This window comes from Oryctolagus cuniculus, chromosome 5, assembly GCF_051225735.1.
Source record: "Oryctolagus cuniculus isolate XC-2025 breed Fujian yellow rabbit chromosome 5, ASM5122573v1, whole genome shotgun sequence".
NCBI lineage: Eukaryota > Metazoa > Chordata > Mammalia > Lagomorpha > Leporidae > Oryctolagus > Oryctolagus cuniculus.
In genome coordinates, this window is record NC_142871.1 from 4874468 (window position 1) to 5147006 (window position 272539).

The 272539-nt window shown below is 49.1% G+C and overlaps 3 long non-coding RNA genes across 5 annotated transcripts; 1 reads left to right on the plus strand and 2 right to left on the minus strand.

The window, feature by feature from the left end:
* Nucleotides 1-1009: 1009 nt before the first annotated feature.
* On the minus strand, nucleotides 1010-128771 carry LOC149126384 (uncharacterized). 2 transcript variants are annotated; one of them, XR_016233557.1, is made up of 4 exons: nucleotides 128609-128771; nucleotides 42741-42935; nucleotides 5974-6069; nucleotides 1010-1695 (listed from the first exon to the last, which is right to left on the minus strand). It is a non-coding gene; the product is annotated as an uncharacterized LOC149126384 (long non-coding RNA). The 2 variants fall into 2 exon arrangements; XR_016233558.1 differs by lacking the exons at nucleotides 1010-1695; nucleotides 5974-6069 and adding an exon at nucleotides 39420-41879.
* On the plus strand, nucleotides 95106-104823 carry LOC103349947 (uncharacterized). 2 transcript variants are annotated; one of them, XR_016233556.1, is made up of 4 exons: nucleotides 95106-95563; nucleotides 96266-96712; nucleotides 103213-103360; nucleotides 104641-104823. It is a non-coding gene; the product is annotated as an uncharacterized LOC103349947 (long non-coding RNA). The 2 variants fall into 2 exon arrangements; XR_007922765.3 differs by lacking the exon at nucleotides 95106-95563 and having other exon boundaries at nucleotides 95576-96712.
* A 104845-nt stretch (nucleotides 128772-233616) lies between the features above and the next one.
* On the minus strand, nucleotides 233617-244857 carry LOC149126385 (uncharacterized). The gene is made up of 2 exons (XR_016233559.1): nucleotides 241540-244857; nucleotides 233617-233966 (listed from the first exon to the last, which is right to left on the minus strand). It is a non-coding gene; the product is annotated as an uncharacterized LOC149126385 (long non-coding RNA).
* Nucleotides 244858-272539: the final 27682 nt, after the last annotated feature.

Sequence of the window (272539 nt, forward strand, 5' to 3'; positions counted from 1 at the left end):
GTCTTCCGCCTGCAGACAACAGACCATAGGAATTCTTTGTCTCCACATTCACATGAGCCAACCCCCATCATAAATCTCCTCTTATTGATCTATTTATCTACCTCAATCTATCTTCATCTCTATCTAGACAGACCAGACAGAGGCACATGTATAAGACAGACATAGACATAGATGTTGGTATGGACATAAGCGTAGATGTGCACAGGGCTATACATAGACACAGGAAAAGCCATAAGCACATATACAGGGAAATAAGCAAGACATACTCATAGGCACTGAGAATGCAGATAGGCATACACATAACAACAGGCATAGAAATAGAATTGGGCACAGGCACAGACATCAGCATGGGTGTAGACATGGACACAGACAGAAGCATCAACACAGGCACACACATAGCCATAGCCATAGACAACAGCCACAGGAGCAGACATACTCAGGCCTACATATAAGCATCGGTGTCGATGTAGTCACAGACCTCAGCATCAACATAGGCACACACATAACCACAGACGTAAAAACAGCCATCAGCACACGCCTGGACATGGAAACAGCATTAGCCACAGACATGCCATAGGCATAGACAACATAGGTGTAGACGTGAGAGTTGAATCTACTGCTTTGCTTCTCTGGAGAACTCTAACTTGCTGGGGGCCAAAGTCCTTGTCTGACACCTTAGACTACCACCACTTTATTGACCAACTGCCCTTCTTTGATGTTCCTTCTTAATTCTCTCTCCTCTGCGACCTTCTCATGCCCAAAACCTATTCTTCATTTAACAGCCTTGAAGCCCATAAACACCCAAATCCATGGAGCACTTTGGTGTTTGTTCAGCAGAAAAACATCCGTTGCTGCCCCTGCAGTCGCCTCTCATGCTCCTACCTAATGCTTCCTTTGTGCACTCTCTTCTTAAACTTCAGGAGTTCACAATGGGTTTGGTTTACTCACCTTCCTTTTTTCCTATTGCAATAAAAATAATAGCTATTATTTATTGAGAGACAAGCATTACTTACGCATTTAATATAAATCATTTAATATCATAACACTGCTGTGGGTAATTATACTACATGCCCCCACTTACAGAAGAGGAAACTGGAGCATGGAGAAGTACAAGTCCCCGCCCATAAGTTGGCACAGCTGGCAGATGACAAACCAGCATTATCTCAGGTGGGCTTACCACTGCACCGCAGCTGCCCAGGGAAGGAGAGACAGCCAAGAAGGGTAGCAGCAGCTGGAAGCCAAGGAATTACCCCACGGTGCGTCCAGGAGAGCAAAGCTGGCATGCAGAACCCACCATTTACCTGCTGCTTTCCATCTAATTCTTTCTCATGGTTCTTTCATAGATACTGTGTATCCTCATGTTCTCACACTGCCAATGGGGTCTCACAGGACCAGGAACCATCACAGGCGGCAGTCTCACAGAAACACCCAGGTTTCCCAAACACAGAGAAGCGGATATCGGCGTCATTGTAGCTTACAACCACAACATGTGATGAGCTGGGAATGTTAGACCAAATGGCAACAAGACGCTAAAATTTGACGAGTCTTGACTTTCAAAAGCAGCAATTTTGGGCCCTTCAATTCAAGAGTTGCTGCTCAGTGGTGGAGGGTGCTGCTGGACATGGCAGTGAGGGGCTCGCAGAATCCCCTGACCCAGAGGTCTGCAGAAGCGTCTTCCATCCCCGCTGCTGCCATCTGGGAAGGAAAACCTGCAGTCATTCATCAGAGGTACCAAAGAGGACAGAGACCACAGCTGGAGTGCACCCTCCTCTCCCTCTCGCAGGTCGAGAGAACAGAGAATTCTCCTTGGTGTGGGAGTCACAACCTCCCACGGCCTGCTTCTCTGCTCTGCGGCCCCTGGACACATAATGGGCAAAACATACCAAGTGCACCAGAATGTAAGCCTGAAATAGGATTGAGAAGCACCATGCCGTGGTAAGAACCAGGACCAGTGGAACAGATCCCATCCCAGCAATCTGACTGATTAATGGGTGACATGAATTGTAGCTCAGTATTGGCAGTCGTGGTAGTTAACACATGTCAGCACTTATTAGTGAGAATAAAATTATGGGGACAAGAGGTAAGATGGAATCAGAAAGAAGAATTTAGTGTGAAACAGGAATTTAAACAGTGCCGATAAATCAAATAAACTAGGAAGAAACACTACAAAAAGTTCAAGCAACCCCATTAATAGGGAATGAAGTACCAGAAGCAGAATAATTGAGTTATCCCAGAGAGGAAATCACATGTAAAGATGAATTTACAGCCCTGTCTTGCCTGATAGAGTGAAAGATACAACAAAGCTTTTAAGTGGGTGAGAAATATGGAGACAGAGCAAACAGAACCAGAGAACAGTGATTTCCATAGCAAACCACACCTCGTCTTATCAAAGATTCTCACTCGTGGTGCGATTCATCAGGAATCAGGCAGTCCAGCTGCTGTTGGATAACTGACAAATGGGAATCAATTAGCCAGACAGCCATTCTTTTAGGGATATAGAATAATGCCCTATCAGTGATTTCTTTAAGGGTCAAAGATAAGTCCATGTAAAAATAGAAAGAGTAAAAAAAGAACATGATGAGAAAACAAGATGACCCAGGGCTCTTTGCTTAATAGATTGTGAAGTGTGAAAGAAAGATCCCAGCTGAAGGGAGAGGAGGGAGCACAGGTCTGACCCCAGTCCATTAGCTGGAGTGGAACTGCACCCACAGTGTAGGAGCACAGTGCTCTGGCTGACCCAAGGGCTGCCCCACGGGCTGCCCCACATGCCCAGCCAGAGCCCTAGGGACAGGGACCTTGCAAAGGTGCGACGTCAAGAGAGGAGGCCTGGAGCTGGCACTTCGCATAGCAGTTAAGACCCATGCATCCCACCCGAGTGCTTGGGTTCAATTCCTGACTTCCTCTATTGGAGACCCTGGGAGGCAGCAGTGATGACCCAAGTGGCTGAATTTCTTCTGCCATGTGGGAGACCTGGATTGAGTTCCTTGTCTCTCTCTCTCTCTCTCTCTCTCTCTCTCTCTCTCTCAAAAGAATAAGGCAGGAGACTTGAAGAGGCTTTGTGTTCTAGAAATACACTGGCCAATAGTTCCATATAACTGCTGAGCACTAAAAATGTGGATATTTAAGTTGAGATATGCTGTGAATGTAACATGTTTACTGGAATTTGAATACTCAGCAAAACGAAAACAGGTTAAAATCGTTCAATGACATTTTTATATTAATTAAGGATTTAAATGATAATACCTTGGGCACATTGGGTAAATAAATGACTGTGTGTGGGGAGCAACTCGGACTAGACTAAGTTACTGGAATTAAGACTTATTCTATGCATCTGCTCTCCCACAATATGGCTCCGGGAGAGGAGGAAACAGCTTCTACACAGCTGCCTCCAGTTCAACCAATAAGCAGCAGGAGCTGCTCCTGATTGGAGGAGAGCAGCGTACTCGGCGTGTGGGTAGCAGAGTTGGGATTGGTGGAAGGGGACTATAAAGGAGGAGAGAGACAACATGCACCAGGAACATCTATCTGAAGGAACACCTGTGCAGCCCCCGAGAGAGCCAGCCGGCGGTGTGCCGCTCCCCTGCGGAAGTGGGGAAAGTGGCAGGGGGAACCGCCCTTCCATGGAGGTGGAAGGGACGGTAGCCAACCCGGGAAGAACCAGCAGCAAACCCGGGGATGGCCGAGCAGACAAAAGAACAGCGCAGGGTCCTGTGTCGTTCCTCCACGAAGACGGGGAGCGACAACTGTGGTCCTCTCTTATCTGGGGTTTTATTTTCCACGGTTTCTGTTACCCATAGCCAGCTAGGTCTAAAGATATTACATGTCCTGAGTAGTGTGATGAAACCCTGTGCTGTCCACAGCCATTCCACTGGGACATGGCTCAATCCTTTGTCCAGCACGTCCACACTGTACTCACTGCCCACTGTACACACTGCCCACACTGTAGTCAATGCCCACTGCACACTGTACTCACTGCCCACTGTATACACTGTCCATACTGTAGTCAATACCCATTGTACACACTATACACACTGTACTCACTGTCCACTGAATACACTGCCCACACTGTACTCACTGCCCACTGTATACACTGCCCACACTGTAGACAATGCCCACTGTATACACTGCCCACACTGTAGTCACTGCCCACTGTATACACTGTCCATACTGTAGTCAATGTCCTCACTGTCCACTGTCCTCCCTGTACTCACTGTCCACTGTATACACTGTCCATGCTATACTCACTGCCCACTGTACACACTGTCCATATTGCACACACTGTCTACTGTCCACACTGTACTCACTGTCCACTGTACACACTGTCCACACTGTACTCACCACCCACTGTATACACTGTCCATACTGTAGTCAATGCCCACTGTACACATGGTATACACTGTACTCACTGCCCACTGCATACATTGTCCATACTGCAGTCAATGCCCACTGCACACACTGTACATACTGTACTCACTGTCCACTATATACACTGTCCATACTGTAGTCAATGCCCACTGTATACACTGTCCAAACTGTAGTCAATGCCCACTGTATACACTGTCTACACTGTACTCACTGCCCACTATATACACTGTCCACACTGTCCATACTATGCACACTGTACATACTGTACACACTGCCCACTGTATACACTGTTCAGACTATACTCACTGCCCACTGTATACACTGTATACTCTGCCTATTGTATACACTGTCTACCCTGCACACACAATCCACTGTATAGACTGCACACTCTGCCCACTATATACACTGTCCACACTGTACTCACTGCCCACTATATACACTGTTCACACTGCACACACTGCCCACTGTAACACTTTCCACACTGCACACATTGCCCACTGTATACACTGTCCACACTGCCCACTATATACACTGTCTACACTATACTCACTGCCCACTATATACACTGTATACACTGTACACTCTGCCCACTGTATACACTGTCCACACTGCACACACTGTCTACTGTCCACACTGTACTCACTGCCCACTGTATACACTGTATACTCTATCCACTGTATACACTGTCTACAGTATACTCACTGCCCACTGTATACACTGTCCACAGTGCACTCACTGCCCACTGTATACACTGTCCACACTGTACACACAGCCCACTGTATACACTGTACACTCTGCCCACTGTATACACTGCACTCACTGCCCACTGTATACACTGTACACACTGCCCACTGTTTACACTGTACACACTGCACACACTGCCCACTGTTTACACTGTCCACACTGCAACACTGTCTACTGTCCACAGTGTATTCTCTGCCCACTGTATGCATTGTCCACACTGCACACACTGCCCACTGTTTACACTGTACACACTGCCCACTGTTTACACTGTACACACTGCCCACTGTTTACACTGTACACACTGTCTACTGTCCACACTGCACACACTGCCCACTGTATACACTGTACACACTGCCCACTGTATACACTGTCCACACTGCACACACTGCCCACTGTATACACTGTCCACACTGTACACACTGTCTACTGTCCACACTGTACACACTGCCCACTGTATACACTGTCTACAGTATACTCACTGCCCACTGTATATACTGTCCACAGTGCACTCACTGCCCACTGTATACACTGTCTACACTGCACACACTGCCCACCTGCCCATTGGTGAATAAGGAGTCTTCTCGGCTATCAGATCCGCTGTCATAGGTTGCAGTGTTTGTCCCCTACCCGTAGCCTCACACTTTGCCACAGGCCCACAGCGTACACCTCCTTCCTCACTTCACATAGGCACTGTACCATCTCACATCACCACACCCAGGGCAAGGACAGTACAACCAGCGAGGTGGAGAGGAGCACAGGCCACAGTCACATGACTTCCGTCACAGGACACTGCTGCAACTGCGTATGGCTCTGTTGTGCTACTGCTGTTCTTAATCCCTTACTGTGCCTGCTGCGTAAGCTGACCTGGCTCAGCAGCACGTGTGACCAGGAGGAAGCGTTGCACCCAGGGATCAGTGCTCTGCAGTTCCAGGCATCCGCTGGGGCTTTGGAAAGCGTGCCCTGCAGAGAACAGGACAGCACGTGTTATACGGTGAACGTCACCCCCTTCCTTCCGACTTTTGAGCGTGATCAGTAGAAAACTTGAAACTGTGCATGTCTCACATCGCTGGCTCACACCACGCCGGTCTAGAAACCAGATGCAGCCTGGTAGGCAAAGGCCTTTCTGCCTGCTCTAGAGGCAACATCCCCAGATGGCAGAACAAAGGAGTGGCTGCTGGCATAAGAAGGAGGCATCTCAGAGGGGCGCCAAGGTGACCCCACCCCTCTACCAACATGAGAGACAGCAAGAGCCCTGCACACCACACACTGTGGCTGCAGGCGGCCCCTGAGGGCAGGGAGAGCCGGCTTTGCCCCAGTGAGGGGCAGAGGTGACCACGGCCACCTTCAGTCATGAGACCCCCCAGGAACCCCCAACTACAGGAGGGGACCCAAGTCAGGAAACCGCATTCTCCTCCTGTGATGACGGCACTGTGTGTCCCAGTGAGCGTGTGGTGGGCAAAGGAGGCTTGTTTCAGAAGATAGTAAATCCTCATTCAGTAACCTGCTCAGGAAAAAAAAAACACTGAACCCTGGCAAATCCAGAAAACAGGCTTACATGACTTTGCTAAGCCTGCTGTAAGGACGGACCACAGACTGGAACCCTAAAAGCAGAATGCTCTCAGAGTTCTGGGGGCTGGAAGCCCAGGGTCACGAGGCAGCAGGTCGGCTCCTCCTGAGACTCTGAAAGTTTGCTGGTCACCTCTGGAGTCTGTGGCTCATGGAAGCAATGCTCTCATCACCACCTGCTCGTCACGTGGTGCTCTCCATGGTTACCCCGTGTACGTCTGTCTCTGCATCCAAAGCGTTCCTGTTCCCGTAAGGACACCAGTCCCCCCGGATCATGAGGCCTTCAGCTTAGCTTAGCCATCTGTGGTCACCCCTGCTGGTGACCACAGTCACATGCTGTGATTCTGTACTCAGAACCTTTGCCATCCCCTTCGTGGATGCACCTGGACCCCAGCAAGGTCGTCTGTTGGAAGCAACTCACAACAGTCATCTTAGACAGTCTTGTGTGTCAGTCCACAGAGAGAACTCTTCAAGAAGCGATCTGAACGTGGGCTTGGGTTACAGTTCTAAGCGTTAGTCAACGATCGCTAGATGATCTAGTTGTGTCTTGATGTCAAGGACCCGCATGGTGCAGTGCGCTTCTACATGGTGCGTGTGTGGAGCGGGGGCTGAGATGTGATCCTCAAATGCGCTCTCAGATGGCTTCTATCCAGGTGGCCCTCCTGTGGCCGCCGGTCAGCCCAGCTGGACTGCTGACTTGGACCTACTGTCACCCCAGCTCTGCCATCATCACGGTCATTTCCCACTGCGGAGCTCCGGCAGCTTCTTCAGCACCCTTCTCAGTGCTCTGAGCTCTGGAGACGCACGCGGGGATTCTGCACCTGTGCCGAGCACACAAATCTCCCGGGGTGGTCTGTAGCCCCTGTGTGTCTGCTGTCCCCTCTGCACACGGCTGCCCCCACGAGCTCAGATGGAGGGGTAGGGTTACAGATCTTGCAGCTTCTCGAATTTCTCTAGACCTTTCTTTGGGCCCTCTGTATTTTAAAGCTTTTCTTTCCTGAATAGTTCAACTCCCCAAACCCCCCAGGTAGCCTTGATTTAGCCACTAAGCATTCCCTGTCATTACAGGTTGTGCAGAGGTAAGCATGTTAGACTTAGCACGTAGTCCCACTCCTCCCAGTCAATCGGAGACGAATCGCATCCACTTGTCTAATGGCTGCACTGTTGATTCGGTTACAGATACTGGAAAGGGTGGCTTGCACCAGTGACGAGGTTCTTTTGGTGACGGCACGTGTGGCCACTATGGTCTCCCAAGGCACAGATTCCTCTTTATACCAGAAATAAGGATTTTTAAAGGGTGGTAAATCGGCTTCAGATCTTTCAGCACCTCGGGGTTTGCCTAATGAGAGTGCTTAGCAAAGCAAAGGGAAGCCGACTAGGGAGTGATGAAATATTCAAGAGGACAAAATAGCTCCACGTGGAAAGCGATAGCACGTGCCAGAGAACCGCCTACTTTCTGGGGCGCCTCACAACAGACAGAGCTATGGGAAGCAGGGCCTCCAGCCCGGGAGCAGATAAACCTTAGTCCAGAACACCTCCCCGGGGCCTCCTGCCGCCTGCTCTCGGATCCCGGCAGCGCTGGCTTCCCATTAAGATCAGGTTGATCTTTGGGGCTGCACGCCATTTAGGTCGTGTGTGTAACTAAATGAGGTTTCGGCTCCCTGTTGCCCCGGTCATGTTCTGTGCCGAGCAGATACTGGGCCCGGCTCAGGGAGGAACACGGCTATAAATCATTAAGTGTCAGAGCCTTTTCAAGTTAAATCCCTCAGCGCTCAAGCCCATCACTCACAGTCGGCTTGCCGAGCGTCAATTATGGAAATGCCTTCGAGTTAAGATTAGAGGTGCATTTGCTTATTCACTTACTTTCCATGCCGAAATTGCAGTAACTGTTTCAGGGATCATTTTGTGCTATACTATTTGGTACGATTTTCTTATGTAAAGGAACATTCACAAATAAGTATAAGCTCGAAGTATGTATTTTTGTGGAATCTTGCCCAGAATGAATCCAAAGAAAAGAAATGTTAAATTAACACCGATGACAAAACTGAAAACACCCTGGTTTGAACCAGAACTCCTACGGCACAGGCTGGAGAGATGCCGAGAAAGGAAGGCACCCCACAGCGCTCTCTCGACATTGCCGACAGCAGGCTCCCTAAATCCACACATCCTAATCCTCGTGGCTTCTCCTGGGCCTCTCGAAGCCTCCCTGTAATGAGCATTTTATTTAAGCCATTTTTAGAGATTCGAATGGAGTTCATTTCCTCCTACTTTTCATTTATGTTACTTTTAATCCCTTCATTCTGTAATTGCCATCTTGCCAGTCTCCAAGCAGCTAACCTAAGCCTTCTGTAAGCACTTCTTAGTCATTTTCCCCAGTTATTTACTACATTTTCTCTTTAGTCAGCTAAAGGAAACTTTCAAGCAATTTCTTCGCTGGATAACACTTTTCTGACAAGGCATTTGCTTTCCCGTTACAATGAAACAAATATTATTTTGCATTTTCCCCTCTTCAGGGGCGAGCATCAAATAGATGACAGCGTGATGGATGCCAGTCGTTAGCAATGATTTCTTTTTATCTAGGGAGAAGCATTCAACATTTCATTTGGTACAAAACAAGTCAGCATTGGTGCAGTTGCCACCCTTCTCCACCATCTTGACAGATTTCAATTTTGATCAGGACTTTGGGAACCCCAGTGTGGAGCCTGCTCGGAGGCAGTTATCCACTTAACCTACTTGTCGGCCTGCAATTTTACTATTCCAGAAATACACCTGTTACAGTAGCAGCAGCATCCCGAAATAAACAAGACTGAAAGGACCCCTTGAGCCCACCCTTGTCTGGGTAACATAATTCCATCCACAGAAAAGACTACAGAAAACCATTCAGTTATTTGTATATTTATTCTCCTCGGTGAAAATAGTATAGCAAATGTGACAAGTGGGCCAGAATTTGTCTTAACGACCCAGCAACATAAGTGCAGAGACATCAGCTGTCATTGGATGGGTATATTTGTGTATAGCATATATTTACTTAACTGAAATTATAAGACTAGAAGACATTGCCCTAAGCTTCAGAAAAGGGGGACAAATTGATTTGGCAGATAACATGATGTCTGGCTTAATGAAAATTGTCACATAGGAGCCAAGAGCCAGTTACAGCCACAACAGCAATGCATGCACCCGGCCAGATCTTGGAGGACCGGCCGCTTCCCGTGCCTATTTGTAATTCTCAGTGCTGCCTTTCTCACCTCACCCAAAACCACAAAGATTTTGCATATCAAGGGTGGTTATCATTATCCTGTTTCATAGAGGAAAAAAAAATAATGTAGTCCACCCTCTGGATCTGTGGCCTCCACATCCATGGATTCAACCAACCACAGATAACATGTTCCAAAACAAAAGTGTGTCTGCGCTCAACGTGTATATATCTTTCTTCCTCCTCATTCCCTGCACAGCACAGTCTCGCGGCTGTGTACACAGCATTTACACGGCTCTTGATTTGGATCTAGAGGTGATTTACCGCATGTGGGAGAAGTCCGTGCACCGTAGGCTGTTTTACATACGACACTTGAGCATCTGCGATTCGGTTATTGGTGAGTGTCCTGGAACCAATGCCCTGCCGACAGAGGTCACGTGGCTCCCCACGCCCTCCCAGCTGACCTGTGCTGCAGCCATGAAGGCTCATCTTCCTGTCCCACATCACCTGTAGGCACCTCCAGCCACAGCTCTTCAGTCTTTATTTTAAAAGATTTTTGTTGCTTCCAATTCTACAGCCTAGTTGAAGCTGATTCCAACCCTCCCACTGTAGGGAGGATTGTAAGAATTTGCACAGGTAAGTCAGGAATCCCCAAGTGGATTGATGGGTATGGATAAGACATACCCAGCCCATGAAGTACTGAAGGCCATGTGGTAAAGATATTCATTCTCCCAGCATGGTGCCCTTAAGAATATGCAGTAGGAAGGATACAGCTTGTGCCTGGGGGTTGGCTGCTCTAACTGGCTGCTTGCCACTGTTCCACGGGCAACCCGCTGGGCTATGAGTAATTCTCCACGGTAACAAGAACCCCGAGCCTAAGAGCATCTGTCTTTATCCATCTTCCGCTTCTGTGACAGAGTGCTTGGGACCATGTAATCTGTAGAGAATGGAGACTTGCTTTGACTCAGAGTTCTGGAGACTGAGAACTCCAAGAGCATGGTGTCCATATGTGCCCAGTGTCCGGTAAGGGTCTTCAGCTGCATCATCATGATCAGAGCTGTCATGTGGCCAGCCAGAGCAAGCTGCAGGCTCCCATCTCTTCTCACAGAGCCACGGAAGCCTTCATAGGAGCCCTTGTCTAATTCCCATCACCTGCAAATGTCATGCACTTGACTCGGGGATTGAGTTTCCAACACATGAATTCTGAGGGACAGACATTGGAGCCATGGCACCCTCAATGCTTCCGTGACAGCCTGAAATGGGAATTGATGACCCTGATACAACAAATAATGTGGGGGTACATACCAACTGTTTATTTGATATATTTTTAACTCAAGCATAAAGTTTGGGCTACAAATAATCTCAGCAGTTCCTGCCTCAGCGTGCACTTGGAAGTCTCCCAGTCCAAATGAGAAATCTGTTCCGAAATCTCAACCACCATCATATGGCGTGGAAGGTCTGCTTGGTGTGACACTTACGGGGCAGAGAGACTCAGCGTTTAGAGAACTCATCGCACAACCCTGCCCTTTCCTCTGACCCTGCACAGCAGAGTCCACTGAAATAAGAGGCAGACAGGACAGGAACAACAGGAGACCAGGTGGAAATGGATTAAGCCCCTCATCTACCAGCCCTATAGCTCTCACACTGGACCTTTTGTTTTGTAAAGATTTATTTTTATTTATTTGAAAGGTAGAGTTAGAGAAATAGAAAGAAACACACACACACAAACACACACACAGAGGGACAGGGAGAGAAAGAGAAGCAGAGAGAGAGAGAGAGGTCTCCCATATGATGGTTCACTCCCCAAATGGCCACAGCAGCCAGCTCTGGGCCAGGCCAAAGCAAGGAGCCTGGAGCTCCATCTCAGTATCCCACATGGGTGGCAGGGACCCAAGCACTTGGGCCATCCTGCAGTGTAGGATCTTAAATCCTGCAATCAAACTGAATCCAGTGATTCCAGATGTGGCATCCTTCATGCTGGTGTGACATCATTTTCTCCTTGAACCATAAAACAGAAAATTGTGGCAATTTACCCAAAAATACAACCAAACAACAATAAAGCAAAGCAGGTCTGTTCAGTTCTCCAAGTTGGTGTTTATCATGCAAGCTCCTGGGCAGAAACTGTGGTTCAGAGGGTGAAGCAACTATTTGTAATGTAGCATCCCACATTGGAGTGTTCATTTAAGGCCTGTCTGCTCTGCTCCTGACCAAGCTGCCTGCTAATACCCTGGAAAAGCAGCAAACAGTGGCCCAAGTCCTTGTGCCCCTGCCAGCATGCAGGAGACCCAGATGAGTTCTTGGTTCCTGACTTCAGCCTTGCTAAATGCTAGCCATTGCAGCCATTTGGGGAGTGGACCAGTACATGGAAGGTTTTGTGTGTGTGTGTGTGTGTGTGTATCTGTCTCCCTCTGTATCCAACAGTTTGCATTTCAAATAAATTAATAATGGTTTTTAAAAAAATAAAGCAAGTGGGGCTTTAGGCAGTCGCTGTGGGAGACTCCACACTCTCAGAGCTTCCTGGTTACTTGGTGGGGGACATTGCTGGGGAATCCGAGCTTACACTGAGGACTGCACAGATCCTTTGTGTAGACCTTGGGGCAGAGTGGACAAATAGCACTCAGACACTAGTCTCCTTTGAGGAGAGGAGCTCAGTTGAGCAGAATAAACCTCCTTTCTGAAAAAAAAAAAAAAAAGAGGATATTTACCATGCCAACCCTGGGTGTATCACCTTAGAAACCCCTTCACCACAGAGCACTGAAAAGCTCCCTGACCACACCCACCAGATGCCTCTAGATATTCACTGAAAGCAGACACTCCACTTATCTACAGGAGAATAGTAAAAAGATAAAAACCACTACAGCAGAAGAAGAAGGATAAAGAGAAGAATGAGAAGAGAAGAGGAGGAGGAGGAGGAGGAGAAGCTGTCAATGAGTATCTCCACAAATGCTGAATAACAAATGCACGAATTCAAGAAACAAGAATAAGGAAGATGGGGCCCGTGATGTGGTATAGTGGGTAAAGCTGCCACCTGCAGTGCCAGCATCCCATATGGGTGCCAGTTTCAGTCCTGGCTGCTCCATTTCCAATCCAGCTCTCTGCTATGGTCTGGGAAAGCAGTAGAAGATGGCCCAAGTCCTTGGACCCCTATACCCACCTCACAGACCTGGAACAAGCTCCTGGCTCCTGGCTTTGGATCAGCACAGCTCCGGCCATTGCAGCCATCTGGGGAGTGAACCAGCAGATGGAAGATCTTTTTCTCTCTCTCTCTCTCTCTCTCTCTCTCTCACTCTGCCTCTCTATAACTCTGCCTTTCAAATAAATAAATAAATAAATCTTTTAAAAAAAAGAATAAGGAAGACAATATGACACCCCCACAAGAACAGAACACTTCAATATTAGATTGTCAAGAAAATGAGATTGAAGAAATGCCAGAAATGGAATTCAAAAAATTGATCATAAGATACATAGAATTAATCAGAAGCAAATTCATGAACTACTGAAATCTGTACATGACATGAAAGAAAATCTCTCCCACAAAATTGAGATCTTACAGAGAAATCAAAATGAAATGAAGAATTCAATAGAACAAATAGAAAATGCAGTGGAAAGCTTTAACAACAGAATTGGTGAAGCAGAAGAAAGAATATCTGACTTAGAATAAAAAGCACAGGAAAGTATACAGTCAAACCAAAAACAAGAAAAGAAAATTAGAAAGCTAAAAACACTGCTGGTAATCTACAGTATACTATCAAAGAATCCAATATACAGGTTCTAGGAGATCCTGAATATATCCTGAAGGCATGGAAATAGGGAAACGATTAGAAGGCCTTTTTAGTGAAATAATAATAGAAGACTTCCCTAATTTAGAGAAAGAAAGGGACATCCAAGTACAGAAAGCACATAGAACTCCTAATAGACATGATCAGAAAAGATCTCCACCACAACACATTGTAATGAAACTCACAACAGCAAAACATAAAGAAAAGATTCAAAAATACACACGAGAGAAATGCCAGATTATATTCAGAGGATCTCAAATTAGACTCACAGTGGACTTCTCATCAGAAACCCTACAGGCTAGGAGAAAATGGTGAGATATATCCCAAGTCTTAAGAGAAAACTATCAACCCAGAATACTATACCCTGCAAAGCTCTCACTTATGAATGAAGGTGGAATAAAAACTTTCCATAACAAACAGAAATTGAAAGAATTTGTAACAACCCATCCAGCCCTGTGAAAGATGCTTAAGGAGGTGCTGCACACAGAAACACAGAAACATGATCATTACTATGAAAGAAGGTAAAGAAAGAAAATCTCACAGTAAAAGTTCAAAGGAAATTCAGAGGAAAAAGAAGGAATGTTTTTGGGAAAATGGCAGGGCAAAGTCGTTACTCATCAATAGTCATCTTGAATGTAAATGGCCTCAACTCTCTATTTAAAAGACATTTAACTTAAAAGACATCTTTTAACTCTCCAGTTAAAAGATACACATTGGCTGGATGGATTAAAAAACAAAACACATTTATTTGCTGCCTGCAGGAAACACATCTCACCAACAAAGATGCATGTAGACTGAAAGTGAAAGGATGGAAAAAGATATTCCATGCCAACAGAAACCAAAAAAGAGCTGGTGTAGCTATCCTAATATCAGGCAAAAAAGACTTTAACACAAAAAACTGTTAAAAGAGAAAAAGACACTATGTAATGATTAAGGGATTAATTCAATAGGAATTATAAATATATGTCCACCTAATTACAGGGCACCTGGCTGTTTAAAAGAAATGGTAAGAGATCTAGAGAGAGACATAGATGCCAATACAATAGTAATGGGAGACTTCAATAACCCACATTCAGCAATGGACAGACCAACCTGGCAGAAAATCAGCAAGGAAACAGTAGAGTTAATCAACACTATAAACCAAATGGACCTAACGGATATCTAAGGAACTTTTAATTCTACAGTTACAGAATACACAACTTCTCACCACTACATGGAATTTTCTCTAGGACTGACCACATACTAGGCCATAAAGCAAGTCTTAGCAAATTTAGAAAAACCAAAATCATGCTATGCATCTTCTCAGACCACAGTGGAATGCAGCAGGAAATCAGCAACTCAGGAATCCCTAGAGCATATGCAAACACATGGAGACTGAACAACATGCTCCTGAATGAACAGTGGGTCATAGGACAAATCAGAAAATTACTGGAAACAAATAAACATGACAACACAACATATCAAAACTTATGGATACAGCATAAGCAGTGTTAAGAGGAAAGTTTATAGCAATAGGTGTCTACATCAGGAAATTGGAAAGGTATCAAATAAATGAGCTCCCAAGGCATCTCAAGGATCTAGAAAAAACAACAGCAAACCAAACCAAAAACTAGTAGGAGAAAAGAAATATGTAAAATTAGTGAAGAAATCAACAAAATTGAATTAAAAAAATGCAAAAGATCAGCAAAATGAAGAGCTTTTTTTTTTGAAAAATTAAATAAAATTAACACATCATTGGCCCAAATAATGAAAAAGATGAGAGAAAAGACCCAAATCAATAAAATTAGAGATAAAAAAGTAATAACAGGCACTACAGAAATAGAAGAAAAAGCTATATGCCACCAAAATGGGAAACCTAGAAGAAATGAACAGATTCCTGGACACATACAAACTACCTAAACTGATCCATGAAGACAAAGAAAACTGAAACAGACCAATAACCAAGACGGAATAAAGACCATCCCAACAAAGAAAAGCCCAGGAACGGATGGCTTCACTGCTGAATTCTACCAGACATTTAAGAAGAACTAACTCCATTTCTTCTCAAATTATTCAAAAACAATTGGAAGGGAGGGAATACACCCAAATACTTTCTATGAAGCCAGCATCATCTTAATTTATAAACCCAAAAAAGAGGAGGAAGTCAAACTATTCCTATTTGCAGATGACATAATTCTATATATAGGGGATTCAAAAGAGTCCTCCAAAAGAGTCCAAAAGAGACTATTGAAACTCACAGAAGAGTTTGGTAAAGAAGAAGGCTATAAAATCAATAAATAAAAATCCATAGCCTTTGTATACCCAGACAATGCCAAGGTGAAGATTGAGAATTTTAAGATCAATCCCATTCACAATAGATACAAAAAAAAACGAATACCTTGGAATAAATTTAACCAAGGATGTCAAAGATCTCTATGATGAGAATTGCAAAACATTAAAGAAAGAAATAGAAGAAGATACAAAAAATGGAAAAATCTTCCATGTTTATGGATTGGAAGAATCACTATCATAAAAATCTCCATTCTTTTGCAAACAACTTACAGATTCAGTGCAATACCAATAAAAATACCAAAGACATTCCTCTCAGATACAGAAAAAATAATGCTGAAACTCACATGGAAACACAGTAGATCTCAGATAACTAAAGCAATATCATACAACAAAAACAAAGCTGGACATATCACAATACCAGATTTCAAGACACATTACAGGATAGTTATAATCAAAACAACCTGGTAGTGGTACAAAAACAGATGGATAGACCAAATGGGACAGAATAGAAATGCCAGAAATCAATCCAAGCATCTACAAACAATTTATATTTGAGCAAGGTGCTAAAACCAATCCCTGGAGCAAGGACAATCTCTTCAAGCAATGACACTGGGATAACTGGATTTTCACATGCAGAAGTATGAAGCAAGACCCATACCTTATACCTTACACCTTACACAAAAACCCACTCAATATGGATTAAAGATGCAAATCTACAACCCAACACTATCAAATTATTAGAGAACATTGGGGAAACCCTGCAAGACATTGGCATTGGCAAAGAGTTCTTGGAAAAGACCCCAGAGGCACAGGCAGTCAAAACCAAAATTAACAAATGGGATTACATCGAATTGAGAAGTTTCTGTACTGCAAAAGAAACAGTCAGGAAAATGAAGAGGCAACCAACAGAATGGAAAAAATTATTTGCAAACTACACAACTGATAAAGGATTAATAACCAGAATCTACAAAAAGATCAAGGAACTCCACAACAACAAAATGAATAAGCCAGTTAAGAGTCGGCCAATGGACTTAAACAGACATTTTTCAAAAGAGGAAATCCAAATGGCCAACAGACACATGAATCACTAGCTGTCAGGTTTCACCTTACCCCAGTCAGAATGGCTCTCATACAGAAATCAAAAAACAACAAACGCTGGTGAGGATGAGGAGAAAAAAGTACCCTAATACACTGTTGGTGGGAATGCAAACTGGTAAAGATACTATGAAGATTGTATGTAGATATCTCGAAAATCTGAATACAGACCTATCATGTGACCCAGCCATCCCACTCTTGGGAATTTAACCAAGGGAAATGAAATCAGTAAATAAAAGTGTTATCTGCTCCCCCATGTTTATTGCAGCTCAATTCACAATAGCTAAAACATGGAATCAATCTAAATGCCTGTCAACTGAAGACTAGGTAAAGAAATTATGGGATATGTACTCTATGGAACACTACACAGCAGGAAAAAAATGGAATCCAGTCATTTGCAACAAAATGAATGAATTGGAAAACATCATACGTAGTGAAATAATCCAGTCCCAAAGGGACCAATACTGTATGCTCTCCCTGATCTGTGAGAACTAATAGAGCACCTAAAACAAAATCTGAAGAAGTGAAATTGACACCTCAAGAATGGGTGACTTGAGCTCCCCTTGTCTTGACTGTTGAGGAACAGTTTTATTTGTTTGATTTTTCATTTTTTCTTCATACTAATTGTTGAACTCTTTACTTAACATAGTGTTACACATATGTGTTTAAAGTCAATTGAGGATGGATTTCAGAAAAAAATAAGAGTGGGAATAAGAGAGGGAGTAGGAAGTTTGTAATTGTAAAGCTGTATAGTCTGCATACATTCCCATGGATTTTCTTCTAAGTGTGCAATTTTTTTTGGACAGGCAGAGTTAGACAGTGAGAGTGAGAGACAAAGAGAAAGGTCTTCCTTCTGTTGGTTCACCCCCTAAATGGCCACTACGGCCAGTGCACTGCGTCGATCTGAAGCCAGGAACAAGGTGCTTCCTCCTGGTCTCCCATGCGAGTGCAGGACCCAAGCACTTGGGCCATCCTCCACTGCCCTACCGGGCCACAGCAAAGAGCTGGACTGGAAGAGGAGCAACCGGGACAGAATTTGGCAACCCTTCCGGTACTAGAACCCAGGGTGCTGGCGCCGCAGGCGGAGGATTAGCCTAGTGAGCCATGGCGTCGTCCTATAAGGGTACATTTTAAAAACTTGTCATGGGACATCAAATCCCATCAAGTTGGGTGGTAGAAATACCATCTTAAATGTTAAAGTGTTCATATTAAGTGTTAAGGTGAACATATAGATAGGATTAAGTGTTAAAGTGATCATATAAATAGGATGAAGTGTTTGGTAATAATAATAGACAGAATTAAAAAGGAGAGAATGTTCCAACATGGGAAGAAGTCCACACAACAGACTCATAGAATGACAATCACTTTAAGTAACACTCTGACTTCCGAATCAGCCCTTAGGGCTTTCTGGTCTGGCTGAAAAGCCCGTGAGAGCATTTCAATCATGGAAATCCAAGACACTGCTGCAAAAGATGTTCTACATGAAGGATCTCTGTGAGTGAGACCCCAATGGAAAGAAGTGGCCATGTACTTTTCTCTAAAGGGAGGAGAGATCTTCCACTTTGTTTATGGCTTTATCTAAATACTGATGGAGTTTATGGATTCAAAAGGCTTCCATAGCCTAGGCAGCCCATGTCAAAATCCTCAGGTGTGGGGCCAGCACTTGGCATAGTGGGTAAACCCACCATCTGCAGTGTTGACACCCCATATGGGCACCAGTTCAAGACCCAGCTGCTCCACCTCTGATCTGGCTCTCTGCTATGGCCTGGGAAAGCAGTAGAAGATGGCTCAAGTCCTTGGCCCCCTGCATCCACATGGGAAGACCCAGAGGAAGCTCCTGGCTCCTGGCTTCAGATCAGTGCAGCTCCAGCTGTTGCAGCCAATTGGGGAGTGATCCAGTGGATGGAAGACCTCTCTCTCTCTCTCTCTCTCTGCCTCTCCTCTCGCTGTGTAATTTTGACTTTCAAATAAATAATAAATAAAGCTTTTTTTAAAAAAAAGCCTTGGGAAATCACTGACGTCATAAATAAGTGTGTTAATTGTTAAATTAACAACAGGAGTCACCGTGCACTAACTCACCATGCAGGACCTCTGTCCTCAATGAGTTGTATTATGAGAGTTAACTGTAAAACTAGTTCTCAAAGTTTTTTTGTGTGTGTGCATGTGTGTGCAAATTGTTGAGATCTTTACTTAGTATAGAGTTGGTCTTCTGTGTACAAAGTTCACTGAAATGAATCTTAATGGAGAATGGGACTGGGAAGGGGAGAGGGAGGAGGAGGAGGGGTGGGAGTGTGGGTGGGAGGGCAGGTGTGGTGAGAGGAATAACTGTATTCCTAAAGTTGTATTTACAAAATTTTTATTCCTAAATAAATAAAGGAAGCTCCCTATTTTCAGAAAAGGCAGAGCTATGGCTTGGTTTTGTGGGCCCCTCCCCTTCATATCCATGAGAATACTTAGTTCAGTAAGTGCAAGTCCTTAGATTACCTGCCAGTATGTTGTTGCCATAATTGATAACAATAAGAAAATGCAGCTAATACCAACCAACCAGAGGAGAGGATCAGGCCACGTTCAGCACATGGACCACATTCCATTCTACCTTGGAGCCAGGAGTCAGGCTTGCCAACACCTGCTCTGGAAGACTGAGTGGAATGTGCTGTTTCTTAAAGAAAATAATGATGGTGAAGCGGTGTCAGCTCTAGCTTATTAATTTTATCCACATCCTAGCTTGCAAATTCTTTAAAAATGTATTTATATTCGATGTGGGCATAAAAATCGATTTCACTCTGGACTCTATTCACACCTTGATAGAGTTTATAATGGAGAAGGCAGCAGTAAAATTAAAAATGTTGTGAACTTCCAAATGGTGCTTTTTGTTGTTTTGCATTTGACATAACTGACCAAATGGGACATGTTCACTTTTAATGTGGTTTTATTTATTTTTCTTACACTATTTCTTTAGCACTTTTTCTTCTCACATGACACGTTAATGCATAATTCAGGTTTTTATGTCTCCCTGCACTGTTGCCATGATTTCTTATGCTATTGAACTGTACTATTTATGACCAAATGGCCAAAATGTCTTTTATTATTCATCTGTGGGGGCAATTTTCAAAAAAGCGACTGGGAATTTTAACCCCCTAAATCCCAAATTGTTTTTCTGTGCTCCAACAATAGGTCTAAATGCTGGCCTCAGCCGGTGATTATCTCTCTCCTTCCAGGAGGCCCGACCTCCAGCCGGACACCCACCCAGGTGTGCTGACCAAAGGACAAGCAGTGCTGTGGGTGTGGGCACCTCGGGGCCACAAGCACTCATAATCTGTGGGACTCTCATTTCCAGTCCACCATGGCTGTTCCCTTCACAGTTCCTTCTCCTCACAGATCGCAACCCCTTAGAAAGCATTACAGGTTTGTGTTGCCCTGATTTTTGGACTCATTTCTGTCATTTGTGGGAGCAGATTCCCATTACCCTGGGTGCCTGAGAGGTCCTGAGCAGGCCCAGGGAAGCTGATCCAGGAGGCTGCTCCCCCTTCTGGGCAGGCGGCCTCCAGGGTCAGCTCTCACGGCCACCCCACGGTGCCCGCTCAGAGCCACAGGGGGCCAAAGAGTCCTTTCAGCAGAAGGCTAAATCCTATGATGTCATTGTGAGATGGAGGGGATGGGGGGACCTCAGAGATGATCAAACTTCTGATCTTAGAAAATTGAGTCGTGGGCGGTGCTGAAGCCACAGAGTGACTCGTGGGCTGTGGTCTTGAACTGTGGTCCCTCACCTTCCAAACGTGTGCTCTTCCCACCCTCGTATCAGAGAAGTTTCTCAAAGTTGGGCACAGAAACACGCCCCTGCATAGGCTGTGTGTGCATTTAATTTTATTTATTTTTTAATTGTAGGATTTTTATTTTTGTTTATTTTATTTACTTGAAAAGCAGTGATACTGAAAGAGATAGAAAGAGATCTCCCCTCTGCTGGTTCAATCTCTGAATGCCCACAACAGCCAGGGGTGGGCCAGGCTGATGCCAAGAGTCGAGCCATGCCCTGCTGTCTCCAAGAGTACCCGTCAGCAGGAGGCTGGAGTCAGAGTGGAGCCAGGGCTCAGATTCATGCACTCCAGTTAGGGCTGCGGGTGTCCCAGGCAGCATCGTAATCTGCACCAAGCGTGTGCCCCTGTGTCTGCACGTGCAGTCACCCTGGCCTGCCCTCACTCATGCAGGAATCGAGCCTCGTGGGCACCCAGAACTCACATCTATCACCAGGACGGCTCGGCACCCAGTGTGCCTCTTCCCGTGACTCTTCGTGCTGCTGTCTCCCTCTGCACCAAGCTTCACAATGGGCCAACGCCCGGGAGCAGCACGAGCAAAGAGGAATGGCAAGGGTGCTGATGGACACAACGCCCGGGAGCAGCACGAGCAAAGAGGAATGGCAAGGGTGCTGATGGACACAGCAAGGAGCTTTGCCCTCTGTCTCTTCTTTCTTCCTTTCCTGGTTAATGACCTTTCTGCCACGTGGACTCTCACACCTGCCAGTCAGTCTCCCGTGTCAGGAAGCCTGGGCAGAGCCAGTCTCAGCACAACCCAGGGGCACGGGAGAACGGGTGTCCTAGTGAGGCAGGTGTAAGCTCATGACGCCAGGTTCCAGAGTGGAGACAGAGGCGTCCGTCTTGCAGAACAGCTGAGCCCTTTTCCTCCCTCTTCCTCCATGTTCCCTCCCCTTTCCCTTCTTTAAAAGAAACGTGGTGGGCAGTGCTGTGGCATAGCACCTAAAGCTGCAGCCTGCAGCACTGGCATCCCATAGCGGTGCTGGTTCAAGCCGCAGCTTCTCCGCTTCCAATCCAGCTCCCTGCTCATGGCCTGGGAAGATCAGTGAAGATAGCTCAAGGGCTTGGGCTGCTGCAACCCGGGGGACACCCTGATTAAACTGCTGGCTCCTGGCTTTGGCCTGGCCTTGGCCATGGCAGCCATTTGGGGAACAAACCAGCGAATGGAAGACCTCTCTCTCTCTCTCTCTCTCTCTCTCTCTCTCTCCCTCCCTGTAACTCTGACTTTCCAAAAAAAATAAAATAAATCTTATAACAAATATAATATGCCATCAAACCACCATTCATTCACTTATTCATTGATTCAATAAAAATTACCAAACACTATGTTTGTCAGGTACTAGATTAGATACCAACGTGATAGTCATGGAATCCAAGTTCTGCACCCAACCTGGCACTTGAATTTCTTGCTGCTGGCTTTCTTGGACCAGTGCCCTGCTCATAAACCTGAAATGTGCAGGCCCCCAACTGGGACAAGTCCTACACTGAGGTCACCCCTAGTCATGGTCTGCATGCTGGGAAGAGAGAAGGCAGGTAGCCAGAGAGTTTCACACTCAACTGCCAAGACATGAAGTAGCTTCACTTGTCCCCACATCCCTGAGGGTCCCACGGGTGTCCAGGCTCAGGCCACACGAGACAGGGAGCTAACGCCACCTGTCTCTCTCAAGACAGTTCTGAGCAAAGCTCTGTGAACCTGCCCACTCTTCCCACAGTTTGGGCCCTTCTATTTTTTTTTTTTTTTTTTTTGACAAGAAGAGTTAGACAGTGAGAGAGAGAGAGACAGAGAGAAAGGTCTTCCTTTTTCCTTTGGTTCACCCCTCAAATGGCCGTTATGGTTGGCGCGTTGTGGCCAGCGCGCTGAGCCGATCCAAAGCCAGGAGCCAGGTGCTTCCTCCTGGTCTCCCATGGGGTGCAGGGCCCAAGCACTTGGGCCATCCTCCACTGCCCTACCGGGCCACAGCAAAGAGCTGGACTGGAAGAGGAGCAACCGGGACAGAATTTGGCACCCCTACCAGGACTAGAACCCAGGGTGCTGGTGCCGCAGGTGGAGGATTAGCCTAGTGAGCCATGGCATCGGCCTCTAAGGGTACAGGGCCCAAGCACTTGGGCCATCCTCCACTGCCCTACCGGGCCACAGCAGAGAGCTGGACTGGAAGATGAGCAACTGGGACAGAATCCGGCACCCCAACTGGGACTAGAACCCGGTGTGCCAGCGCCGCAGGTGGAGGATTAGCCTAGTGAGCCATGGCGCCGACTATGGACACTTCTCACTATAATATGGATGGGATGCATTTTATGAACCCATGATATCCCAGGGATAAAACAGCCAGCAATCACTGAGTACTTATCCTGCACAAGGTAGTACTTTGAGCATTTCTTCCACGTTCACTCATTGAAATGTCACATCAGTCCCATGGGTTAGAAATTCAGTTACCTTTGTTGTGAAATGGATTACATCTCCCCAAAATTTTTATGTTGAAGCCCTTTGTGACTGTGGATATAGGGCCTTAGGTGGAGCTAGGATGTGACAGGAATGTGTCTTCACGAGAAGTCTGCACACCCTCTCTCCACCTGCACAGAAAAGAGGCCGTGTGAGGACAGAGCAGGAAGGTGGCATCCCCAGAAACCATCAGCTACGACACCTTCATCTGAGACCTTCAGCTACTGGAACTATGAGAAAGTGCGCTGTAGATATCTCAGACACCGGCCTGTGGTCTGAGCGCAGCCTGGTCAGTTCTGGTGGGAGCCGTCTCCAGCTTGCAGTCGGTCCCCTTTCACTGTGTTTTTGCATGGTTTTAAGAACACGGATCCCTTCATGGGATCCCTCTCATAATCTCCCCCTTAACCTCCCAAAGGTCTGACTCTCAGACTATCACACAGGGGGTCAGGGCTTTGGCAAGAATGGGAAGGGGCAGAATTCAGTCCAGAGCAGGATTCTACATGAACTGTATTTCAAAATGGGGTTTTGTTACTTAAATATTTTGAAATATCTCCTCTGAACTCCGTTACCTTAGTGATTAGAAGCTGTTGAGGATGTCAACAAAACGGCAGAGTAGGAAAATCCAGCTCTCATCTCCACTCATTTTTTAAAACATTTACTTATTTTCTAAGTCTGAGTTACAGAGAGATAAGGAGAGACAGAGGAGGAGGTGGAGGGGGAGAGAGACAGAGACAGAGACAGAGACAGAGAGAGAGATCGTCGATCTACTGGTTCACTCCCCAGATTGTAGCAATGGCCAGGGCTGGCCTGGCTGATGCTAGGCGTCAGGTACTCATCCAGGTCTCCCACGTGGGTGCAGGGGCCCAAACACTTGGGCCATCTTCCACTGCTTTCTCAGGACAATATCAGGGAGCTGGATCAGGAGTAAAGCAGCAGCAACACTAACTGGCGCCCATACGGGCTGCCAGCGTCATAGGCGGCAGCTTTATCTGCTACACTACAATGCTGACACCATCCCCACTCATTTTGTCAAGCAGCACTGGACAAGAAGCACTTGTGGGTTGCCCAGCTTCTAGCTGGGAGGGTCTAGCTCCCCAGTGAAGCAAAACTTCCAACATGAGTAATGAAGTGCACAGTGAGTGAGAGGAGCAGATTCACATCGTCATCATCGCCCCCTCCCAGAGCGGCTCACCTAGGCTAAGACAGACCCCTGAGCCTGTGATTCTTCCTGCCAGGCAAAGGCTGGCTTTTCCAGCCTTGCAGGAAGCCCACCTCTGCCTGAGGGGATTGGCATGCCTGAGTCGGCCTAAGGCAGCAAGGAACAGGGTGAAGAGGGAGCACAGAGCCCTCACCGCTGATCCTGTCAACCAGCTTGGTGGCTGCATCAAGTGGCATCCACCCTGCACAGCACCTTGTGCGTTTCATGCACACCCAGGATAAGCTTCTGCAGACTCCACACAGACACCAACAGCAGGTGTGGCTCTCATAAGCTGCTTGACTTTGCTGGTTTGTAAAGAGGCACACAAATTTGGGCACTTCAGACCACTGCCCAAGGGAAAATCAATAATAGGCTCCAAATACAAGGGATCAAGAGAAGCAACACCATCCTAAGTTTTCCCCCACAAAGAAGTAAAAGAGAAATGGAATAAACTCATCTGTAGAAAAGTTCAGGAAGAGCCCTGAAACCTCTAGCTCGGCTTGCTGCTGAAGGTCTCTCTCACACAAATCCAGTCAGTAAAGGCTGGGGTGAGTGAGCACTTATGCAGGAATGAAGAGAGCGATGCAAGACTTCAAAGGACATGAAAAATCAAGAAAACATGGTACATTAAGAAAATAAAATACAACTCCAGCCCCAGATAACGTGGGAATTTGAGGAGTGAACCACTGGATGAATGATATCTCCATTCCCCCTCCACCATGTGTGTGTGTGTGTGTGTGTGTGTGTGTGTGTGTGTTGCTCACCTATCAAATAAGTAAAAACAAATAAAGCATTTTTAAAGAAGTGTAGTGAGCTACAACAAAACTCACACGGACATCAATTCATTCTGGAAAATAATACGTAAACAGAGAGTCTTTAGCAGCAGAACACAATCTCTGAACTAAAAAATTCAATGGAGAACTTTAACAGAAGACTCAATGAAGCTCAAGAAGGATTCCGTGAGCTAGAAGACAGATCATCTGAAATTATCCAGTTAGAAGAACAAAAAGAAAAAGAATGAAAAAGGCTGTGGAATCCATCAAGCAAACCAAGATGTGCACAGCAGGAATTGTAGGAGCTGTAAATGAGAAAGAAGACGACACTTTACTGTAAAAACAATGTCAGAGAACGTCCCAAATCTGCAGAGAAAAATTAACATCCAGATCCACAAGTACAAAGAACCCCAAATAGTTTGAGAATAAAAAGGTCTTGAATTCAACATATTTTGGTCTTTAACTTTATCCAAAAGTTAAAGGCAGAGAGAATTTTGAAAGCAACATGAGACAAGTGACTCATCGCTTAAGAGGGAATCTTCATAAGACTAACAGCAGATTTCTCAGCAAAAACTTTGCAGTCCAGAAGAAAGGAAGACAAGATGGTCAACCTGTTAAAAGAAAAAGAACTGCCAATCAAGAATACTATACAAGGAAGAAACGTCCTTCGTAAGTTAAGGATCAATACAGACTTTCATAGATAAACCAAAGCTGTGTGAGTTCATCACCACTAGACCCGTCTCATAAAAAAAAGCTAGAGAGTTCTTCTAGTTGGAACGGGATACTAATTAGGGGCCGGTGTTGTTGCATAGTGAGTAAAGCTATCTCCTGTGACACTAGCATCCCATGTGGGATGATACCTATGTGGGTACCAGTTCATGTCCCAGCGGCTCCACTTCCAATACATTCCCTGCTAATGGCCTGGGGAAAGCAGCTGGACGATGGTCCATGTGTTTGTGCCCCTACCTCCCATGTGAGAGGCCTGGATGAATCTCCTAGCTCCTGACTTCAGCTTGGCCCAGCCTTGGCCATTGCAGCCATTTGGGAGATGAACTAGTAGATGGAAGCTCTCCTCTCTCTCTCTGTCATTCCCCGCCCCCAACTTTCAAATAAATCTTTTCTTTAAAGAAAGGATGCAAATTAGTAAAATGAAGATATGTCAGAGTTGGCATTGTGGTGTAGGTGTCTAAGTCTCTGCCTGCAGTGGCAGCATCCCATATGGGCACGAGTTCAAGTCCCATTGGCTCCATTTCCAATCCAGCTCCCTGTAATGAACCTGGGAAAGTAGCAGAAGATGGCTGAAGTATTTGGGTCCCTGCACCCATGCAGGAAACTAGGAAGAAGCTCCTGGCTCCTGGCTTCAGCCTGGCCCAGCACCAGCCATTGCAGCCATTTGGGGAGTGAACCAGCTAATGAAAAACTGATATCTCCCTCCCTCCCTCTCTCCCTCCCTCTCTCTCTCTCCCCCTTCTCCTTCTCTCTCTATATATTTATGCATTTCAAATAAATCAATACATTGTTATAAAAAAGATGGAAAATATGACTATATACTTAAGTGTATATATATATATAATATTGTCCTATATAAACTCAAACTCAGAATACTAGATACTGTATTATATAAACTCAAGTACATACTCAAAATCAGCATCTATAACACTAGATAATGGTGGTGCACAAATCACTTTTAAGGCTAGTATAAAAGTTACAAAAGTATTAAAAATAACTAACCATACCTACAATAATTTGTTAACATAAAAAGATAAAAATTGAGATGTTAATAACATAAAATGTAGGGGAGGAATACAGATGCAGAGTTTTTGGATGCAATTACAATCCAGTTGTTATCCTTTAGAAGTAAACACTTATAAGACATTAATGTAAGCCTCATGGTAGTCACAAACAAAAAACCTATAGTTATACACTGAGAAACAATAGAAAATAGTCAAAGCATACTACCACTACTATAAAAATATCAATCACAAAGAAGTCAGCAAGAAAGGAAGTAAAGAACAAAGGATGTACCAAAAAAGAAAGAACCAGAGGCAACTAAAAAATTGAACTAATTAATATTTGTCTATCCATAATAAATATAAATGGATTAAATTATCTAACAAAAAGATACAGAAAGACCAAATGGATATCTTTTTTAAAAAAGCTATTATTTACTGCCTATCAGGGATTCGCTTTAGGTTTAAGGACAATCATAGACTGAAAGTGAAATGACAGAAGATATCCCAGGAAAATGATAACCAAAGGAGAAAATAGGTGGCTATACTTTTATCAGATAAAATAGACTTTAAAGTAAAAAATCATCACAAGGGACAAAAAAGGTCATAATATAATGATAAATGGTTCAATTCAACAAGAGGAAATAACAGTTGTAAATACATAAACACCCAAGCACCTAAATATATAAATCAATTTTAAAAGTCTGTAGAGGGATAAGACATAGCAATGCAAGAATTGTAGCAAACTTTAGCAGCCCATATTCAATAACAACTAGATATCTAGACAAAAAATAATTAAGGAAACAACTGACTATAGACCAAGTGAGCCATAGGTATATTCATAACACTTAATTCAAAGCAGAATACTCATCCTCCTCACACACATGGAACATTTTCCAGGAGAGCTCATATGTAAGACGTAACAGTTGGTAAAGCAAAGCAAGTCTTAATCCACTCAAGCAGGTTTAAATCTATCAGATATCCTTTCCTACTCCAACGGTATGAAAGAAATCAATAACAGGAGTAAAATGAAAAATTAATAAATATGTATAAAATAAGCAACAAATTCCTGAAAGCATAAAAAGCATAAAAAGGGAAATCTAAAACTTATCTTGAAATAAATAAAAAATAAAACATAAAATATCAAAACTATGCTACAAAAGTAATTTTAAGAGGGAAGTTTATAGCAATAAATGCTTACATTAAGAAAAAAGAATATTCTCAGGTAAACAACCTAACTTGACATCTCGGTAAAGAAAAACAAAATAAGCCCAAAGTTAGTAGAAGCAAGGAAATCATAAAGATCAATGCATAAAATAAACTAGTAAAATAATAGAAAGGCGAACACAGCTAAGAAAAGAGAGGCATTGAAATCTGAAAGAAGAAACTTGATTATCTGTGTCTGAGGCTGGCATGATCTTGCATGAAGTATCTCAGAAACTCCACTAAAAAAGTTAGAACTCATAAATGAACTCAGCAAAGCTGCAGAAACAAAAGCAACATACAATGAACATACAAGGAAAAATCTGAGAATAAATTAAAAAAAAAAACTCTATCCACAATATCCTCAAAAGTAAGTTAAATGCTTATGAATTAATTGAACCAAGAAGGTGAAACATGTGCACACTGAAAATTATGACACATTGGTGAGATAAATTGAAGTAGACACAAACAAATGAAAAGGTATCCTGTGCTCACAAATGGGAAGAATTAACATTGGTAAAATATTTATACCATCCAAAATGCTACATTAATTCTATCCCTATCAAAATTCCAACAGCCTTTTCAGAGAAATAGAAAACCTGATTCTAAAATTCATAGGGAACCATACAAGCCTCCAAATATGCAAAGCAATCTTGAGCAAGAAGAAATCTTGAGATATCACGCTTTCTGATTCCAAAACATATTACAAAATAATGAAAATAATACGATATCATTCTAAAAACAGACACATAGGCCAATGGAACAGAATCAAGATCCTAAAAACAAAGCATGCATATATGGTCAAATAACTTTCAACAAGAGTGACAAGAAAGCACAATGCAGAAAGGACAACTTTGTCCATTAATGGAGTTAGGAACACTGGATATCCACATGCAAATGAATGAAACTGGACCTTATCTCAAACCATACAGAAAATTAACTTAAAATGGATAAAAGCCTTCAACCTAAGCGCTGAAACAGTAAAAGAAAACCCAGGGGACTTGGCAATGATTTTTTTTGGATATAACACCAGAAACACAGAAAACAAAAGCAACATAATAAACAAGTGAGATTACATCAACCTAAAATTCTTCTGTATGGCAAAGGAACAAATCAACAAAATGAATAAGCAACCTACAAAAATGGGAGAAAATATTTGCAAATCATTTAGCTGATAAAGTGTTACTATCCAAAATGTACAAGTAACTTGTGCAGCAAAAGTGTTAGTATCCAAAATGTACAAGTACTTTGTGCAGCTGCATATCAAAAAAGCAACACAATTTAAAAATGGGCAAAGGATATGAATGGACATTGCTCAAAACAAAACAAAAAAGAGACATACAAATGGCCAACAGGTCTCTAAAAATGTGCTCAACATCATGAATCATTGGAGAAATGCAAGTAAAATCCACAAGGAAATTCACCTCACACTTGTTAGGATGGGTATTAAAAGGACAAAGGACCGGTTGGGGCGCCGGATTCTGTCCCGGTTGCCCCTCTTCCAGGCCAGCTCTCTGCTGTGGCCCGGGAGTGCAGTGGAGGATGGCCCAAGTGCTTGGGCCCTGCACCCCATGGGAGACCAGGAGAAGCACCTGGCTCCTGCCATCGGATCAGCGCGGTGCGCCGGCCGCGGCGGCCATTGGAGGGTGAACCAACGGCAAAGGAAGACCTTTCTCTCTGTCTCTCTCTCACTGACCACTCTGCCTGTCAAAAAAAAAAAAAAAAAAAAAAAAAGGACAAAGGACAGCAAGTCTTGCCCAGGAAGTGGCAGGAAGTGGCAGGAAGTTGGCAGGAATGCACATTGGTGTGATCATCTTCAAAAACAGTCTGAGGTCCTGCAACAAATTTAAACTGGAGCTGCTGTATGATCCTTCAATCCCACTCCTGAGTGTGCATCTCAGGGAGTGAAACCATGACTGTGTGTCTAAGATACAGCCACATTCAGGGCTCAGTGCAACATGCATCACCACAACCAAGATAAGGAAACAGTTTAAAGCCCTACACTAAAAACGGACAAAGGTAATGGGTATGCACCTGAAAGAGAATATGCATCCCATATGGCCGCCATTCCCAGTGTCAGCTACTCTATTTCAAATCCAGCTCTCTGCTGATGGGAAAGCGGCAGAAGATGGCCTGAACGTCTGAGACCCCAGTGAAATTCTAGCCTCCTGGCTTCGAACTGGCCCAGTACTGGCTGTTGTGGCCACCTCGGGAGTGTACTAGGAGATAGAAGATTGATCTCTTTCTCTCTCTCTCTCTCTCTCTCTAGATATATATATATATCTAGAGAGAGAGAGAGAGAATTATATATATAGAATTATATAGAGATATATACATATATCTCTATATATATATTCTCTATATATAAACATATATACATATATATGTATTTATATATTTATATATGTATATATTTATATACATATATTCTCTCTATATATACAACATATATATACACCTGGGGTACCAGCGCTGCAGGTGGAAGATTAGCCTAGTGAGCCATGGCACCGGCCACCTACAATTTTTTTTAAAGATTTATCTATTTGATAGTCGGAGTTACACTGAGAAGGAGAGAGAGAGAGAGAGAGAGAATTATATATATAGAATTATATAGAGATATATACATATATATTCTCTCTATATAAACATATACATATATATGTATTTATATATTTATATATGTATATATTTATATACATATATTCTCTCTATATATACAACATATATATACACACACATATATATATAAAAATAAATTAAAGAAATTTTTTTTAAAAAAGGAAGGAAACCCTGCCATGTTAGTTATAGTATAGACTGACCTTTATGCCATAAAGGTCAGACATGGACAGACAAATGCGGTATGATCTCATTTGTATGTGGAATCTAAAGTAGTCAGGTTCACAGAAGCGGAGAGTAGAAGGCTGGTTTAGAGGGCTTCAGCCAAGGGGAAATGGGAGCTGGATGGTCCCAGGGCACAAAGCTTCAGTTGGAGCTCTTCTCTGGAGCGTGGTGGACATAAGTGACAATACAGTGCGCTTCACTGTGCTTAAAACCTGTTCAGAGGGCACAGCCCACGTGAAATCTCACAGCAAATGACGCCAGGAAAGCAACAGCTGAGGGAGAAAGGAAGTTTGGGGAGCGCTGGATACATTGATGGCTCTGACACTGGTGACGGCTTCATGGGTGAATGTCTCTGCAGACGCACAGAGATCTGCACATGAGATAGGGACAGCCTTTCATGCGGAAAGCCTTACGCCAAAAAATGCTTTAAAAAGCTGGTTGGGCATTTGGCCTAGGAGTTAAGGTGCCGGTTAGGAGACCCACATTGCGTATTACATCGGATTCCATGCCCAGCTGACCCTGGGAGGCAGTGGTGATGGCTCCTTGGTCAGGTGCCTGCATCCATGTGGAAGACGCATGTTAGGACCCAAGCTCCCAGCAGAGGAGCTGCGGGCCTTTGGGGGCAGACAGGATCTCTCTCTTTCTTTCTCTTTCTCACTGTCTATTTATCTCTCCTCTATCTCTCTGCCTCTCAAATTTAAAAGAGGGCTTAAAAATCATTTTTCTGGGGGAAGCACGTGGCACAGTGTTGAGGTCACTGGACAGCCATGTTCCTGTCCAAGCTCTGCTTCCAATCCAGCTTCCTGCTGAGGCATACCCTGGGAGGCGGCAACTGACAGCTCCAATGTCTGGGCCCCACCACCCACGTGGGAGAACCAGATTGAGTTCTGTGCTCCTGGCTTCCACCTGGACCCTCTCTGGCTGCTGCAGGCATTTGGAACCAACACACGGAAGATCTCTCTCCATCCAAATACTGCTGCCTTGGATATATCTTCCAGGGCTTGAAAATGGTGAGATTTTATAAAATTACACTCATTCAGTTTGGGGAAGTAGGAAGAGGTTCCTCACTCCATTGCTAGGGGGACAAAGACGGGCTTCACTGTGATTTCAACACATTTAAGAGCAACACGGGCTTCTCTACATTTTGTCTTACTCGGCACTCAGCATACAGTTCCACAAAGAAAAAGGTGCAATGCATGGATTTCAAACAAGGAGATTAATTCAGTTACACCTCCTAGTATTTCACAAATATGATCTCCATTTGATTATATGTCACACATCCAGGCGGACACTGGCATTTCGGCCATTTGGCTGCCTCCCAAACAGTCCATGATAAGGGGCCATCAGCCACCCATGCACCCTAGTGTTTTCCTCTCACTTCACTCTCACCCTGCAAACTTCTTTAAAAACCCCTTGTACTGCGATAATCAAAGTTCAGGCACCATCTCCAGTAATGTGCAAACTCCCAAGGGTTTATAATCATGTCATAAAACTTGACCCAAATAAAAGGAAGCAAGAGCCTTTTTCTACGTAGCCTCAGGGTTAGAAACAGCCTGGAAGAGTGCATTCAGTTTTTGAGCCCCACCGCACGACTCAGAGACCAGGATCAGGGCAGCAGGAACCTTCTGTGCATACACCTCACTCCGACTTTGGCTCTGACTTTCTTCTCTGTGTAACACAGACAATTTGCTGGAGGTCACAGGGTTCCAGCAACATCTGGAAACATGTCAACACGTTCCAGTATCAGGGATAATGGGGAAATTGAAGGAGCATCCAGTTTCCTCCTGGCAAACAGAGCCCACGTGGTGCTGGGTCAGAAGCTAATGCCCAGGTGGCACTTACATACTGTTGGCCCCTGCCACTAAGCAGGAAGGGGGCGTGGTGCTCACCAAGGGGCCATCAGCACCCACCAGTGCTGACATGGATGGGTGGGAAATGGTCTTTGGGCATGGGAAGAGTCTGTTCCATGGGGGCAGGGACTGCAAAGCCCAACGGTCAGCTGTGTCACGGCACTGAACAAAGCCACAGGGAGGGGTGGGCCAGTGTAGCATCCGGGCTGGCTGAAGCAATGAGTCTGTAGTGGGAAGGAGCAAAAACCAAAACAAATAAACAGACATGACCGGAGGGGTGCAGGGACAGGAAGATTGTGTTTACTGCCTTCCTCCTCTGGGGCGAGCCCCAAAGCAGGTGTTTCCTCACATCCACCTGCAAGAGGTGTCCCATCCTCACCTAACCAATAGGCAGCTGAGGCCTGAGGACCATGGACAACTTGTTCAGAACCTCATCGGTGGGTTACTCAGTGGCTGAGAACTCAGATCTGCCCAACAGTGCTGGGGCGTACACAGGATTAGGATGGGTAGGGCATGCATGCCACCCTGGTCCCGTGGGCTTGGCTGACACTTGAAGTGCGGGCCACGTGGCTCTCAGAGGGCATGGACTGGAGATGCTGGCACTCCTCATCCTGGCTCTGCCACCGGGAGCAGGGTGATCAGGAGGAAATTGCAATACCATGAGCCAAGCACCAGGCAAACATCAGGAAATGCTTCGCATTCTAAGAAATTCAAGTTGGACTGGAAAAACACAGGGACCCAATGTCTGCAGTGACCCAGCTAGATCTGTCACATCTGGGGGACACGCCCTGGAGATGGAGGAAGGGTGAGCGAGGCTGACTCCCAGGCTCAGGACAGGAGCCGGAGCTCGCCATGTCCTGGTTCATGCTCCCTCCTGCCAACCATGAGCCTTTGGGTAGGGATCTTCCCAGGTGAGTCTTCTGTCCCCAGCACAGCTTCTCTGCAGAGTCATAAACCAAGTGGCTTTCTTTGCCAAAGCCCTGTAGACCAGCTCACGAGATTCAAATTTTAGCTAAGAACATGCTACGAGGACTCGGGGGCGTCCTGCTGAACCCACTGGTTAACGGAAGTCATTCTGTCCATCCCTTTTATCAGAGGCTATGAAACGGTGGGATATTTAAAATTAATCACTAGGTATGACACCGGAATAACACATTTCAGAGTGATGAGAGCACATTCCAGTCACCCATTTAAGTTTACTCACTTGCACACATGAATACCAGGACTCGGATTCAAATGTCCACTCTTGGGTAGAGTCGCACTCTGCAAGCCCGACTTCCCTGGCCAGGTGGTGTGCTCTGGGCTGAGTATGCTCCCAGGAGGCAGCCACCCCACTTCCACTCTATCTGTAAGGGGGGCACTGTCTCTCACAGCTTCAAGGAGGACACAGGCATGGACACACTGCCCCACTGTCCAACAACATGCACCACGAGGTGGGCATCTGGCCCTGCAAAGCTGACGCCATTGCCTGGGCTGCTTACGTGAATCTGCAGGTGAGATTTTTTTTCTCTTTCCACGGAGTTTGCTAAACTTGGGTCATGATGGACAGCCACCTCTTCACCTCTTTGCAGCATTAAGCCAAGGGGTGCTCAGCTGAGAGGGTGAGTAGATGGCAGGACACAGAGGCAGCGCGCACTCCAGCACAGCACCCAGCTTGGTCTGCTGAGGCTCCGAGGAGTCTCCTTCACTCCTGTGTGGCTGGGCTTTATACCCCCCCCCCCAGAAAATCCACACGCCAGTTCCTGTGGTTGCTCAAGCTTGCTCTCTGCCTCGGTCAGCTCAGCACCACAGCACTCACCCAGCCAATCCCTTTCCTCACTCACATTTTCTCTGGGAACTCTCTTAACTAAACAGCAGGGTTAGAACTTTAATGATAGAGGAAGGAGAATGTTTCTGACCCATGGTAGAATCTGATCCAAGAAGCTAAATCTGGAAAGGCTAGACAGGGCAAATTCAAATGAAGCCAGGCTGGGAGTGAGAAATTCTGGATCCCAGAAACCCACGTAGGTGATGCTCCGCACTGCACAGGGGCTCAGTGATCAGCTTGGTGAAAGTGGAATGCCTGGACACACTATGATCAACGAAGGACCAATGGAACTTGATACCTGTTTGGCTCTTTCTTGTTTCATTTTCTCAGCTGGGAAGAAAGATTTTCTATAGTATTACAGAGAGTTTTCTGGGAAGCAATCTTTGACCTCATTAAGAAAGGCAAGGGCCGGCGCCGCGGCTCACTTGGTTAATCCTCTGCCGGCGACACCAGCATCCCATATGGGCTCTGGGTTCTAGTCCCGGTTGCTCCTCTTCCAGTCTAGCTCTCTGCTGTGGGGCCCAGGAGGGCAGTGGAGGTTGGCCCAGTGTGTCCCTGCACCCACATGGGAGACTGGGAGGAAGCACCCAGCTCCTGGCTTTGGATCAGCACAGCGCCGGCTGTAGCGGCCGTTTGGAGAGTGAACCAATGGAAGGAGGACCTTTCTCTCTGTCTCTCTCACTGTCTATAACTCTCTCTCTCTGTCTCTCTCTCTCACTAACTCTGCCTGGCAAAAAAAAAAAAAAAAAAAAAAAAAAAAAAGGCGAGAAGTTCCTGAGCACACCTGCTCAGACTTTCAGAGCCTTCCACACTTGACATTTCCCCCTGACAACCAAAGTTCCTATAAATTTCGATGAACTGAAAATTTGGTCTGGGCCAGAAATGACCAGAAGATGACTGAGTCACCATGGATAAGCCTATAGTTACTGGCAAATTCAGAGCAGAGATGGATGAGCCAATACATGAGCAAATAATAGCACATGAACCAAAGTTTAGGACTGTCCCCACATGTTAGTGCATTCTCCCCAGCCTCACAGCCAGGTGATGCATTCACACCACGCCCCTCTCTCCTGGCAAACAACAGAGGTCCGTTCTTCAAAAGGCAGCCCCCTGTGGATCTAGGCACTCCCAGTCTTAGGGCCAGACAGGACAGGGTCAGCTAATACTGTTGACTTTAGGAAGACCGTCTTGGAACCCTCCCTGTGATGCCAAATATAGTTAGGAAAGCCCTGGAGGCCCCACCAAGCCTTGCAGGATACTATTTTGCTGAAAGTGACACCAGCAAACACAAGCATTTCAGGGTTGGTAATCATCTCAGTTGGCCCAGGACCAAGGAGTTTCCTGAACTGCTACTTTTAGTGCTAAACTGGCCATCCAGACCATCCAGAAAAACTGGTCTTACTAAAGCACTCAACAGAGAAGCTGGAAAGACAGTATGCCTTCAAACTTTTCAGTTTGTTCTCGAGTTTGTTAAACATTATATTCTTTCAGTTTCCTGGTATTTTTCAGTTCTAGACTTAATTCTCCTGATAACTGGTGCCATTTTATTGGTAATTCTATCATTTTTTAATGAATGGATCCTAAAATTCTTGGGGGACTTGGAAACTGCTTGGTTGAGCACTCAGTCAGAGGATCACCTCTCTTTATAAGGTAGTTCTGACCATCACCACAGGACATGGGTCATGCACACAGGGCTGTAGAAACACACCATGCAGAAGACTTGGCTGATGTCCTGGCAATGAGCCAGGAAAGGAATCTGTGATGCCAAGGTAGCCCCATGCCCTACGAGCCAGCCTGAAAGGGGCTCAAGGATATCTGGAACTCCTCTAAAAACTGATTAAAACTAGATTATAGGGGCCAACCTGTGGCATAATGGGCTACACTTCCGCTGCGGCACCAGCATCCCATATGGGCACTGACCGGTTCATGTCATGGCTGCTCCACTTCCAAACCAGCTCTCTGCTATGGCCTGGGAAAACAGTAGAAGATGCACTATGTGGAGACCCAGAAGAAGCTCCTGGCTCCTGGCTTCCAATTGGCCCAGCTCCAGCCTTTGCAGGCATTTGGGGAGTGAACTAGCAGATGGAAGACCTTTCTCTCTGTCTCTCCCTTCCTCTGTCTGTAACTCTATCTCTCAAATAAAAAAAAAATTAAAAAAAAACTAGATCACATTGGAGACACACAATTGCAATAATCAAAGATGAGCAGCATGTTGATGATTTGGAGAAAAACCATGTACTGTTCATGTGAAATAATTTTTCTAGTAATCAATGAAAAAATATTAGAAGTCTGAACTGTGTCTAAGTTTGTTAGAACCATCTTCAGAGCCCCTTCTGAAGGTCAGATCTTTCCAAGGGAAGCTCCAGGTTTAGCTCGCATCTCTCCGGTATGTCTAGAATGGTATCCCCGCCTAGCCAAGCCCTCGGCTGACTCATAACGATGCTCGCCCAGGCTGGGAAGAGACGCCTCTGCGTATTCACTTCTAACATTAGAAACTGAGTCACACTCTCTTTTCAAGAGCTTTGTTATGTACATCAAAGAAATGGACCTTCCCTTTGAAACCTCAAAGTAGCCAGATAATAAGATCCAAGTGTAATAAGATTTCAAAAAAAAAAAAAAAAAAAGTCTGATAGGCTCATCCTGAATCATCTGTACTTAAGGTGGTTCTGTGAACTTCCAGCCAAACACCCTTGCTGCTGTGCCTGCTGGTCAAAGCCCGAACTGCAGCTGGAAGCTAAAACCAGAGAGTCTGAGAACGCGGTCTTGTGGAATGAAACCCTAAGGTGACTTCAAATGCCAGGGGTTGTCAATCATGGACCAGCAGTCATGGCCTCCCTGGAGAGCTTGTCAGAGATGCTGACACCCGCCCAGATCCTACTAGCGTAGGCTGTCCTGGTGATCTACACCTCGGCCAACGTTTGGGAAGCCCCAGGCAGTGAAGAAGTGGATCACAACTGAGCTGTATGTTTGGTTCACACAGGAAGGAGCTGTATGTGTCCGGGCAGGCCAGAGGCAGCAGGGAGAGGCAGGGCCTGTTCTGACGTAGGCGGCTGAATCCCCAGCGAAGCCCTGACAGTGCTCTCCCAGTGCAAATGCCCTCTGCTGACTGGTGACCCCAGCCTCAGAGGAAAGTGCCAAACAATCACTATTTCAATCATTATCAATTACTGGCTTTCCTGTCTCCTTCTAATCAGTGTTGTTTCTCGGTTCTCCAGCCTGGCCCTGGCCCTGGGATTTGCTGCTTCGATTGGATGTGACGTCTGGGATCCGGAAGCTCTCCAGGACTCCTCCAGCCTGCCATCTCCTGCGGAGAGGAGCACACGGACACTCCCCACACAGCGGGACGGAGGGTTCCTTGGAACACATCCATTTACATTGTCTGCGTGTCCGACCAGCTGTGAGCCTTCCTGAGGTCTAACCTTGAGAAAGAGCACGGTCTACTCCTGCGGATTTGCAGTTCACAACCATCTCCGCCCCGCCTCTGGTATCGACGCACTGGCCTTTTCCACACCCTGCAAAACTCAATGGGCAATTTTCCTGCGTAAAAACAAGCGAAACTTCTCTAGGATGTATCTCTTTCACGCGTACCTGTTTATATATAGATGTCTATAGTTTAGTGTTTAAAAAAAATAACTGCAAAGAGCGTGCACGAGGCTGCTGTAAATGGCTGTTTGGGCTGAAGGGAGAGGCTGGATGCTGTGCCATTTTCTCCACTACACGAAGGCTACATTAGTCTTTGCTAAAGAAGGGGAGCTCCGCATATTTGAGACAAATTTTTCTGCACTCTGAATGATATGTGTGCTTTTTATGTTTATGAAACCACCATCCAGCGAAAAATATCAGCCTAATATTTTGACATGAAGGTCATTTGAAAGTTTTACTGCCTGCAAGTGCGATCCATTTTGTTGACAAAAAGCTCTCAGAGGGCTCTTTAAGATGCCCCAGGCTGCTCAACTTTCTCTGGTCTGGCATTTCCGTTCCCTCCCTCTTCACCTCCTCCCACCAGACTAATTATCAGCTCATTAAGACTGTCCTAATGAATTATGTTACAGCATTAAGGAAGGCTTTGGGACAAATGTCGGTGTGGATGGAGGGGCCTGGGGTGGGATGGGGAGCAGAGGGGTCACACCCTCCTTCCACACTGCTGGGAAAGCCGGCGTGACCCAAGCAGGCTCCACGCACACACGCCAACAGCTGCAGAGAAGCTCACACTGACACAAATGTGCTCCAGGGAGGAGCTGGCTTCCCAGCCTTCCTGGCTTTGCAGACAGAAAAATGCCCCCGGAGGGGTGCGTGGCACACATGTGCCTGGTTGGGTGCCTGAGCGTGGCTGTTCAGGGTGGCAGGGAGGAAGGGGTCACCCAACAGGGGCTTGGGCTGACCAAAGCCAGCAAGTTATGGATTTTCTTCAGGGATGACCAGAGGAAAGAAGATAAAAGTACCAGCGCAGTGTGTCTCTATCTCTTTAAAAACAAACATGCATACAATTATGCTCTCACTACTTGCTTGTTTTATTCTTTTGGGTGCTCAAGCAATGCCTCCGTTTGTCTTCAACCTTAAGGACACAGAAATCATTGCTGCCCTGAAAACAAAGATGGCCTTTTACGCTTCGCTTGTCCCTGGCATAGCATTAACAATAACAAAATGATACAGACAGCAGCTCCAAACTAAATCAGATCCTACAACCAAGCTGAAGAACCGAATTACCGGACAGCAAAGAACAGCAATGCATTTTAAAATGCCACATGTATTTTAAAGGGCTTGGGTTTCCTTTCTCTCCCGCATTCAGGGTTGAGTCAGATATATCGATCATAAAGGTATTATTTTCTTATTTCGATAATAGCCCACATCTCAAGTCTTCTATTTACAAAGTCTAAAGAAAAGAAGCACCAGCCATATAAAACCACGTGGTAAGCATCTGACTTTTTTTTTTTTGACTGATAATTACACGGCCGTCGCCTTTCCATATATAGTCTCCCAGAGCACCAGGCGATGGAGCCCACAGAGCAACCACGTAGGGACTGCTTGAGCCTCTAATGAGAGACAATTACCCCCAAGCTGGAAGCACAGAGCTAATTAATTATCATATTTGGCAAGAATCCTCTGTAGCTAAACAGATAAAGGAGATGATAAATATCACTCTGGACTTCTGGAACTTTTTTTCTTGCTGTTAAATGATGCTTTTCTGACAGCACCATAGCAAAAATTCACATTAGGGAAAACTTGGTTAATTTCACCAGTAATGTCCATCTTAATGGATTCACTGTCTCTAAGCCGGAGTAGACGGATGCAGGGTTCTGAGCTGATTTTGTCGGAGAGAGCTACAAAACGTTCAAGCGGCAGAGGTTAATTTTCATCATGATTCTAAAGCAGAAGCCAAGGAAGAGCCTCTGCAGAGAGACTGTCCACGTGGGACAGCCCAGTGCTAGGGCCACAGATCTCCATCCACTGAAACACTCCACCAGAGGGTTCCTCCAAAGCACGAGGACTTCTTCATCCTTTCTATTAACAGTCTTCACGATGGAACTTAAAAAACAACAGTGGGTGACACAGACTTCCAGTAAGGGGAGGGAAAAATCTGAATGTTGGGCCAACTCTGGTCAGGGTTGGAGCGGGCCTTTAGCGTAGCAGTTAAGTAAAATGGCCACATCCCACATCAGACAGTCAGAGTTCCGTTCCCAGCTCTGGCTCTTGACTCTAGCTTCCTGCTAATGTGCACGGTGGGAGGCAGCAGGTGACGGCTCGAGTGGTTGGGTCCCTGCCACCCATGTGGGTCACCTCAATGCAGTTCCCAGCTCCGGTTTTGGCCTGTCTCAGCTCCAGCTATTGAAAGCATTTAGGAGGAAACCAATGCATGGGAGCTGTGCTTCTCTATCTGCCTCTCAAATAAACAAACAAGTTTTTATAAAGAGAGATCAGGGAAAATTAAAAAGGTGAGTGTGCAAATTTGTCGTTTAGGCACACATTAGTTCTCCCGTATGGTGCTGGAGAGCATCTTTTCCTGAGCTTATCCAAGTGACAAGCAGTCATCCAACCACACGATTAAAAGAACTTAGTACATGTTGACCATCCCCAATCCAAAAATCTGAAATGCTCCAATGTCTGAGCCTTTTGGGGAGCCAAAACAATGCCGCAAGTAGAAAACGCCACACCATTAAACTTTGATTCATGCACAGTAGTATTCTAAAAAGTGTATATTCCCTTTAGGCTATGTATATAAAGTGTATACCAACCTAAATAAATTTTGCATTCAGACTTCGGTCCTATCCTTAACATATCTCATCATGCAAATACTACACAAACTGAAAATACCCTGAAATCTGAAAAACTTCCAGTTGCAAGCATTTCAGATAAAAGATACTCAACCTGTATACACCACCTCCTTAAAACAATAAAAATAAAAACAATAACCAGGTAATAAAACCTTAACCACACTAAGAAACTATCCTGTGCCAGATACAAAGCAATGATTCATTTAATTCTCACAAGTGCCTAGAAATGAGAGGCACTACTACTTTACAGATGGGGAACTGACGCCTGGAAGGGCCGAGCACGTCCCAAGGCCACCACGGCGAGGGGCAGAGGGAAGTTATGCCAGGACCGCGTGGAGCGGGGTTCTCACCTCTGGCCTGCTATTTATCTATCAGGTCTGTATTCAGCGTGGGAGCAGTGCTGCTGGAAGATCGGCCTCCGTGCTACACGCCAGCTCCTCAGAGCTTCATTCTCTTGCTTGCCCTTCTGCCCACTGACAGTAACTCCCGCTTTTCCCCTTCCCAGGCCCCCAGTGACCACCGTTCCACTCTGATTCCATGAATCTGAATTTAGATACCTCGCGTAATGCATCATGCATGTGACTGGTGTCTTTCACTGAGTTGCATCCGTGTGGTTGCAAATCGCAGGACTCCCTCTCCTTCTGAAGGCTGCATAATATTCCACTGGATAGTCCTTCACGCATTCATCTGTTGACAGACACTGTGCACGTGTGTCTACAGCAAACAGCACTGCAACAAACAGGGGCGTGCGAATACTCCTGGAGAGTTTGACTTCTGCATCTCTGGATGAATCCCTGGAAACTGGATTCTGGATCACACGGTAGCTGTTTTTTACAGTGTGGAAGCTCCATGCTGTTCTTCACAGTGGCTGTGGCGTTTCCTTCTCCACCATCCTGGGCGACAGACCCAGCTTCTCTGCTCCTGGCCAAGGTGTCCTCTGCGTCTGAGACAGGGGTGAGGTGAGAACGCAGGGTCTATGCTGCTGAATGACCCCAGTTCCCACTAGAGACCCCCTGGAGCTGCCCTCCAGGCCCCAGAGCAGCTGCAAGGCCAGATCCAGTAACTTTCCTCACAGCCAAGTGTTGAGCATCACAGCGTTGGGCATGGGGTGAGGCAGCTGGGCTGGCAGGTGCAGACTGGAGAAACGGTCCACTTCGTAGAGGAAAACCAGAACCCAGAGCCCACCAGCGGGGAGGGTCAGGCCAGGGTCTGAGGGCTGGAGAGAAGGGACAGCTTCTGTTTGGGCCAGGGACCACAGTTCCATGCAGGGTGTGGAGTGGGTGGGGTCTCCTGTTAGGTGTGTTTCTCTATGCACACAGGAGGAGCCGAGCCAGGGCGCACAGCGGCCAGCTAACATCAGCCGAGAGCGCGCCCAGCTCGCCTCACTGAGGCTTGAGCAGCCGGTGGAGACGACCTCTGCACAGGACTCCGTCTGTGTTGTTCACTCAACAGAACTTCTCCGAGTTCCCTGCACGGCCTGGACCTACCTTCTGCCCTCTTGGGGCTGACAGCCAGGCCATCCATGGTGCCCTCCACCCTCACCAGAGCCGGCAGCAGTTCCCGGTCCCCAACCCCAGAGCCCTGGGCACAGGGCTGCCACCTGCAGGGCCCCCGGCAGAAGGAGGAGGAGGAGGTAGGGAGCAAGGCCAGAGGAGCTGGGAGACTGCCCCCAAGCCCGGGTAGTGCTCCCTCAGGGATGTCAAGCATCACAGACGCTCAGGGTGCCAGCCGGGCTCCCCCAGTGCGAGGAAGCACTTTTCGGTGCCTTTGAAGATGCAGGGAGGGCAAAGAGAGGCATGCATACCAGCCGTGGGGCCAGCCCTGATGCCCACTGAGGTGCTCTTCTCTCCGGGGCAGGGCCTCCATCCACATTTGCGCATGGGCCAGAGCTCACGTGGAGTGTCCCAGAGTCGCTGTGTGGAAATAGACGCCTCCCTGGTGAATGCTGGCTCCCAGCTCAGTGCATTTTCTAGTGACACGAGCGCCTACAAGGAGAAAACTGATAATATGCATTATTATTCTGCTCCTAATAGCCACCCTTAAATAATGAAACACTGTCTCTATTCTGGTCCCCTGGCTTAAAATAGTTGCTATGGAGCAAACACAGGAGTGAGACATCAGAAAAACTACTTTGGAAGATTTCTGTATTAACAGCGTCAGTTCACTGTCAGTGCAAAAAAAAAAAAAAAAAAAAAAAAAAAAAAAAGAGAGAGAGAGAGGAGAGAGAGCAGAACACCAAGTAAATCAGAATAGAAAGTGCCCCAATACTTCTGTAAGCACAGAAGAAAACCTCGGACAGAACAATGGCTTCCCAAACTGCCCACACCCTAATCCCCTAATCCCAAGACCTGTGACCGTGTTAGGCTACCTGGCGGAGAGACAGGAAGGCTGCAAATGCTTAGCTGGCTGAACTCTAGAGATAAGATTGGGTTATCCAAGGTAGGGGTGAAATCACAGGGTCCTAAAATGGAAAGGCAGATGGATGGGTAAGAGCAAAGCGAGGATGGAGAGGACGCAACCCACTGTTGCAGGTTGTGAAGGACGAGGAAAAGCCCATGAGCCCGGGAATGCAGTGGCCCCAAGAAGCTGGAAAGGGAAGGGATCCTCTCAAGCACCCCTGCCCACATCGGCAGTGTAGCCCTGAAACCCACGCTGGGCTTCCAGCTCAGGGTTTGCGGCATGCTACATGGGTTGGTGGTCATTCATTATCTACCAAAGGAGAGTGGGGAATGGAAGAGCCACTATTTATGGAGCGTGTGTCATGCCAAGCCCTCGCCTCTCTTCACCCAGTCCTCACTGCTCTCCCATGAGATGGGCATGATTACAAATCCCACCGGACAAGTAAACTGAAGCCTGACAGAGCAAAGATCTGACTTCAAAGCCCCAGCTCTTCTCCACTTATGCTGGTACACAAACCTCCCTTGCTGCTTCCACTCCACTGATGGAAAAAGAATTTACTGCCCTTGGGGAACTATGGCAAACTACCACCCAGAGTCAGCAATCGTATTTAAGTTCTACAAACGAGATCGACAGCTTGGTGAGCATCTCTGAGATGCTGCAGAGCCATGTCCACTGTCCTGTGCAATATTAGACATTGCCTGGACGAGTCGGGGGCACTTCCTCACCCAGCACTCCTGGTAAATTCCTCCCCCAGAGCTTTATGGCTGAACCAAGTTTGACAATGATTGTAATACCACATCACCGCATGCCCAGACACCAAAGGTAGCATTTGTACTGGACACGCTGTCTATCACGAGAAGGGAGGTGCACCTTTTCTGGACTGAGCTAAGAGGCCCAACATACCTTCACCATTCTTTTCTTCCCCTTCCAAGCAAGCATGGATGACACACATGGAAGATAAGGGAGCCATGGGGGGTGGGGCTGAGTGACTCTGTGGAAGATGATCTACTGAGCACCCTTGTTGAATTATTACACAACCAATAAATTCAATTGCATTAGGAATCAAACTCTCATGGCTTACGTGTTATAGCTGGTAGCCTTGCTGTAATTAAAACATACATCCAAAACATCAAGAGGCACATACCCATAGTTTTTTTGGCATTGGCACCAACAAACCCAAGTGTGCAGGAGCGAACATCAGAAGTCATTTCCATGAGTGGTATGTAGCAATACAGAATCCTTTGCAAAGTTCCTCACAAGGCTTTTTGCCAAAGCTATTAAGTTCACCAAGCTTTAAAGCTCAAAGTTGTGTCCATTGGCCTGGAATTAATTTTGACATGAAGAAGACTGCAAGGTGTGTATCTCACGCCTCACCCTAAGAGCCAGTATTGACTTTGCAGGAACTTTTCAGGAGAACATCTTGCTCATTGATAATCGTGTCTAAAAATGGCTCTAAGGGCTCCTACATCCAACTCAGAAATTTGTCACAAAAAAGGCATAGTTTTACTTGCAGCATAGAAATTGGGGGAAAATAATTATTCTTCATTGGATCTTCACATATATGTTCATGAGCTGAACTCTAGGACACTGTACAGGGTTGAGAAGAAATTGCTTTGTGAGTATTCATTGCATCAAAACACCCTCAAGCAATTAGCTAAGCTTAAAAGATAATGTAGGTAATCAAGGATACCTGGAAGGAAATTGCATATCACACTTTGAAAGCCTACAAACAGTGAGCAGGTGGGACTCAGCCCTCCTTGTTCCCAAGTGCATGTCCATCTCACCTCCTCCTGGCCATGGAAGACTGACCTCTTTCACCTCGGGGACTGTCTTTACCTTGTCTCTGTGTATTAGTCAGCTGCTCATTGCTGCAACAGAGCACCTGAGATAAGCTGCATATGTAGGAAAGAGGTTTAGTTACCTTATAACTGGGGAGGCTGAAAGTCCAGCAGGCATGATGCTGGCTGTGGTGCAGATCCAAAGCAGACGTGAGTGTATGTGGAGGAAGGACCCCAGGACAAGCCAGGGAGCAGAGAGAGACTGAGGGGAGTCAAATGCAGGCTTTTGAAACAATGCTTTTCGCAAGAGCTACCTCCTGAGTGCATGGTGCAGTGGCCTCAGCACCTATCATGAGGCCCCACTTCCTAAAGATGCCATCGCCTCCCAAGAGTGTCACATGGAGGACCATGCCTTTGCATACAGGCATCTGTGGGACACAACATCCAAACTGTAGGGTCTGCTCCAAGAACAACTTCAGAGAGGGACATCAGACTCAGCATCTGTAGATGGTGAGTCTGTTGCTGCCACCAACAGAGCATGGAGCATCCTTGTCCAGCCAAAGTCCTACACTTTATGCTCTCAGGTCCTCTCTCCTGCCACTCAGGACATACAAAGGAGTCAGGAAGCCCCCTCGTAAAGAACTCCAATTCCCCAGCCTGGCTCAATACTTCCCAGCAAGGCTGTTGTGCCAGTCCCCACCTTGATTCCTTGGGTCCCCAGAGCCACTGGCAACCTACGGTCGGGTTGCTCTCGCCCTAGTTACATGTCACTCTCACTATGACCTGTGACTGTTAGGTTGAGCTCTGTGAGCTGCTGCTTTCAAAGAATAAAAATAGGCAACCAGGAGCAATTTTATATTGTCATATAATCATCACAATATAATGCATGATATCTACAAACTAGGGCAGCAAACACAGCACCAAAGTCATAGCAGTTACAGCTCGTTACGTTCCTACTGCATCCCAGGCACAATGCTACCTCCAGCCTGCATCACCGAGTGGCCTGGGCCACCTCCTTCACCAAATGCCCCACTTCTCTCCCTAAGAGTGAACATCCACACACAAAAGTACATGGTGGATTTCAAAGAGGATGCAAAGTATAGGTTATATGTTTTATAACAGAAATTTTTCTCTCTGAAATCTGGTAAATTTTCACTATTAGGGGAAATAGAAAATTCAGACAAGTGAAATGGAATCTTGATGGATCTGAGGAATGACTCCATTTCAGATGGCACTGTTTATGGCATTGACCTTGGTGCATGCTCAACCAGCCTCCTGGCTGTTCTTCTGCAAACCTGGATGTTAATTTCCTATTACCTCGATGAGTTCCCATTCCTAGCAGGCAGTGCAGTTCCTGGAAGGTCCACAATCCTGGTGGACAAAACTGAGGTGCAGTTTTTCTACTTTTAAACACATGTTCTGTCTACAACGTAACTGCGAGAATGTGCCAAACTCTCACCCCACCTTAGTAAATAACATTTTTCTTATTCAGTAAGCTCCATTTTCTGTATTTCTGTGCTGTCTTGTGCATTTTCCTTGAAATTCTAGTAGTGAACATGATTAGTAGAAAATCTTAATAAACAGACAAGAACAAAGAAGCCATTTGCTGCTGGCAGCGTGCACTGGGGCCACCTGTCCATGTCAGCAACCCTAATCCTACCAGTAAGTCCCCATCCATCTTTTGCACATACCCTAGAACAGGTTTGAATTCATAAATCTCTAAAATTAAGGGGGGAAGCCCGTTATCTCCCTCTCCAGTAATTCCTGGGTTTTAGGAGTGAACGATCCATCATACTCTGAAAAGAGCTTTCCTTTCTAAGGGAAACCACCTGGATTATTCTTTTTTTTTTTTTTTTTTTTTTTTTTGACAGGCAGAGTGGACAGTGAGAGAGAGAGACAGAGAGAGAAAGGTCTTCCTTTGCCGTTGGTTCACCCTCCAATGGCCGCCGCTGCAGCCGGCGCACCGCGCTGATCCTGGCAGGAGCCAGGAGCCAGGTGCTTTTCCTGGTCTCCCATGGGGTGCAGGGCCCAAGCACCTGGGCCATCCTCCACTGCACTCCCTGGCCATAGCAGAGAGCTGGCCTGGAAGAGGGGCAACCGGGACAGAATCCGGCGCCCCAACCGGGACTAGAACCCGGTGTGCCGGCGCCGCTAGGTGGAGGATTAGCCTATTGAGCCACGGCGCCGGCTCTGGATTATTCTTTTTAATAGCAATGATGTACCGATCTGTCGGCACTTACAGTTGGTGGTTCAAGAATGAGAAAGGGGAGGCCTTTGTATTTTCCGTCGCTGGCTTCTGTAATCACACTCAGCCACCCTGGAGAACTGAATTTGAACTCCATTGACTGTCACGTCCCACAAAAGTGCTCCCCAGTGGAGCTGCAGCCTGTGCCCTGTGAAACCCCCAGGCCTCCCCCCTTTCCTCTGTTCAAACCCCCTCCCTGGGAACTGTGTCAGGTGGTGCTGGGAAAAGAGCCTCATTCTTTTTACCCTGCAGACATTGGCCAGACATCTCCCTCGTGCCCATAACAACTGCTGATGCAAAACCCAAGCAGGGACTGCCACAGGCCCCGTGGACAGCTGTCAGCCTAGGTCAGGCTGAACCTGCAAGGAGATCTCTGAGCGTTAGTGGCTGTGCCCTTCCCGCTTAGAGGAAGCAAGAGAAGGGAGAAAAGCCAGGGTTACTCAGATTTAGTCACAATCGATTTTTGTCACTGAGTAGAAAAGAACAAAAAGGCAAGGATCTATGAAAGTCTTCTTCTCAAAGAAAACTTGTAATTAGTATTTGGTGTGTCGGCTTTCATAATGAGACTGCGGTGGTCTGATAACACCACTCAGCCCATAGCCATGCGACTTCCCATTCTAAATCCCGCCTCAAGCAGCTTACTGACAGTCATCAGAGAAATCACCGGGCCCAGGCTTAAACTGTGAACACGCTGGAGACAGACCCTGCCGTGAGCAAATGTGCTTCCTCTCAGAAACACTTCTCAGCCTTTGGTGCTACGGGATCGCATCTTCAGTCCCGCTTTCCTAAGGTGGACTGCAGGGGACTCCACTTCCTCCCAAGCCTTCCCACTGCAGAGCAGAAACCACAGATGTCACTGGACCCAGGCCTTCCCTCCGTCATGGTTTGTCAGTCTCCCGTTTGGAGGACAGAGAGAGTGTCCGCGTGGAAACGCAGGGGAAGCCCCACCCTGCTGGATGGCACACAGAGAACTGCTCGGAGGACCCGGCTGCGGAATCCCAGCTCCGCTCTCGTGGGCCTGCACACTGTGCTGAGCAGGCACCTTTTCAGTGGATCGCAATTCTGCATCCGAGGATTATCTTGGTGTTAAATGGAGCATCACACAGGCATCATGAAGCCACTTACGTGTAATGTAATGAAGGAATATTTTGTAGTCTGACCTGCCATGCACTAGCTTGCTGATCTTAAGAGGATAGTGAAAAAATTTGAGTTTTGCTTCAAGTAAGGGAAAAAAAATAGTACTTACCCCAGCATCAGCCTTGACTACTGATAAGCTGTGTGATTTGGGCAGATTATGCCCCCATTTCCTTACCCAGGGAAAAACGGGATTAATAATATAATGACTATTGCTACCTTGTGGAGTCATTATGTGAATTAATTGGGATAATTCATGTAAAACGCTTTGCATAACATTTGGACGACAGTAGGCATTTATGAAACATTAAACAATATTTTTTTTCTTCCGGCATACATTAGACAATATTAATGTGATCATTTTTCATCCGTTCCTCCATTCACTTAACAAAGAGATGAGAAATGATTAAGAAAAGACATATAGGGTGCCAAGCCAAATAGCACGCAGCTTTGTTGCCCTTCTCTTTTGCACGAAGGAGGAGTCCCAGACGCAGAGACAATGAGGTCCCTCCCAAGGTATTGAATTGTTGTTGCTGAGATCTCTGCATGAAGCAAGGCTCCTGCAAGAGGAAATGGAAGGGGGGAGGGCAGGGAGGGAAACCTGAGAATCTTGCACTGGCTCCAATTGATTTACTTGGGGTCGCACTCAAGGAGCAGTGACATAAGTGGAGTCCATTTAGCTGACTTGGGAAGTTCTGCTCTTGACCTCTGAGAACGGAGAGGTCTGTAAACTCGGCTGGGTTTCTAATTCTGTGGCCAGAAAGGAAAATGTCTCGGCTGCTTTTTCATGCCTTCAAAATGAATTAATTTTCTAAATGGAAAAGTGAAGTAATTAGGTTATAGATTGAGTGACATTTACTAAGGTGCAAAGCAGGGAAATTTTTATATCCTTTATTAAACAGTTATTAGATATATTAAGCAATATGGAGTAATTACTTTTATTCCCCCAAATGTGATTATTCTTTTCATGCCAAGACAAACTCAACTCACAAGGACCCAATAGGCCATGACTACTCAAAAAAGCACCAGACTGTATCATCACCATTCTCTCCAGAACCACACTCGGCTGATGTGGCAGGTGTAGGGTGGCAGTAACCTAGGCACAGCAGCACAGGAATTTGGTTCTAAGTTGATTTCAGCTTCTACAGAGCTTTGGGCATACCTTTTCATGTGTGTTTCATTTTATCCAACCAAGCTATCCAACAGGGAAACCTACTCAATGATTCAAAACTAGACCATCACCTAATAGTACCAGATACTGCTCTAACGACTCTGAGCCCACAGCAGTGAGAGGAACAGACTAAGCTTCTCATGTTCGTGAAACATACATTCTAGAAGGAAAATCCAGACAAAAAATGAAATGAGTACGCTGGGAGGTCACTGCTAAGGAGAAAAAGCTGAGAGCAGCTGTTGTAAATAAGCTCTGGGGGGAGGGGGATGATGGAGTTGGCCAAGCAGCTACCTGAGGAAAAGCAATTTAGGCAAAAGAATCACTGTGTGCAAAAGCCCTAAGATGGTCCACAGGATTCCAGGACCACCCAGCAAGTGCGGATAGAGAGGCACAGTCCTGGCTAGGTGGACAGGGACCAGGGCCCCTCCCACACCATCTGAAGGTGAGTCAAGCTGCTGGCTCTGTTCAGACGTCGATGTCGTGTGCTAGTCCTTTTCCTCAAGGTTTTCTGTGCGATTGTAACTGACACAGGCAGCAAGAACTTTATGTGTCTTGGGGTAAAGTTTCATGTGTTTTCTATTGTTTCATTGAGTCTCAATTGTAATGTTCACCCAATTAACCAATCAGAAACTGTCCCTCTCCCAGACAAATCACAAGAACTTCCCCTTTTACAGTCCATAAAATCCCCGATCAGTCCTCAATGGTTCCTTGCTACAGGGACCCTTTTGCTCTTTCTTTCGCTTTCCTTGCCTTCTTTTAATAAACTACTTCTGCTTTACACCCTCTTCCACATCTGTGCTCCTCATTCTTCATGGTTGTGAGACATGAACCTGGCTGGGGGCAGGGGTGGGGAGGGGAATTGTAGTAAGCACAGACTCCTGGAACAGTGTGACTGGAGAGCCTGGGGAGGGGGCAGGTGGCTGGAGGGTATCTGAGTGCGGAGGCCGGTCCCTGCAAAGACCTCAACTCTTGTCCTGAGTAAGATGAGCCCTTGGGAAGGGGTGAGCAGGCAGTTCCCACTAAGAAAGCACAGATACCCACTGAGAAATTTTCCAAGTGATGTTCAGGAATTATCATTCCTCTAATGAGCGTTCTTCCTCCATCTCCTAAGTGACCAAATGACACTTTCATCTTAGTTGTAGAAGTTCTTAACTGATCTGCATTGCTTTGGGATCTAGAACAGGCAGAGTGGATGGGACTGGCACCTGCCCAAGGATCAGATTCAGTTGTAGAATGACCATGAGCCCAGGTGGAAGCAGCTGTGTGTACTGCTCAACGTTGTGACTCCGTCAGGTCACTGCAGGTGTCCAAGCCTCAGTTATGATATTTGAAAAAGTGAGTTATTGTGAAGATTATAGGAGGTGACATATTTAAGACACTCATCACAAGCTCAGCACTCAACAAATGGTAGCTCTTTTGACTTAAAGCATTACTTTTTATTTCTAAATACAACGCCCACCTCCAATTCCAGCTTTCCTGCTCCCTGAGTAGGGTCCTTGGCTCCTACCCCCTTGCTATGTTCCAGTTGAGGCTACAATAAGCGTGCTGCCTCCCTTCCATATCAGAGGTGCTTTCACATGTCCTTCCTAATAGCTCTCACTGGCTGGGTCACCATATCCCCAACAACCCTGGCACAATTCCAGGCACACAGTGATTGTAATCACTGGGTAAACCAGAATTTGCCAAAATAACATTGTATGGGAATAATTTCACCATGCAACTCCTCCTGGAACCCTGCTGACCAAAGTACCAGAGGTTTAGACTCCAGCCAAAAATTTCTATGTCAAATCCCTCAAATCGCCACCTATGGCTCAGGACTCTTTGTACTCTAAGTGGATAAAGTTAATTAGAAGTTGTTCTCAAGCACAATATTAAGGCCTGAATAGAGAAGAAAAACTCAGCATTCTTTAAACATCCTGAGTTAGGGGATACAGAACGGTACCAAAGAGGGTAGCCTCGTTGATACAGGTCCGGGAAGGTACAGCCAGGCTGCACACAGTGTTCTCTGAAACCTCGGCTCCCTCAGCTGCTACCACAGGACTCCTGTAGCAGTAAGACAGTAAGACTGGCCCCTTGCAGCATCGTTGTCCATCCGGGCAGATGCAGGAGCAGTGTGAGGCTGACGTCCACCACCACTTGCCTGGTGGCTGGCAGCCTTTGCAGCGCTTGCCAGTCACAACCATTCCCTTTTCTCTCGCCTTCCCCAGATGACCAGGATTCCATTTTCCTAGAGAAATGGATCGTTTCTAGGGAGGGAGAACATGGGATGCCCAAAAGAACGTGGAAACTAAGGAGCCTCATAAGGTTGAAACTCAGGAGAATCAGTACACAAGTGGAAAGAACCAACCATTTGCAAAGAAGCCAGCACCAAGAAATGACTTCAAATGAGTGGATGGAGAGAAGTCAAACAGCCAAGCCCAAACTATGTGGCTAGGGTTTAACTTACAGGAAATATGTTCCAATACCAAAGAACGCAGTGGCCAGCATGACTGCCTTAGCCAGTTCAGTTTTCTCTAACAGAATACAACAGACCAAGTGGCTCAGATGTCAGGAGCTTGCTTTCCACAGCCTTGGGTGCTGGGAAGTCCAGGAGCTGGTGCCGCCTGTTTGGTCCCTAGCAAGGGCTCCCTTTCTGGCTTGCTGTCTTCTTGCTGGTCCTCACAGGGCAAACGTGGAATGCCCTGGTCTCTTCCTCTTAGGAGGACACTGGGCTGGCGTCATTGCGTAGTGGGTAAAGCTACCGCCTGAAGTGCCAGCATCCCATATGGGCGCCAGTTTGAGGGCCAGCTGCTCCACTTCTGATCCACCTCTCTGCTATGGCCTGGGAAAGAAGCAGAAGGTGGCCTAAATCCTTGGGCATCTGCACCCGCTTGGGAGACCCAGAAGAAGCTCCTGGCTCCTGGCTTCAGATTGGTGCTGCTCTGGCAGTTGTGGCCATCTGGGGAGTGAACCAGCAAATGGAAGACCTCTCTCTGCCTCTCCTTCTCTCTCTGTGTAACTCTGACTTTCAAATGAATAAGTAAATCTTTTAAAAAGAAGAAGAAGGGCACTAATCTCATCACCGTCGTGGTCTCATCTAACCTTAATTACCTCCCCAAAATCCCACTACGAATACCATCACACTGAAGATCAGGGCTTAAACATATGAACTAGGGGATAGGAACGGGAGAAGACACAGACCTTCAGTCCATGGATTACTGAGTCTTGGCTGATAAAGGCATGTTATCAGAAGAGGGTGTTTTCACCAAGCATAGAGAGAGGGAGTCACCACCTTCTAGAAGCTTCTGGCTCTCTCCTGATTTGCTGCCTCTGTCCCGCTCTTTCTCTGCCTGCTTCACTCAAGCTCTCTGCCTCAAGCTTCAGGTTTCTCATCTACCAAATGGACGACCATGGTGCCAACATCACCATGGATGGCTATTGTGAGGGCTTGTCACACGGTGGACACTTGGTCAGTGCTAATTGGCCTTCTTGCCTTTTCTATGCCTGAAAGCTTCCTTTCATCTCTGCCCAAATAAGACTGTCATTTTCTTAGTCAGTTAATCTTAACTAAGTGTGGTGGGGAAAACTCTTTGAACAAATGTGTATTAATGTGTTCCTGATTAATAAATCATTAACCCTTCAAAAGGCATCTGGTACTATTTTTAGAGTCCATGTTAATTGGAACTGTTCAACAATTTGTAGGATGTGGCTTTCAATGAGGGTGATGCAATAAAATGAAGGCATTCAGGCTAATGAAGAGTGGGAATGAGCCTCCAGCACCAGCTGCACCAGCTGAGATCCTTGTGTTTCCCAGCCCCGCCTTCTGCTCGAGTCCTGAGAGCCTTGAGAGTTTTGCATGTGACCCCACGCCCCAAGCACTGTGGCCAATCCTGTTTGTTTCAGCCCTGTTATCCCCAGGCCACATGGCTTTGCTCCCTGTCAAGCACCCTGTCCTGTAGGGTCCCTCCCTCCACATACACAGGCTTGTCCTGAATGGCCAGGGTGGCCATGCATTTGTGCATGGGGGTCAGCAAAGAGGTAGCAGCAGCCAAAGCTACCTAAGCTATCCGAAGACTCTGATGCTACACGGAGTTAACTTGACTTCTAAAACACAGCTCAGGAAACCATCTGTCTCCCATGATGCCAAGCACAAAAACCCAGGGCTGTTTCTCTATTACTTGGCCCAAGACATTTCTTGTGATAATGAATTGGCATGGACTCTTTATCTGATCTGGGTTGGAATATCAGCTCCTTCCTTTAATACCTGTGCCATCTTGGCCGTGTTATTTCTTGCTCACAATCTTAAATGTCTGTTCTGTGAAATGGGGCAAGACTGATGACTTCCCCCCTCAGTAGGGGGTGAGTGAGAGCTCAGGGGGGTGACCACCTACCCAGTGCTTCTGAAAGTGCTGGCTGATGTGAGCTGGCATTGTTGGCGGTGGTGGCCATGGTCAGTCCTGTCCACACTTCTGGGTCACGGGGATGACACTGGAGTCAGGTGAGCAGGCTCCACTGCCACCCCACACCCCCCACCATGCACAGCTAGATGCACTCCGGTCAGTTGGGTGTCGATGGACATATTTTCTTAATGCTCTCATGCCCTGGACTGCCCATCCCTTCTATTTGCCTGTCTTCCTAAGACAGATAAAAAGAGGTGATCACCCTAATAGAATGGATGGGGAATACAGAAGTAAAATAGATCTGCTTCCAGCACTTCTCTCAGACTTGTCAGTGGTTGCCACCCACGTCTGAGAACAACAAAGCAGGTGGCTGCCTCCTGCCTACCCCATCCTTCCCTCCACAGCGGGAGGGCACTCCCCCACCAAGCCCCAGTAACACTGAGCCTTGCTGCTTCTGTGTCTTTATAAAATAGGCTGTAAGTGAAAAGCAGGAGGCATTCAGAGGTTCAAAAACCAATGCTACAAGACGTGTGCATGGAGGGAAGTCTATGGAAACCTTTAGATAAAGACGGCATGGGAGAAAATGGTTTTAGCCCTGGCATCGTGGTAGCAGACAAAATTACATTGTGGAAACCTGACAATCTGGTCGTGCAAAGGAAATTAGGAGGAGAAAAAAAAATCCTATTTCTAATTTGCAATGTCTCTTCGAAGGCAGGATTTAGGATCATCCACCCCGTGGGTGCTATGAGGCTTGTCAGGTAAAAGACGCTGCTGGCACTAGGGGTACATTCTAGTGACGTGTAAGGGCCCCCATCACCTGTTCCAGGGAGGCTGTGGTGGGTGACGTAGTGTTTCAGGGTAAGATTCCTGGGAAGCACTGCAAGAGGCCGGAGAACCTCCTCCCCTCCCTCAGCTGCCTGCCTGTCTGTTCTGCACTCTGCTGGGAGCCCGCCCTGCCCCACAGGGTCTGCCAGCCGCGCTTCTGCCTCCAGGCGTTGCCTTCAAGCCACAGGAGGAAGCTGAGCCGAGTGTCAGGCCTTGTCACTTTAGACGCTGTGCAGACACCCGGCGGAGATGTCACCAGCCACAGCAGCTCAGAGATGTCAGATACCAGCAGCCCAATTCATCAGGAAGCTAGAAATATGACAGTCTGCGAATGTCCACCGAGAGACAAGCCGATCCCAAGTGGATTTATCAAATTAAGAAAAGTAAGGCTGCAGGACAATTTCCACAGATGTTCCACTGAACTGTGGGCTGGGAAGAAAGTGTGGCCCTGGTTTTGGATAGAGCTGCCCCCAGAGTCTCTGCAACCTGCTGGGTAACCACACTACCCTGCACCCCGTCCCACGTCACTCCACGTGGGTGTCTACGGAACTCGTTCAACTGATGGCGAGGCTGGATTAATGCTGCACACCAGAAACCAGATCAGAGTGTAATTCGTGGAGTATTTTGATTAACTCCCAAATGTGTGCACCTCCGGGATGGCAAAAATGGATTCAATTCAGCAAATGTGCACAGCCCACCCCTGTGCCTGTGACCCCACGCTGGGAGCTATGGAAGAAAGAAGGTTAAGAAAATACACCACTCACGTCATGAAGTTCCTTAATCTGCAAAGTTTGGATAATCACAGATATAAACACTATGGAACCCATAGCAAAAAGTTTCAGGGACAATCACAAGGTGTTGTCGGAGCTGAGCTCATCCCATGATGAGGAGCTGAGAAAGGTTTGCAATTGGGCCTCAAAGGCCAGGATCTTAGAGATGATCTAGAAGACAAAACAGACTCATGGTGGCCTGAGGGGGCTGTGGCGACAAAGGCCTTGTCCTTGCAGGGCCGGGGTATGGGGAGTCGGTGAACCCATTCCCTGGCTAAGCCCATGCTCCAGGTAGAGCAGTGAAAGGGCCAAACTTCCTGGGGCTTCAGCAGGGCTCCTGCACCCAGCTGTGAAGTCAGATCACAGAGGGTCGCCAGCGAGCAGGGTGATGGACAGAGAAGGGTGCTGTGTCTCTAGATGAGGGTCGAGGCGTCCTCAGTAACGTTCAGCCTGAGATCCACACAGGATGGAGCCAGCCACAGGAAGGCATTCTGCCCACCCGCGGTGGCCAGGACCCTATGTGGCTGCAGAAGATGCAGTGTGGCTGGATAGAGGGCAGGAGGGGAGGGGCCTTAGGGAAGGGCCCCGGCCAGGGAGCATCGTTGAGCTGAGCAGGCCAAGGTTGGGTGTGACTGAAGGGGGGGCCGAGAGCTGTGGAAGTTCTCAGCAGGAGTGCAAGGCTGTGATGCGCATCTCTGAAAGGCGGTGCTGACTTCACTCCAGAAGCAGCCTGTTCCCCAGCGGGGGGAGAGACGGCCATGGCATGAACAGGCCGGGTGGTGGTGGGAACCAAGAGGAGGCAGCGGGCTGAGGAGGCTCCCAGAGGAGGAATCGGTAGCACCAGCTGATGGGATGCAGGCCTCCAAGCCCAGAAGGCTGAAGACTTTTGCCATAAGTGCTGAGTTTCTGAGTCGGAGATTACTGTGCAAGGACTGGTTTGGGGAGAAAGGTCTACTTTGGCCAAATTAAATCTGTGATTACCATTTAGTGTTCATAGTAATACATCAAGAAGGGGAACACACATGCACACACACACACACACACACACCCTGAACACTTTCTCATGGAAGAGAAATAGAAGAATAAGACAGCAGCCAAAGAGGTTGTAGAGCAAGTTTTTGCCTTTAGGTCAGAAATACTCATAGATTTCTAATCTTCTGCACCAATTCCAGTTGCCATGAGCTTTCTGAAGCAGCCTTTGGAGCACCCCCGGTCATAAGTGAGTGTGGAAAACTCATCCATGTGTTTAGGAAAGGGGTACAGAGGGCCGTCCTCACAGGCGTGTTCTCGGATGGGGTTGTTATGAAAGCCTGAGGGGGCCCAGCCGCTCTCCACCTCCTGGCTCCCCATGGAGCCCCTCCCCCACTTGTGTTCCACCATTGCAATGCACGGCCCTCATCAGAGGCTGAACCTCATCAGAGGACCACCCCATCCTGGACTTGAGCTTATACCTCTAAAACGTGAGCTAACGAAGCCTCCTCTCTGTAAGTGACTTGCTCTGATGTTCCACTGTCCTAGTGCAACTCTGACTAACCCGACAGGACAGAAACGGCAGGGCACGGCACAGAGCCGGGCAGTCTCAGCAGGATGGGTGAGAGCAACTCTCAGAGAGTTTGTGAACCCTCAGATCCACTAACTACGTGGGGAGTAATCCATCCCAGAGGACTGATGAAAGTCTTGTAGAGGAGGCCGCCCACTGCCACTTATCCACAATAGTGAAGATTCTAAAGAAACTTGCTATTTAATGTTAGATTGACAGTCGTATCAATCACATTCAGATACGCCATGGAAGGTAAGGTAGAATCAAAAATCTCATTTACGAAGAGGCTGAATGACACGGGGAACGTCCACAATATGCACTAGGTATGAAAGCAACCTGCAGATTTCCTCACACAGCACAACTTTACACACTAATAAATGTATTTACATCCACTGGAAGTAGTATCTGAAGAAACATCCCAAAAGTTGAGGCTGATTTAAGTTTTCTGAACTTATTTTCCTATAATTCTGCTTTTTCCTGAATCTTTTCAGTTACACACCCCTTCTACAATCAGAATATTTCTTTTTTTTAAACTTTTATTTAATGAATATAGATTTCCAAAGTACAGCTTATTGATTACAATGGCTTGCCCCCCATAATGTCCCTCCCACCCGCAACCCTCCCCTTTCCCACTCCCTCTCCCCTTCCATTCACATCAAGATTCATTTTCGTTTCCCTTTATATACAGAAGATCAGTTTAGCATACATTAAGTAAAGATTTCAACAGTTTGCTCCCACACAGAAACATAGAGTGAAAAATACTGTTTGAGTACTAGTTATAGCATTAAATCTCAATGTACAGCACACTAAGGACAAAGATCCTACATGAGGAGTAAGTGCACAGTGACTCCTGTTGTTGACTTAACAAATTGACACTCTTGTTTATGGCATCAGTAATCAACCTAGGCTCTTGCATTGAGCTGCCAAGGCTATGGAAGCCCCCTGAGTTCACTGACTCTGATCATTTTTAGACAAGGCCATGGTCAAAGTGGAAGTTCCCTCCTCCCTTCAGAGAAAGGTACCTCCTTCTTTGATGACCCGTTCTTTCCACTGGGATCTCACTCGCGAAGATCTTTCATTTAGGTGTTTTTTTTTTTTTTCCCCCAGAGTGTCTTGGCTTTCCATGCCTGAAATCCTCTCATGGGCTTTTCAGCCAGATCCGCATGCTTAAGGGCTGATTCTGAGGCCAGAGTGTTGTTTAGGACATCTGCCATTCTATGGGTCTGCTGTGTATCTCACTTCCCATGTTGGATCATTCTCTCCCTTTTTCATTCTACCAGCTAGTATTTGCAGACGCTAGTCTTGTTTATGTGATCCCTTTGGTTCTTAGTCCTATCATTATGATCAGTTGTGAACAGAAATTGATCACTGGGACTAGTGAGATGGCATTGGTACATTCCACCTTGATGGGATTGAATTGGAATCCCCTGGTATGTTTCTAACTCTACTGTTTGCAAGGTAAGTCAGCTTGAGCATGTCCCGAATTGCACATCTCTTCCCTCTCTTATTCCCACTCTTATATTTAACAGCGATCACTTTTCAGTTAAGTTTCAGCACTTAAGAAGAATTGTGTATTGATTACAGTATTCAACCAAAAGTATTAAGTAGAACAAACAAACAAAAATAAATACTAAGAGGGATAACATATCAAGTTGCTCATCAACAGTCAGGGTGAGGGCTGATCAAGTCACCATTTCTCATATTGTTCATTTCACTTTAACAGGTTTCCTTTTTGGTGCTCAGTTAGTTGTCACCTATCAAGGAAAACAAGTGGTATTTGTCCCTTTGGGATTGGCTTATTTCACTCAGCATAATGTTTTCCAAATTCCTAACAGGGATCACTTTTCAGTTAAAATTTAAACACCTAAGAATAATTGTGTGTTAATTACAGAGTTCAACCAATGGTACTAGAACAAAAAAAAATACTAAAATGAATAAAGTATTACATTGTACATCAACCGTCAGGACAAGAGCTGATCAAGTCACTGTTTCTCATAGTGTCCATTTCATTTCAACAAGTTTCCCCTTTGGTGCTCAGTTAGTTGTCCCCGATCAGGGAGAACATATGATATTTGTCCCTTTGGGACTGGCTTAATTCACTCAGCATGATGTTTTCCAGATTCCTCCATCTTGTTGCAAATGACCGGGTTTCGTTGTTTTTGACTGCTGTATAGTATTCTATAGAGTACATGTCCCATAATTTCTTTATCCAGTCTACTGTTGATGGGCATTTGTGTTGGTTCCAGGTCTTAGCTATTGTGAATTGAGCGGCAATAAACATTGAGGTGCAGACAGCTTGTTTGTTTGCCAATTTCATTTCCTTTGGGTAAATTCCAAGGAGTGGGATGGCTGTATTAACATTTGGGATTGCATCAAATTGAGAAGTTTCTGTACTGCAAAAGAAACAGTCAGGAGAGTGAAGAGACAACCGACAGAATGGGATAATATATTTGTAAACTATGCAACTGATAAAGGGTTGATAACCAGAATCTACAAAGAAATCAAGAAACTCCACAACATCAAAACAAACAGCCCACTTAAGAGATGGGCCAAGGACCTCAATAGACATTTTTCAGAAGAGGAAATCCAAATGGCCAACAGATACATGAAAAAAATGTTCAAGATCACTAGAAATCAGGGAAATGCAAATCAAAACCACAATGAGGTTTCACCTCACCCCCGTTAGAATGGCTCACATTCAGAAATCTACCAACAACAGATGCTGGCGAGGATGTGGGGGAAAAGGGACACTAACCCACTGTTGGTGGGAATGCAAACTGGTCAAGCCACTATGGAAGTCAGTCTGGAGATTCCTACAATCAGAATATTTCAATAGGAGGAGAAATGGTAAATCAGTATTCCTGCATGTTTGAAAGCACATTGGGTTTTGTTTTGTCTTTCTGTCCAACTTGAAACGCCTCTGAAGACAACTCAAGTATCGTAAAAATGCCTCAATAAAGCACCTGCAGTTCCTACTTCCATTTCTTCCCACATTCTACACCGTCTCATTCAGCTCATCATCGCAGACGTGCATCCATGCTCGGGGTCCACCTGGTCCCTCAGTTCCTACATCTGTCTCTTCCACATTCTACGTGGTATCAGCTCATCAATGTGGACGTGCATTCGCGATCGGGGTCCACGTGGTCCCTCGTGGAAGCAGGAGACACAGGAGCCACTGCTCAGCTTCATCCGTTGGTAAAGGAGAAAGTCATTCTTCAACAGAAGTTGAAATGGACGGTATTTACTCTAACAAACGCTTGTTGCTGCACAGGGTTATCCATCCCCACACGCAGGTGGAGCCAAGGGGCCAACGGTCTGCGCAAGCAGATGCTGTCCACTTCCATCCCACGCCTCAACAGCCAGGCTAGTCCAGCAAAAGTCAACCGTTCCAGGTACAGACTGCACCAGCTCACACCAACTCATCCTGAACCGCGGGAGCCACATGCCCCCGGTGCCTCCTGATGCTGCACACACTGCAGAAGGCTGCAGAGTGCCCTTTGCACTGCCTCAGGTCAGCTCCAAGCCAGACTCAGAACAGCCAACTGAGCGAACTCGGCCTGTGTGCAGCCCCCTGACGAGGCCTCGGCTGCACCGGGACAAGAACGGCACAGGCCTGTTCTTCCCTGAACGCTCATCTGAGAGTTCTGCAAGTCATACCATCACTTCATGCTGAAGAAGCAAGCTGAGCCACAGAGGCTGATTACACAATCTCATCACCATCACTACACGCTTAGGAGACAGGGAACTTCTATTACCCCTATTTTATATGTGAGGAGCTGAGCCTCAGAGAGGTTGAGAAAGTTGCCCAAGGTCACACAGCTCATTTTAAATATCCCACTGGCCTGGTTCCGAGTCCTCACTCATACCTGCTGCAGCGTGTACCGACCGGCATTTAGAACTAAGTGATAGCAATGGGCAATGTGCATTCCTGGTGCTGTACACAGTAAGGTTTGCTATTAGACCTCCAGGACAAGGCGTCGGGAAGAGAATGAGATGGACAAGGATTCCTGGTTCCGCCCACTCCTCAGTTCTATCCAGGCCGCCTCAGGTAAGCTGTCACAGGGACCACGTCACCCGGCAGGGCCTGCAGGCCTCTAGTATCCTCCAGCTCCAATGTCCACCAGAGGAGGAGGCCCTAGAGGGTCTGGGGACGCGTCGGAGGTGACTGTGGCTGGGGCTTGCAGGGCCTCTCTGAGCTGATTGAGTGGGATGGCAATTCCTGCCCCTATTGTCTTCACCCGCTAATCAGAATTAATTGGGGAAAATGGTTCTGAACTCTAGGTCCTCGGAACATTAGTGCCTAATTACGAGGCATCGCCTGCTCAGAACAAGCCCTTGGACCTTGGAGATGACACTCCTGCACATCCCTTAGCAAAGATGCCGTCTCAGACTCGCGCTCAGCCTCCTTCCCACAACACGAGAAAAACAGCAAACGGCGATTTCATCCCTCTCTCTCACTTTTTAATCAAATGGTTTAAATGGAAAGACAAAGAGCCATGTTAGAATCGGGAACATGTTTCCTTTTTTTGGAGGATTGTTCATTTCAGAGAACAGATGCTGCGTAATCTGGGCATATACCTCCAGTCGCCTGCACCTTCTGCTGTGTTTCACCAGTGCTGTTTGATGTTTAGTTGCAAAGTTGTTACATGTCATGGAAGCCACTCGCCGCCCCCTCCGATCACATGTGACATTTCCATCACATGTGACATTTCCCAGAGGCCTCTCCTGGCTGCAGCTGCGACGTGACTTCTCAAGCAGAGTCAAACAGAACCACATGTATGACTGCAAGACACCCCTGGCAAATACCTGGGACGTTGCATGAGAAAATCCAATCACGATCCACTTGGCTGATCGCAACTATCGGAGCTCGTGCACCTGGACTTCGGGCTCTAACAACCCTTCTGGAAGAAACTGTCCTTGCTCTCCACCCAATTTCTCTTAGGTCAAAGGAGGCTGTCACCTTATAAAGGCTTTAAAATGCATATGTCTTCCACATCTCTAAGCTGTTATAAAAGGCATCCAATTAATTACTTGGCGAACACCCCAGACCTAAACTCGAGAGGCTTTTCAGAGCTTCCTTCCCTGACAGGAGCCTTCCGGGCATCGCCTAAAGAACAGCTCCGGCCTCTGCCATCACCCTAAGCTCCGCTGCAGAGCCGCGGCTTCCTCCAGTCCCTTCCCGCTCGGGGCTGCCCGACCACTCCTCCACATGCGGCTTCCAGGAAGTTGCTGAAGGCTGAACTCCCACAAATGACTCAAGATTCAAGGGTGCTGAAGGTCAGCGCATCAACAGGCATCCCCTTTTCAGATGAAAGAGTCATGCAGAAATAAGAACCATCCCGGGAAAACGGGGTGAGTCAGAGGCGGTTCCAGGAATAGACTCTGATTTCCGTCTCCCATTTCCATGCGACATTACCACCAGCAGACTTCTGCAAGGGCAAGGTGACCTCACACATGTTCTGGCTCCAAAAATATTTGTCTTGAATGCTTTTCCAACTCCTTTCATGCTGTAATAAATCAAACTCTAAATCACTTTTTCAAAATTTGACAACAGGGAGTCAGTGGTAAAATGCTACTTATAAATGTGTGTTTATGACTGTATCACTTTGCTTGGAGCCACTAGACATAAACCCGGAGGACAAAAGGCCTCTCTCTCCAGCCAGATTGGTGAGAACAGCAGAGGCAGAGGCAGAGGGGAAAGTGCACACTTTGTTGAAAATTGGAAAATGCTACCAAAGAGCCGAGAGCTAGAAGACAGGGGATTCCCTGAGGCCTGCCAAGAGACCATCACAAAGCTCCTGGGTAAAAGAACAAAAGAAGGAGAAGTGATGGGGGCGGCGCCGTGGCTCACTTGGTTAATCCTCCGCCTGCGGCACCAGCATCTCATATGGGCACCGGGTTCTAGTCCCGGCTGCTCCTCTTCCAGTCCAGCTCTCTTCTGTGGGCCTGGAGGGCAGTGGAGGATGGCCCAAGTGCTTGTGCCCCTGCACCTGCATGGGAGACCAGGAGGAAGCACCTGGCTCCTGGCTTCGGATTGGTGCAGCTCTGGCTGTGGCGGCCATTTGGGGAATGAACCAATGGAAGGAAGACCTTCCCCTCTCTCTCTCTCTCTCTCTCTCTCCCTCTCTATCTGTAACTCTACCTGTCAAATAAATAAATAAAATCTTAAAAAAAAAAAAAAGAAGGAAAGGAGTGAAGAAAGGGAGAGGCCTGCCTTGGTAGTTACAGGCCAGTCACTTGAAAGTTTGATGCTCGAGGAAACATTAGAGTTTATTCCAAATAAGAGTGCCTTTGCAAATGCCAACAGAGGCATGTGATTGAAAATGAGGAATGAAATTCTACCAGGTCCATGTCAGAGAATGGCCGCGGCGGCCATTGGAGGGTGAACCAACGGCAAAGGAAGACCTTTCTCTCTGTCTCTCTCTCTTTCACTGTCCACTCTGCCTGTCAAAACAAACAAACAAACAAACAAAAAATAGAATGTAATGCTGACAACTTAAAAATCTCCAACCATGGGGCTGGCATTGTGGAGGAATGGGTAAAGCTACCACCTGAAATGCCAAGATCCTAAATGGGCACCAGTTCGTGTTTTGGCTGCTCCACTTCTTGGAAAAGCAACAGGATATGGCACAAGTGTTTGGGTCCATACCACCCTCGTGTAAGATCCAGATGAAGTTCCTGGCTCTGGGCTTCGGTGTGGCCCAGTGCTGGCCGAGGTGGCCACCTGGGTAGTGAACAACAAATGGAAGCTATCTCTCTCTCCCCTTTCCCTCTCTCTGCAGCTCTGACTTTCCAATAAATAAATGAATCTTTAAAAGTTCAACAACTGCATGTATATTACTCTACACCAAGCATTAGGATTCTCCAGAAAAACAACCAACAGAAGGTACACACACACATAGAGATACATAACGAGGGGTTTATTGTGAGAATTGCCTGATATGATTATGTTGGCAGAGAAGCCCCACGATATGCTGTCTGCAAGCTGGAGGATGAGGGAGCTGGTGGCATAGTCCAGCCCGCATCTTCAGGCCTGAGCCCAGTTCTATCCAAGCCCACCACGGATTGGATGGTACCCACCCACATTGGTGGGGTTTATCCTGTTTACTCAACCTGTTGATTCAAGAGCTAATCTGCCAGAAACACATCTCAGGTCCACCCAGAAACAATACTTGACCAGCTAGCTGGGCATCCTGTAGCGCAGTCAAGCTGACACAAAATCAGCCATTGCGCACGGTCCTAGGAACCAAATACATTCAAGGACAGCAACCTTCGTGAAACCCTGTCTCCCTTTTATTCCCACATGACACACATTGACATTTTAGGTAGGTCCTAAAGACAAGGAATCTGTTACCTTTTTGTGTGATACAGCATGTTCCAGATTAACTTGAAAATGGAGCCCTATATCTGCATAACATAGCAACAATTCAGAAAATAGTTAAGGTTATTCATTTTTCCATTCTACAAGTATTCATTGAATATCGATTTTTGCCAAGCACTAAAATAGCAACTATTAAAAAGAGAGAGACAGAGAAAGCAAGAAAATAATGGAGAACTAAAGACGGAACTGAAACACACATTAGAAAAATAAACCAAGGAAGCATAAACGCAGTCTCATTTCTATAGTAAAGGGGAGGGTGTGGCAGGAGTACACCCTGCAAACGTCATAAAAGACACACAACGCTGTGGCCAGCAGAGTCCACAGGACAGCTGCAGTCCATTAAGCTCATCTGCAGACTGGCTGAAGAATTTAAGTAGCTCTATCATGCAACATAAAATACATTTTAATTATATAAATAAAAACCTTAAAGAATGCAAGTGTGCATTAACAACAAGGAAGTTTGTTCAGTAAGAAAAAATGTCTTGTCTAAAGGACAAAACGCTAGCACAGACCATGAAGACAGAAGTTAGAGCCCTTGAAATCTCCACTAGTGGGATTTACTGCCATCTTCACTGTGTGGCTGGCTGGCATCGCCTGAGGCAAGGACTTGAACCAGCAGACCTCTGGAACCTTCCCCACAACCTCCACAGTGGCTGGGAGGGACCGTGGAATAATAAAAAGTGTGTGTGTGTGCACGTGCTGTGTATGTCTAAATACAAGAGGAGCTCATAGTCAATGTCAAAATCAACAGGCAACTCCTTGCTTTCTTTCAGGGAATGTGGAGGACAGGAAAGAAGAAGTGCAGAATCTAATTGCCATGAGGCCTTCGTTTACATATTAACTAAAATTTGCACACTGTATTGTATCTGTTACCCCCCCCCCCATTACAGCAATTTCCATTTCCCCAAAGCAATAATTGAGAAAGTTGAATTTGTAGTAGGGACCTAAATGTCAGAATCCCCATTCTTTAAAATGGTGTCATAGTCCTTAACTTTGTCATTTAAAATCCTTTCTCTCATTGAAATTTCAGCAATTAAGGACAACCACCAGGTGGCTATGCTGGTTTAAATGCTGTGTTCTGGGTTTCCCGCTACCCTGGAGATTTGACCCTGTGAGAACCTCAAGAACAACATTCTGGGAAGTGTCCACTCAGCCTAGCGGTTGATACACCCACATCCCAAGTGGAGGCCTGGGTTCAACTCCCAGCTCGGGCCCCTGACCCCACTCTCTCCTGCCAATGCTGACCCTGAGAAACAGTGGTGATGGCTCAGCCCTGGCTGTTGTGGGCACGTGGGGAGCAGATGCAAGCAAGCTTGCTCTCTCTCTCTCTCCTTCTCTCTCCATTGTGTCTTCCTACCTTTCAAGTAACAATAAAAAAGAACAACATTATGATAAATATGTGTGAGAAGTAATCAGAACAAATGTGGTACTTGCCCTAGCGCAAGATGGTTCTTCTCAGTCTGAACTTAGAGGTTGCACTCTTGAGGGCAGCAAAAGACAACAGGTCAACCAACAAACCACTCATGCTTTGGAGTGAATATATGTGTAAAATATACATACATGTGTACAACATACACATGCATGTGCACGTGTCATACATGCAGTCATCATATGAGCTCCTCTATTACCTAAAGACTGGGGCGGGTGGTTTGAGCCCCAGGACTCCTTCTCCTCCATTCATCCCTGTCACACACACACACACACACACACACACACACACACAAGACACCCGGAAGTTGGCTGTCCTAATTTTAGCAGTACGTCATCTGCATCAAAATATCAAGAGAGCTCCCAGTGCCTTTGCCCACATCCCACAGAGTCTGTGCACAGTGATTCCTTTAAAGCCCGTGTAGGGAAACAAATCCTCAAAACTGCCACTTTCGCCACGTGTTCTCAGTGCTCAAAGAGAACACGATTTGATGGAACAAATCTAATTCATATTTTAACCCTTTCTTTGATCCACATGTCAAACAGCGTTTGCTTTGTTGCAGCTCCACTGCCGGCTGTGTTTTAGAATACTCACAGCCATGACCCACCATCCTGAGAATAATGCGAACCAAGTGGGACATCGCTGCCAGCACTCATGGAGGTTGGTCTCCGAGGGTCTTGTGTTTGTAAGGAAGTGTGTGATGCCTCCCGCAGAGACTGGGGCTGGGGCTCTGGCTCTCGTGGCACTTCCCTGGTGCTTGCTCCTTCGGAGGAGGAAGGAGAGCGTGGGCCTCCAAACACAGCCCCTGCAAGAACGTGAACCACCTGGCACCTCGTGGTGGGGTGGGGGTGGGGCAAGCAGTTCACATACGAAATAAATTTCCAGAATCTTCATAGTTAAACAAAATTCCGCCCCCTGCTCCATTGTCAACCCCCCATGCATCAAACCCTCTAGATCTCCCCCCACACAGTCTGGAGAGTGACAAGATTCCAGGCCCCTGTCCTTGCCTACTGAATACACACTTTCTAATTCACTCCTGCTACATCACCTGGAAAAGCCATGAAAAGCCCAGTAGGTCTGAGTCCTCAGATGAATAGATTTTTTTTCCTTAAATCGTCACTAATTTTCAGTGCCATTTTTCTCAACACTTCCATCTGCAGATCTTTTATCTTCACAAAGTACCTGTCCCCCTTTCAAAATCTTAGCCACCCAGCCTAATGGAAAAGCCATTTTTTCAAGTGTCTTTTACTAAATGGTTACATCAGGTAAACTCAATACACAAACTCCAATGCACATGGCTCTTTGCAGAAACTTATGCCTGCAAATCATTTCTGAGAAAATTGAATAACCTTAGGAAACCCAATGACTTCTTTTTTTAAGATTTAATTATTTATTTGAAAGGCAGAGTTACAGAGAGAGGGAGAAGAGAGATGGGGAGAGAGAAAGAGGGGGAGAGAGAAAGAAAATATCTTTTATCCTCTGGTTAAAATGGCTGCAGCAGCCAGGACTGGGCCAGGCCAAAGCCAGGAGCCTGGAACTCTACCTGGTCTCCCACATGGTGCAGGGGCCAAGCACTTGGGCCATCCTCCACTGCCTTCCCAGATGCCTTAACAGGGAGCTGAATCAAAAGTGAAGCAGGCAGGGCTCAAACAGTTGTTCATACAAGATGCCGGCCTTGATGGTGCTGGCTTAACCTCCTGTGCCACAATGCCAGCCCCATAAATCCATGACCTCTGGGGAAGAGAGACAAAAATCTGGGTGCTGAATGATCTTAAGAAGGGATCAATGAGTTACCAACAGAACTGGAATATCACGAGAACGCGCCGGGTGAGTGTAACTGCTAAGGTCAGTGTTTCATTAGTCCCCGTCCCTCCTAGTGCTTGAACAGTGTCGTGCTTCACCGGGCACAGCCCTGTCAAGTGCAGAGACAGAGTCCAGACCTCCTTTGCTGTACACGGGCGTGCAGTCACCGCTAAATGGTGCAGGCTTGTTTACAGAGCTCACACTGCTTTTCCTCTTATTGGCTTGGATCTTGCAGATAATTTATTTAAAAGACTTAACTGGCCCCTTATGGCTGGAATCCATTTTAATCTCTAAATTGACCACTCTTCTCAATTGAATTTAAAGATGAGGAGGCCTGATGCTTCAGACTGGAATAATGAAGAGTCTTCTGATGAAGAACCTAATTCAGGCTAATGCATGGCATTAGTCAACTGCAGAAAAGGTATAAAAATAGAGATGAAGTCATTGCAACCCTCCACCCAGAGAGCGCCATCTTTTTGTTTTAGGATCTGCTTCCTCCAGGCTTCTCTTTTGAACAATTGTGGCACACATAAATGGCCCCATTTAATTCATGCCACATGTTTACCTTCTGCAATTTTGCATCTCATGGTTTTAAATTTGGAAAAGTAGCAGGAAATGCATGTCCATCAAGAAAACAATTATATGATAGATGAAATTAAATGTGGAAAAATATTCAATTTGTATCATATAATATTCTTATGAGCAGACATGTGATAAGAATATAATTCTTAAGCTGTTAAAAATAAAATCATCTTGCCAGTGCTGCGGCTCAATAGGTTAATCCTCCACCTGCGGCACCGGCACACTGGGTTCTAGTCCCGGTTGGGGCGCTGAATTCTGTCCCTGTTGCTCCTCTTTAGGCCAGCTCTCTGCTGTGGCCCGGGAGTGCAGTGGAGGATGGCCCAAGTGCTTGGGCCCTGCACCCCATGGGAGACCAGTAGAAGCACCTGGCTCCTGGCTTCGGATCAGTGCAGTGCGCCAGCTGCAGCGTTCCGGCCATGGCGGCCATTGGAAGGTGAACCAATGGCAAAGGAAGACCTTTCTCTCTGTCTCTCTCTCACTCACTGTCCACTCTGCCTGTCCAAAAATAAAATAAAATAAAATAAAATAAAATAAAATCATCTTATGCTCTATTACATATTATATATATTTATAAAAGTTCATAGAAAATGGAATTGAAAAATAAATTTATTTTGATGCAAAAAACTGAAAACTGTGAAAAGAAAAAGAGATCTTCAAAAAGTTAATGGAAAATGCATACTATGTAAAGCTTATTTAATTACATCTTCCACAAACAGTACCTTCATGCATACACTCACACAAATATTTGTATATATATACACACTCACATATATTTTATAAATAATTATTGTATAAATAATATGTGCACATATAGTCATGTGCCAAATCACAGTGCTTCCACCCACAACGGACCACATCTGTGACGATGGGCCCATGGGATGCTGTAGCTGAGGGATGTTGCAGCGTCTGAGTTTGTGCAGGTGCCCTCCACACCCCGCCCACACAGGCCTCGGAAGGCCCACGGCCCTCCCAAGGCAACTGCAGGTGACACGAGAAATTCAGTAAATCTATGGCAGGCTAGCTTTTAAGTTGATAGCTGTGTACAGCCCGTAAATGATGCTCTAAATATGCAAGCGGCCCTTGGCAGGGAAAAGATTCCCCACCTGTGCTGAGAGTTTCTCACGAACTGAAATCAGCGGAGGGCAGAGTTCCCTGAGGGCACCCTGACCACTGCACTCATCATCATCATCAGTGAGGAGTCAGCGGCAGGGAGCTCTCAGGTTCCCCGGGCACAATTCCCAGAGTTACCAGCAGAGCTCTCTCTATCAGCTGAACTGACCCAGCGTGGATGTCATAAATGCTATCATCTCTCACTGGTGGCAACAGCCAGATTCATGAACTATGGAAGATTCACTCCAGGTCCAGGTACATTGCTGGGGAGGGCGACTCCCTGAGCCGGAGCTCCTCCCCATCTGTAGGACCTTGACCTGTGGCCACCAGGCCTCGGGCAGGTAGCAATTCCTCCCCCCACCCTCGGTGCAGCCACTGACACTCCCCGAGGCCGTCGAGGCCAACACGCTCGGCTGGCCTTCCCACCAGGGCACAAGGCCACTGTCCAGGAGAGGTTAGGGAGCCACACATGGAAGGCAGGTGCTCTTTGACGATGGCTTCAAGATTGTGCATTGGAATCATGTGCAGAAGCCATCAGTGCTTCAAGGAATATCTTCTCACCAGCAGGGAAGAGAATGCTGGGCACCCAGGAACACGTGGTGCCCAGGCTGCAGGGAAAGGCAGTCGGAGAGCTTGATCACTTCCATCCCTACTCACAGCCCCAGGTCTGTTACCTCCGTCTGACTCCAGAGAGGAAAGAGAAGCTGTAAAGAAATTCCCAGCAAAGTCACTCGCAAAGACGGAGACCAGGAACATCTTTGTTCTCATAGATCCAATCGCTAGTGCAAAACCCAAGGAGCTTCAGAAATCTAAATCTAAATGCCAATTTCATGTTAATTGGCTTTAATGAACATTTTTTCCTATGCTTATCTACAAGGGCTTATTGTCACATACAGTCAGTTTAATCTTTGAATTCCTTGTGTCCTGTGCTTTACCTTTGAAGTTGAACAACAAAACCAGCACCTGAGTAGCCCTTTAGGGAGCAAGGAGGAAGCTGGTGAGAAGGCAGGAAGTGTGGGTTCAAACACAGGCACCAAAAAGGTGCGTGTGAAGTGGGTACCCAAAAGGAAGGACACCATCTGGGTCACCCCAGCAAACCGCAGCGTTTGCCCCGATGCCTGAATCTGCCTGCCACAGCACGACCAGAGCATCAGAAATCAAGAATTTGGAGGGCTGTAAATGAAACTGCATCACCTGCCCAACTCCATAACAGTCCACCCTTCTAGAAGGGGAGCATCTCTTTTAGGTCTGGGCTTTGGAGAGCTGCGTGAGATGGTGGAAGGAGGAGGGACCCTGTTCCTTTGGGGATAAGGAGCAAACCTCTCAAACCACAAGCCACAGCATGAAAAGGAATTGGATCAAGAAGCCAACCATCGTTCACCACTGCCTCCATGAACATTCCAGAGGCATGAATAGACAGAAGAGGCCAATTCTCTTCTCTGATCCATGTGAGATGCCTCTTACGCTTTTCTATAAAGTTCGTAATTTGTGAAACACTCTTACATGCTCTTTGAGGAAGAGCTGTGCGATGCATCCATTTGAAGTCTCTCCCATGGTTGAGAATGGTAACAGTCGGTTGTCTTAAACCCTGACAACCTCTTGCCTGTCTTCAGCAGCAAAAACACTCATCGCTGCTCCTACGAAAGCCCTCATTCATGGTTTATATGCATCCATTTTGTTTTATTGTGTTTCTGAGAGTTCCATCAACTCGGCCTTACCAGTGGAGCGAGTCTTCCCTTGGGCACTCAAGTAATGATTCTTATAAGGCAACAGCTGTGAGCCGATGGATCCCATATATTTCTGTGGATGCTACGGTTGTTTGGAAGGTCAGTCATCAAACAGGGCTCATTTTTCACTAGAGACAAAGGCAGTGCCAAGGTCTTTTCAATTTGTATGGAATTAGGACAGTTTTGTTGGGGTGATAACAAGAGCACTAGAGAAATTTTCTTTTAAAGAGTACGCAGTGGAAGATTTATATCTTTAAAAATTCATGAAACATCGATCAAGCAGTAAAGTTTTAATGAGATTTGTAAAACAAACGATAAAACAAAAGTTATGGCTGTTCGTAGACAAAAAGGTCCTTATTAGTGAGATATTATAACAAAACTTGCTACCTACTACCCAGAAGTTGTTATAATTAATGAGACCATGGGCCTGTAAGGCAGAGATGGATGAAACAGAAAGAGTAATAAGAGAATACTTTGTTCGTTCAAGAATTTCCAAGGAAACTCAACATCATCCCCACTCAGAGTTTGAGCTCTTTCTCAATTTGGAAACAGGTCCCAAACGCAAATGCACCTTGGATCACGGACGCTTTCCTTCTCCTTTCAGTTGGTAGCCTGACCTACTGCCTGATTTGGTGTTTAGTTTACTTTCCCTTCGTATTTCTGGCCTTCCACTTTCCCACCCTACAATGCACCTCACTTCCCAGAGATAGCCAGTGTTCACTAACTGGCATAATTCTACTCAATAATCACAGCACATGTGTACATATTTGCCTAAAATGTTATTCTGTTTCATCAACAATTTCCAGAAATTCAGCACATTCCAACTGACTTTTCTCATGTAACACAACATACTGAGATTCCTCTGCATGTGCCGGTATCAGCTCTTCCTTCCTAATATCTGCATAATAGTCTACAGCTTTGATGGACAGTATAATGCTAGCTCCCAAAATATTACCAGACTATCCTATAGGTCAGAGCTGAGCTTATTGATTAGGGGGTTGCAAGTGAAAAAAATCTCAACAGAATCAGGACAGCATCTCTGAGAGGGAAGGGTGCAGTAAGGATATTTATTGAAAATTGAAATCTGGCTTAAGCTGACTCTCAATTCAGACACCTGGTTAGATTGGATAAGGAACGTGGAATAATGTTCTATTTCTAAGTCTTATGATATTTTTAGTGTGTGTAGTTGATATACAATCAACTGCGTAGATCTATTGTGGACAATTTTTCAAATTTTACATTTGTGTACATCTATGAAACCAGCACCGCAACCAAGAAAATGAATATTTCTGTCTCTCCCAACAGTTTCTTATACTTTTTAGTGATCCTTCTCTCCCTGTCTGCCCTGTCACTCTGCCCTGGGCAAATGCTGACCTGCTTTCTGGAACAAGAGATTCTGGAATTTTATGTGAATGAAGTCATAGATTGCGCACTTTTTCATCTGGTGATCTTTCATTTAGCACAGTTCTCTTGAGGCTCATTTGCACTTCGTGTACCACCAGTTTTCCCTTTATTGTTTGAAAAGGAAAGGACTCCAGTGAATGGTATACCACATCTGTTTATCGACTTATGCATTGAAAGCCATCGGATGGTATACCACATCTGTTTATCGACTTATGCATTGAAAGCCATCGGATGGTATACCACATCTGTTTATCGACTTATGCATTGAAAGCCATCGGAGTTGTTTTCAATTCTGGCTTTCACAGAGAAGCCTATTAAACATCTGAGTTCAAGTCTTTGCAATAACACATGCTTTCATCTCTGTTGTACAAAGAACTAGGACTGGAATGTTCAGATAATTCTCTTATAGTTGTTTATTTTCTTCAGAAACTGCCCAAATGTTTTCCAAAGTTACATCATTTTACGTTCCCACCAGCAGTGTGTGAAACTTCGTTTCTCCACATCCTCATCAACACTTAGTATAGTCAGTCTTAATTTTAGCCATTCTAATAGGAACATATAGTTATACCCTATCGTGGTACTAATTTCATTTCCTCATTGAGTGATTATGTTGAAGAGTATTCTATGAATGTTAATCAGGTCACATTGCTTGATAGTACTGTTCAGATGTACTGTATCTTTGCTGACTTTCTGTCTACTTGTGCTGTTAGTTGTTTTTTTTTTTTTAATTTATTTGATAGGTAAAGTTATAGACAGAGAGAGAGAGAGAAAGGTCTTCCTTCCATTGGTTCACTCCCCAAATGGCCACCACAGCCGGTGCTGTGCCAATCCGAAGCCAGGAGCCAGGTGCCTCTTCCTGGTCTCCTATGTGGGTGCAGGGCCCAAGCACTTGGGCCATCCTCCGCTGCCCTCCCCTGCCACAGCAGAGAGCTGGACTGGAAGAGGAGCAACTGGAACTAGAACCTGGTGCCCATAAGGGATGCCGGAGCCACAGGGGGAGGATTAACCAAGTGAGCCACGGGGCCAGCCCCTGTTCTGTTAGTTTTGATAAGTGGCTCCTGAAATTTTCAGCTATAATTGTGGATTGGCAAGTTTTTTTTTTTTTTTTTTTTGCAATTCTTTCAGTTGTCAGCTCACATACATTGAACCTCTATTTTTTGAATCACAAACATCTACAAATTTTAAGTTGCCCCTTTTATGATTATTAAATAACCTCCTTTAGCTCTGATTATACTACTTGATATTCTTAATATAGACACTTCAGCTTCCTTTGGCCAAATCTTAGCGTGGAATATACTTTTGCATACTTACATATTTAATCTAGTTGTGACTCTAAGACTAAAGTGTGTTTCTGATGGACAATGTGTAATTAGACTTTGCTTTTCCATCCAATTTGACAGCCTCTGCCTTTTGATTGAGAGGCTGTAACCATGCGCATTCAGTGTAACTAGTGGGGTTGAATTCTATCCCTTTCCCTTTATTTACTATTTGTTACTTTTGCTCTTTATTTCCCTTTTCTTCTTTTTGATTGATTCTTTTTATAATTCCATTTTAGCTTCTTTGTTAGCTCTTTAGCTATGACTCCTTGTATTATTCTTGTGGGTGCTTTAGAGTTTATTATAAATATCTTTAATTTATCACCACTCACTTTTGTTATACCACTTAATGTATAATATGAAAAACTTATAAACTATGGACTTCCTTTTCTCTACTTCCTGACCGTATGATATCACGTTAATCTATTTTACTTTTTCATGTTGTAAACCCTACAATACATTGTTACTATTCCTACTTAAATGTTGAATAGTTTATATATATAGTTTAAAATATAACTATTTATACACAGTTAAATACACTTAAAGAGACAATAATAAAATTCATATGTATTTATCTTTACTGTTGGCATTTCCTATGCCTTCATTCCTTTGTATCAATTCAAATTCCCATCTGTATCATTTTCCGTCTACCTAAAAGGACTTCCTTGAAATTCCTTGTAGCATGGATCTGCTGATGTTGAATTCTTTCAGGTTCAGAATATCTGAAAATGTCATGAAAATCCTACCTTTCTCTTTGAAAGCTATTTTTGCTGGGTATAAGCTTCTAAGTTGTCAACTGCTTTTTACTTTTAGTACTTTAAAGATTTTGTCCATTGTTCTGTCACATTGTTTCCAATAAGAAATCTGTTATCATCCAATCTTTGTTCTTCTGTAGATCTCATAACTTGTTTCTTCCTGCTGCTACTAAGATTTCATTTTTATTGTCAGATTTATGAAATTTGGGAATAATGTGCTCTGACATAGTTTTCTTCATTTTGTGCTTGTAGGTTATTCTTGAATCTGCATGTTTATGGTTTTCATCATGATTATTATTCCTTTAAATGCATTTTGTCTGTGCTCCCACTCCCCTGGGGGCTACAATTAAATATGGGTATCACTTGAAGTTCACTCACAGCTCAATGATGTTCTTTTTTCATATTTTTCTTTTGCTTTGTTTTCTAGAGTTTCTATTGCTACGTCTTCAAGTGCACTAATCTGTACCTCTCCCATGAGAAGTCCTCATATATCATTTTGAAGGAGACATGAATGCCCTTTCCTACCGTAACAATGTTTTTCTAGATTTCTAGTAATTGTGGCTTTGCAAGTAGTGAGTCACCTAATAGTTCCGCCTGGTGTTCCATTAATCATTTGGATCCATAAAACCAACTGATTTGATACAAATTTGGAATGCAAGGAAACAGAATAGTTCCAATACAAACACACACACACACACACACATTTATGTATATACACTCAATAGCCAGTTTAGTTGTATGCTTTGGCCAGCTTAGATATAAACTACAGCAAGCTGGTGGCTTCTATAAAGAAGTAGATAAGAAAGCAAGAGTCCATGGAACCGGACCTTATAAATAGCACAGTTCTAAGGAGCCTTAAACCAACAAAAGAAGAAAGACTGTAACTTGAAAAATAAAGAGCAAAATGATGCATATTAAGGCATGACAGTTTAACCTTTTTCTGCTGATCTTAGGTGGAATATGTCACTATCTCGCAGAGTCAATGTTCTTGGGTAGAAACTCTCTTGAAGATCTATTCTATGGGATTTCTAGGAAACTTCAGTCTTACCTCTCTAGAAAATATTCAAGTGAGTTGTGGACAGTTTTTTCCTCTTTCATTGAGACACATGAATCCAAGAATCAGTCACAGCTTTATGTTGTTCTCGTACCTAATACTACTTGATGATATCCTTTCCACTGGGTCTGTGTTTCTCTGGTACCTCCAGAAAACTGGGTATCTCAGTTCTTCTAAGTAATATCAAATTTGTCTAGGAAGATGTTGAGGAAAGTTGGCTTGTATTTGTTGACACAATGGGATATACTGCAAAACTCCCTGCGTATTTGACCATGCCTGTTTGCAACAGTATGGCATCTGGAATTGGAAGGGATCATCACAGTTATATGGGCCCACATGTCACTAATTCATGGCAGCAGGGGTAGGGTTAGGAAGTCCTAGCAACAGCTAACTTAATTGTCATTAAAGCCAATGATCATACCACAGTTCATTGAAGTGCTAGAATCTTTGAGAGTTTCTCTGATTTGAATTTTAGAGTTTTCTTTGTCTTTCTTCATATATTGAAGATTGGATATTATATACACGATAAATTTCAGGCTAAATCGCAGGGATTTGTAAAGCTTTTTCTTAATAGTCACAGTAAAATGGAAAACCTTACCACTTGAGAAATAGGTCATAATCTCTCAAGTTGGGGACACAAAATTAAATATTTTGCTACTATCAGAGTAAGAGTATTTCAGCAAGGGTGGACTTCAGTTTATCTTAAAAATAAATGATGTCCAGGACACACTGAAAACACACATTGCAGAGAACAGTCACATGAAACCCAGCTGGCAGTGAACTGTTTTACCAGCATTCTGTTCACGATACATGGGATACACGCCCAAGATCCACCTTCACAGGACCTTAGTGTTTTTGGTAAGATTTCCACGTCTATGTTAACTGAGCACAGTGATCATTTTTCCTTCCTGTGGTTTGTAGTTTTGTGTAAACATTATTATAGGCTTCCTTTTGAGATTTTTTAAAAAAATGCTTACTTTGGGGTTGATCTCTTGCACTCCATAATAGCCTCTCTAAACATGGCCAGAGAGGCAGCCTCTTGGTGCACTGAGGGTCAGGTCGGTGTGGGCTGTCCACGATACAACGATAAGCCAGGGCATTTCCTCTTGCTGTTCCTCTTTATGTAAGCGTCTACTCTTACAATAGCCTTAGAATACACAAACACTCTTTCATTTGCTGATAACTCCTAAGTGGGGCTCCTACTAAGGTCAGGAACATGCTTTGCTTCAAAAGCACGAACTTTCCCAGAAGCACAGCTGCTAATAGTGCACCTGTGGACCTTCTTGTCTCTGTCCTGCCAACCTGAGCAGACGCCACCTCTGCTACACTTTTTTTACAGGTAACGTGAAATTTGTTTCCGTTTAATTCACCTGATATTTTCCTGTTTCAATCTTACTTTATGATCCATTAATAATCATGCCACATTTTTCTAAAGGGGCTTATAATAAATTTTATAGAAGTATAACTGGCTCAACAGCCTTTGTATACACAGACAATGCCATGGCTGAGGAAGAACTTCTAAGATCAATCCCATTCACAATAGCTACAAAAACAATCAAATACCTTGGAATAAACTTAACCAAGGACGTTAAAGATCTCTACGATGAAAATTACAAAACCTTAAAGAAAGAAATAGAAGAGGATACCAAGAAATGGAAAAATCTTCCATGCTCATGGATTGGAAGAATCAATATCATCAAAATGTCCATTCTCCCAAAAGCAATTTATAAATTCAATGCAATACCAATCAAGATACCGAAGACCTTCTTCTCAGATCTGGAAAAATTGGTGCTGAAATTTATATGGAGGCACAAGAGACCTCGAATAGCTAAAGCAATCTTGTACAACAAAAACAAAGCTGGAGGCATCACAATACCAGATTTCAGGACATACTACAGGGCAGTTGTAATCAAAACAGCATGGTACTGGTACAGAAACAGATGGATAGACCAATGGAACAGAATTGAAACACCAGAAATCAACCCAAACATCTACAGCCAACTTATATTTGATCAAGGATCTAAAACCAATTCCTGCACCAAGGACAGTCTATTCAATAAATGGTGCTGGGAAAACTGGATTTCCACATGCAGAATCATGAAGCAAGACCCCTACCTTACGCCTTACACAAAAATCCACTCAACATGGATTAAAGACCTAAATCTACGACCTGACACCATCAAGTTACTAGAGAACATTGGAGAAACCCTTCAAGATATTGGCACAGGCAAAGAGTTTCTGGAAAAGACCCGGGAGGCACAGGCAGTCAAAGCCAAAATTAACTATTGGGATTGCATCAAATTGAGAAGTTTCTGTACTGCAAAAGAAACAGTCAGGAGAGTGAAGAGACAACCGACAGAATGGGAAAAAATATTTGCAAACTATGCAACAGATAAAGGGTTAATAACCAGAATCTACAAAGAGATCAAGAAACTCCACAAAAACAAAACCAACAACCCAATTAAGAGATGGGCCAAGGACCTCAATAGACATTTTTCAAAAGAGGAAATCCAAATGGCCAACAGGCACATGAAAAAATGTTCAAGGTCATTAGTAATCAGGGAAATGCAAATCAAAACCACAATGAGGTTTCACCTAACCCCGGTTAGAATGGCTCACATTCAGAAATCTACCAACAACAGATGCTGGCGAGGATGTGGGGAAAAAGGGACACTAACCCACTGTTGCTGGGAATGCAAACTGGTCAAGCCACTATGGAAGTCAGTCTGAAGATTCCTCAGAAACCTGAAGATAACCCTACCGTTCGACCCAGCCATCCCACTCCTTGGAATTTACCCAAAGGAATTTAAATTGGCAAACAAAAAAGAGGTCTGCACCCTAATGTTTATTGTAGCTCAATTCACAATAGCTAAGACCTGGAACCGACCTAAATGCCCATCAACGGTAGACTGGATAAAGAAATTATGGGATATGTACTCTTTAGAATACTATACTGCAGTAAGAAACAACGAAATCCAGTCATTTGCAACAAAATGGAGGAATCTGGAACACATCATGCTGAGTGAAATAAGCCAGTCCCAAAGGGACAAACACCATATGTTCTCCCTGATCAGTGACAACTGACTGAACACCAAAAAGGAAACCTCCTGAAGTGAAACGGACACTATGGGAAACGGTGACTTGATCAGCATAGCCCTGACTGTTAATGAACAACTTAATACATTATCCCTCTTAGTAGTTTTTTTGTCTGTTCTACTTAATATGACTGGTTTACTTCTGTAATTAATACACAGTTATTCTTAAGTGTTAAAAATTAACTGAAATGTGATCCCTGTTAAACATAAGAGTGGGAATAAGAGAGGGAAGAGATGTATAATTTGGGACATGCTCAAGCTGACTTGCCCCAAATGGTAGAGTTAAAAACATACCAGGGGATTCCAATTCAATCCCATCAAGGTGGCATGTACCAATGCCATCTCACTAGTCCAAGTGATCAATTTCAGTTCACAATTGATCATAATGAAAGGACTAAGAGTCAAAGGGAGCACATAAACAAGTCTAGTACCTGCTAACACTAACCGATGGAATAAATAAAGGGGAGAGTGATCCAACATGGGAAGTGAGATACTCAGCAGACTCACAGAATGGCAGATGTCCTAAATAGCACTCTGGCATCAGAATCAGCCCTAAAGGCATTCGGATCTGGCTGAAAAGCCCATGAGAGTATTTCAGGCATGGAAAGCCAAGACACTCTGGCAAAAGATCTCTGCGAGGGAGATCCCAGTGGAAAGAACAGGTCTTCAAAGAAGGAGGTACCTTTCTCTGAAGGGAGGAGAGAACCTCCACTTTGACTATGACCTTGTCTAAACAAGATAAGAATCGGAGAACTCAGAGGGCTTCCATAGCCTTGGAAACTCATGACCGGAGCATAGGGAGACTACTGATGCCATAGACAGGAGTGTCAATTGGTAAAGTCAACAACAGGAGTCACTGTGCACTTACTCCTCATGTAGGATCTCTGTCCTTAATGTGCTGTGTATTGAGATTTAATGCTATAACGAGTACTCAAACAATATATTTCACTTTGTGTTTTTATGGGGGTGCAAACTGTTGAAATCTTTACTTAATGCATACTAAACTGATCCTCTGTAAAAAAAAAAAAAAAAAAAAAAAAAAAAAAAAAAAAAAGAAATTATCAACTCCCAACTTGACTCTCACTGGGATTAAACATGACAATAGGTCTGATCTGATTTCATCATCATTTAAAAAAAAATCATCTATTATTTTTCACTTTATGTTTCTGTGTGAGAGCAAACTGTTGAAATCCTTACTTAATGTATACTAAGCTGATCTTCTGTATATTAAGATAATCGAAAATGAATCTTGATGTGAATGGAAGGGGAGAGGGAGTGGGAAAGGGGAGGGTAGTGGGTGGGAGGGACGGTATGTGGGAGAAGCCATTGTAATCCATAAATCATACTTTGGAAATTTATATTCATTAAATAAAAGTTAAAAAAAAAAGAAGTATAACTGGCTCACAGAGGCTAGAGTTCCCGAGTTCCCCGTTTTTTAAGGATTTTATTTATTTATTTGAGAGGTAGAGTTACAGGTAGTGAGAGGGAGAGACAGAGAGAAAGGTCTTCCTTCCACTGGTTCACTTCCCAAATGGCCGCAACAGCTGGAGCTGCGCTGATCCACTGATCCGAAGCCAAGAGCCAGGAGTTTCTTCCAGATCTCCCACGTGGGTGAAGGGGCCCAAGAACTTGAGCCATCTTCTACTGCTTTCCCAGGCCATAGCACAGACCTGGATCGGAAGAGGAGCAGCCAGGACTAGAAACGGCACCCACATGGGATGCCAGCTCTACAGGTGGAGAATTAACCTACTGTGCCACAGAGCCAGCCCCAGGTTCCCCATTCTTTAAGACGATGGAGGGGGGCCGTTGCTGTGGCATAGTTGTAGGGCCGCCACCTGCAGTGCCAGCATTCCATTTGAGTACCAGTTTGAGTCCCAGCTGCTCCATCTCCAATCCAGCTCTCTGCTATGGCCCTGGAAAGCAGAATATGGCCCAAGTCATGGCCATGGGCCCCTGCACGAATGTGGGAGACTTGGAAGAAACTCCTGGTTCCTGACTTCGGATCAATCTAGCTCCAGCCATTGTGGCCATTTTGGGAGTGAACCAGTAGATGGAAGACCTCTCTCTCTCTCTCTCTCTCTCTCTCTCTCTCTCTCTCTGTAACTCTGCTTTTCAAATGAATAAATAAATCCTTTAAAAAGAAAGACAATGGAGGGGCTGGTGCTATGGCATAGTAGGCTAAGCTTCCACCTGCAGCAACAGTATCCCATATGGGTGCTGATTCGTGTCCCAGCTGCTCCTCTTCTGATCCAGTTCTCTGCTTATGGCCTTGGAAAGTAGTAGAAGATGGCCCAAGTGCTTGGGCCCCTGCACTCATGTGGGAGACCCAGATGAAGCTCCTGGCTTTGGGTTGGCCCAACTCTGGCCTTTGTGACCATTTGGAGAATGAACCAGTGGATGGAAAACCTTTCTCTCTGTCTCTCCCTCCCTCTGTCTATAACTCTGCCTCTCAAATAAACAAGTGAAATCTTTTTAAAAAAAAAAGACAATGGAAGAAGAATAACATAACTTAAAGGACTAATCAATAGAAATATGTGAGGGGCAAAGTAATAGGATTTCATGGGATGCAAGCCTCCTTTTTGAGAAGCCTTGTGTATTTCTAGGGAGCAATAGGATTGGAGAACACGATGATGACGATGGATGAACCAAAGTAAAGGAGACCTCAGAGTCAACTTGGCAAAGCTCCCACTACTCGGGCTGCTGCAGCTATCATTCATAAACCATGTAGAAGGGGTTTTGCCGCTGAGTCAAGAGAACAGCTATAGAAAGCTCTTGGCCCCGACAATCCCCCTGAAACTGAGCCAGTGCTTGAAGGGCTTTTATTTTATGTAGAAATATATAGAAGATTAGGCAGGTACACTGAAAGGTTATTAAGGGATAATCTTAACTCACAAAGAGCCTGTTAATAGTTAAGTTCCTGAGAAAAATATCTGGTAAGTTGTCAAGCATTGGCTAAGTTGTGTGATGATGTGACAATTTCAGACAAGTTGGGACCTCATTTTCTGTAGTAACAGATGAGATCCAGAGATATTAATTGTCTCTTAATCACTGGCCTGGGAAACTTTTGGAAAGTTCTGCAGACGATGATAGATAAGAAATTTATTTATTTAGGATAAAGTGTGCCCTGGATAATAAAGTTTACTGTGACAAGATTATAACTTCTCTTTGGAAAGCTGCTTTTCCTTCTCAGTTAAAACAATAAGTGGGATCTGTCTTAAAGCTTTGCTCGTCTTTTGAACACCAAAGTGTCATCTACATAGTAGATAAGACCAGAGTCACTGGAGCCCAGTGCTGTGGACGAGGTGGAGCAGAGCAGGAAAAATCTTCATAAATCTTTGCGGCATAATGTGCTTGGCACTTTGTTGATTTTCCCAAGAGAAAGCAAACTCTGTTGATATAATGGAACATGAAGGAAAGAAGAACACAATAAACAACTATTAAATAAGTGTTCTCAGTAGGCACCAGAAATAGCATTTGGGTGTGCTCTGCAGGGCAGGGGGGTGATCTGCTTACAGTCCTGCAGCCCTGAGCATCCGGATCCCTGCTCAGAACTGGTTTACCTTGCTTGGTTTGTATTTGGTTTGGTTTCTATTTGTCATTGTTGTCGCTTACGTTGCTTCTGCTAGAAGGACAGGAGTGTTAAGACAATGGGCCAAAGGTACAGTGAGTTCCTTTCTATTGGACTTGCTACCATTGGCCTTGGACCTTCTTCAGTTTGTAGTTCATGGGGCTGTCCAAGCCTGGGTGAAGCATCACAGTTTTCTTTAGTTTCTTAGTTCTCACAAGGCAATTCTTTTTCCTTTGTCTTTTTATATATAGAATTTACAAGTATCTTTAATGAAAGTCTTACTAATTCAAGCTTTTTTTAAGACTTGTCAAAAAATTATCAAAGCATGCATTTCAGTAGTTTTCCATATATTCACTATGCTGAGTGACTCTCAGTACCATCTAACTCCACAGCTCTTCTGTCCCCATGAAGAGAAACCCCTTCTCTCTCTGCAGTCAGATCTAATTCCCTTCGCCACCCACCCTCTGCCACCATTCACTTTCTTCTCTGCACAGTTTTCTATTCTGAGTATAGTATGTAAATGGAAGAATGCAGAAAGTAGGCATTTGTGTCTGGCTTTCCTCTGTGGCTTAATGCCTTCAGGGGTCATCCAAATCATTGCATGTATTTTGCGTATGGCTCACTGATATCCCTTTGGACAGACCACGTTTTATTTGTCCACTCTTCAGCTGATGGGCAAATTTGGATTGCTTACACTTTTTTGCAATTATGAATAATGCTGCTATAAACATTTGCATCCAAGTTTTCTAAAGAATATATTTTCAAATCTCTTGGATAGATCTAGGAGTGGAATTGCTAGGTCAAATAAATGGTAGTTCTGTGTTTAACCTCTTGAAGAACTGACAAATTTTCCACAATGGCTGAACCATTTTTCACTTTAATTTTCCCATATCCTCACTAGCACTTATTAATTATCGGATTATTTTTATGATTGCTATAATGAACGCCATCCTAGTGAGTGTGGAGTGGTATCTCATTGTTGATTTATTTCCCTAATGACTCATGATGTTAGGCATCTTTTCATTTATATATTATCTTTGGAGAACTACCTGTTCAAATCTTTCACCCATGTTTTAATTGGGTTGTTTGTGTTTGTGTTTTAAATGCGAGGATCTAATCAGATATATGATTCACAAATATTTTCCCAGTCTGTGAGTTGTCTTTTCATTTTCTTTCTCATCAAAATCACAAAAAAAGACTCCACAGTCTTTAAGTCCTTCCCAGGACACATGACTTTTTAAATCACTAGAAATTCTATAAACTAAGTATTTTTGTAAAATAATATTAAAACATTCATTAATCTAAGCAGTACTAATTTTTTCACTGTGAAATGTCTATCATTATCTAAGCATTAGAATTAAAAGAAAGGGGGCCGGCGCTATGGTGCAGCAGGTTAATCCTCCACCTGCAGGTCCGGCATCCCATATGGGCACCGGTTTGAGTCCCAGCTGCTCCTCTTCCAGCCCAGCTCTCTGCTATGGCCTGGGAAAGCAGTAGAAGATGGCCCAAGTCCTTGAGCCCCTGCACCCACATGGGAGATTGGAAGAAGCTCCTGGCTTCAGATCGGCACAGCTCCAGCCACTGTGGCCATTTGGGGAGTAAACCAGCAGACGGAAGACCTTTCTCTCTGTCTCTCTCTCTCTCTTACTGTCTATAACTCTACCTCTCAAATAAACAAATAAAAAAATCTTAAAAAAAGAATTAAAGGTGAAAAGAGGCAAAAATTTATAAGAAATAACAAATGTGCATACTGAACAAATGAAAGGCATATTAAAGGCCAATATAACGATAACAAACACAATAGACCTTATAGATCAGTTCATTAAATAGCCTTACGAGAGACCAAAGGAATCTATTAACTTCCCCCCATGCTAGATGAAAATTTCAAAAAGCAATTATTTTTGTGCCTACTGAAGAACAACATAAAACCAGCCAAGCCTGGCATCAGGTACTAAACTTTGTCCCATGGTTGGTCTACACTGAAGACAGCAAAGCCCTACAAATTAGGTTTAAAGGCTCAACATAGAGATCAGAAATGAAGAACACACGGGCGTTGACAGAAGGATGTGGGCACTTGCCTTCAACCAGTGCAAATGCACTCACTCTGCAAAGCTGCTTTGCTTCCCAAAGTCCTCTGTAAATTATATTGATCGTAATCAAACCTGTTTTATGTACATCAGAAATTCTGCTATTTAAAGATATATTACAGTAAACCCTTTTAAAAAGCAAAGAATACTTTGCCTTTTTTAATCTTGGAAATTTATTTATATGAAAGGCAGAATGAGAGAGAGCAAGGGTGAAAGAGAGAGAGAGAGAGAGAGAGAATCTTCCATGCACTGTTTCACTCTGCAAACGCCCACAATAGCCTGGGCTAGGCCAAGCTGAAGCCAGGAGCCTGGAACTATTCCGGGGTTCACGTGTGGGTGACAGGGTCATCATCTTCTGTCTCTCAGGGTATACACTAGCAGGAAGCTGGATCAGAAGCATGGAGAAGCCAGGACACAAATCTGAAACTCTGATATGAGGTGCAAGTGTCCCAGGCAGTAGTTTAACCAGCTATGCAGTAAGTGCTACCCCATCCGCATACCTTCTGAATGAAAGAATCAAACTTCCTATGGAAGTCAGGCACTTGTGTGGTGGCCTCTACTGCAGAGTTAGAATGATTTATAAATCATAATTATTCTACAATTCATCTACACTATAAATCTGGATTTTCAAATACTTTGTTTTCTTAAAATAGGGCATACCCTGCCATGCAATGACAGCTGAATAATACAGATTTTTCTCTCAAGATGGAAAATAAAGGATCAGCATGTACTGGGGCGCAGCTTTGGTTTCTACATTTTGCAGAATGTGTTGAGTCTGGAAGGAATCCACACACAGCCAGCTAAAATGATTAAATTGATGGGGACCAAGATGCTTGAGAAACCCTGGAGGATTTACACTTATTTAATTTGGAGCACAGAATGCTAATGTCTGACCTGCTGACCACCTTTAAAATTATACAACGTAGAGGAAGGATTTGCAGTAGAAGTGAAAGTGAAGAAAAAGTATAAAATATAAACAAAGAATGGAAAGAAAATATAGTGATAAAAGCAGTGGATGCACTGGTGAGAATATGGATAAATTATGTTTTTGCATAAACCTTCCTTTAACATTATAATATTAAAATGTAAGATATAAAAATATAATATAGCTATATAATACTATAGTTATAAATTATAATATGATTTGATACTCCTATATAACATTAAGAGGGCAAAGGTGAGTCTGCCTAGCCCGGCACTCATAGGCAGCCATGGACTAGGGAACCATGGGAGAGGAGTAGACTCTCCTTCCCCTCCCCAAGTCATCTTCCATCCTATTTCAGTGATGCCTCAACCACTGGTACCCTCAAGGTAAATATTATTACCTTCCTGGGTCAGCTGGAGACCATGAACTTTCATTTGCTGGTTAATAACAAAGATTAGTTGATCACTTACCATACAGCAGACTCTGGGCTACAGACTAGGAACACAATCAAAGCAAACCATACAGCATCCTGCCTTCACTAACTCACTACACGTTAAGACACGGTAAGTACAGAGACGGACAGAAGAGGATGCAGGTGGAGAAATCAGAGGGGGACTGAACCCTTACTTGTGGGACTACATAAGGCCCTCTGGTGGAAACAACATGTCGATGGGCAAGAGCACATGTTGGGAGGCCCACAGCAGGTGGACGAGCAGCTGGAATGTTCCGGAAACTGAGAATGAATGGTGGAGGCAAGTGAGGCCTGGGGAGGAGAGAAACTGCCAGGTGGCAAGGACTTTCTAAGTCACATGAATGAGTCTGACAGTGGTCCTCACCAAGCTCTTGGAGGGTCTTGAGCAGGAGAATAACAGGGAGAGCCACCGTGGAGTCCAGAAAGAGGAATCCAGCTGCCTGAGTAGAGAGGAGACTGGAAGAGAGAAATTACAGGGCATAGGGCATTAATCCCAGAAAATGCAGCAAAGAGGGTTTCAGCAGTGCTGCTGGACAGAAACCTGCCAACTGAAGAGCAACCTGACAGTAGAAACGGGAACTGGTTGCTGACAGAGAGGAAGAGAATGAAAATTTGGGAATGTCGCCTATTTTAAGGAAAGCAGCAAAGAGAATTGAGAGGGTAGTACACGGGGTCATGAAGTTCAGGAAGAGCCCCTGACAGTGAGTTTCTGGGTGTGGGTGAGGGTAGGAGACGGGGGTCAGGAGTGTGACTACAGCAGAGGGATGCGTATGAATGGTGCCCTGCGTCAGAAGAACTGGGCTTCGCCTTGGTGACCCAATCCAGAGCCATGCTCAAGGTTCCTGCCATGGAGTTCTTGCTTTCCCGGGGCCACACCAAACTTGAAAAGGAAGCACAAGCCCCCAGGAGCAAGGGCAGTCACCATGCTGGGTGCACAGCCACAAGGAGTGGACTTGGAGGTGGAGTGGCCCTCCCAGCCCCTTCAGTGACAAGTCAGATGTCTGCATGTGCCCTGCAAGGTCACTTTTCAGTCCACAGCACTCTGTGCAAGCGCCTGAGTTGACACAGTATCTGTCCCTAAGGAGTTGCAGGTGTAGGGAGGGGCTCCCACAGCGAGGCAAGAGCCACGACAGTGTGCAGACTGCTGAGGTCAACAGCACAGGAGCCGTGGGAGACAGTCAAGGATCATATGCCAGCAAAGGCCTAGGATCCAGAAGACCTGAGCTAGGTTTCACGGTCAGTCTTGACAGGAGCTGTGCAAAGAAAAGAGTGCAGGCGTTCCTGGGCAAAAGATGCTGACGGGGGGCTGGCGTTGTAGCATAGCAGGTAAACTCACCCCCACAACACCAGCATCCCAGATGGGTGCCAGTTCATGTCCCAGCTGCTCCACTTCCAACCCAGCTCCCTGCAAATGTGCCTGGGGAAGGCAGCGCAAGATGGCCCAAATGTCTGGGCTCCTACTACCCATGTGGGAGACTCAGATGGAGTTCCTGCCTCCTGTCTTAGGCCTGGCCCAACACTGGCTATTGTAGCCATCTGGGGAGTGAACCAGCAGATGGACAATCTCTCTCTGTAACTCTGACTTTCACATAAATAAGCCTTAAAAAAGAAAAAGAAGTAGACTGTGCAAATCTGTGGAAGAAAGAGAACCTGCAAATGAGTGTGGAAATGAGGAGTCCAGTGCCTTGGCTGGGTGCTGGAGCATAAAGTGGCAAGGGATATTGGTAGAAGAGGTAGAGAACTGAGCAAAACCAAGGGTGTGCAAGTCCTGGAACCCCTTGCTGGGTCTTTGGAACACTGCCCTGGGTTCATGAGAAACTGAAGAGATTTTTTTTTAAGAAAGCTTTTATTTAATGAATACAAATTTAATAGGTACAGCTTTAGGAATATAATGGTTCTTCCCCCCATACCCCACCCCCACCCCACTCCCATCCCACCTCCTACTCCCTCTCCCATCCCACCTCCTACTCCCTCTCCCATCCCACCTCCTACTCCCTCTCCCATCCCATTCCTGAAGAGATTCCAATGCAAAGAAATATTATGTTCAGATGTGCATCTTTCACAGGTTGCTGATGCATTTGTAACAGAGAGTCAAACATGAAGCTATTGGTCATAATTATAGCATGCTTTTAAAATATGGCAAAAGCTTTCTTAATTCTAGGAATGATCATCAAGAAATGCTGCAAAATGACTACTCCTAGGTCTTTCCTTTGTAATTATACCCAACGGAAGACATTTGCAGAAGCTTCCAAGTTCTAAAGGAACAAGATCAAAGTTAATGAAAAGCCTGTGTTCCTTCCACACCCACACCTTCCTTGCTTCCATTGTCATATAAATCCTTTCAAAGAGACAGTCAGCCTTGCCCTCTCTGTAAATAATTAAATCAATAAACAAATAAATAAATGAAAAATGGTAAAGATACAACTTTGTTGCCTTTTTTCATACAATACTTTTTGGAGATCATTCTCTGTCATTACATAAAGAGCTATTTAATTCTTTTTTTAAAAGATTTATTTATGAAAGTTAGAGAGATACAGAGAGAAATCTTCCATCTGCTGGTTCACTCCCCAATGGTTGGAACAGTCAGAGCTGGGCCAGATTGAAGCCGGGAGCAAGGAGCTCTTCTGGGTCTCTCATGTGGGTGCAGGGGCCCAAGCACTTGAGCCATCTTCCTCCGCTTTCCCAGACATATTAGAAAGGAGCTGGGTTGGAAGTAGAGCAGCCAGGACTCCAACTGCCGCCCACATGGGATGCCAGCATCACAGGGGGAGGCTTAGCCCACTATGCCGCAACACCAGCCCCTGTTTCATTCTTTCTAATGGTTTTCTTCTGTGTAGATGTATTATAACTAATTTAATCACTTTCCTATTGATGAGCTCACCTGATGACTTTTGCTTCCCTAAAAAGGGTGACAGTAAATAATCTTGCACGTGTCTGTGTTGCCTCAGTCTGAGGATGTGTGTAGGATAAATTCCTAGAAGCTGGAATTGCTGGAGTTGGTATGCATGATTTTTTGGTTTTGGGTTTTTTTAGTTTTTTATTTAGTTGAAAGGCAGAGCTACAGGGGGTGGGGGCTGGGGAGGAGGAGGGAGGGAGGGAAGGAAAGAGAGAGAGAGAGAGAGAGAATGAATGAATCTTGCAACCACTTGCTCACTCCCCAAGTGGCTGCAATGGTCAGGGCTGGGCCAGACCAAAGGCAGGATCCAGGAGCTTCTTCTGGGTCTCTCATGTGGGTGCCAGAAACCCAAGCACTTGGGCCATCCTTTGCTACTTTTCTCAGGCCATTAAGAAGGGAGCTGGACCATCTGGGACTCAAACTGGTACCCATATGGCATCACAGGTGGTGGCTTAACCAGCTATACCACAGCACTGCCACGATACGTGTGTTTAAATTTTGATAGGGTACTGCCTACCTGTTCTCTGCTCTCCCCAAAGCAATTAGTACCTCTCTCTACATAATTATAAAACCCTTAATACCAAACTTTTTGGTCATAGCCAATTTGTGGAGGAAATATGTTGTATCTAAAACTTAGCTGGACAATTTCTCTTGTGAGGTTGAACATCTTTTTCCATGTTTAAGAGAAACTTGACTTTTTGTCATTGTAACAGATCGTGTCTTTGGTTCTTTTTCTGGTGGGTTATTGATAATTATGTGTTTATAGGGGCTCTTTTCATATTAAAGGAATGATGCTCTTTATGAAATGAGTTGCAATAATTTTTACATTTTTATATTTTTCTTTGGACTTCAGTTTACCATGCACAATCCTATTTAGTTTTATGTGACAAACTTATCACTCCTTTTTTATACATGGTTAATGGATTTGAGGCCAAATTTATAAGAGCTTTTCTGTGCCTTGCATATTTTCTAAAAAATTATTCATATCATAAAATTTTTTATAATTTTAATTATATATTTTAATATTTAATCAGGAGCTATGTTGATATTAAAACAGGAACTTTAACTTCAATTTTTCGAGATGTTGGACTGTAATTACACCAGTCCATTTAATGAATTCCAGCATCTTCTCCCTGACTTTTGTGATCCACAAAACACCTAGGACATGGACCCATTTTTATTCTATTGAGTTTTTTATGTATACAGCAGACCATGCTATTTACATTTAGGAACTCTGTCCCCACTTTATCCTCCTACTTCAAAATTTTGTGAGTAAATTTGTGTGTCTGTCTTACTATAGAAATTTTTAAAAACAGCTTGCCTGCCTCCACAAGAAAGTATTAATCAGTAATTTTATTGAATTCTCATTAAATGTATAGGAATGACAGAGAACTCAAGCTTTATATCATTTCATTCTATCTGAAACAGACTTTCATTCTTATAAAACTGGAAGTCTTCAGATAATTTCCTCTCTCCTTTTCAATTTTTACAACTTTGTTCTCCCTCCCCCTCCCCCTCCCCCTCCCCCTCTCGTTGTATAATGTTGACAAGCAACTTGGATCAGCACTGAGTAATGATGCTAGGTGGATACACATTTCAGTTTTCCACACTTTCATAGAGCTGCATCTAGCACCTTCCTGAAAAGCATGCTGCTGCCTTTGAGTGTACGAGATGAGATGCACACTGACCCTTTAACTTTTCCTTTTCAAAATGTGCACTAAATGCTAGTCAATGATTTTGTGTCATGTTTGGGAATGTCTTGCCATTTTTCTCTTTTAATCTATTAAAACTACAAATCATGTTGAACTACTTCAGATTTCCTGGAATAAACATAATTTTATTTGATTTATTCTTTTATGATGTCACTAGAGTTTGTTGTTCACATTTTATCTAAGATTTTTCTTCATAGGATGAATTAAAAATTATTTTTTCTGAAGATTGCATGAGGAATTGATATTCTGTCTTTTTTACATGTCTGGTAGAATTTTCCAGTGAAGTGGTCTGCATCTTGGGTTTTCCTTGTGAGAATTTTTTAAATAAATTCTATTTTTAGAATAGATATGAAACTGTCCAAATTACCCATTTATCCGGTTCTTGGGCCTTACACTTCTTTGGTTAGATTTATTCCTAAATACTTTATGGTTTTGCTTACTGTGCAAATTCTTTAAATACTTGAATTTTTTCTTATTCATACTTGTACACAGAAATATAATGGACTTTTATATACTGCCTATTTTAAAATGCCTCAATTCTCCTATAATTTGTTATTACAAATTTTATATGATAGATTCTGTAATATATTTTTGTAACACTTCTCTTTTGATTCTTTAGAGATATGATTGTTCACATAGGGCAGTTTCCTTCTAGCTTAAAGTTTTGGTCAAGGTTGTCAAGATAATGCTAAACTCATTTAAATTTTTAGGAACTGTCTGCTTCCTCTTTATATGCTCTAGAATATTTTAATAATGTTAGCTTTACATTTTCTTTAAGAGCTTGGTTAGTTCCCTATAAAATAAACTAGGTCTGATGCTTTTTCCTGCAGGTAGCTCTTATCAACCCCATGTACATCCTCTACAATAACTGATCTCATTAATTTACCTTTGAGGTCGGCCCTGTGGGTATAGTGGGTTAAGCTGCCCCCTGCAACACTGGCATCCCATATGGGTCCTGGCTGCTCCACTTCCCATCCAGCTCCCTGCTAATGCTCCTGGGAAACCAGTGGAGGATGGCCTACATGCTTGGGCCCCTGCACCTCCACGGGAGACCCAGAAGAAGCTCCTGGCTCCTGGCTTTGGTCTGGCCCAGCTCTGGTTATTGTAGCCATGTGGGGAGTGAACCAGAGAATGAAAGAGTGCTCTCTCTCCCTCTCTCCCTGTTTCTCACCGCCTCCCCTCTGATTTTCAAATCAATAAATAAATCTTTCAAAAAATGTTTATGTTTCCCTTAGGGTCAGTTTTGATAAATTATCTGCTTTAGGGTTTCAAATTACTAAGGCAGATTCAAGAAGAGTCATTTGTTATGATTTTTAATTTCCCCTTACTTGTGACTATTAAGTATTACTTATGCATGTGTACCTTCTCACTGTTTATCTTAACTGGATTTGCCGACAGTCCATCTATATTTTTATGCCAATAATCTGCTTTTAAGTGCATTTATTACTTCTGTCAGTTTTTGTTTTCTAATGCAATACTATCTGTTCTATCTTTATTCTTTTTTCTCCTTTATTTGTTATTGTTTTTCTACTTTTTAATTTTTTTAATTTAACTTTTTAAACTCATTTGTTTGAAATCTGGAGAGACAGAGACAGATGACAGACACCTCCCATCTGCTGGTACAATCCTTAAATGCCCACAGCAGCCCAATCCAGGGGTCCAGAACACAATCAAGACCTCTCACATGTGTTACTTGAGCCATCATCTGCCGCCTCCCAGGGGGCATGGTATCAGGAAGATGAAGTAGAGCAGAGAATTGGGACTCAAACCCAGGTACTCTGAAGTGAGACGAGGGAATTCCAAGTGGCACATTAACCGCTGCACCACACACCCACCCTGCTTTCTGCCGTCGAGTTTGTTCATCATTCTCTTATTTTTTTAGCTCCCTTTGATATTAATGCATGTCCTTAACACTCTGAATATTTCTCAAGTCTGTAGTCTCTCTTTGATAGTTTCTATGGAGGATTATCAGTATTCCTCAGATACCTCTCACATTCAATGCCCATTTTCTTTCTCACGCAATAATCACCAGGAATATATTTTATTATCATTATTGCTTTTATTACTATTTTATTCATTTATAAGGGGTAATAATTTTATTATTTTTAATTTCTAGTTTGTCTCATTATGATCAAAGAATGTTGATCTATTTTGGAATTAGTGTGATTTTCCAGGGTGAGTTTTTATGAGTATTCTTGTAACTTAAAAAGATGTGTATTTTGCTTTAAGGCTACACTATTGATTTGTCACAGTTAGCTATGTCTTATTAAATTGCAGGGATTTTGCCTGCTGGATTTCTGATGGATGGATCAGTTTCTCTTTACTCATTGATTTGTCTGTTTCCCCCTGTACTTCTGTTTTTCTGTAGATTTACATGTATTGTTTACTATCAAGGCTGTGTTGTTTGGTATGCATTGAGTGCATTCCTTGCTATCTTAAACACCCACGTTGGTCTTATATAATGCTTATTGCCCCCAAGTCTAATACGAGATTATGAACTACGGCTTTACTTTTGTTTGCATTTGCTAGGAATGTACTTACTCTATGATTTTAGACATTCCTGCCTTTCCCCATTTTAGCTGTGTCTCAGATTCAGTCCTCTCTGTGTGGTGCTAAAGATTACTGGGAGGAGGCAAACCCAGTGTGAATGTCTTCACCCTTAAGTATGTTTTGCTCAGGTTGCCAAAGAATGAGGTCTGTTTTCATCCAACACCTACCAGGATAGATCCAGCACATCACTCTTCATCAATTGAGTGTAGAATTCCATTTGTCCTTGGAATCTGTAGGTTTTCCTCTAGTTGAGGAATGTCTTCTTGGATTGCATCTTATACTTTCTTCTAGTCCACTTTTCCGATAGTTATTCAAGAACGCCAACTAGTCGTACACTGAAGATCTTCTGTCTTCCAATTGTGTTATTCTGTATCTGACTTTTGGCTGTTACTGTCTACTGCTTATTCAATTCCATTTCGCTTTGCTGACTTCTAGTCTCTTACCTCCTGCTGTTTTGACGCTACTGTCCTCGTCCGCCTCCACTCCATCTTCCTCCTGTGGTCATTGTCTCTTTCCGTCGCCTCCTAAAGTCCTGGCAGTCCACACTTGCCTGCTTCGCTTCGCCACATCTTGTTCAGCTCTCGGATCTCTGCTTCCTGTTCTGCAGACGTCACAGCTCAGATTGCTCCATTCTCGTATTTGCTTTCATTTCTAAATCCATCAGTATTTTTTGATTGTGATTTTAGTCTTCTTTATGACAACATTTAACTTTTTATCTGTCATTTGTTTCCTCATTTGCCTTTGTCCCTTTTTCTGCACACTTCTTTGCAAGCCAGAATCATAGCACAGTGGGCTAAGCTGCCACTTGCCATTCCAGATCCAATACGACCACATCGGCTCAGGTCCCAGCTGCTCCACTTCAGGTCCCTCTCCCTGCGAGTGTGCCTGGGAAGGCAATGGAAGATGGCCCGAGTACTTGGGCCCACGCCACCCATGTGGGAGACCGAGATGCAGTTCTGGGCTCCTGAGCATGGTGGCCATTTGGGAAGTGAACCTGAGAATGGAAGACCTGAACACCTCTCTCTCTCTCTCTCTCAAATCTTTAAATCTTTAAAAACAAAACAAGACTTCTTTGCACAGGACTTTGCCCCAGTGCAGTGATTTCCACCCACCTGCACCGGGCCCGTTCCGTACAGAGGCCTTGTGGGGCAGGCTCTGTAGAGGCCGGTTGGAGTTCTCATGCGGACTCGTCATGGGTTCTGTCACCTTCTGACTCTCCCCAGGCCACTGAGAGCTGCAAGTCATTTCCCAAAACACGTCAGCAGCCATTGTGATTTCTCATTTGCTCCCAGCAGTCTGGATTTTCCCGTAGGCAAGCCTTTTGGGAAGCTCCTGTCCCTGAGACGAGTCTGGCAGGGACCGTGTGCCTTGGAGAGCCTGCTGAGCCTGTGGTCTGCGCTCACCGTGACCTCCCCACCTGCTCCGGCCTGCTTATTGGAGCTGTGCTGCACAGGCTGAGGCTGGGGTTACTCAGGTCTCGTGGTCTCACCCCGCTGGTGTGTGTGCCTGTGCGTGTGAGTACACACGCGTGTGTGTGAGTGTGTGTGTGTGAGCTGCATGTGCGCTTGTATTTCCCTGTCCTCCTGGCTGACGCCATGTGAGCTCTCAAAGGACAGGAGGCAACACCATTTGGTTCCAGAAAGTTCCTCTCCTATCGCTCGGAAGTTTTTTAAGTAATAGCTATCTAACCTAGATCATTATTCTCATGACGAGAGCTTACTGAGTATCACGTGTTGCGGGAGGTGCTGTGGATGCTACCCGACTGGAAGAACGGGCATTGTTGATCTCCTTAAAGAAGAAACAGTACAGAGAGAAGCTGTGCTTCGGGCTCCCCAGATGGAAATAAATGACCGTCGGGGAGTGTCTGTTTAGCTGGCAAAACCTGAAATGACCCGCGACTCCTGAGCTCGTGGCCAGAGTCATACCCACACGAGTCAACAGCTGAATTTCAGCGAATCCATGTATGACCAGAATCTCGTCCTGCAGCCAGCCATTTATTCCGGTAGGAATTCTAAGCCCCCGGCGACAGCTGCGCCCAACCCGCCCCGGGACGCAGCCGTTCTCACAGGCGGCCTCGCAGCTGGGCTGCACAAACAGCCTATTCTCGCGGGGCAGTTGTTCCCGCAGCGTCTGTGCCGTCCACCCCGGTCTTGCCAGAGCCAGGACCGGTGCTGCTGGGGCCTGTCTGTCACCACTCGAGGCTCAGGCCAGCTGTCAGCCCAGCCCACGTGGTGTCAACTTCCCCGCAGCTGTCCTTAGGGAGCCCCGAGGGCCCTCAGCGGAATGCCCCGAGAGCCTGAGCAAGCCTCTCCTTCCAGGGTGCGCTGCGGGTACGCGGGCCGTTCTCCAAGCACCCAGGTGAACTCACTGATCAAAGTAGAAGTGTAAAAGTAAACGAGACGACACCAGCTTAGACGCGCTAGAAGGGCATCCACGCACCAGACAGCCGCCGCCTCCATCGCGCCCGTGTGACTGCACCCCTAGAAGTTACAGACATTCCTATTTTAAAAACGAAAAGGGTGAGTGATGACCTCCGGCAGGAAGGGAGCCAAGGACACGGAGCAGGTGTTTCTGGTCACTGCTGTTTCAACACGAGGGGGCGGGGGGAGGCTCCTGATTAGGCCTGCCTGATAATTACGGGTGACCTTGCAAGAGGGAAATTTATTCAATCCACCGATGGTTAATCACGAAAAGTCACCCCATCTGGAAAGGATGCGTGGTTAGCAAAACGAGGCTCTTTGAGGAATCTCTCCAAATTGGGAACAGTATTTTCACTTCTAGTTTCATCTGATGAGAACCATGTACCAATAAAACCTTTTTCTGCTCATGCATTTTTTCAGACTTTTAAGAGGTATTATTTTTAGAGTCTTATCTAGTCCATCTCTAACCTGTTAAAGATTAAACCAATGTGAATAAGACTCCCTAGGTCAAATGCCTTTCACAGTTTTAAAAATAAAAGTCTCAGGGCATTGAAGAGTCACTAAAACGCATGAATGTACTTAAAGCCAAAGCAGAACAAACATCAGACGTGTGCCCCAGAGAAGCCAGGGGATTCTGAAGCACGTAAAATTGTCTGTGACGCTCTCAAGGATCTGCGGAGGAGTGTTCTCCCGGAGATGCACTCTGCTTCCGACCTCGGGTCCCAAGACAAACGAGGCGTGGGCGCACATCGAGGCGGTGTGGCGTTCCGCACCATCTTCTCTCTTCTCTTTCCTTTTCAGCTAAGCTGGAAACCTGCTGACGCCAGCAGCCTGGCTTCCCTTCATTCCCACCACAATCTGTAGCACAGAACCGGCAAAGCTCTAGAAGTCAGGTAAAGGGAACGGTTTTGCCAGGTGCTCAGTGTGCCCGGGATGATGGATTTGGTAACCTCTGTAACCCTCCGAGGCACGTTTGTGTCTGCACTGACCATGTGGGAGCAGAAAACTGGCTAAGCTGTGCACGTCCACTCTTCCTGGAGGTGAAGGAGCAAGAATGAGAAGAGGGACCTGGCGACCCCTGCTGAACTTTTCACCAGGGCTGAGCCTGGCCCCAAAGCCGGGTGTGTAGCGGTGGGCTCGGCAGTGCGTGTGCCAGCTGGGAACCAGGGACACAGGGGTTCACCGTGGTCAAGAGGCGCTGAGGGGCTACCTGCCTGCATCCCAGACTCGCCTCCACCCCTTTTCCAGGTGAGTCGGCCAGCCGCGCTTGGACTGGATCCCCCTCACGTCTCGTTCCCTGAGGATCAGGGATTAGATTACCCAGCTGGGAGCTGCTCCAGGAGGCCCAGGAGCAGGTGCAAGGCAATGCTGTCCACCTTGTCTGCCTCGGCCCGCCCTGCCATCTCCCCCGGCAGCACCTTACTAAAACATGTACTTCTGTGACTCTCCAAGCGTAAACGCTTTTTCAGCGTGTCCAGTGTTTTATTGGTTTTTATTTGTGGCTTGCTAGAATATTGTTTTTTCCTGCTCACCACATTCTGTCTTTACAATGAATCAACTCATACAATTAGAATCTTCCCGATCACCAAGCTATGTGGACCGGGACAAACTCTTAAAAGCAACAGATATTTTCAAATCACAGGAAAAAAAATGGCATTTTATTCCTTTTAAGGCAAAACAATGGCAGCATTTTTCAAGATGGATTATACAGAAATGACAGATGGAATATATATATTATATAGCTACGATTGATTGATGATAGATGGATTGGTGATACCAACATTAAATGCAGATATGATACAGACAAGAAGCAGTAGTGTTTTGGACCTAGGAGTATCACCGGATTTCATCACACCTCTGCCCCGTCCCCCCTGGCCCAATTTTACAGGAAGCTGAGCCTGTGGGAAATTAAGTGCCTGTCCTGTTCTCTTGCTCGCCAGTGACAGATGGGACCGGAGTGTCCCACCACACTACATCACGCCCCCTCTCAGGTAAACTGCAGTACTGCCCCAGCCACTGTATACTCTCACCACTGCAGTGCTTCAGCCCTGCTTACTGCAAATTCCTCCAGACAAAAGTATCTCACTCTTCCCTGTTACCTACTCTTCCACCCACAAAGTGAATTTCTTAGAATGCGTTTGACAGACACCTGCCAGCAGGTGGTGACTGCTGCTGCTCAGAATGGGCGTACAGCTAGTGGGCCAGAGCTCCCAGCTCCAGCTGACTGCTATCCAATGCAGAAGTTTCTAGAACAAGAGGCCACAACTAGAAGCAGTGTCTGCTGGGCTGCCCCTCCTTGCTTAGCCACACATCCACTCCCCCTCCATTCTTTCTCATCCCACCCCGATCACCATGTCGTGCCCTTCTTTGCTTCCTAATACACTGGCAGTATCCAGGGGACCCAGGAAATGGTCACATGAAAGATTTTGCGACTTCTAGGCTGTTTCAGCAGATTTTGTCTATGTTTAAACCTGTTCTTTTGGATCGTTCTCATTTTCCACTTATATCCTCTGCATGCGGTGGCTAATCGCCTTCTCTTCATATCATCACGCCTAACACTGCGTCTGGCGTGATCTCTATGCTGTCACTTGCACACAGCTGCAGCATTTGGTTCCAGGAACAGCTGAACATGGTAGCCAGTGACATGATACTTAAATAGCTTTTCTTAACTCACCCTATTGGCTTCGTAGAGTTAGCCAAACTGCATGAAACTGGGTGTCACAAAAGCATCTTTTAAACATTTAATAAAATCTCCAGATAGAATAGGTATCCTGAGCAAGCTTGTTCTTTAAAAACCAACCTGGGGAAATGGGAAGTGCTCCTACCCCCTGACTTGAAAGCTGATGAGAATTAGAAACAAGCCCCGGATGTCATGATAACAGAGCTACTCCCTACCTCTTTCTACAGCAGGGCAGGTCAATCATCTGTAGAGGCTCAGGCAGCAAATACTGGTGGCGAGGGGGCCACATGTTTCCTCCACTTCTCTGAAGCAGGAGGCGGCAGAGAGACAAGGTGCAGAAGCAGCCTGCCCTTGTTCTGATCAACTGGATTCACAAAAGCAGGCCACAGGACAGATTTAACCAACAGGTGACAAATTGCAGAACCCTGCCCTAAACCAATCCAATATTATAATCAGTGGGATTTGTTACAGGTTAAACTTTAAAATCATATCCAAAGAGAGCAGCAGAGGCAGCCCTGGGCTGACAGCACTGTAGAAATGCCACACAAACAACCATGTCAAAGCCTCCTGAATGGTGGGTAGTCTGGTGCAGCAGCTTAAACCAACACGTGGGAGGCCTGCATCCCATTCCGAATGCTTGGGATCAAGTCCTGTCTCTACTTCTTATCCTGCTTCCGGTTAATGCACTGGGAGGCAGCCAATGATGATCCAAGTGTTTGGGTCCCTGCCACCTACCTGGGAGACCCTAGTGGAGCTCCTGGCTTCTGGCTCCAGCCCCAGCCGTTATGGACACTTGGGGAGAGAGCCAGTGGATGGAAGATCTGTCTCTCCCCCTCTGTAATTCTATCTTTCAAATAAACAAACAAATTTTTTAAAGCTTGCTGAGCTCAGATTAAAGCAATACTTAACAGAAGGTGTCTGGTAACCTCCTAAGAGTGCAATTTGTAGAGAGAGACACAAATTGGAAGCCAGCCCTCAGCAGAGAAATATCCAAGGGTTTGAAGAGCAGCAAGAGGTACCCAGAGACTAGGAAACATTTACTTCATCCTCTGTTTGGCCACAGCTCCAGGTCACATGCTTTTGCAACACCACCCTCCTCCTCCTCCTCCTCCATCTTCATTGTCTCCATCATCAATATTCTTTTTTTTTTTTATTATTTTTTGACAGGCAGAGTGGACAGTGAGAGAGAGAGACAGAGAGAAAGGTCTTCCTTTGTCATTGGTTCACCCTCCAATGGCCGCCACGGCCCGCGCACCGCGCTGATCTGATGGCAGGAGCCAGGCACTTATCCTGGTCTCCCATGGGGTGCAGGGCCCAAGCACTTGGGCCATCCTCCACTGCACTCCCTGGCCACAGCAGAGAGCTGGACTGGAAGAGGAGCAACCGGGACAGAATCCAGTGCCCCGACCGGGACTAGAATCCCGTGTGCCGGCACCGAAAGGCGGAGGATTAGCCTAGTGAGCCGCGACGCCGGCCCATCATCAATATTCTTAATGTTAGCTTTTGTTCAAGAGCCATGCTCTGCACTTAACATATAGTAGTTCATCTTCACAACGTCCCATCTTCACTCTACTGATGAGGACGCCTAGCTTCAGTGAACCAGTAGCCCGGCAGCAGCCACCTAACTGGAGCACTGCAATTCCCAGATGTGAATCCAGGCCTGTGCTCTTCAACTTCCATGCTCATAGCTGGAAAACCCAAACCATCGCTCCTTTGCTTGGTGTTACGGCCCAGGAACGCTGCTCAGGAGTGCTCATGACCACAGCCCCTACCACCACCTGGCCCATCCTGAGCACTTGGTTGGTACCACAATCACTTGTAGACTGTAAAGGACACCTGCAGCCTTGCCCTGGCCACCTCCCCCTGCAGGGGTGAAGGGCTCACAAACAGCCGTGGTGCCCAGAGCTGGAGCACTCGGTGAGCCGGGGGAGACCACTCCCAGTCTCATGTTTTCAGTGCAAGTGCACAGCAGCGACCCTGGGAGCCTTGCTTGCTGGCTTTGTGTGCTTTTGTTGCCCCAGCAAGGAGACAGTGGCAGAAGCCAGCCGGAGGGATCTGTCTGCCTTCCTGGAAATGGCCCTGGCCCTGGTACAAGGCCATTGTGTGAAGCAATCACAAGGCCAAGTTCTTCCCAGGCTGCCAGAACTGGGCTGGCTTCCTCAGGCACACAGGTCCCCTGTAGGCATCGCTGATGCCCCGGCAGCTGCGAGTGGACACTAGAGATGCTGGTGGGAAGCACATGCAGCACAGCCTTGTCTGTCCCTGGAGTCTGCTGCTTTGCTGCTCCTGCTCCTGCTTCAGAGCTGCATCTCCAGGTTGACAGGCTCTCTTCCCACCCTGCCTCGATGGGCGTGCCTGCCCCTGCCCTGGCTCCCTGGGCTTCCCCAAATCCAGAATGACTCTCGCAGGACTTGAGTCAGTTTGGCAACGAATAAGAGGGCAAACTAGAGGACAGGGGTAGGGTTACTTCTGGCTTATGGCACTGGTTCCCTAGCTCCACTAGCCGTGGGCACCACACTAAGAGGGGTGGCATGCCACAGATGAGGTTTTCTGCGTAAGACTAGTAGAAAACGTAAAACCAGTTCAGGATGAAACTGCACCATGAGGCAACCAATTAATCATTTTCATGGGCTATCAACAAATGCTCCTAAAGTGCCTGACCCCTCAGTGGTTGAATGTAAATTGCCTCGCTGCATATGGGTTGTTCAACACAGCCCAAAATGCAAAATTATTTTCAGAAAAGTTTAGATCTGTGACTCGAAATGCAAAGATGTGGAACTGCTGAATAAGTGAAGGTTTGGATTCCCAGAGGTCGCTGCTTGGTTTTAGAAGAGTTTCACTGATTTCTATTGTGAAAGGGGCAAATTCCCATTTAGATATCATGAGAAAGTATGTGGCTGGGTCTAAGCCATCACAGAGCTTCCACATGCAATGTGAATGAGCTTGAAACACTAAATTATAGAAGAAATTACATCTGTTCCTCTGCTCACCCACTTATCAGTGGTGCCAAGCACAGTTCTTGGTTCTGCTGGAAGTTTGATAAATAACCATGACAGGGAAGGAACGGAGGGACTAGGGAGGAGGAGAGAGAGAGGGAGGGAGAGAGGGAGGGAGGGAGGGAGGGAGTGGGGAGGGAAAGAGGAGAGAGGGAGGGAGGGAGGGAGGGAGTGGGGAGGGTGGGAAAGAACAAGGAAGGAAGAGAAGGAGGGAGAGATCAGCTAGTCAGGTTAAATTGCCATGCGCTGAAGCAAACACGTGCCAACATCTGGCTATGTAGACACGAAGGACCCGACTCATCTACCAAACCTCAGGAGGAGAGACAGGCTGGGCTGTGTCGAGTCAGTTCTCACCTAAAGCTTAGTAACTGAATGTGAAGCTGCTCTGAGATGTCCTTCACAGAGAAAAGAAGGCTGCCAGCAAGTTCTGGAATCTGCTGCCTCATTCCCACCCAGCCCTCACCCACGCAGAAGAACCGCAACAGTGTGGTCTGGTTCTGCCTAGTCAGAGCCAGAGAAGGAGACGTACTGAAGAGCCTGGAGCCGTATTTTTACTTTGTCTCTCTTATGAAAAATTTCAAATACAGAGAAATGTATACAAGATACTACCACCCAGATTCAACAATGATCACCTTACAGTCTGCTTACTCGAGAACCCTGACCACTTTCTCTCCTCTGCTTAATAACAAGTCACAAAGATGGCCCCCCTCACCCCATAACCACACGCCCGCTATGTAACTTCCTGGTGCCTCGTCCTTACGACCCCACACGACTCAGCTTGGCCAATGGGATGTCAGTAAATGAACACCCGCAGAGCTTGCTGTACAACCAGGCTCCTCGCATTTAGCCCGAGCGAGGCTTGGGCACCCCAGCTGGCTCCTCAGGACGTCCTAGATCAGCCATCAGCCAGAGATACCTACATATATAGTCCAAACTAAAAGGAAAGCAGAGCCAAGATCAGAAGCGCCACCAGTCAAACGCGCCAGCACTGTGCACACTGGGGTATGCCTGTGACATTCTGTGGCTGGTTTCATACCAAGACAGTGTCAGTATGAATCTCAAAGCATAAGCATTTTCTTTTTTAATATAACTACAACAGCATTATCACATAGTCCCTCAGTAGCGTTATACTGAAGTGTATCCTATTCATTACTTATTGATTATTAATACACAATAGGTTCAAGTTTCCAGTTGTCTCACAGATACCACAGGGATTATGTTAGCTATTTAAATCAGTACCCAAAGGGCTCCACGCTTTATCTTTTGGTTAAGAAATATGTCTTTTTGTTGTTTTTAATCTATAAATTCTCCTTCATATACACACACACATACACACTCACACAAACTAACTGTATTTTTTGTAGTCACCATTTTTGATGACATCACTTCCCCTCTTCTAAGGTACTTTTACACTCAGGATTCTATTTGTTCCACTCTGACGCTAATTGATTCTATCCTCAGAATTTCCCAAAAATGGCAGTTGGATCTAGAAGTTTAATCAAATTCAGACGTAACTGGGGCTGCAAGGGACTGCCTTGTAGTGGTAGCGTTTCCGTCCATCAGGAAGAACGGAATCCTGGCTTGTTTGTCTTTATGTGATGTAGCAGCTATTTTCAAACAATGCCCAGATCTGTTCATTCATCTGTTCAGGTTTGAAAGTTAATATTCTAATCCTACCACCCCATGTTTTTATTGGTTAGGATGCTGTAATAAAAATCTTTTCTCCTTATCCATAATTTGGGTACTTATGGTATAGCTTTTATGGAAAAAGCAGAAGCAACACTTAATTCTTTCTGTTTACTATTTCTTGGAAGAAAATGTTTGTATCCTAGAGTTTTTCAAGTGTGACAAATTAATTGACTTTTCCTATTCTTTGCTCTTTTACTTGCATCAGTATGAAGTCCTTGATGTAGATACATTTAATGTGCACTAGTTCCTGTAGATATTACTATTTTTGAGGCTCATAAGACCAATCTGTTAACTGGTTGGAGAGTCTTCAAATTAGCATTATCTCGTTGTGACCAGAGTGAATGTTAATGTTGAAGGCTCATCTTGTATGTTCCCTTCCACAGACCTGGCATGAAGTTTTCACTGTGGATCCCCGGGTCACGAGAAATGGAACATAGACACCACAGTGGGGATCTCCAGGTACTCGTTGTTGCCAGATTGGACATTGTTTCTGTCCAGGAGAAAATAAAATTCTGGAACATAAAATCCATTGTAAGTTCATATTCCAAGTCTAACCCAGAACTCGAGTCTGTCTTAGTTCCTTTCATTATATGTCATATGTCAGAATCTTTTTCCCACTACAAAATTATTCATTCTCAACAACATTGGGAGTGGTAGGATATCAGACAGGTATCTGTCTACTTTATCAATAACGCATAGAACAGTCTGAATTCTAACGCCAACATTGCCACTAGCAAAATGACTGCCAAAAACAGCTTATAATGCAACAAAGTTTGTCCTTTGTATGCATATGTGTGTGTGCGTGTGTGTGTGTATAGAAGAAGCTTCTAATAGCTGTTTTAAAGATTATTTATTTGAAAGGCAGAGTGAAAGAGACACAGGAAGAGAGAGAGAATCTCCCATCCCTTGCTTCACTCCCAAATGGTTGCAATGGCCAGGGCTGGGCCAAGCTAAAGCCAGTAACTCAGAACTCCACTTGAGCCGCCTGTATTGGCTGGGTCTCAGGCTGAACCACCTGCTGCTTTCACAGGCACGTTAGCAGGGAGCTGGACTGGAAGCAGAGCAGCCAGGACTTGAAGTGGTGCTCTGATATGGGACACTGGAGTCTCAGTCGACAGCTTAACCTGTTGCACCACAACACCAGCCCCTACTAATTTAACTTTTATTTTTGATTTTCAACCATTCTCATTCTATTTAGTTTTTTTGTTAATTATGTAAAATATTTATGTTCACGTAATCAACTATGTATAAAATGATGTATTTGAAATTCTAATGAAGATTTTTTTGTAAAGCCTGAAATTCCTAAAGTACCGAAATTCCTAAAAAAAATAAAGATTACTTAATGCATTTATAGCTTTTTATGCTTTTGCTATGCAGGCATTTCTCTAAGACATGTATTAGTGTACAGTTTAAGTTTTCACACCTATCTTTTTTTGCTTTTGTATTTATTTATTTATTTTAGTCAATTCATTCTGTGGGTTACAGGCCAACTCTTAATGACTCACAGAATAGCCTGTGCTGGTTCCCCACACCCCAGACGCCCAAAGGAAGACGAGTGAGAGCCAGAGTTACACTGTGTGTGCAGGGCAGCCGTGCCACGGTGGGGGGGCGGGGGGCCTCGGGGGGTGGACCTGTGAGTACCCCCTGGACGACTGGCACTTGTGGGAGACTGCCAGTTCTGGTGGGAGATGAGAGGCAGAGAGAGAGAAGGGAGAAGAGGGAAGAGGGGGAGAAAGAGAGAGAGGAAAAGGGGGGAGAGGGAGAGAGGGATGCAGCAAGCTGCCTGCTAATGTAAGCAAACTGTCTCTAAGGAAGAAGGACCATCCTAGACTTTCCCCACACTGTGGGAGAACGGACGCCACGAGAGAGAGGACTTCACGTCTTCCCAGAGGTCTCCAGCATCCTTCAACCCTGGTGCCAACAACCTTTGCTCTGACCCTGTGTTCTGTTTCCAGAAATCATTTCTTTAAACTTGATTAAAATATCTTACAGCATAACATGTTCTGCTACTTGCTTTTCCACTCAAAATTGTTTCTAAACTGTATAATAGAATTACATCTCCTTTAACATTTTGATACAATCACTATAAAATCATCTCATTTGATATTCTTAAAATAAATTTGAGTCATTTAGAAATTTTTATTTATTTATTCCATTTTGTTTGAAAGAGAGAGAGAGAGAGAGAGAGAGAGAGATCTTTGATTCACTGGTTCACTCCCCCAAATGCCTGCAATAGCAAAGGCTAGGCCAGGCCCAGCCAGGAGCCTGGCACTCAGTGCAGGTCTCCCAGGTGTGGAAAGAGACCCACACTGTCGCCATCACCTGGGGCTCCCCAGTGTGCACATTAGCAGGAGGCTTGAATCAGAAGTGGAGCCATGAGTCAAACCCACTCACTCCGATATGGGCTGTGGGCCTCCCGTTGCACAGCACACACACACCTTGTTGTTTTCTTTGTGGAAATACAATTGCTGGCTTGGTGTCTGTAATATCTATAGGAGTGTTTTTTCTTTGCTTCTTTATTATTATGGGTCAATTATTTTTTCTAGATGTCTATTTCATACAAATTTTAGAAATTAGCATAAAATTATGTATATAGTGTTATTACATTTTACACTTTTTTTATTTCTAGTATTGCTTATTGGGGTCGATTCTCTTCTGCTCTTTCTCTGTTCCCCTCCAGACACTGCCCTGTTCTACATCGTTTCACAGCCTACTTTTGGTTTTGATGATCCTTTCTATTGCATCTTGGTTTCTAGTTGTCTATATTTTCTTCTTCATCCTGTTCTTGACTCTACTTCATTGTTCTGTCTGACTTTTAAGTTGGATAGATAGCTCTCTAAGTTTCAGCCTCTCTTCTTTTACAATGTTCACATTTAAGACTATAAACACTTCTTTAAATATTGCTTTTATAAACTTTGAACATGTAATACTTCATCATTTGCTGCTAGACACTTTAAAATTTCTATTTTATTTCTATTTTGATTAATTAGCAGCATTTTGAAATTTCTAAGCATGTGAGACTATTTTCTATATTTTGCCATTAGTTTAAATATAATCATACTCAGTAAACATGGTTGGATGATAACTATTATTTGAAATATGGTTTTCTGGCCTAGCATACAATCCATTTTCATAAATTTTCCATATGTGCTTTAGCCATGTGTATTCCCTGAGGCAGGCATTTGGCACAGTGGTTGAAAGGTCACTTGGGATACTCACAGCCCCTCCTGGAGAAGCTGGACCTGAGTTCAGTGCTGCTTTTGATTCCAGCTTTCTGCTAAGGCAGACCCTGGGGGGCAGCAGTGAGGGCCCACCTGTGTGGGAGAACCAGATTGACTGTCTCCTGGCTCTGGCCTGGCCCAGCCTTGGCTGTTGCAGACTTCTGGGGCATGGACCAGCAGATGCAAGATGTCTCTCTACTTCTGTCTGCCTTTCAAATAAAAATAAAATTTCAAAAATGTAAAAATTTCTGGGAGGCCAACACAGTGGCACAGTGGATTAAGTCACCACTTGTGACACCAGCTTCTCATATCAGAGCACCGGGTCAAGTCCTCGATGCTCCGCTTCCAGTCCAGCTTCTGGGGAAGCCAGTGGTTGATGGCGCAAATGCTTGGGTCCCTGCCACCCATGTGGGAAACTCAAATGACTCCTGGCTTCAGCCTGGCCCGGTCCTGCTATTTTCCTTTGGGGAGTGAACTAGTAGATGAAAGCTATCTCTGTGTGTGTGTGTGTGTGTGTGTGTGTGTTTTGCTGTCAGCCTTTCAAATAAATAAATAAATCTTTTTAATAATTAATTATGTTCTCAACAAATCAGTACTGGTTTATATTACCTAGATTCTTTTTTAAAAAAAGATTTATTTTATTTATTTGAAGGACAGAATTACAGAGAGAGGTCTTCCATCTGCTGGCTCACTCCCCAAATGGCCGCAGGCTGGAGCTGAGTCAGTCCAAAGCCAGGATCCAGGAGCTTCCTCCAGGTCTCCCACATGGGTGCAGGGGCCCAAGGACTCCACTGCTTTCCCAGGCCACAGCAGAGAGCTGGAATGGCAGTGGAGCATCTGGGGCTTAAATCAGTGCCCTTATGGGATGCTGGTGCTGCAGGCCGGGGCTTTAACTCGCTGCGCCACACTGCCAGATCATGTGTTACCTCAGTTTAAGCTTTCTAATTTTCATTTACTCTTTTGTCTCTTCTATTGCTTTTCACTAATAGGTTTTTAAAATATCTCTCTTGCTGTTCTTAAATCTTTTGTGTGTGTGTGTTCTGTAGTGCTGTCTCAAGCATATGCGGGTTTGTGTCTTCCATCACTTCTGAGTCAGCATCAGTCATTATCTTGTCAGTACTGCCCATCCTCAATTACCTCTATTTTCTCCTTCAAACAAATTAGATACAAGCTAGCGTTCTCACTCTATGTCCCCAGGTTTCCTAATCTTTTCTTCAAGTCTTCCATATTCCTGACATTGACTAGTGGGTGGATAATTTCTTCAGATCTATCCTCTAGTTCAGGAAGTCTTTCTTAATCTGTGTCTAAACTGTCCTTTAACCTGTTCATTTCATTTCTAATTTTAAGCTTTGTATTTTCCATTCCTAAAATTCCGTATGGTTCTTTTCATATTTCAGATGGGCCTGGTCAGTTTTGTAACCTTTTGCTTCCTGGTTATTTTAATTATGCCTTTGTTTTAAAACTTTCATTTACAGTTACTTTATATTCTGTATATGATCATTCCAATATTTTAAATGGGATTTTGCATAAGGCATTTGCTGGTTTTGGTTATTTTCCTTATATAGTGGCTTATGCCTTTTCTTTGGGAAATTATATATTTGTGAGCCTTATTTTTACTTAACTGTGGTGATTCTTCCACCTCTACTATAGGTTTACATTTGCTTCTCCTAAGAGCTAGCGATGTTACCTGCAGCCCCTCCATTCCCTGTTAAGAGAATTGAGTCAATGGGGGAGTTTGGGGTCTCATTTCTCTACCTTCTGTGGTCTAAAAGCTTTCTGCGTGGCGGTACAGATCTAGGCATCTTGACAAAAGGCACTTCCCAGGTGTTTGGTTACTGTTCACTGCTCTATCTTGTGGTCTTAGAACCCCACTCTTTGGTGTTTGCTTCTGTTTTTATTTTGATTTACATGTTTTCCCTACTTTCTAATAGACTCAGAGATACACTAAAACTCATGGTTACTGTTGTGCATCTGAGACTTAATTATTTTAGCCAAATATCCCTTCAGGTTATCTATTCTGATACATTACCAGAACCAAAAGTCACATCTACAAATTGAGATGTTGAACAGAAAATTAAATTATTGAAAGACATCAAAAGCTCAGATTGCCTCATTTAGGCTTATATTACATTTAGGTTTATACAGAGGCATTCAAAAAGTTGAAGCAATAACTAGAAAATATCTTTGTAGCAAAAAAAGATCATTTCTTCACTAGTATTTTTTTTTTCATTTTCAGAGCTTACACAGAATAGAAAATAACACAGAATAGAACAATTTCCTAACCAAGAACATGGTATTATCCAACATGTTACATAAGCAAAAAGCTGGAAATACTCATAAATGTTATCCTTTTAATGCCCTTCAGTTAGAAAGCTTTGTTAATTTTTAAAACGTGCATTACTATTCTTGAGATGTAGATGGGGTATGGACAGTTATTAACAATAGGAATTTTGTATCTGTCATCTTATTTGATCATCTCAAGTGCTGGCAGGGATGAGACACATGCTCTTCTCCCCAGCTTGCAAACGAGGAACTTGAGAGCCGGTGAGCTCAGTGACTCAGCAAATGTCAGAGTGAGAGTGATGACACAAAGCCAGGAGCCCTGAGTCTACCTCCTGGGCTGTTTCCACCACAGTGCCCTGAAGACGGTTCACAAATGCTAATTGAATTAACATAGAAAAGATTCTCTCATCCTCTGGAGATTGAAAATAAAAGCAGCAGCAAAATAAAAACATAACAAAGTGTCAAAGGAAAATAGAATTACCCACACAGCAATGAATCCTGCAAAGCAAAGGGGCAAGAACAGAAACCATAGGATCAAGTTGCCTCCACTCACTTACTAATACTCCTGCCAAAAGCCAAGCCATGAAACTGGGCAGGATGAGGCTTATTCAAATTCAACATTACTGTATCTGAGAGTCAGCAAAATCCACCACCATCCTTAGTGTCTGTAACCCACTTAATGGGCTGCCTTGCTCATCATGGTGAGGCACTAATATAAAACACACCTACGCCGGCACCGCGGCTCACTAGGCTAATCCTCTGCCTTGTGGCGCCGGCACACCAGGTTCTAGTCCTGGTCGGGGCTCCAGATTCTGTCCCGGTTGCCCCTCTTCCAGGCCAGCTCTCTGCTATGTCCCGGGAGTGCAGTGGAGGATGGCCCAAGTGCTTGGGCCCTGCACCCCATGGGAGACCAGGAGAAGCACCTGGCTCCTGCCTTCGGATCAGCGCGGTGCACTGGCCGCAGTGCGCTGGCCGCGGCGGCCATTGGAGGGTGAACCAACAGCAAAAAGGAAGACCTTTCTCTCTGTCTCTGTCTCTCTCTCTCACTGTCCACTCTGCCTGTCAAAAAAAAAAAAAAAAAAAAAAAAAAAAAAAAAAAAAAAACCACCTACAAGGACGCCTCCTTAGGTCCCAGGCCTTCACTGTGCGACTCAAGAGGCCACCTGGACTCTGCGACCACTGTGTCCCCACCATCCCAAAGCCCAGAGGAGGCTGCCGAGGACCCGCTACTTCCCTCTGAGTAAACAGAACCTAGCTGGGCCCACCGTCCTCTCTGCTCCCTGTTGCCCTACCCATCACCCAGGATGCAGGCCTTCCCTGCTACCATCTGGAACCTTTACAAAATACCGAGGCCCAGAGAACTAAGTGACATCCAGGTGTGCCAAGTGATGGGTGTGCAACCAAGTGCACCACAGGCTCTTGCCCATGAACAACAGACAAGGACCCTTGTTCCTTCCTTTTTCAATAAAAAAAAGTAATTACTTAATGGTTAGTTCCACTGAGGAAGCCCGAAGTGACTTGTGTCAAAACACAGTAGAGGGGCAGCACCGTGGTGTAGTGGGGAAAGCCACCTCCTGCAGTGCCAGCATCCCATATAGGCACTGGTTTGAGTCCTGGCTGCTCCACTTCCAATCCAGCTCTCTGCTGTGGCCTGGGGAAGCAGTAGAAGATGGCCCAAGTCCCTGGGCCCCTGCACACACGTGGGAGACCTGGAGGAAGCTCCTGGTTCCTGGCCCGGGTAGGTTTAGGTCCAACTGAGGTGGCCAAATGGGGAGTGAACTGGCAGATGGAAGACCTCTTCCTCTCTCTTTTCATATAAACAAATAAATAAATCTTAAAAACACACAATAGAGCACAAATGTACCACTGTTCAGCCTGCCTCGTCATAGACAATCCTGGTGTTGAGAGAGCTCACAGAGCAAGGGGAGAGGCGATGGGGACTGCAAGCTCCAGCCGCACTGCTGACGGACAGCACTGGGTAGGTGACTGGCAGTTCTGGGTGGACAGTCGCGCCAGCCCTCAACCCTCATGACAAGCCCCCTTCTGTGCCCCATGCAGGCCCACCGCCTGGAAACCAGCAAGTCCCCGCCCACAGCGGAAGCTGCAAGTTCCACAACCTTGCAAACGTGACACCAGCACCGGCTGAAATACCCAACAGGACTGGAGGAAGTGCCCCCTGCCCTCAGCCATGATTTTTAGGCTATTGTAATGTCATTATAATAAAGTTACCAAGGCATACACTGCCACTCCTGTCATGCACCTGACATCGCGGAACAGGCAGAGAAATGGGCGTCCTGCAGCCCTGCAGCCTTGCAGCCCACAGCACTCGTGGTCTAGGGAAGCCAGCGTTTGCCTTAGTGAAGGTGCGCAGTTTGCAGAACAGGTTCAGAGCATATGGGGCCTCTGGGAGAATGGTCTGTCCCAAGTTACCGGACAACTCCCACTTGCAGAATATCCTCAGGCTGCAGAGCGCAGAAAAGCCAAGACTAACCCGAGGCTACAGGGGAGTCATAGGAATGGACCGGAACCAAACCCAATGCACAGTGGCCTATTTCAGAGTAGGTTGAAGAGTGAGAAGAGAACCTTTATCATCTGCTTGGCCACTTTTTAACCATCCTGAATGATTTTCTAAGCTACTGTTTGGGTCCCTGAGACTGATGAATGTTAAAGACACTCTCACCACAAGGTCACAGAAATATATTAAATAAATTTGCTAACCAGAGCTGTACAGTAGTGGGAACACCACATTAAAGACACACTGCTGGCCGGCGCAGCAGCCCACTAAGCTAATCCTCTGCCTGTGGCACCGGCACCCCTGGTTCTAGTCCCGGTTGGGGTGCCGGTTCTGTCCCGGTTGCTCCTCTTCCAGTCTAGCTCTCTGTTGTGGTCCAGGAGGGCAGTGGAGGATGGCCCAAGTCCTTGGGCCCTGCACCCGCGTGGGAGACCAGGAGGAATCACCTAACTCCTGGCTTCGGATCGGTGCGGCACACTGGCCATAGCGGCCATATGGGGAGTGAACCAACGGAAGGAAGGCTTTTCTCTCTGTCTCTCTCTCTCTCTCTCACTGTCCACTCTGCCTGTCAAATAAATAAATAAATAAATAAGACACACTGCTAACACCCATGGCAACCAAGAAAGCTTAAAAAGGCCACATGGAGGGGTTTATAACCCACTTTATGTTGGGGAAATTTGCTGTCCATAAAGAAAGATTCAAAACTGAAATGTAACCTTGCAGAAAGTCACGCACAGCCAGCACCTGCGTCTGTCCCGGGGGCATCAGCAAGGGTGCATTTGAGCAATAGAAAAGTTGCTTAGAGCACACAGGCAATGGCGCACATACTCTCAACAACGCAGGCGCGAAGCTCTGTTTGTTCCAAGAACCCTCCTCAGAGTCACGTATTTTTCCATGTGTAAATTAGGAACTCAATTTTGATAATTTAGCCCAGTGTCTCTGCAAATTGTTCCTTCTTTGTCATTCAGAAGGTCGCAGCTGTTCTTGTCAGAAAGAAGACAAAGACCAGCAAGGCAATCTATTCAGCTTCTCTTCTTTGCCCTTCTATTTTAAAAAGGAAGAAAAAATAGAAAGGGAAGGGGAGAAGGGACCTGCTTTTGCGTTTTGTTTCTAATAGGTTTATTCCCAAGCTCTTGTCCTGGACAATATGCTCTGAGATCAGCCAGCTCTGGACTCCCGCAAAGCCCTACTGAGCGGTCTAAACCCAGGGCCTGACCATCCTTCAGTAGCGAAAGACTCGGCCGTTTCCCTGGCTGCAGTGTGGTCACGTGGCTTTTCCACTTTTGCTGGGCTGAACCAAACACGGGAAGGCAGAGTGGACACAGGCAGTCTGCAGCAGGCTTGTGCTGCCGCTTTGAACAGTTGTGCGTGAACAAACCTGCTGGAAACAAAACCCAGTGGCTTCTCCAAACCTTCCCAGAGCTGCACCCAGAGCAAGGTTTCCTCCTTGCTGCAGCCCCGGGTGCTCCTCATTGTCTCCCTCTCCAGCGCCTGTCTCTCTGGCCTGGCTTTTTTAAGGGACGGTGGCTGACAGCCTTCAGAACTCCTTGAACAACTAAACAGCTTCGTCCCACCCTTCCTGAAGCCAGCGAGGATGTTTGCAGAAACCCAGACAGGCTGGGGAGGGTCAGGAAGTGAAGCGAAGGCGGTGCGGTGCGCTGCTCGAGGCCGGCAGCATTGCTGAGATTTTATTCTGGTTTGGTTGTTTGGCTTGCAAAGAGGACACAGCCCCGCCCAGGGAAACGCTGACCGTCTACGGGCTGTCATTCAGAGAACTCCCTCCGTCACGTCTGGCCACAAGCCCCCAGAGGCCCACAAGGGGAGACGAATGATGAAAGCATGGCAAAAATAATCCCTTCCCCAGTAGAGGGTAAGAGACAAGCAAGGAAACATTTTGGAGCACACTTCAGGAACTCTAAAATACTAAGACGTGCCAAATGCTTTGCCTACTGAGTTTGGAAAGGTTGTAAAACTTTCACTGTTTCATTGTAAAACTTTCATAAAACTAAGGAAAACAAAAGCCAGTGCTATAGAGGGCATTCCTGTCTGTTAAAAATGTGACTTTCAACAGGATCAAATGACTACAAGACTCTTGTCCAGGCAAGATCCTCGTGTCAGTAAGCCTTAGGTTCAAACTCTACCTTCTGTTGCCAGAGACCTGCCCGCCCTCGGCGGCAGGCCACTGCTCTGCGCAGAGGGAACCTGCTCCTTCAACTCCCCTTTCCAGGGGCTAGGAGACTGCAGCCCCTCCCACTCATCTCCATCCCCAGCTTTCCCGGCATCCCAGAAGGAACAGAACTCTAAAGATCTCCCAGGGCAGTGAAATTGTCAGAGCTGCACCATCAGCCACGGCCCAGCCTTCGTTCCAGCCGAAATCTGCTGGCGGAAGGCCGAAGGAAGCCACATCCACCTTCAGTCCCAGCTGTCCCACTGAGACCCTCTGCTTTTTATAACAACTTGAGCTCCTGGGCTTTGAGTTTCTGCTTTCAAAGAGAAAACTTGAAGCAGAAAATATTCAACCCAAAATAGCTGATACCACTGTGAAATAGTGCTCTATAGGAATAAAATAGCTTGAGGACTTCCTTTTTTTTTTTTAATATCCAAGAGGTTCTTACAGAGATGGTGTCAAACAATTCCTGGACATATTGAGGCCAAAGCATTCAGAAGCAGGCTGGCCTCAGAATAGACTGTAGGCTAAAGGCTCTCTGTCTTGAACAGTAGGCTGCTTCCTCTGCTTTAAACTGCGTTCAGAGAAGAGTGTTTATTCTCCTTTAAGCATTGTTAATTTCCCTCTCCAGTCATGCTTACCATAGCCAAACTCAGGGGAAAAAATCGCCCCAAGTTCAACTTCCTTATGAGCAAGTAATACATCATTGGTTCATCAGCAAATCATAACCAAAATGAACATTAATGAGGCTCACTTTCCACAGCTCTCAAAGGCAGTACACCCAGACGGTGATGTCCATTTCCCTGGCTATGACTCAAGTTCATGGTGGCATTATTGAACTTGGGCAGAGCCTGCTGCATTAAACACAATGATGTCCTCATACACAGTTCGATGTACATATTAACAAACTGACAATGTGATTTGACTTTGTCGGTGCTGTGGACTATATTTTGTTCTCCCCAAAATACATACTTCCAAGTCCTAAGCCCCCGTACTTGAGAATACAGCTATTTGGGAAGGCAGGGTCTTAACGATTAAGCTGAGATGAGATCATGTATCCCAAACTGATGGGAGTTCTTATAGGAGGAAAAGAGTAGGACAAAGACACAGAGAGAGACACTAGACATTTGCACATAGTGGGAGGACTGTGTGAAGAGACAGCAAGAGTGCAGCTGTCTGTAGGACAAGAAGAGGGTCCCCCGAGGAGACCAGCCATGCCAGGACCTGGACCTTAGACCACAGCCTTCAGACTGTGAGGAAATTTCCACGGAGAAGCCACCCTGTCCAGGGTACTCTGTTAGGGCTGCCCTGAGAAACTAATACACTAGTCACCTGCCATCCACAGAAGGCTTGGGAAATCCCAGTCCATCAGCCAAAGCTCAGACTCCATTAATCATGTGCAACAGTATGGTTTGGCCACATTAATCTATATTTTATTTTGCCAGATCGTTTCATACTAATCATTAGAGTCTCTCTCTCTCTCTTCCCCTCTCTCTCTCTCTCTCTCTCACACACGCACACACACACACATACACACACACACATACACACACACACATACACACACACATACACACACACACATACACACACACATACACACACACACACACCCTGATTTGGTGTCTACTCTGAGCCAAGAAATATCTCAAAGGATTGTTCCTTGGAATCTCAAGGAGTGCAGAAGTAGGAAGCTGGTTCACCCTCTCAGCTCAGATTGGAAAATGGAGAAATGATCTCCAGAACACGTCACAGCTCCTGTCTGTGTGTCCCTGTCCTCGTTTCCATGTCTTCCTCCATGTCTCTAGCTGAAAAGTAAATGTTATAAACCCTAGTTCAAAGTGTGTCAAGGAAAAGGTGAATTGATGGAACTGGATGCTTCTCAAGTGACAAACGAGAGTAAAATGCAGTGGGCGGGGGGAGGAGGGAGGAGGGAGGAGGAAGGAGGGGAGGAGGGAGGAGGCATGGAGCAGGAGAGTGGACGTTCCGGGGGCTCTTATCAGGTGACAATATTGTCCCAAACGCTTTGCCTGGGTTAGCTCATTAAAATCTCATGATGATCTGATGGAGGAGGAAGTGTCGGTGACTTCATTTCACAAATGCACTTACTAACATTTCAGAAAGGTTAATTACTGTCTTGTTTACAACACTAACAAGCAGGAGATCTGGACAAAAGATTCCCAAACTACTACCAAATGGACCAAAGTTGGAACTGTCCTGTTCTAGCTAAGAAATCCATGGTTGTTTTTCATAATACTTTGATACTTGTGTCTTTATGCAGTAGAGACAGAAGCTCTTAATGTACAGGAATGTATGTAGCCTTGTCCTCTTCTACTGAAAAGGCAAAGAACAACTGACAGAGAAAACAAAACAAAACAAAACCAGACAGGAAGCAGAAGGAGGGAAGATCCGGCCATGGCCATGGAGTGAAAGCACTGCACAGACAAGTCCCAGTTGGTGTAGAGCGCTGAGCGTCGGGAGTGAGGAATGAAGAGAGAGGGCAAGAGGTCTGAGGAGCAGCTGCCTCCCCGGGGTGGGGGTGGGGGTGGGGGGATTAAGAGTGGCAGTGATAGGAGGGGGAAGCTTACGAAATTGCTTTCTGTGCTTTGAAAATGTACACTCAACCCACTGCTCTGCTCTTTGCTTGGTAAATGAGGTTGAGTATCTGAATTGCTCCAGATGACTTTTGGGTTTGAAATTGCGTGTATTTTAACTGATATAAGAGCCCCCTGAACCTGTGGTGCCTGGTTACACTTGGGGGATATTTTTTGTGTTATTTTCTGGGCGTGGTGAACCAAGGCCAACTTGGAGTCCTTAGCTGCACTCTGCTCTCTCTCTGTCGCTCTGTACCTGACCAAGAGTGTATTTTGAATGTCAGTTAGGAAAATGATGGAAAGGAGCAGAGGAGACTGGATCCAAGCTATGCTGACTCTGCAAAATGTCCAAGATTTGGAAGGATATTATATCAACAAGAATAGCTTCAGTTAGGCTTTATGGCAAATGGCACCAGATTCTCAGCAGCCTAACACAATGCAAATGTTAACTGCCGCATACACAAAGCCAGAAGTAGCGAGGCTCATGGAGGAAAACCTACCTGCGGTGCTGAGAACCCAGGCTTCTTCAGTCTTGTGGCCAAGAGGGGAGAAAGCGTGGTGAGCCACACGCTGGTTCTGAAAGGCTTAGCCTGGCTAAGCCTCCACTGCAAAGGGGGCCGGCGAAAGGAGTCTTCCTGGTTCTGGAAAGAGAGAACTGGAATTCCTGATAGGAATGGGCAATGTCTGCTGCAAACAATGCGGAGACGTAGTTTTACACCCGAAGGGAAATTTCCTGGTTGGGGTTCACTGTTTCACACACAGCAGCAGAGGAATGTGGTTATGTTGCAGAACAACTACATTGGGCTCCAGCTTCCCACACACTCATTTTCTCCAGGAATCGGAGTCTGTCCGGAAGTTGAGGGGACAATGGACCAAACATACTTGGATTCACTCGAGTGCCTGGTAACCCCACCCACCCCTCCCCTCAGGGGCTTGGCAGCTGCCAGGCCACTTAAAGTTGAGTCAGATTTGGAGAGGCTTAAACAGCTGGATTTGTGCTACAAACGCGAGAAGTGCACAGGCCATGCCAGGACATGGACTCAAACAAAAGGATGTGTGAGTCATGGCTAGAGCTTAGAGCTTGCGCTGAGACAGTGCTGGAACGGAAAACTCTGGAAGCTGAGAAATGCAGCTAAGAGGGATCCTGTTTGGGTTGAGAAAAAGATGCTGCCACCTGCTCACCCAGTTCTACAACACATTCAGTGAAAACCGCGAGGGTAAGGGACCAGGGAGTCAGAATTTGGCCAAATAAGGCATGGAACGGAGGGCTGCCTCTACATGGAGAACACTGGGAATGACAAGAGAGAGAAACCAAAGATTTCTTTTTTTTAAACTTTATGGTAAAATAAAGCTGTGCTCCTTATTGTTTCCTTGATAGACTGAGAAAAGATACTGTGTACTTGTTCCTGGTTTTCTTGGACTTCATGTGACATTTTTCACTGATCACAGAGGCTGAGCCACGGAAAGCCTGGTATCACGGGTGTGCAGAAGTTCTGGCCTCCCATGGGTCACCAGTGCGTTGCACTACCACTTTCAGAGGTCACATTCCACTGGTCAGCTTGGCTGCCACAACAAAACCATAACCAGAGTGGCTTGAGCAGGTGATACCCATTTCCTCGCAGTCACGGAGGCTAAAAGTCTGAGGTTGGGAGCCACCATGCTCAAGTTCTACAGAGGATCCTCTTCCTGGCTTGCACACAGCCACCCTCACACTCTGTGCTCACATGCCCAGGGGAGAACATGTTTTCTAGGACTTCCTCTTCCAAGGGTACCACGTTTGGTCATGGCCTCATCTTAACCTAATCACCCCACAAGTTCCCAACTCCAAATACCATGGCATTGGGAGCTAGGGCTTCAACACAAAAATGGGGGTCTACAACTCAGTCCATGGCCTGCCCATGTTTATCTTCAAGTGCACCCAGCTACCGCTGAGCACCACAGAGTGAGGCACAGGTTGGCTTCTCTCCACACTGGGAGATTTAAGATTTACTCATTGATTTGAAGGGGAGACAGAGTGAGAGAGGGAGAGAAAGAGACCTTCCATCTGCTGGTTTATACCTCGAATGGCCACAGCTGCCAGGGCAGGGCGAAACTGAGGCAAAGATCCCGGAGCTCCATCCTGGTCTCCCCCATTGGTGGCAGGGACCAGGCACTTGGGCCAGCCATTTTCCACTGCCTTCCCTTGGCATTAGCAAGGAACTGGATTGAAAGGGGTGCAGTCGGAACTGGGACTGGTACTCAGGTGGGATGCTGGCATTGCAGGCAGTGCCCCAGTCTGCTATGCCACAGTGCCAGCCTGCATACTGGGAGATCAGTTCTGCGTCCAATGCTCTTAGCTCTCATTTTCATAAAACGTCTACACCACTCACCTAAAAGTCAAAGGCTGTTATATTGCTTTTGCTTCCTAAAAACTATTCTTAATTCTCCAGTTCTTTAAATTCTTGTAGTGGAATTAATAACCATCTAAATGTGTTTTCATTTGTCAAGCAAATATTGATCACATGATGGTTTGTCAATGTTCTCCCCAAAGCAGAGGACTCAGCAGTTAACGACACAGTCCTCGTGAAGCTGACCTTCCTGCAAGGGGCACAAGGATCTGTTTCCAGCTGGTGACAGGGGATGAGAGCCATGTTACAACAATCCTGCCTACAGCAAAGGCTGCTGCCTTTGATACGTCTACCACCGAGGCCTCCTAGCAGGAGTGACACTTGAGGGTGGTGCGAAGAATTGAGGTCTCTATGAGCTGGGAGCGCAGCATCCTACATGGAATGCCCAGTGAGCGGACAGGCCCTGCTCTGTAGGCCCAAAACAGCCTTGAGTCAAGGAGCACATGCCGTTGGAGAACTAAGCAGGTGTGACATCACTGTGTCTTGCTAGGTGAGGGTTCGGGATCTGACCCCAAGGCCTTTGCAGAACTGGGTGCCCAAGAACACTAAACACTGGGGCCAACGTTTCGGATTAGCAGGCCGAGCCTCTGCTTGCAGCACCAGCATCCCACACAGGCACCTATTCAAGACCTGCTGGTTCTACTTCCGAACTAGCTCTCTGCTAAAGCGCCTGGGAAAACAGCAGAAGGTGGACCAAGTGCTTGGGCCCCTGCACCCACACGGGAGACCTTAAAGAAGCTCCTGGCTCCTGACTTCGGATCAGCCCAGCCTGGCTGTTGTGGCCATTTGGAGAGTGAACCAGCAGATGGAAGCTCTCTTTTTTGTCTCTCCTGTCTCTAACTCTGTCTTTCAAATAAATAAAAAATAGGCCGGCGCCGCGGCTCACTAGGCTAATCCTCCGCCTAGCGGCGCCGGCACACCGGGTTCTAGTCCCAGTTGGGGCGCCGGATTCTGTCCCGGTTGCCCCTCTTCCAGGCCAGCTCTCTGCTGTGGCCAGGGAGTGCAGTGGAGGATGGCCCAGGTGCTTGGGCCCTGCACCCATATGGGAGACCAGGAAAAGCACCTGGCTCCTGGCTCCTGCCATCGGATCAGCGCGGTGCGCCGGCCGCAGCGCGCCGGCCGCGGCGACCATTGGAGGGTGAACCAACAGCAAAGGAAGACCTTTCTCTCTGTCTCTCTCTCTCACTGTCCACTCTGTCAAAAAATAAATAAATAAATAAATAAATAAATAAATAAATCTTAAAAAAAAACTCTAAACATGAAGATAACTTCAAATATCTGACTTGACTTGTGATATCTAGGTTTCCTGCAGCGAAGCAGTTTTGTGTATATTTATGGAACATGTGGTAAAGCAGAAAATACATGTGAGAACACCTTTTATACACATAAAGTGTTGAGAAACTGGCCTACGGTTCAACAGCAGATGCTGGATATAAGAGATTAACCTGCTGTTTCCCAGAAAAGGCACTATCTTCTTCCACCTCCTATTGCTCCTTCCCGATCACTATCCTAAATGTGACTTTTCTTATTTATGTGTGGGAGTCTGTAAATCTCTGGAAGATATTTTTTGAGGTCTTCAAAATTAAAGTAGATGTTTCCCATGGAGGTTGTGTTTCTTTTTAATCAATCATTTATTTAGCAAATTTTTATTCCACACACACCGTGTGTACGCTGCTCTGCTACATCCCTGGGCTACAGTCATGAGCAAACGAGTGAGGCTCCGCAAGCCAGGAGCTCACAGTGGAGAAAGATGCTGATCAACAAACCACAGAAGCAAACGGCTGTAAACCGGTCAGTGCTACCTCAGGGAAAGTCAGCGACCAGAGTAAACAGAGCCAGCCAACAGCAGGGAGAAGCCACAAGCACCAAAGCTCAGGGACGTGTAATCTAAGGAGGCAGCAACTTGGGGCCCTGACTGTGGCATAGTGGGTTAAGCCACCACCTGTGTTGCCGGTATCCTATAGGGGTGCTGGCTGGAGTCCCCGCTGCTGCTCTTCCTATCCAGCTCCCTGCTAATGTCCCTGGGAAAGCAGAGGAGAATGGCCTAAGTTCTTGGGCCTTTGCACCCACGTAGGATATCTGGAAGAAATTCGTGGCTCCTGGCTTTGGCCTGGCCCAACTCTGTCCATTGTGGCCATTTGTGGAGTAAACCAACAAATGGAAGATCTCTCTGTGTGTCTCTTTTTCTCTCCTTCTCTCTGTAACTCTGCCTTTCAAATAAATATGTAAACACATTGTAAAATTCTTTTAAATAAATAGGCAGCATCTTAACAGAGCTCAAAGAAGAACAACTAGGAGTACCTAGGTAAAGAAAAGAAAACTGAGTTATTAGGAGGAGAAAAGAGTGGAGCTGATTCCAGAACTTTCATGTGGAAGGGACCCATGGAGGCAAAATGCCCTTGGACCCACTCCCATCTCACTCTGCTTCCCAGCAAAACCCACCCCTCACCTCTGCGTTCTTTCCTCAGCTCACTCCCAAGGTTCCCCAGCCCTCACTGCTCCACCCAACCTCAGCATCATCTGAGGCGATGACCCTCCTTCCTGAAGCACTTTTCCCTGAGCTCCAGCTTCTTCCCCTTTCCTGGGGCTCTCCCCATCTTCCTGCCCTCAACTTCTTGAGGGTCTTCCTGTACTGCACATCTCCACGGCTGCAGCTCCCAAATTCAGGCTCCACCCTCTCTGTCCTCCTCCTTCCCACGTTGTGGCAGACATATAGAAGCCCACAGGCACATAACGTTAGAGTATGCATTGTGAGGGTGTGTATCTTAAAGAGAGCACTCTTGTGTAGTACAGACAATAAAAGAGTGAGCATAAGGGTAAGAAAGCAGTGGTTGTCAGCAATGGACAGATCAACCAGACAGAAAATCAACAAGGAAACAACAGATTTAATCGACACTATAGACCAAATGGACCTAAAATATATCTACAGAAGTTTTCATCCTATAGTTGCAGGATACACATTCTTCTCAGCAGTGCATGGAACCTTCTCTAAGACTGACCACATACTAGACCACATAGCAAGTCTCAGCAAATTCAAAAAAATCAAAACCGTACCATGCATCTTCTTGGACCACAATAGAATGAAGCTGGAAATCAGCAACTCAGGAATCTCTAGAGCATATGCAAATACGTGGAGACTGAACAACATGCTCCTGAATGAACAATGGCTCACAGACAAAATCAAAAAAGGAATCAAAAACTTTCTGGAAACAAATGAAGATGATGACACAACATATCAAAACTTATGGGAAATAGCAAAAGCAATGTTAAAAGTTTACAGCAATAGGTGACTATATCAAGAAATTGGAAAGGCACCAAATAAATGAGCTATCAATGCATCTCAAGGATCTAGAAAAACACATCAAACCAAACCCACAACTAATATGTGAGTGTGGCACAGCAGATTAATACCCTGGCCTGAAGTGCCAGCATCCCATATGGGTGCCAGTTCAAGACCCAGCTGCTCCACTTTCTATCCAGCTCTATGCTATGACCTGGGAATGCAGTAGAAGATGGCCCGAGTCCTTGGGCCCCTGCACCCACGTGGGAGACCTGGAAGAGGCTCCTGACTCCTGGCTTTGGATTGGTGCAGTTCCGGCCATTGCAGCCAACTGGGGAGTGAACCATCAGATGGAAGACCTCTCTCTCTCTCTCTCCCCCTCTCTCCCTCTTTCCCTCTCTCCCTCTCTCCCTCTCTCCCTCTCTCCCTCTCTCCCTCTCTCCCTCCCTCTCTCTGTGTAACTCTTTCAAATAAATAAATAAATCTTTCTTTAAAAAAAAGAGAACATTTCTTTCTTTTTTTTTTTTTTACAGAAGATCAGTTTAGTGTACATTAAGTAAAGATTTCAGTCGTTTGCACCCCCATAGAAACACAAAGTAGAAATTTTCAATTCCCAACTTGACTCTCACTGGGATTAAACATGACAATAGGTCTGATCTGATTTCATCATCATTTTAAAAAAATCATCTATTATTTTTCACTTTATGTTTCTGTGTGGGAGCAAACTGTTGAAATACTTACTTAAGGTATACTAAGCTGATCTTCTGTATATTAAGATAATCGAAAATGAATCTTGATGTGAATGGAAGGGGAGAGGGAGTGGGAAAGGGGAGGGTTGTTGGTGGGAGGGACGGTATGGGGGGGGAAGCCATTGTAACCCATGAGTCGTACTTTGGAAATTTATATTCATTAAATAAAAGATAAAAAAAAAATTTTCAAAAAAATAAAAAAATAAAAAATAAAAAATAAAAAAAGAGAACAGCAAAACTAATACAAGAAAAGAAATAAATAAAATTAGAGAAGAAATCAACAAAATTGAATCCAAAAAAGTAATACAAAAAATCAGCAAAATGAAGAGCTGTGTTGTTTTTTTTTTTTTTTTGAAAAAATAAACAAAATTGACACACCATTGGCCCAACTAACAAAAAAAGGAGAGAGAAGACTCAAATCAATAAAATTAGACATGAAAAAGGAAATATAACAAGACACCATAGAAATAAAAAGAGTTATCAGAAATTACTACAAAGAGTTTATGCTAACAAACTGGGAAACCTAGCAGAAATGGATAGATTCCTGGACACATACAACCTACCTAAATTGAACCATGAAGATATAGAAAACCTAAACAGATTCATAACCAAGATGGAAATTAAATCAGTAATAAAGGCCCTCCCAACAAAGAAAAGCCTAGGACTGGATGGATTCATTGCTGAATTCTAGCAGACATTTAAAGAAAAACTTACTCCAATTCTTCTCAAGCTATTCAAAACAATTAAAATCAAAACAATTGAAAGAGAGAGAATTTTCTCAAAATCTTTTTATGAAGCAAGCATAACCTTAATTCCTAAACCTGAAGAAGATGCAACAGAGAAAGAGAATTACAGACCAATTTCCCTGATGAACATAGATACAAAAATCCTCAACAATATTCAAGCCAATAAAACTTGCCATGAGACTCAAAATCCCATAAATTGGCAGGTACCAATGCCATCTTACTAGTTAAAGTGATCAGTTTAAGTTCATAACTGATCATAAAACTAGGATTGTTAAAGAGATCACATAAATAAGACCAAGTGTCTGCTAATAATAATTGATAGAATTAAAATGAGAGAATTTTCCAACATGGGAAGCAGGACACACAGCAGACTCATAGAATGACAAATGCCCTAAACAGCACTCTGGCCTCAGAATCAGCCCTTAAGGCATTCAGATCTGGCTAAAAAGCCCATGAGAGCATTTTAAGCATGGAAAGCCAAGACACTGTGGCAAAAAAAATGACCTAAATGAAAGTTCTCTGTGAGTGAGATCCCAGTGGAAAGAATGGGCCATCAAAGAAGGAGGTACCTTTCTTTGAAAGGAGGAGAGAACTTCCACTTTGATTATGGCCTTGTTTAAATAAGGTCAGAGTTTGTGGACTCAAAAGGCTTCCATAGCCTTGGCAGCTCATGACAAGAGCCTTGGGTGATCACTGACATCATAAATAAGAGTGTCAATTGTTAAATCAACAACAGGATTCACTGTGCACTTGCTCCCCACATAGGACCTCTGTCCTTTATGTGTTGTACTATGAGAATTAATGGTAAAACTAGTTTTCAAACAGTACTTTATACTTTGTGTGTCTGTGTGGGTGCAAACTGTTGATATCTTTACTTAGTATGGAGTTGGTCTTCTGTATATAAAGATAATTAAAAATGAATCTTAGGCCAGCGCCGTGGCTCAACAGGCTGATCCTCCACCTAGCGGCGCCGGTGCACCGGGTTCTAGTCCCGGTCGGGGCACCGGATTCTTTCCCGGTTGCCCCTCTTTCAGGCCAGCTCTCTGCTGTGGCCCGAGAGTGCAGTACAGGATGGCCCAAGTCCTTGGGTCCTGCACCCACATGGGAGACCAGGAGAGGCTTCGGATCAGTGCGGTGCACTGGCTGCAGCCTGCCAGCCACAGTGGCCATTGGAGGGTGAACCAATGGAAAAGGAAGACCTTTCTCTCTGCCCCCCTCTCTCTCTCTCACTGTCCACTCTGCCTGTCAAAAAAAATTAAAAATTTTTAAAAATAAATCTTAATGAAGAATGGGATGGGAGAGAGAGTAGGAGTTGGGATGGGAATAGGGGTGGGAAGGCGGATATGGGGGGAAGAACTGCTATAATCCAAAAGCTGTACCTATGAAATTTATATTTATTAAATAGCTTTAAATTTATATTTATTAAATAGATTTAATCCATATTATATTAATAAACATAGCTACGAATGTAAAAAAAAAAAAAAAGAAAGAAGTGGTACATTTAGGAGGTGAGAGCCTCAGGACTTCACAAGGAAGGGAGGGAGCAAAAGAAGGCATAATGCAGTTTTCTGGTGACCCAATGGATCATGGTGCCTTTTACTATAGAAGGAAATTGAGGAGAAGGAACAATTTTAGGAGGTGGATCGTGAGTTAGTATTTTTTTTACATTTTTATTTATTTGAAAGACTGGGGTGGGGCAGCGGGAGACACAGTTTGAGAGAGAAGAGATCATCCATCCATCAATCAGTTCACTCCCCAAATGGACACAATGGCCAGGGCTGGCCCAGGCCAAAGACTGGAGTCTGAAATTCCACCTGGGTCTCCCATATGGGCAACCAGTGCCCAGATACATGGGCCATCTTTCTGCTGCCTTCCCAGGTGGATTAGCAGTGGGCTGGATCAGGAGTGGAACAGCTGGGACTCAACTGAGTTCTCTAACATGGGATGCTGGGTTGGAAGCAGTTCCACAATGCCAGTTCCATTATTTTTAATGTTTGTTTAGAGACAGCGCTCTTCCATCCACTGTTCACTCTCCAAATGCCTACAACAGCCAGGGTTGCGCCAGGCTGCAGCTAGGAGCCAGGACACCATCTCAGCCTGCCAGACAGGAAGAGACCCACACCTGAGTCATCATCTGTTGCCTTCCAGGATGGGCATTAGCAGGAAGCTGCATCAGAAGCAGAATAGCAGGGACTGGAACCAGCAATATAGATGGGATAAATGTGTCTCAAAACACAGCTTAACTCATGGCCACAACACTCACCCCAGGCTTATGTTTTAACATGAAGAAATGTCCTTAAGATATGCAAGTGGAAATGTCAGATGGATAAATACATAACATGCATCTATAACTCAGAGAAGCAGGCTTTTTGAATTTAAATGTTAGGGTCACTGGAATATACTAGAGTCTCCAAAGTGTTCGTGGAAAAATGTGTATTATCTTTCCATTCCATTTCTTCACAAACTTACCCTCACAAATGGTAAGTCAAGACAAGAACCCACGAGTAGAATGTGAAGGAGAGCAGATCTAAGAGAAAGCTGTGGGCCAGCGCCGTGGCTCAATAGGCTAATCCTCCACCTTGCGGCGCCGGCACACCGGGTTCTAGTCCCGGTCAGGGCGCCGGATTCTGTCCCGGTTGCCCCTCTTCCAGGCCAGCTCTCTGCTATGGCCAGGGAGTGCAGTGGAGGATGGCCCAGGTGCTTGGGCCCTGCACCCCATGGGAGACCAGGAAAAGCACCTGGATCCTGGCTCCTGCCATCGGATCAGCGCGGTGCGCCGGCTGCAGCGGCGGCCATTGGAGGGTGAACCAACGGCAAAGGAAGACCTTTCTCTCTGTCTCTCTCTCTCACTGTCCACTCTGCCTGTCAAAAAAAAAAAAAAGAAAGAAAGAAAGCTGTGAAGCAGCACAGGTGGAAAAGCCCAGGAGAGGAGGATGCCCCAGAGAGGTAGAGTGGACAGGAGAGAGAGGACAGGGGGAAGTGGAAGAGCCGGGTGCTGGGGAGGCCAGCGGGAAGAAAGGAAGAGATCAAGATCAACCACGTCCAGTGCTACTGGGAGTGCAAAATGAGGACGGAAGAGCATCCACTGCGCATGGCAATGTGGAAACACCAATGGCACTGGTAAGAGCTACTGTGTTGATACTAGCGGAACCCAGAGTGTGCTGTGATGCATTGAGGAGTGAGCAGGAAGTGAAAAATTGAACTATTTCCTCTCAACAGCAAAAGGCATTTTAGAGATTAGGAGGACCTAAATTAACATTTCTCCAAAGAAGATATACCAACAGTCGGCAAGCAATGAAGATACTCAAATCAGCAATCATTAATAAAAGCCAGTGTCAAGCCAATATCATGCCATACCCATCAGAAGGGCTACTATTTAAAAAGAGAAAGGAAGGAGCAAGAAGACAGCAACTATAAGCAAGGATGTAGAAAAACTGCAACCCTATACATTGATGGTTTTAAAGAAAGGAAAAGGCTGCAGCAGCTATGAAAACAGCACTGAAAAATCTCAACAACTTAGAGAATTATCACATCTAGCAATTCTACTGGGTACACTGAGAGCAAACCCAAAAGAATTGGAAGCAAAGTCTTGAAGCGAGATTTGTAAAAACCTTCATGGCAGCATTATTCACAATAGCACAATGGCGGAATCAAGGCAAGAGCCCATCAATAGCTGAATGGATAAACAAAATGTAGTACACACATGCTGAGCAAAACATGTAGCCTTGGAAAGCAGACTGCGACACATGCTATGGCATAGCTGAACCTTATATATATCATATGAAGTGAGAGAAGCCAGTCACCGAATGACAAGCTCCATGTGATCTGATTTACACGAGGCATCCAGAGTAGTCAAATTCGTGGAGACAGAAAGTGGCATGAGGGTTGCCAGGGGCAGGAGGTAGGGAAGAAAGGCGATTTACGTTGGAGCAGACATAGCACGTTAGTTCTGTAAGATGAAAGATGTTTGGAGTTTGGCTGCACAGCATGGTGAATATGCTGACCTTGCTCAACTGTTGTACACTTAAATACGGCTATGATGGTGCATTTTATGTTGTGTATGTATTTTATGACAATAAAATAAAAACCAGGTTACAACAACATAATCCTTAAAAGAGGGTACTTCCAAAAGTTTGTGGAAATCAAGAACTATAAGCCTATTTTGTTTAAAAAATTGAAAGCCATACATAATTTTTTAAGATATGCGTTTTCCATAAGCTTAAAGGCCTATTATACATAAACGGAATAAATGACATATTTTGGTAGTCAAAAAAATTCACAAAGACTTCAAGGAACTGGTTGTGGAGGCGAAAAGGGAGAAGGATGTCGCTGAAAGACGGTCTGAGACGAGGGCCGTTTGTCTCCTCTGTAGGCGCGGTAGGATCTCAAGTGTCTCTAGAAGCAGGATTTAGAGCTGGAGAGGGCAATACACACATCTGTCAGACATCTGTCAGAGCCGGGCGGCGACGGCATCAGAGCTCAGAGGTAAGTGAGCACACGGGCTAGGAGGGACAGAGAGGAGGTGGCGAGGACGGGAGTCATGAGCAAGAGCTCCGGGGGAAGCAGAAGGTGGGCTGCCGGATTCCGTCTGGAAGCCGCCATCTGCCTGGAAAGAACCAGAGTCCTCTTCTGAGAGGGGCGAGTGCTCAGGCTTGGAACTTCCTGGGAAACGACAAGGTGGAGTCAGGGGGGTTTATGGTGTCATCCAGGGAGGCGAGACACCACTGGGAATACAACAAAGATCCCGGAGGCCAGGCCCGAGCATCGCTGAGGCTGCCCAGCAAGGTGGCAGAGCAGGGTGGGGAGGAAAACAGCAAAACCAAGTGAGAACCCTGTGCTTGCCAGGAAGGCGGGCAGCTCTGTCCATCGTCAGTGCGGCTGGGCTGCACTGTGTCCCTAAGAAGTTCCGGGTTGAAGTCCTCACCCCAGCCACTCAGCGGGGCTGTTGTTGCAGACAGGGCCACTGCAGGTGTGCTTAGTTACAATGAGGTCATCAGAGAGGACCTTAGCCCATTATGACCAGTGTCCCTGTAAAGAGAGGAGTGTGGAAGAGCATCCAGTGCAGATGGAAGCAGAGATGGGGGTGGGGCGGCGATGCCTCCATAAGCCAAGGAATGCCAGAGACAACCAGCCAAGCTCCGGAAGCTGGGGGCCTGGGACAGTCCCTCCTTCAGAGGGAGCCAGCACTGCCCATGCCCTGAGATCCGCTGCCTGCCTGCCTCATGCGCCTGTCCTACCAGAGACGTGCACCTTAGACCCAGCTCCCTGACTGGTCAGGTCTCCACTGAGGCCAAGCAACAGGAAGGCCATGAAGCTCTCTGGGCTTCTGGGTAGACCAAGAGCTCCTGTCCATTCCTCCTGCTAGCGCCAAGCAGTTTCCGCACAACCACCACGCAAGCTAAGCGACATTTTCATCATTTTGCAAAAGGAATGCCAGGCTCAGAAAAGGGGAGGATTTTCCCCAAGAGCAGACCAGTCGCAGAGCTGGCTTTCTAATTCCAGCTGTCAGTCCCCTGATTGCACCCTGCCCCTGCCTCCCTGCCATCTGCAGCCCCTCCACCAGAGGCTGGCCCTCCCCTCCCCCTCCAGAGGGCTCCTGGCCCACCCCTTGAGCTGGGCAATGAGCAAATCAGTTTCCAATCCAGCATCGCCTGCCACAGAGGCAGGGATACCAAGCGGAGGCCGGTTCTGTGTGTAAGGAGGAACAGAGCAGTGAGAAAATTCACACACACTCCCCTGTGAGTGTGGGCCTCTCCACACTGAGATATACCCACCACAAGCAGGCCAACGAGTTGCCTGTGAACAAGAGACATAGAGAATGGCAAAACGGTGAACCGTACCTCTGAGCGAAAACAGCACCTCGCTGGAGCGAGCTCTCTTCCACCTTCCACAGCCTTCTATAAGGAAGAGGGTGGTGCTTAATTGGCTCTATAAGCCGGCCTTAGCTAGTGCCCTGGCCCCCGGGTGACAGGTGCATCCTGGGAAGGTGGGCGTCTCAAGCCTACAGTTAAAGAGACAGTATCAGGAACCAGCATTGTGGCATAGTGGGCATCCCGTATGAGTGCCTGTTCGAGCCTCAGCTGCTCCACTTCTGGTCCAGCTCCCTGCTAACCACCTGGGAAAGCAGCAGAGGATGGCCCAGATGCTTGGGCCCTGCACCCTTGTGGGAAACCTGGATAAAGTTTCTGCCTTCAGCCTGGCCCAGCCCCTGCTGTTGTAGCCATTTGGGGAGTGAACCTGCAGATGGAATATCTCTCTTTAACTCTGTCTTTCAAATAAGTAAAATAAATCTTCAGGAGAAAGACAGCATCACTCTGCAGGGGTAAAGATTTCCAGCTCACCTAAACCTGCACTCACTGCCGAGCTTCACCAAACCTCCCTGGGAGGAGAGACGAGCCCCCGCCCTCTCTGACTCCTTGCTGTTTGGGGTTCTTGCCCTTGGAGAACATTGCAGACTCCCTGAGGCAGGGTATGCGCCCCCAGACCTGGCCCCTGCCTGGGCCTCCCCTGCTGCCCCCTGGCAGCCCAGCCTCACCCTGCGTCCCCCAGAGCCCAGGTACTGGTGCCATTCCCCGCCCACCCCGCGCCCTCTCCCACCACCAGGGCTTTGCACGTGCTGTGCTCTCTACTCTTTCTCATTCTCACCTCGGCTGGGAGAAAACCTCCATTTCTGCCTCAGGCTTACACCCGGGGCGTCCATCGTGAGGCCAGAGCCTCTCCCATCTTCTCCAAAACGTCCCCGTCACTCAATGAAATGCGTGTCCAGGCCTTGCTCTGTCTCAGGTCAGCGACTGAGACAAGGCTGCTGACCATGGAGTGTGGGGAGGCAGCCAGAGGCCACAGACACACCGGGGCCCAGGCCAGCGGGCGATCATAGCCATTGTGGTGTGGTCACCAGGTCCACGGGCTTCTGCTCAGACCCCGGACTTCAGGAGGGAACAGGGGTCCTTTCTGCAGCCGCTCTTTTCTCACTCGGAAGACATTGCTGGGAAACTGCCTCCTAAATGTTCAGTGTGCAGCGAACAGGGCCTCAGGCAAAAGCCTCCTGTGATCCAGTCCTGCTGGGTGGGCGCAGCATAGCAATGACTCCCAGCAGGTGGCCTCCACGGTCACCACACTGGGTGACACTGGGGACACCTCAGGACCTCGATGCAGTGGAGGGCGCACGTCTGGAAGCACAGCCCACCCAAGGCCACTCTGCCCATTTCCTCCAGGAAACTCAGGCTGGGAGCAGAGCAGCCAGAAACGGGAGCCTTTGGCCAGGTCTCCAGCCGTTGCATATTAATACCGGCCCCAGACGTCTGCACAGAGAGGAGCATTCTGGCACCTTCTCCGTTGAGTTTTACAACAGCCCTCGGGCTCCTGCCTCCCAGGAACTGGCTGTGGTGGAGATGTGCTGTCTGCACTGATTCTATTGTGAGCACTCCCAGCATCCCCCACTGGGCGCCACGGTGCCCACAGCTGGGTCACTAGTCCTACCTGGACCAGGGCAGGCGAGGACCAGGAGGCAGAAGGGCAGGCGGCTGTCGGGTGTACAGCTGCCTGTGGAGGTGACCCAGCCATAGCAACGTGTTAAATGAGGTTGACGATGTGTGAAGTGGAAAATGTCACCAGCAGGAGAGAGACACCGTGAACTTTCGTTTTGATTTAAATTAACGGGAGCTCAAGGAGAGAAAATCCTTCCAGTGTTCCAGAAAACCCGGAAGGTTGCAAGTGTGGGCCTGCCCGAGCAGACGCCCGCCTGGGTGTGACAGAGCTGTTTACGTGCACCTCGTGTGTGTTTGCAGACAATGGTGAAACTCCGAGAGGCATAGAGGCTTCAGTTATTGGGATGTCATCTGGCTCCCAAGCTCTGAGTTTCACTGTAATATTCCACCCTCCCCTTCTCTCTTCCTTTTTTGCCATCCCAGCCTGGACGAGTGGAGGAGGCTGAGTCGTAGGAAGGGACCAGAAGCTACAGGAAGCCCGGCAGCTGAGTATGCGCCATTCTTGGGGTGTGCAGTGCAGTGAAAAGCCAGCCAGGTACCAGCAGGGGTGGCAGAACCTGAGCAGAACCCAGCTTCACCAAGGGAGGGAGTTGCTCCCCACGGGACCCAGCCCATGTTCTCAGCGTGCTGGGCCGGCTGTGAGGACGTCCAGCTACTCCAGGTGCCTGTCCCCCACTGCATGTGACCAGCCACTGCTCCACCCCTCCCCTCGCTTATTCTCCCTAACCCCAGGCTCCCTCACATTATGCTGGCCAGTGGCGACTCCGGGTAAAGCCTCTGTCAGGGAGCAGACCACACAGAGACGCCAGGCATAAAGGGATTCTCCAGTAGAAAGCCCAGCTCACAACAGCAAAGACAGAACCTAGATGTCCCTCAGCTGATGATTGGATAAAGAAAACGTGGTATATACACAAGATGGAATATTACTCAGCCATGAAAAAGAATGAAATCATGACATTTGTGAAAAATGAATGGAACAGGAGATCATTATGCTAAGGGAAATAACCCAAACCCAAAAGTACAAATATCACGTTTTCTCTTATTTGTGAAGTTAATGTAGAAAGGGCATAAAAATCGTGTAGATGTTGAGCCGGCATTGTGGCACGTTGGGTAAAGCTGCTGTCTGCAAGGCGGGCATACCATGTGGGCACCAGTTTGGGTCCTGGCTGCTCCACTTTCAATCTGGCTCCCTGCTAATGGTGTTGGAAAGCAGTAGAAGATGGCCCAAGTCCTTGGGCCCCTGTACCCATGTGGGAAACCCGGAAGAAGCTCCTGGCTCTTGGCTTCAGCTTGGCCCAGCTCCGGCCCTAGTAGCCATCTGGGGAGTGAACCAGCAGATGGAGGATCTCTCGCTCTGTCTCTCCATCTCTGTAACTCTGACTTTCAAAATGTTTGTGGGTGTCATGTGATTTGGTTACAGTTGTAAATATTGCCATGTCCTTGGCAGTACACCCTTCTTGCCTCACTTCATGATCATTGTCACAAATCCACATTATGTGATGTTAATGTCCCTGTTTTCAAGAAAATGTATATGAAGGGACTATGTCAAAAGGTACAGTTTGGGACATGCTCGAGCTGACTTGCCCCAAGTGGTGGAATTAGAAACGTGCCAGGGGATTCCAATACAATCCTATCAAGATTGCATGTAACAATGCCATCTCACTAGTCCAAGTGATCAATTTCAGTTCACAATTGATCACACTGATACGTCTAAGTGTCAAAGGGATCACACAAACAAGACTAGTGTCTGCTAATACTAACTGATAGAATCAAAAAAGGAGAGAACGATCCATCATGGGAAGCGGGATACACAGCAAACTCATAGAATGGCAGATGTCCTAAATAGCACTCTGGCCTCAGAATCAGCCCTTAAGGCATTTGGATCTGGCTGAAGAGCCCATGAGAGTATTTTAGGCATGGAAAGCCAAGACACTCTGGGGAAAAAAAAAAAAAAAAGAAGACCTAAATGAAAGATCTCCGTGAGTGAGATCCCAGTGGAAAGAATGGGGCCATCAAAGAAGGAGGTACCTTTCTCTGAAAGGAGGAAAGAACTTCCACTTTGACTATGACCCTGTCTGAATAAGATCAAAGTCAGTGAACTCAAAAGGCTTCCATAGCTTTGGCAACTCATGACTAGAGCCTAGGGAGATTACTGAGGCCATAAACAAGAGTGTCAAATTGTTAAGTCAACAACAGGAGTCACTGTGTACTTACTTCTCATGTGGGATCTCTGTCCTTAATGTGTTGTTCAATGTAAATTAATGCTATAACTAGTACTCAAACAGTATTTTACACTTTATGTTCTGTGTGTGTGCAAACTGATGAAATCTTTACTTAATATATACTAAATTGATCTTCTGTATATAAAGAGAATTGAAAATGAACTTGATGTGAATGGAATGGGAGAGGGAGCAGGAGACGGGAGGGGTGCAGGTGGGAGGGAAGTTATGGGGAGGGAAGTCATTGTAATCCATAAACTGTACTTTGAAAATTTATATTTACTAAATAAAAGTTAAAAACACAATTAGAATTCATTTAACTGATTTAGTTGTATTTTTTGTAAGTCAATGGTAGAAAAATCAGTGTATGTTTCTTAGGAATAAATCATTCATATTGATTTAAAAAAAGGTTAAAAATTGTTCTATCTTAATATTTAAAAACAAATTCTAAGAAAAAGCGTAGCAACTGAATGGACGGGAGGATGGAGAGGGAGCAGGTCGAGGTGCCCCCGTCTGGGATGCGAGGCAGCCGCCGGGAGACAGCGCTGATCAGCTTCATCCCAGAACCCAGAGGTGCCAGGAGGAGTCGAGGAGCTGCTAGCAGAGTTGTCATCCTTAGATAAGAGACGCAAGTGTATCGGGGCCAGCGGCGTTCCTGAGTGGCGCACCCCCACCTGCTCTGTGAAACGTGGGTGTTGATGAAGCAGGAGGGAGGAAAAGGTGAGCGGTAAGTGGAGCAGGTGCGCCTCTGTCTGCAGCCAACTGCAGGGCTGCTGGGAAACAGGTGACTTCCATTCATTTACAGCCGATCTGTTCAACCTCATCGCACCGCTGCTGGCATGCCGGGGAAGCCGTGCCTTCCATGCGCCAGGTAAGGGCCAGCGCCCCTCTTCCTCCTGCCAGGGGACTAACAAGCTTTGCTGATGAGACAACTCCCATGTCTTTGCTGAACCACACTAAGGCTGTGGCTGCCAGAGTGCCAGCCTCCCCTGCATTTCAGAGCGAACGTCAATTGTTTTTGCCAGTGCAGTGTTCTGTTTTCCCAACCAGGCTGCAAGTCCTTCAAGACAGAGAGGATTCCTCCACCTCTTGACATCTCTCCAACTGCTTCACAGTGGGACTAGCAGGAACTTGGAGTGGGCTGCTCTGTGCACGGACTGTGGCAACGCCGCCAGTCCTGATGGTGCAGAAAAAACACTAGATGTCTCAGTGTCCAGAGGGCGAGGTGTCTTCAAGCAGTGCCAAGAATGCATAGGGCGGGACCTGCGCCCTGGCACAGTAGGTTAATCCTCTGCCTGCGACACTGGCATCCTATATGAGTGCCGGTTCAAATGCCGGCTGCTCCTCTTCCTATCCAGCTCTCTGCTGTGGCCTGGGAAAGCAGTAGAAGATGGCCCAAGTGCCTGGGCCCCTGCACCCACGTGGGAGACCGGGAAGAAGCACCTTGTCTCCTGGCTCCTGGATTCAGGTCAGTGCAGCTCCGGCCATTTCGGCCATTTGGGGACTGAACCAACAGAAGGAAGACCTTCTCACTGTCTGTAAATCTACCTCTCAAATAAATAAATAAATCTTTTTTTAAAAAAAGAATGCATAGGGCTATCTGGAAAGACAGGAAGTAATTTGAGAACTAGATATTAAAATGAATAGTCACAAAAGCCAGACTTCCCAGTGCCATTCCAAGCAGGTTCTACTAGGAGGGTGGTGTTTGTCTTGCTCTAGATCATGCTGAGGTTGCAGAATTCCACCCTTCCCCAGAGTTCCTGGGAGTGCTCAGCGGGGACAGACCCCTAGTGAGCTCTGGCATGTCCCTGAGTCCTGGCCATCTGCCCCCTCTGCCTCCCTGGCCTTCTCTCGGGCAATCTGCTGCAACAACACCCCTTGGTCCCTTAGCCATCCGTTTTCCCCATAACTCCCAGGGGCCCGAATGGACAGGGCAGTGCAAGAGACGAAACAAGCCCTTTAGTTAGAATCCCCTCCCCTCCTCCGCTGCTGCTGCCCTAGCCTCACTCTCCTCCCTGTTTAGGCCTTAGGGTGAGTTTGTTTCCAGGGTGTTCTGCAGGCTCTCCTGCCTGGGGTCCTGCAGGAGGACCCAGACCTTGGCGTAAACACCACGTGGGGTCAGACACTCCCCCGGGCAGCACTCCTGGGACGCTGACAGCAGAGGGGACCCGTCGCCCCATGACCTCCCTCAGTTCTCAGTGTCCAGGGAGAACAGCGGCAGCTGACTGCACTTCCACAGACAAGCAGGGTGAGGGCTGGAGACGTTAGGACACCTGCCCGAGGTGCGCGGATGGAAGTGGTGAAGTGAGCTCCTGAGGCCACAGCAGGAGCTCTCTGGACCTCCGATTTTTACTCCACTTTGTTCTCCGATGGGGAGAGGTGAAAACCGTGCATCCCTGTCTCAGACAGACAGGTCACCCTGTTTAGTTCCGTGTCCTCTTGTCTGTACTTCGCAGGTGATACATGGCAGAGTCCAACCTGATTCTCCAAAGCCACAGTGGACTCATCAGAGCCAGGGGTTTGTAAGTCAAGACCCCGCCAGGTTGAGACAGCATAAGATGGCCCAGCAGAAGATGAGCCAGCTGAAGCCAGCTGTGCCGTGCTGTGCTGTGAACAGGGTTTGCCCTGGACTCATGCAGGAACTTAATCCCCAAATTCATAGGACAATGGCACAGGAGGGTGACAACTTAACACCACTGTGCCACTTTGGGTGGAGCTCCCATGATTGAATCCTTGTTATATATCTTGTTTGAAGGGCAGAGTGAGAGACAGAGAGAAGGAGGGAGAAAGAGATCTATCCACCAGTTAGTTCACTCCCCAAATGTCAGGAGCCAGGAGCACCATCTGGGTCTCCCAGGTGTATGACAAGGACTCAAGTATTTGAACATCATCTGCTGCCTCTAAGGCACATTAGCAGGGAGCTGGATCAGAAGCACAGTAGCCGGGACACAAACCAGCACTCCAGTATGGGATTCAGAATTCCCAAGTGTCAGCTTAACCCACCGCACCACAGCGCCCACCCCAATCCCGGTGCTTTATAAGCAGAGGGAGAGAGAGAGGCAGATACATAGACACACACACTCGCTGTCTCCCTCCATGAGGAATGCAGCCAAGGGGGCCCACACAAGAGCCTGCATCCTGCCCCTAGAGCTGTGAGACAAACCAACACCTTTCCTGTGTGGTCATGGAAGACGTCACCTTCTCCCCATGTTTGTGCTTCGCCCGCATGACCTCATATTAACCAGACTACCTCCTACCTCCTTAAAGACCCCTTCCAATGCATGCCAGATTCTGAGGTCCCAGGGGCTGGGAGTCTGGGGCGGGGTTCAGTTGTATGGGAGAATGACTCTGGGTGCCTCAGAGACGCTGCAGGGTCACTGGCAGGTGACCGAGGGACGTGTGGCAGCCCAGAGGGAGCACAGAGCCAGCTCATGAGACCCCAGGTCCTGGAGGCTGTGGGACCCCCGATCTTGAACGTGATCACGGTTGAGCCCGGGAAAGGGGCTTCACTGGCTGTTTCCTTGTGTGTCCATTAGATTACTGAATCTTGGGGCCAAGAGCCCCAAGCCCTCCGAGCGACAGAGTCACTTGTGTATGGCTTCTCGCCTCTCATCACCTTCAGGCCCACAAGCAATGTTATCAGAAAAGACAGCATTCTTCCCTGATGAGGACTTGCAGGACTGAAAATACAAGATAGGCACCACACATCCAGCAAGTGTCCCTCTGGCCGATGACAGCTCGGGCATAGCTCTGCACATCGCTCACCCACCACGGAGGTCAGCAGAACCCGCTCTCTTGGTGGCAGCGAGATTACAGTCCTGCCTGTCACCCAGGCAGCCTCCCACTCCCAGGAGGCCCAGGCCCCTGCCAGTCTGCTCTGCAATCAACCAAAGGAAGCAAAGCACCCTCCGAGTGGGCACCCAGGGTCCCAGAGTCGCTGCCCTTGTCATCAGGCAGTGTTTGCACTGCCTAGAGCAGGGGTGCAGTCACGCCGCTCTCAAACGAAGGTGCAAGGTCAAACACAGCCGACTTAAATACTGCCTGTGGCCATGGTGGTGAGGCCTCACTCACGCATCTTCCACTCATCTGGAAGGGGTTTATGTGTGGGTACACATAATTTGGGCAGAGCCTGGTTGACATTTGCCTTTGAACTATCTTTGAAGCAGGAATGTATTGAGCATGGGGTGTAATTAATATTGTACAGAAAATTCTCAATTTAAACATATTCAGCCCTTCGCCTTTCTCGGTGAAATGGCTGCCTAAATTATCAATCCCCTAATGTTCTGTTACTCAAATATCAGAATGCTATGTTCCTTGAAGCAATACAAAACCTAATTTCTGGAGCCTGTGTTGTGGTGCAGCAGCTTAAGCCACCACCTGTGACTCTGGCTTCCCATATGGGTGCCGGTTTGAGTCCCAGCTGCTGCACTTCTGATCCAGCTCCCTGCTAATGCACCTGGGAAAGCAGCAGAAGATGGGCCAAGTGCTTGGGCCCCGTCATCCACGTGAGAGACTCAACCGGAACTGCAGGTTCCTGGCTTCAGCCTGGCCCAGCCCTGGCTGTTGTGGCCATCTGGGAAGGGAACCAGCAGATGGGCGCTCACTCTCGCTCTCTCCCCAACTCTCCCCCTTCCTGTGTAACTCTGCCTTTCAAATAAATTGTTTTAAAAGTTTCTTTAAAATTTAATTTCTTAATAAATGTTTGAAGATAACTTGTTCAGTGCATTCTTTTGGTGTCGAAATTAAATAGAGGGTGCCAAAAGGAAGCTGCGACCAGGCCCAGCTGGTAGAATAGGGCCAGCAGGATGGGACACCCGACCGCAGCGTGCAAAGTCATCGTGGGAGCTTCCAGGACACTGGAGGACACGAGCTCTATTTGTTCTAGAAAATACCCCCTGAGCTTCCACCAAATGCTCGACACTCCTTTCCAAGCTGTGGGTTGGATGACATTTTCTCTAACCTTTTTAACAAGCGTGGAGTAAGTGCCACACTGTTTGGCTGCAAGACTAAATCTCGGGAAGAACGGATAGAGGGGGAATAAATTCTGAGCCTTTGGCAAACAGCACTAATCACACTGATCCCGAAGCAGAACTGCACAGATCAGACCGGGCCTCAGGGCCCTGCAGCTTGGACCAGCCCCCAGCCCCCAGCCCCTGGGCTCGCCAGACACACAAGGAAACAGCCAGTGAAGCCCCTTTCCCGGGCTCAACCATGATCACGTTCAAGATCGGGGGTCCCACAGCCTCCAGGACCTGGGGTCTCATGAGCTGGCTCTGTGCTCCCTCTGGGCTGCCACACGTCCCTCGGTCACCTGCCAGTGACCCTGCAGCGTCTCTGAGGCACCCAGAGTCATTCTCCCATACAACTGAACCCCGCCCCAGACTCCCAGCCCCTAGGACCTCAGAATCTGGCATGCATTGGAAGGGGTCTTTAAGGAGGTAGGAGGTAGCTGGTTAATATGAGGTCACGCGGGCAAAGCACAAACATGGGGAGAAGGTGACGTCCAAGAGTCAAGGAGAGAGGCGTGGGGGGACCGGTGCTGCCCACAGCTTGAGCTTGTGAGGGCAGGAATGCCCACTGTCTAATTTGTTGCAGAAGCCCAGGCAAGGGCCTTCAGTTTCCAAATCCTTGAGAAAAGAGGCAGAAGACCGCCACGTGGGGTCGAGGCTGGCATGGCTTGGCTGCTCTGTCTGGCGGTTGGAGTTGAGAAGAGACAATGGCCAGGCTGGCCTCAGTGCAGGTCAGTGGGGATCAAGCCCCCTTGAGGACAGGCAGTAGTGAGCAAGCTCCAGGACAGACATGGCCAATTCTCAAGCCAGGGTCACTGAAGCCACCGCCCACCCCGCAAGCCCAGGGCAGCCAGAGGCAGGGGCTGCATTGCTGCTATGGCCACACTACTTCAGACAGGAGTGTGGGGTTTGCACCACCCTTAAAGAAGGCACCATGAGAAAGGACAAGGTTGGACGCCCGGGGATGGGGGCAGAGCATCAGCGTGGGGTGGTGAGCAGGTCCCATGGTACCTGGTGGTGATGGCTGTACACCCCTGTGTTAGTGACACGGAGCTGCACATCCAAAGTGAGTTAAAATGGCACACTTCATGCTAGTAGCTAGGGTGGGGAACGTTTTCTCTGACCAGGGCCTTTTGGATATTCACAACACCATTCGCCGGCCATACAAAACCGTCAACTCAAGAGTGAGCCTGCTAGAGACGTATTGAGTTCTGAGTCCCACCTGGGGTTACCTTGGTAGGGCCAGTCCATGTGATTCCAGAGGCCTCGTCCGGCCTGTGGGGGGGACGTTCCCCACCCCTGCAACTCTACAGAAAAAGACAACAGAGTGTGCAATCTAACGAAGATGAAGGTTTCTCCCCCGCTGGAAAGAGCCACTTCATAGAACTTGCAAGAAGCTCCGGCGCCCACAGGGGCCACTCCTGCAGCCACTGTACCATCTGCCCCACAACCGATCGGCTGCAGTCTCATCACAGCAAGTTCCAGGCTGGCACGAGATGCCAGATGGCACATGCCCAAGGGACTCCCGAGGGGGACAAAGAAATGCCCGGTGAGTGGCCGCAAACGTGTCTCCACCCTTTTAGCCCAGAACCGTGGGATCTGAGCCCATCAAGCCAAGGCCAGCACAGGATAAGGTTGACGGCATGGTCACACTCACCCTAGGGATCGGGATGCCTGCGTAATAATTTTCACTTATCTGGAAGCTACGTGTTTTTCGACAGCATCCTCCCAACCATCGCTCTGAAGTGGGATCCCCAAAATGCTTGGGTAATTGAACAGGGGCAGTGAAACAGATAATGCGAAATGCATCATTCATGTAGAGTCACACAGATAAGAGCCCAGCTCTCGCCCTCACAGCCTTAGGAAGCGGAGGCTTGGAAAAGGTGTCATGTATTCTGTGCACAGACAGAAAACAGAAGGCAGAAAATCAATGTCTCCCCTCACCATCTAACCCGCCCCACGAGGGTGCCATGCAGGCAGGTGCTCGGTGGGCACGGGGGTTGCAGGTACAGGAGCTCAGGCCCAGAGGCTCAGGAGAGGAAGGCAAGCAAGGCCTTGGGGGAGCGTGGCTCAGATGGGGGGAGAGGGCAGGAGCCCACCCTGCCCTGAGTGCAAGGGGTGCAGCTGCGAGGGGCAGCGCCAGCTCACGAGGCAGGTGCTGGAGGCAGGTGGAAGGAGACCAGGAGGATCTGTACCTCACGCTTTGCTGCTCTGCCTCGTCTTGAAAAGACAGCCTCATTGACAAGGAACAAGAGGGAGCTCTCCTCTCTGCAGGCCCTCCTTGGGGAGCAGACGGCTACTCCCTTCCCCTCGCCAGCCACGGGGCAGCCTGCTCAGGGCTCGGGGATGTGCCGGCCCCTGGCACTGTGCCTACACCCACCACAGCCACAGATGCACAGGCTCTGAGGTGCGGCTCAGGGGGGGCGCTGGTGAGCATCTGTGTGAACATCCACATTTCATCCCACACACCTGTGCCTCAGACCCTCTCTGAACATCACCCCCAACCTGGCACAGCCAAAGAGCTGAAGACCGAGCAAATCTCAGAACTTGGGGGGACTCGGGACTGGACATGCCCCAGGGCCCTCATCGGGGAACCAGGTGGCAGCCTGTGGCCAGTAGCTGCAGGAAGGAGGAGTGACCTGGTAGAGAGAGCCTGCTCATGTCCCCGGGAAGGGACGGCACCTTGAAGGAACATCAGAGAGAGACTGCTGGACATGGAGGTCCCCTCAGCTGGCTGTGTCCTGAAGGCCATCACTCTGAGCTCACCACCCCAGCTTCCTAAGTAACAGAGTTTAGATCTCACCAAGGTTGGGGGTGGGGCTAAATAACAATAAAAATACTCGCGGTCAGTGTTGTGGTGCAGTGAGCTAAGCCACCACTTGCAACCTCGGTGTCCTATATCAGAGCACCTGTTAGAGTCCCCGGGGCTCCAATGTGCCTGGGAAGGCAGCAGGTGATGGCCCAAGTGCTCGGGCCCCTGCACCCATGTCGGTGACCCAGATGGAATTTCTGGCTCCTGCTTCTGCCTCGTCCCACCCTGACTGTTGACGCCCACTGGGCAGTGAAGCAGAGGAGGGAAGATCTCGCTCTCTCTCCTTCTCCCTCTCTCTTACACTACCTTTCAAATAAATAAATGCTTTTAAAAATAATAATAATACAGTAACAGAATTGCCCATGTACAGAGGCACAGGCACGCTTAAATGAAGCGGGGAGAATGCTGCAGCTTTTTGGACATCAAGTTAACAGCGTGTACTTGGGTTAAAAAAATAAATAAATAAAAGAGCCAAAAAGCATCTGCAATCTGACCCAGTAACTCCAGCTGCAGGACCTTAGCCTCAGCGGGGCCAAGAACTCCAGCCAAACACATGCAGGGATGCTAATTAAGTCATAATGATAGGGCTGCAAATTTAGAAACAACCAAAGAAAGACCATATTAGGCCATCACTAAAAATCAGGTGCTTGAGAAATAGGGAAAGGATAGAAAAAGGCTCGTGATACAAAAAGTTTAAAATAGTAAAATATGAGTCTTTCCACAGTATGATTCTAATAGTCTAGGTGTGCACTACTTCCCCTAAGATAAACACACAACTAGAAAACAGACCGTGGGGGCCAGGATTGTGGCGCAGCAGGCAAATCTTCAACACCAGCATCCCATATGGGCGCCAGTTCAAGTCCCGGCTGCTCCACTTCCAGTCCAACTCCCTGCTAGTGGCCTGGCAAAACAGTGGAAAATGGTCCAATGCCTGGGCCCCTACACCCATGTGGGAGACCTGGATGAAGCTCCTGGCTCCTGGCTTTGGCCTGGCTCAGCCCTAGCCTTTGTGGCCATTTGGGGAGTAAATGGGCAGGTGGAAGATATGTCTGTCTGTCTCCCTCTCCCTCTTCCTCTCCCTCTTTCCCCATAACTCTTTCAAATAAATAAAATAAATCTTTAAAAAAAAAAAAAACAAGGAAAGAAAACAGAGTGGAAGGAAATACACAAAATGTTAGTGGGATCTCTGTCCATTTGGATTACAGAATAATATGTATATTACCTTTGTTCTTCAGGAGTGTCTAAAAATCCCAGTGTGGGTTGCATGTCACCTTAATTGTGGGAATGAGGACAGAGTGCTGTATTCAAGGGGGAAAATCAGGTCACACCAATTTCAGGAGCTCCACTGACCAACCATGTTATAGCATCGCGTCCAGCTGTGAGGACCAACAGCTCTCTGGACAGCACCTGAGGGCAACGGCACTGCTTCCAACATGCGAATGTGCAGTGCAGGTCAGCTTCAGCACCTGGCCTTAGGAGATGCTGAACACAGGTAAACCTCCCTTTTCCCAGCCCTGCCTCTGCCCTTCCCAGCTCTTTCTCAAACACACATGTGAATCCCCACCACCTGCCTCAAACTGCAGGTCAGCAGTTAGAATTCCCCACCACTGGGGCTGGCATCGTGGCATAGCCAGGAAAGCCACCACCTGCAATGCTGGCATCTTGTATAGGTGCCAGTTGGTACCCCAACTGCTCCACTTATGATCCAGCTCCCTGCTAATGCATCTGGAAAGCAGTGGAGGATGGCCCAAGTGCTGGGGCCCCGAACCCACGTGGGAGGCCTGGAAGAAGCTCCTGACTTCTGGCTTTGGCCTGGCCCGCCCCCAACTGTTGTGGCCATTTTGGGAGTGAACCAGGGGATGGAAGATCTCTCCCTCTTTTCTTTGTGGCTCTGAGTTTCAAATAAATAAATAAATCTTTTTTAAAAAATCTACCATCGGACATGCTTTCCGGGCGGTGCGGCGGCGACGGCGGCCGGGTCTTCCTCCTCTTGCCGCGGGGCCAGATCCCCCGACGGTATCCAGCTGCGTTTAAGTCTGGCCGGTGCCACCTGTCTCCGCAATGCCCCCCAAGAAACAGGCTCAGGCCGGGGGCAGCAAAAATGCGGAGCAGAAAAAGAAGGAAAAGATTATCGAACAGGCAGACAGAACACCCATCTTCTGGTTCACTCCTCAAATACTTCCAGTGCCCAGGATTGGCTGGGCTGAAGCTGGGAGCCAGGAAATCAACTACTGAAGTCATCGCCTGATGCTTCCCAGGGTCTGCACTGACAGGAAGCTGGAATTGGGAGAGAACCAAGACTCAGACACTCTGATGCTGGCTTCCCAACCACCATCTTAACCACTAGACTAATGCCTACCCCTGTTTTATTTTTAATGGGTAGGGCTAAGGTTTATAAGAAAGTGTATATGAAAGTTATTTATAGTATCCCATCAACTCTAAAACCATAATAATCTTGTAATAAGATTATTAAGATAAAAACTTTAGTTAACATGAGTGAAGATAACTGCCAAAGAAAAATACAAGGATTGCATTCTTTAACTGACCAAAGAAATGTTATATAAGTGATGAAATCAGGCCTGGTTTATTTGTTTGCCTTTAATATATCAGATGAGCTTTTTTTTTTTTTTAACTGTAGTAAAGCTCTGCAGACTCAAATGTGCTTTATTGATGCCACACTGAAAGGGTATAAGAATACTGTAGATAGTTAGGTCTGCTCTGGTTAGGAAACAATATATTTCACTTTATTCAATAGCATAGACAATGTTTTCTGTCTTCCCTAAAGGTCCAGCCTGTCTGCAGAGGAAGTTTAACTCCCTGCTCCCTAATCAAGTTTTATACACTTTACCCATATTTTTGTATGCATTTCTAAAATATCAAGTAAAATGACTTTGTTGTTACAACATATAAAAATTAAAGTGAAATATATTTTGTGGCAGATTCACAATGAACGTAATTGAAGCCTGGTTCAAACTGGTTATTAATCTATTTGGTTATTAAAAGTTTTGTTACCAAACATTTCTCCATATTCTATTTTGACATGTAAAAACTAATACTTCAGAGTCTGGTTAATTTGGGGAGATCCCATGTATATGATCTGAAGTTCTAAATTTAGTCAAAATTAACAGGTAGACCATGTGCTTTTAAGCAGCTGTCTTGAAAGAACTTTAAAATAAAATTGTTGACTTACAAAAAAAAAAAATCTACCATCACTGACCTCTGTTTTTCGACACCCTTTCTTCTCCAACTTGGAAGAGGAAGCAGCTCCAGAGCCCTGCACCAACCTCCCACGGAAAGTCAGGAAGAGTGTCAGGTGCAAGCAAGGAGGGGCATCTGTGGACACCGAGGAAGCCGGCGTCCCTGCAGAGTGAGGTGGCAGGCTTGACCCCACCTTTCTCTCCAAGGAAGGAGAAAGACCGCACCTGACTTCCTGGAGGGAGCGGGCCAAGTGAACATCTTCTGTCTGCTGTCTCCACCAGACCCTCTCCTCCCCTTGGAAAAAGAGAGGAGAAATGAGGGCCGGCGCCGTGGCTCACTAGGCTAATCCTCCGCCTTGCGGCGCCGGCACACCGGGTTCTAGACCCGGTCGGGGCGCCGGATTCTGTCCCGGTTGCCCCTCTTCCAGGCCAGCTCTCTGCCAGGCCAGCTCTCTGCTGTGGCCAGGGAGTGCAGTGGAGGATGGCCCAGGTGCTTGGGCCCTGCACTCCATGGGAGACCAGGAGAAGTACCTGGCTCCTGCCATCGGATCAGCGCAGTGCCCTGGCCGCAGCGCGCCGGCCATGGCGGCCATTGGAGGGTGAACCAACGGCAAAAAGGAAGACCTTTCTCTCTGTCTCTCTCTCTCACTGTCCACTCTGCCTGTCAAAAAAAAAAAAAAAAAAAAAAAGAGAGAGAGAGGAGAAATGAGTGGCCAAAATGGCAGAGTGAGTGCCAAAACAGGATCCCAGCAGGCCCAGTCTGTATGCAGCGTCTCTGCACCTGGCCAAGCCATCCTTCTCTCTTGTGAGTTTTACCTATCATGCCCCAGACAGGCTCTGCAGGTGATCTACAGAGGACCAGGGAGCAGCAAGCTCCTCCTGGGTCCCAGTCCAAGTTCTCTTCTGTAGCCCACCTTCCACTGAATACATGCCTTCGTCTGATCTGTGCCAGCCCATGCCTTTGTGTCCGTACCAACAACTCCCCTGCTGGGCAAGAAGAGCGAGGTGTAGGAACCGAGCAGTAAGTGACATTCTGGGTGTGTGACAGTCACTGTTTTACATACATATATTTTATATGGAATATTGTATATCTATCATATAAAAGCATGTAATATATACTTGAAATATTCCCTCAATATATATTCAGAACTACAGTTTATGGAGCATAACAAAAGTTTACAATAATAGGATTTTGGCTAAATGATCTTTTAAAAAAAAAAAAGATTTACTTTATTTAAAAGGCTGAGTTATAGAGAAAGGCATAGACAGAGAGAGAGATCTTCCTTCTGTTAGTTCACTCCTCAAATGGCCACAACAGCCAAGCTCAGCCGGGCAGAAGCCAGGAGCCAGGAGCTTCTTCCAGGTCTCCCACGTGGGTGCAGGGTCCCAAGCACCTGGGCCATCCTCTGATGCTTTCCCAGGGGCATTAGCAGGGAGCTGGATCAGAAATGGAGCAGGTAGGATCTGAACCAACGGTGCCCATATGGGATGTGGGCACTGCAAGAGGCGCCCTAGCCTGTTATGCCACAATGCCGCCCCTAAATGATCTTGAAATAAACCCAGATACTGTCTGTGCACCCAGAATCTGAAGAAAAGCTGAAAAACACCTTCGCAGGGGCCCCTCAGGTTTCCAGCGCGTGTGCTTACTGCTGCTGAGAAGTCAGCCTGCAGTAACCATGTGTGAACGCATCGGACACTCTCGGATCACGTTCTGAGAGCAACGGAACAGCCCCAACCCCTAAGAAAAGGCACTTGCCAAACTCATTACAGTTTGTTGAACCCCACATTTGAAAGGCAGTCTGATGAATTTGGCCAGCTGGAAACACTGCCAGTTTCTACTGTCCCTCTGCACACTTTTCCTGATTGAAGCTCGTGTCCATATTTCTGAATGTTCTTGGCCATTGTGCTGGTAATTATGTGGAGTGCTTATGCGTGCAGTGAGAGAACTCGCCATTCTCCGAGAATGCAGCCAGTGTTGTGCTAACTTTTGGACAGCTTTACAGTTCACAAACTCTTCCAAGGATCTCGCTCCTTTTCACACTCTCACATCACCCTGGGGCACACGGTTTGGAAAGGTCAAACGATGCCATCCAAGAAAAAGGAAGAACAAGGAATAAAACCCAGGTCGCCTGATTTACCCCACAGGTGTGTAAAATGTGCTAAACTCTAAGCCTGTGCTCACCGAGCTCTTCCAAAGAGTGAGTCCACGAGACACCTGCTGGAGCAGGTGTAGCCTGAAAGAAGAGACCGCTTCAGTCTCCAAGCAGCTGAGTCACCAGGCCCTGGCTACTCCATGCCCTGCACTGTCCTTGCTTCCGTTTGCATCACTCCTCCTTTCAAAAATGTTTTCTCTCCACGTGGGTCCTGAATACCCAAACAGGATGACTCATTGTTCTGAAAATAGTGTAAGAAGGAGAAAGGTTTCCAGTGCCATTTACGGGCATGACGAAGGACACCAAGATGCCAGCTGCGAAGTGAACAAGTGGTGTTGTCATCAAAGAGGGGCCTCTCTCCTGATCAGGAGATGCACTGAATTGTGCGAGTTCTGTACCCCACACCGGTGACGAAGCGACTAATTCTCCTTCTGCAACACCTCCCCGCTGGGAAATCGGGCACCCAGCTCATGTGATGCTTACACCCCACTTCCAATGCATTAATAAAGACGTCGAATAGAACCGAATTTAACGCCCGTCTATATGCACGACATCCTACTGTCTCTTCCCTGAGAGTGGCCCTGTCCCCTCTCCCCACCACAAGCACAATGCAAGGGTCTGATAGGCGTCACTGGGTATATATAATGCCCAGGATAGCCTACCCCAAAGTAGACCTCACACTGGGACCGTGATGAGCAGGGAGGCCCGAGGGCACTGGGGAGCCTGCCCTGCCGCTGGGAGTCATTGTGTCGGAGGGACCACAGCACCACGCAGAAATGATCCATCACTCAGAACGTCTGAACCCCAGCATGCCCTCCTCCAACTCTGACAAGTCTGAGGTCGAGAGAGAAGCATGAATAAAAATGGAGAAATTCTGAAGATGGTGGGATTATTTTTGATCCTTATTTCTCACCAAGATGTAAGCTGAGTACACAGCAAACGAGTGAGGACCTCACAGGAAAAGGCACAAAGACCTTTTTTCCACAGGGCTTGTTACGGGCAATGTGTAGTTTGCTCAATGAATACTTACTGAGCATCAGTTACGTGTTAGGTATGAGACTAAGAACTGGGGCTGAAAAGGAGACAATTTTTTAAAGATTTATGTTGGTTATTTATTTGAAACTCAGAGTTACAGAGAGAGAGAGAGAGAGATCTTCCATCCACTGGTTTATTGCCCAGTTGGCTACAACAGCCAAGGCTGGGCCAGGAGCTTCTTCTAGGTCTTCCATGTGGATAGTTGGGCCACTTTCCACTTTCTCGGGCCATCAGCAGGGAGTTGGATCAGAAGTGGAGCAGCCAGGACACAAACTGGTGCCTGTAGGCAGGTGGCAGCTCAACCCAGTACACCACAGTGCTGGGCCCATAGTGCCGTAAGGGGGCTGCGAGCCCCTGGAGCTGGTGTGTGGTGAGTGGAGGTGGCAAGAAATTTGACCTGAAAGGCAAGCTGATTCTTGGATGAGATCTAAACAGAGCCTTCAGAATGCTGGAACTTTGCAGGTGACAAGTGAGGCTCTCCGTCTCCTTTAATTCCAGCTTACAAGTCTTTCCTTTGTTTGTCCCCGGCAAGACCGGACCTGGTAACCGGATGGGTTTGCTGCAGCAGGCGTTGGAGGCTGCAGGAGCGGGGAGAGGCGGGCCCTGGCTCACCTCTCAGACTAGAAACTAGAACCAGGCGAGGATCCTGCGTGCCCTCCAGGGTGGCTGGCGGGAGCTGCAGGGCTGCACGGAGGCTCCCCTGCAAAGACCGAGGCCTTCCAGAAGGGCCCGCACCAGCCCCCTGAGAGCCAGCACAGCCCTGGATCGTTCCACGCCATTTCCCGCTTCCAACCTGTCGTGGACACCAAACCCTCCGCTCTGTGTGCAGATCGCAGGCGGAGAGGCCGCTCCGTCTCAGAGAACTCCCCCTGGTGAGAGAGGCGGGAACGTGGCTGCCCTCGGTTCTCAGTGCCCTGATGGGACAGAAGTGGGTGTGGCGTTCGCAGGGAGCAGCAACTAACTCAGTTCATGCCCTGAGTCTGCACGTGGAGACGCACGCCGACACCAGCGCTTCCCGCAAAGGCTCCGCGCTGAAGTCCGAACACACAGGGCACTTTCTCTTGCATGTTTCTGAACTGAGGAAAAACTAGGAAGGTCACCAGCTGTCCACTCAGAAGGTCAGGTCCTGGGAGAGGTAACTCCCTCCTCCGCGCGGGGCCTTCCACAGAGGCGCTCAGTGTGGGGCTGATTTCCCATTTCCCACTCGCTCCAAGATCTCTCTGGCTGACAAGACGGCCCCAGGCTTAGCATCAAGGGTGCCTGGGCCCTGTGCAATTTCTTTAGCTGGAGAAAATAGTGAGCTGTGAGTTTTCCACTCCAATGGGAAGGACTCAGGCCACAGCCCTCTGTTGATTGGCGATGGGAGCTAATAGGAGTTGATAAATTGCTTCCTGTCCCACTGGGCAAGGCATCAACCGAGTTTTAGATTTCAATTGTATGAGAAATGACTTCTGCAATTCAGTCAGCAAAAGCGCACATAACTGTGTTTTTTTAATCTTACCAGGGTGTGACAAAATCAGAAAATTCATAGCTTTGCGGCGGCAGCACTTGAAAGCACACGTTATAGGAAGCCCGGTTGGAGAATTTTAATGAACGCAGCCTGCGTGTTTGCAGGGTTCATCTGAGAGTCCGGGTTCTCAGATGGCTGAAGGGGGCTCAGAAAACCCCGTCCACGCTCCCGCCTCAAGGGGCACGCGGCGAGTGTTCTCTCGAGACGCGCAGGCCCATGTCCCAGACTCGGCTAGCCCCAGGCTTTCCGAGTTGTTCTGTGCCTCCAAGCCTCTGAGAGCAGTTCCCGGGTCAGAGTCCAGCAGGGAGGGTTTCCACCCACAGCCGTGCGGAAAATAAGCTCGCACGTCCTCTCTGAGAGTCTCTGCTTTCTGCTAAGACTCCAGGCCCCAGGCGAGCCTGAAGTGAAGACAGAACCTGCTGCTCTGGCAGGACACCACAGGCTTCCCAGAGTGCATCCCAGGAGGCTCGCGGGCTGAGGATTCCGGGGTCTGACGGCCCAGGCAGGACGTAGAGCACAAAGCAGATCAAGGGCAGGTGACAGCTCCCAGCGTCCACTAATGCCAGGCAGTACCCCTGCTCTTCCCAGCTGTCAATCAGCCACCCACAGCCCTCAGCAGCAAGAGCTGGGCCCAGACGGTGTACCCCCCCCCCAACTCCAGGACCTCACAGGACGATGGTTGCAGCAAGGTGGAAGCAGGGGGGAGGGGAGAAGAGTGAGTAAGCAGGCGGCTTTGGCAAGGCTTGCCATCCATTGTACAGGTCAGGAAACCAAGACCAGCAAGGGATAGAAACTGCCCACGGGCACACAGCAAAGGCCAGCTGTGCACACACCCCGTGTGTAGATTCTCACTTTCCTTTCAGTCACTTTCTGTTTCGTAACTGCTAGTCAGGGGCCACACAGGCCACCTCCCCAGGCCCTGGAATCTCCAAGTGTAATGCGCAAGTCCAGGTGTGACGCACAGATATCAGAAGAAGCCCCACGGTAGACCCCGCCAGACCTCGCCAATGGCTGGCTCTGGCTCCCTGGCAGTGGGCTTGGCCCCGGGACCTAGTTTGGACAAGTAAGCACAGCAGAGTAATGGTCGAAGCCAGAGCATTGCACTGCCTACGTAGCGGGCTCGCCAGCCGTCTCTTCTCCTGACGCAGAGATCATGAAAGCCGTGTGCATGTGTGGACCTCACGGTCACAGCAGCCGGAACTGGAAGCTGCTCAGGCGCTCCACACTGTCGGAGCAGGAGAAGGAACGAGCACCCACTGCACTGGGCACAGAGACTGGGCTGGCGCTCCACGATGTGGGACCACGTCCCCTGTCCTGTGTGATGTGAGACCCGCATGTTGGACAACTCGGGTGAGGACAAGTCTGGCCACCCAGCTCAGCAACTGGGTGTCTGGGGACTGAGCCCCTCTGCCCAGGCTGACCACACCCTACATGTGCCCAAGGTCCCCCAGTGCTCCTGCAAGTGTCCCCAGATCCACAACTCAGCCCCGGAATCTTCATGCAAAGGGGATGTTTGACGTCATCTCTGGCTGGGGGAGAAATCAGCAAGATTACTTCCTTCCATGGTTCAAGGCATGAAGGTTAAACAAACTCTAACTGACCAACCCAGATAACAGGCAAGATGTTTAAGGAGGTGGGGAGGGGCAGTTGTATTCAACGTGTTAAAGGATGCCACAGCTTCTGGAACGAGTAAGGTTTTTAAAGCTGGACCGGCCCCTGGAGGTGAAGCACCTGGCTTTCTTTTACCAGCCAAGCTGCTGAGGTCCACTGCGTGGAGTGACTTGTCTCGGCATGAAGAGGACAAAACCAACCTTGAACTCAGATCTTCTGCTGCACGTCGGAGGGCGCCTCTCAGAGACCCGACTGTTGAGGGCGGCTCTCGTGTGTTCTGAGTCATTGCTGATTTACCTAAGGAAAAACCTGTGATTTATTCTTTCTCTCCCTTTGATTGATTGATTGATTTCAAAGAGAGAGAGAGAGAGAATCTTCTGTCCCCTGGCTCACTCCCCAAAACAGCCAGGGCTAGGCCAGGAGCCTGGAACTCTACCCAGGGCCCCGACACGAGTGAAGGGGCTGACACCCTTAGGTCATCATCTGCCACCCTCCAGGTCCATTAACAGGAAGCTGGATAGGAAGTGGAACGGCTGGGACTCAAATTGGTGGATGCAGGCACTGCAGGTGGTGGCTTAACCTGCTGTGCCACAGCACCACCCTGCCAAACCTTTGTTGTCATGCATTTTACTGAATCGTTATTAAGCGAATATGATGGGGTCGACATGGTTACGAGACATAAATGTATTACATGTGTGATTTTATCACATATGTAGATTCGTGTGATCACACCTGGTGCATGCTTTCATGGAAACAAACATGTGCATGCACATAAAACCAGTGAGCGCCAAACAAAGTGGAGAGAGTACGTCAGCATCGGTTTCTGGGCTGGGAGGTAGTTCCGCCATAGTTCTGTAATAATCCTATAACACAGGGGGAATGGTGTAGGGTGTGTGTGTGTCCACCACCATATACAAATATCTCAAAATCAAAAATAAAAAACGTTCAAAGCATTATGTGAGTGTCAAGATCATAAGTTTCCGAAAATGTTTCACGTTGACCCCTACGGACCGGGTGGGGCGATCGTTGTCACCAAGAAGCTCAGCCCACGGCACACGCGGTGAGGTCACACGATGGGGACAGTGCAGACTTCAGAGGTCAGAGGTGTGTGAGGGTCTGGGAGTCGGGGGGAGGTTGCTATTTGGCTGACAAGGCAGAAGCAGGCCCAGAAGCCAAGCGGCCCTGCTGGGCATTGGGCGGCGAGCCTGGGGGAGGGAGCACGGGGTGGGGTGAGACAGGGTCTCACCTTGATTCCATCAGGGTCTGAGTCTCACCTTGGTTCCAACAGAGACAAAGCGAGCACCCACCATTGTGGGATGCAACTGTTTCCAGGGAGTCTCCAGGGAACTCCGATGCAGGAGATAAAACCCGGGGTGGCCCAGAGGGCCCTCTGCAGGGCCTGGGCTCCCCAGAACTTTGCCAACTGTGAAGGCCGGGACAGAGCAGAGGGTCTGGGCACGGCCTGTGGCTCCTCTCCTCAGTGCCCACATGGGTGGCCGTGTGCACCTTCCGTGAGCTCGCCAGCCCCGTCCCCTCCTGTCTCAAGTGAGGAGTGTCAGTGTCGCCCTCAGTGGTGGGGCCCAGGTCCTCCAGAGCCCAGACATGGCACAAGGGTGTCCCCTGGTCAGTTTTGCCTGATGGCCGCTGGCCCAGGTTGGGGGGAGAATTGCAGGAATCTGGCCTGGGGTCTATGGAAGTGACATCACCCAGACACAACAGCGTGGAACCTGGTGCACAGGCTCCAACCCCACGGAAGCGGAAGAGAAGAGAGCGTGGGACGGCTCAGTTCTGCTCCTCCACTTTGCAGAAAACCAAGACCAAACAAGGTCAGCAGGCACTGGGAGAAAGAGACAGAGTGAGAAGAACAGATGTGGTTCCAACAGATGTGGTTTCCAACTCAGGAAACGGGAGCTGGGTTGTCGTCTTTGTCTCTCGCTTGAACTGAAACACGGCCCATGCGGGAGACGAGTTTCTCACCGGAGCAAATCAGAGGTGAGACACAAAATTCAGCGAAGATCCCCACCGTCTTTTCTTCCTGACATCACAGAATGTGCTGAACACGAGACAGGACACTGCTTTATTAAATCCAAATTTCACTTTTTTCTATTTATTTCCTTTCTACTTCTAAAAGAGGATTTGAGACTGCAATCAGAATGCAGGTGGCTTGGTCAAAGCAATTAGGACAAAGCAAGATGAGAAACAGAGAATAAAAGACGTGGGGGTGGAAGGACAGTTTATAGACCCGTGGTGAAGACAAGGTGAAGTGCTGACACAGAATGCAGTTCTGAGTACCCCAGCAGCCCAGGCAAAGAGGGAAAGTCCACACAATCAGCGCCATCTGGTCCTGGCATTGAGCAGCCACTTGTTTCTGCGCTAACATAAATAAGGTTCCTCGATTACCCCAGCGTGTGCTTGGTGGCAAAGAAACAGACGGGAATCAGCAAACCGGGCACCCACTATGTGCCAGACCCGTGGTTACTGCCTGGACCTGTAATTTAAGGTTCACAGCACCACAACACACAGGCCGAGGGCACCTGGTCGGTGGTGGACCTCGGCTGTCTGAGGTTTTGCCAGCGAGCCCAGCTCACTGCCTGCTCTATGGGACAGGAAGAAAATGACTTCCACCACGCACCCTCACGCATGAATAAATAAATTCATGAATAAGTGATACTCAGGCATGAGCTCTGTAGCTCAAGCCTGGCGCCACTTGGAAGGCAGCGTCCTTCCCGGCTCAGGGCCGCGCATCCACACCACCCTCACGTGGAGGACAAGCACACCCCGCCAGTGCTCCCGGGCTCTGCCAGTGCTCCCCGGCCCCTGCCTTGCTGCAACCCCATCGTCCCGCCACCTCCTCCAGGAGGGGCCACGCCGCAGGCGCCAGCCCTGGACACTCTGTCCCTGGCAGCTAGGACGGGGACGACATTGACGGTAATTACTCTCCCTCGGGGCCACGGCAGATGCCACAGGTAAAACGCGGGCTGTGTGGTGGCGGTGGTGGCTGCAACTCCAAGCTCACTGACCAGGGCCGAGTGCGAGATGCCAAGCTAGGCAAGGCCTCCTTTGCCTGATGCCCTGGGTGAGGCCTGCACAGCTCACAAAATAAAGGGGGCATCCCAGCCCTCCCTGAACCGGCCCGCGCTAGCCCCGACACCCTGGCCTTAACCATCTCCTCCTGCCTCCAGCCCAGGCCAGGTCAGGGGTCAGGGGTCAGTGGTCCCAGCCTTGCCCAGCTGCCTGCTGCTCCTATGGTGCTTCTGCTCCCAGGGACCCCAGGCTCATTTACAAGGCTCAGCCAAACTGCCGCCTCCTCCAGGGAAATGTCCCCATGAGCCCTGGCCCAGGCCCCAGCAGCAGGGGCCCCATCCCTTTGTGGTCCGGGAAGCACAGCTGCTTCCTGCGCAGTCCCCTGGGCGAGTCACCACTCAGGGCTGTGGCCCTCGGACTGTGAGCGCCTCCCTGGCCCGCATGGCGACGCGCCCACCTGCGACTCACAGCCCCTGGCACACAGCAAGTGCTCAACAGAGGATGAGGAGTAAAACCACCTACCCCAGACGAGCATCGTCACTGACGTCACCGCGCCAGCCACTGCACGGGGGGCAGAGACAGGACATCCGGCGGCTTGCCCTGGTGGTGGGGACAAGGTGGGGATTTGGGTGCACGCTGTGATAAACTGCCACACACTTAATGGCTCAGAGTAACACGCATGCATTACCTTGCAATGCTGGGGCCACAGCTCCTTGTGGGTCTCGCTGCGTTAAACCACAGGGTCAGCAAGGCTCCGGGGAGAGCCCGTTCTAGCAGTCCCAGATCACTGCAGCTCCTCCTCATGACCCTGACCATCCTTAAGACGACCCCTGTGGTGACACTGGGCCTGCCGGGGCACCAGGGACACCCCCCGAGAAGGCCGAGAAAGGTCCTGGGTGTTGCAGGCCAGTGCCGGGTGGACATCCGGGGAAGTTCCTGCAAGGGCTTCCCTACAGCAGACCCCTGGGGAGGGGAAGGCCTGCAAGGAGAGACGGGCAGGGGTGGGTGCAGGAGGGGCTTCCAGAGCACTGGGGTCCGGCCCTGGGTGTCATGGGCTCACCCTCGCAGGGGATGCAGCCACTGGAGTTTGTGAGGGAAGAATAGCCCATGGCTGGGGCTCAGCACAGCCTCCCGGGAGAAGGGCCAGGCACAGGCAGAGCAGGAGCCGCCCAGCCGCTGCCAACCTGGTCTCGGGGATCCCGCACAGTGCTCCAGGGTCAGAGGCCCCTCGCACGTGCGCCCCGGGCTCACAGTCAGCATGGGTGCACCCCGGGCTCACAGTCAGCGTGGGTGCAGGGACTGAAATCCCACGGAGTCTGCACCTGAGGGTGTTTCATAGCTCACAGCTGCCGACTCCCACACCTTGCTTTTCCAGAATCCCAGGTGCAAGCTGCAGCGCCTCACCCAGAACCTGCAAAGCCCAGCAAGGCCGTCCCTGGCCATCTGGAGGAGGCTGCAGGCCTGAGGGGCCGGGAGTGGCCCCAGCCACGGTGGTGCCCTCTCACGTCCGCTTCATCTCGCTGCTCAGCCCTGAGGATCGTCCGTCCTCGGCTCGGGGACAGATGCATGCGGTGCTGGGGACAAGAGGGCAAGGCCCCTCCCCAAAGGCCCGTGGATACGTTTGCCGTCCTTCCATCATTTCCAGCCACTGCACAGGCCCTGCCTCCCCACCACGGGGAGGTGACACATTTCAACTGTAAACGCTGCAGCCTCTGGTATTGAGCGGTGCGGATAATACATCCCTGAAAAACCCGCTTTATCTTTGCAGCTCCATTTAATTCTTCCCAACAAATCCTAGGTGCAGCCTGAATTATTTCCCAATCAATGCCAATTATGCAAAGAAGAGCTTATTCCATATAATTATAAAGAAAGGAAGATAGGCACCCAGGGATTAGGTCTGGCTTGTAGGGAAATAATCAATGGCAGCTCCAACCACCTCAAGTAGGTTACAAATAGATAGCCTGCCCGGAGCTCCCCCAAGACCTCGAAAGAAAATCACCTCCGATAAGAAAAATGAAAGGGGAAACAGAGAGAGGTCGGAGAATAGGAGAATACTTTTTTTTTCCGCTGCAGGCACAGAAAGGGCCCAAATTGTTGCACGGATCTGCAATCTGGATCCTTCCTCACCTGGGAGGCTGGTGCGGGCAGAGGGCCTTCGGATCTCCTAAGACTTTATCTCTGCTTCTGCCACCTGCCTCAGCTCCCTCGGGCCTCCGCCAGCCCTGGGAGAACCGTAAAGAAGATTAGATCGCCCTCAGCACAGAGACCAGCAGGCCTTGCCGGCCTCCTGGGGCTGCCTGCTTTCTCTCCGGCCTCCCAGCCTTCCTCTGGCCACTTATATCCCCCTAGTCACCCAGCTGCAGCTGCCACGCTCAGCAGAAGCGTGGGCTCTGAGAGCCACTGTTCCGGACGATCACCCCTTTCCCAGGAAGGAAGCCTCCACCCGAGAAGGTAGCTCCTCACCACGAAGTGGCATCTGCAGGAGCGCTGGCCCTGGGGGACTCGACACGCATACTGCCACTGTGCAAGCCACTGTGGGCACTGAGAGAGATGGGCTGCCTGCATAGTGACAGGGAGGTCAGCCCTAATCATGCCACACCACCAGCTTCCATTCTGGTCGGGCCACGCCCATCACACCCCAGACCCAATGTGCATGGCACTTGCTAGATCCAAGGCATCCCCTCACCTGAAAACAGACCTTCTAACGCCTCCTGGAAGGGCTGCTGATGCCGACGTGGGGGCCAGACTCTGCAGCAGGTGTCCCAGACGTCAGGCACGGGGACAACAGAAACATTGCCAGGTGTCGCCTGAGGGCAGAATCACCCCAGTGAGAGCCACCCATTTAGGCGAAAGAGAATGCCAGCTGGTAGCTGGTGTGACTCTAAAATACAGCAACAGCATCTGGGGCTATAGGGGATTCAGGCTGAGTGGAAAAAGAGGGTAATGGGAGCTGGGGAGGCCCCATGAGACCACCATGCTGAACCCACTGAATGATTGCCCTGAACACACCCAGCTGGAACCAAGACCAGGCACCTGAAGAACAACAGAGCGGTGTTACCAGGACAGGAGGCTGCTGAGCAGAGACACGCTGCACTTCCTGCAGCCTCAGGTCCTACATCCACAGCATCAGCCAGTCGTGGGTGGAAGACACTCGAAACAATCATTTCTGCAGTGAACACGCACAGGTGTTTTCTGGTTATTGTCTCCTGAGCAGGACAGTCCAGCAACTGCTTAGGTGGTGTTTGCATTGCACCAGTTCTGATAAGTGATCGAGAGATGATTGCTACGCAGATGCCACCCCACTGTACGCCAGAGACCAGACCGTCCGTGGATGTTGGTGTCTGTGTGGGCTGTGGAACTGTTCCTCTGTGGATGCCGAGTGACAATGTATGCTTATGACGGCCTTTGTTTGCAGGGGCAGAATGGAACCACGCACCTGCCACTCAGAAGGGTACTCCTGAAGACAAATGCCACACATAGAAGCCGTTTAGAAAATGCGGCAGATCCGTCCTGCAGTGAGACCCAGGACCTACTTGTTAAATGAGAAAACCAAGGGCTGGTGGTGTTTGTAGTGTGCTTCCATTTTTATAAATGAAAATGTGGGTTGAAGTACGAGAATGCACAGTCTTCTTGCTTTGCTATTTGACTACTTGGAATCCTCTTTGCACAAAGAATTGCAGCTACGAAACAGGAAACTGACACAGACCATCTTCAAGAAGAAAATACTTCAAGGTGACCCAAGAACAGACAATTTTGCTAGAAGTAGTTGGCAACCAAGCTGAGCTGGCTCAGCCCTGAGGCCTTGAGCCTGTAAATTTAGCGCTCCCCCTAAGTCCTTGGTGTATGCTAATTCTCGATAAACAAAGCTGAAACAGTTGGTGGGGTTTTATGTGACTGTTATCTTATCATGAATGCTCATTCAGGTTTAATCCAAAATGACACAGTAAACTAGGAAATCTGCTGGTATCCTCAGCCAGTAAAAGTGATCTCTACCAGGATCACCAGCACCCTGAACTTGCTCTTTGCTAGAGGCAGACCTGAAAATCAAGGCCAGATAAGATTAGCAGATAAGCCGAAGGATAAGACTGTCAGTGCTCCATTTGCTGCTAGTCCAGGGAGGGGCATAATGCTGTAACCAGCAGCAGTCCTGGCTGGTTCAACCCCAGTATCTCCACAGTACTAAGGTGCAAATCTCCTGTCAGCAAAGCCATCTTTTCTAGGCCTAACCACAGCCCTTCCCTGGATACAGAAGCAATGGATCAGAAGCTAAGAAGACGGAGAATGTTAACAATACATGAGAATCCAACGAACACTTAAGCTTCTTCTAACACAATGAAACTCACATTTTTGGTAAGCTTTCAAATGTAGGTTAAAATTAGAGAAAAAAGTCACCCAATGTTTTCAAAATGATCAATTTCTCGAACTTAGAAGTTGTTGAAATACGCTTCAAGGTCCTTGGTTGTTTTGAAACTCCTCCTGTTTTGGGGAATTTGTTGACGACAGGTCTGGCCCTCCTGATCCCGGGAGCCTCGATCACGTGCCTTCATCTGTCTGGGGTCAGTGAAGTGTCCTGGCTGGTGGGCAGAAAATGCACCGTCTGGGGCTGGCGCACGGACATTGAATCCCTCGGAACATTTGCGGCCGTGGCTTTTAAAGGAGGGGCTCTGGATTGCTGTGTGCGCTGCACAAAGCAGAGAGAGAGGCGACGCCAAGCACATCTGTAGCCTGGGCACGGCCACCATTTCTCTCACCAGCCTTTAAGAGAGGAAATTTTCAGCCACCCAAGGGGGCTGCCCGTTTGCTGGAGGTTGATGTGGGAAGGGGATAGCCCCCTTCCTGGCCCCCAAAATCCATGAGCCATGCTGCCTCTGGTGTTAAACTGATTAAGAATGGGCACTGCCCTCCATCTCAGCCAAATAGCTGACAGGGACCAAAATAGGGCATTATCACAGCTGCTGTGGGATCCCACCAGGGGTAAGGGGCTGCAGCAGGGTCTCCACCCCGGGGGCCTGGGTCCCAGGGCAATGCCCACCGCATCCTGCTGGCCCAGGCCGTGGCAGGCAGCCACATCGGAAGCCCACGTCAGGGTGTCCTCACCTGCCTGGCACAGGGTTGTGCCACAGCACCAGCCTGCACATCCACACTCCATCCGCGCCACCTTCCCTGACAGTAACGGTCTTGCCAAGATTGGAAGAAAGCCAAGGCTCTGGTCAAAGGGAGCTGGCCTGCTGCTCACCTCCCCGGCCTCAGGCAGAGCCCGCTGCCCCTGGCCAGACTGCGGGGTGGGGGCAATCTCCTCTGGCCTGGAGCCTTTGGGCTGGGGTAGAGGAACGACCCCTGGCGCGACCCCCACGGACAGCTGGGTGCCCCAGTCGCTCTGCTTGCGGCCTGAGCAGGCGTGGGCCCAAGCTGTACCCCCATGTGGAGACCAGCAGAGCTCCAAACGCCAGGCCGGGGAAGGGCCACCAGTTCCTTCCTCGGACTGTACTATGCCCACCTTTCCCCCATGGGGAGAAACCAGGCCATTTGAAAGTTGGTAGAATAAACTGACGATGAGCCCAATGGGCCAGAACCACAAAGCATCGCAGAGTCGGTGTCAGGAGAAATGTGCTGAGCGCCGTCCACACCGTCCCAGCCTGCTTTGATCTGGGAAGAAAGCAGTAGTAAGAAAAGGGAGCCAGGGAGGCCAAGGCAGGCCCCGTTCAATCGGCCTTCTTTCTTTTCCCTTTTTTTTTTTTAAGATTTACTTATTTATGTTAAAGGAGGAGTTGAGAGAGAGAGAGAGGAAGAGAGAGAGATCATCCATCTGCTGGTTCACTCCCCAGATGGCCACAACAGCCAGCACCAGGCCAGGGGTGAGCCAGGAGCTTCATCCAGGTTTCCTAAAGGTTGGCAGGAACCCAGACACTGGGCCACCTTCCAATGCTTTCCCAGGCTCAGCAGCAGGGAGCCAGAGGGAAGTGGAGCAGCTGGGACTCAAACCAGCATCTGGATGGGATGCTGGTGTCGCAGGCAGCAGCTTAACCCATTATATCAGAACACCGCCTGGCTGCATCCATTCGTCACGTTTCCCATCAGCCAGCGCTCCTCACAGCAGGCCCCACCAGGTTAGCTTTTGGGTGTCTGGAGTCCAGCCAAGCCGCACTCAGCTCCCGCGCGCTCGGCAGAGCAGAGCAGCGACTCCGCAGTGCCGCCGGCAGGCACGAGGGAAAGCACGGCGGGTTTCTTTGCAGGCCCAGTTCCTCTTATTTATGGCTCGACTTTGAGAACTCTCCTCCCAGCTCCTGCAGCCTGATCCTGGTCTTCCAGGAGACACTGGGGCTCACTGTCCACCCTGAATAATCGTTTTTCTTGGTTCGCTTCACACTCACCTGGCCACACTTCCACCCATCCTGTCACATTCCGCTGTCAGAGCACGAAGGTGAACACCTCAGTCGTGATCCTTTCTTGAGCCCAGGCTCCCCGGCCTTGAGCAGAGTCGGGAGAGAGGCGCAGTGACCGTGAGAAAGCAGTGGGCTCTGGCAGGGTCACAGCCACTGGCTGGAGGTGCTGCTGTGGCCTTGTGTCCACCCGACACTGCCACTCCGACCTTTCCCTCCCCACACATGCACACAAACACACGTGCACTGCACATGTGGACACATGGGTGTGCATGCACTGCGACACACACACACACACATGCATCACACTTTTTCACTCCTTAGTCCACATCAGACCCAGTCAGTTTGCACATTTGTTCCAACCCAAAGCTGATGCTGCCACATCTCCGCAATGGCCCGCCTAGGCCAGGTGGCCCCTGTGGCCACGTTCCCGGCTGCAGAAAAGCCCAGTGTCGCTGGTCCAGTGATATCAGGCATGGCTGGACCCTATTCCAAGCACTGGGGCTCCTTGATGGTCTTCTCTCAAGAAGCCTAAGATGTGTGAATAAGAGAATTGATCCAGTGAAACACACTGTGACCAGTCATCTAACTGCCTTCTGCACTTCAGTCTCTCCATCTGTAAGTGAGAGAGCAGCGTCTACATCACAGGGCTGCTGCGTGGGTCTGGGGAGCGTGGTTGGCAGGCACTCACAGCTATTGGCATTTGCAGCTGAACCCACGGGCCCCTGTTGGTGCCTCTCTATTGATAAGGCTGTTATCAACAGTGCTGTGCCAGACGCAATGAAATACAGAAGGTAGGGCATTGGGATCGGGCACTGTCACCTAAGAGGTGAATCATCATGGTAACAATGGGGACCATGTGTCCTTGAGTGCCATGAGTGGATCACAGGTCTCCCTGGTCAGGAAGCCTTGCCCTTGTTCACTCACACCCTCCACATGGACGTTTTATGTTGGACTTTGAGTCTGGATCAATGGTGACAAGGAGCAGAAAGAATCCACATGGCCAGATGGAGACACGGGGGTGCAGGTGAATGAGCACGCCCTGGCCCCTCCCCAGGTACCCCTGCCCCAGGCCTCTCCTCCTCTGCACCTGCTGCTCAGGTCATGCTGGCCTGACCCCACCTCTCCTTCAAGGCTGCAAAGGCACAGGGATGTGGAGTTAAGAAGGAAGAAAACACCCATGAGTAAAAGGATCCCACGTGAGAGAGGCGGCCCAGCCCTCCAGCAGCAGGATTCTAAGTGGCACATGGCAAATGGCGTGGGTTTGAATCTTACCTAACCCGGGGGACCGTTTGTAAGAAAATACAAACACCAAATGAGGTGTGAGGATGAATAGCTTAATGGAAAAGGAAACAGCAGCAGTGAGCTGGAGGCTTGGAGCTCCTAGTGCCTTCCTGGGAGATATGGTTCCGCCCCAGCCACAGGTGCTCTCGAGGAAGGCTTCCCCATCAAGACCCGGCTCCCTGCCCCCCAGAGCCCCACAACTGCAGCATCACCAGCGCGGTGGGGAGGCACGTGGCGGCCTCTAGCATCAGTGTGTTCCCCGTCAATCCAGCTTCTCCTGTTTGCAGGGACTGAGAGCTGGCCGCTCTGCCTGCATTTCCTCAGGAACAGGAGCCGCTTCGTCACGTGCAGAAACCAGCCCCTGACTCAGTGTCCACCGCCAGCCTGAGGGGGGGAGAATGAAAATGGAGCTCGCCTGAGTGGTTTCTCATGCAGCAAAGCAGACCATGTCGATGAGCTCACCAGAGTCCATCTAAACAGTGAAAAGGCAACATGGTCATTGCTGGACTGTGGGGAGCAACCCGGACTGGACTGAGTTACTGGAATTAAGACTTATTCTATGCATCTGCTCTCCCACAATATGGCGCTGGGAGAGAAGAAAACAGCTTCTACGCAGCTGCCTCTTGCCAACTTGAGTGATGACCTCCAGGAGCTGATCCTGCTCCTGATTGGAGGAGAGCAGCGTACTTGGCGTGTGGGCAGCTGAGTTGGGATTGGCGGAGGAGGACTATAAAGGAGGAGAGAGACGGCATGCACCAGGAACATCTAAGGGGAACACCTGTGCAGCCCCCGAGAGAGCCAGCCGGCGGTGTGCTGCTCCCCCGCGGAAGTGGGGAATGTGGCAGGGGGAACCGCCCTTCCACGGAGGTGGAAGGGTCGGTAGCCAACCCGGGAAGAACCAGCAGCAAACCCGGGGAGGGCCGAGCAGACAAAAGAACAGCGCAGGGTCCTGTGTCGTTCCTCCGCGAAGAGGGGGAGCGACATAATGGTGCCGTGACTCGGATAGGAAACTTAGGAGGGAAGAAACGGGAAGAACTGGGAAAATACCGGAGAGAGAGATTAGAAGAGCCTAGGGGAAAGCCGGACGAAAAAGGTGCCGGAAGAAGTTATTGAAAGCCTAGGCATAGACTCGGATACGGACTGTGGGAAAGAAGTTAGGATTTAAAGTGAAAGCAAGAAGAAACTTAGACTCAGATACGGACTGCAGGTTGAAAGTGAAAGTGAAACCTATAAGAAACTTAGACTTGGATACGGACTGTGGGGAGAGGCCAGGAGAAATGAGGGAGGAATATTGTTGGAAGAAAACTTAGGGAAACATACCGGGTAGAGAAAAATATGTTAGGGAGGATGTAGCCACGGGAGCAGGCTGAGGCGGAGACGAAAGCTACTTTGGGATTCGTCGAGTTAGCCCGGGAATAAGGGGCAAAAAGTTAAAACCAGAAGCAGAAACATAAGCCAGGTTGGAATCCGTCAGATTAGCCCGGGGAGCAAAGGACGGGAAGCCAAATCGTGGGGCGGAAACGTGAGCTGGGTTGAATTCGCCAGGTTAGCCCCGGGGAACTCGGATTGAATGCTAGTGGCGGAAACGTGAGCTGGGGCTGTGTGACTCGCGGAGGCTGCCGTGCGCAGAGAGAGCGTGCGGGGCACAAGTAGATAGGGAACGCTGGGCTAGTGCGAGACTGCGGAGTGTGCGCGCGAAGCCGAGCCGCGCAGAGCCGGGAAGCTGCGCAGATGAGAGAGGCGCGGGCTGAAGCGGCTCAGAGCCGGGAAGCCGCCGCGGGGCAGGCGCCGGGAAGCCACAGGGATAAGAGAAACAGAAGTTTAGAAGTAAAATGAGAGAAATAGGAATGCTGGAAGATAGAAGTAAAATGGGAGAAATAGGAATGCCCGGACATAGAGAAATAGAGAAATAGAAAGGCCACCCCACAACATGGCAATGAGAGAGCTTGGATTCAGTCTGCCTGATTAGTGAGGCGATGAGCACCTGCGGGCGGCTAGCAGCTTATGCGCCGCAGGTCACCGAAGACAGGCACGTTATTAACACCAATAAGTCTCCCCACAATATGGCAATGAGAAGGCTTGGGTTCGGTTTGCCTGATAGGACTTGTAAGCACCTGCAGGCAGTTCTAGCAGAGTAGAGCATGCGCTGCACAGGCACGCATCAGCGCCTAAAAACCTCCTCACAACATGGCGAAGAGAGGACCCGGATTCGGTTTGCCTGATTGATAGGACTTGTAAGCACCTGTGGGCAACTCTAGCAAGCAGAGCAGAGTGTGTGCCACGGGACACCGAAGACAGGCGCGTATCAACGCCAAAAAAATAAAAAGAAAGGGGGATCTGTGGGGAGAAACCCAGACTGGACTAAGTTACTGGAATTAAGACTTATTCTATGCATCTGCTCTCCCACAATATGGCGCTGGGAGAGAAGAAAACAGCTTCTACGCAGCTGCCTCTTGCCAACTTGAGTGATGACCTCCAGGAGCTGATCCTGCTCCTGATTGGAGGAGAGCAGCGTACTTGGCGTGTGGGCAGCTGAGTTGGGATTGGCGGAGGAGGACTATAAAGGAGGAGAGAGACGGCATGCACCAGGAACATCTAAGGGGAACACCTGTGCAGCCCCCGAGAGAGCCAGCCGGCGGTGTGCTGCTCCCCCGCGGAAGTGGGGAATGTGGCAGGGGGAACCGCCCTTCCATGGAGGTGGAAGGGTCGGTAGCCAACCCGGGAAGAACCAGCAGCAAACCCGGGGAGGGCCGAGCAGACAAAAGAACAGCGCAGGGTCCTGTGTCGTTCCTCCGCGAAGAGGGGGAGCGACATAATGGTGCCGTGACTCGGATAGGAAGCCTAGGCAGGATTTAGTGTCGTTCCTCCACGAAGAGGGGGAACGACACTGGACCAGGGCTGACAGCGCTCCCATGAGTCCCCAGGTGCATCGGCTGCTGAGCCATCCATAAGAGAGTTCCATCTATGCATCCGACAGTAGCCATCCCAAACATCCTCAGAAAGGACCAGTTCCTTGCCATCCTCCTCCCCTTGGAGGTCAATCCTGCCCTTGGCTTGAGCCTCTCCACACTCAGATCACCGCTAAATTAATAAATGAACTTGGCCGTGAAGTGGTATACTCTATCCGGTCTGCCAGTGTGTTCTCCCTCCTCAGAGCAGTCCCCTGGGCCGCAGGCTTTGTTCCTGCAAACTGCATGGTGACCACCGTGATGACTTGGCTTGACTGGGTGTGATTTCAAAAGTAAAATAAGAGGCAATTGGCATACAGAGCCTACAATAGTTAGTCACTCACCTTATGGTAGTTCAGCTATGCCGTAGACCAACACTCAACCCAGTAGAAGTACCTGTGCCATGATCCCAACCTCACCACCCCAGGCCTCCCTGGCCTCATCTTCCACCCTCTCCTACTCTCCTACCCATTCAACCTTTCTCTATGCACCAGCTATTTTTTAAAAATGTTTCACTGGCTCTGTTGGGTGTTCCCCAATCAACCCTTTCCCTTAAAAAAAAATGTTTCACTGGGAGCTGGCATTGTGGTATCCTATGGGCACAAGTAAGAGTACCCCTGCTCTTCTTCTGATCCAGGGCCCTGCTAATGAACCCAGGAAAGCAGCAGAAGATGACTCACCCACCCAGGAGACCTGGATGGAGTTCTAGGCTAAATGCGTTAAGCCCTTGCTATGCTGGCATGTACCTTCATCTGCCTTTAGGTTGCCAGGTCCTCACATAAAAATCCCATAATCCTGCAGCACCCACTGTTGAACTCATACTGAGTTTTTTTAACCAGTTTTTTAAATAACATTTTATAAACAAAGTTCAACCCATAAAACCAAAAGATTAGCGAAACAAAGAACTGGTTTTTTGGAAAAAATAAACAAAATTGACACACCATTGCCCTAACTAACCAAAAGAGAGAGGGAGAGGGAGAGAGAAGACCCAAATCAATAAAATTAGAGATGAACAAAGAAATATAACAACAGATACCACAGACATAAAAAGAATCATTAGAAATTACTACAAAGGGCTGTATGGCAACAAGTCGAGAAAGCAAGAAGAAATGAATAGATTCCTGGACACATACACAGAAAATCTAAACATACCAATAACCAAGATAGAAATTGAATCAGTAATAAAGGCCCTTCCAACAAAGAAAAGCCCGAGACTGGAAGGCTTCACAGCTGAATTCTACCAGACATTTAAAGAAAAACTAACTCCAATTCTTCTAAGCTATTCAAAACAATTGAAAGGGAAGAAATCTTCCCAAACTCCTTCTAATAAGCCAGCATCACTTTAATTCGTAAACCTGAAAAAGATACAACAGAGAAAGAGAACTATAGACCTATATCCCTGATGAACAAAAATCCTCAACAAAATACCAGGCAATAGAATCCAACAACATTTCGGAAAGAGCATTCACTGGACAAAGTGGGATTTATCCCTGGTATGCAAGAGTAGCTTAACATTCACAAATCAATCAATATAATACATCACATTAACAAACTGAAAAACAAAAACCATATGATTATCTCAGTAGGTACACAGAAAGCATTTGATAATGGGGTCAGCACTGTAGCACAGTAGGTTAATCCTCCACCTGCAGCATCAGCACCCCATATGGTCCCAGCTACTCCTCTTCTGATCTAGCTCTCTGCTATGGCCCAAGTGCTTGGACCCTTGCACCACATGGGAAACCCAGAAGAAGCTTCTGGCTCCTGGTTTCAGATTGGCTCAGCTCTGGCTGTTGCAGCCAATTGGAGAGTGAACCAGTGGATAGAAGATCTTTCTCTCTGTCTCTTCCTCTCACCTCTGTAACTCTACCTTTCAAATAGATAACAAAATATTTAAAAAAGAGAGAGCATTTGTTAAAATACAACATCCTTTCATGATGAAAACCCTAAGCAAACTGAGTACAAAAGGAACATTCCTCAATACAATCAAGGCAATTTATGACAAACCCCAGCCAGCATCCTATTGAATGGTGAAAAGTTGGAAGCATTCTCACTAAGATCCAGAAGCAAACAAGGATGCCCAGTCTCACCGTTGCTATTCAGTACAGTACTGGAAGTTTTAGCCAGAGATATTGGGCAAGAAAAAGAAATCAAATGGATACAAATTGGGAAGGAGGAATTCAAACTATCCCTATTTGCAGATGACATGATTCTACATATAGGCGATCCAAAAGACTTCACTAAGAAACTACTGGAACTCATAAAAGAGTTTGGTAAAGTGACAGGATATAAAATTAACACTCAAAATCAATAGCCTTTGTGTACACAGACAATGCCACAGATGAGAAAAAACTTCTAAGATCAATCCCATTCACAATATCTACAAAAAAATTTAAATATCTTGGAATAAATTTAACCAAGGACATTAAAGATTTCTACAATGAGAATCATACAACATAAAAGAAAGAAATAGAAGAAGACACAAAAAAATGGAAAAACCTTCTGTGTTCATGGATTGGAAGAATCAACATCATCAAAATGTCCATACTACTAAAAGCAATTTACAGATTCCATGTGATACCAATCACAATACCAAGGACATTCTTCTCAGATATAGAAAAGACAATGCTGAAATTCATATGGTAACACAGGAGACCCTTGAATAGCTAAAGCAATCTTATACAACAAAAAATCAAAGCTGAAGGCATCACAATACCAGATTTCAAGACATACTATGGGGCAGTTATAATCAAAACAGTCTAGTACTGGTACAAAAACAGATGGATAGATCAACGGAACAGAACAGAAACACCAGAAATCAATCCATACATCAACAATCAACTTCTATTTGACAAAGGATCTAAAATCAATACCTGGAGCAAGGACAGTCTCTTCAAATGGTGCTGGGAAAACTGGATTTCCACATGCAGAAATATGAAGCAAGACCCCTACCTTACACCTTACACAAAATCCACTCAATGGATTAAAGATCTAAATCTATGGCCTGATACCATCAAATTATTAGAGAACATTGGGGAAACCCTGCAAGACATTGTCATAAGCAAAGAGTTCTTGGAAAAGTCCCTAGAGGCACAGGCAATCAAAACCAAAATTGACAAGTGGGTTTACATCAAATTGAGAAGCTTCTGCACTGCAAAAGAAACACTCAGCCAAGTGAAAAGGCAACTGACAGAACAGAAGACATGATATATAAAGAGCTCAAGAAACTCAACAACAACAAAGCAAACAACCCAGTTAAGAAATGTGCAAAGGACTTAAACAGGCATTTTTCAAAAAAGGACATCCAAGTGGCCAACAGACACATGAAAAAAATGCTCAGGATCACTAGCCATCAGGGAAATGCAAATCAAAACCACAATGAGGTTTCACCTCACCCCCCCCCCCCTTAGAATGGCTTTCATACAGAAATCAACAAACAACAAATACTGGTGAGGATATTTTGGGAAAAAGATGCCCTAATCCACTGTTGGTGGGAGAGTAAACTGGTGCAGCCACTGTGGAAGACACATGGAGATACCTCAGAAATCTGAATATAAACCTACCATTTGACCCAGCATTCCCACTCCTGGGATTTTACCCATGGGAAATGAAATCAGCATATGAAAGTTATCTGTGCCCCCATGTTTTGCAGCTCAATGCATAATAGCTAAGATATGGAATCAACCTGAATGTCCATCAACTGAAGACTGAGTATGGAAATTATGGGATAATTACACCAGGGAGTTCTACACAACTTTAAGAATAATGAAATCCTGTGGTTTGCAACAAAATGGACACAACTGGAAAACATTATACTTAGTGAAATAAGCCAGTCCCAAAAGGACAAATACCATATGTTCTCCCTGGTCTGTAGTAACAAATGGAGTATCTAAAACGTAATCTAGAGAAGTGAAGTTGACATTCTGAGACACCATGACTTTGAACAGCCCTTGTCTCAACTGCCGAGGAAGAGTTCTTTTTTTTTTTTTTTTCATTCCATTTGCTGAATTCTTTACTTAGTATAGGGTCAATCTTATGAGTATGAAGTTCATTGAAAATAGATCCTAGTAAAAAATAAGAATGGGAATAGGAGGAGGAGGAGGAAGATGGGTGGGAATGCAGGTGGGAGGATGGGTAGGGTGGAAAGAATCACTATGTCCCTAAATTTGTATTTTGAAATGCATGAAGTTTGTATACCTTAAATAAAAGGTTTCTTGTTTAAAAAGAAGAAAAGAAAATAACATTTCTGTTTCAAAGTGATCATTCTCAATTGAGAACCACTTTAAATACCAGAAGTCTGCTTTCGCAAGCTCCTTAATAGATTTTACTTGACATCACGCAATGTCCCTGTATGGTGGGGGATGTACAACATTGCAGAGCCTCATGGGATGGACATTCACAGCCCAGTGCTAGAACCAAAGTATTCTGGTTCACATCCCACTAGCTGTGGGACCCTGGGCACGTTGCTTACCCTGTCTAAGCCTCAATTTCCATGACTGCAAAATGTGTATGACCTGGAGCAAGCACTACTCTCAGAAAGATTTCTGGTTCTCTCTTCCCAGGTATGTGTTCCCTTGATGTTATGCGGGGCCCCAGGAAATGTCTGGTCAATGAAATGTCAATGGGAGTGATGTGACTGAGCCAGTCCGAGGGAGAACTCTGTAAGAGCTGGCACACCACGCTCCAGTGTCTCTTCTCTATGAAGTTCAAGTTGACTTGGAAGTGACCTAAGACAGAATCAGCCCAGAAAGCTAAGCCTCCACTTAGTCCTGGACAGTTGCCCAGATCCGCAAATGGCTTGACATGCACAAGAAATAAACATTTGTTAAGTTAAGCCATTGAGATTTTAGTGTTGTTTGTTACCATAGCACAAGCTAGCTGGGCTGGCTGATACGTTTCCTCACAGGGTGTTGTGAGGATTAAATGAATTAGTGTATGTAAACACTTCAAAAATGCTAGCACATAAAACTACACAAATATTTGCTCAAGTTACTCCATTCAATTTATTCTAACATGCCTCTTCCACATCCTCACATCTTGCAATGGATGGTTTTCATGCTCAGGTTGGCAGTAGTGGGTTCTTTCTGAGCCCCAGTGCGATGGAATTGTACTATTACTATGATTTGAGGGGCCACTGACTGAAAAGCAGAGGCTGCCATCTACACAGGTGAGCACTGCATTCTTGCCTTACAGTACAAAGACTTTTGCTGCAGTTTGAGAAGAGGGGAGTAAGGGAGGATGAAGTCAACAAACACACACAGTGGTGACGTGCCTGGAGACGTGTGCTGCACATAGCACTGTGACCTCGTCTGTATTTGGAGCTGATGTGTGGTGTGGATTCAATCTTTGTGCATAGGAAGTAGTTCCGTTTTGTCAGTAGTGAGTATAACAGTCAGTATTCAAGGAAGGACTTTTGACGAATGCTTTTTTAAAAATTGCTCGGTCTCATACATTGGGGTGTACATTTAGATTAATTTGCCCACCAGAATAATATTTGACAATTAAAATCACATTCATCAAGTCTTTTTTCAGCAAAATTTCAGTTATCACAATAAATAACGCTAATATGAATTTTATCTGCTTTATAATTTTCTCTGCCTTATATTTGCAAATATTAGTTTTATAGTTGTGTAAGAACTAGACATGTTAGAAGATTTCCTTCATTTTTAACTTGTACACAATATGTAGCAGAATAATAAACAGAATTAAGTCAAACAGGAGGTCCTTTCAGGGGAGTTTGATTGCAAGAACGTGGGCTGGGACTCCACAAGCACACAGGTGTCTTAGCTTCCCGACACCGCTCCTAGACTCTTCTCCGTAAGAGGTTCCTGCAGAGGTGCCAGCCAGGAGGAAGCCTGCACGCTCAAGCGTGACAGGTGTGTCTGAACGGGATGTTCTCCGTCTTCAGCCTTGCAGGTCCACTGGTGGCCAAGCTCTCTGCTGGAGGGCAGGCTGCAGAGTGTGACTGACAGGAGGCCCAGGGAATGCAGGGGAGCAAGGAGGTGGCGCAACATTAGCATTGCACGCGCACCAGCCCTGAGTCACGGAGGCCCACTCGCGTGGGAACGCAGCCTCCATCTGCTGCTGCTGTGGGGACCGCACCAGCATGGCGGGCTTGTTGACAACCCCCAGCGGAGGCCCCGCGCGTGCTGGAGCTCCTGTTGGGGCTGCCTGTGCAGCCAGGGGCAGGTGCTGGTGCTGTCACAGCCACGGAACATCTGGGCGCTGCAGCCCCAGCATCTGTGTTGCTGTTCTCGTCAGTGTACCAGCATTTCCCTTTACCAAACCACGCTGTATACAAACTGGATTCCATTTGCAGCAGCTCGGCTTGGCTGGGTTTATAACTAAGAGCAAGGGAAAGTTCTTTCTGCATTTTGACTGGCATGTGGACCTTGACTGAGTTATTTAATGAATTAATTAACAATTTGAAGCCCTGATTAGAAGCCAAGTCATACTGGTTTCTTGGAGAAAATATATCACTAAAGGCGAGGAGCTGCAGATCTTTCAGATTTGATGATCTGGCTCTGATAACCCCCACACGCCCATAAACAAAGGGATTTTAGGAATCGGCTCATTTTCTCCTGGATTTACAGACGCAGTGATGTCATGGAGCTGGAATTGACCTTGGCCGGAGCAACTTTTCCAAATCCACATAGCTACCAGGAGAGAGCCAGACCTCCTCAATCCAGTCCAGGGCTCTTTCCTAACTTGCAGGAAACATAACAGATCCTTTAATTTCCCCCTCTCCAGCCAGCAGCACCTGCACATGATAAATACGCTACCACAGGTGGCTGCAGATTGTGGTCATTCGATTCAACCAAGCAAGCCCTCTACAGGCAGTCCCCAACTTATAATCGTTCCTCCCACGGTGTTTCAACCTTGTGACAGTGGGAAAGCAATATGCTTTCAGCAGAAACCATACTTTGCATTTCCAATCTTGCTCTCGTCATGAGACAGCCAGTGGTAGGACTATACTCTTGTGAAGCCAGCCAGGGCCAGCGGCCACAGCTCCCATCAGCCCTGCAATGGCCAGGAAAGATGATACACAATCCACAGTGCCCTACACTGAGCTGTGAGGTTCAGAAGATGCGGGGCAGTCGATGCATTTTCATTTATCTATCATGTGTTTGTCCAGACGTGACCCTAACGTAAGTGGAGGAGTGTCTGTGTCTGGCAGTCTCAGAGCACTGAGCTGAGTTGTGGGGACCCAGAGAACAAGCACACGACTTGGAGCACAGGGCTAAGCACTCAACTGAGGAAAGCAGGGGGCTCACTGAAGCATGCCCTGGGGACCTGCAGGAACAAGAGCAGTGTGTAGGCCATGGTTTATACTGCATCCTGCTAAACATGTTGAAGCCTCAACCCCTAGAAACTGTGAAAGTGGGCTTGTTTGGAAACAGTTCTGTGCAGGTGTAGCCAGGCTGAGCTCACTAGGGTGGGTCCTAATGGGCTATGACTGTTGTCACTCTAAGAGGAAAAGGGACACAGACAGACACCATCAGAGCTCGCATGTGGAGACCCAGCAGGAAGCCAGGTGAGGACAGAGGCCGACACACTAAGTGACACCCGCGAGTCAGGCAACTCCGAGGGTCCCTGGCCGCCAGGAGCTGGAAGAGGCAAGGAAAATCTGCCTTCCAGGTATCAGAGAAAGCATGGCTCCGACACTGGTTGTGAGGTGTCTGTTGTTTAAGGCGCACATTTTGTGGTACAGGCATCTCCTCTTACGCACAGGGCGCGTGTTCCAGGCCCCCCAGGGATGCTGAACCTGCAGATAGAACTGAACCCCACATGTGCCACGTGTCTTCCTCGACGTGCATAACGAGGATAAATTTTAACCTGGAAGCTATGCAGAGCGAGAGATTCACAGCACAGCTGGGAGTCGTGCAGTGGTGAAGCCACCTCCTGGGACTCCCAGAGCCTGTACCAAGCACCTGGTCCAGGTCCAGGCCCTCTGCTTCCGCCCAGCTCCCTGCTAATGTCTCTGGGAAGCAGGAGGTTACTGTTCAAGTCCTTGGGACTCTGCCACCCACAGGGGAGATCCGGATGAATTCTGGAAATTTCCTTTTAATACTCTTGAACCCTTCCCAGCCGCAGGAAACTGAAGTCATGGAAAGCAGAATCTTCCTAAGAGGGAACAACCCAGGGCTGGCGCTGTGGTGTAGCGGCTAAAGCTGCTACCTGCAGTCCGGCATCCCATATGGGTGCTAGTTGGAGTCCTGGCTGATCTAGCTCTCTGCTGTGGTCTGGGAAAGCGGTAGAAGATGGCCCAAGTCCTTGGGCCCCTGCACCCACTTGGGAGACCTGGAAGAAGCTCCTGGCTCCTGGCTTCGGATTGGCACAGCTCTGGTCATTGCAGCCATCTGGGGAGTGAACCAGCGGATGGAAGACCTCTCTCTCTTTCTCTCTCTCTCTCTCTCTCTCTCTCTCTCTCTCTTCGTCTGTAACTCTGCCTTTCAAATAAATAAATAAGTCTTAAAAAAAAAAAAGAGGGGACAATCTGCTCTGCTATGGCAGCCCTGGGAAGCAAGCAGGAGCAGCTAAGAGTTTCACTCAGACAGCACCAAGCACGCTGGTTTTGTGGTGATTTTAGACATTCAAGCCCTTCAAGGGCACCGCCAAAAATGTCTGGCATTTGAAAATATCCTGCAGACACAAAATAATAGAGCGCAGCTGCCCAGACGGTCTCATTTCCCGCGGATGCTGGCAGTCCTGGTAATCACCGTTTACGCCTTCTCTCCATCCCCCACCCCGTCTCCTCTCCCACCCAGCTCTCTCCCACGTGAGTAAGGGGCAAAGCAGGCAACAGTAAGTGCTGACTGTGCCTGGCCGCACAGCCCCCTTAGCTACAGCCACACACAGGCTGTCATTCTGCAAATAATTACCCAGCACTCGAGCCTGCCACCCTGCAGTGGACAGGACAAGACAGCCTCCCGGGGAACTTACATCAGAGACCAGGAAGACAGATGGGTGGACAGAGAGACGGAGAGACAGAGATAATAGAGACTGATGGTTGAGAGAGAGAGGCAGAGGAGGAAAACATCAGGTGACAATAAATTCCAGGGAGCCTAAGCGATGTGATTGTGGGCAACCAGGTAATTCTTTCTGGTCAAAAAAGTCAGGAGGGGGTCAAGAGGGACTGGCGCTTAAGCTGAACATGGGATGACCAAGCAGGTACTACCGGCAGGGTAGAGGGGACAGCTATAGCGAGGCGTTAGAGGGACACTGGCATAGCTCAGGTGGACAGCAGGGCTCCCCACCAGCCCTCCCATGTTCAAGTGCACAGTGGCCTTGCACGTCCTTTGGTCTTGTGACTCGCATTGGACAACAAGAAGCAAACCTAACAAGCACACACTTCACCGTGTCCCCAGGAGCCCTGTGGAGATGGAGCCTTCGTCAGCCTGTGTCCCCAGGGCCTGCTGACTCACACTGGCCCAAAAGTTAGGAAACTGGGTTCTAGCTCCAGCCAAGCATGCGTCTTCATCATTTTAAATCCCCAAGGTTTGGGAGTTGCTGGTTAGCACAGAACACGCTAATCCACTGCAATTCAGGCAGTGTGCTTGGTGGGGAGAAGGCAGGTGCCAAGAGTGCCATGCAGAGAGGTGAGGATGAGGGGGGTGTGGGGGCAGGTCGGGCAAGCCCTGAAGCCCAGCTGCAGGAATCGGGCTTTCTCTTCAATGCTGGGTGACACTATTGGAAGGGGCTGGGCAGGGTGTTGGCCTACAGGAAATTCTACAAGGCTCCCCTCCAAGTTCTGTGATCCTAGTCTGAACTTGGCCTAAACATGCCTTGAAGGGCAGGAGCAGGAAAAGGAACTAGGCTTCCAAGAAAAAATTATTTATTTATTTGAAAGTCAGAGTTACACAAAGAGAGAGGAAAGACAGAGAAAGAGACATCTTCCATCCGCTGGTTCACTCCCCAGACGGCCGCATCAGCTGGAGCTGGGCCAATCCGAAGCCAGGAGCTTCTTCTGGGTCTCCCACGTGGATGCAGGGGCCCAAGGACTTGGGCCATCTTCTGTTGCTTTCCCAGGTGCATTAGCAGTGCAGCCAGGACTTGAACCAGTGCCCATATGGGGTGCCACCATTGCAGATGGCAGCTTAACCTGTTGTACCACAGAGCCAGCCTGGGAGCTAAGTTGGGAAGTTGGGGCAGGCGTGTGGCACAGCCGTTAAGATACTGCTGGGGATACCTGCATCGCATTGCCAAACTGCCTGGGCTCGAGTCCTGGTTCTGCTTCCAGTTCCAGCCTCCTGCTAGTGCATCCTGGAGGCAGCAGTGGCGGCTCAATGCCTGGATCCACGCCTCCCACGTGAGTTCTGGGCCCCTGGCTTCAGCCTGGCCCAGCCCTGCTGCTGCAAGCAGTGAAGAGTGGACCAGCGGATGGAAGTTTTCTCCCTCTCATTCTCTGTCTCAAATAAATAAAAATAAACAAATAAAACTTTTTTTAAGTCCGAAAACTTAGGAGACACTCGGAAGAGATGCTGAGTAGGCACGGATCCTGAGGTGTGGGGGCTCTGCTGGGGGTGGGGGAGGGGCCGGCGTGGGGGAGGCAGGTAGTTCTCTTTAGTCAATACCTGAGGACGGGCCCTGGGTGCTAGGAGCCTTGGTTTCCTTTTCATTCATCAGTTTTGCTCTGAGGGGAGACAAGGGCAGCAACCAGGAGGTAGAAACAATGAATTATGAATGCAGGTTTGCAATGCATAAAACATAATTAGAGAGGTAATTAAACCTTCCACTAAAAAGATCAAAACCCGTACGAACACTGCCCGAAAGGGCTTTCAGCACACACTGACTTGAAGCGCCTACTTCTGAATCCCTGCTGTGCCTGTCCCACAAGAGACCTGAACTCCAAGAAAGGTTGGAGTCTGCTGAGCAGATCCAGCCATGTGCATGAGAGGGTGCCGGCGAGGGCAGCATAGGGTGCCTGTCCCAAGGCCACCAGGCGCCCACCCAGAAAGTACGAGAGCGCTCAATTTCTCCTTCTAGTCCGTGAATCGTGTTGGCAAGGAGATAGGCAATCAGTTGAAGACTGGTGCACTGGTTTAACGGGACTTCACCGTCTGCAGCATCGTCAGGAACGACGTTGACTCAGCGCAGGGTGCCCCCAGGAGATCACAGCACCCCTGCGCTGGACCCGCCAAGGAGATCAGCAACCAGGGAAAGGCGCAGGCTGCAGAGTGCAAAGCAAAGTCTAGAGACCGACGACAAATGCCACGCTGGCCTTTAGCAAGCCCTACCCTCCAGCAGACACTCTCCACGAACACGGGTGTTCACAGACCTTAGCTGTCTCCGACGGCTTGGTACACGCTGTGGGCAGCAGGGGACAGAGCCTGTACAGAGGGCGCTGGCTTGGCTGGGCTTCCGCCATGCCCTCTCCTGAGCGGCCCAGGACCCAAGGGCCACTGCAGACCTGGGACCCTTTTAATATGGTTGAGCTTCAGAGCCAGGGGCTGTCCTGGGTGCTGGGGAGGGGGCAATAGTGCTGCGGGGGGCCCTGGCTTAGTGTATGCAAGCTTCCATAGCGGGACACCCTGTGCCAAGTGGTTTATACAAGCCACTGGCATTTATTTCTCCCAGTTCTGGCTGGCGTTAGGTAGCAAGGTGGACGTCGGCCTGCATGTGTGTGAGAGGGGCTGTCAAACACAAATGCAGATGTGTGTATGGTTGAAAGAGGGGAGAAATGCAGAAGCAGCCATGGAAGCAGACCTGCACTGGCACATCAAACGCCTTCCCTGGTTAGGTGGGTCCCAGCCCTCACTAGGGCGTGGTTTAGGGGAGTCTTCTACACCCTGCACCAGGGGGCTACTGGATCCCATAACCCTGCGCTGATCAAAGTCTAGGGAAGGAATTTCAGGAATTCCACACACAGAAAGCCCTTCCCCAACAACCTCCCAGAAGAAGGAGTGGGGTGGAGACACGGCAAGCCCAGGTCCTTAACCCTCCAGTCTGAACGCGGACCAGGCTCTCGGCTCCTTCCCAAGGTGCAGCCTGGCCCGTCCAGTGTACTGTTTGCATTGAACTTGGCTCTCATGCTTAGTGCAACAACAGCTCACCTCTGAAGTTTTTCTGTGCGAAGACAAGGACCTCTGATCCAGCGTCTCCAGTAACAGACTCATGGATACACCTTCATGCTGCGTCCTCACACGGCCCTCTTTCAAAGGCTCCAGTCCATCCATGACTCCCAGAAGTCCCCACCTCCTGCCACAATCCCTTTTCAGGGCAAGACTTCATGAATTTTGGGGAGACACACTCACAGTAGCAGCCCTGATTTCTAACACGCAGGACGTTCAAGAGGGAGTCCCACCAACACCCCAGTCACTCAGCACTCTGCAGTGGCCTAGAACGTATGTTAAGAAAATGAAAGTAGAGAGGGAATATTCCGTCACAAGACCGTGCGGTCACTACTTGTGTGCATCTGATTATTCAAATTCCCCACGTGGCCAAAACAAAGTAGCCACAGCTGCTATCCTTTTCATCTGTCTGAAATCCAGTTTGTTAAGACCAGGATAGCTATAGGCCAAGTGAGGCGGAGATCACCCAGCGGGTCCCGCAGAGTCCGTAGCAGCCTGGGTTCCCGTGTGTCCTCCCAAAATCAAAAGGCGAGAGAGAAGCACTTCTCTCCCACTCCTCTGCACGCACGGCTCCGTGCACTGCTCGAGTCGACATTCCCACAAGTGTTTCTGGCTCTGCCAGGGAGGGAGTTCCTGGTGGGAAATCTGGCTCATCTCTGTCTTCCCCACGTTGAGCCTCTGTGCCTAGGAAGAGCCCACAGAGCTGTGGGACTCAACTTAAAACTGGATGCACTCCTTGTCTACACCTTCTAGGTGGCTGGAAGACTGGTTTTGCCCACTGCCGGCCCCATCTTCCCTCTGGGTGAAGACTGTGAGCCAAAGCCTTGCCTCCAGAGCAGCAGCCGCCCAGGCCTCTCCCTAAACCACTCCCCGGAAGGTTTTGGTGTTGAATCAGCGCTTTCCTCTTTGCTGCGCTCCCAGGATGGGGGGAAGGAGGCCAAGGCTGCCCAGGGGCCAAGCACTGTGGTTGGATCGCACGCTTCGAGGGGCTGTATCGACTGCAGCTGGAGAGAGGGAATGAGGCATCCGTGTGGCTTCTCAGCTGCAGGTCAACGCGAGTTGCCAGGGAGGATGGAGACCGCCCCGGGCAGCTGTGGCCCCGCAGGCCCGCAGCCACGAGCGATTTCCCAGCCATCTCCTGTTGGACGCTGGGGGGCAGCTGATGAGGACGCTTAAGATCCGTCCTGCACCAAGTGGGTCTTTGGACCAGTTCGACTCGATGCTGTTCTTTTTTCCTTCTAAGCATGGGTTCTCAGCCAGGAAATGAGTTTTGTTTGCTTCAAAAATACTCCAAACATTAGAACTGGCGTGCATAAGTGGCTCTAAATTTAGCAAATATTGCTCCCCCAGTCAATACACAGAATTTCTTTTCCCAACCCTTCAAAACCTGCCTTGGCCTTGAAGTCAAAGTTTAGCCAGAGAATGATCCCTCCCACGCCTGTCCTCGCCTCGTTCTTGCGGGCAACGTGACTGGTTAATTGATAAAAGGTGTGTGGGCTGCGTGGTAGCACAGGGCTGACTCGGGCTGGGTGCCCCGGCCCCCACCAGCGGCAGGCGGCCCCTCCACAGTGAGCAGCGTCCCAGCCCCGCTCACTTGGCCAGCAGTTGTGGAGTGGGTGGAGATGAGAAAAACAACTGCCTTCCTCATCTGGCGTTCAAAATACAGCGTTCCCTAAAAGACTGGGAGGACAGAGAGTTCCAACTGGCTGGCAGCTCCTTGCAAACAGATGATCTGGAAGGCTGATTTCACCCTGGGGGGATGGGTGTGGAGCATTCAGGAACCACTCGGCAGACCATGACCTTCCTCTTGATCCTGTCCACTCTGGGCTGGGTTTGTGACTATTCTTTGTTTTGTGGTTGGCTGTTGATTTGAGAGGCAGACACAACTCCCATTGCTGGTTCCCTCTCCAAATGTTCACAATGGCCAGAACCAGCTCAGACCAAAGCCAGGAGCCAGGAATTCAATCCGGGTCTCCCACGTGGGTGGCAGGGACCCAGCCCCATGAGCCATCCTCTGCTGCCTCCCACTGCGTGCATTAGCAGAAAGCTGGAATTGGGATGGGTGCCAGGACTCCAACCCAGGCACTCCAACATGGGTACAAGTGTCCCAGCAGGTAGCTACCTCTCAGGCCAAACGCTCCCCTAGTTTTTAATCCTGAGACCAACACTGGGTCAATACCATCCTGGTGTACTGTTTTGTGTGCAGCTTGATAGCTTCTAACTGCACATAAATAACACCAAGGAGAAAAGGGGACCCTTAGTCCTCCTACACCAGCTAGCTGGAGACTTCAAAGACAGAAAGGACTCCTGTCTCCTTAACCAGGCAGTGCCTCTTGCAAATGACGACTATCCTGTGTCACCTCCTGTCCATGCGACCATCCCCTCATGTGGGCCTCCTCAAGTGCTCCATCCATCACCCTCCCCGAGGGGACAGACCCAGGATGCCCCCTGAGAAGGGGGGGTGTGAGGTGCTCTGGTCTCTGGGAGGTCCCATCTTAGACCCAGGCGCTCACACTGTGCAGGATGGAATGCAACACTGACCCGGAGCAGAGATGCAAGCAGGACCAGAGCAGAGATGCAAGCAGGGTGCAAGGACTGAACACTGTGCAGGTTGGAATGCAACGCTGACCTGGAGCAGAGATGCATGCAGGGTGCAAGGACTGAACAGAACTTCCTCTCCCCGAGTTGCTGGGGGAGCCTGGGGTCACACGCGGGCTCCTTCAAGGAATCAGTTGCACACGGGACAAGGAGAGACTGTCTTTCTTGAAATTTCACAATAATTTTAAAATTAGGCCTTTATCAAGGCAGGAAAGCGAATAGGAAAGGAGCCAAGACAGTGACCCAGAGCTGAGACGTGAGGAAGTAGGAAACCAGCAAACATCTCCATGGTGACAGCCAGGACTGGGGACTGCTCTGTCATTGCCTGGGACTGCAGAGGCTTCCGGCCTCCAGCTGCCTCCATCCTGTGAGTCATGGCAGGCGCTCGGACGAGCAGATTCGGGGCTGGCTCTGATGCAGCAGGCCCGGGGGTAGCCCAGGACGGGGTGGCCCAGGACGGGGGTGACCCAGAAGCACAGCCCGCTGTAGCCCGGTCTCCAAACTCAGCCTTCCTGGTTTGCTTTCCCTTTCAATGAAATGCAAATGTGGGGCTTATTATTATAAAAAAGGCGGGGAAATGGCTATGGCAGTCAAGCGACAACCATCTGAGCTACTTGAACGTGAAGTTTATGGCGATTGTTTTGCACTCACTCGATGTCTCCTGCCAGTTTACTCAACAAGATTTTAAGAATAGTTTATATTCATAACCAACCCTTGAAAGGAGCAGCCCCCCATGGCTAATTGATGTCTGAATCAGCTTTGCTTATGTGTGGATAACGGCTTAGACCACACACCCCCAAATGCTGGTACCCTTCAACTGTCCTGAAACATCCCGGTCTTGGCCTGGCATCTAACACCTGCTCATCCGCTCCGTGTGTGGGAGAGCACAGGGCACTGCCGTCCCCAAGGGGTGCCCAGCACCACAGGGAGGCCTGTGCTCCCCCACTGTGACTGCATTCCTGCCCCCTGCAATGCAGTCATACTCCAGCAGGGCAGGCGTGGGGCCCTGGCCCAGGCTACTCAAACCCAACCAGGAAAGAGCCCAGGGTTGGCGGGGGTGGGAAGGTTTGGGGGCTCATCTTGCCCTGCTGCCTGCCATCCCGTGCCCCTTCCCTGCTGGGCCGTAGCCAGAGAAGTGAGCTCTCCTCCCCCCACCCCGGGGGGAGGGCTTCCTCTGCTGCAGGAAGGGAGGTGATGGTGCTGGCCATGACGGGTGTGGACTCAGGAGGGGCTAGGCACAAAGGGGAGAACAAGTCAGGACGCTGGGAACAATCAAAGGCTTCCTTCAAAGGTTCCTGTTTAGTTAAAAAGCTCAGGGTGTCCCCGAGGATCTGGGGGAGGATGCAGCGAGTGCCCACGCCATGGGCCAAGCTGGCGTCTCTGACGCAGGAAGGCAAACATTGCCCCCCCTGGGGACACCTCTCAGTCGCCCCTCAGGCTGAGTGACCCCGGTCCCATTCCCATCACACCCTGCTTCACGTTGGGCTTCTCGCTGCACTAAGGGGACCCATGCTCTGCCAGCCACCTCGGGTCTCCACTGCTCTGCCCCAGGGAGAGGGGTGTGCCCGGGGGTCCTCGTGGCCGGGCCTCCTGGGGTGCACCTGCACACTTCGTGCCCCCAGGAACCTCCTCAGCAACACGGGAGCCGTCAGGCTCATTCTGGGTCTGAAGTGGGAGCGTGAGGACAGTTACCGCCAGTCAGTGACGCGGATGGGGAGGCGCACTGCCCACGGGGGGAGAGGGGCTCCCTTCCAGGTCTGATTGTGAAGATAAAATTCCTCATAAAAGCCTTACCGGCTAGTTGTAACCTGCTATGGCTCCAAAAAGAGGAGTCTCAAAATAAGACTCGGTCAGCACGGCGTTTAAGTGGCTTCCTCGTCATCTTTCAGACCCTGTGAGAGTGAAGTCGGCGCTCTCATCCTGTGGCCAGGGAGGGTGGGGGACAGAAAGCCTGACTGAATGGAGATGAGCAATCCCAGGCCAAGCACTGTGCTCCCCGTGAGGAGCGGCAGCAGAGCGGATCTAACCCACCTGGCCAGCACCCCCGTGCACCCCTGGCCCCCACTGGCCACACTGGAGCAAGAGAAGCCATGAGGTTGAAAGAAGGCCCTGAGGAATTCTTCCTGAGTGGCGAGTTCTCCAGGAAGCCAGCTTCCGGAGAGCCTTCCCCCCATAAACCATAGCAGCGAGACCCCCACATCCAAATACAACAGACCCCCACTCCGAGAAGCCGAAAGGATCCATTGTCTTCCCTCCCAGCCCAAGTCCATGGGCTCCTGCAGAGAAAGCTGCCAGGGCAGTGCCAGGGGCTGACCCCCGTCAAGGCCGTCTTGGCTCATGCGTATGTGTGACACGGGACATCCTCCACTGCGCGTGGTGCAGGGAGAGCAGCTCCTGCCGACCGTGTCCCCCGTGGCAGGTTGTCTGTCACAAAGGCAACTGGGTGACAGGCTTGCCCCGTGGCTGTGTGGTACCTTGTGCCAAACCATGCTGGTCACACAGCTTTTGAGAAAGGCCCTGCCTTGGTCTACTGGGCTGTCCAGTCTCAGCCTCTCTGTACCTTGGAGAGCCACCTGCAGTGACGTTGCTGGCAAGGGACCATGACCTCAGACCTGGTCCCTGCACGGCAACCCGTCTGAATCTCCGGCACAACCATCATATCTTCTACCCCAGCCCCTCTTCTTTTGGGAAAGTGAGAACCTCCTACAGATGAGAGAGGGAAAGGCATTGAGCGGGGAAATCCGTACAAAGGAAGAGCCCTAAAGCAGAAGAGCTTTGCTTCTCTTTGAGATGGAATCACTGTCACAAGCTGCAACTACAGCCAGGTGGCTCAGAAGCCCATGTGTCTGACCCTCAGGGCAAGCCCCGTGCCACACATTGATGTGACGAGGTGTCCCTCAGCCACCAGTGCCGTGGCTCCTGCCAAGGTCAGGATGTGGGTTCCTCCCGCTCTTGACTTCATTTGTCTCAGGAAGGACCTGGCGTGAGAGCTGGGGTGTTTTTCCGCCTTCCCCATCCCATCAGCCAGAGAAAACATTCTGCAGATTCTTCCCAAGAACCTCCCTGCAGGGGCCAGTTCCTGTCCAGCACCTGCATTTGCTCTTTTGTTGACAGGCTGCTCGCGCCCATGGAGACAACAGGTGCGCTGATCCACTTTGCTGGGAGGTCACACCTGTTACAGGTGCAGGTGCAGTCCGCTCTGTGGACAGCACTGAGGATTGCTTCTCCTCCCTCACTCCTTGCTCCTAGTCCTCTGCAGAAGCTTCGCCAAAATTGCCACCCACATCACACACGACTGCTTTTACTTCTCTGTTTGCAACAGGTCTTAAGTGCTCCAACGGGCATTTGTCACAGGGCCTGGCTGGGGTTCACAGACAGCTTCTGATGACCCAGAGTTCTAGAGTTATGGGAAAGAGGAGAAAATAAAATAAAGGATGTGGCTAAACCAATTTCCAGGAGGGAGAAAAGCAGCCTGGGATGACAACAGTATCCTATGCCCACTGAATGGAAAGCAAAGGCTAACTCCTGCAAGGAGTTTTTAATTTATATTCACACCTGTGCGTTTGTAGCCCAATGACCCATTGCTGTGGGAACCAGGGACTTTTGACTGAAACCTAAAACATAAGAAAAATATGAAAGGGAGAAAAAAGTGCCTGTGGATGTGAGCATTTTTCTAGGGGATGAATTAAGGAGTTTAAGCTTTTGAAGGATGGTTTGTGTTTACTGCGTCCCTGCCATTACACCAGACCCTACATTAGTGGTTCTAAAAAAATTATTTATTTCAAAGGCAGAGTTATGGAGAGAGAGGGAGGCACACATACACAGAGAGAGAGAGAGAGAGAGAGAGAGAGAGAGAGAGAGAGATCTGCCAGTTCACTCCCCAAATGTCTGCAACAGCTGGGACTGCACCAGGCTGAAGCCAGGAGACTAGAACTCCACTCAGGACTCAGGTCTCCCCCATGGGTGGCAGGGGCCCAAGTACTTAGGCCATCTTCCATTGGCTTCCCAAGCACATTATCAGGGAGCTGTATTGAAAGTAGAAAAGCCAGGACTTGAACTGGCACCCATTTGGGATGCTGGCATCACAGGTGGCAGCTTAACCCACTTCCCCACAATTCCAGCCCCAACTTAGTGGTCCTTACACTGCAAGTTTGGGGTTCAGCTGGAGAATTATGAACATCCAGACTGGCGATCCCACCCCCAGAGTTTTGGGTTCAGGAGCTTTGGGTGGGAGGGCTCTGAATCTGCATTTCAAACAGGTGTTACAAATGCTGCTGGCTTAGGGACCACACTTTGAGAACTGCTTATCTCAATGCTTAAGATGTCCCAAGGAGAAGGACAATTGAAGGATCACTCCCACTATTGGGGTCACTCTATGCCACTATTGGGGTCACACTAAACCACTTCCACAGGCTCTCTGGACAGGTCCTCACTGAGTCTCGCCTTCAGAACCTCTAGAATTCAAGTGAACAACAGAGCAGGGCAGCCGAGGAGGAGTCACTTCTGGGTTCACCCACGTGGATGTCCCACTCACACAATGTGGGCTGCACAGGAAAGTTTCCATGTGTTCACTAAGTGCCAGCTGATGACCAAGCATAGCCACTGAGAGTGAGCTCTGAGCCGACATGAAATTCTGACGTAACCACGAAGTCTAGAACTTAACAAGTAGTGATGAGCTGTCTCATCAGAAACCAACTGACCATGGAATGAACTTAATTCTTGAGTGTATTTTTCACTGTTAGCTTGGCTGACGCATAGCAGCAGACTTAATCTGGGAGAAAAACTTCAAAAAGGCCAATCCTCTGCCCACTCGGAGTTATTAAGCTTGGTGCTGTTGTTGTGTGTACCTTGGGAGGGATGACTTCCTAACTCAGGTACCGCTAAAGGTGGGCACACCAAGCCAAAGGGACATTCTGATGTTGGCCTTGATCTGTAGGCTCGGAGCACAAAATAGCAACGATTGCACCAACACGATAGAGTCACGTAGTGAGTGCACTGGGCATCAAGTGCCACCTGAAATAAAGGTTGTGTCACCCACTTCCCAAACAGTGCAGACAAAGCCCCCAGGGATTACAGAGTTGACGAAGGCCCCACGCAAGGCAATGGGGCACTAAGGTCAAATTCAGAGCAGTCTTGCCCCTGTGCTCTTGGCTTCATCCCAAAGATATATGGAACATCGGACACTTTGGAGTTCACAAAATCTCTATGGTATTTCGTTAACAATCTTATGTGCCTTGTAGTGGAACCATTTTATGTAGTTTCTTAGAATATAATAATAGAAAGTGCTATGCACATTTTACAAATTAAAAAACTGAGGCTCAGAGAGATGCAAAGCTTTGCACAAGTTCACAGAGCAAGTCCGTAAAAAACCAAGAGTTAGCCATGGCACAACACACCCTGCTAACTCAATCATTTCTCCTGGAGAATCAGCTGGTGGGCATCATCAGTAAGCCAAGAGGCTCATAGACGGTGCTGCTGTGTGTCAACCACTGACCCCACGTACATTTTGCCAATAATTCTTATGACTGGTCAGCTTGAAGGATGAGTTATCATGGGAAATGAACGATGGTCAGTTGCCTTTGACACTCCCCCCAGTAAGAGAAAGGAACTATTTCCCTTCCTGCTGGTTCCATACTGTGATTACCAGGGCACAGAGAAAGTGGCCATAGCACAGTTCTTGGCAAAGCCGTCCACAGCACTGGCAGCCCCCACCATGGTCTGTGCCGTGAAAGAGGTCTTGTGGTCCTGCCTTAGAGGCTGATGGAGAGGTCCTGGCATGCCACGGGGAGGGCGGGGGATCTGGTGCACCCAGAGTTCATCTGTCCCTCCCAGAGAGCCAGCCTCCTGGGAGAAAGCTTCCTGCCCCCACCCTGCCCCCACGGTTCCAGGTGAATAGTGCCAGGTGGCTCAGATCACAGAATAGCGGAGGTTGGGCGACGAGAGCACATGGTTTATTGCTCACATTCTGGAGGCTGCTACGTCCAAGACCAAGGCAGCCACAGATCCAGTACCTGGTCAGGACCAGCTTCCTGGTCTGCGATGGGCCACCTACTTGCTGTATTCCCACCCGGCAGAGGGCAGAGAGAGCAAGCTCTAGTGTCTCCATTACATCAGAGCTCCATTCTCCCAGCCTGGCCACCTCCCAAAGGCCCCACCTCCTCATGCCACCACCGTGGGGATGAGGACTTGGACAGAGGAGTGTTGGGGGGATGCAAACCTTCAGTCCTTGGCACCGGATGACTCCCCCAGTAGTGCAACACAGAATAGGAGAGTCGCCCAGCTGAGTCCTGCCAAGTTCCCCACTCCAAATTGTGAAACGCGGTGGAATTGTATGTTTCCAGTCCCTCGTTTGGGTGGATGCTTCCGCAGTGACAGGTCACCAGGAAAAACACCCTTGTGACCTGGGTGTGGGACGCTGCTGCAATGACGGTTACAAGGTCGGGCACTGGATCGGGGGCCTGGCGGTGGAGGGGGGGGGGCCAGGTCCAAAAGGCTTCAGGGCACCTGCAGTTGAGGAAGGAAGGCCGTGAGAGTCGGGGGAAGAGATTCACTTGTGACACTAACGTGCAGCACAGGGCTTAACAAAACCATTTCTTGAAGTAATGTGAACATTACTGGGAGAGGTAGATTGGCTCAAGAGGCTTTCCAGGCAGCATTCAGAACTCTTCTCTGGTTGCCAATCACTCAAGAAGACGAAGATGAACCAGGAAAGGGGCTGTTGGTTTTCCGAGCAGAACGTAAAGGCACAGCAGCTCTTCCTTATCTAGCTTCTCCCAGGAAAAGTGTCCTAAGGAACAGAGGGCTTCAGGGCACAGGCAGGTCCAGGGTGTGACTGCAGGATTCGCTATTAAGACCTTGGGGGGTCTCGGGCGGTGTCTCACGACCATTTCAGGGAGGTGGAAGCCCTGCCTGCTGAGGACATTCAAGGTTTGCCTCAAAGACCTTCTCTGATTAAAAAAAAAACACATATACATATATATATATATATATATATAACATATATATATATATATATGACTTCCCAGGAGCTTAATTGCTTGGTTCCAGAGCAGCCTCTCCCAGAACTAAAGACAAGAAAGATCTGTGCAACTCCAGCACATGTGTGAGTGTTGAGAAGAGGGGCCCAGTGGGCCCAGTGCTCCAGGGGACCCCTCCAAGGCCCCAGGCACCTGCACAAGGCTATCCTGAACCCTGCACACCAGCCCTTTGGGAAGCAAAGGAATTGTGGAGCCAGTGCCTGCCCAGGTTCCAGGTCCACGAAATTATGAGATGTGCAATAAGATGACTGACGTTTTATGTCCTCATTTTGGAGGTCACTTGTTATGAATCAAGTGATAGCAATAATTATGATACAAAGTTTCTTAACAAATGAGATAAACACTGCGCAGAAAGGCAACAACTTTTTTATCACTGTCTTCATGCTTCTAACTGCAGTAGATTCCACCCAGCTACACCCTGCTGCTAGCCACCTGTCAGCAGACACAGGCATTTCTAACACTTTCTGCAACAGACTTCATCCTCCTGCTCCACACTCCCCTCTGACTTCCCTACACTGACCCTGGAGTTCCCTGAACTGCACTTTCGCAAAGGTCTACCTTTTGTCCCTTTGTATTGTCGCTCTACCATTCTGGTTTAAGCTGTTCTGCCTCCTTCCCAGCTGCTGTAATTACTTTCTGATTAGTGTCTGTACCTCCAGGACGTTCTAAACCTTGTGCAAGACGAATCTTCCAGAAGTGTAACTCTGATTATACCCAGCCTCGCCTCCCACCAAATTTGAACCGTTCAGTGTTCCGAATACACTCTCTCACCACTCCTCAAATATGTGCACACGCCAGGCCTGCTTTGTAGAATAATCTCATTTCCTCATCCAACATCCCTCCTGGCCTTTGGAAATCAGACCCGTTCCCGTCTAATCCAAAGCCACCGCTGTATTCCCTCTCCAAGGTGTAGATTCAACCTCCCCACCTAACGTCCCTCCTCCAAAATTCCCACAGTTTCTGATTCACATCTGCCCAACAGCTTCATCAGCCAAAGGATCAACTCCTACATTTGTCCTCTACCATTTTCCGTGTGTCTCAAGGTTGGAAACTCTCCGCCAGCTGTAGGATACGCTAAAGTGTCAGCCGGGTACAGTGGGGAAGAAGGACCTCCGTTGCTATTTCCAAGAAAAAGACAAGGCTAAGACAATGAGCAATTAGAGAACAACAGAAGACAAGGTGCAATTAACTTCTAAATTACAGGGTGCAGGCTTAAGTGATTTCAGAGACTGGAGACAGCAGAGGGGCAGAGCCGGAGAGGGGCTTGAGCATTTGACTCATGGCCTGCGTGGAGGAGGCAAAGGGTGTGCTTGTCGCTGAAGGCTGAGAAAAGAGAGATGCGAAGAAGGAAGCCACTGCAGAGAAGAAATCAACACAAGCAAAGACGGAGGGGTCAGCGAACACATCGTCTGTCTTCACAGAACGGCGAAAAGATGGGCTCAGTCCCTTCATGGCCCAGGGAGCAGGGAGGCCCACCAGGGAAGGAAACTCCTCTTTGTATCCTAATCAGAGTCATAAAATTGCCCTCTCCTGGGCCAAAGGACCCATAAAAGTATTTCCCAGACTAAAACCTGGAGCATGAAAGGAGAAAAGACTAGAATCCATTGCTGTCTGGGAGAGTCAAGGAGACACTGCGGCCCTGCACACCCGGGTGTGGGGCGGGTCCTTGTAAGAGTTGGGCGGGGGCAATCTGGACCCCCTGCAGTCAGGACAGTGAGCCACAGGCCCTCTGCTGCCTTTGAGGAGTCAGAGTCCTCTTGAAGTGACCAGAGGGCACTGGGAGGAAAGGCTGGCTGTGGGGGTCGACACCCCGGGACTCATCCACACCAGGGCAATATGGACACCTAACAGGCTCGTGTCCCCACCCCACCTCTGTGGTGAGCTGGGACCTTGGCCAGCTCTGGCAACGCATGGCCGGGAAATAACTTCTGGGGTCTCTGCCCGGTGCCCGCAGTGGCAGGACCCCCAGGCTGAGGCAGCCTGTGTCCCTGAGCCTCCGGGGAAGACAGCGGCTGCTCCCAAAAGCCACCTCGGCCTGCAGCAGACGAGGCATGAGAGAGACAGGAGCGCGTGTGTCCCTTAGAGCTGCAGGCTGCTGCTGCTGCATCACCCAGCCTGACCGGACTCCTGGTCTTCACTTTAGGGGCGTGGGTCCCTAGCTCGGGGGGTTCTGAGCCACATGGCCTCAATTCCATTCTAGATAACGCAAATCTCGAAAAGGAGCCGTGCGACTCTGGATCCCAGAGAGTCTCACTTCTGCTCTGCGTCCTCCCCCAGGCCATGGGAACAACCTAGATCAAGCGGCTGCTCACGGCCAGTAGTCTGAGAACGTAGTAAGTCCAATATGGGCAGGTGAGTGGACGGGGCCCTGTCCCTGCTCGACCTCCTGCCAACACCTGTCCCTCGGAGACACCCGAGGAGGGCACCACTCACTGCCTTCCACCCACTCTCGCTGGGGAAGACACCAGGGTGTAAACTGCGGGGTGGGCAGAGCCCGACCGTCCTCAAGCCTCAGCCTTGTGAGAACTGGGGTCAAAGCGAGAAAGGAGGCGGCTCCAGAGGGGCCGTGGTCAGCTCTCCTGGGATTCTTTCTGGAGCTGCTTCTCCCCCTCAGACCGAGGTCAGCACGGCAGGCCCCGTCCAGCTGTCAGGCCCCTCGGCCCCGCCAGGAAGTTCAGCTAAGGAGAAAAGGAGCAGGAAGCTCATTTGGCTTCAGCGCTGAGCCCGGCTCCATCCGGAGTTTGCAGCCAAGAGCGAACGCGACCCCTGTCTGAATTCTCTGTGTCTTCCTCCATGCGCTCAGAATTCAGAGTGGGTGGGAATCCTGACTCCCCGCTGGGCCCCACGGCCCCTTCCTCCTGAAGGAAAAGTCAGCAGAAGCGGCGCGTCCCCCAGCCCGGAACACGCTGCCTGCCAACAGCGGCTGTGTGACATTTCCCACTCCCCGCAACAGCACTCTGATCGGCAGTGCCGCCCCAGAACAAGGCAGCTCTGGGCTGGGCTCTCCCCACCTGGCGTCCTGGTGCTCTAGGGCCTTTCGCCGCACCTCCAGTTGTTCCCTGTGACTGCGTGCGTGGGGGGACACGGCCTGTGACAGGGACCCGGGGGTGTGCCTATTGTTAGCAGGGCTGACACCAGCACTGACTGCTTAATCACCACTTCTGAAACGAACCAGGGAGCTGCAGTGGCGTCGAGAAGTCAGACGGTGGGAATCTGTTCTCGTTGCTACCTTTAAAGATGAGAGAACAATGAGACAGGCCTAGACCCTCCGAGAGGGGAGGACGGAGGGCTCCCGAGACCACGGGCTGCCCGTGCCATCTGCTCCAGCTCTGATGGCTGCACAGGTGCGAGGCTGCCGTCCTCCTCCTGCCAGGGTCACTCCCCCCACCCTGAGCCAGGGCTGCCCCTGGCTCAGCCCTGGGTGCACCCTGGCTCTTCCCTGGTTGACGATCTTCTCCCCAGCCTACCCGCGTGCCCCACTGCTCCCATCCAGGGGGAAAGGAAGAAGAAAACCCTCACCTGCCTGCCCCACAAGCCGCTGCCTCCCTTCTCTCCTCCAGCTGCTGCAAAGAACCCCTGCCCCGGCTCCCTCTGCACCCAACGCCATGGCACCCACCCATGCCCCTCACTGCGGAGACCGCTGTCCTCTACGCACCTCTGGAGATGACCTGTGCTGGCCTGAATGCCGTCCCCTGGAAACTGATGCTCACCCAGCACCCGTTGTTGCACAGGTAACCAAGTTCAGAGGAGGCCATCAGGGAGAGCCCCAATGCAATAGGACGGGCGTCCTTCCAGGAAAAGAGAGACAGCGATACCCACAGGAAGAACGTGATGTGGAGGTGTTCGCAGACGTCGAAGGGTGCATTCACGAGCCGGGGAACAGTGGGAGTGATGGCCCCGAGCTAGAAAAGCCGAGGAAGGATTCTTCCCAGGAGTCCCAGGGCAGCGCATCGCCCTGCTCATGGACTGTGGGCTCCCGGCCTCCAGACCTGTGAGACAGGAAACGTTCACATTTAAGCCACTCTGTTTGGGCTCCTCCTTTTAATGGCAGCCCTAGGAGAGGACAGCTGACCTGCTGTTCCCTTCGCCGGCGACCTCAGCAGGGTCCCCTCCCGCTCTCCCCTTAGCTCTTGATGGTCCCCGGTTCTCGACGTTGCTTTTCCGCACAGCTCTGTCCTCACCGCTGCTTTCTCCTCTGTTCCTCTTCCCACGGCAGCTCATTTTCTGCCTGTCCTCCATGGCTCCGAGTTTACACCTTGCCCTCTCCGGAGCTCTTCACTCATTTTCCCAAACACTCACCGGGCCTCTCCATCACGCACACCTCCCGTGCTTGCCATCCAAATTAACCCTGTGACTTGTTATCGTAATCCTTTTTCTAAGACAAAATACAGTATCCCTTTGCCCAAAAGGTACGTAAACAAAGCTCACTGCGTACCCCCACCACGGCGCCCCAACCCTGCTGTTGTATGTGTTCCTTATCAGCTAAGGCCAAATCATGTACATTTCCCATTCAGAATCAGCTCTCATTTCTTCTGGTTTCCCATTCCCATTGCCTGATAGCATGTCTTCACCCTCTCTCAAAAAAAAAAGAAAAGAAAAAGAAAACTTCTATTCTGTTTACCGTTGCCACTTAACTCCTCCCACTCTACATGGCACCAAACGGGATCACGTTGCTGGGGCTGCAGGTTCAGGGAGTCTCCACTAGGAAGACTGGAAGTCTGGGGGACCCTGGTGCCTGCATTTTCAAGACCACTAGGAGGAAGGTTTAGGGCCCTTTGCTGCCCAGTGTGATCACTTCTGCTGCGTCCTAAAGCCACCTAACTCAAGGGGAGGCAGAACAAATGCCACCTCTGAAGGAAAAGCAGCAAAGCCACCGTGGGAGGCAAGACTGTGGGACGAGAGACTGCGCATCGTGGGGTCTCATCTCAGCCAAGCTGACCTCAGGAACCAGGCCAGGGCTGCGTCTCACCCTGGCTGCTTCTCATGAATCCTGTTTCCCACAGATGTCTAGAGTTGCCCTCTCTCCTGGCGCCGGGTCACTTTGCCACGGGCTCTTAGCTCCAAACCCACCATTCTAAATTCTTCTCTGATGCTGGGCTGTGACTGTGGCTCCCACAGTGCCCAGACCTCCCAACCAGCTGCCTCCTGTTGGGTTCTGCTAAGGGTGGAAGCAAGTGGAAGAGAAGGAACGTCCTCCTGTTTGCTTTCTGCCAGCATCACCCCAGAGGTGGCTCTTTGGTCCAGCAAGGACAGGGGGTTCCAGCTTTCAATCTCTTTCTATGCTCCCACAAATGCCAACTGCAGCCCTCGGAGATTCTAGAAGTCTGAGTTCCACCTCCATAGAGCCCTGTCCCTGAGCCCCAGGTTCTGAAAATCCATGTCTTCCCTTGCTCTCCCAGCCCTGAGGGTGTGTGTGTCAGGGCTCCCTCAGCGTTCCCTTTGGCCCTTTAATGTCAATATGTGCAGGATCAATCCCTGTACTAAATTCCCTCTCTGAGGTGCCTAGTGCAGTTCTCCTGTCAAGGCCTGGGTGAGAGACCGCATAAGGTTTCTCTGGCTCTCATCCACCCTTCAAAACCTCATTCCAAGATTCTCCCCACAAAGCCTGCTGCATTCTAACCACAACTACTGTCCCAGATTTTCTCCCAAGCTCTGTTTTTTTCCCTCATAATTCCATTTATTTAAAAAAAAAAAGATTTCTTTATCTGAAAGGTAGAAAACAGAGAAAGAGGGAGAGACAGAGAAAGCAAGGTCTTCCGTCGGTTGGCTCACTCCCCAAGTGGCTGCAATGACCAGGGCTGGGCAAAGCCAAAGCCAGGAGCCTGGAGCTCCATTCAGATCTCCCACATGGGTGGCAGTGGCCCAAGTACTTGTGCCATCTTCTATTGCTTTCCATTGGCATTAGCAGGAAGCTGGATGGGAAGTGGAGCAGCCAGGACTTGAACTGGGAGCAACATGGGGTGCTGGCATTGCAGGCAGCAGCTTAACTCACTGAGCCACAGTGCCAGCCCCTCATCCGTGACGTTTTGCATACCAGATTGTAAGCATTGGGAGGGAAGGAAATGCATGTGATTCATGTTTCCTCTCTCTCTTCTGTACCTCCGCCATCCCTTGACAGTACCTTGTGCAGTGTTTGACACATATTGTTAGTTGAATTAATACGAACGTTATTAATTCATTCCTTTGTGATAGAGATGATGCATTGAACCAGTTTCTGGCACTGGCCACAGACATACAGGGCAGACACTGATGGGTGGATCTTAGCTAGGCTTCACACATCACAGCACCAAGCCGCTTTCCACTTAGCCTATAGATGAAGGAGGGAGGCGCGTATGAACGAGGGAAGTCCAGGAGGCATAGGCACAAATGCGAATCACAAGGACTCTTGCCCACTGTGGTGGCTGTGACATCTGATTATGTCTGACACTTGCCCAACCACAGCTCTACTCCAGCATGAAAGGGAAGTCGCTAGGAGCAGTGTAAGGAGTTGGTTAAGTCAGAGCATCAAGGTAGCACTGAGGAGTCTTGTCCCTTTGCTGAAGAAGTCCCAGTGAAAGCAAAGAAAGTGCTGTGGAGAGGAGGAGGGGACAGAACAGGTGTTTGTGGGGCTGGGGCTGGCCGCACGGGGGATGTTAGGTGGAGCCCCACACAGTCCCACTGTGAGCCCCACACACTCCCACAGTGAGAGTCCACACACTCCCACGGTGAGCCCCACACACTCCCACGGTGAGAGTCCACACACTCCCTCGGTGAGCCCCACACACTCCCACGGTGAGCCCCACACACTCCCATGGTGAGAGTCCACACACTCCCACGGTGAGAGTCCACACACTCCCACGGTGAGAGTCCACACACTCCCATGGTGAGCCCCACACACTCCCACAGTGAGCCCCACACACTCCCACGGTGAGAGTCCACACACTCCCACAGTGAGAGTCCACACACTCCCACGGTGAGAGTCCACACACTCCCATGGTGAGCCCCACACACTCCCACTGTGAGCCCCACACACTCCCACAGTGAGCCCCACACACTCCCACGGTGAGAGTCCACACACTCCCACGGTGAGAGTCCACACACTCCCACAGTGAGAGTCCACACACTCCCACGGTGAGAGTCCACACACTCCCACTGTGAGCCCCACACACTCCTACTGTGAGCCCCACACACTCCCACGGTGACAGTCAACACACTCCCACGGTGAGAGTCCACACACTCCCACAGTGAGAGTCCACACACTCCCACAGTGAGAGTCCACACACTCCCACTGTGAGCCCCACACACTCCCATGGTGAGAGTCCACACACTCCCACAGTGAGAGTCCACACACTCCCACGGTGAGCCCCACACACTCCCACGGTGAGCCCCACACACTCCCACTGTGAGCCCCACACACTCCCACAGTGAGCCCCACACACTCCCACGGTGACAGTCAACACACTCCCACGGTGAGAGTCCACACACTCCCACAGTGAGAGTCCACACACTCCCACAGTGAGAGTCCACACACTCCCACTGTGAGCCCCACACACTCCCACGGTGAGCCCCACACACTCCCACGGTGAGCCCCACACACTCCCACAGTGAGAGTCCACACACTCCCACGGTGAGCCCCACACACTCCCACGGTGAGAGTCCACACACTCCCACGGTGAGCCCCACACACTCCCACGGTGAGCCCCACACACTCCCACAGTGAGAGTCCACACACTCCCACGGTGAGCCCCACACACTCCCACGGTGAGCCCCACATACTCCCACAGTGAGAGTCCACACACTCCCACGGTGAGCCCCACACACTCCCACGGTGAGCCCCACACACTCCCACAGTGAGAGTCCACACACTCCCACGGTGAGCCCCACACACTCCCACGGTGAGCCCCACATACTCCCACAGTGAGCCACACACACTCCTTGGGCATGCGGGGGTCCCACTTCCCTCACTTCCAACAGCAGCTGCCATTCAGACTTCATTCAGACTTCAGACTCTGAATTTGCTTTTCATTTCTTCTCCAAACAGGGCAGTTTCTTTCCTCCACCTCCTTTTCATTTAGGCTCATTTGGTTGCAAGGAGCTCAACTTCCCCATAGGTGCAGCAGAGGAGGGTCCAGACGTCCCACCAGCTTTATCACAATGACCCTGTAGAACCCCAGACAGAATGCCTGGGACAGGAAGTGCAGCGAGTTTTCTCAACTCCACCAGAGCCTACGTGAGGTGCCAGGGATGCTGTCCACCTAGAGAGAGATGAAGAATGGAAGATTTCCCAACGCCTCACATTAGAAATGAACCATCTTTCAGGACCAACTTTGCCTTTCATTTAGATTTCTGGTCCAAAAATAAAAAAAAAAGCAAACAAGCCCCTAAACCAATTCTAAATATCGCAGAACTGAATTTGCTTTTCATTTCTTCTCCAAACAGGGCAGTTTTCTTTCCTCCACTTCCTTTTCATTTAGGCTCATTTGGTTGCAAGGAGCTCAACTTCCCCGTAGGTGCAGCAGAGGAGGGGGTGGCGAAAGAGCCCTCCCGGAGCCCCAGGGCAGATGTCTGAAGTCTGAATGAAGTGGGACCCCCGCGTGCCCAAGGACTCTCACGGCGGGAATCTGTGGAGCTCCAGCTAACGTCCCCCTGCTGCCAGCACCAGCCACAGACACCTCTGTTCTGTCCCCTCCTCCTCACTAACAATACGTTCTTTGCTTCCACAACTTCTTCAGAAAGTGGGAGTTTGGTCAGAGTGGCCCATCACACATACCTTCCACAGATCTGTGGCCATCCCATGGCTGTGGAGTGGCTAAGTGTTCACGTGTTATTTGTCCAACACGAGTGTAGGGTGTGTGTGTGTGTGTGTGTGTGTGTGTGTGTAGGCTGAAGGAGCTCAGAGTTTTCCTAAAAAGTGTCATCTACATTGGAGGGTTACAAAACTGTCTGCACTTTATTGTTTTAGATCAACTCATGGACACATTCCTTCCGAAATGCAAATTTCTTCATATCTTATAAATTTATAAGGTCTACCTTGCACATCATCTCTGAAAAGCTACAGAGGCAACAAGCACCTTGAAGCTTACTTTTTTCACTGTTTGAAAAAATGACATAGTTGGACAAACCTAAGGCCGCTGCCCTGGAGAACCTAACAGTGTCCCCACCCTGGGCAGAGCTGGGAAGCCACATTTATCTCAGGCCCTGCACTGACACGGGGGAGGAGAGGAAGGTCTCACTCCTTCCCTTTAGCAACTGTGTGATGTCCTAAGCCCCAGGATGCTCTGAGATGCTGTCAACCAAGTTCCCACTAACAGCAAGTGATAGGAAAAATGGGACAGGGCAGCCAGTAAGGAAAAAGGAAGACTTGCCTGGAGCCCTAACGCAACAGAACAATCTAAGATTCCAGGGTCTGGAACTCAATCTTGAGGCCCTGCCATCCTGATGTGGATTGGGAAGAGTGGCTACAAGTGTGTGGATTGAAAGAGCCTCATCATGACAGCCAGGGTGAGGCACCAGGGACCTGGGCCGAGGTGATCACCCCTAGGCAGCATCTGTTGGCTTCAACAGCTGGTGAATGCAAACAGCCAGGAGCCTGGGGGGCCAGCTGGACTCTTTCCCTGGCCACCTGCAGTTTGGCTTCTGGGCTAATTCTGACTCCAAGGTTCTTGGAACCCTTCACAGAAGGGAAGGGAAGAGAAGTCTCAGAAGAGAGAAGGGGGAATTTCTGTTTGTAGATAAGTAGAACAATGAGCAATTAATTGAAAGGTAAAAGGAATGTGACCACATTTCCACTCCAAATTGGTGAAGTAGGTCCTACCGGCTACAAATACACTAGGTCACATTACTTTGAAAACCAAAATGTAGTGCACACTTTTCACACATGAGCTAAGTAAAGTACAAGGCTCTGAAGTTGATTAAAGAAGTTTTCCAGGGGCCAGCATTATGGCAACGTGGTTTAAATTGCCACCTGCAACACCAGCATCCAATATCAACTCCTGATAGCTCCGCTTCTGATCCAGCTCCCTGCTGACGTGCCTGGCAATGCAGCGGAAGATGGCCCAAGTCCTTGGGGCTCTCCTGCCCACATGTGAGATTGGGATGGAGTTCCAGGCTCCTGGCTGCAGTTTGGCCCAGGCCCTATGATCACAGCCATTTGTGGAGTGAACCAGTAGATAAAAGATCTCTCTCTCTCTCTCTCTCTCTCTCTCTCTCTCTCTCACACACACACACACACACACATACACACTTCATTTCAAATAAAACATTTTTATAATAAATGTTTCCACCTGGCCAGGACATGAAATGCAGACTTGGATATAATCCAAGTAGACCCTTAATTTGGTATGCATTCATTTACTGTGACTAAACTCTGCCTGCCTCTGATGGAAATATGCAACTCACCAATAGCAATAAATAATCTAGTGGTTATCTTAAGTCACAAACATAATTTCATGCCATGAATTGGAATGTCTACTTGAAGACAGTAATCAAATGCTTTAATCTTCATTTCCAAGGATAAAATTTCTTCCTCTGCCTCACTCCTACAGAAGCCACAATTAGTTTGTTCTCCCTCCCTCGCCCAGTCCACACCCGGGGGTTAACTGCTACCTCAGACCTGGGAGAGTCAAGGAAGGGAGTGGGCAATTTTTCCCTAGGCTCAGTGCTTTCCTAGGCTCTCATGGGACCTCCCAGTTTTCCTCAGATTCCCATTACCGGGGACTGTCTTCTACAAGTGGCTGCAGTTTGACTTGGGGCAGCATCTTCAGCTCTCTTCCCAGCATATATCTATATCTATATCTATATCTATATCTATATATCTATATCTACATCTATATCTATATCTATCCCTTGCTCCACAAACTTCCGTGAGTGCCAAGACAGTCCCAGGCATGTCTGTGCTTTTCCTCGGGCATGAGTCAGGCAGCAGTCCTCTGCACCTGCCACGGTGAGGAACACATTTCTCTTGTTTGTCCCACCACAAATCCCGCACGTAAATGCTTGCCCCCACATTCACTTTGGTACCTGACCTATATCCTGCTGGTGCTCCACTGAAAATCCAATCATACATATTAACAATCGTTTATGAAATCTGCAGTTATTATTTTATTACATATTTGCTTCTAAACATTTTTAACTTTTGGTGAATAATTTATGTATTTGGCATAATGATGACAGAAATCAAACCACTTAATAGCAGAAGTTGGTTGGCCAACGTGCACTGCATGATTCTGATATGCCACGCAAGCATGTTCTGGGCCTGCCAAGACTATAACGGACCCAGAACCAAAGAAACACACGTGCCTGAAGACCAGCGGGACCACACTGCTTCCCACGGTGCCACTCCTGAAACCCCAACATGCGTGATTCCTGCAAACATCATAACCTGTTCAACATATCATGGGTTAACAAACAAAAAGATGCAATAATGGGGGCTTGTGATTTTTATTTCTTCATTAAAAACTGGATATCTGAGTTTATTGTTATGTGTAGATATTTATTTAGAAGATTTTGTTCGCAAGAATATTTACAATAATATAAAGTATTATTTGAGAGCACATGGATAACTTACGGATGTGACAACAAATGCTAAGGCTAGTCACTGTATGTATCAAGTATAAACCTACTGTATTTGATACTAATCAGCCCCAGATAAACATATAATCATGACATCTGCTTTTATAATTCCAGCTCAACGTGAGTACACGCAGAACCTGGTGACAGTTTTACTGTGTTTGGTGGCCATACAGGCTGTAGTAATTTAATCCAGTTGTCCCATCTTCATCAATATGCATACATGAGCAGACGTGCCAGAGTACTCCTTCACACTTTTCTTTGAAATTTCTCAGCTCTACAAGGGAAGACTTAGATCAAGTTTACACAGCACAAGCTCTGGCAGAGGTAGTGGTTCCGTGACATCAGGTGTCGACTTTGCGATGCTCCATCTCGAGAGAATGACAAGGAGGTGTCTTGACTTTTAACACATCCAGCAAGGGCTCATAGAAGGGATGCAATAATGAAGATGCTCAAAGCCTCCCTGGAAGACACGAGACACCCACCAACCGTTGGCTGCTGTGACTGTCAGGGTGTAGGTTGCCTCAGTATTTTCAAAAAGCCACCTAAGTGAAGCCCACCAGGACTTCTCAACCTCGGCACTGGTGACGATTTGTCCCAGTGAGGAGTTGCCCCCTGCATGGCAGCATCCCTGGCCTCAACCTGCTGGATGCCCACCCATGACACCCCTTCCCCTGTTCCTGAAGATCAAATCCAGCTCCTCAGGTTGTCAAGTGCCATCGCAGTGGGGCAGAACGCACAGTTATCGTCTGACGCTTGGAAGTGGAACGCTTCAGGCTACAGTTCGGCTCCCTGAAGCCATCCTTGTCTGCACACACGGTGAGAGGCAAGGGGCTTGCAGCACAGCAGGGGTTTAGGTCACGTCCACATCTTGAGCCACTTGCTTTGTCTCCTGAAGCCTTGGTTTATTCTTCTGGGAAATGGGAGTAATAGCAGTGCCTGCCTTGTATGGGGACTGTGAGAGTGAGGGGAGAGGCACGCACTCGGGGTGAAAAGGCATCAACACAGCACAGGATCCTGAAGACAACAGTGAGTCATCTTTCTCACTAAGAGGAGAGAGTGAATGAGACTTCTGCTGCCTTGATCCCGGTGACCGAGAGAAGGGAGTCACTGGAGAGACGCCCTCTATGCAAACACACGTGCACATAGCCACGTGGCTTTCAAACAACCAGGCTACAACATCTGAGCTTTATCAAGGTGTCAGGTACAGTCTGGGTGTCTCACCTTCAATCAGGTAGCGGGCAAGTTAACTTTGTTATCATTCTGCTTACTCCATCGTTAATCATCACTAAGCATTGAAGCTGACATCACACCACTGTCGGGTTGTGTGCCATAAGAGCCTAAGTTAATATCGTAAGCTTGCTTGGGGCCTGTGCTGTGGCACAGCAGGTAAAGCTGCTACCTGCCGTGCCAGCATCCCATATGAGCACCGGTTTGAGTCCCATCTGCACCACTTCCAATCCAGCTCTCTGCTATGGCCTGGGAAAGCAGTAGAAGATGGCAGAAGTGCTTGGGTCCCTGCACCCACATGGGACACCCAGAAGAAATTTCTGTCCCCTGTCTTCGAATCGGTGTGCTCTGACCATTGCGGCCAATTGGGGAGTGAACCAGCGGATGGAAGACCTCTCTCTCTCTTTCTGCCTCTCCTTCTCTCTCTGTGTAACTCTGACTTTCAAATTAATAAATAAATCTTTTAAAAAAATCATAAGCTTGCTTTTCTGTACATTTTCTTTTCCAAAGATAATTTAATAAAGACATGGAAAAAAAGAAAAAGTAACCTGTGATTTGAAAACCTAATATCGGTTCATGAACAGAAAATTAGATATGTTTCCTTCCTGGCAGGACAAGGGTGTGGGATGGTTTTCTGAGCTGGGGGCTGGTCCAAGTCATTGCAGCAGAGCACAGCCGCCAATGCAAACCCCACATCTCTGCTTCTCAGCCTGCCTGGAGTCACAGGGTCTCCACAAACAGACCCCCTATTTGGAGACTGTGGAGAGAAGGCCCCACAGGGGTCTGCTCACCAAGACCTGCCTTGGCCTGGCCACTTCCTCCAGGTGGGCACACAGCTTAATGAACCTGGAGAGAGCTGGTCTCAGCCCCACTGAACTCTGTCCCTACAGGTGCTGCCATGGGCCACTGCCGCATTGCTCTCCCAGGCTCCTGGGCCCTGGTGTCACCTACAGGTGCCCCCACAACCAGGAGAAAGGAGCTCTGCTCCGTCCTGGTCCCCGACTCTTGGCACAGAGAGCTGATGCCCCGACCACTGCCCGGGAGCAGTGCAGGCACTCCGCCCAGCACACCTTTGAGGAGAAGGAAGACGAGGGGCTTCAAAAAGCTCATGGTGGGGGGGTGGGGGTGGCATAGCAGGTAGAGCTGCCACCTGCAGTGCTGGCATCCCATACGGGCGCCAGTTCCAGTCCCAGCTGCTCCACTTCCGATACGGTTCTCTGCTATGGCCTAGGAAAGCAGTGGGAGGTGGTCCAAGTCCTTGGGCCCTTGCACCCACAAGGGAGACCCGGAAGAAGCTCCTGGCTCCTGGCTTCAGATTAACACAACTCCAGCCATTGTGGCCAGCTGGGAGTGAACCAGCAGATGGAAGATTCTCTCTCTCTCTCTCTCTCTCTGCCTCTCCACCTCTCTGTGTAATTCTGACTTTCAAATAAATAAAATAAATCTTGAAAAAATAAAGCTCATGGAAAATGCACGTCATGAAAGCACTGTGTGTGGCTTTCCAAAATTTCTGCACCCAAGTAAACTTGTCTTTTAGTTCTGTTTTGTACAAAACTTTGAAGCACCAGTAGCTTTCAAAACTCAGCTCAGAGGTCGTCTGGCCTTGGGAGCCTCCCCCAGTTCCCTCCTCTACCACCAAGTCCTGCGGCCGCCTGGCCCAACCAGCCACACCTCACCATAACTGTTCATGGGTGCCACCGCTTCCCCACACTGAGCGCTTCACGGCACACTTAATAGGTAGAATAAATACATGACTTGATTGACGGTTTGTGGAATTGAATATAGCTTTTCATTGTAAGGGATAGATTAACACTACACCGCTCCCAGCTGCTATTTCCTCCCAGTGAAATCCTTCAAGCCTTCTGAGCAAGTTAATGTTTTCCCAGCAGAGTCACCTACGGATGAAAAGTCAGGACCCCTCTGAAGCGCCACCCAGCAGGTGGAGGCTTTCCCGGGCGGCTTCTGGTTCTCCTCGTAGGTGTTATGAAAGGTCTGCCCTGTGCCAGGCTCGCATCTGATCTGATGAGGAAGGGGAAGGCCCAGGAGCTGAGGAAGCTGCCCGATCCCGGAGCTGCCAGTGATGGTGCCGGGCTCCCACTTCAGGCCCCAAGACGGAGCTCCTCTCTCGCCTTGCTGAGACTGCGGGTGAGTCTCACCAGGTGAGACTGCAGGATGCATTCCCCAAGAGCCTGCACCGCCAGGCCGACCCAGGGCCTGAGCAGAGCTGGAACCGGCCTCCCACAGGGGTGGCAAGGACCCGTGAACTTGATCACCACCTGCTGCTTCCAGGGTGTGCATCAGCAGGAAGCTGGAATTGGGAGCAGAGCTGGGTCTCAAATCCAGGTATCCAACGTGAGGCTGTCTCACGTGCAAGGCTGACTGTTTTCAATTCAACTAAGTCAGACTCTCCCAGACCGTCCAGGATAATCTCACTCAAAGTCAACTGAGTGGGATCCCTGCAAACTGCCCCCACAGCGACACCTGGGCTGACACTGGATACCTGGGGGCGGGGGGGATGACCATCCCCAAGGCAGCACAGCAGAAGCCATCCCCTGGGTGCCTGGGTCTGGACCCTGGTATGGCCATGTTTTACTGGTTCTGTGTTCTGTGCCTCAGTTTCCCCAGCTATCAAATGATAGTAGACAGTTCACACTAGGTAGGTCCATGCTACAATTAAAACAGCCAACATGGGTGCGATGCTTAGAACAACACAGAAACATAGTAGGGACTCGGTGAGTGCTGTCCATGATCGTTAGGGTTCTGATTACTCAAGGCAAGTATGTGTGTAACAGTGCATGTGGCCAACATGCCCATACTGCCTTAGCAAGCTGGTGGCACAACCAGACTAGAATTAAAGGGCCCCAGAACCCAACCCTGTGGTAACTATTAATAAATATATATATATATGTGTTAATAAATAAATACAGCATCCATTAGGCTTGGCAGGATGAGGATTTTTTAAATGTAAATAGTACCTGTATGCTGATTAAAGCTACATTTTAGCTGACAACATGAGACAGATAAAGCATGTATTCTATAAGCCAAACAAAGGGTGGAGAAAATGGTTCTTTTAACTGATACATAAAGATTTTACTTAAGTGTGGCGTGCTGTGTGGCAGCACAACACATCTGTACATCACATAACTCTCCCCCCAAGCATTCCTCACCTGTTTATGGTGAAGAGATTCAAAATCCTCTCTTCTAACTTTCTCGAAAAGAACACGCACAGTGCGTTCTTGTCGTTTATAGTCCCTCTGTTGTGCCACAGAAACCAGAACTTCTTTCTCCCATCTAACTACAACCAATTAATCCAACACTCTCCATCCTGCCCTACCCCTACCCTCCCCAAGCCTCTGCTAACCACTGTTCTACTCTCAACTTCTTCAACATCAACTTTTTTCAGATTCCATGCATAGGTGAGGTTGTGCAGTTCTTATCTTTCTGGGCCCGGCTTATTTTATTTCACATAGTGACCTCCATTTCCATCCACGCTGTCATAAATGACGTAGATGCATGCTTTTATGGCTGCATAGTAGTTCATTGTGTGCCTGTACCACATTTTCTCTACTGGCTGAGGGTCACTTGGGCTGTTTGCATTACATGACGATTGTGAATGGTGCTGCAAGAATCATTTCCTTGGGTGTGTAGCCACAAGTGGTGTTGCTCTTTTATATGATAGCTCTACTCCTGGCTTTTGAGGAATGTCTGTACTGTTTCCAACACGGGCTGAGATGGTGCTCCTTGCACCAGTCTGAGGAGCTGCTCTGGGAAGAGGCGGCTCCGTAAATGGGCAGGCTGGGAGAGGATTGGGACAAGAAGGGCAGGGATGGCAGGAGAGGCTGACAAAAAGGCACAAGAACCAGCAATGCAGAGATGTACTTGGCCAATAAGAAAACCTCCAAAATATCAGTCTCAGCTCTATACTGTATAGTGTTGTTTCATTTAGGAAAGAATTAATTTACCATCTTGAGCCTTTATCGTTGTATAAAAATCCCATAGCACAGTCTCACAAGCTTAATAGCACATCCAGAGATTAAAAGCACCTCTGTTCATGATTTTTTTTTCTCACTGAGTTCGGTTTCTTCTGGTTTTTCTCCAGTGGTAGGCTTTAATTGAAGCAATAGATACAGCAGCTGATACCCAATATTAAAAAAAATAGTTTCACTGGGTTGGCACAGCTGAAGGGTTTTATTTTACAAAACCCATAACCAGACAAAATTGGCTTTGCCTTTTGTACTCGAGATGTGATGGAATTAAAGGATTCAAGATTGCAAAGCCTTCATGAATAATTGAGAATCCTCTAGTCCCAGCAAATATTCACTTCACTCTCTATGTGCCAATATCGGACTCTGACATTTGATGAAGGTTTAATGGTTCTGAGTGCTCTTTAATTCAGAATCATCTTTAACCACACACACACACACACACACACACACACTCCGCTGAGCTGTTCTATGTAACTCTGTCTAAAAGTCCAGAATTCATCCATTCTCAATATGATGGAGCTCGCCTCCAATACAACTTATTTTAACACTTAATTGACATTTACTAAGCAAATCCCAAATAGTAGTTTTTATTGGTCCTCATGACAAATCTAGTAGGGAGGAACAATAATTATGGTCTTTTTGCAGAAGTAATAAAAACACAGAGAGATTCAGTCACTGCTCCAGAACTGGATACACACGCAGGCTCTCTGCCCCCGAGCCTGCGCATTTGACCACTAAGTGTCTCACGCATTGGCCATCAAGAGTCACGATGACATCTGCGGCTCCTACAGCCTCTCTGCTACATCCTCAGGAGATATCAAGACGCTGGGTGTGTCTCTGCCCAATTTGGCGAATTTATTCTCAGGTTGAGTCCCCACCAGCAATTATTCTTTCTGATAACCCTCTCCCTCACCACGTGTGTCAATGACAAGATGTAAGGCACCACAAGCAGAAACCGCCAGACAGCCCCATTAGATCTGCACCCCCATGCAGAGCACATGGCCTCCCAAGGCTCAGAGAAAACAGGTGAGTGTCTACAGCCCACATGAGGGGAACAGGCTCACAAACACCCTCAGGAAGCATTTAATGCTCTGAACAAATACTAACTGTCCATCAGTGCAGGCCTCAATGTCTAGAATGTCAGAGAGGTCCCCAGACCCCACGGGCCTCTCGGAGCGCAGATATGCATGGAGCAGAGAAAAGGATCACCTCAACCTGGACCTCACACAGCAATGAAGAAGCATTCAGGCCAGCACAGCGTGGCCTCTTGCCCACCTGCCACAGGTTTCACCAGTCCCTTCCATGAACGACACGGCAGCTACCGCAGCCTTACCCTACATGTGTTATAAGGGGGGTCATACAAGGGCTACATTAAGGCGGTAGCTCGAGTGAATCCACTTTAAACAGAAATCAATATTTCACAGTAATCTACACCATTCAGCTGGGGTTTGCTCTCGAACAAGAAGTCAAAACTAATTTATTTATATTTAATATCATTGTAGGTTATTATTAAACAGTGCTCAGATCATGATGGGGGAGGTGTCGCAGCATGACATCCTGCATGTTATATTCAACTTCTTCAGTGCAATTCAAAAAGGCTGTTTGTTCAAAAATATCAGAGCACACTCCATCCATGCTTGCAAGTATCCCTGCCGATGCATCCACTGACACCTGTCACTGTCTTCATCAGTTTCCTACTCCTCACTTGTTGGCTGGTGTAGCCTTCCCAGGGGTTCATTTCCCAGGGTTTTGCACAACATTGGAATAGCTCTCCAACATCACTTCTGTCAGCCTCATATAATCCTGCCGCTTTCCTCAGACTTGATAGTTCCCTTCGTAAGTGGTTTCTGTGCAAGTGCACAGCAACATCTAACACCAGACAGGTGACGATAAGGAAGGAAGGGGTCTCCATGAGGACTGGCCACCCCTCCATCGGTTAGTGACCATCTATGATGATTCATCGTATCCAAGCAGCCTTGCCACCGAGGAGACTAACGTAATAAGAATAGAGCAAGGGTCTTATATCAGACTCTGTTTAAACGACCGAAACTTTGGAGTTGTCCAGCTTGAGTTCCAGCTCCTGCATGCATTCTGGTTTTCATGTGATGGCCTGCAGTGCAGACGCTCTGGAGAGGTTACCCTAATCTCCTGGAACAGGTGAGCCAACCCTCCAGCAGGACTCCAGTACTCTCCGTAGTCATTACGATAACCAGCGACTCATGCTCCAAAGTCTCCCAAACTGCTAAAACTAATAAAAAATGTTCATTTTTTTCATTCTTCTTATAGATAGCCTGGCAAGAATTTAAAAAGAAATTCTCGTAGGTCAACACTGATGACAAACTCTGACCACGAAAAAATAAGCAAGGGCTAAAGCTGACAGCCACAGTCGTCTGATAATGTCTGGGAGCTGTGCAGGGAAAGCAGGGGCAAGTCTAGGAGCCACACGAGGCTTGAATCAAGTCAGAGACGTAATACATGACGGGACCTTGGGGAAACAACACCTACAAGAGAGAGGCTGGCTGAACAGACTGCTTCAACACTGGCACGTGCCCAGAATTCACACTCTACTCCTGAAGCCCCTGAAATCCCTGCTGTGAGTGTCCACAGCACAGAGAAAGATCCAATCCTATACAAAAGTTTCCAAGTAATACATTTCACAACTTGAAATCAGACAATACACACAAGGATACAAGTGTTCATGAATAAGAATCAACAGATGCAATCAGTACCCAAAGAAAACCATAAAGAAATCGAGTTTAGAATTATCAAATATGTGATGTAAAATGCACGTGTCTAGTAAGCTTGAAAAATTATAGAAGACATCAAACTCATGATGCAAAACTACTAATCATGACAACTTCAAAAAATTTAAAAATAGGCATTCTAAAAATAAAGCAGTAAATAAAGCAATAAAGCTATAAATGCAAAGACTAGGTTAAAACAGAAGATTAGACATCTTTGAAGAGAGAATTAGTAAACTGGAAGAGAAATTTGAAAAAATATCCCAGAATAAATCACAGAGAGATAAAAGAAAAATCTTTTTCTTTTTTATGAAAAGATTTATTTATCTGAGAGGCAGATACAGATTTACCACCTAAATGGCCACAATAGTGAGGGATGGACCAGGCAGAAGCCAGGAGCCTGGAATTCCATCCAGCTCTCCCACCTGGGTGGCATAGGCCCAAGCACTTGGGCCATCATCTGTTGCTTTCCCAGGCACATTAGAACGGAGCTGGATCAGAGCTGGCACAGCTGGGACTCAAACTGGTGCTCATAGGGGATGCCAGTTTTTCAGGCAGCAATTTTACCTGCTCCTGGCTTCGGGCTCTCCTAACTTTGGCTATTGCAGCCATCTGTAGAGTGAGCCAACAGATGAAAGATCTCTCTCCCCCTCTGCCTCACCCTCTTTTTCTGTCACTTTGACTTTCAAACAAATCATTTTTTTAAAAGTATGAGCAGGAAATAATGGAACAGAAAACAAAGACACTAAAAGCAAGTTAACAAAGTCAAAGCTGATTTCTTCCAAGAACATAAAACATGGAAAAACTTCTTGCCAGACTGATTAAGAAGAGATGGTGTATAAACAAAACATTCAGAGCACATGCAAAACCAGATGTGTGCATCAGAGTTGGGTAGAAGTCACTTCAGGGGCCTCAACTGTAAAGGACTTAACAGAAGGAGCTAGGAGGGTCTGAAAGAGCTACAAGCATGACACCAACAAAATTTAGAGCTACCGCCAGAGGGAACCTCCTCTTCTGAAGCCACCACCAGGGCCCCAAGTTCAAACACACATTCCAGCGGCTGCCATTCCAGTGGCTGCTCTGTGCCACACCAGGGCCACAATGGGTCCCCGAACCCAGGAGCTTGCGTACAATGCTAGACCCTCTGTGCAAAAACATTGAAAATGCCTCCCCCTCAATAGCGACTTCCAAATTTCACATGAGTGCATCTAATTAGCACAAACCAATTTGTCTCTCTAAATAGAAGGGAAGAAGATGGAGCTAATCCATCTCCTGATGCAATCGCCACCACTTATTTCCATCCAACTGTGATTGTCTGTCACACACAAACACTGAAAATGCCTAAAATTAGACAAGTGCTATCCTTGGACTTTGATGACCAGGATAGAATAATGTTTGAATCCCATTTTGCTGTGAAAAATTGCCCATGGAACAATTCATACACTGCCATAACTCACTGTCTTCCTTTTGTGTTCCTACTTCTCAAACAAAAATTCATTTTTGTATTAAGTAAGACTAAATAATTCAAATAACTGCCCTAGTCCCTTTCCTGTGACACATGAGGATCTAGAAGAAGCCACAAGACAGCCATGTCAGTAACTCAGGTCCAAAACAAAACACATAATGAGCCCAGAATGGCTCAAGTTGAAGGCAACCATTTGATGGAAGTTGACATACCCCATGACACTGATGAGCCTTGCCGTCAGCTGGAACCATACTGAAGCCACAGAGAACACCTGTGAGGAATTGGGAATATTCTATGGGCAAGTGATACTTTGTATAAAGCTAATAAGAATTTTTATGAAACTGTGTTAAGGCTGCAGCAATTTATCAGCTGAAGAATGAAGGCGAATGAAGTTGACCGGCTGTTCATATAATCCAAGAAAGAGAAAGCAAAATTTCTTCCTAAAATCTTCATCTGGTTCAAGATCCTAAGCAAAGGATGATCTTTTCACCCAGACAGAAACACAGATTGAGGGTCACCATCAGTGCTGGCGGCTGGCTATCTGTCTGTCACACACCAGCTACAAAGCTCTTCAGTAGGACGTGGGTCGTACAGATGTCTGCAGTCACCCAGGTGTTTGTTTTCTACTGCCACGATGCAAGTGACCACAAACTTGGTGCCTCGGGACAACACACATTTATCACCGTGTGGTTTCCGGGACTCAGGTGTCTAGGGACAGAGGAGCGGAGTCCTCGGCTGAGGATCTCCCAAGGCCGGAACCAACATTCTGGGCAGGATGCAGTTTCCCTGTGGTTCGCATTCTTCGACAAGCTCAGATGTCGGTTAGCAGAAGCTGCTGTAGCGGGAGAACTCACGTCAGCTTGTTTCTTCAAAGCCAGCGGGAGAGAGCTTCTGACTCCCGCAGCCTCTGAGCCTTCCCTTCTTTTAGAAGGCTCACCTGGTTATGTTGGGCACACGCAAGACAATCTTCCATTGGATGGACAGTCTTCCATTTAACCAACCGAGTCGGGACCTCGACCACAAATGCAAAATCCCTTCACCTGTGCCAAGTTTCTTAGTTCAGAGGCAAGTGGAAGGCCCACGCACACTCAAGAGCAGGGGCTTATACAGGGCAGGGGTCTGCAGTTCTGCTCCCCACAGCCTTCATGTGAAGATAGTAAGGAAGCCTGCATACAGGTTTCCATCCCAGGTCTGTGGCTGGTGCTGTATTGAAATATTAAAGTGAGCAGCCAGGGACAGGGTGTTGCAGCGGGTTAAGCCACTATCTGCGACACCACCATCCTTTATGGGCACTGGTTCTGTGCCGGCTGCCCCACTTGCAGTTCAGCTCTCTGCTATGGCCTGGGAAAGCAGCAGAAGATGGCCCAAGTGCTTGGCCCCTGCACCCACGTGGGAGACCTAGATGAAGCTCCTGGCTCCTGACTTCAGCCTGCCTGGGCCAGGCCATGAGGCCATTTGGGAAGTGAACCAGCAGATGGAATCTCTCTCTCTCTCTCTCTCTCTCTCTCTCTTTCTCTCTCTCTCTTTCTTTCTCTTTCTCTCTTTCTCTCCTTCTCTGTCTGTAACTCTTTCAGATAAATGAATAAATGTTTTATAAATATTAAAAATAAAGAAAATGAGCAGTCTGTGTCTCAGAGAACGCTCTAGATGTACCTCCGGTTTCTTTCCGTGATCCGTTCCACAAGCCGTCTGCAGTGCAGCAAGTACTGTGCCGAGCGTACTGACGAATAAGCGAACGTGCTGATCCATGAGGAAATCATGCCCACGACCCCCTACCCCAGCAGCTACACAGTAGGCTGTGTGTTGGCACATGTGTGTTGGCACATGTGTGTTGGCACATGTGTGTTAGCACATGAGCCGGCTTCTCAGCTGTGTGCCGCAGGACGCCGGAGGTGGAGGTGAGGGCCGCCTCTGACATGCCTGTGAGTGCTGGAGCCCGAGACCGGTGCCCCGGAACAGATGTTCCAGGACACCGCTCACCTGCACTGTGTTTAGGGAAAGGAAATGACCTGTTTCAAACCGACTACCCAAGCAAAGACTCCCAGCCTTTGTCTTCTGAAATCACCAAGCAGAAGAGGAAGTCTGCTTCCACAACCAGCAGGCTGTCACTGGGCATGTTAGAGCAAGCGACGCATTTCTTACCCAGCCCCCAACCAAAGCCTCCGTGAGAAGCCAATAAACCAGCACCTGGGTGAGTCTCCCTGCCCCTGAACCGCTGAGTGTTTCTAAAGCTACGCATCTGGGATTCAGAGGCTTGAGAGAAAAATTAGCCCAGTAATTCTCAATCCATTGAATTGAATCCGAGGGCCGAGTCCCCACACAGAGCATCTCAGGGAGAAGGACCTGCAGCCCAAAAGAACAAGACCAGCCCAGTGTCCCAGAGCCCGAGACAATGCAATGATGGGATGGCAGGGCATTTCCCAAAAACAACCAATCACTTTGGTGCTGCCCAGCGCTGCGTGCTTGAGTGGATAAAATAAGCTGCCAGATAACTATTTCACTTCGAAAGAAAATGACGGGTTTGTATTTTATCTGAGGGTTCCATCACCTAGAGAGGTGGCAAGGGGTCAGAGCTGTCGGCTGCCAGGCGATGCATGGATTGAGGTTGCTGCCCCTGTGGTGCCCCAGCCGTAGGACTGTATGTGTAACAACAAAGTGCTATGCACAGAACATATGGGAATTACGCTAAATAAATGATAGAAACATACAGTAACTACACAATCGTGTTGTGTAGCATATAATAATATCTTCATAAAATAGTAGCTCAGAAGCCACTTTAACAACCAAGAAGCTGAGGGAAGAAGAAAGCCGGTGGATAAAGGCCATTGGATCCCCACGTGTCCTGGCCTTTGGTTCAGACTGTTCCCTGTACCTGCCCCCCCGACACCTGCAGCGATGACTGATCCGGGGTCCAAGAACAGGCACAAACAGTCCATTGTAGCAGTCATAAGAAAACACCAATTTTAGGAAGAAAGACAGAGGGAGAGAGAAATGACTCTTACTTATCTGCTTAGGATTATACGACTACGTCATGATGCTGAACTCAGATATTTCCCGCGATGAAGTGCCGTTTGCCTTTTCTGGCTTCCATCCTGTGAGGACCACTTCTGTCTGGGGCAAGGTTAACACAGTGCCATTCTCCAGGGGGGCGAGGTGCTTCATCAGCTCACCATCACAGTCACCCCGTTCCATTCAGACACACTGTTTGCCTCTAAGCATGACCACACTGTTAACCCCCGGCTCAGTCCAAGCACTACGTCTTCAGGAGGAAACGGAGAACTTAGAGCCCAGATTCCTCTGTGGAATCCTCACTCTCTCCCCATAACTCTTTTTCCCTTTGCTCCCTCTCCACCAGTACCATTTCTTTTCTCCCCAGTAGGAGTACTGAGCTCTCTTTCCTCTCTCTCTCTCTCTCTCTCTCTCTCTCTCTCACACACACACACACACACACACACACAGACACACACACACACCCCACCACCACCAGCTTTTCCAGTTTCCAGCAGAGTCCAGTGACTGCAGTGTGCTTGCTGTGCACACCTGTAAGGACCAGTGACTACAGGTTCAGCAAAAAACCATGAGTTAAAATCAGTGCATTCAAGTGATAAGATGGGATTTTGCAAGTCTACAGACACAATATTAATAATTTACTAAAGATGAGTTGCACCTGCACTCAAAGTACGACTTTAAATAAAATTTACAACATGCAGATGATTTCAAGCCTTTTATCACAGATTTGCTTCCTTAAAATAATTATGTTAAAAGAGGCTCCCTCAGGCAATAAATCCTTATGTTTCACTTAGCTCCCATTTTCCCTGTTAACCAGGCTCCTCTGTAATAAAACCCAAGCTCATCTGACGTGTTTGTAGAACACTCTACCCAAAGAGCCTCAGACGCTGTCCAGGTTTCCAGGAGTAAATTATTCACTTCGCAGAGAGCTGTGAATAACGATGCCAGACTCTGTCACTCAACCACCTCTAACGGTGATAAACTAAGCCAGGCTCTTCCAGCCACTTACAGGCCAACATCCATCTGCTCACTTGCCAGGAGCCAGAGTCGAGGTCTCCGGCGGTGACTCTCCATCCGTCTCTCCCCTCTCCATCCTCGTCTGATCTTCACCATTGAGTCAGAATGTGACATAGGAAATGAGAACAGTCCAAAAAGGATCAATGCGTTAGATGTTCCCCTATTACTCGGAAAGGCTGATGTCCTGTGGGAGGAGTGTGCATCCACCCTAAAAGTCTCCCCTTACCATTCACCCCCAAAAGCTAATTCAGCCTTCAGCCCCACACACAGCTACTGGTCACCAATGCAAGCAAATGAGAAGGAGGAGCAGAGACCAGACAATAAGAAAATAGCTAAAGACCTACAATATTTGCGTGCTGTAGAAGCCACTAGGAAAACATCGATTAAGCACAAAAGCAGAGACAGGGCAGTCTGCAGGACGAGGAGAAGGCCCATCAGCAGCCTTTACTCTGGGTGATGCTGCTGTTTAAAGAGCATCCAGAGGCCAGCGCCGCGGCTCACTAGGCTAATCCTCTGCCTTGTGGCGCCGGCACACCAGGTTCTAGTCCCGGTCGGGGTGCCGGATTCTGTCCCGGTTGCCCCTCTTCCAGGCCAGTTCTCTGCTGTGGCCAGGGAGTGCAGTGGAGGATGGCCCAAGTGCTTGGGCCCTGCACCCCATGGGAGACCAGGAGAGGCACCTGGCTCCTACCATAGGATCAGCGCAGTGCGCCGGCCGCAGCGCTCCAGCTGCAGTGGCCATTGGAGGGTGAACCAACGGCAAAAGGAAGACCTTTCTCTCTCTGTCTCTTTGTCTCACTGTCCACTCTGCCTGTCAAAAAAGAAGAAGAAGAAGAAGAAGAAGAAGAAGAAGAAGAAGAAGAAGAAGAGGAGGAGGAGGAGGAGGAGGAGGAGGAGGAGGAGGAGGAGGAGGAGGAGGAGGAGGAGGAGGAGGAGCATGCAGGACCACCATATTTTGACAGGGAAATCCTCACTTGGTGATGCTGATTTCTGGGAGATTCAGCAAGAGCCTCCCTAGATTCGTTCAATCGACCAATGTTAACTGTAACCTGACGACGCTGCCAGCACTGGGCTAGCCTAGAAAAGCCATGAACAGGACCAGTCCCCGCCCTGAAGGCCATTCCTCAGGCATGGCTTCACGTCCGCTGCGTTCGGCCTTGGTGCACACAGGCAGTGTCCTGAAAGAGCTTCCCACAGAACTTTCATCACTAGAAACGCATGCACACCTCGAATATTCTTCTTAATACTCACATTGCTTACACCATGATAATAAATACATGCAGAACTGCAAATAAACATCTTTGCAGATTGAGAATCAATGCACTAAATGTTTCAGCTTCTCTCTAGTATCAAATCAATCCAACAGCAGTTCATTGCTGTGCGTGTGCCAAATCGATAAAAAATACACCTTAAAAACGCCAATAAAATAGAATGCCATAGAATACATACTATGGGACTATAAGAAGCAATTACACTGTACAATTATACAGCGTAATACCAGCAGCAAGTGCTTATCTTAACTGCCCATGAAAAACTATGGGATGTTTCGAGTTAATTTGCTTCCCATTACATCTTTCTCAAACACAATCCAGTATCAAGAAGCTTATTTCTAGTCCGTTATTCACATATTCTGACACTGTCACCAAAGTCAAATGCTCAGTTTAATAGGACTAATAGATTATCTGAAAATTGTATGTTGGTCATTTTAAATTTTATTTACTTCTTTGAGAGGCAGAGAGACAGAGCAAGCTCCCATCTGCTGATTCACTCCCCAGATGTCTGCAACAGCTGAGGCTGAGGCTGGCGCCGGCGAGGGCTGAAACTGAGAGCCAGCAACTGCCCAGGTCTCCCAGGTGGGTGGCAGGAGCCCAGCTACGCGAGTCATCACCACTGCCTCCCAGAGTCTGCATTAATAGGAAGCCGGAGTCGAGGGCCGGAGCTGGGAATTGAACCAAGATACACGGGACATGGGCATCTAACCACTAGGCTAAATGCCCACCCCAGAAGACAGTATAGGAAAACAGGCTGTCTGTTTCTGGTGGGGTCCCGCCGTGACCGCAGAAAGAGCACGATCCCGGGCTTAAACAGGTGGCCTGCTCTCCCAGACACGCCTGGCCGCATCCTGTCCCAGAAGCCCACTGCTCTCCCTGGCCCGTGTCGGGGTGCGTAGGAGAGGAACGCACGTTTCACTGTGGCTGGGCCTGTTTGCTCTGGGCCCTGGCCTCGTTCAGTCCCTAGAACTTCTGCAACTGCAGATTCCCAGCACAGCCTGACCTTCCCTGAGCATCCAGCAAGGATGGCTTTCAGCAGCCCGAACAGCCAGGAGGTGGGGACAGAAGAGGCGGAAGAAGGGAAGAAATGAAGGGAAAGAAAAAAGATAAAGTTAGCCGGCGCCGCGGCTCACTAGGCTAATCCTCCACCTTGCGGCGCCGGCACACCGGGTTCTAGTCCCGGTCGGGGCGCCGGATTCTGTCCCGGTTGCCCCTCTTCCAGGCCAGCTCTCTGCTATGGCCAGGGAGTGCAGTGGAGGATGGCCCAGGTGCTTGGGCCCTGCACCCCATGGGAGACCAGGAAAAGCACCTGGATCCTGGCTCCTGCCATCGGATCAGCGCGGTGCGCCGGCTGCAGCGGCGGCCATTGGAGGGTGAACCAACGGCAAAGGAAGACCTTTCTCTCTGTCTCTCTCACTGTCCACTCTGCCTGTCAAAAAAAAAAAAAAAAAAAAAAAAAAAAGATAAAGTTGTCGTCCACCACTTTGAAAGCGATTTTAACCCATGTTAGGTGCTCTGGGCTCCGTGAGCACGAGGATTTCCATTGCGCTCATCTCACAGTCACTGCTTTGCCTTGACAAGTGGCCCAGGCTCAAGTTCTGGGCGCGGATGTGATTATAGGCTAGGTACTCTCTATTGTGTGAAAAAATGAGTGGAAAAAATAGGAAAGGAGGGCCTGGAAAAAATCACTTAGAATCCAAGGAGCACCATCTTCACACATTTACTCAGGTGTCGCACACAGGGATGAGAACTTCTCCCCATGCCCACAGCCCCGAGGGCGGGAGCTACCGGGAGACTAAGGAAAGCTCCACTATAGCAGTGGGCCCGCTATGCTGGAGCAGTCGACTCGGGACCCAGAGGGCTCCTGTCACTCGGCATCCAGACCGGAAGGGACTCTTGTCCTTTGGAGAAGAGAAATCTGTGGCTTCTATGGCCTCTTGCCACACCAGCCTCCTGGGAGAGAGTGATGTCATGCACCGTGTTTTATTTTGGCTGCAGAAACTGTTACATTCTAGTTGAAGCCAAATTGTAGGTTTTACATTTTACTATGTGTCCTCCTCTGTTTTGTGTTGCTGTGACAAACACCAAAGATTGGGTGATATAGAAAGAAAAGGAAGGTGTTTCTCACGGCTCCAGAAACTAGGGAATCAGATGTCAAGGCACAGGCATCTGCTGTCTCACGCCACAACAGGAGGTGGAAAGACAAGAGAGCAACGATCAAGAGGGGCTGAGTTTGCTTACATAACAAGGCCACGGGCCTGCAATGTGGCGGAACAGCTAAAGCCACCACCTGCAGTGCTGGCATCACATAGGGTGCTGGTTCGAGTCCCGGCTGCTCCAGTTCCAATCCAGCTCTCTGCTATGGCCTGGGAAAGCAGTAAAGGATGGTCCAAGTCCTTGGGCCCCTGCACCTGCATGGGAAGACCCAGAGGAAGCTCCTGGCTCCGGCTTTGGATCAGCGCAGCTCCAACCATTGCGGTCACTTGGGGAGTGAACGAGCTGATGGAAGACCTCTCTTGCTCTCTCTCTCTCTCTCTGACTCTCCTTCTCTGTGTAACTCTTTCAAATAAATAAATAAATCTAAAAATAAATAAATAAATAACAAGGCCCTTCTCCAGATAATAGCTCACTCCCATAAAGACACTACAAGCCCCTCTTGTCGGGCCTCACCTCTCAACACTTGCACAGAGACATGAGGTTTCCAACACGTGAATTCTGGGGGACACAGTCAAAACACAGCTCCACGATTGCACAACTCTCACGTGAACACAGCCAAAGCCCTCCTCCGGTTTTTTATCTCAGACATTAAGTAGTGGTGCCGTCCTGAAGGTGGTCATCAGAGCTCTCTTTGGGTCCCTGGTCCCAGACTGCAAACCTGACCTGAGTTCGGTCAGTGCTGCTGAAGCTCAGAACACATCCCATTGTCTTCGGGGCTCCACAGCCTGCACCCGCAGAGTTCATTTTGCTCCACCCATCTCCTGGCAGATCCTAACCACTAAGTAGGTACCATCCTCAGGAACCCATCAGCTCTGTCAAGGACTGGTTTAGACAGGACGGGTGGTCTCTTACTCACTCTACCCATCCACAGCAGGACGGCTGGGAGCTCCCTTTGACTCAGGGACTCAAGTGGATTGCGAAGCCGCCACCTGGAGCAAGAGCAGCCAATGAGGCAAGAAGAGGCGGCCACGTGGACTCCCAGCCAGGCCTCTGGAAGACATGTGCAGTTCATGTGTCCGAGCCAGGGATGTGGTCCCACTAACTTCAAAGGGACACAGACCATAATCCTCAGGGCCTGCCCTGAAGCAGAGGGGACACAGTGTTTGGGAGCAGTCACCCCCAACCTGGATGCCCCAGCTCTGTGTGAAGCTCAACTCAGCACTCATTGCCTGGATGAGACTGTCAGAAATGCAACCTCTTTGGTGCACAGGGTCACCAGCAGGTGTATCCTGCTGTGTAGGATCACCAACATGTAGACGCTGGTGAGTGAGGTCACCAGCAGGTGTATCCTGGTACATGGGGTCACCAGCACATGGACACAGATGTGTGGGGTCATGAGCACGTGGACCCTGATACTGGCAGGTCCAAGAAGGACCAGGCAACAGAACCTCCTGGAGCCCACCAACAGCCATCCACTGAGTTGGAATCACAGGGTACAGTTTCTGGAAACCACTGAGCCAACTGCTCCCTGAGCCCGAGTCCCACCCTTCCCTCCTGGTCCTCCACTCTAAGAATGCCTGTTCTTTGGGCTAGAAAGGAGCCCATGATCAGAAGTTGTGAACCCCATCAGAACAATATCCTACCCCTGCCTCCTAAAGACACGGCATCCACCTGTCAATGCCATCAGTGCCAACGAGCCTTGAGAGGTTAGAACTAAGGATCGGAAGCAATTCAACCCCAGCCTCTCAATGCCCGCAGCGTCTCAGGCCTGGGAGCTGCTCACAGCACAAGCATCATACGGGAAATCAGGCGAATGACAGGCCTCTCGCAGGAGGTCTTATCACCACCTGGAAAGAGAAAGGAGTGTTATTTTTTTTCCTGATGATAGATGGAATTTCAATCTCCTCTAAGTAAATGTAGACCCATTAGGTTCTTCTATAAATGCAGGCTTTGTCTCACGATTTTCTCCAGCTCGTTTTGCGGGCGAATCCCCAGAGAAGGTGGCTGGGGAGCTCCGTCGTTCTTAGATGCAGATGAAGCAGGCCCCGTGCACTCCGTCTCAGCTCTTCCTTTCACGGCATCAGGGGCGAGATATTATTTGCAAGCAGCCAAGGTAATTACCATCCAGCAGGGTCCAATTGTTTTCAATTAAAAGCTTTACTGCAGTCTTTAGTTTTAATACCATTGTGGCCATCTGCTTTCACTGAAGATCTACCAGCCAAGAGCCCAGGCCACATTTAGCTGCCATTAACTCCTGAGAGCCATTTTCCTCCAAAATGAAGCGCGCAGTGGCCCAGGGAAGATGTGGGAATAACCCCAGGAATCTTGGGCAGCTTGAGGAAAGCTATAGGACTCACAAAGATTGTTCCAGAAAGGCTAGCACTCGCTCTTCCTGCCTGAAGTGCCAGGAGGCCGTCAACAGCCTGCCTCACTCTGCACGGGATTCTCCACTTCAGAATGCGCGGTTTCCACCCAGCCTAAAGCTTCCGCAGCTCTGCTATCAAACTGCCATCAGATGGCTCACTTCAACAGAGACATTCTCCGTATTTGCCACTCGATATGAACACAGCTCTGCCTTGCTCACAACGACCCAAATTCTAGGTGTGGGTAAACCTTGAAGAGCTACTCAGGTTATCAAACAGATGCTCCAACCAAAGGAAGCGCGGCTGTTTTCATTGCTACTACCCATGGGTGACAAAGTGATCGGGGAGAGGCTCATCAGAGGTGACAGCCCCAGGCCGAGGCTTGGCATTTGCAGCAGTTTAGTCACGCGGATGGTTCACTCTGTGCCTCGGCTCCACCACGGCCGTTTACACAACTCCCTTGTCCTGTTCCCGTACCCACGAGGTGCCCGTGATCCAGAGCCCCAGCCAACAAGACAGGGGTACAGTCCTTGAGGAGGGAGCACCTTCCCAAATACACAGGGGTACAGTCCTTGAGGAGGGAGCACCTTCCCAAATACACAGGGGTGCAGTCCTTGAGGAGGGAGCACCTTCCCAAATACACAGGGGTACAGTCCTTGAGGAGGGAGCACCTTCCCAAATACACAGGGGTGCAGTCCTTGAGGAGGGAGCATCTTCCCAAATACACAGGGGTACAGTCCTTGAGGAGGGAGCATCTTCCCAAATACACAGGCAAAGCCTTGGGATGAAAAGGCTGTGGAGCCTCCCCATTTCGTTTCTTGGACCTGGATTCCTTGGAAGCACCCCTACCTGTGAGCGTGGGTCAGGAGCATGGGGACGGGAGTGTGTCCGGGGAGGGGGGAGACTCAGGAGGACTCAGTCCTGAATGGCACCAGAGCACCCTGGACAGGTGGCGCCCAGAATCCTGGCAGAAAAATCGGCATCTGCCTCAGCCCCACACCAGGCGAAGTCACTGCTATTTGGTGGAGAAAGTCATCAAAACTAAGCAAATAGTCACAAAAGCACCTCAGGAAACCAGGAGCGTCACCCTCCTTGGTCCAGACCAAGAGAGCGTTTCCACTGTGAAACAGCACAGTTATCTCTTCACTCTCAAAACTGGAAGAAAAAAAAAAAAAAAACCACGAGACTTGAAGGAACTAGTCAGCTGAGTCCTGAATGCGAAACCAGCGCTCTCTGTGTGATGGTGTCGCCGTTCTCCAAACACTCTGGCCTCCCTGGTTCCTGGAAGAGGCTAGGGTTCACCTCGCTGCCTCTCCAACACAGCAGGTGGGTTGTTCCTGAGGGTCATTTAACCCCGGTGACAGCTGCACCACGCACTGCGCGGAGAAGCCAGCTCCTGAAAACACAGGACAGTAAGCTGGAACACAGGGTGGCCATGCTGGGAAAGAGCTCCAAAGGTGACGCTCTCACTGGGAGGGCGCGTGGCAATCCTGCCCCTTACAGCCCAGGGAGAAGTCTGCACACCCACCTGTGACGTCACCTAACAGTCCACGTCCAAGGACGCATGGCCACATCGTTCCCAGGGGCTCACGTGCACCTGCAGGCATGGCTGTCCTTGTCCAAATCATGCATCTCTCAAGCAGCCTGCCCCGTGGCCCAGGGCCCCTGCCACCCTGTTCTGGACGCTCCCAAGTCCAGGGAGCACTCTGCAGTCTTGGGTCTCAGGAGGCTGAGGAACTGCACCCCTGTGCAGCGACTGTCAGTCCTGGGGACAGAGTCCCACCCCAGTCACTCTGCTGTGTGCCCTTGCCCTCCTGCCGAGACGACAGACTGGGAATCAGTGTGCAGAACCGCCTTTCTGTAGAGGAGCCAGGGGGAGGACGGCTTTGTACATGTGCTGTGTGCATAGCTCGGTCCCAGCGTACCCTGAGCTATTTTTGACAAGGCTTTGACGAACCTGGGTTGGGTTGGGCCAACCTGGATTTGTCCCAGGGAGATCTGGGAAGGACAAGCCCCCAGGACCCTTCCAGCCCCAGCCAAACGCAGGCCCCGCCCGCCTCAGCCTGCAGATCCGCGGGTGAGTCCTTTGGGGTTACAACACTGGGCACGTAGCATGGCAATCAGACACCCTGTCGGAGGCTTGGCTAATGGCCACTTCCTGCGGTTGTCAAATGAAAAGAGGCAAACCAGCGTCTCCCCAGTGACTTACTGTATCACTTCCCGCATCCGACTCCCCAGCAGCAACGTAATTTAACATCTCTCGTAAATTGAGGGTGCCGCAGCCCAGCCCTCCGCTCCCTGTTCTGCTGATTAGAAAGAAACCGTGCCAGGACTTCCATTATGACTAGTCATGTCCTACAGCGTGGCTCTAACACCACTGACATCTAATCACATGTGAAATGAAGAACGAGCCGCCAGGCACCCACCCCACGGACCCCTGAGCTCCAAGCTGCGGCTCTCCCATCCCACCCCCTTGGCTCTCCCATTTCAGCCACAGCTCCATGGCTCCTGGCACCCAGTTCTGGCTGCACACAACCCCAGGGCAGTGTGCAGGGCATGGCCTGCAGCCTCCTCCCTGGGGCAGGCACACGGGGTCGCACCCTACAGCAGTGTCTCTGGAAGTCCCTGCCGGGGCGGGGACACCTCCTTGTTGATCCCAGCACCGCAGCCCTTTCTGTCCCCTCTCACACTTGGGAAAGGAAGCTGTCTGGGTGCCCTAAGTGATTGCACGGCGTGTGTACTGCTGGTGTCTGCTGTCTGGGGTTTCCACTGCAAGGCTGTGAACAGGGACCAGGGTTGGGGTCCCAGGGCCCAAGCAGGCTGGCTCGGTTTCGTGCCGTGTGCCCAGCAGCCCTTAGGGGTCAGTCAACAGCCTCTCTATGCCTCAGTTTTCCCGTCTGCAGATGGGGAGAATACGAGGATCTGTACTCGCGGCTGCGTGAGGAGCAGGGAGAGGCCAGGTGTGAAAGCGCTCCAGGAAGCGAGTGTGTGAGCCGCCATCACTGGTGCGGAGAAGCAGGCCGCAACCCCAGCTTCCAGACTTACGGCTGCACCCTGCGACTTGCTCACGCCCGAGCTCGGTCCCGCTCCTGGCTCTCTCCCGAGTGTGCTTTGAGCACTGACTCCCAGGACGAGGCGGGCACTCCATGCACTTGGCAAAAAGTAGGCACTCGGTCAGTGACGGCTACTTGGGGCTTTATTGCTATTGTTTTCATTGCTTGAACAGAACAAAGCAGATCAAAGGCTTGTGCGAGAAAATAACGGAGATGCCATTTTTACATTTTAGAAGGCTCAAAAGGGAAAGATTGGGGAAGGCGGCTTTTCACGTTTCTCAAGTGCTTTGGCTCAAAATAGAGAGCGATGTTTGATGGTTGCAGGATGCCGTCTACCAGCCTCAGGAACTCTGGTGAAAGCAGAACAGCTGACACGCGCCACTTCATATAATCAGTCACCAAAATTGCTCTGCGATTTGTTTCCGTGTTTTCCTGCGGGCTTCTTTTTTTAACCATACATGTGTCCTCAATACCTAATTGTATGGCAGAGGAGAATAGCTCATTTGGAGCTATTGAGGTCTATTATGTAATGCAGCAGGAATGGGGGCGGGCGTGGGGGCGCTGGCTCCTGGCGGGGATGAGGATCAGACATGAGCCGGGGCGGATGTTAACAGGTGATCGGGCTCCAGCTTCCTGCTCATCTGTGCCAGTCTCCAAAAAGTCAGACACCACTGTCCTGCCCAACCACCAAATCTCTGCAAGCCAATGTCACACGTCGGCGCCCAAGATCAAAGAAGCTTCCACGCCAACTTCCTGAAGGGCAGAGAATAAGTTTGCTTCTGCGTATGCGTCTCCGTGTGTCTTCCTATCTGTGTGTGAGTGTGACCGTGTGTCTTCCCGTGTGTGTACATGTGACTGTATCTTCTGTGTCTGTGTGTGATTATGTGTATGAGTGTCTATGTGTATGTGTGTGTATGTGAGTGTGTGGTTATGTGTATGTGAGTGTGACTATGTGTATGGGTGTGTATGTGAGTGTGTGGTTATGTGTCTGTGTGTCTGTGCATGTATATGTGAGTGCTATGTGTATGCATATCTGTGTGTATGTGAGTGTGTGACTATATGTGCATGTGTGTATGCAAGTATGTGACTAAGTGTATGTGTGTCTGTGTGTGTGATTATTTGTATGAGTGTCTGTGTGTGTGATTACGTCTATGTGTATGTGAGTGTGATTATGTGTATGCATATCTGTGTGTCTGTGAGTGTGTGACTATGTATATGTGTGTCTGTGCATGTATGTGAGTGTGTGATTACGTCTATGTGTGTCTGTGAGTATGTGACTATATGTATGTGTGTCTTTGTATGTGAGTGTGATTATGTGTATGCATATCTGTGTGTGAGTGTGTGACTATGTATATGTCTGTGCGTGTATGTGAGTGTGTGATTACGTCTATGTGTGTCTGTGAGTATGTGACTGTATGTATGTGTGTCTTTGTATGTGACTGTGATTATGTGTATATGTGTCTGTGACTTTATGGTATATGCAGAGTGTGTCTGCAATGAGTGTTTCTGGTGTCTGTGTGTATAGGTGAGTGTGTGTTTATGTGAGTGTGTGACTGTGTCTATGTGTGTCTGAGTGTATGTGAGTGTGTGATTATGTGTATGTGTGTATGTATGATTATGTGTATGAGTGTGTGATTACACGTATGTGTGTCTGTGTGTGTCTGTGACTTTATAGCTGTGTGCGGAGTGTGTGTGGACACCTCTGTGTGTGTCTGCAATGAGTGTTTCTGGTGTCTGTGTGTGTGTGTGTGTCTGAGAACTCGATTTTCCAAGGAATGAGTAAATGGCACAGGTTCCACCTCTGCCAGACACCTTCCCCGTGCCGCATCCATGAAGCGTGTGTGTGCACCACCGCTGGGTCAAACAGGCACACATCTTCTGCTGCCCTTGCTTGGGTTTAAAGCAGACTTGGCCGGGGCCGTGGTCTCCTGGCAGAGTTAATCACCTTGCCAATACATCCCTGTTGATTAACTGATGGATCCGATGCAGGCCTTTTGCCAATCCCCATGCCTATTGGACAGTTTCTCTCCTTAAAGACAATCAGTCAGGGCACCGGAGACCGTCCACTCAAAATCCGCTACTTAATTTATTTTTAATCCTAAGAGAAACCAAGCTCTGATATGCTTGAAACGATTGACCCTTATAGGTCAGGGGAGGGAAATACTCCTCCGGCCCTGGGCCCAGAGCTCCGGGGTGAGGGCCCAGTCTGCTGAGTAGGGCCAGCTCTAACTCAACAGGGCAGTCTAACTTCCTGCGCTTCAACTTTGCGAGGAACCACATTTCATCCGAAACACGTCCACCTGCCCACAGGACCGTCCCCCTGCCCCATCTGAAAGCTCACCCCACAGAGGCTAACGGAGCTCACGCTGCCTTGTGTGTGGGCCACACGCCCCCAGGTTGCTCCAAAAGGCCTGTTTGTCACCACCACCCAGACTGCCACCTCCCAGGTCGGCCTCTCGCTTCCAAGGACTCAAATCTGCTCCCTTGGAGCCCAAATTAGTCCCTGGTCTTTCCCCTGGTGTTCACAGGAGCCTCCTAGGATTTCCAGTTAGCTGTGACCAGGTACTGGGGTCATGCTACAAGCCTTGCAGTGAACATGGTAAGCCACATAATTTCAGCCCAAAATCAGGCTCCAGGCTGCATGTCCCTTACCCAAGGCTGCAGGATAGGAATAGTGCTGGCCAACAGCCCTGACCAGTGGTGCCCACTCTGCCCAGGGCACGGGGCCCATGCTGCACAGACTCACACCCCAGGGCCAGCTTCCCTCCTGTCAGTGGAGAGGAGCCAGCTACCACGAACACAGGTCAGGCCAGGAGTGGAGGAGGAACCAAGGGGCCTGTTGAGTGGAGGCCAAGGACGTGTCTGGGGAGGGCCAGACATTCAAGTCGGGAGACAGGCGCTGTCTCCACCACTAGGAGTGTCTCCGGAAGCAAAGGGAGTGAGCTGAGCATGTCTGATGGCTCAGGCAAGGGAACAGGCTGGGAGTGCGGCAGGAAGCTACCTCAGAGAAAGACCACGAGCCTGCACACCTTTCCGTGAGGCCCTCAAGACACCGCACGGAGCGACGGGTCTGGCTGGCACCCAGCTCTCCCTCCATCACCATGGGGTCACCTCGCAGCACCTGCGGCCCTTCCTCGGCCATCCCTTGCTCCAGCCTTGCTCTCACTGCCCCTTGCTCCTCTGCCTGGGCTGCCTCTCCCGGAGGATAAATCCCACTCACGTGTCCAGGAGCCAACGCGGTTGCAAGAGAGGCTGCTGCAGCTGTTATAGGTTGTTCCCAGGACTCATCCAGACAGCTTCTCCCCCAGAAAAGTGACCACCCGCGGCAGGTGACCAAACAGCGCTGGGTCCCCCAGCCCTGGTCCCTGCCCTTAGCAAGCAGGCTCCTCAGCCTCCCTGCCTCCATGCCTGTTCCAGCCATGCCCCCCGCTGCAACCACCTCCCTCCCTCGTTTCCTCCACCCACAGATCAGAACCGGCCCTCCAGGCCCAGCTCAGAGCCTGCCTCCTCTGTGCCCAAGCAGATGCATAAGCTCATTGCCACAGCCTGCTGCCAGCCCTGTCCATCAAGGAAAGAGGACGGCAGCTTAGCCAACATCAGAGCACTCGCTATGAGCTGGGTGCCCTGCCAGGTCGTGAGCTTCTCTGTGCAGGTGGGGAAATGGGGCGTCAGAACACGACCAAGTCCAAGGCACCACTATGCAGCCCGTCGGGCACACTGGCCTCAGAGCTTGCAGTGAGCCTCCACCATGCACGGCTCTGAGCCCGCCTTCCTGTTTCCTGGGACACGGGGCCCCGTGTGGATGTGTCGGCTTTTGGTTTTGTCCCCTTATGTGCACACGTCATCACTCTCACCAATGAGAACAGTTGCAGGAGGGCAGAGGCCATGCCTTAGCATGGAGCCGGCAGGGGTCAGAGAGGAGCCTTGGGCTTGGCACTCTCCAGCCACAGAGCACTGAGAGGGCCCTGGCCAAGCCGTGTCTGTCTTTGGCCTAAAATCCCCAGAGTGGCCACGGTTCTGGTTAGAGGTCCCCTCATAGACGTCACTCCAAGCCGAAGAGAGCGCTGTGAAACGGTCCAGGAACCTGGGATGCGTGTGGCTGGATCTGTGTCTCTGGGCAGGGCATGGCACGGCACAGCCACGGCCCCATGGAGGCTTTCTGTCATTCGCACATGCATTTGCAACAAGCTGTCCACCCGGGGGCTCCTAGCATAGGGAGGCCCTCGGATGGCGAGAAACACCAGTCTGCACAAGAAGAAGACTCGGCCAGACTCATTCCAGTGCTCACCGATCCAGGCTGCAGCCGGAAGGCGGCGAGAAATCGCTGTGTGTCCACGTCCCCAGAGGCGTGGCAGGGCCTGGCTGGCTGATGTGTGCTGAGCCGTGAGCCCTGAGCCGAGCTGAGCCAGCCCCGGGAAGCGTGGTGCTGTGGAGGGGCGTGGTGGGGTCATGGGGCTCTGTGCTGCAGAGTGCAGCAGCAGACACATCCATGGACGCTCACATGGGCCTCCACCGTGAGGAGACGCCAGGCCCACGCCAGAGGGGAGGCTGCAGCAGCTTTGCTCCAAATCCCCAGAGTGGCACTGCCCTCATTTACCGGATTTCATCCGAGCCCGTGTGAAATGCGACAGGAAACACTGCCTGGGAGCCCCAGCTCACCCCACCCCGCCTGACGCCTGCTTTGACCTCTACTTGACATTTGCTCCATGATTTGATTCGCCTTTTCCTACTCACCTTTCCCCCTCTCGTTTACCTGGATTCCAGTTGGATTTCGCAGCCGAGCGTTCATGGCACAAGGCAGAGAGCGCCGGCTCCCTGCCAGCGGGGCCCTCTCTGTTCTCACGCAGCCACCGTGAAATCCTGAGTCAGCCTGGCCCACTCTGACCTGCTCCAGCTAAAGCAGGCATCAGCGGCGGCAAAGGAGAGGCGAGCGTGCAGAAAGGAACTCGCTTCTCTGCTCAGCTTCCCTGAGCCTCAAGGACAACGGCGGCTCTGCAGTGGACCTGCCCTGACCCAGTGGGAGTTCCCATGGAGGCCACTTTGTGCAGACATCTGGTGATGTCCTGCCCTGATGCTGGACGGACTAAGTGAGCTGGAGTTGAGGGCTCTGTGGTAGGCAGGTGTGAATGTGTCTGGGGTTGGGGATACAAAATGCAAGGATACCTGGGAAGTGTGACACACTCTTAGCTGGCACTTGGTACCCATTCTCCCCTTCTTGTGCAGTCATGGGGCCCACGGTTTTGGGGGTGTGAATATGCAATCCCTCACGGTGTGGCGACTCTGGCCAAGAACACATGAGCAGAAGTGATATGTGCAGCATCTAAGGTGTGTCCTCCCACTGTCCAAAAGCTGGAATGTGGGCGTGGGGGTGGGACATCTTGGACCCCAGAGACAGACGCTTCAGCGATGGTGGGGCTACAAGGAAGAAGACCTCCGGGTCCCTGGTACCTCGGAGCTCAACATCAGCCCCATCACTGGTGCCTGGCTGTTGTGTAGGAAGGAACAAACCATGGATGCCACCGGGTCTTTACATCAGCAGCCATCCCTGTGCCATCCAGCAGCGTGTTAAATGACAGGAGGTGGGGGATCTCCCAAAAGGCAGAGGGAGGAGCGAGAGAGAAGGAGGTGGGGAGCAAAGAGAAAAAGTGAGATAAAAATAAGCAAACCAGATGACAGGCTACATGGTCCAGCATCCAAAAACTATGCATTCCAGAAAGCAGAAGAGAGAAAACAGAGGAGAGGAAACCACCCACAAAATAAGTCCATGAAAGTTTTCCAACAAATGGGGGAAACGTGTTTACAGATTAGAAAGATCCGTTGACGGACCAGCACCAGCACCGCGCTGAACCCGGCTCATCCAGTGCACCCTCAGCAGAATACTGCATCATTCCAAAGACTTCCTGTGGACTTTCAGGAGGAAACAAACCAATGACAACCCAGAAACCAGACAGAGGATCCAACAATCAGGATGGCAACATTGTACACTGGAGCAAATCCTTCACAGCTTGGCCAAAAAAAAAACCACTTCTAACCGAGGATCCAGTAGCCAGCCCCAGTGTAAATCAAGTGTGAGGGTGGGGTACAGCTGTTTCCAGACAAGCAAGCTCTCCAAAGATGTGCCTCCTGCTCCATTTTCCCAGGAAGGTGTGGGAGGCTACTTTCTATGAAATAAGAACTAAACTAAAAAGAAGGGAGACACAAACTAGGTTCTGGGAAAACAAATACCCAAAACAAGAGAGAGGCACGGGTTCTCCCCGCCAGGAGCAAGTAGCAGTTCCGAAACGACGGCTGTGTGACTAACCAAAGATGTCAGACTGGATGCCACGGGTCGGCCAGCTTCACCGATACACTCAGGAGGAGACAGATGGGCATCCGACGCATACCAGGGAGATGGAGAGAAGGGTTTGCACACATGCGGGAGAGCTTCGGCTTAACTGGCAATGCGTACATCAAAAACAAAGCAACCATGAAAGCCCAGCCTGACACTGGGCTTCTGTGCCATGGGCTGGGCAAGGAGGGAGCTGAAAAATAAGCAATCCCTCAGTCCCCACTGTACAAAGTCAATGGACAACGCCTAACAGTCAACGAAATGAGAGGCAGTAACATAAACCTTTATTTTGTTAAGAGAAAGAAAGGAGAATACGGAAGGAAATCAGAAGAGTAGCAAGAGGGAAATGGGAGGAAGAGCCCTGCTCCCATTTGGTTCCTTTATCGTGCGTGTAAATGAAAAAGAGAAAATATACAGTGGTGGGAGGAGAGAAGGAGGGAAGGGCAAAAGAGTAGAAAAGGAACGGAAAGGAAATAAAGGGAAAAACAGCAAAGCGATGGGGGCCAAGTGGAGAGAGCCAGTGCAGAAAAAGCTGGGGGTGGAGACAGACCAGGAGCGATGCAGACCCTCCTGTCCCACTCACTCCACAAGGCTTGGACTTACAGTGAGAGGTGGAGTCCCGTGAGCATGGCCTGTGAGCTGGGTCCATCCAAGGAGGCCAATGCTAGGGACCCAAACATGCTGCCATTAGGCAAAAACTGAAAGCGGTCAGCTCTCAGGATGACGTCCATGTCTATATGTGGCTCCCTGGACGCAACCTGCTTACGAAGGCTTGCTTCACACAGCTTGTTGCTTCAGCCACAAAGTCATCTCTCCCTTTCAATGGTGGGATGGACACAGAAGCATCCTCACCACCGAGAGTTCTGGAATTCCAAGTGCAGAGTGCACTGAGGGAATGAGGCAGTCAGATTCCACAATCTTCACCCCATTCTCATTCGTTTGAAAGTCTAAGGAAACAATAAAGAAACTTTTCTAAATTGGCAAATAAAGCATGCTATTAGTTAGTGTACAATGATCTTAATAACAAATTAAATGTTCAGAGACATGATTGAGGCGAGGACTCTATTTACATACACAGCTAAATTACCAGAAATCCTGTTGTTTTGGGCAGCACCTGTTCCTAGCAGTTCATTCTTATTTAATGAAGTTCATACATTTTTAAAGTGTGAACACTGTGTCTCTGCCATATTCTTCTGCCATGCAGAACCTCTTTGTGACATGAGAAAATAAGCTTTAAGAAGAGGTCTCTAAACTAGATATGATAAAGAATTCAAGAAGACCTTACAAAAACATGGTACACCTGTACAGATGGCTGCCAGTAATCTTGGAAGTGTGTGTTTCCTTTTTACTTGGTAACATATTCAGCTTTCCTGGACCGGCCTTAACAAAAGGTTCTAACCCAGCGCACAGGAGGCACCCCACAGGGGGACCACACCCCAACCAGAGCTGCCGGAGGCACCAGGAAGGAGAGCTCCCTCTGGGCCTCACGTGCCGTCTTACTGCACAGGCCCTGAACAAGGCGGGCTGGGAGAAACTGGAAACTGCGTTCCCATCTCCACATCACGCCCTCACGTGCACAAGGGCACAAGCTCTGCGGCTACTTTGATGGCCATGAGGCTGCCATAGGTGATTATCAAACAGGCCTTGAATCCAGGTGTCTAATGCCATTAAACTTGAATTCCTGTTTACCAGGAGTATTCAATTTTTGAATTTTATAAGATAGCCATGCGAGATGTAATAACACGGCTACTACTTTTGACTTGTTAATAAAATAAATTATATTATTAGTTCTCCTAAGGTCAAACCATTCTGTGCACTTGGAGCAAATCTTATTTCATTATGACTATGCTTCAGAGAGGCCACATTGAAATGACTGAGTAGTTTTATTTCTACTCATAAACAAGATTCCTTTGTCAATATTTGTGTTGCTGTTGTTACTGTTGCTGATATGTCATTGTGGGCACATTTTAATATCAAGGTTATGCTTTCTTCCTGACGCAAAATTAGAAAATTCCCCCACCCCCTTCCATGCTCTGAAACTCTGTAGTAGAATACGAATGACCCATCTGAGTTTATGATAATATTATATAAGTGGTCCTTAAAATGATGTGTGCACTTGGGGAGGCAAGTGCTGCTTGTATTGTTCCAGTCATGTTTTCTGTTTTTCCTTAGCTTTTTGTTCTATTTAGATCTTCTAATTGTAGGATTTATTATTTGTTTTCCATATATTTCATATTTTATTGTCATTTTATTTTCTAATTTTTATTTTTCTAAATTTTATTTTTCTAAAAAGTTACCAACTCATCAATAGATATATAGGTAGGTAGACAGAAGATAGGTCAGTTGGTAGGTAGATAATAGAATAGAGAGAGAAATAAGATATATATGTCAGAGTTCTCCAAAGAAATAATAATATATTATTGTTAGTGTATTAATAATACTATTCTGTATTATATAGTTTATATAATATATAATAATATGTATCTATCTATCATCTATCTATTTTCCTATTGATGGATATGTTATTATTATTGGTTTCTTTGGAGAACTCATACATAAGTATACACGTTGCTATGGTGAGGAGCTTTTAAAAAAATTTGGATGAATTGGATAATTTCAGTCTTTAGATATAGACAAACAGATGTTCATAGAGGAAAATAGGGAGACTAAATATATGGAGAGAGGGAGAGAGAGAGATTTGTCTCAAGGAACTGACTCATATGGGTGTGAGGTTGTCCAAAGTCCCAGACCTCGGCAGCATCCAGCACCTATCCCTCAGTTTAAGCTAACCCTGACCTTGGTCTTTGGATGAGTCAGCGAAGTATGTGGATGTATGACCATGATCAGGGTGTCTTTGGAAGGCAGAGTTGAAGAAAATCCTCCAAGGAGAGGAGCTTTGGAAAAATGCACCTGACCATTCACTTTGGGTGGCAAAGGAAACGCCCTAAGATTGGACTACAGATACATTCATGGGCAGTTGTCATGGCCTGGTTATTCTATCATGTGCCTGGGAGAGGAATTACTTGGAGAGTAGGAGAGAAAGAGGCCTGGGATAGAGGCATGTAGACACCTGGGGGAGAGCAGAGAGTGCAATGATATTAGAGCCACATGCTAATGCCCATCAGAAACTGTCCACATTGAAGGGACCTCAACAAGCAGACAAAACGAATGGCACAGTTGACATCAGCCAGCCTCTGCCACCGGCTACCACGATGCCACAGCAAGCACAGGGAGAGACTGGTCACAGTGGCAGAGATGGACACTGCATGTGGATTGACGGCCTGCACTTCTAGCACTGATCTAGTCGCTGCTGTCGCTGAGCCTGTGGCCTGCAAGCAACAGAGTCAACACTGAGCCCACAGTATGGCTCCACCCTCCCAGGAGACCAGCTCTCTGGCTGACAGAGAGCCATCTGCCTCCAATCTCTTCCACTTTGCAGGGGTCAGTGGTTCTGTCTCAGAGAAATAAACATGTGTTCATGTTACAGCTCTACCTGTTGTTTTTTTTTTTTTTTAATGTTTTCTATTTGAGAAGCAGGAAGAAAGAGATAGACAGTCAGAGAGATTCCAATCATTGTTTCACTCCCTCAGCAGCCCAGGCTGGGCCAGGCTGAAGCCAGGAGCCCAGAATTCAAACCAGGCCTCCCACATTGGCAGCAAGGATCTAAGTATTCGAGTTATCACCTTTTGCTTCTAGAATGTGCATTAGCAGGAAGCTATGTTGCAGTTGATTCGTTCTGAGAGGAGGAGCGTGGTGGGGGCAAGAGGTGCAGGAGTCAGGTGAAAGCAGGCCAGCGGCAAGCAGCCTGCAGACTCGTTTATTTCCATTGGTACAGCAGCTTATATAGCCAAGGCAGCCAATCTGGCCAAGGGGCGGTCTATGCCCTAACCAATCACAGCCTGTTGCCAGGCAGTTTCCAAAGCCATCCAATCACAGCCTGTTACCAGGCAGTTTCTGTTGCCAGAGGCCATCTTGGCATGACCTCATTCCACCACAAAGCTGGAATAAAAAGTGGAGCCTGTTCATACAGAAATCAACAATAAATGCAGGCAAGGATGTGGGGAAAGGGGTTCCCTGATACACTGTTGTAAGAATATAAACTAGTACAGACTTTGCAGAAGATGGTAGGCAGATTCCTCAGAAATCTGGAAATAGATCTACCCTATGACCCAGCCATCCCACTCCTCGAAATATACCCAAATGAAATGAAACCAGGATACAAAAGCATTATTTGTGCCCCCGTGTTTATTGCAGCTCAGTTCACAAGAGCTAAGATACAGAATCAACCCAGATGGCCATCAACCAAAGACTGGATAAAGAAAATGTGACACACACTCACATATGATGCACTACTACTCAGCAATAAAAAAGAATGAAATCCTGTGTTTCGCAACAAAATGGATGCAACTGGAAACCATTATAGCAGGACTAGAATTGGCACCCATACAGGATGCTGGCAACGCAGATGGAGGATTAACCTGTGCCACAGCACTGGCCCTGAAATGGGTAGTTTTAAAAGAGATTTTTCGGGGCCAGCATTGTGGTATAGTGGGCAAAGCTGCTGCCTGCAGTGCTGGCATCCCATATGGGCACCAGTTCAAGTCCCAGCAGCTCCACTTCTGATCCAGCTCTCTGCTATGGCCTGGGAAAGCTGTAGAAGATGGCCCAAGTCCATGGGCCTCTGCACCTGTGTGAGAGACCCAGAAGAAGCTTCTGGCTCCTGGCTTTGGATTGGTGCAGCTCTGGCCGTTGCAGCCAACTGGGGAGTGAACCACTGGATAGAAGACCTGTCTCTCTTTCTCTGCCTCTCCTTTTTCTGTAAATCTGACTTTCAAATAAATAAATAAATCTTTAAAGTAAAAAAAAAAAAAAAGCTTTTTCTTTTTTTTACCTAATCTACAGCAATGTTAAAATAAGTAATAAGTAAATAAATAAATCCCTTGCACCTAAAGCCAAATGTATGAAACACCCCATAAAGGCACTTATTTTCTGATGCAAGTTGAGCACCAAAACAGTTGGGTTGGAAGTGACACTGAGCTGAGTGTGTAGCAAGGCAGGAAGGAAGGGCACAGGTGTGCTCCTTGGGGCAGAGGAGAAAGGGGAGAGGAAAGCAGACACAGCTCCAGGATCATATCATTTAGAAAAGATAAATGAAAAGGTTATCTTCATAACTAGACAAGAGCCAAGGGTGGTGGGGGCAGGGGTCTGGAGCAGCCTGGGCTCACGGGTCCTGAGATCGCAGGGCCTCCTGCCTGGGACTGGTGACCCTGAAAGGGTCCTCAGCAGCCCAGCACCCCCAGAGGACACTCCTGCCCCATGCAAGTCCCAGCAGGGCAGCTGTGGGCACACTCCATCCAGCTCCTCTGCCGTCACAGGGGCCCTGCCGGGTGCTGCATGTGGGATGCACTCGGGGGGTTTTACACACGGATCAGTAAGAACGTCAGTTCCATCAGAACACACAAGCAAGGTGCTGCTATGAGAGTCCTGGGTGGTTCCAAGTGGCTGCCAGCATCAGAATGGCCGTGGCTCGCTTCTCACTACCCACTGCCCAGGGAGTGAGTACCCCACAAGAGAAATGGGTGCAGACAGAGGGATGCAAGTCCCACCCCAGATTTTGAACTAAAGACGCAGTACATGTCCCCTGGACCTCACCCTCTCTGCTCCTGGGCTCCTGTGTCCTGTGCCCTCAAACCTTGTTCTGCATCAGAATCACCAGGAGACAGCACTGGAATGCAGCGCTGGGCCTCACAGGAGGCTGGCCACAGGGACAAACCATCTGCATTTCTAACAGGTTCCCAGGGGCCATGCTGCTGCTCCTGGCCTGGGGTCACCCTCTAAGAACTGCCTTAGCCTTCCCTCGCTGTTATGTTCTGCACTTAGACCATCTCTGCAGCCTTCTCCTGCCCTACCAGAGATCCTGCAACGCGAAGCCCCTATTGGCCTAGCGAGCTTGCCACAGACTGCCCGACAGGGAGCATCAGCGGAGGTCGGCTCTGCATGTCTCTCTCAATGCCCCCGGGGTGTCTCGGCCGCATCACCTGCTGTGTGGAGCTGACCCGTGACCCACAGCCACCCTCTCAGTCTCACACCCGAGACCCGTGACAGAGGCAAGCTCCCCCTCCGTGTTTGCCTGCAACAAGAAGAACGCCTTTCCTTCTGCCCGCGAAGGGACTTATTTATTCATAACCATGAGGAGAAACACCAGGCATCACTATCTCAAACCGGGGTAAAGCCATAACGACCCCTGATCTCTTGAACTGAACCGAATTGGAAGAAAGACGTGGAATCCTTTAGTCGGCTCCCCATCCACCGATGTTTCTGCCGTGTTGGCTTTGCTCGCAGAGGCGGAGCCTTCATTGCCATGACATCAAACCTCCAGCTCCCATCCCAAGCGGCGAGGGCGCCTCCTCCAGCTGTGTAAGGCAGCGCCACAGTGGTTCTGGCTCCTTGAATGAAACGTGACTTGTTCTCCAGGATCCCTTCTCAGCTGCTCCGCGGGCTCTGTCCCCTGCTGCACGGCCCGCTTCAGGGCTTGGGGACAGCTCTGACAGGGGCCGTCAGATGACCACTTCTGGGAGACCCCCACCACCACCTCTCTAGCGATGTTTGCATTGGAGGGGGCTTTGGTTCTCACTGAGATGATGGGCATCCCTGGGGGGCTGACCTTGTTAGAAGACCTGAGAATGTGGGGTTTGCACACCTTCCCCCAAACACAGGGTGTGTTCAGAACATCAGTGATGACTCCTGGCCCTCTGGCCTTACGGACACTGGAGGAAGCCGCCACTCAGAGGCAATAGACAAGAGCAGGGCGTCCCCAGACATCCTCAACTTCCCAAGGACTGGGTAAGGTTAAATTCGCTCTCACAGGTCTGAGGCTCAAGCTTAGTTGCACAAGGCCAAAGCCATAGAAAGGCCAAATAACTGGTGATCTCTCCACCAGTCCCCCGGAAATCAGAATCTTCTTCCCTGGTTTCTGGCTGCAGCTGGACCTGTGTGGTCAGGTGCCTGTCAGCAAGGTCACTTAGCTGACCCAGATGCTGGCTATATGGCTAGGCCTTTTGTGGTTAATGGAAACCTTATTTTTATACAACCTAACCTATTGTATTAATAATAAAAATGCACATCTAAACAATCCCAGGGTTTGACATCCAAATGCAATAAGAACCAGCCAGTAGCTTACGTAATTGGACCCACTGTCAAACAGGGGGATGGGTAGGGCGCTGTCTCAAGGGAACTGCTGACACTCGGCCGCAGCCAACCATTGCCATGACAACAGTGGCTGGCTATTGTGGACCCTCCGAATTTTCAAGAAAAGTGGAAAAATCCAAGTTTTTAATCTGAAATCCTCTGGCTTTTCAATGTTGGCAATTAATTCAAAAGTGTTTAAAAGCTTGAGCAGCTAAACAAATCGACTCTGGTAACCATTCCGGCCGGTGAGTCACCAGGCTACGGCCTTGCTTGCTTTAACCTTTTCAAGTTTTACTGGACCCTTCCTACAGGGTCACCATTTGGGCAGGTGGACATCCTATCTCCTCTCCACAGAGGTAGGGCAGGTCAAGGACTTGCCAAGGACCGCACCACTAACAGTAGGGGCAGGATTCAGCTGGGTAAGGCTCCCCAGTCCCCAGGACATTAGGGCAGACATTCAGGGCAGGCAGGTAGCTCCCCCCAACTCTGGGCCCAGCCCCCTCCACTGGTGGCTCTGCCATCATCCACTCCACATTCCAAAGTCACCAGGCCCAGGCAGCACGGGAAGGAGGACTTGCAAGGGTGACTCGTGGGGATGCACGTGGGCAGGCCTCCTCGTGTCCAGCTGGCAGGGACTTGGAACCCCAGCAACCCCAGCTCAAGGGAAGCTGGTGCCTGTCACCCAGACATGTGCTTACAGGCATGGGTAGATTCAGCTACGTACATGATCATAATTTTTTTTGACAGGCAAAGTGGACAGAGAGAGAGACAGAGAGAAAGGTCTTCCTTTTCAGTTGGTTCACCCCCCAATGGCTGTTGCAGCTGGCGCACCACACCGATCCGAAGCCAGGAGCCAGGTGCTTCCTCCTGGTCTCCCATGCGAGTGCAGGGCCCAAGCACTTGGGCCATCCTCCACTGCACTCCCGGGACACAGCAGGGAGTTGGACTGGAAGAGGAGCAACCAGGACAGAATCCGGCGCCCTGACCAGGACTAGAACCTGGTGTGCCAGCGCAGCAGGCGGAGGATTAGCCTAGTGAGCCGCGGCGCCTGCCATACATGATCATAATTTAGGTTCCTCAATATTGTCAGAGTTTTGGTTAGAAGGAGATCTCTCTCGTGCTGAGGTCTCAAATGTGGGAAATTTTATTAAAACTGAAACTAGAAGAAGATAGACTGGCAAAACTTCTGCCTGATGAAACACCCAGCTGCTACCCTGAGCTCACTCTTCCTGGCAGAGTGCTGTGTGCATAGAAGAAGGAATATTTACTGACAGAGCGTCAGCACCTGGAGGCTGACACAGGCTGATGGGCTGGGAGGAGAGGCTCCGCCTCACTCCAGCCTGCGGGCGCCACAGCGAGACGTCACGGGGAGACAGTGGGGTGCGGGAAGAACTGGATTCAACCTCTTGCTGAGCTGTGGCCAGTCACCTCGGGTAAGTCACCTCTTCTGCCAAGTCTCAGCTTCTCATTGCTAGAATGGAAGGAAAACGCACATGATCCATCCAGCAGACAGATGTCCAATGAGCAGTTGCTGAATAAACGACACTGGACAGGCACTGAGCCTGGAGCCACCCAGAGCACCTCAAATCTGTTGACTGTTGGGCACAGATGCCATGGGGGACGCCCCTCAAGGACAGTCACACTTTTCACATACTAGGGGCTGTAGTAGGAATCTGAGCGCTCAGGGCTTAATGGGAGCCCCTGCAAAGAGGCTCCTACACAGAGTTCTGGGCATGGTGCTGCCAGGATGCACAGCCCAGCTGACGCTGGTGGCCCCAGCAAGGGCGTTCTGGCCTCCAGGAAACCTGGTCAAAGCGCACCAAAACCCCTTGAGCTTATTCTTGTCCGTACAACAAGCTCCATCCGCTGTGTGCATCTGTCAGCTTCTCACGACTGCAACAAAATGCCGGGGGCTCCTAACTTTATGAAGAGAAGAGGCTTACTTGGCTCACAGTTTGGGGGGCTCAGACACATGGGTTTGGCCTCTATTAAGGGTGGCAGTGGCCATGGCTGAACACAAGTGGAGGAAGAGCTACATGGGCACCAGGAAGAGACTGGCTGGGCCCCACACAGGGTAGGACAGCAGCCCTCCCACAAGGACCAGGTGCACGGCCCACCCCCCACCTCCAGCACCACAACTGCATTAGGCTTCTACCTTCTCAGTTCCATGAACTTATGACTTCGGGTTTTCAAATCCTGCACAAGTCCAGGAGCCGAGTCACATTCAAACCATCACACAGTGGCCGGCGCCGCGGCTCAATAGGCTAATCCTCCGCCTAGCGGCGCCGGCACACCGGGTTCTAGTCCCGGTCGGGGCGCTGGATTCTGTCCCGGTTGCCCCTCTTCCAGGCCAGCCCTCTGCTGTGGCCCGGGAGTGCAGTGGAGGATGGCCCAGGTGCTTGGGCCCTGCACCCCATGGGAGACCAGGAAAAGCACCTGGATCCTGGCTCCTGCCATCGGATCAGCGCGGTGCGCCGGCCGCAGCGCGCCGGCCGCGGCGGCCATTGGAGGGTGAACCAACGGCAAAGGAAGACCTTTCTCTCTGTCTCTCTCTCTCACTGTCCACTCTGCCTGTCAAAAAAATAAAAAAAAAAAAAAAAAAAAAAAAAAAAAAAAAAAAAACCATCACACAGTACATGCTAGGACATGGAGAAGCTGGGAGAATGAAGCTCTTCTCCCCAGAAGCCCAGTACACACCACAGCTAAAGAGGCAACGTGTCCAGTGAGAGGGAAGAGAGGAGCAGGGCCAGCCCGGCTGGGAAGCAAACGGGCCCAGCCCGTGCAGGGCGAGGGCCCTGTCTCTTCTCCAGAGAGCTCTGGGCTCTGTGCGGCAAAGCGGCAAGGCGACAGCCCTCAGGGTGTGTGTCCCCACTGCACATCCATGAAATCTGCTTCAATCGAACACCGAGAGTAGCTTTCAAAGGGAAAAGGAAATATCTTGCAGCCAGAGAAGGGAGTAGAGGAAACAGTGACCTTCTCGTTGGTTAAGGGTGCGAGGCAGCACTCTGGGGCTAGGGTGGGCAAGGAGCAGCCCTGGGCGTCTGGAGCTTTCTGGGCTCTGAATGGAGCCTGGGCACAGCGACTTGCTGAGGCCCCAGCAGGTGCAGAGTCGAGTGAGGAGCACTCCCCTGGGAGCACAGCCACGGGCCACAGCAGCCCAGCCCAAATATCCCAAGGACGGCTGCCTTCCGGGGCCATGGCTACTGTGCCACGTGGTTTGTATGGACCACACTGCTCCCTGCCCCCGCAGGTGCCCTCACACGGTGGTTTGCACAAGGATCATCTGCAGCTGACAGAGAGCACGTGACCCCTGCCCCACAGCGTCTGACCCAGAACCTCAGCTGCACAGCCCCGACGGCTCCACATCTGCCATGCTCAGGGGTCCCCAGGGGATGCTGACGCTGACCGCCCAGGGTCACGCTCTGAGAGCCACTTGCCCCGGCCAGCACAGCTGAGCCTGGAGGTCAGATAATCCTTCCTGGTAGGAGCTGTCTTGGGCATCACGGGATGGTCAGCAGCATCCCTGGCCTCCACCCACCGGCCACAGCCCCCATCTGTGACAACAACACTGTGCCTGAATACTGCCACATGCCACTCCCCCCGGGCCTTCCTGACACTGCCAGGTGTGACGGTTCCTGGCACTGAGGCTACACCTTTCTCTCTCACCTATTACAAGTTCCTATTCTCTGTTTGCTTTCCATCCCTGTCCACCACTTGCCTCCTATGGCCATCCCTGCCTCGATTTCTCCCAAGCACACAACTCTCCTTCTTCACCCAAGGTCGTTGGAATCAGCTGGTCCCTTACTGAGCAGAGAGTCCCGGGCTCCTCCCAGATGCACTGATTTGAGGGTGGGGCTCTGGGGTCTGTGTCTTTAAAAGTGGCATCATAAAGTCTGTCTCACACACGGCCTCTGAAACTTGAATGTGCTGAACTCCCTCCTGGGAGGGAGCCTGAGATCATGTGTTCCTAAGAGGCTGCTGGGAATGCCGACCACTACAGGGCCAGAGCCCGCACCCTGAGAAGCAGACTCCACGGAACTAAGCGAGGCTGCCGAGCGGTCAGATCTGCAGCAAACGTGGGGCTCACAGCACAGGCGTGTGGCCAGGAAAACGGCAGCACAGCTCAGGAAGTCAAATTGCACAGCCAAGGCCACTTTCTGGGCGTCTTCAGCCCCACCCAGCCCCAGGAAAATCTCACTGCCAGGTTACTCTGGGTGGGCCACCCTCTTGCCCCAGGTGCAATCCCTTACCCGTTGTCCACGACCCCATCTCTGCCCACCGGCTGCCACTCCACTCCTCCGTGACCCAGAGCAGCTCGGCTGCCCCGTTGTCGCTCCCCCTCTTCGTGGAGGAACGACACAGGACCCTGCACTGTTCTTTCGTCTGCTCGGCCCTCCCCGGGTTTGCTGCTGGCTCTTCCCGGGTTGGCTACTATCCCTTCCACCTCCGTGGAAGGGCAGTTCCCCCTGGCCACATTCCCCACTTCCGCAGGGGAGCGGCACACCGCCAGCCGGCTTTCTCGGGGGCTGCACAGGTGTTCCTTCAGCTAGATGTTCCCCTTAGATGTTCCCGGTGCATGCCGTCTCTCTCCTCCTTTATAGTCCTCCTCCGCCAATCCTAACTCGGCTGCCCACACACTGAGTACGCTGCTCTCCTCCAATCAGTAGCAAGTCCTACAGTTTATTGGTTGAACTGGAGGCAGCTGTGCGGAAGCTGTTTACTTCTCTCCCAGCGCCATATTGTGGGAGAGCAGATGCATAGAATAAGTCTTAATTCCAGTAACTCAGTCTAGTCCAGGTTGCTCCCCACAGATCCCCCTTTCTTTTTATTTTTTGGCGTTGATACGCGCCTGTCTTCGGTGTCCCGCGGCACACACTCTGCTCTGCTTGCTAGAGTTGCCACAGGTTCTTACAAGTCCTATCAATCAGGCAAACCGAATCCAGGTTTTTAGGCGCTGATGCGTGCCTGTGTTCGGTGACCTGCGGCTCACACTCTGGTCGAGCCGCCTGCTGGCGCTTACCGCCTTAATCAGGCAGACCGAATCCAAGCCTCCTAATTGTTGTATTGTGGGGAGGCCTTACTGATGTTAATTCGTGCCTGTCTTCGGTGACCTGCGGCGCATAAGCTGCTAGCCGCCGCAGGTGCTCATCGCCTCACTTAATCAGGCAGACCGAATCCAAGCTCTCACATTGCTGTGTTGTGGGGAGGCCTTTCTCTTTCTCTATTTCTCTATCTCCGGGCATTCCTATCTCTCCCATTTTACTTCTATCTTCCAGCATTCCTATTTCTCTTTTACTTCTAAACTTCTGTTTCTCTTATCCCTGCGGCTTTCCGGCGCCTCGCCCCGCCGGCGGGTTCCCGGCTCTGCGCCGCTTCAGCCCGCGCCTCTCTCATCTGCGCGGCTCGGCTTTGCGCGCACACTCCGCGGTCTCGCACTTAACCCTTTCACGTCTGAACCACGGCCTCGCGCCAGCCCCGCATTCCCTATGTACTTGAGCCCCGCACGCTCTGTCTGCGCGCGGCAACCTTTTTACTTCTACACTTCTGTCTCTCTTATCCCTGCGGCTTCCCGGCGGCGCTCGCCCCGAGGCTGCTTATCGGCACCTCACCCCGCGGCAGCTTCACGGCTCTGCGCGGCTTCCCGGCGCCTTGCCCCGCCAGCGGGCTCCCGGCTCTGCACGGCTCGGCTTCGCGTGCACGCTCCGCGGTCTCCACGCACTTCGCGCCCGCACCACGGCCTCGCGCCAGCCCCGCGTTCCCTATCTATTCACGCCCCGTGCTCTCTCTGCACGCGGCGGCTTCCGCGAATGTTTCCGCCACCACCAGCATTCAGTCCAAGTTCCCCGGACTAACCTGGCGAATTCCAACCTGGCGGCCCATGTCTCTGCCTCTGGTTCCAGATCTTCGCCTCTTGCTCCCCGGGCTGACTTGAAGAATTCCAAGATGGCTTGGCCTGCACTCGCAGCTTCATCCTCCCTAACATTTTTCTCTACCCGGTATGTTTCCCTAAGTTTTCTTCCAACAATATTCCTCTCATTTCTCCTGGCCTCTCCCACAGTCCGTATCCAAGTCTAAGTTTCTTATAGGTTTCACTTTCACTTTCAACCTGCAGTCCGTATCTGAGTCTAAGTTTCTTCTTGCTTTCACTTTAAATCCTAACTTCTTTCCCACAGTCCGTATCCGAGTCTATGCCTAGGCTTTCGATAGCTTCTTCCGGCACCTTTTCTGTCCGGCTTTTCCCTAGGCTGTTTGCTAGTCTCTCTCTCCGGCATTTTCCACTTCTTCCCGTTTCTTCCCTCTTAGGTTTCCTATCCGTCCTAGGTTTCCTATCCGAGTCACGGCACCATTCTGTCACTCCCCCTCTTCGTGGAGGAACGACACAGGACCCTGTGCTGTTCTTTCGTCTGCTCGGCCCTCCCCGGGTTTGCTGCTGGCTCTTCCCGGGTTGGCTACTATCCCTTCCACCTCCGTGGAAGGGCAGTTCCCCCTGGCCACATTCCCCACTTCCACAGGGGAGCGGCACACCGCCAGCCGGCTTTCTCGGGGGCTGCACAGGTGTTCCTTCAGCTAGATGTTCCCCTTAGATGTTCCCGGTGCATGCCGTCTCTCTCCTCCTTTATAGTCCTCCTCCGCCAATCCTAACTCGGCTGCCCACACACTGAGTACGCTGCTCTCCTCCAATCAGTAGCAAGTCCTACAGTTTATTGGTTGAACTGGAGGCAGCTGTGCGGAAGCTGTTTACTTCTCTCCCAGCGCCATATTGTGGGAGAGCAGATGCATAGAATAAGTCTTAATTCCAGTAACTCAGTCTAGTCCGGGTTGCTCCCCACACCCGTCCCCGCACTCCTCTCTGCTTTCCACTCCGACTTGGAACCAGTTTCAGCAGAGCCTGACCCCTGCCCACAGGCAGGCTCTCACATGGTGTCCCCACAGGCAGGCTCTCACACAGTGTCCCCACAGGCAGGCTCTCACACGGTGTCCCCTAGTGCAGCCTTCTCTGCACACGAGTTCTCTAGCGAAGCAGTTCTCAAAGCGTGTTCGCGTCACGTACACCCGCTCAGACACGGAATGAACCCGGAACTCTGGGAGGGCTCCCCAGCACCTGTGTGCAGCACATCTGCCAGGGGATGCTTTTCTTCATCTTTTTAAAGATTTATGTGAAAAGCAGAATGACAGAGAGAGCGGGAGAGAGAGAGAGAGAGAGGGATCTTCCCTCTACTGGTTCACTCCCCAAATGGCTACAACAGCCAGGGCTGGATCAGGCCAGAGCCAGGAGCCTGAACTCCATCTGGGTCTCCCACATGGGTGGCAAGAACCCAAGCACTTCTGCTTCTTTCTCAGGTGCCCTGGTAGGGAGCTGGATTGGAAGTAGAGCAACCAGATTTGAAGCGGCACTCCAATATGGGATGCTGGCCTCATAAGCAGTGGCTTAACACACCATGCCACAATGCCAGCCTCTGCCGGATGATTCCGATGCACACACATCCACAGCCAGCACTCCAGAGCCCAGCCAGCCTTCGAGACACGTCCCCTCTCCGGTCCGCACCATGAGCAGCAGTTCTTTTTAACACCAGCCAGTGACGTTGCCAAGTCCGTGGCACTGCTGCTGGCTCCCGACAGCTGGTGAGATTTAAGCTCTTTGGATAGTTCTGCAGGTTACCAGCTTCCCGACTAAACACAATCTAAATTCACAAACACAGGCAAATCTGCAAGCTCAAGTTGCCCTTTTGATTTATGTTCATAATGACACTCACGCCTAAATTATTTATGTGATCGGATAAAGCCCCGTCAGTTGCGGGTGCTTTGAGGTGAGCCCGTATAGATAACCACTCTCCTTCCTGGAGATAAAATATGTCAAAATAGAATAATGTGGTATTTTCTGGAGACTGAAATGATGATGTGATTTGCAAATGTCATGCTTGCAGGGCATGAGTAATATTCTCATTATTCATAATCTACAAACCAACCAGGAATCTGGGAGACTGTTGTGAAGGCAAACGAGGTGAAAGTGTCTTTCCAAACATGCCAAACACATCGAGTATTTCTCTGTGAATTATTTAGACTCGGGCGCCCAGGCGCGCGGTAGCTCTGTGTTAGGCGTTAATTACCTCGCTGAATCACCTCAACGCTCCAGGCTGCAGCACCCGCGCAGGGGCTGCCTCTGAATCAGCTGTGCTCTCGATGAGCACAACACATTCAAGAACAAAGAAGAAAAGGATAGAACTGTCGTCAGGAGACCTCCCGGGATTCTAACAAGACGTCAACCCAGCAATCCTGGGCTTTCCAAAACCGGCATTTCCTGGCCAGGTCACACAGCCACAGCACCGCGTGAATTCCACCTCGAAGCCGGGCTGGCATGAGATGCACCTGTGCCTGGTGACAAGGTCCCTGTGGCCACTCAGGCCTCTCAGTGACGGGCCCTTCCTGCACTGGAAGCGTGATTTCTGTATACAGAGGACCAGTGGATTGCATTTCCTGGTTCTTGTCTGACTCTGTGGCATTCAAAGTCAAGTCTGCAAAACCCAAAAGGAGCCATCTTCCTGCCTTTGCCACATGTCAGCCCGGAGAGAAAGCCCAGATCTTCAGCCCAGAGGTCAGAGGAGCAGGCTGACCGCGACCATGTGCGGGAGGACACCACCAGAGGCCTCTAAGCCGCACAGGAGTGCTGGGCTCTTCCCTGATGGCTCGCAAGAGGGCTGGGGAATAAAACACACCTGTGATGAATCCCGCCATGGGCCGAATCCGTGCTCTCCCCCCCCCACACACACAATGCACATACACTGGGTGAAACGGAAGAGTTTAAGAGGTGGGGGCCTCTTATCCGGGGCTCCGGGGCACTCGGGAGTCTCTGCCCCACCCCTTGTATACTCTGTGAGGACACAACAAGAATTAAATGTCAAGGACTTGATCCGGGACACCCAGCTCCAGAGCTATGCGAAATGAATCTCTGTTCTTTATAAATTACCCAGTCTAAGATATTTTGTTGCAACAGCAGAAATGGACCGAGAAAATGTCCTTCACAGAACAGATAGCAAATTACTCACCAAAGATATGGGGAAGACCCATTCGAGTGGGGGCCAGGACTCTGCCCCCGGAGTGCGCCCTACAGCGCCCCCTCCTTTCCAGGGTGGTGGGGGCTCCATCTGAGAGTCGGTTACTAACTCCCTGTCTTTGGGAATCTTCACCGGCCCGACCCACAGAGGGCTTTGGAGGAGGTGGAGTCATGGTGCAATCGGAAGGGAGGTTCGTGTTGTAAATGCACCTGGCAGCCTCCAGCGGCACCGGCACACACGTGAACTCCAGCCTGCACCCCAGAGGAGAGCCCAGCGTCCAGCCTGCTGGGGCCCTGGGCTGAGGACGCAGGCACCCCATGCCCCGCCCCTGACCCACGGAGACTGCGAGGCACTAGGGGTGTGCCGGGGAACATTGCTGAACCACGGTAATTTGCTATGTGGCAATAGAACGCTAGCGTGGATGCATGGAGCTCTTCAGAAGAAAGGTAAAGGTAACGCACGGTGGTGGTTTAATCAGAGCACCCTTTAAAAGGCAGAGTTAGGCCGGTGCCGCGGCTCACTAGGCTAATCCTCTGCCTTGCGGCGCTGGCACACCGGGTTCTAGTCCCAGTCGGGGCACCGGATTCTGTCCTGGTTGCCCCTCTTCCAGGCCAGCTCTCTGCTATGGCCCGGGAGTGCAGTGGAGGATGGCCCAAGTACTTGGGCCCTGCACCCCATGGGAGACCAGGATAAGTACCTGGCTCCTGCCATCGGATCAGCGTGGTGCGCCGGCCACAGCGGCCATTGGAGGGTGAACCAACGGCAAAAGGAAGACCTTTCTCTCTCTCTCTCTTTCTCTCACTGTCCACTCTGCCTGTCAAAAAAAAAAAAAAAAGGCAGAGTTAGCTTGGGCCTACGCTGATCAGCTGGGGAAAGTCACTGCGAATTCTCCTGGGAAGTCGACACATTGACAGAGCCCCTTCCCCGCGCCACTCTCCCGTGCTCTCAGCCCAGAGACGTCACCCCCTCTGCGTGTCCAGGCGTCTCTGTGTGCCTCTGTTTCCCCACTTCTCCCTTACACAAGAGTCAGACCCAGAGTCCAGGAGCAGGGCACCATTTCCTGACTTCCTTTCTCCTCTCCATGCGGGACCTCAGGGCTCCCCCAGGGAGGGGTTCCCCCTCCTTCCCAGGAAGGGGTCCCCCTCCAGTTACTGCCAGTGCCCTGGGACTGGGCTGCTTTGTTCACGGGGCTCACTTGGCCCTGTTTGCATGACCACGCGTTTGTTCTCCACCAGCAGCATCACCAGCTCCCCCGGGCAGCCTGGTGAGTAAGACATTGGCGTCGCGGCAAATGAGCTGAGCACCACCCGACCACACGTCAGAACCTGCCTCCCGAGGTGACGCTCAGCTCTGGGCCCTCCCACCCCTCTCCTCAACCCCAGGCCGCTGCCAACTCCTCAGGGGGAAGCCTTGTTCCCTTGGCACCTCGGGGCTCTCTTTCCGCCCTGGAGCTGCTCTGAAACATCATCCAGCCCCCGCCCCCAGCAACCACCTCACCCCAGGAAGACCCTCCTCCTCCTGGCAGAGCCGGGTTATCAGCCATGCTGTGTCCCCCGAGGAGTGGTGGGAGACAGATCCCCAAAGGCCGTGTGGAACTTCTAGCAAAGCAGCTGGCTCAGTCAGCATTGGCCGTGTGAGCAAGAGCTTCCAAACTCAGCGACTTTGGGTTTTCGACTTCCGTGGGCTGACTGCTGGGTCCCCGCTGGGTCCCCTGGGCTCATGTCTGCACCTGCATCCAGCCGGACCCGGGAACGAGCCTGGAGACGGGTGCCAGCTGCCCGCCGGGCATCTCATTCCCCCTCCACACAGCTGCTCACCCAGAGCAGGTAAGCTAGAGCCTTCCAGGGCCATCTCGGGGCAGTTCTCCAAGGGCGTGCAGCGGAAGCCAGGTCCCTTCGAACGTCCAGTCCCTGCAGCCACAGAACAGCCCTCCCGCGACATTCTGTTGGCAGAGGCACATCTCACAAGGGCAGCAGATCCAAGGGGACCTCGGAGGTGGGGCAGAGATGTTGGAGAATGTGGGTCTTGTTGGAAAGAACAGCAAAGTCTCATGGCAGAGGGATAGCCATGCCTGGCTGGGAGTCACTTGAAGACACACTTTGCAATCCACCAGCCTGGCACGTTCTACTCTTACTTTGTTCTCCCACTGGTGCTTAGACAAGTGCTGCCTCTCACTCTCTGTCTTCCCCCCTCCTCACTGTCACACACACAGACACACACCATATGTAAAATCCAGACGGGAGCCCACGGATTCCTGGACCAACAGACAAAGCCAAGTCAGAAGCATCGTGATGTCCTCAGGGTCTGATTTCAGCCAGAGCTCATCTTGCTCTTTGTGGAGGGCGGGTTCTTCTCCAAGGGGGACCCAGTTCCTTAAATATGTTGATTCCTGTCGCTCCCCCTCTTCGTGGAGGAACGACACAGGACCCTGCGCTGTTCTTTTGTCTGCTCGGCCCTCCCCGGGTTTGCTGCTGGTTCTTCCCGGGTGGGCTACCGACCCTTCCACCTCCGTGGAAGGGCGGTTCCCCCTAGCCACTTTCCCCACTTCCGCAGGGGAGCGGCACACCGCCGGCCGGCTCTCTCGGGGGCTGCACAGGTGTTCTTTCAGATAGATGTTCCCCTTAGATGTTCCTGGTGCATGGTGTCTCTCTCCTCCTTTATAGTCCTCTTCCACCAATCCCAACTCTGCTACCCACACGCCGAGTACGCTGCTCTCCTCCAATCAGGAGCAGGTCCTACAGTTTATTGGTTGAACTGGAGGCAGCTGTGTAGAAGCTGTTTCTCCCTTCTCAGCGCCATATTGTGGGAGAGCAGATGCATAGAATAAGTCTTAATTCCAGTAACTTAGTCTAGTCCGAGTTGCTCCCAGTTGCTCCCCACAGATTCCAAATTGGCCTGATTTGACCAGGAAGGTCCAAATCCAAGGAGCAGGGCTGTTTTCTCTCAAACCCAGCTCACCCCAATCCTCCCAACAACCTGTGCATAGGGCCCAGCTCCTCTTTCCTGGAACCCAGAGTAGCCGGGGACTCTGTGTGCTGCTGTCTCTTTCCTTCACCATGGTTGATCAGAGCTCACGGAAGGACAGATGAGACAGGAAGAGGAGGGACGTTGTGGTGAGGACCGGAACTGATGGAATGACCAGGGAGAGAACCAGGTAGCAAAGGCTCTGAGAAGCAGAACAAAGGCACAGGGAAGCCGGCAGATTGGACACTGATTCTGGAGCAAGCCCAGATCGTGTGGTTCATGAGAAGTCCTGCTAGACCCCTGATACATTTCCAGGTGAAACAGAACAGAGCGTGGAAAAACAAGTCACAGCCTCAAGCCTCTGGCGACATACACTTAACACCACCACCCTGAGAGAAACTGAGTCGTGAAGAACAGGTACTGCAGGGTCTGGTTACTCAGCTGAAATATCCAAGTTGATGAACTTGATAAATCTCAGCTTTGGCAGTGTAGACACAGGCATACCCTCAGAAAGCACAAGATTATTTTCCTGCAAAGGAAATCCCGGGGGTAAAAAGCCATTGACCAAGTCCTTTCTAAGTCTAAAATTCCTGAAGAGCAAAGCTTTGCCTTTCCTCTCTGAAGGGAAAGTTCTGGAAGTTCACGTGACCCCAGCAGGTCATTCAGAATTGCCGTGGTCTAAAGAAAGATTAAGCAAGTAAGGGAAAGGTGCCTGCCTGCCAGCTCAAGAGGCAGCGGGAGGAAGACGCTGTGGTGAGGGTACTAGTTGGGTGCCTCCCTGAGGTCTGTGTTAAAGGCTTGGTCTCGCAGTGAATTAGGTGGAAACGTCCTCCAGTCCTGGTACGTGAGGCCAGGGCCTTTGGGAAGTCAGCGGATTGGGTTGGGTTGTTGGGGTGGGACCCCAATCGGCAGATCATGGTGGCTTTCTAAGGAGCGGCCACACAGACTTGGACGAGGGTGTTCCCTGTCTCTCCGCTTCCTGGGCCGCCATGTGACCCTTCCCCTGCACAAACACCACCACTGTCTCTCTCCAGCCTCACCAGACCAGCCGTGGCACCCACCCAGTCTTGGACTGTGAACCTCCAAAACTCAGAGCCATAACCAACCTCCTTCCTCCGCAAGTAGTTTATTTCAGGTATTTGGTTATGTGATGAAAAGCTGACTAAAGCAAAGAGAGCCCTTTTCAAAGAGGCAGTTTAGAAATTATGTTTGGGGGATTTTTTATAACCTATCTTAGTATATTTCCATTTCAAAATTAATGACATATACTTGATCAGAAATGCCGAAATGCTATTTCTAGCAAATTGCACAGATAATTAAGTCTAATTTCAGTGATGTTTGAAATAAGGGCAATGAATCTTTATGGGTTCTTGTATTCAATCCATACTGAAAATTCATTTACATTTTATTTAAATACAGATTTTTCTCAACTTATGATGGTTTTTTTAGTTCAGTTAACTAAAGCTATGCCTACATAGCCAAACATTACAGACAAACTGGGAAAGAAGAAAAGCATCCAACTAATTTGAGTATTTTAAAAATAGTTTTGCCCTATTTATACACAGTGCAGCTTCAATTATTCACTAATTTTTCCTTTTGTGGCTTTCGTAACTATAGTACCAATTCCCATCTCTCAAGTTCAGAATGAATGGGTTATAATTGTCTCCCATATCATAATGTGGGCTCGAGTTATAATAAATATGTAATTTAACAAGCTGCTGTGGGCATTACAATGAGAATGGTGGGGAACGGAGGACACAGCTGTTAGATGGACTGGGTTGCTGGGCAGACCGCAGTGAGGGGATGTCAGCTTTGAGGACGTTCCCTCCCACAAAAGGGCGCTGGTGGAGGAATTCAGCTCCGGAGCCTCCCAGCCACACAGAGGCTGAGCAGGGACCTGTGGAGTTAAATGGCTTTTCAGAGCCTCACAGCTGTTCCTGGAACCCCTTTGTGGAAAACTAGATTGAAAGGAAAGTTTATTTTTGTTCCAAGTTTGAATGCTGTGCACAGTCTTTCATAGTCAGCATTTTCCATGAATTTTTGAAGACCCCTTGTATGCATGGATTTTGAAAATTTTGCACCAAAATAAGCTTAACTTTTAATCCCGTTTTCCATGAGCTTTTTGAAGTACACGCGTATGAAGTGAGGTGGTTTACAGTAGAAATTCCTGCTACCCCTGCTTGCCCCTCACCTGTAAAAATGCCATGTCCCTGCTATCAGACTGAAAGCATCTTTATTTTTTTTAAAGATCTTATTTATTTATTTATTTATTTGAGAGGTAGAGTTACAGACAGAGAGAGGGAGAGAGAGAGAGAGCGAGAGGTCTTCCATCCACTGGTTCACTCCCCAAATGGCCACAACAGCCGGAGCTGCACCAATCCAAAGCCAGGAGCCAGGAGCTTCTTCCAGGTCTCCCATGTGGGTGCAGGGGCCCAAAGACCTGGGCCATCTGCTACTGCTTTCCCAGGCAACAGCATAGAGCTGGACTGGAAGAAGGGAAGCCGGGACATAAACCAGCACCCATATGGGATGCTGTTGTCACAGGTGGAGGCTTGGCCTACTACGCCACAGCGCCGGCTCCCCAAAAGTATCTTTAGACATGAGTTTCTACAAGGCTAATGGACTTTTTTTTGACAGGTAGAGTTAGACAGTGAGAGAGAGACAGAGAGAAAGGTCTTCCTTTTCCGTTGGTTCACCCCCGAAATGGCCACTACAGCCGGCGTGCTGCAGCCAGCGCGCTGCGCTAATCCAAAGCCAGGAGCCAGGTGCCTCCTCCTGGTCTCCCATGCGGGTGCAGGGCCCAAGAACTTGGGCCATCCTCCTCTGCCCTCCCGGGCCACAGCAGAGAGCTGGACTGGAAGAGGAGCAACCGGGACAGAATCCGGGGTGCCGGCACTGCAGGACGAGGATTAGCCAAGTGAGCCGCGGCACCGGCCAAGGCTAGTGGACTTTTTTTTTTTTTGACAGGCAGAGTGGGCAGTGAGAGGAAGAGACAGAGAGAAAGGTCTTCCTTTGCCATTGGTTCACCCTCCAATGGCCGCCGCGGCCGGCGCACCGTGCTGATCCGATGGCAGGAGCCAGGTACTTACCCTGGTCTCCCATGGGGTGCAGGGCCCAAGCACTTGGGCCATCCTCCACTGCATTCCCAGGCCACAGCAGAGAGCTGGCCTGGAAGGGGGGCAACCGGGACAGAATCCGGCGCCCCGACCAGGACTAGAACCCGGTGTGCTGGTGCCGCAAGGCAGAGGATTAGCCTAGTGAGCCGCGGCACCAGCCAAGGCTAGTGGACTTTTACATTGTAAAAAATGACGCGGCGCCGGGCTAGTGGACTTCTACATTGTATCCCAGGGTCAGCAAACTGTCCTAGCCAAGGGGTGGATGGGAAGCATTTTGGGACTTGCAGGTTGGATGTAAGCTCCCTGTGGAATCCACTTGGCTCCTGTTATAAGACAGAGGCAGCCACAGACAACTTGGAAACAGATGCAGGCAGTCAGTGCTGGATAAAACTTTATTCCCACAGATAAGCAGTGGGCTCATGCAGTAGTTCATCAGTCCTGCTTTTCCTGTGTGCATGAGACAAAGACTGTTGGTATTGACGCTGGACCCTCCTCGTGACAGACGCCATGTGTGGTGAGGTTGATGCCACGAATGAAATGCCTACAGACTTACACCAATATTTCACCATCCACACGCTTCCCAGAAAATGTGAGGCTGATGGTAAATCCCCGTTATAAATGTACAAAAGACGCTCGACACGATCTGAAAGTGTTCCGGGAAAGCAAGAAAACACAAGATGAATCGGGCTTTTCCCCAAATATGCAGAGGTTGTGTGTGATTTACTTTCGACCTAGGGATGAATTACATACTGGGTTTGACCCCGAGCCTCTCGGTGGACCAGGCAGAAGGATTGCACAACGGCTCTTCAGGGAACGCAGAATTCTTCCCGGAACCCTGTCGTAAGGAGAAGTTCATCACCGGTGTCCCAGTGTGGAGGCGGTGGACAGAGGCTCAGCTGCAGCACCCTCAAACACAAAGCAGGCACAGACACTGGTTCTCAGGAGAGGGGGCCGTTTCTATGGGGATCCAGCAGGGAGCCCACTGCTTTCTGCTCATCAGGGGTCCTGGGCCGCAGAGAAGGAGCCTGGAGGACTGGCACATGCCTCCTGTCCAGGTGTGTGGCACCGAACATTGCATGAAAGACAGAGATAGGGCTTCTCTCCAGAGCACCAAACTCTCATTAGCGTTTTGAAGACAGCGGATAGCACATTTGTCCTTTTACAGTGTGGCGTGCCCGGTTTATGTTAAGACTTCAAAGAAAGGCAGCTTTGTGTTGGTGAAAAAGTCCAAGCATCTGGGTGCCAGTGAGGAGTCACGTGACATGCAGGTCACTAACGTGTGAAAGGGGCTCAGAGCACCGCACAGCGTTGTCATTAGGGTCAGGACTCAATCACCCACCCTGGCCCCGGTCCTCACCATGCACCCAGGGCATCACAGTTGCTCCTCAGCCAAGGGTGGCACCTGCTGCCCTCCGCCCTCCGTGGCTCTCACTGATGCTTACACTGCTGGGGACACTGCCCTCGTTCATGAGTGCCTGATGGGTCTGCAGCTATCCAGACTCCAGCTAAAATTATCGCTGGATTTCCTCTCGGTCTTGAGATGGCTGGGACGAACTTGCAGGCTGCACACTGGGACAGAGCCCTCCACACGCATTTCTCAGTGACTCCTGTTCCCAGCAACAGAGACGCTAGGAACACAGCTAAACATCACACTTGACATTTTAAAAGATGCAATTGGATCTGAATTGTTTTCCATGTCGAGGGAGAAATTAAATAATTCATAACACCGAACCCCTGTTGTTTGAGCAAACACTGTTAGTCAGAAGTCCAGTGTCTGTGGCAGGTCATGAATTTGCATTCGTAGCAACCAAGCCTCTTAGCACTTCTTTAGAAACAGCACGGAGGGCACAAACCACTGGGTGTTTAGCTGTAATCACCCGGACGCCCTGATGCACTTGTTTAATGCCGTGTGTGTCGGTTGCTTCCATGAGCCTCCCAGGGGCTGTGCAGAGGGTGCAACAGTGGTGTCCCAAGCAGGGCGGGGCCAGCCTCCCAGGTCGGGCAGCTCATGCGCTGGGCAGGAGCAGGGCCTTCCAGGGAGTGAGCGCTCCCTTCCCCCTCAGGCTTGCTGGGAGGCCGGGGACAAGGGGCCAACCCCTCCCGGCTTTGGCGTCCTCTCCTGTGCAGATAAGCAAACTCCTCCCAGCAGGCCCAGCGTGACGCAGAGCACGTGTGAGCATGCACTTGACATGCCTGTCTCCGGGCAAACAGCATGAAACCACAGACCGGGGAAGCTGCACAGAGAGGCTTGTCCTGGCTCTCTGGCCCCAGGTCCAGGGCCCGCCTCTGGAGGTGGCCCTCTCACTGGCACAGGGCCTCATGCGGCAGGAAACAGGGAGCCCACGAGAGACCAGTCTCCCCGTTAATCACCCGAGGGGCTTAGCCTGTTAATGCGGACAGAGCCTGCACCACCCCGCGATGGTCCCACGCGTCCCACCCATCAATTTCTCATAACGGGGCTGAGTTTCCACGTGCGTCTTGGAGCAGACACACCATCTTCTTTTTTTTTTTTTTTGGCAATAATGACTTTATTGATTCATTTGACAAATATTTATAGAAGCAACACTGTATATCAGAAATCTCTGTAGGCGCTGAGGATAAATGATGGTATTTTATTTTATTTATTTATTTTAAGGTACAAGTCTGGAACTTTATTTTTTTTATTTAGTAAATATAAATTTCCAAAGTACAGTTTATGGATTACATTGGCTCCCCCCCCCATAATTTCCCTCCCACTTGCACCCCTCCCATCTCCCACTCCCTCTCCCATTCCATTCAATCAAGATTCATTTTCAATTATCTTTATATACAGAAGATCGATTCAGTATATATTAAGTAAAGATTTCATCAGTTTGCACCCACACAGAAACACAAAGTGTAAAAACACTATTTCAGTACTAGTTATAGCATTACTTCACATTGGACAACACATTAAGGACAGATCCCACATGAGGAGTAAGTACACAGTGACTCCTGTTGTTGACTTAACAATTTGACACTCTTGTTTATGGTGTCAGTAATCTCCCTAGGCTCTAGTCATGATTTGCCAAGGCTATGGAAGCCTTTTGGGTTCGCCAACTTCAATCTTATTCCAACAGGGTCATAGTCAAAGTGGAAGTTCTCTCCTCCCTTCAGAGAAAGGTACCTCCTTCTTTGATGACCCCGTTTTTTCCACTGGGATCTCACTTGCAGAGATCTTTCATTTGGGTCTTCTTTCTTTTTTTTCCCAGAGTGTCTTGGCTTTCCATGCCTAAAATACTCTCATGGGCTCTTCAGCCATATCCGAATGCCTTAAGGGCTGATTCTGAGGCCAGAGTGCTATTTAGGACATCTGCCATTCTATGAATCTGCTGTGTATCCTGCTTCCCATGTTGGATCGTTCTCTCCCTTTTTGATTCTATCAGTTAGAATTAGCAGACACTAGTCTTGTTTGTGTGATCCCTTTGACTCTTAGACCTATCAGTGTGATCAATTGTAAACTGAAGTTGATCACTTGGACTAGTGAGATGGCATTGGTACATGCCACCTTGATGGGATTGTATTGGAATCCCCTGGCATGTTTCTAACTCCACCATTTGGGGCAAGTCCGATTGAGCATGTCCCAAATTGTACATCTCCTCCCTCTCTTATTCCCACTCTTATATTTAACAGGGATCACTTTTAGTTAAAATTTAAACACCTAAGAATAATTGGACACACCATCTTCTAACCAAGGCATTGCCAGACCCAATAGTCTGAGCAAAATGATTTCAATGAATGGAAAGCTGTGGCAGTGTGGAGCAGGGTGGAAGATCATCAACCACAGTCTGAAGAAGTCACCGTCTGTGTAAATGTTACATTTACTTCTTGCACCGGAGTCGAAGGACGAATTCTGACTTTAATGCTTAGGCAGGCGTCAGGCGATCACGTTTTATTTGTTGATCTAAAGCGGTCATTTCTTTTTATGCACAGTTGTGAAGAGGGAGCGTCTCAGCCCGGAGCCATCAGCGCAGTGAGGACATGAGCTCAGGCAAAGGTCCCTGGGCCACCGCGGGCTCACAGGCCGAACCTTCACACTTCAAGCTCACGCACAGGCAAGGCAGTAACCGGGGGCAGTCACCGGGGGCAGCAACCGGGGGCTCCAGTCCAACTGCACAGGTGCTCAGGAGCAACAGGGGTTCCCATCCCACCCCAACACCCCTCCAGTCTGGGCCACCGGCTGACGGCTACACACATGCACACAGTACACACATGCACACATATGCTCCCATACACACACATGTACGTGGATACCTGCACACATGTGTTCGCACATGCATGTGCATGTGCACGTATGCACACGTGCACCCATACACATACACACAAAGCCTACCCTCCCTCGCTTCTGTCAAACGGGAATTGTTCCAAGCAGCCCACACAGTTTCTCCTATTTTTAGTCTCCAGCGCTTGGAGAGTCCCTCGCCTCCTAATGGCCCTTGCCCCAGTTACTTCTGTCAAACTCCAGTGAGGACTGGACCCTGGGCAGTGATCTATGTGTGACCAGGTAAAAGCCTGCCTGCTCGCTGGCAAGCCGTGTGCACACGGGCTCTCACACCCTCAGCCCACGCTCACTGCCACCATGCACTCTCACACTCACCAGCCCACGCTCACTGCCACCGTGCACTCTCACACTCACCAGCCCATGCTCACTGCCACCGTGCACTCTCACACTCACCAGCCCACGCTCACTGCCACCGTGCACTCTCACACTCACCAGCCCATGCTCACTGCCACCGTGCACTCTCACACTCATCAGCCCACGCTCACTGCCACCGTGCACACTCACACCCTCAGCCCACACTCACTGCCACCCGTGCACTCTCATACCCTCAACCCACGCTCACTGCCACCCATGCACTCTCACACCCTCAGCCCACGCTCACTGCCACCCGTGCACTCTCACACTCAGCCCACGCTCACTGCCACCCGTGCACTCTCACACTCACCAGCCCACGCTCACTGCCACCCGTGCACTCTCACACTCACCAGCCCACGCTCACTGCCACCGTGCACTCTCACACTCACCAGCCCACGCTCACTGCCACCCGTGCACTCTCACACTCACCAGCCCATGCTCACTGCCACCGTGCACTCTCACACTCACCAGCCCACGCTCACTGCCACCGTGCACTCTCACACTCACCAGCCCACACTCACTGCCACCGTGCACTCTCACACTCACCAGCCCACGCTCACTGCCACCCGTGCACTCTCACACCCTCAGCCCACACTCACTGCCACCGTGCACTCTCACACCCTCAGCCCACGCTCACTGCCACCCGTACACTCTCACACTCACCAGCCCACGCTCACTGCCACCCGTGCACTCTCACACCCTCAGCCCACACTCACTGCCACCATGCACTCTCACACTCACCAGCCCATGCTCACTGCCACCCGTGCACTCTCACACTCACCAGCCCACGCTCACTGCCACCGTGCACTCTCACACCCTCAGCCCACACTCACTGCCACCCGTGCACTCTCACACTCACCAGCCCACGCTCACTGCCACCGTGCACTCTCACACTCAGCCCACGCTCACTGCCACCCGTGCACTCTCACACCCTCAGCCCACACTCACTGCCACCCGTGCACTCTCACACTCACCAGCCCACACTCACTGCCACCCGTGCACTCTCACACCCTCAGCCCACGCTCACTGCCACCCGTGCACTCTCACACCCTCAGCCCATGTTCACTGCCACCGTGCACTCTCACACCCTCAGCCCATGCTCACTGCCACCCGTGCACTCTCACACTCACCAGCCCATGCTCACTGCCACCATGCACTCTCACCCCCTCAGCCCATGCTCACTGCCACCCGTGCACTCTCACACTCACCAGCCCACGCTCACTGCCACCCGTGCACTCTCACACTCACCAGCGTGCGGCCACTTCAAGCCCCCCCGGAACATCCACCACCAGGACGGCTGCAGCCCTCAGACCTGGGGACACCCACAGGCCGGGGACGGCAGGGAAAGCCGAGTTCCTTTGCCGCTTTATTTCTCCATTTCAAGAGCAGGCCCAGTCCTCTGGGACACGGAGAGTACTTAGGTCAGGAGCAAACGATGGGAAAATCCATGAGGGCCCAGCAACATGCCTTTGACTTACAGCACAGAGAGCTTGGTTGGGAAGCACACACAAGGGAAGAGGAGACGCAGGGCAGACGAGTGAGAAGGGACTCCTCCCTCCTGCTCCTTGGGGCCTGGGCTGGGGAGCTTCCCAGGGTTGGGGGCACAGGAGAACCTACACACCCTGCACCGGGGGCTCCAGAGTCCACTCCAGAGGACACAAGGCTGCTGCAGACACGGCTCAGGACTGGGGACCCTCAGGACAGCAGAGTGAGTCCCACGCGGCCTCCAGCCAGGCTCAGGAACAGACCCGCCCCGGGGGCTCCCAGACCCCAGGGGCCCTTCAGGGCAGTGGACACATCAGCAGGTACAAGGGTGGACACAGGACGGGCCAGGCCCGGACAGCTGTCCCCTGATGCTCTGTCCCTGGAGAACTCAGCCCCACCTCCCTGAAACTCACGGCCGTAGAGAAGCAAACCAGCTGTGAGTCAGAAAATAGAACTGCTCGAGCTGAAGACAAACTTAGTCGCTCCCTTTCCTTGGTCCCCTGCGCTGCTGTCTGAAATTAACGGGACTGCATCCAGCCCTGGGTTCCTCCCTCTTAGGAAGGCGCTAAGACTAGAGAACTCAGGGCCGGGGCCGTGGTGCGGCAGTTACGCCACAGCTTTAGATGCCGGCATCCCTTGTGCGCGGCGGTTCTAGTCTCCACGGCTCCACCTCCCAGCCAGCTCCCTGCTCATGTGCTGAGGTGGCAGAGGAAGATGGCCCAAGTGCTAGTGACCCTGCCACCCACGTGGGAGACCCGGATAGCAAGCCCAGACCTTGCTGTTTCAGCCATCTGGGGAATGAACCAATGGATGCAAGATCTCTCTCTCTCTCTCTCTCTCTTTCTCTCTTTCAAATAAACAAGTAAACCTCTTTCAATAAGGGAGCAGACAATTCAGTGGGACATCTCAGGCACTTCCAAATCTGCGACAGCCAAGGGTTTGAGAAGCAGAAAACATCGCCTTCCGCAGCTCCCTTCCAAGGCCATGGACAGACAGACGGCAGCAGTTTCCTGCTGAGCGACCACTCCCGAGGAATTCACTCCAAATGCTGTGAACACTCAGCTAGACTCCCTCGGAAACCTCACCCACCCTTCTTCCCTCTTAACGGTCAAGAACACATTTTAGCCCCAAATATCCTTTCAGTTCCTCCATAAAAGTGATGAGGACTACTGCAGGTTTCTGTGCCTAGGCAGCATTGTGGGAATTGTTCTTTTTTTTTTTTTTTAAATTTATCTATTGATTTGAAAGTCAGAGTTAGGGAGAGATCTTCCATCCTCTGGTTCACTCCCAAGTAGCCACAATGGCCAGGGATGAGCCAGGCCAAAGCCAGGAGCCAAGAGCCTCATCTGGGTCTCCCATGTGGGTGGCCAGGATCCAATCACTTGGGCCATCATTCTCTGCTTTTTCCCAGGCCATTAGCAGAGAGCTGCATCGGAAGTGCAGCAGCCGGAACACAAACCTGTGCCCGTATGGGATGCCAGCACTGAAGGTGGTGGCTTTACCCACTATGCCACAGCACTGGCCCTGGGAAGTTTTCTTGTTTGCATGGACTGACGACAGGCAGGCAGGCAGGCAGGGGGACAGCCATGGATTGCAGCCAGCAGCCCCCAAGGGGACCCCTGGTCCCCACCTCCTGGATGTCCCCTCCAGCATCCTCCACTTTTTCAGGGGTGGGCCCCTGGTTCTAACACACAGCGCAGCACACGCTCAGTGGCAGGTGCAGGCCCCTGGTTCTAACACACAGCACAGCACACGCTCAGTGGCAGGTGCAGGCCCCTGGTTCTAACACACAGCACAGCATACACTCAGTGGCAGGTGCAGGCCCCTGGTTCTAACACACAGTGCAGCATACACTCAGTAGCAGGTGCAGGAGGTGCTGTAGGGTGAGGTGACAAGGAGATGAAGCTCCCTCTGCCTCCCTGTCTCTCCCTCTTCCTCCCTGTCTCTCCCTCTGCCTCCCTGTCTCTCCCTCTTCCTCCCTGCCTCTCCCTCTGCCTCCCTGTCTCTCCCTCTTCCTCCCTGTCTCTCCCTCTGCCTCCCTGTCTCTCCCTCTTCCTCCCTGTCTCTCCCTCTTCCTCCCTGTCTCTCCCTCTGCCTCCCTGTCTCTCCCTCTGCCTCCCTGTCTCTCCCTCTGCCTCCCTGCCTCTCCCTCTTCCTCCCTTAAACTCCCTCTTCCTCCCTGTCCCTCCCTCTTCCCTCTCACTCCCCTAGGCTCATTCTGAGGGATGCCAGCTCCCAGGTTGTCACTGCCCACGGGGAGGCCCCGCCCTGCCAGAGGCCATGTGAGTGACTTGCAGGTGCTTGTCCCCAGCCAGAGCCAGGAGCCACCGAGCTGCCCTAGACCCCAGCCCACAGAGATCATGAGCTTCAGGAAGTCTACTATACAAGAACAGACAACCAAGGCACTACCCACCCACCATTTTCTTTCAACTGCATTTCCAAATGTTCGCTGAGTTGGGAGAGAATTGCCTTTTATTTATTCATTTTGTTTTACTCAGTAGGGAATTTTATGAGTGGGTCATTTTTTAAAAAGCTGCATTTAGCCTCCACCATGGAAATCACCTTCCCGTTCCCTGCCCTGCATTTTCCTTGCCTTGTAAGCTTTTACATTTTTAATTCTGAAAATAAAAGAAAAAGAAGAGGAGCTGGAGATATTTTCTCTGCCTGCACCGTTCACGCTTCTTAAACAGAGGACAACTTTCTCCCTCGATTTCAATTTCTCTCCTCTTGCTCTATCAAGTGTTGCAAAATTACATTTTTCCCTACATTACCTGGAAAGATTGTTCCTTTTCATGTCTCATGCACTGACAGGGCAATCTTCATGCAAAATATAAAGAACCTGTTATTTAGTAAATTAATGTTTCAGTTCCTATGGGTATATTATGGGATCCTGACACTCTCTCATTTCTGCCCCACTGGGAGGCTGTACCCAGAGTCTCCAAACACCTCACCTCATTCTGATCTGAAGTCAGAGCTCGGCTCTTAGCAGCATCACTAATGGAAGCCGTCCGCGCGGCTGCTTTCCCCGGGTAGAAGATACACTTTAAGCAACGTTCGTGAAATAAACTCTCAGTCTTTGTCTCCACGTGCAAACAACACTGGTGGGCAACCGAAGCAGCCACACAGGCAGCCCAAGCCTCTCCAAATCCCCTTCTTTTGCTGCAAACATCTTGAGAAGTTAGACAAAAACGCGAAGGGGGCAGTTTCCCTGTGTTAAGCAGTGCCATGGCCTGGAGTCCCTGACCACAGGGCAGGACCCTCTTTGTGGAGCGAGTGTCTGGGTACCAGGACGTCTCTCAGGTGCACGAGGTCTCAGCACGCGGTACGGATGTCCCTGTGTGCCCCGTGACTCCCCTCCACCACTTCCTGAAGTTGGGTAATCCCTGGCTTCTTCGCACAGGAGTTATTCCGCCAGAGTACAAACCAGGTGGGCAGGGACCGAGGCTCCTGCACACGAAAGTGCCAGGCACGAGGCAGTCACGTGGCACCAATGACTGAACCAACAGAGGCATAGAATCAGGTTACCTAGAGAAGAATAAAGGACAAGCATCCCAGGAAATGGGCACGCAGGATGCGCCAGCCGCCCAGGTAACCGCGTGAGAAGACAAAACGCGCAAAGAAGGGAGCTGTTCAAACACAGGGACACGAATAGCAAGTCAGCTGATGTCTTAAGGCAAGGCGTGAGCGGGGGCAGGTCTGGGGCTCATTCACCTGCCCACAGCCTCCCGCACACCTTGAGTGAGACTGATGAGGGCCTGCCAGCTGTGCGCTCACTTCTCCCTGGGTAAGCACGGCCAGGAGAAGCCAAGACAAGCGCGTCCTGTGTGGCCGGTGACAAATGCGTCTCCCGTGCACGGCGCGGTGGTCGCTGGGAACGTGGGCATGAAGGAGGCCATGGCGGTGGCGATCTCCAGTGGGCAGAGGGGCATTGGCAAGGAACCACGCCTCATTAGGAGGAAGAACTCCCACTGTCTCACAGTCCTGCAGTCCCAGCTGACTTCCAAGAGGGAGAGCGCAGATGCCCGGCTTGCCCTTGGCCTGGAATGTGGCTGTGAACCCTTCCTGGGCAGTGGAACAGGGCACGGCCACGCTCTGCCCACCCCAGCCCCGCAGCGCAGGGCCCCAGCCTGGGGGACGCAGATGGAGGCGGTCTTTGCCCTGGCCTGCTTGTCCTTTCTTCTACAGTGAGCAGCTGCTGCCCTGGGCCCCTCCGCCCCGTCCTCCTTCTGCTTCCCTGGATGCCGCGGTGAAAACCCACATCCTCACCGTCTCCAGCAGGCGCACCCAAGACCACTGAGTAGTGGCTCCCCTCCCTCCCCCACAGAGGACAACCATGCGAGTCAAAGGACCCCCACCCCCACCCCAGGAGGCCCAGCGCCTGGCCAGGCCTGCGTGACCAGGCCCTGTGGGCATACGCCTAACCTCATATCTGACTTGCTGGTCAAAAGTCAATTAAGTTGACCACAGGAAGAAAGAATTGATTGGAAAGGAGTTAGACTGTGGCAACAGAATGTCAAAGCAAACACTTGGGGACAGTTTTTTTAACTCTGCAGTGCAATTTACTGGCGCGGGGACGGGGTAGGATAAACGTCGCAAACAGCCATTTCTTCTCCACTGAGTTCATGGAGGCGGGAGCGTGGCTTGCTCTCCCCAGAGACCCCAGCCTGGGACAGGGACCGGGGAGGCACCGCGAGAGATTCACGTTGCTGCGGCAACGAGCCGCCTCTGACATCATGGCCTCGACAGCGCGAGGTCTGTCCTGTGGCTCTGGAGGTAGACGTGTGGCCCGCGTGTCACTGGGCTACATCAGGAGGACAGCAGGGCTGGGTTCCTCTGGGAGCCCCAAGGGAGAATCCATGTTCACCTTCCCAGCGTCCGCAGCTGCTCACACTCCTTGGCTGGGGACCCCAAAGTCCCCGAGGGCCAGTCCGGCTCAGACCACATCACCCAGACTCGACCCTCTGCTTCCCTCTGAGGACCCTGATGAGTCCAGGGGGACCACCCAGGTATCTAGGATAGTCTCCCTACTGGGAGACCAGCCTGCCACCAGCCTGAGCTCCATCTGCCACCTCCGTTTCCCTTTGTCGTTTGTAGCCTAACACATTAGGACAGGACCTCTTAGAGGGCCATTATTTTGCCTACGCCAGGGCCCATCACATAAACCAGTGGGCAAGTAGTCAATATTTCTGGATTATTTCAGACCTCAACCACTTGTTGCAGTCATAGGGCCTCCGAGTAAGTATTTTCATCCTCAAAGCAATTCATGTATTTTTTTAAAGCCTTCCGAAATTCACACGGCCCATGTCTGCTGAAGACCTGCAACTCTTGGCCATCCATAACCAGGTGCTCACCGCCTAGGACCAAGGGCAGAGAATCACCTGGTCAGGACAGAAGTGGTGGCCACTATGGATTAGACTTTCTATGGAAACTGTGAGAGCATTAAAAACCAAGATCCATTCTATTTATTTGAAAGGCAGAGTGACAGAGAGAGGGAGAGACAGAAAGTGAAAGAGATCTTCATCTGCTGGTTCACTCCCCAAATGACCACAATGGCCAGGGCTGGGCCAGGCCAAAGCTAGGAGCCAGGAGCTCCACCTGGCTCTCCCACATGGGTGGCAGGAGCCCAAGCACTTGGGCCACCATCCACTGCTGTCTCGGGTGCATTAGCAGAAGTAGAGCATCCGGGACTCAAACTGCGCTCCACCATGTGTTGCCAGCATCGCCGGTGGCAGCTGACCCTGCTGCACACAGCCCCAGCCCCAGAAGCCATTTTTACATGCTGCCTTTGAGCCCTGGTTCAATTCCATGACAAGCCACGGGGCCTGGAGCTTAGAGGGAGGAGCAAGAGTCGTCTCTGACTTCCTCGTTTCATCACCTCCCGCCTCTCCTTCCTACTGGCCTTTTCCCTGCCAGGACAACTGCTGTCTGGCTGCCAACGCCCGAGGGGCCAATGGTGACTGCTGCTCCTGCAGTCGGGTGTCTGGGTGTGGAGACACTGTCCCCATCGGCCCCTGGGTGGGGTGCCTGCGTCAGGCCTCCCCTCACTGGGCTGTGAGGCCACTTGTCACAGGCGTCTTTGGGACACGACTCCTGAGTGTTGTTACGACACACGTGGTGGGGCTCCTGCTGCAGACAGGCCCTGAGCCGTGTGAGGCCACACGCACGGGCCTCCCACAGTGAGGACTTGGCTGTCTGTGGGCAGCAGGGCCAGGACCTAGTAGACAAGGCTGCTCATGACCCTGGCGTTGCAACTTGAAATCAGCCATGTGAAGAGAAAGTACGGTCATATCAGTAATTTGCTAGAGACGTGGAAAACAGTTCTACTAAGCACAAAATTCAGATTATTATTATTACTGTGCTTGACCACTACGAATATTTATTACGCATTTCCTGTGTGCCCGGAAGTATGCCCGGTACTGTGAAAACACATTACCATATTTAACTATGATCACAACTAAATGAGAATGGTTTCTTGCAAATGAAAATAGCAAAGCTCAGGGAAGCGCTATGACTTTCCAGGTGGTTCCAATACCCGTTTTTAGTGCTCAACTATGCTGTGCTATTTCTAATTACCTAAATACCTATTTTCTTGTTGGTTCTGATACGTTATTTTTAACACCTGAACTTAGAACTGCGTAAGCCATGAGATGTTCCAAAACCTTCCGTGTTAAAGGTCCTCATCAAATCAAGGCGTACTTCAGGAGTCATTAAAACCTCAATGTCCTCCCAAGATACCATAATGCTTTTTTCTCCCTAATTCACTGATAGCAGGTGCCCCAAGCCTTTTTTCTCTGGTTTATTATTATTATTTTCTATATTTATTTTTTATTTATTTGAAAGATAGTTGCAGAGATAGGAGGAGACACACGGCAGGGTTGAGGGTGGGGTCTTCCATCTATCCCCAAATAGCTACAAGGGCTGGGTCTGGGCCAATCCAAAGCCAGGAGCCAGGAGCTTCTTCCAGATCTCACAGGTGGGTGCAGCCGCCCAAGCACTCGGGCCATCTTCCACTGCTCTCTCAGGCAATCAGCAGGGAGCTGGATCGGAAGTGCAGCACCCAGGTCTCAAACAGGTGCTAATACGGATGCGGGCACTGCAGGCAGAGGCTTAACCTTCTAAGTCACAGCGCTGGCCCCTATTTATTATGATGTATCATTTATTATTATCTGGCTTGTCGGCCACGTACATTTACCCCAGATGGGGACTAGGTTCACTTTTAGAAGAGCTGAGGTGTGTGGATAGAGGGTATTGGAAAGAAACTGGGGTTTTAAGAATGACTATGGGAAAGTGGGGACTCCAGCCCTCCCAGTCCCGCTCCACAGCTGACCAACCCCAGCCCCAGGCTGGTGGTCCCTCGCCCTTTACCCTCGGCTTTGGCCCTGGTGAGTCGTATTCCCTGCTCTGAAGCCAGCGCCTGTAGGCCAAATTATTTTTTAATAGAAAACTTTTATTTAATAAATATAAATTTCAAAAATACAACTTTTGGATTATAGCAGTTCTTCCCTCATAACCACCCTCCCACCCACAAACCATCCCATCTCCTACTCCCTCTCCCATCTCATTCTTCATTAAGATTCACTTTTAATTATTTTTATATACAGAAGATCAACTCAACACTAAGTAAAGATTTCAACAATTTGCACCCACATAGACACACAAAGGATAAAGTACTGTTTAAAGACGAATTTTACCATTCTCATAGTACAACACATTAAGAACAGAGGTCCTACATGAGGAGTAAGTTCACAGTGACTCCTGTTGTTGATTTAACAACTGACACTCTTATTTATGATGCCAGTGATCACCCTAGGCTCTTGTCATGAGCTGCCAAGGCTATGGAAGCCTCTTGAGTTCACCAACTCCGATCTTATTCAGACAAGGTCATAGTCAAAGTAGAAGTTCTCTCCTCCCTTCGGAGAAAGGCACCTCCTTCTTTGATGGCCTGTTCTTTCCGCTGGGATCTCACTCACAGAGATCTTTCACGTAGGTCATTTTTTGCCAGTGTCTTGGTTTTCCATGCCATAGGCCAAATTATGTCCAACAAGACTTTCTGGGTCCTGAGACAGCAAGCCAGGAAGCAGCAGAGCTGGTCCTGAGCCCTGGCGCTCTCCCGGTGGAACGTCCCTGAGGCCCATGCCCTGCGAGGTGCGCAGGAGGATGAGAAATAAACGCCCAACTAGGAGCACCATTGTTTGCCTCAGGATCACACTCGCTCCACAGTAAGACGAGGTCAGGTGACACTCATTGACACGGCCTGAGGCTTGCTTGTAGATGTCCACAAGCAGTGGACACCCAGGGGCTGGGTGGTGCTGTCACTGGGGTGTCAGGGCCACTGCAAGCTGGCCTGGGGGCTCTGGGGTCCTCCTGCTGAACACAGCTCACAAAACACCACATCCATGAGGCTGGTGGGGGACCAGGGTGCTGAGGGTGAACATGACCGTTGCTAGCCCCGCGTGAACACAACGGATGCTCTCAGCATCACGAGAGAGCCACCTGCCCCGCCCTGGCTGTGGAAGTCACTGCCAGTTCACTCCAGTGCCAGCCCTGTCTGCTCCTCCTCCTTCAGGTGCGCCTGCCTGGGATGCCAGTTACGGAGTTACCCGCACTTCCAGACCACAGCCAATCCAGACCCGCCCCTAACCCCCAAGCCACGCCCCAGTCCTCCAAGTCCCCTGACACCCTCTGACTGCAGAGCCCCTGGTAATAAGCCATGGTCGCATGCCCTGGTCGTGTGGCCGAGGGCCACGAGATCTGGCAGACAGCTGTGGGAAGCCTAGCTGGGCGGCTGACATCCTGCAGGCAGGGCTGGGCCGTGTCTGTGCAGCGACTGTTTAGAGGCGCTGTGCTGCACCCGGGCTCTGCGGTGTCAGACGTGGCAGGAGAGTGAGGGACGGGAAGTCGTCTCCAGCCTCCAAAATCACGGACAAGACCTGTGGAGAGAGCGCCTCAGAGAGGAGGGTGCCTGACGCTGACTGCTAAGAATCGGGGGCGCTTGCGGGAACTGCGCCCAGATGCTGCTTCTGTCCATCAGAAGAGCCAAAAGCAAAATGTCCGCACTGCCCCCCACTGACGGGGCTGGGGGAGCCGCCCGCCCACACTGCTGGGGGGAATGCGCGTGGCCCTCCCCTCCCCCGCACAGGAACGGAGTGTGTGTCACCTGTGTGACCAGGGGTCGGTGGCTGGGAGTCTAGCCACACAGGCTGTGTGATCACAAAGGTTGTTCACAGCTTAAGGGCCCACCGCTGGCTCAAACCCCAGAACGACAGGCGTCTCGTGTGATCTCAACACGGAGCAGTAGAAGGAGCAGAGAGTCTCTCTCCCAGGCTGTGACGTCCTCAGCACATAGACAACCCGGGTGCAGGACACTGCTGGCCTGCTACCTTCGTGAAAAGCTGGGCCACAGGCGGAAGCCGGGTCTTCCTGACACACCTCACCATGTGGAGTTTGGATTTTGCTTTTATACAAAGTTTTACACATTTTAAAAGGCAAAATTAAATTTCAAAACAGTCTAATAGACAGACAAAATCAAGCCAAAATAATATCTAGTTGGCAACACATCCAGACAGAAAAACGCTTACCGCAACCTCAAAACACAGAATTTTGATGGCCTATCTCTCGTGGGATGTATCCGAAGCCCCACACCTCCGAGTAATCCTCAACACTGTCTCTTTTATTAGGTATTGTTTTATCCCTCTGAAAACTAGGGATAAAACAAATAATTATGCTCATGACGATAGGATAAGTTTTCAGTGTAAGAATGAAGACAGATACGTGTATTTAAATCACGTTACCTGAATCTATGTGTTCATCCACAATTATTTCCTTCGGATGATTTCTTAACAGTAAAATTGCCTTAGGAAACCACATTCTGGTTTTGAAACGCATTGGCCAAGTAGCCTGCAGGAAGTCTGCAATGACTGAAGACCAACAGTGGTGGGAGGGGCCGCTTCCTGCAGCCGCCTCACTGGGTGGCTTGTTCCACGGATGCCAACGCGGTGGTTGGGACGCAGTGCTGTGTTGCTGTTCTAGCTTTATTTCTTGGATTGGCAGAGGAGTTGCAAGATTTTCACGTGCTTTGTGCCAACTCAATATCAGGGGGGTGGGGGGGGGGGTGTCTGCTCACATCTCTTCTCTGCTTTTCCCTTCTCTGTATTTTGACCTTTATTTTCTCAATCCTGTTGTATACTCAGCCTTTTTGGTACGCTGCTCCAAATGCTTTTAATAAACAGGCAGTATATGAACAATATATGAATCAGAAAAAAAAAAACAGAGCTAAATTAAAAAAAAAAAAAAACTCTTACGCACAGGGGATCGTGATCGGGCTGCAGACACACACAGACAGCCCCTCTGGGGTCACATCCTTGAGGAAGCCTACGTCCAGGAGAGGAGATAAGATGCGAATATACAAACGCAATCCCAGGAAGAGAGAGGAAAGCTCTCAGGAAGAGATAATAAGAGGCTGCAAAGCTGCTCGGAGCCAGAGGAGGCAGCGGCCCCTTCCCGCTGGGAAGATAAAACGGCGGCTTAGAGAGAAAGCAGCCACTGATCCGGGCCGTGGGGGCCAAGTGAAATTCTGATACAGGAAAGGTGTGTAGGCGCTGTGTACACAGGTGTACCGGAGAGGCTCCCACAGCGGGTGGAATCAAGCACGAGAGAGTATTTCCATGTGTGAAAGCAGGGCTAGATGAGGGGAAGACAGACTCGCTCTCCATGCCTGGGACTATAGACTTGTAGTTTAGGTCAGAGATCAGAGATGGGACGTGAGCACCCCCTTGACTTGCATCCTCTGCTCTGCTTTAACAAAACCAGGAGGAGAGGAAAGCTAGGCATCAGAAGCAATGTAAAGATGGGCGGCAGGCCTATTACAGGCAGCTCTGTACAGTGATCTGCCCTCAAGGAGACCCACAGGCCAGTCAGTGTGGTAGGCTGGGCTTCAGCAGAAGTCAGCTTGTGAAGAGCCCTGGCAGCTCTGCCAAGAGTTGGATCCCTGGAAGTGGACCTGCCCTGGAGTCGAAGGACGCCCAGGTCAGAGCCACAGATCTTAATGGCTCCAAGCTGAAAAGCCCTTCACTCAGCCCAGCTTCCAAAGTGACCACTGCTGCTGAGGGGACGGCCAAGTAGGGTCAGCAACACTGCAGGCAGAACTGTAAATTTCCTGTTAGAGATGCCGCCTGCCTTTACCTGGCCGGCTCTCCTCCCAGGCCAGCTGGGTAATGGAAGTCAACAGGGTGCCTTCCCCAAGGAGGTTCACACCTCCCTTAGGATGTACCCCATATGAAGAGATAGATAACTCTGGACCTCATAACTTACAAGGCTTTAAAGCCCACCAGATTATTCTCAAGCCCCTTCTTCTGTCAGTTTCTATTGGCCTTTCAATCAGAAAACTTATTTGTAGCTTAGATAGCACCTTTCTTAGGTTCTCTAATAATGACTCTGTCCTTTGTGTCTAGCCCACTTGGGCCTCATTCCTTTGTAACCACAGCCTCTACTCTACCACCAATGGCTCTACTCCCAACCTTTGTGTACTGATGGTCCTCTCCCCACTTAATGTTGTATGATTGTTCAGAATTTCTCTACAGACAAACCCCTCTCTCTGCAAAAGTTGAGTGGCCTTTCTCCCAGTCTTGGCTGGGATCAGCTTTAAACCATGTCCATCAAACTATCTTCACAAGGGTCCAGAAACCCCCCTCCATTTCCGCTCCTCTATGAAATCCTCTCATTACCTGGTTAATGCTACTCTTAGGATCATTGGTTACTATTCTCACCCTGTCTTTTATACTAGTGTCTAAGTGTTTACAGCAGGTTATAATGGAACAGGAGGTTATAATAGAAGGCCTTCAGCAACCCGGCTGTCAATCAAATGCTGCTAGAGGGATATACTCAGCTCCCCACCCAGGAGACAGTGGCTTGGGACATCACCCCATGCCAGCAAAGAGCACCTCGTCACCCCATGTCAGCAGGGAGTAGCTCTAAAGACAGATCATCGTCCCTCTACCCCTCCTGGACTTTTGGGACTAATGTAATCCCATACAACTCCTGCTTTATAAAAAACAAAAGGGGGGAATTTAGGAAACTGGCGCAGTTTTATCTATGGCACAATCTACACCCTGATTTACAACCTATGCCCTGCTCCCACCGCCATTGCTGGAAGCCAGGTGGCCACATGGCCCAACCACCGGTGTCAAGCTCCACCCCCATCCTAATGGGATTCGCTGCTCCTGCTTCCCTGCCCGCCCTCTGCCAAAGTTTTAAAAGGGCCTGTTCCTGAACACGTGCGCTCTTGGTTCTTCTCTCCTGCTCTCTTGGCTCCTCTCATCTGCTCTCCTCTCCTCCTCTCGTCTCTCTTCTCTCTGCTCTTGTCTTCTCTCCTCACTAGTTCCTCTCCTCTCTCTCTCTCTCTCTCTCTCTCTCTTATACTCTCTCTCTCTCTTATACTCTCTCTCTCTCTCTTATCCTTCTTCGTCCCTCCCCTCCAGTCTGCTGGGTTTTACCCAATAAACCCTTTCCCTTAAAAAAAAAAAAAAAAAGATTCGTTTTCCTCTGGGTCCAGAGTGTGTGGACCCTTGAAGGAGAGGCTTCAGTACTGGGAACCCACTCTGCACACCTTGATTTCTTGCTTTCTCTCTCTTTTTGGAGTAAGTGCTGTAACCCAAATCGTGCTTTTGGAGGGCTCATCTGGCAACATGGGCAAGGAGTGCCGGTGCAGCACCTGCAGAAGCTACACCTTGCTGGGGAACTGCTGGGAACGCCAGGTCAGAGGGCGTGAGGGCCAGAAGCCGGCATGCGAACAGACAGGAGACAGCAGAGGGAGAACAAGTAAGGCGAGTTTGCAGAGGAGCCAGCCAGCGCTTGGATTCGGGGCGGGAGAGGTTGAGGAGGTGGAGAAGAAAGGATTGCTCCTTCTCCGAAGTGTTGGGGAGGAATCGAGGTGCTGGAAGACACCAAGAAAATGCAGAACACACAACTCAGAAAACGCCTGCGGTCTGCACTCCGTAGGCAACGCCGCAAGGCAGGCGGCGAGACGGCCTCCTCTAACAAGTGGGCACCAGGTGGGAGCTTGAGAAGTGGGGGTTTTGGTGACCGCCCCGTGGGCCGTTAAGAAGAGGCGATTTTGAGCTGGCGCCGCGGCTCATTAGGCTAATCCTCTGCCTTGCAGCACCGGCACCCGGGGTTCTAGTCCTGGTTGGGGCGCCGGATTCTGTCCCGGTTGGCTCTCTTCCAGGCCAGCTCTCTGCTGTGGCCTGGGAGTGCAGTGGAGGATGGCCCAAGTGCTTGGGCCCTGCACCCCATGGGAGACCAGGAGAAGCACCTGGCTCCTGCCATTGGATCAGCGCAGTGCGCCGGCCGCGGAAGCCATTGGAGGATGAACCAACGGCAAAGGAAGACCTCTCTCTCTGTCTCTCTCACTGTCCACTCTGCCTGTCAAAAAAAAAAAAAAAAAAAAACAGAAGAGGTGATTTTGAATGAGCGAAGGAGAGCCAGCAGAGGCCCACTGCACAGACGTGGACGGAGGTCACTTCCTGGACGTGTGACTTTCCTCAGTGACCAGCAGCAGAGACCGTGATGCGAGACTGCTGATGGGTGGGCTGCGGGAAACCGCTCTCAGGAAAGGCGCCCTGGGTGGAGCTGCCATCCTGCCGGCTACCCAGGCCGGGCTGAGCAGGCAGTGATCCCTTAGCCAACGTCCTCTACACCCCCAAGGCGTGTCCCACATGAGAGGGACAGGAGGAGCAGGAACAAGAGAGACCATCAGAGAGCTGTTTGCAAAGGCTGATGGGGAAGGCAGCGGCACACAAGCTAGCGCAATGGTGGAGAAAAGGGGCAGCTGAGACAGTGGCATAGGGACCCCCAGGGAAGGGTGCCATCTCTGCACCCCACAAAGACACTCGTCGGAGGAGGAGCGTGGGGCGGAAAGCCTGCCTGTCCTTCCCCGTCAGGTTCCAAGCCCGGTCTCCTGGTCTCCTCAGGCTGCTAAAACAGCGTCACAGACAGTGTGGCTTATGAGCAACAGGAGTGTATCCTGACCGACCTGGAGGCTGGCCGTTCAAGACCAGTGTGACAGCCTGCTCGGGTCCTGGTGAGCGCTCCTCTGAGTCACAGAAGGTCGCTTTCTCACTGTGGCTCCGCATGGAAGAAACACTGCACGCGCGCACACACACACACACACACACACATGCATTGCTGGTTATCATTTCAACATGTGCATTGGGTTCAGCCAGAAACAGCAGGCGTCTGCCACCAGCCAGAGGAGGAGCCGTTCTCCAATCTGCCTAGCCAAAACAGATGCCTCTTCTGATGTGCACCGAGGCATCGGGCTGGGCTGAAGTTCAGGGTAGAGCCGAGATGCCAGGGGAAAGACCACAGGGGGCTGAGAACACTGTGGGTGCCAGCCTCCAAGCCTGGGGGCAGAGCAGATAGAGTGGAACCCGCCGGCATGTGAAGAGGGAAGCAGGGAAGAAAATAAAATAAGCTGCAGATTAGAATAGGGCTCCTCGGGGGCTAACCCACTTGTCAGGGAGGCTGAAGAAAAGCAAACTGAAGGGAGATAGAGAGGGGACAGAGTGAGGACGCTGTGCCCGGACTCCGTGTGGCGATCAGCGAGGGGCTCCCTCCGCCTCGTGCCGCTGGAGAGGGCTTCCTGGTCTTGTAGTCGTCAGCTCTGCCCCTGCTTGCTCCCCCTCTGACAGGCCAGCCTCCGCTTCGACTCTTAAGGGTAAATCTGATTTAGCATTTGGCTCAGATCACCCAAAACAGTAAACCGAATGGCGTTCTTGTGTCATTTCTTTTTTATTTGTGTGTGACATTAACATTAAACACATGATGTTGCAACAACAACATAATTGATGACTTAATGGCCTGAATTTAAATTCAAGTAATATTTCCATTCATCTAAAAGCTATCCCTTAGAAGCCTGTAAAATTAATTTATTGAAAAAAATTTCAACATAACTCTACCAGGAAATCGCCTCTGAATAATAATGCCATGGATTTTGCATCTTTTTCCCCTTTGATCAGCTCATGCCTACTTCCTGAAGATGTATTGCCAATGCTGTGACCAAAAACCCCAACAGAGGAGGTTGTAGAACAGGCATCTCCAAAACCTTGAAAATCCACAGGGATCTTTGGAGAGAGAGGACGAGCCAATGCAGGAGGTGCCGATGGGAAGAGTTTCTGAAAAGAAGGGTGCCGTTCCTCCCAGGCCAAGGTCGGAGACAAGAGGCTGGAATGGTCACAGGTCTCAGCCCTGTTCACTTAGCTGCTGCGGAAGCTGGCCTCTCAACACTACCACAAACCTAGTGACTTCAAGCAACTGAAATTTATCCTCACCCAGTTCTGGAGGCCAGAAATCCAAACCAAAGTGCCAACAGGGCCCCACGCCCTTCAAGACTGCAGAGGAGAATCCTTGCTCACCCCTCAGCTTCTAGTGGCTCCAAGCACTGCTTGGCTTGTGGCCACACCATGCTAATTTCTGCCTCCATCGTTACAAGGCCTCGATATGTCAGTGTCTTCTTTGGTTTTATCACTGGACGTAGAGATCACTTACCAAGAATCATCGCATATCAAGATTATTAGCTGATTACATCTGCAAAGCCTTTAGGTTAGGACATGGACATATCTTTTTGAGGGCCACCAGCCACTATTCAACCCACTGCCTGGGGATAGATGGGTGGTGTTTGCTTTGGAGAGGCTAGTTTGCAATGCAAGTAAGGGAAACTCAAACTAGCTCTAACTAGCTAGGTGATAAAGAACTCAATTAGCTGTCCTACCTGGAGCCATAGAGACCCAAGAATGGTGCAGATGGTGGAGAAGGAGTCAAGGGTCCCAGTGTTCCTCTTTACTACCTTGCTGGTTGCAGGATGGCTAGCATAGCTGTTGGGGCTACATGGGTCTTGTTGACAACCAACAGGGGACAGTAAGAGGAACCCTCTCCCTAAACCACCAGTGTAGGTCTGATCAGGGTGCCCAGGGAACCATCCTCGTTCCCAGGAGAATCCCAGGTCCCATCGGCTAGCACCAGTTACAACTACACTTGGACTTGAACCTGTGCTCGGCTTCCTCTACGCTGTGTAATTCATGGAAGAGGGGAGAGTCCTGAAAGTAACCCTAAACCAGAAAGGTGAAAACTGACACCAAGCAGGAGACCGGTATCCCCGCCATGACGCAGAAGGACAAAGGTGGCTTTGGGAGTGTGATCACCCATCCTGAATCCACGGTCAAAAGGGCCGTGGTTGAACATACCGACTTATTCTGGGAGAGCCATCTAGGGAGCTGGGGCAGAAGTTTAAGAGTGAGGCTATTCACTGGAATGGGAGAGGGAGCGGGAGATGGGAGGGGTGCAAGTGGGAGGAAAATTATGGGGGGGGGGAGCCAATGTAATCCATAAACTGTACTTTGGAAATTTATATTTACTAAATAAAAAAATAAATAAAGAGTGAGGATATTCATAATAGAGAAAGAAAATTAGAAGTCAATCAGTCAACAGTAAGAAGCAGTTAATGAAATATGAGATCCACATAGTGGGATAGACTGAATCTCCTTAATCATACTTGGAATGTGTGACCCTTGAATGGATTCTAGATTTGTACAAGAGAAATAAATATGGGTACAGTATTATAACTGTTGAAGAAATTTGAAAATGGACCACTAATTAAATAACAGCATCTGTATCAATGCTCAGTTGCTGGATTTTAATAATTAAGCTGTGATTTTATAAGAGAATGTGATTATTATTAGGAAATACATCCTAGCAAACCCTAAAGTATTTATGAATAAAGAGGCATTCTAGGGGCCAGCACTGTGGCGTAGTGGGTTAAAGCCCCAGCCCGAAGCGCCTGCATCCCATATGGGCGCCAGTTTGAGTCCTGGCTGCTCCACTTCCAATCCAGCTCTCTGCTATGGCCTGGGAAAGCAGTAGAAGATGGCCCAAGTCTTTGGGCCCCTGCACCCACGTGGGAGACCCAGGAGAAGCTCCTGTCTCCTGGCTTCGGATTGGCACAGCTCCGGCCGTTGCGGTCATTTGGAGAGTGAACCAGCGAAATGGAAAACCTCTCTCTCTTTGACTCTACCTCTCTCTGTAACTCTGTCTCTCGAATTAATAAAATAATCCTTTAAAAAAAAAAGAGGCATGATATCGGCATATCGTCATATGATTTAGGGTGAAATGTGTACATAAAGAAGGAGGACGCAGCAAAATAATGGTGCGAAATGTTGACAACTGGCGAATTGGGGCCAGGATGCAGGCATTGCTGCAACTTTCCTCTGAGAAGGGAATCGTTTTATGGATCTACCCAAGCAGTAATGGATAGAGCTGGGGTCACCAGGGATGGGCCTAGTGACACCAGGAGTTTTGACCCACAGAAATCCCGCAGCGGGGGGCCGCTGGGATGAGGCTGGTGGTGGCTCTCTCCACTGCATTCCCAAGCTCCCCCCTTCACCTTGAGCAGCACTGCGGCATGGCGGGCTCCCTGGAAGTCCACAAGGGCCTGGCACACACCCAAGCAACACTGCCCCTGGACTTGGGTCTCAATGTCAAGATCATGACGGAACCACAGGCAGAATCTCACTTTCTCCGCCTCCCTCCCTGACACATTGAAATGAGGGATCAAATATTTCACACATCTCTCTCTTTTTTTTTTTTTTAAGGCAGAGTTAGAGAGAGAGACAGAGAGAAAGGTCTTCCTTCCATTGGTTCACCCCCAAAATGGCCGCTACGGCCGGCACGCTGCGCCAATCCAAAGCCAGGAGCCAGGTGCTTCCTCCTGGGCTCCCGTGTGGGTGCAGGGCCCAAGGACCTGGGCCATCCTCTGCTGCCTTCCGGGGCCACAGCAGAGAGCTGGACTGGAAGAGGAGCAACTGGGACAGAATCCGGTGCCCCAACCAGGACTAGAACCCAGGGTGCTGGTGCCACAGGCGGAGGATTAGCCTAGTGAGCCATGGCGCTGGCCCACACATCTCTTTTAAAACAGACAGCCACACCCCAAACAACTGGTCTTTTTCCATGAGCCCAGCAGAGAGGAAGTGGAGGTCAGAGCCACATCACACTCAGACAGCAGGGGCAGATAGAGGCTGGCACAACCTCTCTGCAGAGAGGGCCATGCACTTGGGTCCCCCACCCCTTCTGCAGAGCCACAGAGAGAGTGCCACCACCCTGAAGCCACGCAACAGCCAGGAAGGAGCCCGAGAAATGTATGTGGTGAGGAAACTCCATGAACAAAGGCAGCAGAAATCCCGCTGCTGAAAGAAACCCAGCCAGAAGGGACGAGTGCCTTCCCTGGGGACTAGAACGCTGTGTCCACCCAACTTAACTCTGTAAGCGTCAGGATGAAATGAAGACCCTTTCCCTATGTGTGGACAGGAATTGCTATACATAGACACCTTGCCAAGAGACATGCTGCAGGATCCACTTCAAGAAGAACAGAACAAACCCAAACGGAGAGCAAATCAACAAATGTTTGTAAATCCAAGTAGTGCCACGGCTGGAAATGGTTTGTCCCCTGGAAACACATGCTGAATTTGGTTTGCTTTGGTGGCACTGGGAGGGGCCGTGAAGCAGTGCCTAGGCGTTAAGAGGAGCCCGTATCTTTTTCGTGGGACTGAGTTTGTCCTGTCACTAACAGGTTGTTAGAAAGTGAGGCTTCCCCTCTTGTTTTTCCCCTTTCAATCTTGGACTCCCAGCTTCCAGAACCGTGAGCCAAGTATATCTATTTTCTTTACACATTTCCCAGTCTCTAGTGTTCAGAAAAAAAAAAAAAAAAAAGTCTAAGACAAGCAGG